Below are 269,136 nucleotides of genomic sequence, written 5' to 3' on the forward strand. Positions count from 1 at the left end.
AGAAGATCTGAGTGCAGCAGAGAATGCTAATATTTTTTTAAAACAAGCTTGAGATCCACCCTTTTAACGTAGCTTTTACCAGAGATGTATTATTTATTTGTCCCCTTATTTAATTTTAGGGTCTGATACAAATTATTTTATTCTACCCTTTAGTGTCCTTATAATTATATTATCCTTTATTAACTTACTTATTTTATGTACTGATTCACCTATCTATTTTATTACCTTTTATCTGTTACTATGTTTTTAATTTCTGTTTGAGCTTCTTGTTGTCATTACATGTGTTGTCATTGTTGTGACTGAATGTGTGTTTGCGCTAAATACCATGTGATCCCAATCCTGCAGTTACATTATGTCAAATGAAAAGAGTTCTATTAATGGTCATCTCCTGTGCAAATCTGTCTTTTTTTGCATTATTGTCATTTACAATTAACACAGAACCATATTTGATGTCATTTTATGTCTGCCTTTCAATGACACTTATTCAAAAGGAGGACTGTAACAGCAAAACCTTTTTTATTCCATTTAGGAATTGAGTTCAAGAAAAAATATTTCAAGATTAGAATAGAATAGAATAGAATTTATTCATCCCCGAGGGTGTATGTGTGAGAGATTATACTGCCATCTACTGGATGTTTTACACATTGCATTTGCAATCCATCCTTTGTGTATCTCAATCAAGACTTTTTATCTGCTGTTTATGTATACAGTTCTTGTAATACATCATAGGAACAATAATGACGTGTTAAGGGTAGTTTTATAACTCCAGATTCTTTCACTCCACATGTTTATCTTCAACTCTAATTGTTGTTTCATCACATTTATCAGTAACTTTATGAACCGATAGTGATGATAAGCCCAACCAGAAATGCTAACGAAAACCAATACATGCTTTGTCATAATATAAAAACACATTGCCTTAATTTACTCACATTTCTCATAAAGTTTTCATATCGTACGCTTCTCTGACAGTAGCTCCGTTACCGAGAGACCACATGACCGCGCTTTGGCGTGCTCGTACTGTGACGTCACTCAGGGAAATAATATTTTTCAGGGATTTTTGTGGCTTTTAGGAAGGTTTTGAAAACATGAAACTCCATTGATTAAAAATATAGACTATACAGATCTATAAATGCATATTCCCATGTCTCGAGGTGTCCTGTTACTAGCGTCTCTTTTACTATTGTGGTCAATGGGAAAATTGCTTTTTTGAGCCAAATGCGTATTATTGTTGCAGTACCACTAGTGGCCACTGGAAAAAATGTCTTCAAGGCAGAGGGGGCGGCGCTCAATCCAGTTCTTATAATATAGCCATGACACTCACACACAACAGAGAGAGCGGAAGTGAGAGAGACTGTAACGAATAAGTCGACGGCGACATGTCACGCAACGCCCCCATTCAACAGTGGAGATAAAACACCGCCATTTTGGCAGGAAGCTGCATCGTCTCAGCCTGTGTCCACATAAACAAATCAAGATGGTGGATTCTTGTTGTGCCCCGGGATGCCGAAACAGACGGGAACAAGGAAACGGTAAAGCATTTTACCGGATCCCCAAAGACCCTGAGAGACGACAGAGGTGGATCACTGCCATAAAACGTGCTCGGATGTCGGAGCACTGGGAACCGTCAGCCAACGGATTCCGTTTATGTAGTGATCATTTCATATCAGGTACATATCCCCACGGCTATTAAATACAATATCGTGTTTATTCCTGCACGTTTTACTGCTCTTTCTGGCATTTGACGTCGCGAAAAAGGCAAGTTAGACCGTACGGGGCTATTAAGTGACGTCACTCGTATGGAACGGGGTCGTGTTGTTGTTATTGGGATGGGGGCGGATGTGTTACCTTACTCTTAACTTCATTTTCTCGGCCCTTTATAAAGTATGGTGAGACGTTGCTGTGTCATGCGGTGCAGCAGCGCCTCGCATGATCACAAAGGGAAAAAAAATCGACAATGGACTGAGTTTTTTCCGCTTTCCCACTTGGCGGCAGACTGAAGGGAATCAGATTTCAGGCATAACAGGGAGACGTCGAATGGCTTGGGTGTCTGCTGTCAATCGAGAAAATATAACCACCGAGAGGGTTCCGCCATCAATGAGAGTGTGCTCCTTACATTTTAATTCTGGTAAGTTGAAAATCATATACGCTTTGCATTTGTTTCCTCTTTCGTCTTTCCACCACACACATACAGATACACACAGGCAACTTGTAACTTGACATGTGATTGTTGAAATATTGTAGTTATGTACATTATGCATATGTACTATTATGCAATTGTTGAACTACTGTGGTTATAACACACACACATATGTAAGTGTATATAGTTTGGACACCTTCTCATGTAATGGTTTTCTAAACTATTACTATTTACATTGTAGATTCTCACTGAAGGCATCAAAACTATGAATGAACACATATGGAATTATGTAGGGAACAAAAAAACTGTGAAATAATTCAAAACATGTTTTATATTTTAGATTCCTTAAAGTAGCCACCCTTTGCTTTGTTGTCAGCACTGCAAACCCTTGGCCTTCTCTCAATGAGCTTCATGATGTAGTGACCTGAAATTGGTTTTCACTTCACAGGTGTGCCTTGTTAGGATTCATTTTTGGAATTTCTCACCTTCTTAATGGGGTTGGGACTGTCAGTTGTGTTGTCAGGTTGGTACACAACCCTATTTGACAACTACTAGAATTCATATTATGGCAAGAACCAATCAGCTAAGTAAAGAGAAACGACAGTCCATCATTACTTTGAGAAATGACGGTCAGTCAGTTCGGAAAATTGCAAAAACTGAATCTGTCCCCAATTGCAGTGGCAAAAACCATCAAGCACTACAACAAAACTGGCTCACATGAGGACTGCACTAGGAAAGGAAGACTGATGGCGTATTTCCGCCGGCTCTACTCGCCTCGCCACGGCACAGTTTAAGTAGCGTTTCCACTAGCATAGTACGTTGTACCAGGCACTATTGTTTGTACCTGCTCCAACGAGGTTCCAAAAGCGTGCTGAGTAGGTACTATGCGATGATTGGTCAGACTGCTGGCCACTGACTGGCCAGAGTCAAATCAAATCAAGCCGAAGAGTGCCGAACTGATTAAAACAACTTAACAATCCTAAAAATGTGGGTTAATCTCCAACAACTACCAGGAAAATCTCTATATTTAACAGAGGAGTTTGGTGTATTTAGGGACAGCACTGTCGATCGCGAGCGGCATCACAGAACCTGCCGCTGTAGTCTGTGGAGTAGGAGGCTGTACTCCGGAGACGTGTGGACAGAAATCAAGCACAACATTGCCGAACTGTAGAAAACCAACCCAACTAAAAACATGGGTTGATCTCCAACAATTACCAATTGACTAATTGGCTGATTAAATTTCTGACGAAGAGGGACAGTCGTCTTGGTAAGCTAATTGGCTAGTTAGCTGGTAAAATTAACGTCAACAGTGAGCTACTTACTTGTAGCTGTAAACGTTAATATTAATAATGACGATTTCATTAGCCTTAGCACACATATGTTATGTGTTTGCTGTACCGTTATTTCAGCGATGTCAAGTTTGAATAGGAAATGTGATAACGCTAATGGTTTATAATATATATTCATAGTGCATAGTTTTTGGTTCCATTTAACAATGCACTAAACATTTACAGCTAAAAAATAAAGGCCAGAGTTGTGCCTTCATTTTATTTTATTTATCACATGTCAGAAATGCTGCTACAAGCTGCAAAGTTCATTAAAAGTTGAATGAACTATCATCTTAATTGTCTTTATTTTTAGTTAGCACCTTAAACACTTCAAGCTGGAAGCTAATAATGGTTAAGTGCAGCTGCATGCTGGTGTGATAAGCTGCAATGATCGTATGATCATTATGAATCATCACGAACATATAATCCAATTAGTCGACTAATCGCAAAAATAATCAGTGATTCGTCAGTTATCAAAATAATCGTTTGGGGCAGCCCTAGCTGCTTAAATAAGTTCATCCGAGTCACCAACCTCAGAAATCGCAAGTTAACAGCACCTCAGATTAGAGCCCAGATGAATGCCACACAGAGTTCTAGTAGCAGACACATCTCTACATCTGCTGTTCAGAGGAGACTGCACAAATCGGGCCTTTATGGTCAAATAGCTGCTAAAAAACACTACTAAGGAAAAGCAACAAACGGTAGAGATGTGTTTGGGCCAAGAAACACAAGGTATTGATGTTAGACCAGTGGAAATCTGTGCTTTGGTCTGATGAGTCCAAATTTGAGATCTTTGGTGCAGTTTCTTTGTGGGACGCAGAATAGGTGAACGGATGGTCTCTACATACATGGTTCCCACCGTGAAGCATGGCGGAGGAGGTGTGATGGTGTCGGGGTGCTTCTTTGTTGGGGATTTATTCAAAAATGAAGGCACACTGAACCAGCATGACTACTGCAGCATCATGCCATTCCGTCTGGTTTGCATTTAGTTGGACCATCATTTATTTTTCAAAAGGACAATGACCCCAAACACACCTCCAGGCTGTTTCAGGGCTATTTGATCAAGAAGGAGAGTGATGGAGTGCTGCGCCAGATGATCTGGCCTCCTCAGTCACCTGACCTAAACCCAATAGAGATGGTTTCGGATGAGATTGACCGCAGAGTGAAGGCAAAAGGGCTCAGAATCTCTGGGAACTCCTTCAAGACTGTTGGAAAACCATTTCAGGTGACTACCTCATGAAGCTCACCAAGAGAATGTCAAGAGTGTGCAAAGCAGTAATCAAAGCAAAGGGTGGCTATTTTGAGGAATCTAAAATATAAAAAATGTTTTGAGGCATTTCACACTTTTTTGTTTACTACATAGTTCCATATGTATTAATGTATGTGTGTATGTGTATGTATATGTGTGTGTATATGTATATTATATGTGTTATAATCATATCATCCTTGGTGTATATGTGTGTGTATATTATATTCTGTCTAAACATATTAGAGTTAATAACCGTAGGTTTTGGTTGTGTTACCAGGCAAACCGGCATATGAAATCTGTGACTAGGATCCAGATTGGGCACCATCTCTATGTCTAGGTGGCAGCCAGACCAAGTCTACAGACACTGCACGTAATGCCAGACAACAAAACAGGAAACGGCAAAGGACACCTGAGATGGCCGAAACCACAATTAATGACACCACAACTGAGGACACCAATGCCACAGGGTCATGAAGAAGCAGAGGGTGGAAATGAAGTTTGTGAGCCTGCTGACAAGAGACCGCTGACCGACTCTATTCCGTTTGGTATCAGGCACGTCGTTTTCCATTACTTCAACGTCATACTGCGGCACAGCGCAGTACTGTTCGGTGTTATTCTCGTGTCGGATGTCGCGCTCATGACTCTTCCAGTGATGACATTCCAGTGATGACACTCTGACCAATCAGTGGTCGTTTAGTATCGGCTCAGTTCACTTGGAACCTCGCCAAAGCAGGTACCAAAAAAGGCACCAAGTACTATCCCTAATGGAAAAGCAAAAAAAAAAAACAGCAGCGTTCCTTCAAGCCAGCGGTACCCATCCCTGTCTTTTTACTCTTGAGCCAGTCTGAGACCAGTGCACATTAAAGAGTGAGGTATATAACGGATGGAATCTCTTATGTATAAAATTATAGCTATATTTATTATTACTGTGACTACAAATGTCAACATTACTGTTGGTGTTTCACCAGTATCATTTTTAAGTGATTTTAAATGTTAATCTCAAAGAACAGACAGCATATTGTTGCTGAAAGTCACTTAAATTTACCTTTAACTAAAAACACGTAATCGACAGCACATTGCTTAAGATTGCAGTTTTTTTTTTTCATGTTCATCCTTTTCTCTCCTGTATCCCCTCCTTGAAAAGCAGACAGACTTTGACTTCCAGTTTAGCCTTCATTAGTTTTTAAGACTGCACACGGGTATTATAGGAGCAAATAACATATTATTTATTTTTGTATTTATTTAATGGGGACAATGCAGTTTAACATAGTTCCAAGACAAAGAGTTCATAGCAATTGCCAAGTTACAACTCCAGTTCCTCGTTTGGCTGCAAACAAATAACAAACTAACAGTACATCACAGCAGACATTTCACAAAGCACACATCATACAACAATAATAACAATTAACTTTAGCTAAAGTGAGTAAAGCTCTGATTTGAGCCAACATTTAACCTCCATAAATTTTATATTTGAAATTGATTTGACTCCACGTGGTAGTGAATTCCATATTTGACAGCCTCTTTCAGGAAAAGCCGATGCTCCAAACGTAGAGCAACAATGCAATATTTTACAGTAACCACTCCGTGCGCTCTCTAGTTACTATTTTTTTGTCTGGTCTTTGGATGAATCTGGGTCAATATTAATTAAATTACATTTACTTATGCCACAGAGTTGTTTGTTTGTGCTCTTACATTTTGAGTACTTTTTTAAAATCTGCATCTTTACGTTTTGTGATGTATCGTGTGGGGATGCAATGATTAATCGTTTTTCGAAATATCGAATATTTTGGTAATTGATTGAGTGGGTGGAGTGCTTTCTTAACAATTAAAACAAGTTTCCTAATTTTTCAACTTCTTAAATGTAAATGTTTTTTTCCCCAATTGATTTTCTCCATATAACAAAGACATTATTAAAGGTGACTAATTCTGTTTTGTGGACAAAACAAGACATTTAGTTTTCATTTTATCGACCAATCAACAGATTAATCAGTTATGAAAATAATCATGATTTGCAGCCTTAAGTATTGTACTTTACTCAATTTTAAATCTCTGGAGCTTTGTAAGTCCTTATTTCTTTCATATCTTGTGCACTAAAGATAAGGATTTTGTGGTAACAGGTCTGATTCCTGCTCATTATCATTCTGTGTGGAAGAATTTTAAGTCTTTCTTCATTTGACATCCTATGGTTCATTGGCTGATTTGTCTCCATTTAATGGACATTAAATAGAACGAAACATAAACAAATATCGGGGTATTTTTGTCTATGCTGATATAGAGATAAGGGATATATGGGGTAACGTTTTTTGGGAGATGTTTGTGCTTCTCAAAGAGTGCGAGTGACAATACACTGCAAATAAACTCTAAAATAAAATATCTTCTGTTTATGATCTGTATTACATGATCTTTAAATACATGTATTAATGCCTTTCATTTCAGACAATACCTCATTATTTATCTGGCTTTTTAATGTTAAATGAATGTTTACATATAACTTTGTTAATTCCATTTTTTTAGATATGTGTGTGTGTGTGTGTATGTGTATCCATATGTATATATATGTGTGTGTGTGTGTGTGTGTGTTAATTTATCATATTTAGTGTATTTTACAGATGTAAGCAATATGATAGTATATTACATTACATTACATGTCATTTAGCAGACGCTTTTATCCAAAGTGACTTACAAGGGATTTGAGTACAACCTGCCAGGGGTGGAGTTGAACTTGCGACCATGAAGTCTTTTGCACACAGGGTACCGGTCTTATATAATATCCATGTACTGCCTACGAGTTAAAACAGCCTGGCCTGGCCTTTGAAGGGCCGCATTAAGGTTACGCCTGCGTATGTATTGTCTACAATTATGTTAGAGTCATGATCAGAATCGGACTTTAAACAGCATAACATATATTAAACATGTGCTAAACCTGTTCCTACTTGTGTTTTTATGTTTCAGGGAAAAAAAGTGAAAACCCTCGGTCACCTGACTATGTGCCCTCCATCTTCAAGAACGTGCCAACCCCAGAGAAGAAAAGGAAAGGGATGCAGTTGGATGAATCCAACAGAGGACAGAAGAGCAAACTCCAAAGATGTGAACAAGTATCTTCTCCACCAGACCGTTCTCTAGAAAGCAGCCTGCAGCCAACTGCAGAAAATGACACAGAAGCTCCTGCAGAGGAATCAACCTACAAAGTACTTAAAGAGGATTTCCAGCCCATTCCCACTGACAATGACGAACTAGCGACTCCACTGTGTTCCAGTGAAACCTGTAGGAAATACGTGAAATATCTTGAGTTGAAATACCAAGCAATAGAGAGTGAAAATCTGCTGTTGAAAGAGAAAATAAGCAGCACCGGACTAAATGAGACTGGTCTCCAAAACTATGATAAAAAGATCAATATTCTCACTGGTTTACCAACATATTCACTGCTGATGACCGTCTTTAACGTTGTAGCTCCCTTTTTACAGCAGTCAAACCACTTTAGACTCACAATATTTCAGCAGTTCATGCTGACTTTAATTAAGCTGAAAATGAATTTGTCCTTTGACTTTTTGGCGTATTATTTTGGCGTCGATTCAAGCACCGTTTCAGAGGTTTTCAAACACTGTATCAGTGTCATGTATTGTAGGCTAGTGCCGTGTCTGGTTATATGGCCTGAGAGAGAATCTTTAAGAGAATCTCTTCCATGTGCATTCAGTAACAGTTCATTTGAAATGACAGTGTGCATTATCGACTGTTTTGAAATATGCATCGAGAAACCAAGCGACTTGTTAGCCAGTGCTCAGTGTTTTTCAACATGCAACACAATTAAGTATTTAATCGCCATCTGCCCCAGAGGCTCTATTTGTTTCATTTCCAATGGGTGGGGAGGCCGAACGAGCGACAAGTTCATCACACAGCAGAGTAACTTTTTGTCTCATTTGCTCCCGGGAGACCTTGTTTTGTCGGACAGGGATTTAGACGACGAAGACCACTCTTTACATTCTCCCGAAGCGGAAATTACCATACCGGTGTACACTCTTGGCAATAACCAGCTAGATCCTGTTAAGCTGGAAAACACAGAATGTTTGGAAGCTCTCAGAACACACATTGAAAAAGTCTTTGGTGTTCTGCAACAAAAGTACCCCATTTTACAAAGCACCATGCCCATCGGTCTCACCGACGTCGACCAAGAAAATGATGTGACCTACCTGGACAAAGTTGTCAAAGTATGTTGTGCTCTCACTAATGTCTCTGAATCTCTTGTACACCTGCCTGAGCAGAACTATGGATCATCAATCTGACAACAGTTGCTGGATAAAGCAACTAATGATCAATGTGCTGCAATCATCACAGATTTAGTTACAGATACACAATGTTGATTTTTCTTTTTCTATCAAACGACTGCTTGATATAAGCTAAATGCAGAACGTGCACAACAGAGGGTGAGAAAGCCTCTCCTCACTCTTCCCTTTCAAGTGTGATGGAGAAACTATGTAGCCTTCAGTTACAATGTGATTGTACACATAAAATATTAAGGAACATTTTCCATATTTTGTTTCTGCCAAATGCAAAGATATTTTCTGCTAAGTTTTACAAACTGGACTTCTAATACAACTCACAACAGCTCTGACAAAATGTTTTTTTGTTTCTTTTATTTTTCACTTATATTGTGAACTCTATGTAAATAAACCTGTTTGTGTGTCAGTCATTTTGAGGTGAAACCTGTTTGTTTTGGTGGTGCTGTCAACTTCCTATAATAATAACACAAAAGAGTTATTACCATCCTATGTCCTTGTTAAAACAATGCAAGTATCTTGCCATGCTAAATACAATAATCTTTATTTGTATAAAAACTAGAGGCTGACCTAAATAAGTGGACTCCTCTTCCTTACTCCTTACAGGCCTGGATAATTTAACTGATGTCACTGTCATTTATTTGGTTGTTGTTTCACCTGGAAAACATTCAAATCTAATATATAAAACAATTTACAACAACTCATGGTTGTTGGTTTTTTTGTTGACCTGACAACTGTAGCTGGGACATGTCTGGGACATTTTTCTTGTCAGAACAAATTAGAATTCTTTTTGTAAAAACAAACTTTAAATGGGATTTGGTGGGCAGCAGAGGATTTCCAGAATTTAACATAGGGTGTGACATGGCTGACATAGGGAATTCATTTCATGTACTGTATGTTTGCTTCTTCCTTATGTGTGAGTATACAGTATATATAGGTATATACATAATTAAGATTTAGTTCATTATTAGCTGCTTTTGTCTAATATGCAGTGACATTTCACCCAGCTCCGTCTGAAGAACAAACTCAACAGTAGAGTCTAATTCATTCATTTTCTAGCACTTTAGTCCCAGAGACAACCCATGCACACATGGGGAGAACATGCTAGCTCCACACAGAAAATTGAATGAAGCAGATTGATCGGATAACTTATTATCAAGATAGTTGACGATTCATTTAGTAAACAATTAATAATCGAGTCATCATTGCAGCAACTTTTTCCCCAAAACATTGTGTCTTACAGCTGACAATATAGAAGCCAACACAAAAAGATACAAAAAGTCATAATAATGAGATACTACTAAGTCATAAATATGAGATACCATCGCACCGATTTGCCTGTGTATATATCAATCTGCAATTCTAATCTGTGACTTTGAATGGTGTAGTCTCTAGTAGTTTTCTGGTTTGTAGGCTGAATACATGCCTCCTGGCTACAGCAGTAACATGCAAAGTTTAGACCACCAAGATGAAGGACGAACATTTTGCATTGGTTGCACTGGTGCACCTAACTTTTTAATTTAGGTCCAGCAGCATAGCATTCAGGTGCACCCAACATTTTAATGTGCTGCCCTCATTGCCACTGTTTTAAGGTTTTTTTTCATTTCCCATATACATTTATACTTACCAAAAGTCTCATTTGTCAGTACCAATAAAGGTGGTAAAACTGAGTGGCAGCTGTGTCACAGTAGCTAGGTCATAAAGTGAAAGCAAGGGATTTAGGAAATGTGTCATATTCCCATAACATTACATTGCGAGACGTTGTTGTGAAACTAGAAGAGTGGTTTTGGCAGAAATTGCTACTACAGTAATCCAACTCAAGTAGTTTTTATAACTATGTGTGAGTGCGTTGAAAAATCTAAAATGTACTTTGAACTAATATACCTAGGAGTCAACACACCATCTGCTTCAAAAGGTGCAGCTGATTGTCCATCAAGATAAGCATTTTATCTGAACCTCAATAGAAAACATACCATACTTTTTAGAATATTAACATGTTGAACATCATAGATAAGGTCATTGATTTCTCAGTTCAACTGGGCTTAGCAAGAGCTGTGCTAAATATTACCTGAGCACCTCAGACAGCGGGCGTAGTGGTTAGCACTCTCGCCTTGCAGCGAGAAGACCCGGGTTCGAGCCCCGGTTGGAACAAGGGCCTTTCTGCATGGAGTTTGCATGTTCTCCCCGTGTGTGCGTGGGTTCTCTCCGGGTTCTCCGCCTTCCTTCCACAGTCCAAAAACATGCAATGTGGGGATAGGTAAATTGAACACTCTAAATTGACCATAGGAGTGAGTGTGAGAGTGAATGGTTGTTTGTCTCTATCTGTGTGTGGCCCTGCGATGGACTGGCGAACTGTCCAGGGTGTACCCCGCCTATCGCCCGATGTAGCTGAGATTGGCACAGCACCCCCCGCAACCCTCTGGCAGAGGATAAAGCGGTAGATACTGACTGACTGACCTCAGACAGCTGGGGTATCTGATAGGTCTAGGCAGGTCTAAACTATCCCATCTAGATCTATAGAGTGTAAAGATCAAGAAAGTCCAGTCTGTCATTGACCTCATGGAGAATAATTGACTCAACCCTATGTGTCCTGATGAGAAAGATCTGGTTGGCCTTTCCAATGGCTCTATGGCTCCACCTGCTGTGATCTGTAGTTTCTTGAAAGCCTTTGAGATAAGAGAAAAGGTCTACCAGGCATTCAAACAAACATGTGGACCCACCACCGTTGAAATTCAATGATAATATAACCAAGTAATGTCTGATATCTTCTCCACTGCACACACAAAAAGCAAGCACAAGATGTTGTTCTGAAGGTAGTCAGGCAACTGTCCAGCCACATGATCCTTGTGGCTCAAAGCAGGAAGGTGAATGTGAGGGATATCCTTGCCCACCCACTGGGTCCACTGCAATGGGCACTGGCACTGATGGGACCACTTGCCAGAGAGCTTAAAAAGAATGGCTCTCCTATACAGAACGCAGTCCAACAAGTATACTATACCATCATTGACAAGACAAGCCTGGTCCAAAAATGAATAGCAACAATAAAAACTTTGCACAGATGACAGGATTAATGCTGGATCATGTCTACCATCTGAGATCTGAACAAGAAAAGTACAGGGGGGACATCAAGTCCAGTAGTGGACATAATCCTTGTGCCGTCCAAACTCAACAAGTTTCTGGTGAAAGAGAGGAAACTCCCACTATAGAGCTTTGGACAGTGACGTCACATAACCAAGGAAATGCCTCTGACACAGCCCCTGGCAGGAAACAACATGGTTCATCTCATAACTGTATACAGTAGATATTAGACAGCACAGAAATCAGGCAATATGTCGGAACGTTTGTCTCTTCACCAGTTGTTTTCATCTTCAAAGTGAAGATGGTGGTTGTGCCATGGGATGCCAAAATAGTCAGAGACAAGCTAATGGGAGAACATTTTGCAGATCCAAAGAGACAGTAGAAGTGAACTGCTGCTATGAAACATGTTCACAGTGATGGGAGCAAACACAAACTAAAGATTTTATAAATAAAGGACTCAGTAACAGACACAACATAGAAACTATTAACGGGGGGTGGGGGGCGTTTACATATCTGTTTCAAAGTCGCATCCGATTCCACCCACGTTGAGGATGTAATATAGTAATGGAAAACGAACTGCGTAGCGCTGTGCTATCTTGTGCTGGGACTTTACAGTGAAAAAGTGCCAATATATCTATCAGTCATTAAATGGTGCATCTAGGGTATGTAGACATGGTCAAGATGAGCTGCTCATGTTCAAATTGTGCATAAAAGTTAGTTTTTTTTTACAAACTGCTGATCTACTGGGATTTTCATGCACAACAATCTCCAGGGTTTACGCAGGATAGCCCAATAAAAGAGCAAATATCCAGTGAGTATTAGCTCTCTGAGAGAATGTGCCTTGCCAAAAAGGCCAAAGCTTAGAGGGGAATAGCCAGGCTGGCTTCAAATGATAGATCAGCAAAAGTAACTCAAATATTTATTCATTACAAACAAGATGTGTAGAAAATTATCTGTCAATGCCCAACATATGACACCTTGAAGCTATGGCGGCCACACCGGTTGCAAATCCTACCATTTTGTGTCCACTATGCCTAAAAAAGTGGCCGTTGAGTGTATGAGCTAGGAGTGGCGTTTTTTCTTTTTGTTGATAATTATTTGATGTATTATATTATACATTTATTGACGTATACGAACGAGGGAGTCGCGCTTTAATAGCCGTACAAAGTGTTTCTGCGTTGGCAAACACAGTCGTATGTCTCTCCCGACAAGACTACATTACCCAGCATGCACCAGCAAATGTGTACATTTAAACGATTGGCTGGCACAATCACGCCCCCCATGTCACTTCAGGTCCTGGGAGTCGCTGACAGATGTAGTGCATGTGAATTCTACGAGGGTGAGGGACAACACCATGGCCACTGTTGGCGTCGCCGTCTCCCGCTTCCTTGACAGGCACAACAGTTCTATTAATAATTTCGTAAAAGTCTTCGCAAGGCGCGGCAGCCCGGGCTCTCGGCGGCCGTATTCCAGTGCTACGCACAGGGAAAATGAAGATGAAGTCGGAGACTCGTCTCTAGCTGCTCCCAACTTTGTAGCATCTCTGAAAACCAGCTCGAGACAGGTAAACGGCGAGTCCACCGTCCTGTTCACATCTTTAACTTTGTGTGGCTGGCTAACTACATGCTAGATATTCGACTTGTTAGCTTGTGGCGTCATTTACAGGGTGAAGGCACATGTGTTGTCACATGTGGTGTACTTTGACCATCACATGACATTGATTTCACGCTGTGTTTGTCCTGTGTCTTTGTTTCTAGCAGAAGTTCAGAGAAGACGCATTACTTTAAACTCTGGTTTAATGCAGGAAGGCCCAGACAGGGTGATGTGTTTGAGTATAAGAAACAAACTAATGCTAGATATAAATATGCTCTCCGTCATATTAAGACCAACGAGAACACTATCAGAGCTGACTTGCTTGCCAGGAAGCTACAAAATAATAACCATGTAGACTTTTGGAATGCAATTAAAGTGATGAATAATCATAAAACTTCTTTGCCATATGACATTGAAGGTGTCTGTGGCTCAGATAACATTGCAAAGTTATGGTGCAAGCATTATTCCAAGCTCTTTAACTGTGTTAAGAGTAACGTTGCTGCTGTTAATATTGTTGATTTGGACTCTCATGTCACAGTAAGACCTGGTGAGGTATCAGATGCCATTAAGATGCTTGATAACAACAAAGCATGTGGTACAGATGGTATTGCTGCAGAACATCTCAAGCATGCCAGTTACAGGCTCTCCCCATTGTTAGCCCTGTGCTTCACTGGCCTCCTGGTGCATGGAGTTCTTCCGGATTCCATCCTGTCTGTCTTACTGGTCCCTGTTCTTAAGGAGAAGGCTGGAAGGCTAAACAGCATCGACAATTACAGGCCTATTGCCCTTGCCAGTATACTGTCTAAGGTGCTGGAAAGGATCATTTTAAATAGGATAGAAATGTATGTATTAACTACTGACAATCAATTTGGGTTCAAGAGAAAACATAGTACTGACCTATGCATTTTTGCATTAAAAGAGATAGTTGCTAAGTACCAAAGTCAAAACTCCTCTGTGTTTCTTTGTTTTATTGACGCCTCTAAGGCATTCGATAGGATTAATCATGCCAAATTATTTGTTAAATTGCTTGAGAGAAATGTTCCTAAACATATTGTTAGAGTTCTCATATACTGGTATGCTCAGCAAACATTTCAGGTCAAGTGGGATGATGCTGTCTCTGCTCCTTTTCATGTGAGTAATGGGGTCCGGCAAGGAGGCATTTTATCTCCCTTTCTTTTTAATGTTTATATTGATGATTTGTCAAAACAATTGAATGAATGTAAAACAGGCTGTATTGTGGGAAACCAAGTTGTCAACCATCTCATGTATGCTGATGACCTTGTTGTACTCTGTCCATATACTGCAGGATTACAACAAATGCTAAGAATATGTACACAATATGGCAGAGAATTTGACATTAACTATAATGCTAAAAAAAGTAAGGCCATGGTAGTGAGATCTAGGGAGGACAGGAAATCGTCCTTTCCTACTTTTTATCTCTCTGATGGCTCCTTAGAAATGACGAAGGAACTAAAATATCTTGGCCATGTCTTTTCTGATGATCTCAGAGATGACAGTGACATCCGTCGTCAGTGCTGTAAAATATATGCACAGGCCAATATGCTGTTAAGAAAATTTTCTGTGTGTTCTGTTGATGTCAAATGTGCTCTGTTCAGGGCCTATGTCACCCCCCTGTATACAGCTCATCTCTGGTCTTCCTACAGAGTGAAAAGTATGCAGAGGCTAAAAGTGGCCTATAATGACGCCATGAGGTTGTTGCTACGTGTTCCTAGGTGGCACAGTGCCAGCCAGTTATTTGTATCTTCTAATGTACCAACTTGTCCGGCATTGTTGCGTAAGCTGATGTTCAATTTCATGTGTCGTTTGGACCTATCTGATAACTGTGTTATCAAGGCCTTAACCTGCCCCATAATGGGATATCGGCTCACATCCAGGCTTCGCAAGCACTGGCACAATAATTTGCACCGTTTCTTTTAAACTAACAGTGACAAATTACTGTATTTTATATTAATTGTTTGGCTGTTTGTCTACTTGGTTTTGTCTTGTATGTTAAGTGTGTATGTGTATGAGAGTGGACCACTTTTTCGAGTCCATAATAAAGATTATTATTATTATTATTATTACTGCCCTTTTCAGCGTTCTTGACCGATAACTTCGGCCGGAGACACAACTACCTGCGCATCTCCCTGACAGAGAAGTGCAACCTGCGCTGTGAGTACATGTTCTGACTAAATAAATAAAGCTCTTGTATGTGTCATTAGCTATTAAGTATTACGAAAAAATGAATGGAATGGAAACACCGTTTAGGATTCAGACGAACCAGTTGGTTCTGCCTATAATAAGGCAGAACCAGTTTTGTTTTCAAGCCTTGAAAAATATTTGATGTGTTAATGTTTTTGTGGCTGTTTTCTTTTTGCCTATAAAATCCTAGCACTGCATATGATGGCAAAAGGAAAAACAACTCTTTGTCAGCCATCAATCTTAAAAGATAATACAGAAAAAACCCTGATTAAATAACACACCATTGTGTAAATAAATATCAGTGTTGAATGTAATGTAACTCAACTTAGCTTACATTTGTTAATAGGAGCAATCATTCATAAACCTGAAAGACTAGTACTCAACTCTGTAAAGTTACAAACTACACCATTCAAAGTTACAGTTTGGACTTGAAGCAACATTACTACATGCCGGCTAATATACAGTCAAGTACGCTTGAATACAATGGTATAATGCCATGTGCAAACTGCACAGATGTGAGCTCATTTGACCAAATACAAAGAATCACTTCATGTAGAAAATTATCAACAGTTTCATAGTCAGGATTATCCGGAAAATAGAAATTCACCTCAGTCAACCTTTTCTGAGTGCCTTTTATTGTTTATTGTGTGCTATAAAATCCTGACCCCTTGTTGCATCCCTCCCTCAGCAGATCATTCATACCTCTGTGTATTCGCCAATTTACAGTAGGATCAATGTATATGTTGAGTGGCTATTTCTTTTTCCTCATTTTTAGGTCAGTACTGTATGCCAGAGGAGGGGGTGAGGCTTACACCACGGGCCCAACTGCTGACCACTTCAGAATTACTGACTCTGGCTCGTCTCTTCGTCCAGGAGGGAGTGGACAAAATCCGCCTCACTGGAGGAGAACCCCTCATCAGACCTGACGTGGTTGATGTCATCGGTGAGACTCAAATAAAAAGTTGTTTAGGACTGTTTGTTTTTTGCTCATATCTCATCTGATGTCCTTTGTGATTTCAGTATGCCGCTAGGCTTCACAATCACCTATGTAGAAACATGGATAGGACTACTATTCCTGTGATTGTTTATTAATAAGTTTTGGTTCATTGCCTAAGCTGTTAAACATATGATATGTATTAAGTGGATGTAGTGACAAATACTCTATTACCAAAATCTGAAAATTTATTTAAAAGGGTGGGAATTTGGTCAACTGACATTCACTCCCAGATCAGATGACATTAGCTTTGTTTACATGAGCAAAATCTTTTCACTTTTGATTAGAATTGACAATTCCACGTTTTACATGGAAGCAGAAAAAGAAGCTTCACTTTCGCTTCTGTAGTAAACAAATGCTACATTTGTCTGCTCATCCCCTCGCTGTCCACTATCTTTCTCATTGTCCTCCTCTTCTGTTTGCCAGATTTTTGTTATGTTAATGTTCATTATTCATAATGGAAATACATCAGTATCAAAACGGCTACAGCTATTGCTCCCGATCAGCATTGTTGGGAATACAAGACCTGTGTGAACATGCTAATTTATTCTTTGTCAAGATACAACACTGGCAAGGTAGCTAGCTGAGGGAGCTTTTCTTTATTCAAGGCTAAGAGGAGAATTCAACTGCTATGTCATTGCATTTTTGACCAATCACTGCAACTTTTCCCTAATGTTGATCAATCACTGGAGCCAAATCAACATGACAGAGGTATTTACAGTGGAGGAGAAACCCCTCACTGTTTTTGTAAGTTCACCCACTGACAAACAAATTAACGGTCTATACTTTTAATTGTAGGTTTATTTTAACAGGGAGAGACAGAATATCAACATGCATATCAAAATCATGATTATTGTATCATTCATCAATTATCAGTCTTTCTCAATTGGTGGGTCAGGACCAAAAAAAGGGAGTGACAGCACTGGACAATACAGTTTACACTGGGATACGATGTGTTCAGCTTCTCCACTTTGCTCTGCACAGACACAGTGAGCCTTAGGACTCCAAGGATTTAACTGGGAGGCTTCTCCTCTTTGCAAAAATCCAGTTCATGTCTTTACAGGAGTACTAGATACTGAATGCAGAGCAACAACAACCCTGGAGCATCAGACACATAACACATTTTTCTGGAAGGACTGAATTAGTATCCAAAGGTTGAAGATGTATTTCCATTATGATCAGGAGAGGAAGAGAACTGGGTCCCACTGCATGCTTTTGTTTTAAGACGCTTGAAAATTCATTTTACACGGCAACTACATTAGATTGGTCTAAGACTTATTATAACACATTGCACCATTGTGTAAGTTCACTGCCTGATGCGTCGATTAAGTGTAGCAGCCACAGCTGAAAGGAATGCAGTGTGACCATCGGCTGATGTCTTTACAGAGAGGAAAATAGGTCCCATAATAAATCTGCAATTGTGACCATTATCTGACTGATTGTCATTATCATGTCACGTGAGTGGAAGTGGAAACAATGTGCTGACTTTTAATTAGGGATGCACCGATATGAATATTTCCGCCCATACCGATATCCGATATTAATATTGCTGCTATGGCCGATAACCGATATCTACCGATATCGATATATGTTTAAAAAAAAAAAAGGTTTCTGAGATGATAAAAGTTTGTACAGACTGAAAATCATGCAAGCTGAATTTTTGAATGTCTTCCTTTATAAATAACAAGGTTACAGGGCGACCATAAGACACAAGTAAAGGTTTTTAGAATCCTTTAGCACTTGTAGCAAGTGTGTAACTAAATTAAAGTACAGTTTAACTCCCTCAAAGCACTAAACTCCTGTGAGAAAGTTTGGATCATAAATTACAAACATGAACATAAATAAAAATAATACCCTGCCAAAGTTACTGTAACCGAGATAAGGGCATCTATACTGGGTACATAAATAAAATCAACAACCCTTCCTCCCGGCAACAACAACCGTGCCACTTCCCTTAACAATAAAACTACACAACAGATATGAGAAACAATACCTGACAAGCTCTACTAAGAGCTGCCATAATAAAAAAAAAAATATGTAACATTACTTTATCAAATTTGCCAGTATTCATGGCAACCAGATATTTATTAAATTGCAAAACATTGGAAAAGTAGCGCAGACTTGGCAGGTTGTTGCGGGGTTCAATATACTCTATCAGCCGTCGGAACTTGATCGTTATTGCCCTGGCCAATGTCTTTCTTTGTTCGATTACCTGCTGTATTGGGCTCCCAGCTGCGCTGCTTTCTTTTTTGTCTACCGCCTAACGTTACTAGCGTTAGCTTCCTGCCGTTGTTTGTATACTTCTGGGTGGCGGTTTGTACTCAGTTTTACTCATTGGACCGATGCCGATATGTTAAAAAATGGCGAACATCGGCCGATACCAATATTAATGCCGATATTTCGTGCATCCCTACTTTTAATGTCCTTCAGTTGTTGTATTTCTTGATGATAAGGAAAGATGATGGACGGAAAGTCATCCTCTGTAGTAACACTGTAGGTGTGTGCCACACTGTATGTGTGAGTAGCACGTTTGTATCATGTAATGTCTTGTTGTATCAGATTATTATATTATTATATTTTATTGCAGTATTCCAAGGTAAATTGCATTTAAACATGTGACCCAGACATAATCCTGTTAGAACTAGCTTGTATGGATCAATCATTTAATCCATTTATAATAAAATATCTTGTTGGTCTTGGTCTTGTGTTTTTCTTCTACAGCTGAACTGAAGAAGCTGGAGGGCCTGAAAACCATTGCAGTAACAACCAATGGCATGAACTTGGCCAGGCTCCTGCCTAAGCTGAAAACTGCTGGAGTTGACCTTATTAATATCAGCCTGGATTCACTGGTTCCTGCAAAATTTGAGTTTATTGTCAGACGAAAGGGTAGGGGATTCAATTTGACTTTTGAATATTTTACATATGTTTTTTACATATATATGTGTATATATATATATATGTGTGTGTGTGTGTATATATATATATATATACACATACATATATTTTTTTTCTCTTTTTTTTTTTTTAATCCCTAGGGTTCCATAAAGTCATGGAGGGCATCGATAAGGCCATTGAAATGGGCTTCAACCCTGTCAAGGTATCTCGTTCACTTTACTTAAAAATCTTGACGATGTTCGACTCTCAAGATCCTCTTGTGCTTTTTCTTTGTTTGTATGATATTTTCCTGATATATTTTCAACATGGAAGATCAAATATGGGATGAATATTGTGATGACTAAACTGCAATTGGAAATAGATGCCAGAGAAAAGAAGACATAGAGTAGCTCGATGCTCTACAATGTACGCAACATTTTATTAAAATGTTAGCATTGTAACTTATTATTATATCCATAATCAATTAATGTGTTGATTATTTCCTCAGTTAATCAAGTACTTGTTTAGTCCATAAAATGTCAAGAATGTGGACCTACACCTCTATGTGATGATCTCAATTGTCTTGTTTTGTACAGAAACCAAAATGATCCAGTTTGGTTTGTGGTTTTGTTAATGATTTCTTTGTTATATGGAGCATAGAAAACCAAAGAATATTCACATTTGAGAAGCTGAAAAATCTGAAAACGTTTAAATGATTAAAGAGAATGCACATTATCAGAATTTTACGGCACAAAGACACTGAATGACTTTAGACCCGTTGCTCTTACCTCCTTGGTAATGAAGTCTTTTGAGAGGATTGTGAAAGACGAGCTCATGAACACTGTTCAGGCAAACTTGGACCCTCTCCAGTTTGCGTACCGGGCAGGGAGGGGGGTCGATGATGCAATAATCACTCTTATTAATATGATTGTGGCGCATTTAGAAGAGGCCAAAAGCTTTGTTCGTCTGCTTTTTATTGATTTTACATCTGCCTTTAACTGTATCCAGCCCCATATTTTAGCCGAGCGTCTCTTAAATTATAATATCGACAGGAGTCTTATTTACTGGCTGATGGATTTTTTAACTGTCAGATCACAACGGGTCAGGGCCAATGGCGTTCTGTCTGATGTTCTCTTCTCCTCCACCGGCTCTCCTCAGGGATGCGTCCTCTCCCCTCTCTTATTCGTCCTATACACGAATGCATGCCGGAGCTCACACGAGAAACGCCACATTGTAAAGTTCGCTGATGATTCAGTGATCGTGTCCCTCCTCAGCCATGATGACCCGGTGCCCGGCCCTGTAGTGGAGGATTTTATCCAGTGGTGTAAATCGTCTTTTCTCACCATCAATGTCTCAAAAACGAAGGAAATGACGATTGATTTTAGGAAGTCCCGCCCAGCCACTGTCCCCCTGTCGATCAACGACCAAGCTGTAGAATCTGTCCAGCAGTATAAATATTTGGGGACAGTAATTGATGACAGGCTGTCCTTTGAGCATCAGATTGATGCAGTGTGTAAAAAGGCCAACCAGCGCATGTACTTTCTCCGCAAGCTCAGGAACATAAACATGGACTCTAAATTCATGGAAATGTTTTATTCTTGTTTTATCGAATCTGTCCTGACTTTTGCTTTTATTTGCTGGTTTGGGTCAATTAACCTGAAGAACCGCAACAGACTTCAGGGCATAGTCAGAGTGTGCAGTAAAATTGTTGGTGCTCCACTGAAAGACATTTCCTTGCTGTACAAAACTAGGGCCCTGAATAAAGCCAGACTCGTCCTGACCGACCCTAGCCATCCCTTGGCACCTGAATTTAAACTGCTCCCATCCAGACGCAGATTTCATGTGCCAAGATGCAGGACCAACAGATTTAAAAATACCTGGGTTCCAGTGGCCATTGGCCTTCTTAACAATTGACAGCACTGTGGTCACTTTAAATCCTGTTTCTTCCAGGATGGCATGGTTGCACTTTATTGGTTGTTTTATCTATTTTATTAACTATTGTTAATTGTTGTCCTGTGTATGTATTTATTGCTATTTCTATTATTAGCGTATGTTGTGTCACTGTTGTACTTAGTTTTTACTGTTGTCTTATGCTGCTGGCTGCACTACAAATTGCCCTCCGGGGACAATAAAGATCTCTTGACTTGACTTGACTTGAGAATAGTTAACGATTAATTTAGTAATCGATTCACCGAATATTCGATGCAGCCGTAACTGTAAGGATCATTGACAAAACCCAGTGCAAAGTCCATTAGCCCAAGCCCATGTTTTTGTTTGTATTACTACAGTGAGAACACACTGTCTGTGAACTTCCCCCTGTAAAGAGGGGAATAAGTACTAAAAAGGGGATAAAGTACTAAAAAGAGGATAGTTTGAGGTGGAAGAAAACTTGTGTAAGAAGTAGCTTGAGTCATGGAGGTTAGCTCTCACTGAGAACTTGGCAACACTGAGCAACATGAGGAAATACAGAAATTCGCTTCTTACCATTTGCGGTATGTCATTGTTAAGATAGCTATTCCTTGCGCCAAATTACATAGAGAAAATCAGCAATTTTACATCACAGCACACAGGAGTTCATAGAGCCTCTGCTGCCTACATCTGTTCAAAAGTGTTATTAGCACTTGCGCCACACCACATGCATTTAAAGCACAGTTTGTGAAACAAAGAACCTCCCTTCTAAAACACCACTATGCTTACCAACAAATCAAGCAATTCTAGTGGATCAATGTGACCGTCAGGGTCCTAAACATGATCTGACCAAGTGACATCTTTTAAACGTAATAGACCAAAGGCTTGGAAAACTATGGGATAATTTAAATACTGCAATTAAATATTAATGTTTATGTTTCAAGCTAGATAGTCATTTTGATTCTGTTGATTCAAGGAAGTGGTGTAAATTGAGGCTGGCATCCTGAAAGCTTTATTGTTGTTGTGTTGCCCTCTGTAGGTAAATTGTGTGGTCATGCGAGGCCTTAATGAGGACGAGTTGATAGACTTTGTGGCCCTGACAGAAAACAAGCCTTTGGAGGTGCGTTTCATTGAATACATGCCCTTTGATGGTGAGTGCTCACTTCCTTGAGTGTTTTTTTTACACATTAACTCAAAAGGATGTATTCTTATTTCTATTACTGCATTATTTTCACATATCATTTGTTTATGCTTCACAAAAAATGTTAACAGTTTCTGGGATACTAACCAAAACACATCCCCAGAAAGCTCTCAGATTAAACATGGCTGTCAGCACAAACAAGTCTATACCTGATGAAATCTATGCTATCATACACATTTTTTCCCATGTCTTGCTTTAAGACAGCCTTCTCCAAATGGTTTTGTTGCTTTGTAATCTTCTCTCTCACCACACCAAAGTCCATCGAAAGAAATCTGCGATTTTACTTCACATCACACAAGTTTATTGTTGGTTGGTGAATTATTAGAATATGATGTAACTTGTGATAAGTTGATATGTTACAATACGTATGACCCCCACTGTTTCCTCCACTCTCTGCAGGCAACAAGTGGAATTTTAAGAAGATGGTTAGTTACCAGGAGATGCTGGACCGCATCAAGCAGCAGTGGCCTAAGTTGGAAATGCTTCAAACTGGACACACAGACACTGCTAAGGTCAGCTCCCAGTATTACTAGCACTGATGTTGGCACCTTTCTTGTCTTGCTGTGGTGCATTATTTAGAATTTCTCAGAGGAATATTGCATTGATGGTGGAAACTTTTACTTCTTTATGTCGCATTTGTTTTGAATATTCATTCAGACTCCACTGCACATAAGTGATAATTATAGGTCATGTTTCTCTGTGTTGCAACAGGCGTTCAAAGTGCAAGGCTTCAAAGGCCAGGTGGGATTCATCACCTCCATATCTGACCATTTCTGTGGCTCCTGCAACCGCTTGCGCATCACTGCAGATGGCAACCTCAAGGTGAAGCTATAGCACTGCTTACTGCTTACTGTAAACCCCTTACTTACACTTAACATAAATCACATATTGTCAAAGATGCGGGCTGTATTTGTCAACTTTATACAAGCAGAATATTTGTTGTATAGATGGAGCATTTCTGAAATGGCTAGGTGGTAAATGTATCGGCACAAATGTGTTTAAATGCTTGGTAGTTTAAAAGATGTAAAAACAACTGTATCGGTCTGATATCGCTATCAGTAGATTAGATGCACAAGGTTGTGATATTGGCTTCGGTTTTGAGCCATCCCAAGTTCCTGGGTTTTTCTGGCTCTGGCAGTCAGCATGGAATGTTTAACTCATATACCCCTGCTTGTCATGCCTCAGGTTTGTTTATTTGACAACTCTGAAGTGTCTCTCAGAGACCTCTTACGCTCTGGGGCATCAGAAGAGGAGCTATTACAAATCATTGGAGCAGCTGTTGGCAGAAAGAAGAAACAACATGCAGGTAGATTTAAGTTGTTTCACTCACGCATCATTTGTGGGTGTTTTTCTCTCACGGTCCTGAGCAATTCTGTTTATCTGTTTTAGGCATACTCAATCTCTCTCAGATGAAGAACAGGCCCATGATCCTCATTGGTGGGTGACAGAACTGTATGTACTCATACTCATACTTTGTTCATTCAATGCTCATGTCTTATTTTGTAGTGCTTTTTTTTAACTTCTTGTTGCCGCTGACCTTTGACCACAGGTGCCTCCACACCATCTTATGAAGAAGTAGTTGCCACTAAGTGTCTCCATGGTCACCATGGCTAAAGATCAATGCGAAGAGTAGTTGAGTTCTATGTAGATAATGTTACTTTCAGAAGTTGTCTGACAGGACAGTACAGGAGTCTTTCAGTCATGGGTATATAATGTAAGCCAGGAGCTAACTGTGGGGCTATCCACATGGAAACGAGTCTAGGCGAATCCACTACAGGGCTCCAGAGTGCGACCAAAAATTTTAAGAGTGCACCTAAGGATTTTTCGAGGTCGCACCGGTGCATCTAAAAAATATAAATGTACTTTGCAAGCACATCATCTCTCTGTGTTCTCCTGTGACTCAACTGACAATCATGGTAGATAATTATCTTGGTCTAAACCAATAAGAGACAGAGTTTGGGCGGAACTTTGCCTTAGATTGGCTGTGGTCACTGCTCTCCGTTGTGTGTATTTAAAATTTGCGAGCGGCAAAACATAAAAAAAAAAATACGAGCGGCGCAGCGACCTGAGCGCCACGGCAGCGGAAGGGAAAAGAGACAAAACGAGGCTAAATGAAGAGGGGCAGAAGTATTGAAAGTTTTTTCACTAAACAATCTAAGCCGACAACCAACCCTACTGCCATTCCCTCGGTTCCTGCTGAGATGCCAAGCCCCGGTCCTTCGGCGGCATCAGACGCGGAACCAGAGGAGACAACCGAGTCAGAGAAAGAGCCCGGCCCTGAGACTCAGAGTAAGAAGCTGAAAACGTATTCTTTCAGGCAGGACTGGTTGAAACAGTTTCCCTGGTTACGGTACGATAAAGTACGTAATATAATGCACTGTGTATACTGTCATGAGTGCGGTCAGAGTATGGCCGGTAATAGTGCATTTGTAAGCGGGTCAACAACGTTTCGTATCGAAACTTTAAAAAAACACAGCATGTCCAAAAAACACACTACATGCCGGGACCGGTGTGTGGAGAAAGTTGCCCCTCTCCCAGCTGCATTTCAGCGGCAGGCAGCAGCAATCAGGTCCTCTGAGGAATCAGAAATGTTTGATCAGAAATCTTTGATCGAAATAGTCAATTTCAGTTCAGTGTAGCACTTTAAGCACAAGCACTGTTTTATTTGGGAATGTTTTATTGTGCTTAATGTTTTATTTTGCAATTTCAGCTCAGTGAAACACTTCAAACACCTTATTTTTCTTATGTCAATGTCCCTCAAATAAAGACAAGGATTTCTCAATATCTTAATCTTGTTTGGAAATCATTCACGTTATATTAAAGTTATGGAGCCAGAAAGGTCTCCTTATGGCGTTAAAATTCGAGTGCACCTAAATTTTGTGCCAGTGCACCTAAAAAAAAAAGTAAGGCGCACTAGTGCAACCAATTCAAAAAGTTAGTCTGGAGCCCTGCACTAATTTTATTGTATCTGCGTTTTATCCAAACTGTAATGCTATTTTTCGAAATCAGGTTCTAGAGAGGGAAAATCTCAAAATGCCTCTCTTATGGTGTCATAATCCCACCTCTCTTGCGCTTGCTTTTGCTGTTGCTGATCTTCATCGTCGACTTCTTGTGTTTGGAGGACATTTATTTTCTTTCCTTAGTCGTCCTGACTTTCTTCATTCTGTCTGTTTCAGTCATTGTATACATTGTAATTTATACTTATTAGAATAAAGCTTTATTTAAAAAAAAGTTTGTACACAGCACTCATGCCGTATGCGCATGCTACATGTCTTCTTCTCCAGCAGTTGTACAGCGCCACATACAGGCCTGGCATATGTACTACAGCGTTTAGAGTAATTTTTCCCTTGGAAGTATTTTTCCTGTACTTATTTTCAAATGACTGTTTAACCATGTTGTTCTTATTCCAACAGAGCCTCCATCTGCTCTTTCAGCAGCTCCTCACACAGCTTTTTCAGACAGCAGAAGAGTCCTGAAACAAGAGGAGGTTTTGTGCCTTTCAGATTGCACCATTTTGACACCAATTACATATTTTTACCGCTCTAGAACTGCAGTGAGCGGGGCCACCCATCAAGGATTGCACATCTGCAAAGAAAGACCTAATGCAACAGACAATCCACACTTTGTAGCACCAGCTGCTGGTTGCAGTTTGAACAGTTGTCATTTAAACACTTCAAGCTTCAACACGCACAAAAATGTCATGAGCAAAATGAATGGAAAAGACTGTCTCAGGTGCGCACAAGCCAGGAAACCTAATGCTTTGAAAAGCCTCTTGCATAGGACCCAAGGAATTCCCATGTTTTGCCCAATAATGGAACCTAAAATATATCTTAATCAACACAATGTTATAAGAATGTGCCATAATCAGTATTCCACCCAAAATCCCACTGGAAAAGAATCTTTGAGTGATCAGACGAAGTCGGACACAAGTGTGGCCAACACCCACCTGCCTGAAATTACTGAAGTCCAGCTGACGCATACAGATGCTCAAGGAAGAGCCACCATGGTGGATGTTGGAGGGAAAGTTCCCTCATGTAGAACAGCCACAGCTCACGCCACTGTCTTGTTGGGTTCCACTGCTTTTCGGCTACTTCGGGATAACCAGCTGGCAAAGGGTGACGCCTTAACTGTTGCCCAGTTGGCCGGGATCATGGCTGCCAAGCAGACCTCGACCCTCATCCCGCTCTGCCACCCACTCCCCTTAAACCATGTCTCCATTACCTTTGACCTGGAAGAGCTGCAGGACGCTGCGTTCATCACCGCAACATGTAGCACTACGAGCAGAACGGGAGTTGAGATGGAGGCTTTGACAGCCGTTTCTGTGGCAGCACTAACCCTATATGACATGTGCAAGGCTGTGAGCCATGACATCGTCATTAAGGATGTCAAGCTCATGAGTAAGATAGGCGGAAAGAGGGACTTTCACCGTCACCCTTGACCACATGTGTGTGGAACAGGAAAACAAAAAAGACCTGGTATTAGAATCTGTCTTCAGTGAACTGATCACATGTGGAAAACATTTAAATTCAGATCCAAACACAGCCAGTGCGTCCTCCAAGATGATCTGAGCACTTGAACCCAGTCTGTCCTGACACATTGACACGTCTGTACAGTCTCAATCGTGTAAAGCAACATTTTGTTCTCATAAACAGACGCGGGATCAGGGTGTGAACATAATCAGTAGGGATGAGTTGATATGATACTCCATATCTGTATGGGTTCCATACAATAGCAACATGTTGTAGAAAGATTTCATGTGACGTGAGTGAAGGCCGTATGTTTGCCATGCAGTGAGAGCATTGTTTTTAAAATAGTTATAAAAACAACAACAATAATAATAATAATAATTATAGCTCGGGGGGTGTCAACAATTGTGAAGTTGTCTAAAAGACAAAAAACACTGAATCGGACTGGTAATAGTATCGGTAGATACTAATGATTGTGATATTGGCCTCGTATGGTATTGAGCCATTTTTAACACTCACTTGTGATTGGATCACTCAGAACAGATTTGTAAACCAGGTCTGAATGGTCTTAAAAGTGAATCTCTCAATCTCAATGATCACCCGCATACCACGTACCTCTGCCTGTAGCTTACTGATGGTAACATTACAAGAACCAATTTAATTACTTGATCTCCCTCTTTTTTTCTTCTTTTTTAAACATACAAGCAACATGAAGTGATGTATCTATTGGATTTAGCTGGTTTACTTATCCAGAATATCAGCTGTAATAGAAAATAGTTAGAAACATAATTATGCAAATAGCTTGCTCTTGTCATGATTATATTGTGAATTATCTTCATAGTCACCTTTAAAACTATGAAGCACTATGAAAACAATTCAAATCTTACATAAGAATGTGTAATGCACAACAGTTAGTGTACGTATGAAGAGGCTGTAGATGAAATGCAGTCAGACTGGTGTGTGTCTTTTTGTCTCAAGAAGGCAACCAAGCCTCCCTAGAAGGTTTTCAGTGAAGGACATAGTTCATTCTGGACAGCACACATAGACAACCAGTCACCCTCACATCCACAACCAGAGTCTCCAAAGTTATTCATCTACACGTCTGAATTGTGGGAGGAAGCAGGAGTAGCTGCAGAAAAGACTCAACACTATGCCGAATGTGTTTAACCTAGAGTTGTCTACATGAAATATGTAGATGATTAATGCACATAGAGGTACAAAAACAGCCAAGTCATGAAAGAAGGTGAGTTAAGGGCCAGTGTCCAAGCTGCTTTTCTTATGTCTGACATGTAGCATACACACAGATTTGCACAGCTATTCTTGGAATTCTGCGTTGACTTCTATTCATTTGGACTGCTTTTACAAAGCATCATCCGTAATCTTAACCATAACATAGTTAATGTCTATCCTTAACATTGACTTAACCTCAATTCAAATCTTGAATTTAACCATTTCCCCAGTTCTGCCTCATCCTAACAAGGTCAGTGTTGAAAAGGTACTAAAGAGGTAACAAACATACGCACACAAACCTGTGTGCGAAACAATTTTTCCAGGCATATTTGAAAATAAAAATGCCAGTAGGATTAATTTGGTTCAACTTCTAATTGCAAGTGAATAGTTCAGAACACTTCAGAGTCCAGATCTTAACTCCATGGAGAATTCTTGAATGTACTCAAAAAAAATGCATCTGTAAATTATAATAAATGTGCCATCACTTAACATGTATAGAAACAATACCTCAAATAATGCATGCTATGTAATCAAAGCTAAAGGTGCTCTAATAAAACATTGACATTTGAGTGTTTGATCTTGTGTGTGTATGGTCCACTTTTCAAGAACAAGGCTGATGTGCAGAACTGTAGTAATTACAGAGGTGTAATCATTATAATGTTGATAAGCCACACCATGGTGATGTGGGAAAGAGGAAGGAAAGAAGTTAAGATCAGCGAGCAGTAGTTTGGGTTCATGAGAGATGATGATGTGATGTTTGCTTTGAGAGTGTTGACAGAAGAAGCTGCACTGTGTCTTTGTGGATGTAGACAAAGCTTGTGATTGAGTGCCAAGAGAGAAACTGTGGTACTGTATGAGGAAGTCTGGAGTGACGGAAAAGTATGTGAGGGTGGTGCAGGACATGTATGAGGAAAGTGAGACAATGGAGAGATGTGTAATGGACAGGTTGACAGATGAGGTCAGACAGGAGTCTCCATGGCCTATGTTGTTTGCAGATGATAATGTAATCTGTAATAAGAGTAGGGGACAGGTGGAAGACAGCCTGAAGAGGTGGAGGTCTGCACCGGAGAGAAGAGGAATGGAAGTTAATAGGAGCAAGAGAGAACACAGCAATAAGTAAAGCAATGGACAGTGTGTCAGAGAGGTGAAGAAGAGAGTTGAGTGGGTGGAGACAAGTATCAGGGCTGATGTGTGACAAGGATAGCAGCAAAAGTGAAAGGGAAGGTCTACAAGACAGTAGTGAGACCAGCTATGATATTTGGCTTGGAGACAGTGGCACTGTCTTAAATAGAGGAGCTGAAGATGCTGAGATATTTGTTTGGGAGTGACCAGAATGACCGGATTAGAAATGAGCATATTCTAGGGACAGCTCAAGTTGAACGATTTGGAGATAAAGTTAGGTAGTCGAGGTTGAGATGGTTTGGTCACGTGCAGAGGAGCGATAGTGATTATATTGAACAGAGGATGTTGAAGATGTGGAAGACCACAGAGAAGGTTTGTGGATGTTGTGAAGGAGGATATGAGGGTGCAACAGAAGAGGACAGGGAATAGGAGACAAGATGGAGGCAGATGATCCACTGTGGCATCCCCTAAAGCATGGTTTCTCAATTATTTTCTGTCATGCCCCCCTAGAGGACAGACATTTGTTCATGCCCCCCCCCCCCCCCCACACACACTGTATAAGTCGTCCCGCACTGCTTCTCACGCCCCCCGGACACCTCACTGCGAGACATGGACATTGGCTTTTATAGATCTTTTATTCTATTTTTTAAATTCATATTCGTAAAAACGTCATAAAGGCCATAAAAAGCCCAGACAAATCTTACTTCCCAGAGTGACGTCACAGATGCGTACGCGCACACCAAAGCGCTGCCATGTGGCGTCTCTGGAACGGCGCTGCTGTCAGGGAACTATTTGAAATTTCGGGAGAAATGTGAATACATTAAGGCAATGCGGGGGTTTTCGTTTACAGTTTTTAAAATATTACGACAAAGTAGGTTTTAGTTATTAATTCGTCGCTCATTAGCATAACCTATTATCGATGTATTAACGAGCTGCTGTGCCGGATTCATTGAGGAGAGGAGACTGACATGCTGCACTTTTATCACTTTGATGATGACGGTTGTGGAACTGTGACCGTGTGATACACTGAGACCTGCGGTCACTTCACCACTGATTTCCCGGGGAGGCTGCTTGTCTTATCATCACTATCTGTTCATAAAGGTACTGATAAATGTAATAACACATGCATTCAAGTTGAAGATAGACATGCTGAGTGAAAATGTCGAGTTATAACTACTTTGAACTCGTTGTTATTGTTCCTAATAATATGATCATGAGTCTGCAGGTTTTCTGGCCTGACTTTTTAAAACGTTTTTATGATAATTATATTAATTTAATATCAATGTAAGGATGATATTAAGATAATAATAATAATAATAATAATAATGAGCTTTATTTGAACACTTTACTACGGAAGCGCACTTGCATTCACACAAAAATTATGGTTTGTTTTTCTGAGTAATTATTTGTGTTTTTCTGAGTAATTTATTTTTTGGTCTGTTTTTCGAAGTAATTTATTTTCTTCTGTTTTTCAGAGTAATTATTTTCATGTTTGGTTTTTCGGAGTATTTTTTTTTTTAGTTTATTGCGCATTTGAAACAATAAACGCATTCATTTTATTTTTTTTTAGTTTATTGCGCATTTGAAACAATAAACGCATTCATTCCTGGATGAAATAATTACTCTGAAAAACAGAAGAAAATAAATTACTTCGAAAAACAGACCAAAAAATAAATGAATGGAATGATAAATCGATAAATGGATGGCTTGTTTAGTTCAATCAAGTTTTACTTTGACTAGGTTTAAGACACTAGGAGACAGTCCTGTCACATAGACATAAGCACGAAAAAAGAAAACAATTACTCTGAAAAACAGGAAAAAAACATTAGATAGAAAAACAGGAAAAATAGTTTATTGTTTGTTTTTTTCAAATGAATGCGCTTCTGTACTTTACTATATATATTTTTTATTTAATTTTACTTTGTAATTACTGGCAGGGTGTACACTGAGAGATGCAATGCTGCCCTCCACAGTTTGAAATTCTTTATCGCAGTTCAAATTTCTTAAACCCACATGCCAATGTGTTCTTGGGCACTTAAACCCATGTTGCATAAAGCAGCTTTGAGCAGTCATCAAGACGAGAACAGCACCATATAAACACACACCATTTACATTCTGAAGTTTGTTATTACAGTTCGAATTTCCCATGTTTATTTTCAATGTGGATACCATGTGTGACAGAGAGATGGAGGAAATTACATTTTCCATATTATCCTACTATCCTCACTCTATTATGACTATAAGTTTAAGGGGACGATGTTTTGATAGTCTATTCTCACATCTATAATCAGGATTTCAGGGGTAGCATATTGGGATAGACCAATAACACCCATCAAATAAAGCTCCCACTAACAGATGTAGTCATATTATACCTCTACTCACTCTATTACCACTGTAAGGTAGCGTGTTTGCTACAGTAGCACTTTTTGATTGAGCAGCAAAATCTGACAGAACAACAGTTTTAAATTTATTACATCACAATTATAAAAATGCAAAATAAGTAACTTATAAATAATGACAATGTTTATCCACAGATCAACGTTTCATTATGACGTGTTGTGTCGCATGATATTTTTGATGGACGGCAACATTTGTCCAGGTGTACGACATAAAGGTAAAATGGCGGGCAACACTTTGATCTGCACACGTACCTCATTTCTGTTGCTGATTAGAATCCCGAGGGTGTAAAAGAACTTCAAATTTTAATTAAAGAATTCAAGATGTGATTAAGAACTCCGTACTGTGGAGGGCAGCGTTACATTTGACAGATGTCATTGCTGATGCTTGAGATTTATAATATTATATTTTTGAAAAAAAGTGGGTCACAATGTCAAAGGATAAAGAAAAGTTTAGTTCTTTATTTTTAATATTAATATCAAACAACAGCAATGACAGGTCCAGAATTCTGATCCACTACATCACACCTTTCCAACAAATATAAGCATTTTCACTATTTCTAAACAACAATATGTCATTATCAGCATTCATGTCATGCATTTCACCCTGTGAAACACTGGGGTCCACACTGGGTGCAGCGCTGTAGCACTGGGTGCCAGTCTCAGCTGGCATAGGGCAAGAGGCAGGGTGCACCCTGGACATTTTGCCAGCCCATCACAGGGCCACATACAGAGCCAAACTACCATTCACTCTCACATTCACGCCTATGGTCAATTTAGAGCAGTGGTCTCAAAGTTGCGGCCCGGGGGCCACATGTGGCCCTCCAAACGATTTCATGTGGCCCTCCAAACAATATCAAGTTGTAACAAGTTAATTTTGCATCATAAATAGGTTTTTCTTTATTTTGAATATTGTTGCATATTAATACAAGCACTTTTATTTTGAAATGATCCAATCCAATCCAACTTTATTTGTAAAGCACTTCAAAACAAACACAGTGGACCAAAGTGATGTACAGAATAATGAATAAGTATAAAGACAGAAACGCTCACACGAGGCAATGGAGTACGTATAAAAAAGGAATCAATACGGCATATTGATATATCATTTTGAGCTCATATCGTCCACCACGACTGTTGCTTTTCCCAACAAAAGTTGGCTGTTTTTTTACTTGACTGGCCCCCGACTGACCAGACGAGACTCAGTGGCCCACAGGTCATTTGAGTTTGAGACCCCTGATTTAGAGTGTCCAATTTTATAAAACAATATTATATATATTATTATATATAATATTATATAAAATATTATAAACAATGACTGTAGCTATATAGTGCCACTAGAAATTGAACATTTGATGATTGATGAGATTACACCTGCTGTTCACCTACACTCTCAGGATCTAGCCAGAATTTAAAATGGAGCGTCTCGAGAAGTTGACGGATGAAGCCATTCAGGAGATTCAGAATAAGTACTCTCGCCTCAGACACAGACAAGACGGTCTTGACGGCAGGATGATCATGACGCAAGACAAGCAACAGGACTGTATCTCAGAACAGCAGCGGGTACAGCTGGAGGTAAGTGACTTAAGATGAAGGTTTAGGGTTTTATGGAGTGTGGTTTTGTGAGATAGTGAATACGTGGATATAGCTCTGATTGTGCGAGGTATGATGCCGGGAACCAGTCTGAGACATGGGGGCTAGTTCTTAGTGAAAACATGCCTGCTAGTGGGGACAACAAGGAAGAGTAGATGTTGGCCCCTTAAAAAATTCAGCTAACAAAGTTTACACCAGCTAAAACCTATATCTTAGGGGTGTGCGATATTGATGAAAATCAATATCCCGTTTTTTTTGGGAGATTTTGCTGATAACGATAATAGGCCTGGTGTACCAGCTTGCTCTTGTTAATAGGATATTAGATGTTAGTGATAATATTGACAAAAAACAGCTCGTTCAAGAAAAACAGGTCTTATTTGTGAACTTAAACTTTTATAATTCTTTATAAAATATTGCACAACGAACCAACAAAAACTATCATCAGAGCATTTTACACTGACACTTCCCCCCTAATGTAATCAATACATGTGGATACACATTTAACTGCTATTAACCTTAGCTGGCTGCCGAAGCTTTTCATATTCTTCATATTCTGTGCGGTGGTTAATTCACAGATGGTAAAACAAATTCATTTTCGAGCTGTCTTTGTCTGACATAGTTTGCAGAGTGACATCACTTTTGAGTGACATCAGAGTGACATTTTGAGTGAGGATGATCCACGTTTAGCGATTAAATCTAACAACATCGATTCTAAGGCTGGTGGAGTTTGTGTTTTATTTCCTGGCGCTTGTTTGTTCACTCATGTTAAACTTCAGCCATACATGCAGCTACGTTAGCTTGGTTTGTTGTGCAGCATCAAGCGTTGACACGGCACATGTTCTCAATGCGCGTGCGCCGCAGTCTGTCCTACAAGGCTTGATCATGCAGAGAATGTGTGGCCTTTCAAACAGGCATGTTTTGATTGGTTCTTGCAAAATGATTTCGACGTACTCGATATTGTGATTTCACACATCGTTTGAAAGTTTTGTATGCTTTACAAACTTCAGTCGGCCATTTGTATATGGAGCATCATTGGCCATTGTCAGCATCAAGAGGAGCACTGCCAGCACTATACAGCTGATTCAACATGTATTAACATTGCCCTCTGTCATTGACCATTTAAAGTAGCTCCGGTCAGAAAACCAGAAGAGATTGGAATGACAAAGCAAGCAAACAACTTGCAAACAAGAGGGCACAAACCAAGGCCTCATATATATGAATCTGATACGACTATGACATGGCTGTCTAGAGCATGTCCTCTACTATGTTTCCAGCAACCACACTTGAACTATTCCCATGAATGCAAAGCAAAAATGCCTTCAAGTGCACCTCTAATGTTAATCAGGCTGAGTGTGACCTTTTACATCAACCCTCTGTCCATAGGGATCTCTGGTCATGAACAGGTCAGAGGTAGAGCTACTGGAGGAGGCCATAGCGACAAAATGTCGTCAGCTGGACATCCTGGAGCGACACGTGGAGACAGAGAGTTATGGCTATGAAGTCTTTGTCAAGATGTTTGAGGAGAGAGCCAACGATGCCAGACCTTTGTAAGCTATTGTGGATTATTTGACCTTGTATGTATTTATTTCAAATTTTGTTAGAACAACATTGTCTCTTGTCAGTCTTGAAAAGGAAAGACTGTCCAGACAGAGGGAGGATGCTGTGATTGAGAGGTTATCTAAGGCTGTCAGAATTTTACAAAGGTACAGTACATGAGCACAATCTCCATATTTAAGCTATCAACTAATAATTGGGAGAGTGCTATGAAGTAAATAAAGTAAATACAAACATTTGTTAAAGCATGTGTTTATATGCAATGGCAGTGGAATGCTGTCTGAATCTGAAACAGGTCTTTGTTCTTGACAGAGGTGTTGCTAATGCTGAGGAAATGAACAAGAGCTGTGGTAGATACAGGAACCTTCTACTCCGACTTTTGCCTCCAGAGTGGCAGGACACACTGAAAGCAGAGACTCAAGTCTCATCTGACAGCAATGATGAGGACGAAGGGCCATCTGGCAGAGAGGATCAGGACGAACAGCCATCTGACATTGTAGATCAGGAGGAACAGCAGTCTGACACAGATTCTCAGGATGAAGAGCTGTCAGACATCATTGATCAGAGCGAACAGTCATCTACCAGGGATTCTCAGGATGAAGAGCCTTCTGACGTAATTGATCAGAGCGAACAGCCGTCTGTCAGAGAAGATCAGGATGAACAGGCGTCTGTCAGAGAAGATCAGGATGACCAGCCGTCTGTCAGAGAAGATCAGGATGAACAGGCGTCTGTCAGACAAGATCAGGATGAACAGCCGTCTGTCAGAGAAGATCAGGATGAACAGGCGTCTGTCAGAGAAGATCAGGATGAACAGGCGTCTGTCAGAGAAGATCAGGAGGAACAGCCATCTGACATAATTGATCAGAGCGAACAGCTGTCAGACATAGCTGATCAGAGGGAAATGCCATCTGAAACAGGTGATCAGGATTATCAGGCATGTGACAATGATGATCAGAGTGAAAAGCCATCTGGCATGGATGATTCTGGTGAACAAGTGGCTTTGACCGAGGGGCCCACGCTAGCCTCCCCCCACAGTGACACACTGTAAGGAAATACCAATATGCTCAATTCTATAATCCGTATTAGCCTTTGATATTTTACAATTTTGCTGCTGCTGTTTAATTTAAAACTAATTTCTACTGAGCTTAAAATGTCTTATTTGTTACTATTCAGGCTTAAAGATTCTGAACTGGACGGTGATGGCACAGAATATGAGGTCAGTCTTCCTCCTCAGAATTGAAGCACCTTCTGGTCTTGAGTGTTCATCTGCAGTGCTGACAGTGTGATGTCACTTTTTCCCCCATCTTCCTCCAGAAAAAATACTTGTTTGACTCCCAGCAGCTACTAGAACTGATGAAGGAAGTGAATGAGCAGAATCTGTCCCTGATAGAGATGCGCAGGTTGTATGAAGAGGAAGAGGAGCTCCATCAGGACCCTGGAATCCCTGATTTGAACACAATGTAAGCATCATATTAATCATGCAACTGCAGTGCCTAGACAGATAAAAAAAACTGATATGCTGATTGAAAATAAGCATAACTGTATTTTGACTGTATTTATGTATTTACTTGACTTTAAATCATCAGGGCAGAGTTTTAATATCTCTTTGAAAGCTTGTGAAAGCAGCGTGGTGCCACTCTCTGGCCACTCACTCTGTCTGGTCCCGGTCGAGTTTCTTGGAACGTTCAGTTAATTGTTTGTTTCCAAGTTGAAACTGTTCCAAAAATATTCCTCACATTTTTACTAGTATCAACATCGAAAGCCCCCCTTGGTCACTGTGCTCCCTCGCCAATACTATTACGCTAAAATAAAATCCTGGCTAAGACCCTGAAATCCTTAGTTCAGATTTGTCTAAGTGACACAAACTTACAAAAAAAAAACCACATTTTTACTATGGACTTTGGTGCAGGAGAGTGAATTGTTTTCAAACTTCAGAAAGGGCAATATATCAACAAGATATAGTGGTAAAACATATTTTTAATGTCACATAGTCATAAGGGAATATAGATTTTATTAGGTGGCTAAAATCAGTTTTTTCTGGTGCCTCCTGATGTCCCCACTGGCAGCTATATTTTCACGGAGAGTAAGCTTCTGTTTCTAGTGGTGGTGACGATACACCAGCTCAGTCTGTGCTGAATGTGTCACTGCCTCATTAAACAAAAAAAAATGTGTGTGTGTTGTTCCAATTGGAAATCGGTTCAGTCGTTTTATCACCTGGTTGGTGAAGGTAACACATATCTATATCTCTATAAGTGAATTACTGTAACAAACTTCAGGGGAACATACAAAGCACATACAACAGCCAAGGACAAATTACCCTGCACTTTTTCTGTCCTATTGTGAAGGAACAAGGTTGAAAAGAAGTTGGTGGTTCAGGAATTCAGGGACAGAGTTGAAAGCTTCAAAATTACATCTGAGGGAGATGATCCAAAAGAAGCAATGACGCTACAAGAACTGGTAATGTACTTTGTGTAAATACACTTTGTGTTATTTTCTTGGTTCAAGTGTAAGAGCTGCTCTTGTCAACGGAGAATGGAAATGTATGTATGTACAGTATATTCAAATTCAAAGAATTAGATTTTTCCCCCAGGGGCAATTTAAGGCACTTGTGCATATTTAGAAACTCATGTCTCAATATACTCATATTTCTTATTCCTGCTTTTGTTACTTGAAGATTCCTTTTGTCCACCGTCATTTGAGTTTCAGGCCTCTGCACGCATTCGAAATTTGACCAGTCCATCCAGGCTCTGTTCCCTCTGCCCTGCTCATTTTATTCTTAGTGTTTTACGGCTCTTTACATCCGTAATGTCACTTACTCTACACTTTCCTTTGATTCTACTGCTTCCTGCTCATTTATTCATTCCACTCCCTCTCCCTGCTTACAGGATGCTGTGCTTGATCCCCTGGCCTTGAAGGTAACAGATGTACATTACTTCTGCACAAGACGCCAGGTGGGCACCCTCAGCACCCTTGACAAGCTGTTAGTGATCAAGGATCGAGTGTCGTTACTGCTTCAGAACATAGAGAAAAGGCGCAGGTATGTGTCAGTCTGCCAGGAGTTTGAGGGTAACACCTTAAAGCCCCGCTCACACCTGGTATTAACATGTGTAGATTGTGCTAAGAACAGTTCTGAACGCTCCCAATCCTGGATGCGTCCTCAGATCTCACAAAAACACACACACATTCACACCTGAGCTTCATGAATCCAATCCATCCTCAGCACTGAGTATAAACCACCACATCTGATCAGATAAAAACTTATTTCATGCTACGGTAGCGTTAGCAGAGCTTCTCTCTCTCTCTCTCTCTGTCTCTTGCACACACACACACACACATTGTACAGTCAAAACACAATTTGTTCTAATGAACAGTCATGATGTCAGTGTGTATTTGAGTTAAAGGCAGGTATGTCACATCTGGATAATGGGTTAGGTCACATCCAGGACACATTTAAATGTCAGGTGTCATCAGTCCTACTTCAGGCTGTCCACAAGGAATGGAACACTGAGGATATACGTGAATACCAAGTCTGAACAGGGCCTAATGGTCCATTGTGTACGAATGAATGTCATCTGATGAGGATATTGCATAAAGGACCTAAATGCTTATTTTAAAGCTTCAATAAACAAACACTTAAAATTGAATGTATGCTAATATGCCACACCTAATGTTATAAACTGGATTTAAAACATTTTGAGATGTTGTTTTTTTCCCATTTTAACAGTTTTTAAAGTAATTGTAAAGCTGAGTATATGCTTCCACGAACAATGTAAATCAGTACTTTATAGTGAAAAAGTAACAGAAATCAATACTTCTCTGGTTTTTGTTGTATGTTATACATGTTTTTTTCATGTCCAAGTCTCTCAGTAGAGAACAAAGTCAGCAGAATAGTGATGCACATCTGGCTTTTAGGTTACATGAAAATGTCTAATCCTGTCATGTAATGTCACAGGCAAAATCTGCAGCACAACAAAGAGAAGGGTCACATGAAAAGGTCGCTGAGTGGTCCACCGCAAAAAGTATGTTTTTTTTTTTTTACTATTTTTTACAAATCCTGCCATCCATTTTCTGTTGCTTTATCTTCCACACAAGGGCTGCAGTGGGAGGTGGAGCCCCTCAGTCAAACTGTGATCCAAACTGGTGACCTTGATGTGAGGCAACAATGCACCACCATGTGGCCCATTTGACAAATCATTCTTGACAGATTTTCTACATTTTTCGGAAATACTTGAACCCTCAATATAGATATTAGTTGCTCTTCTTAGGTGAAACTGAGCTTTATGAGAAATGTAGTTATTTGGAGAAAAATGAAACAAAGAACACAAGACACAAGTGAAAAGGCAGAAACATAAGACACACAGCACAACGAACACTGAGTCGAATGCCAAGGAGTAAAGATGTATTTTTAAGACAGACTTAAAAACAGGAAGTGATGATTTGAAGGCAAGGAAAAGTATGAATCTGCCCTTACTGTTGTTTAATAAATGCATTACAACTCACAAATCCACACCAAAAAAAAGTACAATAATATTGTACTTTATTTAACGTACCAGTTACTTAAACATGATTAAATAGTCCACCATTTTTAAGAGTTTTAAAACAACATGTGAAGGAAGGCCTAATTCTCTTTTCTCTTGCAGATGGAAAGAAAGCCAATGCCCAGATACAATAGTGTTGGACCAAAAGTTGAACCAGAGAAAGAAGACAACTCCTCTGGCAAAGAAGAAGTCCATGATTAATTTGAATGGAACCTACAGAGTGTAAAATACTTTAAATAAATACATATATATACTTTTAAAATAATAATTACTTACAACAAAGCTATATTATATAAAACAACCACGGGTCATTTCTTTTTTTGTATTAGTAAGAGATTGGATTTATGATAACCATCATAAGGTGTCATTTACTATTTGAGAGAAGAAAATAAAAACAAGCTAACAATGCCATCACAACTATAGGAGTTCCCTATAGTTTTTTGTAGACCAGTTGAAGCAAAGGAGATCATCACAAATATAGAGAGGGAGCTTGCAGCAAAAAACTGGATGACCAGTTCCAGTCTTACACCAAAAAGGTGCTGCAGCTGGCATTAGAATTGGCATAAAGATGTTCCAGTCCCACTCAACTAGAAAGAAAAGGGTTTAGTAGGTAGGGTGTTGATTCAGTAAGTCTGAGACTAACACATCTTGTGTAATTAATATAGTACCTTGTTCTTTTAGGTCAAGATACGTTCAAGAATTTTCTAGAATCTCTCCTGTTGTAAAAGTTGTAAAATATTTATCAATGACATTAAAATATTCTGAATATTAAACTTTTTTTGATTGTTTAAGTCAGTAAGGCTATTTGTAAAGTGGAAAATATCTTATTAAATTACTTTCTTGAAAGCAATACATATCTTTTTAAACTTAAACTTAAACTTAAAAAGTCACATGGTCACTTTACCCCCAGATGGCTCAACTTATCCCTAACCTGTGGCAAGTTGAGCCACAAGAGCACTTTTATTTTGAAAAGTCATATTTTCTTGGCTCTTTGTCAAAGAAGTGTTCTTACAATTTCACTTGATAGCAGACTTTCTGAAATAAGTATTTGCATTCTATCTCTGTCTCATTTGTCCTTGCATAGACGACAACGGTAAAAACTTGCTCATCTTACTCCGCTCTGTAGGGGACTGAATAGTTATATACACAGGAATTTAGTGAAAATAAATTATTATTTGTGTAATCACTGCCATAAATATCCACAATTATTTAGTATAATATTAATTGAGAAAATCATGCCAGAGCTGCCAGTGAGGCTGATGTGGTGGTTGAATTACCTCATCTTGGTCACTAGATGGCATCATATCCCCATAAGATTGAGTCCAATGAACATTGTACATTAAACGCTGAGGATTAAAAACGTTTTAAGATGACACCATAGACCATGACCTAATTGACAACATAACTCATGAAAAGAGCACATTTGTGTATAATCCTTCTGACAATTTGTTCCTGCCATTTCTGTATCACATTATTTTGAATCGATCAACCAGGCATTTCCAAGAGATGTTATGAATGTGTTATTTTAAGCAAAATGCTGAAAGGTTTCAGAGATTTTATTGACTTTTATATATGACGCCTCAAGGATTCTCAGCTTGAGGCAGTGGATGAAAGGTATGTGATAACCAGTGGGGATTAGGACCAGAACACAGACTAATAGTTGAGCAATGAAAAGATTTATTTGATGGGGAAAGGTTGGTAGGAAGTGGTAGGAGGAGGCTTGGGGCGAGAAGTAGGTAGGAGATGGCAAGGCAGTAGAGGGGTCCAGAGAATCCAGAAGAGCTGAGATGTGGGGAGGTAATGATGATGGCAGGTGGAGGGTAGCGGTGAGGAAAACCAGGAGTGGAGCGGGTCCAGGTAGGCAGCGAGCTGGCAGGAGGAAAATGAGTGGAAACACAAAATAAGTTCTCAGAAGCACTGGGAAGAAACACTGAGAAAACTTCAGAGGTCGGCTTGCACTGGAAACAATGGTGGAAGGTATCCTAGAGTACACTCAAAAGGTGTCATACCTGTATCAGCACTGGAGAGGGAATTGTGAGCGTACTCGATCCAGGCTAGGTGAGAACTCCAAGAAGCAGGGTTTTGAGCCGCCACACACCACAGGGCTGCTTTCAGGTCTTGGTACTCCCACTCTGCCTGTCCGTTGGTCTGGGAATGGAATCCAGATGATAGGCTGACCAACACCCCCACAGCAGAGCAGAATGTCTTCAACACCTGTGGGTTCAATGTCAGAGGGAATGCCGTGGAGTCTTGCTGCACTCGGGGATTAACTGTCTCCCAGGTGGTGGGAAGCTTCTGCAGGGCAATAAAGTGCACGGATTTAAAAGCAGTTTAACAACGGTGAGTATGGTGGTGTTACCTTGGGAAGGAGGAAGCCAAAGTCCACAGCAAAATGAGACCAGGGATGATTGGGAATTGGCAGGGGAGGGAGGAGACCAACAGGTGGCTGATGGGGGGATTTTCTGCGGGCACACAATTGACAGGCAGTGATGAAAGCTTGTGTGTCAGCGTCCATAGTGGGTCACCAGAACTGTCTTTGGAACGGAAGTTCAGCCCCCTCGAGCTAATGCCTCCACTAGCTGCCCCCGGCTCCCCATGTCATAGTTGCGCGTACGCCATCTTTTAGTATGAAAGCTGCATTTGACCCATACATACTCAGGATTGCTCAAAGTCAGGTTCCAGTGAGATTGCTAACTGAGAGTGCTAACCGTTACACCATGGAACCACTGTGAGTTCACCAGTACAGTTGAGATTTCTTACAGTGTTTACAGTCAGGAAGTAACTTCTTTCCCTGAAGTTGTGGGTGAGAATCCTACTTCTCTTAGTAACACTTTTCATCCCCGAAAAACTACCATGTCAGAAGTGGGATTCAAACCCACTCCTCCATGGGAACGTAGTGCCTCAGGTGAAATGTCTTCAACTTACCTCAAGCAAGTCCAGTTGCCAACAGCTAAGTACTTAAGATAAAAAGAAAATCCAAAACAGTGTGGTCAATTTCTTCTGGTAATCTTGTGTCTTAGCTGACAAGTTTACCTGTGGAAATGACCAAGTTTTGATGGCCCAGGGATATGGGTCTCAGTTTGGGCGCAAGAAGTCTCACACTTAAATCCTGGACAAGCCCTTCATGGCACTAATTCAACTATACATGTCATCCTTACTAATGCAAGTTATTTGTGATTGTGGTGGTATTGCATATATAAAGTGGTAAAGTGGTAAACAGAGGTGGTATCGCAAGTTTGAAGACTATGGAGTTCAGTAGTTTAATTTGTGCCACACACCAGTGAGCAAACACATGATATGCAGGCCAAGGAGCAGTGGGCAGCACTAGCGTACACCTAGGGAGCGAGTTGTTTGCTATGTTTGCTATGCCATTCCTTGACATGTCCAGGGATTTGAACCAGCAGCTATTCTGTTAGAAGTCAAATTCCCCAAATTCGAAAGCGAGTAGAGCCGGTGGAAATGTGCCATAAGACACCAACTATCAGTCACCTACAATGCTGCCCTTCGCTCTTTTCCATTAGGGGTCAACACTCAACCACTGAAAAACAAAAGGCTCCAACACATTAGCAGACTACTGGCATATTTCCACCGGCTCTACTCTTTGTAGATCACTTAAAACTACTCAACAATCCTTAAAACGTGGGTTAATCTCCAACAACTACCAGGGAAATCTCTATATTTAACAGAGGAGTCTGGTGTATTTAGGGACATAACCGCCGATTGCGAGCGGCATCACAGACCCCGCCACTGTTGTCTGTGGAGTAGGAGGCTGTACTCAGGAAATGTGTGGACAGAAATCAAGCCGAACTGTAGATAAGTTAAAACTACTTTCAATCCTGAAAAGTCTAAAGTCACTAGTTTGTGTATGTGACACAGCCATGGGTTTGCCTATGTTGAGTAGATACTGTAGGAGCCACACATTGCTTGCGGGGGATTATTTGGGCTTTGATTTGCTTGGTATGGTTGCCACGGTGATATGTGGGGTTTGGGTCACGTGGGCACCGTAGTAGGTTATAATTAGGGGCTGAATCACCTGCACTGGGAGGAGAGAGGAGAGTCAGGTAGCCGTAATTTTTGTTGACTGCTTTAAGTTCAGTTATGATACACATACGAAAACAGTGCACGTACCACATCTTACCTGGGTGTGCATTTCCAAATAACCGCTGTAGTAGATGTTGTGTTTATCATTAAACATACTGAAACTTGCTTACCCGGACCCAGCGTGCTTCTCTGTACCGGCAGCGCGTTAGACAAACAAACAGGACCTATCTCCTCTCAAGCGACGTTAAACGGCTGTTAAGTCGCAACAGATACTTTTCATTGTTGTGGAGCTGCAACTTACGGCATGTAAGTGGGTCAGGGGGTTGTATGACAGTAAACACTAATGATTGTTCAAAGTCAGGTTTCACCGAGATTTGAACTCGGATCACTGGATTCAAAGTCCAGAGTGCTAACCATTACACCATGGAACCAGTGTGACTGCAACACTACAGTTGAGATTTTTTACAGTGATACAGTCAGGAAGGCCCTGCATTCAGGTGACAGTGTTTCCCTGGAGTTCTGGATTGTGTTCTGGGCTTTTTCATAAAACATCACATCACTCTGATCAGAAAATAGATAGATTTTACACTTATTCTATTATGTGTCTCTCAGGTGACCAAAACCACACTCATTCACAACTAAAATACAACAGAATGGGTTGGCTTCGCTGATGAATATTTCAGGGGTCGTGTCCACTTTTGGTGCAGGCTCGCTGGTAGCTGACAAGACCGATGCGTGACCGGCACACTCGGCCACAGCAGCTGCAGGGGAATGATGAGTCTGGGGTTGATGCCGACGGTGCAGTTCTTCCGCCTACTGCGCTTCTCCTCAAGTGCAGTTCTACGGTTCTTCTCAAAGGAGGAGACTGACTGGTAAACTGCGTGTCGCCAAGCCCCTCGGTCTGCAGCAAGGGCTGACCACTGACAGGGGTCAATGTTACAGGATTATAGTGATTTCTTCAGGGAGTCCTTGTATCTCTTCTTCGGTGCTCCTCTATTGCGGTACCCAGCGGAAAGTTCACCGTAGAGGACGATCTTGGGCAGACGATGGTCCTCCATTCTAGAGACATGCCCTGCCCAGCGTAGCTGTGTTTTCATCAACATGGCCTCGATGTTGGTAATCTCCGCTCGCTCTAGCACTTCAACATTTGTGACATAGTCGCTCCAGTGGATGTTGAGGATGGAGACAACGTTGGTGGAAGCAGTCTAGAAGATGTAGTTGAAGTATGTGACCCACGACTCCGAAACGTACAGGAGGGTAGTCTGTACCACGGCTCTGCAGACGCTGACTTTAGTGCCTTTCTTCAGATGCTTGTTGCTCCAGACCCGGCTGTAGAGAAACAACAGAAAGCACTGTTTTCCTTTGCCAGTCTGTTATCAACCTCCTTGTCAATTTTTGCATCAGAGGAGATGATGCTTCCCAGGTAAGTGAACTGCTGGACTGCCTTCAGTTCTGTAAAAGAGTGGGGTGCTCAGTATTATGTTATAAAAACTACTATAACTATCTTGTTATAACGCAATAGTTTCTCATTATAAAAAGAACACAATCTTGTCTCGAAATAACGTGATAGTTTATCATTATAACGTCACCCACAATATTCGAAACTGTGTGTGTCAGAAGTGGGATTCGAACCCACGCCTCCAGGGGAGACTACGATCTGAACATATCGCCTTAGACCGTTCGGCCATCCTGACATGGAGTGCTCCAAAAAATGACACTTTTTTTTCACCAGAACGTCAAAGCTGTACTAGTTAGTACCGCAATTTTTTTATTCAATTGATTCAATATGAAATATCCCGTGTATTCACACTTGTATAATAATATGATGAAGTTCTAAAATCAGTTTATACTCAGAAACAAACTGGTCACCACTGTAATCACCGTTCTGATCAAGAGTTTGCATTGAAGCCAGTGGTTGAAGTTGAACCCCTGCGCCATTAAAGTCCATTTTTGTCATCCAGTTTATTTATTAGTTAGATGGGTATCAACACTAAAATAAAATAAAACAAAAAAAAATAAAAATAAATAGGTCAAGATTTAAATAACGGTTAAAGTGACTCACAACAAAGCAGCTCAGGTATAAAAACCCATTTTACTGAACCAGTGAAATTGATTTTTAGTGTGAAATTATAAACTTAACCATAGGGCAATTACTTTGTAAAGATTGTTTAAAGAGAGGTTCCACCGAGATTTGAACTCGGATCACTGGATTCAAAGTCCAGAGTGCTAACCATTACACCATGGAACCATCTTGTTTAGATGGAAACAGTTGCGATATTTTACAGTGTACAGTCAAGGAGACCATTCAAGTGACAGTATTTCCCTGGAGGCGTGGGTTCGAATCCTACTTTAACACTTTACATCTGGATTGTGTTCTGGGCTGTTTCACATAACATCACACATCACTCTGGCAAGAAACTAGATAGATTTTACACTTATTCTATGATGTGTCGCTCAGGTGACCCTAACGACCCTCATTCACAACTTGACTCAGGTAAAACTAACAACCTGAAAGTGGGTCAGAGGCAAAATACCTAGGGTTTTTATTTATTTATATATCCACAAGTCAGTCAGAAGTGAAGAAGCCATGTGATTGAGAGGTAAAGTGTGTTCAAGTTAAGGCCAGTTGTCTATAGCTAACTCCTGAATTTGTTGGTGAGCGTTATATAGACTTTGCAAAGTTGATATATTCCAATATTGGGCTAATATGATAAGAGATGTGAGGCTGTTTTTTTCCTTTCCCCCCAATTACCAATGTGAGGCACCTGGACATGAGAAAGACCTTTGCTTTATGTGTTGAGTACAAAGAGCACTTAAAACTGTGTCTGTCAGAAGTGGGATTCGAACCCACGCCTCCAGGGGGGACTACGACCTGAACGTAGCGCCTTAGACTGCTCGGCCATCCTGACTTGATGTGCTGTAAAAAATGTCACTTTATTTTTTTGCACGAGAACGTCAAAGCTGTACTAGTCAGTGCCGCAAATTTTTGATTCAATTGATTCAATATGAAATATCCCGTGTATTCACACTTATGTATAATAATATGATGAAGTTCTAAAATCAGTTTATACTCAGAAACAAACTGGTCACCACTGTAATCACCGTTCTGATCAAGAGTTTGCATTGAAGCCAGTGGTTGAAGTTGAACCCCTGCGCCATTAAAGTCAATTTTTGTCATCCAGTTTATTAATTAGTTAGATGGGTATCAACACTAAAATAAAATAAAACAAAAAAAAAATAAAAATAAATAGGTCAAGATTTAAATAACGGTTAAAGTGACTCACAACAAAGCAGCTCAGGTATAAAAACCCATTTTACTGAACCAGTGAAATTGATTTTTAGTGTGAAATTATAAACTTGACCATAGGGCAATTATTTTGTAACAATTCACATGTGAAAGTAATGACTTGCTGTGTCTCATCTACATTTCTAAGCACTTGTCAGTGAGACAGAAGGACTACAGTGGTGATGAATGAGTTTCTGACTGTGAACAATCAGCTGATTTCAGGGTGTTGTGTAATTTTTCATCAGTTTTCAAGTGTAAAGGACTGAGGATTGTTTAAAATCAGGTTCCACCGAGATTTGAACTCGGATCGCTGGATTCAGAGTCCAGAGTGCTAACCATTACACCATGGAACCATCTTATTTAGACGGAAACAGTTGAGAATTTTTTACAGTGTATACAGTCATGGAGACCATTCAAGTGACAGTATTTCCCTGGAGTTGTCGAACCCACGCCTCCAGGGGAGACTACGACCTGAACGTAGCGCCTTAGACTGCTCGGCCATCCTGACTTGATGTGCTGTAAAAAATGTCACTTTATTTTTTTGTACGAGAACGTCAAAGCTGTACTAGTCAGTGCCGCAAATTTTTGATTCAGTTGATTCAATATGAAATATCCCGTGTATTCACACTTATGTATAATAATATGATGAAGTTCTAAAATCAGTTTATACTCAGAAACAAGGGCCACACGGTGGTGTAGCGAGAAGACCCGGGTTCGAGCCCCGGTTGGAACAAGGGCCTTTCTGCATGGAGTTTGCATGTTCTCCCCGTGTGTGCGTGGGTTCTCTCCGGGTTCTCCGGCTTCCTCCCACAGTCCAAAAACATGCAATGTGGGGATAGGTGAATTGAACACTCTAAATTGACCATAGGAGTGAGTGTGAGAGTGAATGGTTGTTTGTCTCTATCTGTGTGTGGCCCTGCGATGGACTGGCGAACTGTCCAGGGTGTACCCCGCCTATCGCCCGATGTAGCTGAGATTGGCACAGCACCCCCCGCGACCCTCTGGTTGAGGATAAAGCGGTAGATGATGACTGACTGACTGACTCAGAAACAAACTGGTCACCACTGTTCTGATCAAGAGTTTGCATTGAAGCCAGTGGTTGAAGTTGAACCCCTGCGCCATTGAAGTCCATTTTTGTCATCCAGTTTATTAATTAGTTAGATGGGTATCAACACTAAAATAAAATAAAACAAAAAAAAAAAAAAAAATAGGTCAAGATTTAAATAACGGTTAAAGTGACTCACAACAAAGCAGCTCAGGTATAAAAACCCATTTTACTGAACCAGTGAAATTGATTTTTAGTGTGAAATTATAAACTTAACCATAGGGCAATTATTTTGTAACAATTCACATGTGAAAGTAATGACAGTAACGAATGCACATGTAAGGAATGACTTGCTGTGGTCTCATCTACATTTCTAAGCACTTGTCAGTGAGACAGATGGACTACAGTGGTGATGATTGAGTTTCTGACTGTGAACAATCAGCTGATTTCAGGGTGTTGTGTCATTCTTCATCAGTTTTCAAGTGTAAAGGACTGAGGATTGTTTAAAATCAGGTTCCACCGAGATTTGAACTCGGATCGCTGGATTCAGAGTCCAGAGTGCTAACCATTACACCATGGAACCGTCTTGTTTAGTTGGAAACAGTTGAGATTTTTTACAGTGTATACAGTCATGGAGACCATTCAAGTGGAAGTATTTCCCTGGAGTTGTGGGTGCGAATCCTACTTTAACACTTTACATCTGGATTGTGTTCTGGGCTGTTTCACATAACATCACACATCACTCTGGCAAGAAACTAGATAGATTTTACACTTATTCTATGATGTGTCGCTCAGGTGACCCTAACGACCCTCATTCACAACTTGACTCAGGTAAAACTAACAACCTGAAAGTGGGTCAGAGGCAAAATACCTAGGGTTTTTATTTATTTATATATCCACAAGTCAGTCAGAAGTGAAGAAGCCATGAGAGGTAAAGTGTGTTCAAGTTAAGGCCAGTTGTCTATAGCTAACTCCTGAATTTGTTGGTGAGCGTTATATAGACTTTGCAAAGTTGATATATTCCAATATTGGGCTAATATGATAAGAGATGTGCGGCTGTTTTTTTCCTTTCCCCCCAATTACCAATGTGAGGCACCTGGACATGAGAAAGACCTTTGCTTTATGTGTTGAGTACAAAGAGCACTTAAAACTGTTTCTGTCAGAAGTGGGATTCGAACCCACGCCTCCAGGGGAGACTACGACCTGAACGTAGCGCCTTAGACCGCTCGGCCATCCTGACTTGGCTTTCTGTAAAAAATGTCACTTTTTTTTTTCACCAGAACGTCAAAGCTGTACTAGTCAGTACCGCAAATTTTTGATTCAATTGATTCAAAATGAAATATCCAGATGTGGATATTGTGATGCCTCACATAAGAGATGTGCGGCTGTTTTTTTCCTTTCCCCCCAATTACCAATGTGAGGCACCTGGACATGAGAAAGACCTTTGCTTTATGTGTTGAGTACAAAGAGCACTTAAAACTGTGTCTGTCAGAAGTGGGATTCGAACCCACGCCTCCAGGGGAGACTACGACCTGAACGTAGCGCCTTAGACCGCTCGGCCATCCTGACTTGATGTGCTGTAAAACATGTCACTTTATTTTTTTGCACGAGAACGTCAAAGCTGTACTAGTCAGTGCCGCAAATTTTTGATTCAATTGATTCAATATGAAATATCCCGTGTATTCACACTTATGTATAATAATATGATGAAGTTCTAAAATCAGTTTATACTCAGAAACAAACTGGTCACCACTGTAATCACTGTTCTGATCAAGAGTTTGCATTGAAGCCAGTGGTTGAAGTTGAACCCCTGCGCCATTAAAGTCCATTTTTGTCATCCAGTTTATTAATTAGTTAGATGGGCATCAACACTAAAATATAATAAAATGAAATAAAATAGGTCGAGATTTAAATAACGGTTAAAGTGACTCACTACAAAGCCGCTCAGGTATGAAAACCCATTTTACTGAACCAGTGAAATTGCTTTTTAGTGTGAAATTATAAACTTAACCATAGGGCAATTACTTTGTAAAGATTGTTTAAAGAGAGGTTCCACCGAGATTTGAACTCGGATCACTGGATTCAAAGTCCAGAGTGCTAACCATTACACCATGGAACCATCTTGTTTAGACAGAAACAGTTGCGATTTTTTACAGTGTACAGTCAAGAAGACCATTCAAGTGACAGTATTTCCCTGGAGGCGTGGGTTCGAATCCTACTTTAACACTTTACATCTGGATTGTGTTCTGGGCTGTTTCACATAACATCACACATCACTCTGGCAAGAAACTAGATAGATTTTACACTTATTCTATGATGTGTCGCTCAGGTGACCCTAACGACCCTCATTCACAACTTGACTCAGGTAAAACTAACAACCTGAAAGTGGGTCAGAGGCAAAATACCTAGGGTTTTTATTTATTTATATATCCACAAGTCAGTCAGAAGTGAAGAAGCCATGAGAGGTAAAGTGTGTTCAAGTTAAGGCCAGTTGTCTATAGCTAACTCCTGAATTTGTTGGTGAGCGTTATATAGACTTTGCAAAGTTGATATATTCCAATATTGGGCTAATATGATAAGAGATGTGCGGCTGTTTTTTTCCTTTCCCCCCAATTACCAATGTGAGGCACCTGGACATGAGAAAGACCTTTGCTTTATGTGTTGAGTACAAAGAGCACTTAAAACTGTTTCTGTCAGAAGTGGGATTCGAACCCACGCCTCCAGGGGAGACTACGACCTGAACGTAGCGCCTTAGACCGCTCGGCCATCCTGACTTGATGTGCTGTAAAACATGTCACTTATTTTTTTGCACGAGAACGTCAAAGCTGTACTAGTCAGTGCCGCAAATTTTTGATTCAATTGATTCAATATGAAATATCCCGTGTATTCACACTTATGTATAATAATATGATGAAGTTCTAAAATCAGTTTATACTCAGAAACAAACTGGTCACCACTGTAATCACTGTTCTGATCAAGAGTTTGCATTGAAGCCAGTGGTTGAAGTTGAACCCCTGCGCCATTAAAGTCCATTTTTGTCATCCAGTTTATTAATTAGTTAGATGGGTATCAACACTAAAATAAAATAAAACAAAAAAAAATAAAAATAAATAGGTCAAGATTTAAATAACGGTTAAAGTGACTCACAACAAAGCAGCTCAGGTATAAAAACCCATTTTACTGAACCAGTGAAATTGATTTTTAGTGTGAAATTATAAACTTAACCATAGGGCAATTATTTTGTAACAATTCACATGTGAAAGTAATGACAGTAACGAATGCACATGTAAGGAATGACTTGCTGTGGTCTCATCTACATTTCTAAGCACTTGTCAGTGAGACAGAAGGACTACAGTGGTGATGATTGAGTTTCTGACTGTGAACAATCAGCTGATTTCAGGGTGTTGTGTCATTCTTCATCAGTTTTCAAGTGTAAAGGACTGAGGATTGTTTAAAATCAGGTTCCACCGAGATTTGAACTCGGATCGCTGGATTCAGAGTCCAGAGTGCTAACCATTACACCATGGAACCATCTTGTTTAGTTGGAAACAGTTGAGATTTTGTACAGTGTATACAGTCATGGAGACCATTCAAGTGGCAGTATTTCCCTGGAGTTGTGGGTGCGAATCCTACTTTAACACTTTACATCTGGATTGTGTTCTGGGCTGTTTCACATAACATCACACATCACTCTGGTAAGAAACTAGATAGATTTTACACTTATTCTATGATGTGTCGCTCAGGTGACCCTAACGACCCTCATTCACAACTTGACTCAGGTAAAACTAACAACCTGAAAGTGGGTCAGAGGCAAAGTACCTGGGGTTTTTATTTATATATTTGTTTATCCACAAGTCACTCAGAAGTGAAGAAGCCATGTGATTGAGAGGTAAAGTGTGTTCAAGAGATAAGAGATGTGCGGCTGTTTTTTTCCTTTCCCCCCAATTACCAATGTGAGGCACCTGGACATGAGAAAGACCTTTGCTTTATGTGTTGAGTACAAAGAGCACTTAAAACTGTGTCTGTCAGAAGTGGGATTCGAACCCACGCCTCCAGGGGAGACTACGACCTGAACGTAGCGCCTTAGACCTCTCGGCCATCCTGACTTGGCTTTCTGTAAAAAATGTCACTTGTTTCTTTTTCACCAGAACGTCAAAGCTGTACTAGTCAGTGCCGCAAATTTTTGATTCAATTGATTCAATATGAAATATCCCGTGTATTCACACTTATGTATAATAATATGATGAAGTTCTAAAATCAGTTTATACTCAGAAACAAACTGGTCACCACTGTAATCACTGTTCTGATCAAGAGTTTGCATTGAAGCCAGTGGTTGAAGTTGAACCCCTGCGCCATTAAAGTCCATTTTTGTCATCCAGTTTATTAATTAGTTAGATGGGCATCAACACTAAAATATAATAAAATGAAATAAAATAGGTCGAGATTTAAATAACGGTTAAAGTGACTCACTACAAAGCCGCTCAGGTATGAAAACCCATTTTACTGAACCAGTGAAATTGCTTTTTAGTGTGAAATTATAAACTTAACCATAGGGCAATTACTTTGTAAAGATTGTTTAAAGAGAGGTTCCACCGAGATTTGAACTCGGATCACTGGATTCAAAGTCCAGAGTGCTAACCATTACACCATGGAACCATCTTGTTTAGACAGAAACAGTTGCGATTTTTTACAGTGTACAGTCAAGAAGACCATTCAAGTGACAGTATTTCCCTGGAGGCGTGGGTTCGAATCCTACTTTAACACTTTACATCTGGATTGTGTTCTGGGCTGTTTCACATAACATCACACATCACTCTGGCAAGAAACTAGATAGATTTTACACTTATTCTATGATGTGTCGCTCAGGTGACCCTAACGACCCTCATTCACAACTTGACTCAGGTAAAACTAACAACCTGAAAGTGGGTCAGAGGCAAAATACCTAGGGTTTTTATTTATTTATATATCCACAAGTCAGTCAGAAGTGAAGAAGCCATGAGAGGTAAAGTGTGTTCAAGTTAAGGCCAGTTGCCTATAGCTAACTCCTGAATTTGTTGGTGAGCGTTATATAGACTTTGCAAAGTTGATATATTCCAATATTGGGCTAATATGATAAGAGATGTGCGGCTGTTTTTTTCCTTTCCCCCCAATTACCAATGTGAGGCACCTGGACATGAGAAAGACCTTTGCTTTATGTGTTGAGTACAAAGAGCACTTAAAACTGTTTCTGTCAGAAGTGGGATTCGAACCCACGCCTCCAGGGGAGAGTACGACCTGAACGTAGCGCCTTAGACCGCTCGGCCATCCTGACTTGGCTTACGGTAAAAAATGTCACTTTTTTTTTTCACCAGAACGTCAAAGCTGTACTAGTCAGTACCGCAAATGTTTGATTCAATTGATTCAAAATGAAATATCCAGATGTGGATATTGTGATGCCTCACATAAGAGATGTGCGGCTGTTTTTTTCCTTTCCCCCCAATTACCAATGTGAGGCACCTGGACATGAGAAAGACCTTTGCTTTATGTGTTGAGTACAAAGAGCACTTAAAACTGTGTCTGTCAGAAGCGGGATTCGAACCCACGCCTCCAGGGGAGACTACGACCTGAACGTAGCACCTTAGACCGCTCGGCCATCCTGACTTGATGTGCTGTAAAACATGTCACTTTATTTTTTTGCACGAGAACGTCAAAGCTGTACTAGTCAGTGCCGCAAATTTTTGATTCAATTGATTCAATATGAAATATCCCGTGTATTCACACTTATGTATAATAATATGATGAAGTTCTAAAATCAGTTTATACTCAGAAACAAACTGGTCACCACTGTAATCACTGTTCTGATCAAGAGTTTGCATTGAAGCCAGTGGTTGAAGTTGAACCCCTGCGCCATTAAAGTCCATTTTTGTCATCCAGTTTATTAATTAGTTAGATGGGTATCAACACTAAAATAAAATAAAACAAAAAAAAATAAAAATAAATAGGTCAAGATTTAAATAACGGTTAAAGTGACTCACAACAAAGCAGCTCAGGTAAAAAAACCCATTTTACTGAACCAGTGAAATTGATTTTTAGTGTGAAATTATAAACTTAACCATAGGGCAATTATTTTGTAACAATTCACATGTGAAAGTAATGACAGTAAGGAATGACTTGCTGTGGTCTCATCTACATTTCTAAGCACTTGTCAGTGAGACAGAAGGACTACAGTGGTGATGATTGAGTTTCTGACTGTGAACAATCAGCTGATTTCAGGGTGTTGTGTCATTCTTCATCAGTTTTCAAGTGTAAAGGACTGAGGATTGTTTAAAATCAGGTTCCACCGAGATTTGAACTCGGATTGCTGGATTCAGAGTCCAGAGTGCTAACCATTACACCATGGAACCATCTTGTTTAGTTGGAAACAGTTGAGATTTTTTACAGTGTATACAGTCATGGAGACCATTCAAGTGGCAGTATTTCCCTGGAGTTGTGGGTGCGAATCCTACTTTAACACTTTACATCTGGATTGTGTTCTGGGCTGTTTCACATAACATCACACATCACTCTGGTAAGAAACTAGATAGATTTTACACTTATTCTATGATGTGTCGCTCAGGTGACCCTAACGACCCTCATTCACAACTTGACTCAGGTAAAACTAACAACCTGAAAGTGGGTCAGAGGCAAAGTACCTGGGGTTTTTATTTATATATTTGTTTATCCACAAGTCACTCAGAAGTGAAGAAGCCATGTGATTGAGAGGTAAAGTGTGTTCAAGAGATAAGAGATGTGCGGCTGTTTTTTTCCTTTCCCCCCAATTACCAATGTGAGGCACCTGGACATGAGAAAGACCTTTGCTTTATGTGTTGAGTACAAAGAGCACCTAATACTGTTTCTGTCAGAAGTGGGATTCGAACCCACGCCTCCAGGGGAGACTACGACCTGAACGTAGCGCCTTAGACCTCTCGGCCATCCTGACTTGGCTTTCTGTAAAAAATGTCACTTTTTTTTTTTCACCAGAACGTCAAAGCTGTACTAGTCAGTGCCGCACATTTTTGATTCAATTGATTCAAAATGAAATATCCAGTGTATTCACACTTATGTATAATAATATGATGAAGTTCTAAAATCAGTTTATACTCAGAAACAAACTGGTCACGACTGTAATCACTGTTCTGATCAAGAGTTTGCATTGAAGCCAGTGGTTGAAGTTGAACCCCTGTGCCATTAAAGTCCATTTTTGTCATCCAGTTTATTAATTAGTTAGATGGGCATCAACACTAAAATATAATAAAATGAAATAAAATAGGTCGAGATTTAAATAACGGTTAAAGTGACTCACTACAAAGCGGCTCAGGTATAAAAACCCATTTTACTGAACCAGTGAAATTGATTTTTAGTGTGAAATTATAAACTTAACCATAGGGCAATTATTTTGTAACAATTCACATGTGAAAGTAATGACAGTAACGAATGCACATGTAAGGAATGACTTGCTGTGGTCTCATCTACATTTCTAAGCACTTGTCAGTGAGACAGAAGGACTACAGTGGTGATGATTGAGTTTCTGACTGTGAACAATCAGCTGATTTCAGGGTGTTGTGTCATTCTTCATCAGTTTTCAAGTGTAAAGGACTGAGGATTGTTTAAAAATCAGGTTCCACCGAGATTTGAACTCGGATCGCTGGATTCAGAGTCCAGAGTGCTAACCATTACACCACTGAACCATCTTGTTTAGTTGGAAACAGTTGAGATTTTTTACAGTGTATACAGTCATGGAGACCATTCAAGTGGCAGTATTTCCCTGGAGTTGTGGGTGCGAATCCTACTTTAACACTTTACATCTGGATTGTGTTCTGGGCTGTTTCACATAACATCACACATCACTCTGGTAAGAAACTAGATAGATTTTACACTTATTCTATGATGTGTCGCTCAGGTGACCCTAACGACCCTCATTCACAACTTGACTCAGGTAAAACTAACAACCTGAAAGTGGGTCAGAGGCAAAGTACCTGGGGTTTTTATTTATATATTTGTTTATCCACAAGTCACTCAGAAGTGAAGAAGCCATGTGATTGAGAGGTAAAGTGTGTTCAAGAGATAAGAGATGTGCGGCTGTTTTTTTCCTTTCCCCCCAATTACCAATGTGAGGCACCTGGACATGAGAAAGACCTTTGCTTTATGTGTTGAGTACAAAGAGCACCTAACACTGTTTCTGTCAGAAGTGGGATTCGAACCCACGCCTCCAGGGGAGACTACGACCTGAACGTAGCGCCTTAGACCTCTCGGCCATCCTGACTTGGCTTTCTGTAAAAAATGACACTTTTTTTTTTTCACCAGAACGTCAAAGCTGTACTAGTCAGTGCCGCACATTTTTGATTCAATTGATTCAAAATGAAATATCCAGTGTATTCACACTTATGTATAATAATATGATGAAGTTCTAAAATCAGTTTATACTCAGAAACAAACTGGTCACGACTGTAATCACTGTTCTGATCAAGAGTTTGCATTGAAGCCAGTGGTTGAAGTTGAACCCCTGTGCCATTAAAGTCCATTTTTGTCATCCAGTTTATTAATTAGTTAGATGGGCATCAACACTAAAATATAATAAAATGAAATGAAATAGGTCGAGATTTAAATAATGGTTAAAGTGACTCACTACAAAGCGGCTCAGGTATGAAAACCCATTTTACTGAACCAGTGAAATTGCTTTTTAGTGTGAAATTATAAACTTAACCATAGGGCAATTACTTTGTAAAGATTGTTTAAAGAGAGGTTCCACCGAGATTTGAACTCGGATCACTGGATTCAAAGTCCAGAGTGCTAACCATTACACCATGGAACCATCTTGTTTAGACAGAAACAGTTGCGATTTTTTACAGTGTACAGTCAAGGAGACCATTCAAGTGACAGTATTTCCCTGGAGGTGTGGGTTCGAATCCTACTTTAACACTTTACATCTGGATTGTGTTCTGGGCTGTTTCACATAACATCACACATCACTCTGGCAAGAAACTAGATAGATTTTACACTTATTCTATGATGTGTCGCTCAGGTGACCCTAACGACCCTCATTCACAACTTGACTCAGGTAAAACTAACAACCTGAAAGTGGGTCAGAGGCAAAATACCTAGGGTTTTTATTCATTTATATATCCACAAGTCAGTCAGAAGTGAAGAAGCCATGAGAGGTAAAGTGTGTTCAAGTTAAGGCCAGTTGTCTATAGCTAACTCCTGAATTTGTTGGTGAGCGTTATATAGACTTTGCAAAGTTGATATATTCCAATATTGGGTTAATATGATGAGAGATGTGCGGCTGTTTTTTTCCTTTCCCCCCAATTACCAATGTGAGGCACCTGGACATGAGAAAGACCTTTGCTTTATGTGTTGAGTACAAAGAGCACTTAAAACTCTTTCTGTCAGAAGTGGGATTCGAACCCACGCCTCCAGGGGAGACTACGACCTGAACGTAGCGCCTTAGACCGCTCGGCCATCCTGACTTGGCTTAAGGCAAAAAAAGGCCACTTTTTTTTTTCACCAGAAAGTCAAAGCTGTACTAGTCAGTACCGCAAATTTTTGATTCAATTGATTCAAAATGAAAGATCCAGATGTGGATATTGTGATGCCTCACATAAGAGATGTGAGGTTGTTTTTTTCCTTTCCACCCAATTACCAATGTGAGGCACCTGGACATGAGAAAGACCTTTGCTTTATGTGTTGAGTACAAAGAGCACTTAAAACTGTGTCTGTCAGAAGTGGGATTCGAACCCACGCCTCCAGGGGAGACTACGACCTGAACGTAGCGCCTTAGACCGCTCGGCCATCCTGACTTGATGCGCTGTAAAAAATGTCACTTTATTTTTTTGCACGAGAACGTCAAAGCTGTACTAGTCAATACCGCAAATTTTTGATTCAATTGATTCAAAATGAAATATCCAGATGTGGATATTGTGATGCCTCACATAAGAGATGTGAGGTTGTTTTTTTCCTTTCCCCCCAATTACCAATGTGAGGCACCTGGACATGAAAAAGACCTTTGCTTTATGTGTTGAGTACAAAGAGCACTTAAAACTGTGTCTGTCAGAAGTGGGATTCGAACCCCATCTCCAGGGGAGACTACGACCTGAACGTAGCGCCTTAGACCGCTCGGCCATCCTGACTTGATGTGCTGTAAAAAATGTCACTTTATTTTTTTGCACGAGAACGTCAAAGCTGTACTAGTCAGTGCCGCAAATTTTTGATTCAATTGATTCAATATGAAATATCCCGTGTATTCACACTTATGTATAATAAATATGATGAAGTTCTAAAATCAGTTTATACTCAGAAACAAACTGGTCACCACTGTAATCACTGTTCTGATCAAGAGTTTGCATTGAAGCCAGTGGTTGAAGTTGAACCCCTGCGCCATTAAAGTCCATTTTTGTCATCCAGTTTATTAATTAGTTAGATGGGCATCAACACTAAAATATAATAAAATGAAATAAAATAGGTCGAGATTTAAATAACAGTTAAAGTGACTCACTACAAAGCCGCTCAGGTATGAAAACCCATTTTACTGAACCAGTGAAATTGCTTTTTTGTGTGAAATTATAAACTTAACCATAGGGCAATTACTTTGTAAAGATTGTTTAAAGAGAGGTTCCACCGAGATTTGAACTCGGATCACTGGATTCAAAGTCCAGAGTGCTAACCATTACACCATGGAACCATCTTGTTTAGACAGAAACAGTTGCGATTTTTTACAGTGTACAGTCAAGGAGACCATTCAAGTGACAGTATTTCCCTGGAGGCGTGGGTTCGAATCCTACTTTAACACTTTACATCTGGATTGTGTTCTGGGCTGTTTCACATAACATCACACATCACTCTGGCAAGAAACTAGATAGATTTTACACTTATTCTATGATGTGTCGCTCAGGTGACCCTAACGACCCTCATTCACAACTTGACTCAGGTAAAACTAACAACCTGAAAGTGGGTCAGAGGCAAAATACCTAGGGTTTTTATTTATTTATATATCCACAAGTCAGTCAGAAGTGAAGAAGCCATGTGATTGAGAGGTAAAGTGTGTTCAAGTTAAGGCCAGTTGTCTATAGCTAACTCCTGAATTTGTTGGTGAGCGTTATATAGACTTTGCAAAGTTGATATATTCCAATATTGGGCTAATATGATAAGAGATGTGCGGCTGTTTTTTTCCTTTCCCCCCAATTACCAATGTGAGGCACCTGGACATGAGAAAGACCTTTGCTTCATGTGTTGAGTACAAAGAGCACTTAAAACTGTTTCTGTCAGAAGTGGGATTCGAACCCACGCCTCCAGGGGAGACTACGACCTGAACGTAGCGCCTTAGACCGCTCGGCCATCCTGACTTGGCTTACGGTAAAAAATGTCACTTTTTTTTTTCACCAGAAAGTCAAAGCTGTACTAGTCAGTACCGCAAATTTTTGATTCAATTGATTCAAAATGAAATATCCAGATGTGGATATTGTGATGCCTCACATAAGAGATGTGAGGTTGTTTTTTTCCTTTCCCCCCAATTACCAATGTGAGGCACCTGGACATGAGAAGACCTTTGCTTTATGTGTTGAGTACAAAGAGCACTTAAAACTGTGTCTGTCCGAAGTGGGATTCGAACCCACGCCTCCAGGGGAGACTACGACCTGAACGTAGCGCCTTAGACCGCTCGGCCATCCTGACTTGATGTGCTGTAAAAAATGTCACTTTATTTTTTTGCACGAGAACGTCAAAGCTGTACGAGTCAGTGCCGCAAATTTTTGATTCAATTGATTCAATATGAAATATCCCGTGTATTCACACTTATGTATAATAAATATGATGAAGTTCTAAAATCAGTTTATACTCAGAAACAAACTGGTCACCACTGTAATCACTGTTCTGATCAAGAGTTTGCATTGAAGCCAGTGGTTGAAGTTGAACCCCTGCACCATTAAAGTCCATTTTTGTCATCCAGTTTATTAATGAGTTAGATGGGTATCAACACTAAAATAAAATAAAACAAAAAAAAATAAAAATAAATAGGTCAAGATTTAAATAACGGTTAAAGTGACTCACTACAAAGCCGCTCAGGTGTGAAAACCCATTTTACTGAACCAGTGAAATTGCTTTTTAGTGTGAAATTATAAACTTAACCATAGGGCAATTACTTTGTAAAGATTGTTTAAAGAGAGGTTCCACCGAGATTTGAACTCGGATCACTGGATTCAAAGTCCAGAGTGCTAACCATTACACCATGGAACCATCTTGTTTAGACAGAAACAGTTGCGATTTTTTACAGTGTACAGTCAAGGAGACCATTCAAGTGACAGTATTTCCCTGGAGGCGTGGGTTCGAATCCTACTTTAACACTTTACATCTGGATTGTGTTCTGGGCTGTTTCACATAACATCACACATCACTCTGGCAAGAAACTAGATAGATTTTACACTTATTCTATGATGTGTCGCTCAGGTGACCCTAACGACCCTCATTCACAACTTGACTCAGGTAAAACTAACAACCTGAAAGTGGGTCAGAGGCAAAATACCTAGGGTTTTTATTTATTTATATATCCACAAGTCAGTCAGAAGTGAAGAAGCCATGTGATTGAGAGGTAAAGTGTGTTCAAGTTAAGGCCAGTTGTCTATAGCTAACTCCTGAATTTGTTGGTGAGCGTTATATAGACTTTGCAAAGTTGATATATTCCAATATTGGGCTAATATGATAAGAGATGTGCGGCTGTTTTTTTCCTTTCCCCCCAATTACCAATGTGAGGCACCTGGACATGAGAAAGACCTTTGCTTCATGTGTTGAGTACAAAGAGCACTTAAAACTCTTTCTGTCAGAAGTGGGATTCGAACCCACGCCTCCAGGGGAGACTACGACCTGAACGTAGCGCCTTAGACCGCTCGGCCATCCTGACTTGGCTTACGGTAAAAAATGTCACTTTTTTTTTTCACCAGAAAGTCAAAGCTGTACTAGTCAGTACCGCAAATTTTTGATTCAATTGATTCAAAATGAAATATCCAGATGTGGATATTGTGATGCCTCACATAAGAGATGTGAGGCTGTTTTTTTCCTTTCCCCCCAATTACCAATGTGAGGCACCTGGACATGAGAAAGACCTTTGCTTTATGTGTTGAGTACAAAGAGCACTTAAAACTGTGTCTGTCGGAAGTGGGATTCGAACCCACGCCTCCAGGGGAGACTACGACCTGAACGTAGCGCCTTAGACCGCTCGGCCATCCTGACTTGATGTGCTGTAAAAAATGTCACTTTATTTTTTTGCACGAGAACGTCAAAGCTGTACTAGTCAGTGCCGCAAATTTTTGATTCAATTGATTCAATATGAAATATCCCGTGTATTCACACTTATGTATAATAATATGATGAAGTTCTAAAATCAGTTTGTACTCAGAAACAGTCAGAGGCAAAATACCTGGAGTTTTTATTTATTTATTTATTTATCCACAAGTCAGAAGTGAAGAAGCCCTGTGGATGAGAGGTAAAGTGTGTTCAAGTTAAGGCCAGTTGTCTATGGCTAACTCCTAAATTTGTTCGTGAGTGTTATATAGACTTTGCAAAGTTGATATATTCACTATTGGGCTGAGAAAAGCGAGGGGCTCGTTTTCCCAGAGCCTACCATCTAGCCCGGAGCCGGCAACACATAGCAGCGTTGTCCACGGGCGGCATTTCCAAGCCGAGTTTCGTAGCACGTTTGATCAACATATTAAGCGAAGCTAACGGCTACAAACAACCACAACACACGTCGGTTCAAGCAACGGCATTTATTTACTTAACACAGCCCACAGTGAGTTACCCACTGGTTCAGTTACATATTCCATTTAGTTAACAATACTTTCTCTAGTTTATCCAACGCAACACCACACTCACGAGTCGACTGCCAGTCTCCCAGGTCCGTCCGCAAATCCGTCCGCACAGTGGAAGCAGATCCTTATTCTGTCCCAGGACAGTACAATTGGTGTTTGCTAATGACGGGTGGGTGAGTGGACGTGAATACATAGGCAAATGCTAGGGGCGCCGTCATCCGCAGGGGGCGCCGAAAACGGAGAAAAAAAAAAAAAATCACAAAAATTTACCAGTGCCATTATTACTATTATTTCGAAATATTATATAAGCCCACAGCGACATAAAGTCATAGCAAAGATTATTAAATAATGCAGAAGCCTTTTTTCTGGGTGCAACGAGTCGTTGTTCTGTTCCTGCCCTCTGTGAGGGGGGCGGGGTCAAGAGGCCAGCTGCCTGAATCTGACTGGACCGTGACCCAGAGACGAAGAAAAAGATTAATGACACTGTATCGGAATTATGTCCAAAAGACTGAAGCCATCCAGCGCCCAAGGAAGGAAAAGAAGGAAAGAAGAGGAAGAAAAACGTGAAAAAGACTGAGGTACAGTAATGTCAACGTGATGAAGTGCATGAAATTAATAGTTTAATGCATCGTAGTTACCGTTGTTGGAGCAGAGTGTTAGCTTGCTAGCTTACTTCGGACGATAGCAACATTGTTTAATAATCAATAAATAGCTGAGTCGACGTGTGTTAATGTTACTCCACCTTAAATTCATCAGGGACGTTTGGAAACTTAACGTTAGGCCTGTTCAGGTGTTATTTTACAGGTGTCTTTCCTGCTTGTATGTCAGTTAAAATGCTTTTAGTTGTCCATCCCCTTTGTAATAGGGTGGTTGTAAGCCTTTGGTTTTATGTGTCGCAGTTTATGTTTGTTAAAGTTTACATCAGTGTTAAAGTGCAGTTAAAGTGTATTACTGTTAATATTTCATACCTTAGCTTTCCCATATCATTCATAGGCTATATATACATATATTCATTTCACTGCACTTTACTGTTTTTTTTCACTCTGGTTAGACTGAATTGCATTGCAATGACAATAAAGTTGAATGACTCTCATCACATTTTCATTATTAGTCTATATTAGTCTCATGTATAGCACACCAAGTATCTGTGTTTTTATTAAAATGTAACATGCAGTCGTCACATATACTTCTCTTCTCTCTTCAGATGCACTTTTAAAATATTTCAGTACCACCCCCAGTGACACAGCATCAGGTGCTGCTGTCCTTTTTAATTTTATCACTTGTTTCTTTCTTTAGTTTTTATTTGGTGTGATATTTTTTACTCAAAGAAATAAAATCTTGAATACACACATGCAGTTTCTGTGTGATTGTATGAAAGTTGATTGTGAAATTGACTGCTGCGATGCAAGGGGGCGCCAGCTAAAATCTTGCCTAGGGCACCAAATTACTCAGGGCCGGCACTGTGTCTATGGCTATTATAATGATTGTGCTTGGAGAGGTGTTACCTATCCGAGTGAGTTCTCCCAATGAGTAGCTGATTGGTGGGCTTATTTAAAGCTAGTGGGGAGACGGGGTAAGGAACAGTGCTTTCATATGGCTGTAGGTTAGCTTGCTGCGAGGTTGCCTTTTTCATGCCTCTCCAAGGGAGCTAACCCTTCTGACTGGGAGCCATGGCCAGCAATTACGAGGCGTGGTCTGTCTATTTTTGAGCCGAGGACCTTTCGCGTGTTAGGCGAACGTGATGACCACTACACTACGGAAACCCTGCAAAGTGATGCACTGCACTGCACTGTTCACTTTTTGCACATTTCACCTGCAATAACCTTTCTTGTTTTCTGTTTTGTTCATTCGTATTTCAATGTTTGCTGAGAGTCTCGGGAGGAAATTTTGTTATGCTTGCATAATGACAATAAAGAATCTTGAATCTTGAATCAAAGGACACCAGAATTGGTGGAGTACTGGAGAGCTGTACCCCACCAACAGCTCTCCAGTACTGTTGGTGGGGGCTCCAAACGATAGTACGTCTGGAGCGGACGTACTATCTCGCAGGTGAGGCATGAGGGAACGGTTGAGTTTTGATATGAAGGTCCCATGGGACTTCAAGAGTAAAGAGCTCCCCGTCGGGGAATCGAACCCCAGTCTTCCGTGTGACAGGCGGAGATACTGTCCACTATACTAACAAGGACTGCGCCCTCCGACTGGGAGCCATGGCCAGCAATTACGAGGCGTGGTCTGTCTATTTTTGCTGCCAGCCAACAGGCAGACATTGCAAGAGGTGCACTCATTCAGAGTGAACCCCATGTCAGAGTGAATACCTATAGGACCTTTCGCGTGTTAGGCGAACGTGATGACCACTACACTACGGAAACCCTGGTGGGAAAACTGAGATTGTAGATTTTGCCAAAATACAATGAGCCTGATAGCAATAGATGTGTGCTTTGACAGGAGGGAGCAAAAGGTCACATTTTGATAGGTGACAGGCTCTCACTGGGATCAGTTAACATACACACATTCAATGAATCACATGGAAGCAAAATGTTTCCGCTCGGTTTCGAACCGAGGACCTTTTGCGTGTGAAGCAAACGTGATGACCACTACACTACGGAAACCCTGCCAAGGACAGCAGGATTGGTGGAGTACTGGAGAGCTGTACCCCACCAATCTGGAAGACGGACTATCTCGCAGGTGAGGCATCAGGTCGAGTTTTCATATGAAGGTCCCATGGGACTTCAAGAGTAAGGAGCTCCCCGTCGGGGAATCGAACCCCGGTCTTCCGCGTGACAGGCGTAGATACTGTCCACTATACTAACGAGGACTGCGCCTTCTGACTGGGAGCCATGGCGACCGATTACGAGGCGTGGTCTGTCTATTTTTGCTGCCAGCCAACAGGCAGACATTGCAAGAGGTGCACTCATTCAGAGTGAACCCCATGTCAGAGTGAATACCTACCCCAGGGGGTCCTCACTCAGATAATGAAGAAGACCATACATCTCTTCCAAGGAAAGATGAAAGTTACATTCGGAAAGGCCCCATGAGGCCATCTCCAACAGGAACCTTCAGATGAGGCCATGAAAATAAAGAAAGATCGTACACTTCAGGACAGGTCTCCCCCGCAAAGTCATGGCCTTGAGAAGACAAATGCCCTTACTGTGGTCTTTCAGCAAGGATGGGATGAGTCAGGTCAACTGACCATGACAGACTGTGGTCTCCAGTTTGTAAAGTGCAACAGCCAGAGAACCTGTGAAGCTAATTTACTGACTTGTACCACAATGGTTTGCCACTTAAGTACAAGGTTTCTCAGTCTTTGAGTTATCTACTTAACAAATAGAGAAAAGGCACTTGAAATGTAGTTGCGGTTGTCAAAGTCCATCAATCCTATTATTTGTTGATCAAGGCAAGGGTGAGCAAATTTTTTTTTACCCATGGAGACTTTAAACACAGTGCTGTTTCCGCTCGGTTTCGAGCAAAAGGACCTTTCGCGTGTTAGGCGAACGTGATGACCACTACACTACGGAAACCCTGGTGGGAAAACTGAGATTGTAGATTTTGCCAAAATACAATGAGCCTGATAGCAATAGATGTGTGCTTTGACAGGAGGGAGCAAAAGGTCACATTTTGATAGGTGACAGGCTCTCACTGGGATCAGTTAACATACACACATTCAATGAATCACATGCACTGCGGAAGCAAATTGTCTCCGCTCGGTTTCGAACCGAGGACCTTTTGCGTGTGAAGCAAACGTGATGACCACTACACTACGGAAACCCTGCCAAGGACACCAGGATTGGTGGAGTACTGGAGAGCTGTACCCCACCAATGTGGAGCAGACGTACTATCTCGCAGGTGAGGCATCAGGTCGAGTTTTGATATGAAGGTCCCATGGGACTTCAAGAGTAAAGAGCTCCCCGTCGGGGAATCGAACCCCGGTCTTCCGCGTGACAGGCGGAGATACTGTCCACTATACTAACGAGGACTGCGCCTTCTGACTGGGAGCCATGGCCACCGATTACGAGGCGTGGTCTGTCTATTTTTGCTGCCAGCCAACAGGCAGACATTGCAAGAGGTGCACTCATTCAGAGTGAACCCCATGTCAGAGTGAATACCTACCCCAGGGGGTCCTCACTCAGATAATGAAGAAGACCATACATCTCTTCCAAGGAAAGATGAAAGTTACATTCGGAAAGGCCCCATGAGGCCATCTCCAACAGGAACCTTCAGATGAGGCCATGAAAATAAAGAAAGATCGTACACTTCAGGACAGGTCTCCCCCGCAAAGTCATGGCCTTGAGAAGACAAATGCCCTTACTGTGGTCTTTCAGCAAGGATGGGATGAGTCAGGTCAACTGACCATGACAGACTGTGGTCTCCAGTTTGTAAAGTGCAACAGCCAGAGAACCTGTGAAGCTAATTTACTGACTTGTACCACAATGGTTTGCCACTTAAGTACAAGGTTTCTCAGTCTTTGAGTTATCTACTTAACAAATAGAGAAAAGGCACTTGAAATGTAGTTGCGGTTGTCAAAGTCCATCAATCCTATTATTTGTTGATCAAGGCAAGGGTGAGCAAATTTTTTTTTACCCATGGAGACTTTAAACACAGTGCTGTTTCCGCTCGGTTTCGAGCAAAAGGACCTTTCGCGTGTTAGGCGAACGTGATGACCACTACACTACGGAAACCCTGGTGGGAAAACTGAGATTGTAGATTTTGCCAAAATACAATGAGCCTGATAGCAATAGATGTGTGCTTTGACAGGAGGGAGCAAAAGGTCACATTTTGATAGGTGACAGGCTCTCACTGGGATCAGTTAACATACACACATTCAATGAATCACATGCACTGCGGAAGCAAATTGTCTCCGCTCGGTTTCGAACCGAGGACCTTTTGCGTGTGAAGCAAACGTGATGACCACTACACTACGGAAACCCTGCCAAGGACACCAGGATTGGTGGAGTACTGGAGAGCTGTACCCCACCAATGTGGAGCAGACGTACTATCTCGCAGGTGAGGCATCAGGTCGAGTTTTGATATGAAGGTCCCATGGGACTTCAAGAGTAAAGAGCTCCCCTTCGGGGAATCGAACCCCGGTCTTCCGCGTGACAGGCGGAGATACTGTCCACTATACTAACGAGGACTGCGCCTTCTGACTGGGAGCCATGGCCACCGATTACGAGGCGTGGTCTGTCTATTTTTGCTGCCAGCCAACAGGCAGACATTGCAAGAGGTGCACTCATTCAGAGTGAACCCCATGTCAGAGTGAATACCTACCCCAGGGGGTCCTCACTCAGATAATGAAGAAGACCATACATCTCTTCCAAGGAAAGATGAAAGTTACATTCGGAAAGGCCCCATGAGGCCATCTCCAACAGGAACCTTCAGATGAGGCCATGAAAATAAAGAAAGATCGTACACTTCAGGACAGGTCTCCCCCGCAAAGTCATGGCCTTGAGAAGACAAATGCCCTTACTGTGGTCTTTCAGCAAGGATGGGATGAGTCAGGTCAACTGACCATGACAGACTGTGGTCTCCAGTTTGTAAAGTGCAACAGCCAGAGAACCTGTGAAGCTAATTTACTGACTTGTACCACAATGGTTTGCCACTTAAGTACAAGGTTTCTCAGTCTTTGAGTTATCTACTTAACAAATAGAGAAAAGGCACTTGAAATGTAGTTGCGGTTGTCAAAGTCCATCAATCCTATTATTTGTTGATCAAGGCAAGGGTGAGCAATTTTTTTTTTACCCATGGAGACTTTAAACACAGTGCTGTTTCCGCTCGGTTTCGAGCCGAGGACCTTTCGCGTGTTAGGCGAACGTGATGACCACTACACTACGGAAACCCTGGTGGGAAAACTGAGATTGTAGATTTTGCCAAAATACAATGAGCCTGATAGCAATAGATGTGTGCTTTGACAGGAGGGAGCAAAAGGTCACATTTTGATAGGTGACAGGCTCTCACTGGGATCAGTTAACATACACACATTCAATGAATCACATGCACTGCGGAAGCAAATTGTTTCCGCTCGGTTTCGAACCGAGGACCTTTTGCGTGTGAAGCAAACGTGATGACCACTACACTACGGAAACCCTGCCAAGGACACCAGGATTGGTGGAGTACTGGAGAGCTGTACCCCACCAATGTGGAGCAGACGTACTATCTCGCAGGTGAGGCATCAGGTCGAGTTTTGATATGAAGGTCCCATGGGACTTCAAGAGTAAAGAGCTCCCCGTCAGGGAATCGAACCCCGGTCTTCCGCGTGACAGGCGGAGATACTGTCCACTATACTAACGAGGACTGCGCCTTCTGACTGGGAGCCATGGCCACCGATTACGAGGCGTGGTCTGTCTATTTTTGCTGCCAGCCAACAGGCAGACATTGCAAGAGGTGCACTCATTCAGAGTGAACCCCATGTCAGAGTGAATACCTACCCCAGGGGGTCCTCACTCAGATAATGAAGAAGACCATACATCTCTTCCAAGGAAAGATGAAAGTTACATTCGGAAAGGCCCCATGAGGCCATCTCCAACAGGAACCTTCAGATGAGGCCATGAAAATAAAGAAAGATCGTACACTTCAGGACAGGTCTCCCCCGCAAAGTCATGGCCTTGAGAAGACAAATGCCCTTACTGTGGTCTTTCAGCAAGGATGGGATGAGTCAGGTCAACTGACCATGACAGACTGTGGTCTCCAGTTTGTAAAGTGCAACAGCCAGAGAACCTGTGAAGCTAATTTACTGACTTGTACCACAATGGTTTGCCACTTAAGTACAAGGTTTCTCAGTCTTTGAGTTATCTACTTAACAAATAGAGAAAAGGCACTTGAAATGTAGTTGCGGTTGTCAAAGTCCATCAATCCTATTATTTGTTGATCAAGGCAAGGGTGAGCAAATTTTTTTTTACCCATGGAGACTTTAAACACAGTGCTGTTTCCGCTCGGTTTCGAGCAAAAGGACCTTTCGCGTGTTAGGCGAACGTGATGACCACTACACTACGGAAACCCTGGTGGGAAAACTGAGATTGTAGATTTTGCCAAAATACAATGAGCCTGATAGCAATAGATGTGTGCTTTGACAGGAGGGAGCAAAAGGTCACATTTTGATAGGTGACAGGCTCTCACTGGGATCAGTTAACATACACACATTCAATGAATCACATGCACTGCGGAAGCAAATTGTCTCCGCTCGGTTTCGAACCGAGGACCTTTTGCGTGTGAAGCAAACGTGATGAACACTACACTACGGAAACCCTGCCAAGGACACCAGGATTGGTGGAGTACTGGAGAGCTGTACCCCACCAATGTGGAGCAGACGTACTATCTCGCAGGTGAGGCATCAGGTCGAGTTTTGATATGAAGGTCCCATGGGACTTCAAGAGTAAAGAGCTCCCCGTCGGGGAATCGAACCCCGGTCTTCCGCGTGACAGGCGGAGATACTGTCCACTATACTAACGAGGACTGCGCCTTCTGACTGGGAGCCATGGCCACCGATTACGAGGCGTGGTCTGTCTATTTTTGCTGCCAGCCAACAGGCAGACATTGCAAGAGGTGCACTCATTCAGAGTGAACCCCATGTCAGAGTGAATACCTACCCCAGGGGGTCCTCACTCAGATAATGAAGAAGACCATACATCTCTTCCAAGGAAAGATGAAAGTTACATTCGGAAAGGCCCCATGAGGCCATCTCCAACAGGAACCTTCAGATGAGGCCATGAAAATAAAGAAAGATCGTACACTTCAGGACAGGTCTCCCCCGCAAAGTCATGGCCTTGAGAAGACAAATGCCCTTACTGTGGTCTTTCAGCAAGGATGGGATGAGTCAGGTCAACTGACCATGACAGACTGTGGTCTCCAGTTTGTAAAGTGCAACAGCCAGAGAACCTGTGAAGCTAATTTACTGACTTGTACCACAATGGTTTGCCACTTAAGTACAAGGTTTCTCAGTCTTTGAGTTATCTACTTAACAAATAGAGAAAAGGCACTTGAAATGTAGTTGCGGTTGTCAAAGTCCATCAATCCTATTATTTGTTGATCAAGGCAAGGGTGAGCAATTTTTTTTTTACCCATGGAGACTTTAAACACAGTGCTGTTTCCGCTCGGTTTCGAGCCGAGGACCTTTCGCGTGTTAGGCGAACGTGATGACCACTACACTACGGAAACCCTGGTGGGAAAACTGAGATTGTAGATTTTGCCAAAATACAATGAGCCTGATAGCAATAGATGTGTGCTTTGACAGGAGGGAGCAAAAGGTCACATTTTGATAGGTGACAGGCTCTCACTGGGATCAGTTAACATACACACATTCAATGAATCACATGCACTGCGGAAGCAAATTGTTTCCGCTCGGTTTCGAACCGAGGACCTTTTGCGTGTGAAGCAAACGTGATGACCACTACACTACGGAAACCCTGCCAAGGACACCAGGATTGGTGGAGTACTGGAGAGCTGTACCCCACCAATGTGGAGCAGACGTACTATCTCGCAGGTGAGGCATCAGGTCGAGTTTTGATATGAAGGTCCCATGGGACTTCAAGAGTAAAGAGCTCCCCGTCAGGGAATCGAACCCCGGTCTTCCGCGTGACAGGCGGAGATACTGTCCACTATACTAACGAGGACTGCGCCTTCTGACTGGGAGCCATGGCCACCGATTACGAGGCGTGGTCTGTCTATTTTTGCTGCCAGCCAACAGGCAGACATTGCAAGAGGTGCACTCATTCAGAGTGAACCCCATGTCAGAGTGAATACCTACCCCAGGGGGTCCTCACTCAGATAATGAAGAAGACCATACATCTCTTCCAAGGAAAGATGAAAGTTACATTCGGAAAGGCCCCATGAGGCCATCTCCAACAGGAACCTTCAGATGAGGCCATGAAAATAAAGAAAGATCGTACACTTCAGGACAGGTCTCCCCCGCAAAGTCATGGCCTTGAGAAGACAAATGCCCTTACTGTGGTCTTTCAGCAAGGATGGGATGAGTCAGGTCAACTGACCATGACAGACTGTGGTCTCCAGTTTGTAAAGTGCAACAGCCAGAGAACCTGTGAAGCTAATTTACTGACTTGTACCACAATGGTTTGCCACTTAAGTACAAGGTTTCTCAGTCTTTGAGTTATCTACTTAACAAATAGAGAAAAGGCACTTGAAATGTAGTTGCGGTTGTCAAAGTCCATCAATCCTATTATTTGTTGATCAAGGCAAGGGTGAGCAAATTTTTTTTTACCCATGGAGACTTTAAACACAGTGCTGTTTCCGCTCGGTTTCGAGCAAAAGGACCTTTCGCGTGTTAGGCGAACGTGATGACCACTACACTACGGAAACCCTGGTGGGAAAACTGAGATTGTAGATTTTGCCAAAATACAATGAGCCTGATAGCAATAGATGTGTGCTTTGACAGGAGGGAGCAAAAGGTCACATTTTGATAGGTGACAGGCTCTCACTGGGATCAGTTAACATACACACATTCAATGAATCACATGCACTGCGGAAGCAAATTGTCTCCGCTCGGTTTCGAACCGAGGACCTTTTGCGTGTGAAGCAAACGTGATGACCACTACACTACGGAAACCCTGCCAAGGACACCAGGATTGGTGGAGTACTGGAGAGCTGTACCCCACCAATGTGGAGCAGACGTACTATCTCGCAGGTGAGGCATCAGGTCGAGTTTTGATATGAAGGTCCCATGGGACTTCAAGAGTAAAGAGCTCCCCGTCGGGGAATCGAACCCCGGTCTTCCGCGTGACAGGCGGAGATACTGTCCACTATACTAACGAGGACTGCGCCTTCTGACTGGGAGCCATGGCCACCGATTACGAGGCGTGGTCTGTCTATTTTTGCTGCCAGCCAACAGGCAGACATTGCAAGAGGTGCACTCATTCAGAGTGAACCCCATGTCAGAGTGAATACCTACCCCAGGGGGTCCTCACTCAGATAATGAAGAAGACCATACATCTCTTCCAAGGAAAGATGAAAGTTACATTCGGAAAGGCCCCATGAGGCCATCTCCAACAGGAACCTTCAGATGAGGCCATGAAAATAAAGAAAGATCGTACACTTCAGGACAGGTCTCCCCCGCAAAGTCATGGCCTTGAGAAGACAAATGCCCTTACTGTGGTCTTTCAGCAAGGATGGGATGAGTCAGGTCAACTGACCATGACAGACTGTGGTCTCCAGTTTGTAAAGTGCAACAGCCAGAGAACCTGTGAAGCTAATTTACTGACTTGTACCACAATGGTTTGCCACTTAAGTACAAGGTTTCTCAGTCTTTGAGTTATCTACTTAACAAATAGAGAAAAGGCACTTGAAATGTAGTTGCGGTTGTCAAAGTCCATCAATCCTATTATTTGTTGATCAAGGCAAGGGTGAGCAAATTTTTTTTTACCCATGGAGACTTTAAACACAGTGCTGTTTCCGCTCGGTTTCGAGCAAAAGGACCTTTCGCGTGTTAGGCGAACGTGATGACCACTACACTACGGAAACCCTGGTGGGAAAACTGAGATTGTAGATTTTGCCAAAATACAATGAGCCTGATAGCAATAGATGTGTGCTTTGACAGGAGGGAGCAAAAGGTCACATTTTGATAGGTGACAGGCTCTCACTGGGATCAGTTAACATACACACATTCAATGAATCACATGCACTGCGGAAGCAAATTGTCTCCGCTCGGTTTCGAACCGAGGACCTTTTGCGTGTGAAGCAAACGTGATGACCACTACACTACGGAAACCCTGCCAAGGACACCAGGATTGGTGGAGTACTGGAGAGCTGTACCCCACCAATGTGGAGCAGACGTACTATCTCGCAGGTGAGGCATCAGGTCGAGTTTTGATATGAAGGTCCCATGGGACTTCAAGAGTAAAGAGCTCCCCGTCGGGGAATCGAACCCCGGTCTTCCGCGTGACAGGCGGAGATACTGTCCACTATACTAACGAGGACTGCGCCTTCTGACTGGGAGCCATGGCCACCGATTACGAGGCGTGGTCTGTCTATTTTTGCTGCCAGCCAACAGGCAGACATTGCAAGAGGTGCACTCATTCAGAGTGAACCCCATGTCAGAGTGAATACCTACCCCAGGGGGTCCTCACTCAGATAATGAAGAAGACCATACATCTCTTCCAAGGAAAGATGAAAGTTACATTCGGAAAGGCCCCATGAGGCCATCTCCAACAGGAACCTTCAGATGAGGCCATGAAAATAAAGAAAGATCGTACACTTCAGGACAGGTCTCCCCCGCAAAGTCATGGCCTTGAGAAGACAAATGCCCTTACTGTGGTCTTTCAGCAAGGATGGGATGAGTCAGGTCAACTGACCATGACAGACTGTGGTCTCCAGTTTGTAAAGTGCAACAGCCAGAGAACCTGTGAAGCTAATTTACTGACTTGTACCACAATGGTTTGCCACTTAAGTACAAGGTTTCTCAGTCTTTGAGTTATCTACTTAACAAATAGAGAAAAGGCACTTGAAATGTAGTTGCGGTTGTCAAAGTCCATCAATCCTATTATTTGTTGATCAAGGCAAGGGTGAGCAATTTTTTTTTTACCCATGGAGACTTTAAACACAGTGCTGTTTCCGCTCGGTTTCGAGCCGAGGACCTTTCGCGTGTTAGGCGAACGTGATGACCACTACACTACGGAAACCCTGGTGGGAAAACTGAGATTGTAGATTTTGCCAAAATACAATGAGCCTGATAGCAATAGATGTGTGCTTTGACAGGAGGGAGCAAAAGGTCACATTTTGATAGGTGACAGGCTCTCACTGGGATCAGTTAACATACACACATTCAATGAATCACATGCACTGCGGAAGCAAATTGTTTCCGCTCGGTTTCGAACCGAGGACCTTTTGCGTGTGAAGCAAACGTGATGACCACTACACTACGGAAACCCTGCCAAGGACAACGGGATTGGTGGAGTACTGGAGAGCTGTACCCCACCAATCTGGAGCGGACGTACTATCTCGCAGGTGAGGCATCAGGTCGAGTTTTGATATGAAGGTCCCATGGGACTTCAAGAGTAAAGAGCTCCCCGTCGGGGAATCGAACCCCGGTCTTCCGCGTGACAGGCGGAGATACTGTCCACTATACTAACGAGGACTGCGCCTTCTGACTGGGAGCCATGGCGACCGATTACGAGGCGTGGTCTGTCTATTTTTGCTGCCAGCCAACAGGCAGACATTGCAAGAGGTGCACTCATTCAGAGTGAACCCCATGTCAGAGTGAATACCTACCCCAGGGGGTCCTCACTCAGATAATGAAGAAGACCATACATCTCTTCCAAGGAAAGATGAAAGTTACATTCGGAAAGGCCCCATGAGGCCATCTCCAACAGGAACCTTCAGATGAGGCCATGAAAATAAAGAAAGATCGTACACTTCAGGACAGGTCTCCCCCGCAAAGTCATGGCCTTGAGAAGACAAATGCCCTTACTGTGGTCTTTCAGCAAGGATGGGATGAGTCAGGTCAACTGACCATGACAGACTGTGGTCTCCAGTTTGTAAAGTGCAACAGCCAGAGAACCTGTGAAGCTAATTTACTGACTTGTACCACAATGGTTTGCCACTTAAGTACAAGGTTTCTCAGTCTTTGAGTTATCTACTTAACAAATAGAGAAAAGGCACTTGAAATGTAGTTGCGGTTGTCAAAGTCCATCAATCCTATTATTTGTTGATCAAGGCAAGGGTGAGCAAATTTTTTTTTACCCATGGAGACTTTAAACACAGTGCTGTTTCCGCTCGGTTTCGAGCAAAAGGACCTTTCGCGTGTTAGGCGAACGTGATGACCACTACACTACGGAAACCCTGGTGGGAAAACTGAGATTGTAGATTTTGCCAAAATACAATGAGCCTGATAGCAATAGATGTGTGCTTTGACAGGAGGGAGCAAAAGGTCACATTTTGATAGGTGACAGGCTCTCACTGGGATCAGTTAACATACACACATTCAATGAATCACATGCACTGCGGAAGCAAATTGTCTCCGCTCGGTTTCGAACCGAGGACCTTTTGCGTGTGAAGCAAACGTGATGACCACTACACTACGGAAACCCTGCCAAGGACACCAGGATTGGTGGAGTACTGGAGAGCTGTACCCCACCAATGTGGAGCAGACGTACTATCTCGCAGGTGAGGCATCAGGTCGAGTTTTGATATGAAGGTCCCATGGGACTTCAAGAGTAAAGAGCTCCCCGTCGGGGAATCGAACCCCGGTCTTCCGCGTGACAGGCGGAGATACTGTCCACTATACTAACGAGGACTGCGCCTTCTGACTGGGAGCCATGGCCACCGATTACGAGGCGTGGTCTGTCTATTTTTGCTGCCAGCCAACAGGCAGACATTGCAAGAGGTGCACTCATTCAGAGTGAACCCCATGTCAGAGTGAATACCTACCCCAGGGGGTCCTCACTCAGATAATGAAGAAGACCATACATCTCTTCCAAGGAAAGATGAAAGTTACATTCGGAAAGGCCCCATGAGGCCATCTCCAACAGGAACCTTCAGATGAGGCCATGAAAATAAAGAAAGATCGTACACTTCAGGACAGGTCTCCCCCGCAAAGTCATGGCCTTGAGAAGACAAATGCCCTTACTGTGGTCTTTCAGCAAGGATGGGATGAGTCAGGTCAACTGACCATGACAGACTGTGGTCTCCAGTTTGTAAAGTGCAACAGCCAGAGAACCTGTGAAGCTAATTTACTGACTTGTACCACAATGGTTTGCCACTTAAGTACAAGGTTTCTCAGTCTTTGAGTTATCTACTTAACAAATAGAGAAAAGGCACTTGAAATGTAGTTGCGGTTGTCAAAGTCCATCAATCCTATTATTTGTTGATCAAGGCAAGGGTGAGCAAATTTTTTTTTACCCATGGAGACTTTAAACACAGTGCTGTTTCCGCTCGGTTTCGAGCAAAAGGACCTTTCGCGTGTTAGGCGAACGTGATGACCACTACACTACGGAAACCCTGGTGGGAAAACTGAGATTGTAGATTTTGCCAAAATACAATGAGCCTGATAGCAATAGATGTGTGCTTTGACAGGAGGGAGCAAAAGGTCACATTTTGATAGGTGACAGGCTCTCACTGGGATCAGTTAACATACACACATTCAATGAATCACATGCACTGCGGAAGCAAATTGTCTCCGCTCGGTTTCGAACCGAGGACCTTTTGCGTGTGAAGCAAACGTGATGACCACTACACTACGGAAACCCTGCCAAGGACACCAGGATTGGTGGAGTACTGGAGAGCTGTACCCCACCAATGTGGAGCAGACGTACTATCTCGCAGGTGAGGCATCAGGTCGAGTTTTGATATGAAGGTCCCATGGGACTTCAAGAGTAAAGAGCTCCCCGTCGGGGAATCGAACCCCGGTCTTCCGCGTGACAGGCGGAGATACTGTCCACTATACTAACGAGGACTGCGCCTTCTGACTGGGAGCCATGGCCACCGATTACGAGGCGTGGTCTGTCTATTTTTGCTGCCAGCCAACAGGCAGACATTGCAAGAGGTGCACTCATTCAGAGTGAACCCCATGTCAGAGTGAATACCTACCCCAGGGGGTCCTCACTCAGATAATGAAGAAGACCATACATCTCTTCCAAGGAAAGATGAAAGTTACATTCGGAAAGGCCCCATGAGGCCATCTCCAACAGGAACCTTCAGATGAGGCCATGAAAATAAAGAAAGATCGTACACTTCAGGACAGGTCTCCCCCGCAAAGTCATGGCCTTGAGAAGACAAATGCCCTTACTGTGGTCTTTCAGCAAGGATGGGATGAGTCAGGTCAACTGACCATGACAGACTGTGGTCTCCAGTTTGTAAAGTGCAACAGCCAGAGAACCTGTGAAGCTAATTTACTGACTTGTACCACAATGGTTTGCCACTTAAGTACAAGGTTTCTCAGTCTTTGAGTTATCTACTTAACAAATAGAGAAAAGGCACTTGAAATGTAGTTGCGGTTGTCAAAGTCCATCAATCCTATTATTTGTTGATCAAGGCAAGGGTGAGCAAATTTTTTTTTACCCATGGAGACTTTAAACACAGTGCTGTTTCCGCTCGGTTTCGAGCAAAAGGACCTTTCGCGTGTTAGGCGAACGTGATGACCACTACACTACGGAAACCCTGGTGGGAAAACTGAGATTGTAGATTTTGCCAAAATACAATGAGCCTGATAGCAATAGATGTGTGCTTTGACAGGAGGGAGCAAAAGGTCACATTTTGATAGGTGACAGGCTCTCACTGGGATCAGTTAACATACACACATTCAATGAATCACATGCACTGCGGAAGCAAATTGTCTCCGCTCGGTTTCGAACCGAGGACCTTTTGCGTGTGAAGCAAACGTGATGACCACTACACTACGGAAACCCTGCCAAGGACACCAGGATTGGTGGAGTACTGGAGAGCTGTACCCCACCAATGTGGAGCAGACGTACTATCTCGCAGGTGAGGCATCAGGTCGAGTTTTGATATGAAGGTCCCATGGGACTTCAAGAGTAAAGAGCTCCCCGTCGGGGAATCGAACCCCGGTCTTCCGCGTGACAGGCGGAGATACTGTCCACTATACTAACGAGGACTGCGCCTTCTGACTGGGAGCCATGGCCACCGATTACGAGGCGTGGTCTGTCTATTTTTGCTGCCAGCCAACAGGCAGACATTGCAAGAGGTGCACTCATTCAGAGTGAACCCCATGTCAGAGTGAATACCTACCCCAGGGGGTCCTCACTCAGATAATGAAGAAGACCATACATCTCTTCCAAGGAAAGATGAAAGTTACATTCGGAAAGGCCCCATGAGGCCATCTCCAACAGGAACCTTCAGATGAGGCCATGAAAATAAAGAAAGATCGTACACTTCAGGACAGGTCTCCCCCGCAAAGTCATGGCCTTGAGAAGACAAATGCCCTTACTGTGGTCTTTCAGCAAGGATGGGATGAGTCAGGTCAACTGACCATGACAGACTGTGGTCTCCAGTTTGTAAAGTGCAACAGCCAGAGAACCTGTGAAGCTAATTTACTGACTTGTACCACAATGGTTTGCCACTTAAGTACAAGGTTTCTCAGTCTTTGAGTTATCTACTTAACAAATAGAGAAAAGGCACTTGAAATGTAGTTGCGGTTGTCAAAGTCCATCAATCCTATTATTTGTTGATCAAGGCAAGGGTGAGCAATTTTTTTTTTACCCATGGAGACTTTAAACACAGTGCTGTTTCCGCTCGGTTTCGAGCCGAGGACCTTTCGCGTGTTAGGCGAACGTGATGACCACTACACTACGGAAACCCTGGTGGGAAAACTGAGATTGTAGATTTTGCCAAAATACAATGAGCCTGATAGCAATAGATGTGTGCTTTGACAGGAGGGAGCAAAAGGTCACATTTTGATAGGTGACAGGCTCTCACTGGGATCAGTTAACATACACACATTCAATGAATCACATGCACTGCGGAAGCAAATTGTTTCCGCTCGGTTTCGAACCGAGGACCTTTTGCGTGTGAAGCAAACGTGATGACCACTACACTACGGAAACCCTGCCAAGGACAACGGGATTGGTGGAGTACTGGAGAGCTGTACCCCACCAATCTGGAGCGGACGTACTATCTCGCAGGTGAGGCATCAGGTCGAGTTTTGATATGAAGGTCCCATGGGACTTCAAGAGTAAAGAGCTCCCCGTCGGGGAATCGAACCCCGGTCTTCCGCGTGACAGGCGGAGATACTGTCCACTATACTAACGAGGACTGCGCCTTCTGACAGGGAGCCATGGCCACCGATTACGAGGCGTGGTCTGTCTATTTTTGCTGCCAGCCAACAGGCAGACATTGCAAGAGGTGCACTCATTCAGAGTGAACCCCATGTCAGAGTGAATACCTACCCCAGGGGGTCCTCACTCAGATAATGAAGAAGACCATACATCTCTTCCAAGGAAAGATGAAAGTTACATTCGGAAAGGCCCCATGAGGCCATCTCCAACAGGAACCTTCAGATGAGGCCATGAAAATAAAGAAAGATCGTACACTTCAGGACAGGTCTCCCCCGCAAAGTCATGGCCTTGAGAAGACAAATGCCCTTACTGTGGTCTTTCAGCAAGGATGGGATGAGTCAGGTCAACTGACCATGACAGACTGTGGTCTCCAGTTTGTAAAGTGCAACAGCCAGAGAACCTGTGAAGCTAATTTACTGACTTGTACCACAATGGTTTGCCACTTAAGTACAAGGTTTCTCAGTCTTTGAGTTATCTACTTAACAAATAGAGAAAAGGCACTTGAAATGTAGTTGCGGTTGTCAAAGTCCATCAATCCTATTATTTGTTGATCAAGGCAAGGGTGAGCAATTTTTTTTTTACCCATGGAGACTTTAAACACAGTGCTGTTTCCGCTCGGTTTCGAGCCGAGGACCTTTCGCGTGTTAGGCGAACGTGATGACCACTACACTACGGAAACCCTGGTGGGAAAACTGAGATTGTAGATTTTGCCAAAATACAATGAGCCTGATAGCAATAGATGTGTGCTTTGACAGGAGGGAGCAAAAGGTCACATTTTGATAGGTGACAGGCTCTCACTGGGATCAGTTAACATACACACATTCAATGAATCACATGCACTGCGGAAGCAAATTGTTTCCGCTCGGTTTCGAACCGAGGACCTTTTGCGTGTGAAGCAAACGTGATGACCACTACACTACGGAAACCCTGCCAAGGACAACGGGATTGGTGGAGTACTGGAGAGCTGTACCCCACCAATCTGGAGCGGACGTACTATCTCGCAGGTGAGGCATCAGGTCGAGTTTTGATATGAAGGTCCCATGGGACTTCAAGAGTAAAGAGCTCCCCGTCGGGGAATCGAACCCCGGTCTTCCGCGTGACAGGCGGAGATACTGTCCACTATACTAACGAGGACTGCGCCTTCTGACAGGGAGCCATGGCCACCGATTACGAGGCGTGGTCTGTCTATTTTTGCTGCCAGCCAACAGGCAGACATTGCAAGAGGTGCACTCATTCAGAGTGAACCCCATGTCAGAGTGAATACCTACCCCAGGGGGTCCTCACTCAGATAATGAAGAAGACCATACATCTCTTCCAAGGAAAGATGAAAGTTACATTCGGAAAGGCCCCATGAGGCCATCTCCAACAGGAACCTTCAGATGAGGCCATGAAAATAAAGAAAGATCGTACACTTCAGGACAGGTCTCCCCCGCAAAGTCATGGCCTTGAGAAGACAAATGCCCTTACTGTGGTCTTTCAGCAAGGATGGGATGAGTCAGGTCAACTGACCATGACAGACTGTGGTCTCCAGTTTGTAAAGTGCAACAGCCAGAGAACCTGTGAAGCTAATTTACTGACTTGTACCACAATGGTTTGCCACTTAAGTACAAGGTTTCTCAGTCTTTGAGTTATCTACTTAACAAATAGAGAAAAGGCACTTGAAATGTAGTTGCGGTTGTCAAAGTCCATCAATCCTATTATTTGTTGATCAAGGCAAGGGTGAGCAAATTTTTTTTTACCCATGGAGACTTTAAACACAGTGCTGTTTCCGCTCGGTTTCGAGCAAAAGGACCTTTCGCGTGTTAGGCGAACGTGATGACCACTACACTACGGAAACCCTGGTGGGAAAACTGAGATTGTAGATTTTGCCAAAATACAATGAGCCTGATAGCAATAGATGTGTGCTTTGACAGGAGGGAGCAAAAGGTCACATTTTGATAGGTGACAGGCTCTCACTGGGATCAGTTAACTTACACACATTCAATGAATCACATGCACTGAGGAAGCAAATTGTCTCCGCTCGGTTTCGAACCGAGGACCTTTTGCGTGTGAAGCAAACGTGATGACCACTACACTACGGAAACCCTGCCAAGGACACCAGGATTGGTGGAGTACTGGAGAGCTGTACCCCACCAATGTGGAGCAGACGTACTATCTCGCAGGTGAGGCATCAGGTCGAGTTTTGATATGAAGGTCCCATGGGACTTCAAGAGTAAAGAGCTCCCCGTCGGGAAATCGAACCCCGGTCTTCCGCGTGACAGGCGGAGATACTGTCCACTATACTAACGAGGACTGCGCCTTCTGACTGGGAGCCATGGCGACCGATTACGAGGCGTGGTCTGTCTATTTTTGCTGCCAGCCAACAGGCAGACATTGCAAGAGGTGCACTCATTCAGAGTGAACCCCATGTCAGAGTGAATACCTACCCCAGGGGGTCCTCACTCAGATAATGAAGAAGACCATACATCTCTTCCAAGGAAAGATGAAAGTTACATTCGGAAAGGCCCCATGAGGCCATCTCCAACAGGAACCTTCAGATGAGGCCATGAAAATAAAGAAAGATCGTACACTTCAGGACAGGTCTCCCCCGCAAAGTCATGGCCTTGAGAAGACAAATGCCCTTACTGTGGTCTTTCAGCAAGGATGGGATGAGTCAGGTCAACTGACCATGACAGACTGTGGTCTCCAGTTTGTAAAGTGCAACAGCCAGAGAACCTGTGAAGCTAATTTACTGACTTGTACCACAATGGTTTGCCACTTAAGTACAAGGTTTCTCAGTCTTTGAGTTATCTACTTAACAAATAGAGAAAAGGCACTTGAAATGTAGTTGCGGTTGTCAAAGTCCATCAATCCTATTATTTGTTGATCAAGGCAAGGGTGAGCAAATTTTTTTTTTACCCATGGAGACTTTAAACACAGTGCTGTTTCCGCTCGGTTTCGAGCCGAGGACCTTTCGCGTGTTAGGCGAACGTGATGACCACTACACTACGGAAACCCTGGTGGGAAAACTGAGATTGTAGATTTTGCCAAAATACAATGAGCCTGATAGCAATAGATGTGTGCTTTGACAGGAGGGAGCAAAAGGTCACGTTTTGATAGGTGACAGGCTCTCACTGGGATCAGTTAACATACACACATTCAATGAATCACATGCACTGCGGAAGCAAATTGTTTCCGCTCGGTTTCGAACCGAGGACCTTTTGCGTGTGAAGCAAACGTGATGACCACTACACTACGGAAACCCTGCCAAGGACACCAGGATTGGTGGAGTACTGGAGAGCTGTACCCCACCAATCTGGAGCGGACGTACTATCTCGCAGGTGAGGCATCAGGTCGAGTTTTGATATGAAGGTCCCATGGGACTTCAAGAGTAAAGAGCTCCCCGTCGGGGAATCGAACCCCGGTCTTCCGCGTGACAGGCGGAGATACTGTCCACTATACTAACGAGGACTGCGCCTTCTGACTGGGAGCCACGGCCACCGATTACGAGGCGTGGTCTGTCTATTTTTGCTGCCAGCCAACAGGCAGACATTGCAAGAGGTGCACTCATTCAGAGTGAACCCCATGTCAGAGTGAATACCTACCCCAGGGGGTCCTCACTCAGATAATGAAGAAGACCATACATCTCTTCCAAGGAAAGATGAAAGTTACATTCGGAAAGGCCCCATGAGGCCATCTCCAACAGGAACCTTCAGATGAGGCCATGAAAATAAAGAAAGATCGTACACTTCAGGACAGGTCTCCCCCGCAAAGTCATGGCCTTGAGAAGACAAATGCCCTTACTGTGGTCTTTCAGCAAGGATGGGATGAGTCAGGTCAACTGACCATGACAGACTGTGGTCTCCAGTTTGTAAAGTGCAACAGCCAGAGAACCTGTGAAGCTAATTTACTGACTTGTACCACAATGGTTTGCCACTTAAGTACAAGGTTTCTCAGTCTTTGAGTTATCTACTTAACAAATAGAGAAAAGGCACTTGAAATGTAGTTGCGGTTGTCAAAGTCCATCAATCCTATTATTTGTTGATCAAGGCAAGGGTGAGCAAATTTTTTTTTTACCCATGGAGACTTTAAACACAGTGCTGTTTCCGCTCGGTTTCGAGCCGAGGACCTTTCGCGTGTTAGGCGAACGTGATGACCACTACACTACGGAAACCCTGGTGGGAAAACTGAGATTGTAGATTTTGCCAAAATACAATGAGCCTGATAGCAATAGATGTGTGCTTTGACAGGAGGGAGCAAAAGGTCACGTTTTGATAGGTGACAGGCTCTCACTGGGATCAGTTAACATACACACATTCAATGAATCACATGCACTGCGGAAGCAAATTGTTTCCGCTCGGTTTCGAACCGAGGACCTTTTGCGTGTGAAGCAAACGTGATGACGACTACACTACGGAAACCCTGCCAAGGACACCAGGATTGGTGGAGTACTGGAGAGCTGTACCCCACCAATCTGGAGCGGACGTACTATCTCGCAGGTGAGGCATCAGGTCGAGTTTTGATATGAAGGTCCCATGGGACTTCAAGAGTAAAGAGCTCCCCGTCGGGGAATCGAACCCCGGTCTTCCGCGTGACAGGCGGAGATACTGTCCACTATACTAACGAGGACTGCGCCTTCTGACTGGGAGCCATGGCGACCGATTACGAGGCGTGGTCTGTCTATTTTTGCTGCCAGCCAACAGGCAGACATTGCAAGAGGTGCACTCATTCAGAGTGAACCCCATGTCAGAGTGAATACCTACCCCAGGGGGTCCTCACTCAGATAATGAAGAAGACCATACATCTCTTCCAAGGAAAGATGAAAGTTACATTCGGAAAGGCCCCATGAGGCCATCTCCAACAGGAACCTTCAGATGAGGCCATGAAAATAAAGAAAGATCGTACACTTCAGGACAGGTCTCCCCCGCAAAGTCATGGCCTTGAGAAGACAAATGCCCTTACTGTGGTCTTTCAGCAAGGATGGGATGAGTCAGGTCAACTGACCATGACAGACTGTGGTCTCCAGTTTGTAAAGTGCAACAGCCAGAGAACCTGTGAAGCTAATTTACTGACTTGTACCACAATGGTTTGCCACTTAAGTACAAGGTTTCTCAGTCTTTGAGTTATCTACTTAACAAATAGAGAAAAGGCACTTGAAATGTAGTTGCGGTTGTCAAAGTCCATCAATCCTATTATTTGTTGATCAAGGCAAGGGTGAGCAAATTTTTTTTTACCCATGGAGACTTTAAACACAGTGCTGTTTCCGCTCGGTTTCGAGCAAAAGGACCTTTCGCGTGTTAGGCGAACGTGATGACCACTACACTACGGAAACCCTGGTGGGAAAACTGAGATTGTAGATTTTGCCAAAATACAATGAGCCTGATAGCAATAGATGTGTGCTTTGACAGGAGGGAGCAAAAGGTCACATTTTGATAGGTGACAGGCTCTCACTGGGATCAGTTAACTTACACACACTCAATGAATCACATGCACTGAGGAAGCAAATTGTCTCCGCTCGGTTTCGAACCGAGGACCTTTTGCGTGTGAAGCAAACGTGATGACCACTACACTACGGAAACCCTGCCAAGGACACCAGGATTGGTGGAGTACTGGAGAGCTGTACCCCACCAATGTGGAGCAGACGTACTATCTCGCAGGTGAGGCATCAGGTCGAGTTTTGATATGAAGGTCCCATGGGACTTCAAGAGTAAAGAGCTCCCCGTCGGGAAATCGAACCCCGGTCTTCCGCGTGACAGGCGGAGATACTGTCCACTATACTAACGAGGACTGCGCCTTCTGACTGGGAGCCATGGCGACCGATTACGAGGCGTGGTCTGTCTATTTTTGCTGCCAGCCAACAGGCAGACATTGCAAGAGGTGCACTCATTCAGAGTGAACCCCATGTCAGAGTGAATACCTACCCCAGGGGGTCCTCACTCAGATAATGAAGAAGACCATACATCTCTTCCAAGGAAAGATGAAAGTTACATTCGGAAAGGCCCCATGAGGCCATCTCCAACAGGAACCTTCAGATGAGGCCATGAAAATAAAGAAAGATCGTACACTTCAGGACAGGTCTCCCCCGCAAAGTCATGGCCTTGAGAAGACAAATGCCCTTACTGTGGTCTTTCAGCAAGGATGGGATGAGTCAGGTCAACTGACCATGACAGACTGTGGTCTCCAGTTTGTAAAGTGCAACAGCCAGAGAACCTGTGAAGCTAATTTACTGACTTGTACCACAATGGTTTGCCACTTAAGTACAAGGTTTCTCAGTCTTTGAGTTATCTACTTAACAAATAGAGAAAAGGCACTTGAAATGTAGTTGCGGTTGTCAAAGTCCATCAATCCTATTATTTGTTGATCAAGGCAAGGGTGAGCAAATTTTTTTTTACCCATGGAGACTTTAAACACAGTGCTGTTTCCGCTCGGTTTCGAGCAAAAGGACCTTTCGCGTGTTAGGCGAACGTGATGACCACTACACTACGGAAACCCTGGTGGGAAAACTGAGATTGTAGATTTTGCCAAAATACAATGAGCCTGATAGCAATAGATGTGTGCTTTGACAGGAGGGAGCAAAAGGTCACATTTTGATAGGTGACAGGCTCTCACTGGGATCAGTTAACTTACACACATTCAATGAATCACATGCACTGAGGAAGCAAATTGTCTCCGCTCGGTTTCGAACCGAGGACCTTTTGCGTGTGAAGCAAACGTGATGACCACTACACTACGGAAACCCTGCCAAGGACACCAGGATTGGTGGAGTACTGGAGAGCTGTACCCCACCAATGTGGAGCAGACGTACTATCTCGCAGGTGAGGCATCAGGTCGAGTTTTGATATGAAGGTCCCATGGGACTTCAAGAGTAAAGAGCTCCCCGTCGGGAAATCGAACCCCGGTCTTCCACGTGACAGGCGGAGATACTGTCCACTATACTAACGAGGACTGCGCCTTCTGACTGGGAGCCATGGCGACCGATTACGAGGCGTGGTCTGTCTATTTTTGCTGCCAGCCAACAGGCAGACATTGCAAGAGGTGCACTCATTCAGAGTGAACCCCATGTCAGAGTGAATACCTACCCCAGGGGGTCCTCACTCAGATAATGAAGAAGACCATACATCTCTTCCAAGGAAAGATGAAAGTTACATTCGGAAAGGCCCCATGAGGCCATCTCCAACAGGAACCTTCAGATGAGGCCATGAAAATAAAGAAAGATCGTACACTTCAGGACAGGTCTCCCCCGCAAAGTCATGGCCTTGAGAAGACAAATGCCCTTACTGTGGTCTTTCAGCAAGGATGGGATGAGTCAGGTCAACTGACCATGACAGACTGTGGTCTCCAGTTTGTAAAGTGCAACAGCCAGAGAACCTGTGAAGCTAATTTACTGACTTGTACCACAATGGTTTGCCACTTAAGTACAAGGTTTCTCAGTCTTTGAGTTATCTACTTAACAAATAGAGAAAAGGCACTTGAAATGTAGTTGCGGTTGTCAAAGTCCATCAATCCTATTATTTGTTGATCAAGGCAAGGGTGAGCAAATTTTTTTTTTACCCATGGAGACTTTAAACACAGTGCTGTTTCCGCTCGGTTTCGAGCCGAGGACCTTTCGCGTGTTAGGCGAACGTGATGACCACTACACTACGGAAACCCTGGTGGGAAAACTGAGATTGTAGATTTTGCCAAAATACAATGAGCCTGATAGCAATAGATGTGTGCTTTGACAGGAGGGAGCAAAAGGTCACGTTTTGATAGGTGACAGGCTCTCACTGGGATCAGTTAACATACACACATTCAATGAATCACATGCACTGCGGAAGCAAATTGTTTCCGCTCGGTTTCGAACCGAGGACCTTTTGCGTGTGAAGCAAACGTGATGACCACTACACTACGGAAACCCTGCCAAGGACACCAGGATTGGTGGAGTACTGGAGAGCTGTACCCCACCAATCTGGAGCGGACGTACTATCTCGCAGGTGAGGCATCAGGTCGAGTTTTGATATGAAGGTCCCATGGGACTTCAAGAGTAAAGAGCTCCCCGTCGGGGAATCGAACCCCGGTCTTCCGCGTGACAGGCGGAGATACTGTCCACTATACTAACGAGGACTGCGCCTTCTGACTGGGAGCCATGGCGACCGATTACGAGGCGTGGTCTGTCTATTTTTGCTGCCAGCCAACAGGCAGACATTGCAAGAGGTGCACTCATTCAGAGTGAACCCCATGTCAGAGTGAATACCTACCCCAGGGGGTCCTCACTCAGATAATGAAGAAGACCATACATCTCTTCCAAGGAAAGATGAAAGTTACATTCGGAAAGGCCCCATGAGGCCATCTCCAACAGGAACCTTCAGATGAGGCCATGAAAATAAAGAAAGATCGTACACTTCAGGACAGGTCTCCCCCGCAAAGTCATGGCCTTGAGAAGACAAATGCCCTTACTGTGGTCTTTCAGCAAGGATGGGATGAGTCAGGTCAACTGACCATGACAGACTGTGGTCTCCAGTTTGTAAAGTGCAACAGCCAGAGAACCTGTGAAGCTAATTTACTGACTTGTACCACAATGGTTTGCCACTTAAGTACAAGGTTTCTCAGTCTTTGAGTTATCTACTTAACAAATAGAGAAAAGGCACTTGAAATGTAGTTGCGGTTGTCAAAGTCCATCAATCCTATTATTTGTTGATCAAGGCAAGGGTGAGCAATTTTTTTTTTACCCATGGAGACTTTAAACACAGTGCTGTTTCCGCTCGGTTTCGAGCCGAGGACCTTTCGTGTGTTAGGCGAACATGATGACCACTACACTACGGAAACCCTGGTGGGAAAACTGAGATTGTAGATTTTGCCAAAATACAATGAGCCTGATAGCAATAGATGTGTGCTTTGACAGGAGGGAGCAAAAGGTCACATTTTGATAGGTGACAGGCTCTCACTGGGATCAGTTAACATACACACATTCAATGAATCACATGCACTGCGGAAGCAAATTGTTTCCGCTCGGTTTCGAACCGAGGACCTTTTGCGTGTGAAGCAAACGTGATGACCACTACACTACGGAAACCCTGCCAAGGACACCAGGATTGGTGGAGTACTGGAGAGCTGTACCCCACCAATCTGGAAGACGTACTATCTCGCAGGTGAGGCATCAGGTCGAGTTTTGATATGAAGGTCCCATGGGACTTCAAGAGTAAAGAGCTCCCCGTCGGGGAATCGAACCCCGGTCTTCCGCGTGACAGGCGGAGATACTGTCCACTATACTAACGAGGACTGTGCCTTCTGACAGGGAGCCATGGCCACAGATTACGAGGCGTGGTCTGTCTATTTTTGCTGCCAGCCAACAGGCAGACATTGCAAGAGGTGCACTCATTCAGAGTGAACCCCATGTCAGAGTGAATACCTACCCCAGGGGGTCCTCACTCAGATAATGAAGAAGACCATACATCTCTTCCAAGGAAAGATGAAAGTTACATTCGGAAAGGCCCCATGAGGCCATCTCCAACAGGAACCTTCAGATGAGGCCGTGAAAATAAAGAAAGATCGTACACTTCAGGACAGGTCTCCCCCGCAAAGTCATGGCCTTGAGAAGACAAATGCCCTTACTGTGGTCTTTCAGCAAGGATGGGATGAGTCAGGTCAACTGACCATGACAGACTGTGGTCTCCAGTTTGTAAAGTGCAACAGCCAGAGAACCTGTGAAGCTAATTTACTGACTTGTACCACAATGGTTTGCCACTTAAGTACAAGGTTTCTCAGTCTTTGAGTTATCTACTTAACAAATAGAGAAAAGGCACTTGAAATGTAGTTGCGGTTGTCAAAGTCCATCAATCCTATTATTTGTTGATCAAGGCAAGGGTGAGCAAATTTTTTTTTTACCCATGGAGACTTTAAACACAGTGCTGTTTCCGCTCGGTTTCGAGCCGAGGACCTTTCGCGTGTTAGGCGAACGTGATGACCACTACACTACGGAAACCCTGGTGGGAAAACTGAGATTGTAGATTTTGCCAAAATACAATGAGCCTGATAGCAATAGATGTGTGCTTTGACAGGAGGGAGCAAAAGGTCACGTTTTGATAGGTGACAGGCTCTCACTGGGATCAGTTAACATACACACATTCAATGAATCACATGCACTGCGGAAGCAAATTGTTTCCGCTCGGTTTCGAACCGAGGACCTTTTGCGTGTGAAGCAAACGTGATGACCACTACACTACGGAAACCCTGTCAAGGACACCAGGATTGGTGGAGTACTGGAGAGCTGTACCCCACCAATCTGGAGCGGACGTACTATCTCGCAGGTGAGGCATCAGGTCGAGTTTTGATATGAAGGTCCCATGGGACTTCAAGAGTAAAGAGCTCCCCGTCGGGGAATCGAACCCCGGTCTTCCGCGTGACAGGCGGAGATACTGTCCACTATACTAACGAGGACTGCGCCTTCTGACTGGGAGCCATGGCCACCGATTACGAGGCGTGGTCTGTCTATTTTTGCTGCCAGCCAACAGGCAGACATTGCAAGAGGTGCACTCATTCAGAGTGAACCCCATGTCAGAGTGAATACCTACCCCAGGGGGTCCTCACTCAGATAATGAAGAAGACCATACATCTCTTCCAAGGAAAGATGAAAGTTACATTCGGAAAGGCCCCATGAGGCCATCTCCAACAGGAACCTTCAGATGAGGCCATGAAAATAAAGAAAGATCGTACACTTCAGGACAGGTCTCCCCCGCAAAGTCATGGCCTTGAGAAGACAAATGCCCTTACTGTGGTCTTTCAGCAAGGATGGGATGAGTCAGGTCAACTGACCATGACAGACTGTGGTCTCCAGTTTGTAAAGTGCAACAGCCAGAGAACCTGTGAAGCTAATTTACTGACTTGTACCACAATGGTTTGCCACTTAAGTACAAGGTTTCTCAGTCTTTGAGTTATCTACTTAACAAATAGAGAAAAGGCACTTGAAATGTAGTTGCGGTTGTCAAAGTCCATCAATCCTATTATTTGTTGATCAAGGCAAGGGTGAGCAAATTTTTTTTTACCCATGGAGACTTTAAACACAGTGCTGTTTCCGCTCGGTTTCGAGCCGAGGACCTTTCGCGTGTTAGGCGAACGTGATGACCACTACACTACGGAAACCCTGGTGGGAAAACTGAGATTGTAGATTTTGCCAAAATACAATGAGCCTGATAGCAATAGATGTGTGCTTTGACAGGAGGGAGCAAAAGGTCACATTTTGATAGGTGACAGGCTCTCTCTCTCTGGGATCAGTTAACATACACACATTCAATGAATCACATGCACTGCGGAAGCAAATTGTTTCCGCTCGGTTTCGAACCGAGGACCTTTTGCGTGTGAAGCAAACGTGATGACCACTACACTACGGAAACCCTGCCAAGGACACCGGGATTGGTGGAGTACTGGAGAGCTGTACCCCACCAATCTGGAGCGGACGTACTATCTCGCAGGTGAGGCATCAGGTCGAGTTTTGATATGAAGGTCCCATGGGACTTCAAGAGTAAAGAGCTCCCCGTCGGGGAATCGAACCCCGGTCTTCCGCATGACAGGCGGAGATACTGTCCACTATACTAACGAGGACTGCGCCTTCTGACAGGGAGCCATGGCCACCGATTACGAGGCGTGGTCTGTCTATTTTTGCTGCCAGCCAACAGGCAGACATTGCAAGAGGTGCACTCATTCAGAGTGAACCCCATGTCAGAGTGAATACCTACCCCAGGGGGTCCTCACTCAGATAATGAAGAAGACCATACATCTCTTCCAAGGAAAGATGAAAGTTACATTCGGAAAGGCCCCATGAGGCCATCTCCAACAGGAACCTTCAGATGAGGCCATGAAAATAAAGAAAGATCGTACACTTCAGGACAGGTCTCCCCCGCAAAGTCATGGCCTTGAGAAGACAAATGCCCTTACTGTGGTCTTTCAGCAAGGATGGGATGAGTCAGGTCAACTGACCATTTCGCGTGTTAGGCGAACGTGATGACCACTACACTACGGAAACCCTGGTGGGAAAACTGAGATTGTAGATTTTGCCAAAATACAATGAGCCTGATAGCAATAGATGTGTGCTTTGACAGGAGGGAGCAAAAGGTCACATTTTGATAGGTGACAGGCTCTCACTGGGATCAGTTAACATACACACATTCAATGAATCACATGCACTGCGGAAGCAAATTGTTTCCGCTCGGTTTCGAACCGAGGACCTTTTGCGTGTGAAGCAAACGTGATGACCACTACACTACGGAAACCCTGTCAAGGACACCAGGATTGGTGGAGTACTGGAGAGCTGTACCCCACCAATCTGGAGCGGACGTACTATCTCGCAGGTGAGGCATCAGGTCGAGTTTTGATATGAAGGTCCCATGGGACTTCAAGAGTAAAGAGCTCCCCGTCGGGGAATCGAACCCCGGTCTTCCGAGTGACAGGCGGAGATACTGTCCACTATACTAACGAGGACTGCGCCTTCTGACTGGGAGCCATGGCCACCGATTACGAGGCGTGGTCTGTCTATTTTTGCTGCCAGCCAACAGGCAGACATTGCAAGAGGTGCACTCATTCAGAGTGAACCCCATGTCAGAGTGAATACCTACCCCAGGGGGTCCTCACTCAGATAATGAAGAAGACCATACATCTCTTCCAAGGAAAGATGAAAGTTACATTCGGAAAGGCCCCATGAGGCCATCTCCAACAGGAACCTTCAGATGAGGCCATGAAAATAAAGAAAGATCGTACACTTCAGGACAGGTCTCCCCCGCAAAGTCATGGCCTTGAGAAGACAAATGCCCTTACTGTGGTCTTTCAGCAAGGATGGGATGAGTCAGGTCAACTGACCATGACAGACTGTGGTCTCCAGTTTGTAAAGTGCAACAGCCAGAGAACCTGTGAAGCTAATTTACTGACTTGTACCACAATGGTTTGCCACTTAAGTACAAGGTTTCTCAGTCTTTGAGTTATCTACTTAACAAATAGAGAAAAGGCACTTGAAATGTAGTTGCGGTTGTCAAAGTCCATCAATCCTATTATTTGTTGATCAAGGCAAGGGTGAGCAAATTTTTTTTTACCCATGGAGACTTTAAACACAGTGCTGTTTCCGCTCGGTTTCGAGCCGAGGACCTTTCGCGTGTTAGGCGAACGTGATGACCACTACACTACGGAAACCCTGGTGGGAAAACTGAGATTGTAGATTTTGCCAAAATACAATGAGCCTGATAGCAATAGATGTGTGCTTTGACAGGAGGGAGCAAAAGGTCACATTTTGATAGGTGACAGGCTCTCTCTCTCTGGGATCAGTTAACATACACACATTCAATGAATCACATGCACTGCGGAAGCAAATTGTTTCCGCTCGGTTTCGAACCGAGGACCTTTTGCGTGTGAAGCAAACGTGATGACCACTACACTACGGAAACCCTGCCAAGGACACCGGGATTGGTGGAGTACTGGAGAGCTGTACCCCACCAATCTGGAGCGGACGTACTATCTCGCAGGTGAGGCATCAGGTCGAGTTTTGATATGAAGGTCCCATGGGACTTCAAGAGTAAAGAGCTCCCCGTCGGGGAATCGAACCCCGGTCTTCCGCATGACAGGCGGAGATACTGTCCACTATACTAACGAGGACTGCGCCTTCTGACAGGGAGCCATGGCCACCGATTACGAGGCGTGGTCTGTCTATTTTTGCTGCCAGCCAACAGGCAGACATTGCAAGAGGTGCACTCATTCAGAGTGAACCCCATGTCAGAGTGAATACCTACCCCAGGGGGTCCTCACTCAGATAATGAAGAAGACCATACATCTCTTCCAAGGAAAGATGAAAGTTACATTCGGAAAGGCCCCATGAGGCCATCTCCAACAGGAACCTTCAGATGAGGCCATGAAAATAAAGAAAGATCGTACACTTCAGGACAGGTCTCCCCCGCAAAGTCATGGCCTTGAGAAGACAAATGCCCTTACTGTGGTCTTTCAGCAAGGATGGGATGAGTCAGGTCAACTGACCATTTCGCGTGTTAGGCGAACGTGATGACCACTACACTACGGAAACCCTGGTGGGAAAACTGAGATTGTAGATTTTGCCAAAATACAATGAGCCTGATAGCAATAGATGTGTGCTTTGACAGGAGGGAGCAAAAGGTCACATTTTGATAGGTGACAGGCTCTCACTGGGATCAGTTAACATACACACATTCAATGAATCACATGCACTGCGGAAGCAAATTGTTTCCGCTCGGTTTCGAACCGAGGACCTTTTGCGTGTGAAGCAAACGTGATGACCACTACACTACGGAAACCCTGCCAAGGACACCAGGATTGGTGGAGTACTGGAGAGCTGTACCCCACCAATCTGGAGCGGACGTACTATCTCGCAGGTGAGGCATCAGGTCGAGTTTTGATATGAAGGTCCCATGGGACTTCAAGAGTAAAGAGCTCCCCGTCGGGGAATCGAACCCCGGTCTTCCGCGTGACAGGCGGAGATACTGTCCACTATACTAACGAGGACTGCGCCTTCTGACTGGGAGCCATGGCCACCGATTACGAGGCGTGGTCTGTCTATTTTTGCTGCCAGCCAACAGGCAGACATTGCAAGAGGTGCACTCATTCAGAGTGAACCCCATGTCAGAGTGAATACCTACCCCAGGGGGTCCTCACTCAGATAATGAAGAAGACCATACATCTCTTCCAAGGAAAGATGAAAGTTACATTCGGAAAGGCCCCATGAGGCCATCTCCAACAGGAACCTTCAGATGAGGCCATGAAAATAAAGAAAGATCGTACACTTCAGGACAGGTCTCCCCCGCAAAGTCATGGCCTTGAGAAGACAAATGCCCTTACTGTGGTCTTTCAGCAAGGATGGGATGAGTCAGGTCAACTGACCATGACAGACTGTGGTCTCCAGTTTGTAAAGTGCAACAGCCAGAGAACCTGTGAAGCTAATTTACTGACTTGTACCACAATGGTTTGCCACTTAAGTACAAGGTTTCTCAGTCTTTGAGTTATCTACTTAACAAATAGAGAAAAGGCACTTGAAATGTAGTTGCGGTTGTCAAAGTCCATCAATCCTATTATTTGTTGATCAAGGCAAGGGTGAGCAAATTTTTTTTTACCCATGGAGACTTTAAACACAGTGCTGTTTCTGCTCGGTTTCGAGCCGAGGACCTTTCGCGTGTTAGGCGAACGTGATGACCACTACACTACGGAAACCCTGTTGGGAAAACTGAGATTGTAGATTTTGCCAAAATACAATGAGCCTGATAGCAATAGATGTGTGCTTTGACAGGAGGGAGCAAAAGGTCACATTTTGATAGGTGACAGGTTCTCACTGGGATCAGTTAACATACACACATTCAATGAATCACATGCACTGCGGAAGCAAATTGTCTCCGCTCGGTTTCGAACCGAGGACCTTTTGCGTGTGAAGCAAACGTGATGACCACTACACTACGGAAACCCTGCCAAGGACACCAGGATTGGTGGAGTACTGGAGAGCTGTACCCCACCAATGTGGAGCAGACGTACTATCTCGCAGGTGAGGCATCAGGTCGAGTTTTGATATGAAGGTCCCATGGGACTTCAAGAGTAAAGAGCTCCCCGTCGGGGAATCGAACCCCGGTCTTCCGCGTGACAGGCGGAGATACTGTCCACTATACTAACGAGGACTGCGCCTTCTGACTGGGAGCCATGGCCACCGATTACGAGGCGTGGTCTGTCTATTTTTGCTGCCAGCCAACAGGCAGACATTGCAAGAGGTGCACTCATTCAGAGTGAACCCCATGTCAGAGTGAATACCTACCCCAGGGGGTCCTCACTCAGATAATGAAGAAGACCATACATCTCTTCCAAGGAAAGATGAAAGTTACATTCGGAAAGGCCCCATGAGGCCATCTCCAACAGGAACCTTCAGATGAGGCCATGAAAATAAAGAAAGATCGTACACTTCAGGACAGGTCTCCCCCGCAAAGTCATGGCCTTGAGAAGACAAATGCCCTTACTGTGGTCTTTCAGCAAGGATGGGATGAGTCAGGTCAACTGACCATGACAGACTGTGGTCTCCAGTTTGTAAAGTGCAACAGCCAGAGAACCTGTGAAGCTAATTTACTGACTTGTACCACAATGGTTTGCCACTTAAGTACAAGGTTTCTCAGTCTTTGAGTTATCTACTTAACAAATAGAGAAAAGGCACTTGAAATGTAGTTGCGGTTGTCAAAGTCCATCAATCCTATTATTTGTTGATCAAGGCAAGGGTGAGCAAATTTTTTTTTACCCATGGAGATTTTAAACACAGTGCTGTTTCCGCTCGGTTTCGAGCCGAGGACCTTTCGCGTGTTAGGCGAACGTGATGACCACTACACTACGGAAACCCTGGTGGGAAAACTGAGATTGTAGATTTTGCCAAAATACAATGAGCCTGATAGCAATAGATGTGTGCTTTGACAGGAGGGAGCAAAAGGTCACATTTTGATAGGTGACAGGCTCTCACTGGGATCAGTTAACATACACACATTCAATGTATCACATGCACTGCAGAAGCAAATTGTTTCCGCTCGGTTTCGAACCGAGGACCTTTTGCGTGTGAAGCAAACGTGATGACCACTACACTACGGAAACCCTGCCAAGGACACCAGGATTGGTGGAGTACTGGAGAGCTGTACCCCACCAATGTGGAGCAGACGTACTATCTCGCAGGTGAGGCATCAGGTCGAGTTTTGATATGAAGGTCCCATGGGACTTCAAGAGTAAAGAGCTCCCCGTCGGGGAATCGAACCACGGTCTTCCGCGTGACAGGCGGAGATACTGTCCACTATACTAACGAGGACTGCGCCTTCTGACTGGGAGCCATGGCCACCGATTACGAGGCGTGGTCTGTCTATTTTTGCTGCCAGCCAACAGGCAGACATTGCAAGAGGTGCACTCATTCAGAGTGAACCCCATGTCAGAGTGAATACCTACCCCAGGGGGTCCTCACTCAGATAATGAAGAAGACCATACATCTCTTCCAAGGAAAGATGAAAGTTACATTCGGAAAGGCCCCATGAGGCCATCTCCAACAGGAACCTTCAGATGAGGCCATGAAAATAAAGAAAGATCGTACACTTCAGGACAGGTCTCCCCCGCAAAGTCATGGCCTTGAGAAGACAAATGCCCTTACTGTGGTCTTTCAGCAAGGATGGGATGAGTCAGGTCAACTGACCATGACAGACTGTGGTCTCCAGTTTGTAAAGTGCAACAGCCAGAGAACCTGTGAAGCTAATTTACTGACTTGTACCACAATGGTTTGCCACTTAAGTACAAGGTTTCTCAGTCTTTGAGTTATCTACTTAACAAATAGAGAAAAGGCACTTGAAATGTAGTTGCGGTTGTCAAAGTCCATCAATCCTATTATTTGTTGATCAAGGCAAGGGTGAGCAAATTTTGTTTTACCCATGGAGACTTTAAACACAGTGCTGTTTCCGCTCGGTTTCGAGCCGAGGACCTTTCGCGTGTTAGGCGAACGTGATGACCACTACACTACGGAAACCCTGGTGGGAAAACTGAGATTGTAGATTTTGCCAAAATACAATGAGCCTGATAGCAATAGATGTGTGCTTTGACAGGAGGGAGCAAAAGGTCACATTTTGATAGGTGACAGGCTCTCACTGGGATCAGTTAACATACACACATTCAATGAATCACATGCACTGCGGAAGCAAATTGTTTCTGCTCGGTTTCGAACCGAGGACCTTTTGCGTGTGAAGCAAACGTGATGACCACTACACTACGGAAACCCTGCCAAGGACACCAGGATTGGTGGAGTACTGGAGAGCTGTACCCCACCAATGTGGAGCAGACGTACTATCTCGCAGGTGAGGCATCAGGTCGAGTTTTGATATGAAGGTCCCATGGGACTTCAAGAGTAAAGAGCTCCCCGTCGGGGAATCGAACCCCGGTCTTCCGCGTGACAGGCGGAGATACTGTCCACTATACTAACGAGGACTGCGCCTTCTGACTGGGAGCCATGGCGACCGATTACGAGGCGTGGTCTGTCTATTTTTGCTGCCAGCCAACAGGCAGACATTGCAAGAGGTGCACTCATTCAGAGTGAACCCCATGTCAGAGTGAATACCTACCCCAGGGGGTCCTCACTCAGATAATGAAGAAGACCATACATCTCTTCCAAGGAAAGATGAAAGTTACATTCGGAAAGGCCTGAGATTGTAGATTTTGCCAAAATACAATGAGCCTGATAGCAATAGATGTGTGCTTTGACAGGAGGGAGCAAAAGGTCACATTTTGATAGGTGACAGGCTCTCACTGGGATCAGTTAACATACACACATTCAATGAATCACATGCACTGCGGAAGCAAATTGTTTCCGCTCGGTTTCGAACCGAGGACCTTTTGCGTGTGAAGCAAACGTGATGACCACTACACTACGGAAACCCTGCCAAGGACACCAGGATTGGTGGAGTACTGGAGAGCTGTACCCCACCAATCTGGAGCGGACTTACTATCTCGCAGGTGAGGCATCAGGTCGAGTTTTGATATGAAGGTCCCATGGGACTTCAAGAGTAAAGAGCTCCCCGTCGGGGAATCGAACCCCGGTCTTCCGCGTGACAGGCGGAGATACTGTCCACTATACTAACGAGGACTGCGCCTTCTGACTGGGAGCCATGGCCACCGATTACGAGGCGTGGTCTGTCTATTTTTGCTGCCAGCCAACAGGCAGACATTGCAAGAGGTGCACTCATTCAGAGTGAACCCCATGTCAGAGTGAATACCTACCCCAGGGGGTCCTCACTCAGATAATGAAGAAGACCATACATCTCTTCCAAGGAAAGATGAAAGTTACATTCGGAAAGGCCCCATGAGGCCATCTCCAACAGGAACCTTCAGATGAGGCCATGAAAATAAAGAAAGATCGTACACTTCAGGACAGGTCTCCCCCGCAAAGTCATGGCCTTGAGAAGACAAATGCCCTTACTGTGGTCTTTCAGCAAGGATGGGATGAGTCAGGTCAACTGACCATGACAGACTGTGGTCTCCAGTTTGTAAAGTGCAACAGCCAGAGAACCTGTGAAGCTAATTTACTGACTTGTACCACAATGGTTTGCCACTTAAGTACAAGGTTTCTCAGTCTTTGAGTTATCTACTTAACAAATAGAGAAAAGGCACTTGAAATGTAGTTGCGGTTGTCAAAGTCCATCAATCCTATTATTTGTTGATCAAGGCAAGGGTGAGCAAATTTTGTTTTACCCATGGAGACTTTAAACACAGTGCTGTTTCCGCTCGGTTTCGAGCCGAGGACCTTTCGCGTGTTAGGCGAACGTGATGACCACTACACTACGGAAACCCTGGTGGGAAAACTGAGATTGTAGATTTTGCCAAAATACAATGAGCCTGATAGCAATAGATGTGTGCTTTGACAGGAGGGAGCAAAAGGTCACATTTTGATAGGTGACAGGCTCTCACTGGGATCAGTTAACATACACACATTCAATGAATCACATGCACTGCGGAAGCAAATTGTTTCTGCTCGGTTTCGAACCGAGGACCTTTTGCGTGTGAAGCAAACGTGATGACCACTACACTACGGAAACCCTGCCAAGGACACCAGGATTGGTGGAGTACTGGAGAGCTGTACCCCACCAATGTGGAGCAGACGTACTATCTCGCAGGTGAGGCATCAGGTCGAGTTTTGATATGAAGGTCCCATGGGACTTCAAGAGTAAAGAGCTCCCCGTCGGGGAATCGAACCCCGGTCTTCCGCGTGACAGGCGGAGATACTGTCCACTATACTAACGAGGACTGCGCCTTCTGACTGGGAGCCATGGCGACCGATTACGAGGCGTGGTCTGTCTATTTTTGCTGCCAGCCAACAGGCAGACATTGCAAGAGGTGCACTCATTCAGAGTGAACCCCATGTCAGAGTGAATACCTACCCCAGGGGGTCCTCACTCAGATAATGAAGAAGACCATACATCTCTTCCAAGGAAAGATGAAAGTTACATTCGGAAAGGCCCCATGAGGCCATCTCCAACAGGAACCTTCAGATGAGGCCATGAAAATAAAGAAAGATCGTACACTTCAGGACAGGTCTCCCCCGCAAAGTCATGGCCTTGAGAAGACAAATGCCCTTACTGTGGTCTTTCAGCAAGGATGGGATGAGTCAGGTCAACTGACCATGACAGACTGTGGTCTCCAGTTTGTAAAGTGCAACAGCCAGAGAACCTGTGAAGCTAATTTACTGACTTGTACCACAATGGTTTGCCACTTAAGTACAAGGTTTCTCAGTCTTTGAGTTATCTACTTAACAAATAGAGAAAAGGCACTTGAAATGTAGTTGCGGTTGTCAAAGTCCATCAATCCTATTATTTGTTGATCAAGGCAAGGGTGAGCAATTTTTTTTTTACCCATGGAGACGTTAAACACAGTGCTGTTTCCGCTCGGTTTCGAGCCGAGGACCTTTCGCGTGTTAGGCGAACGTGATGACCACTACACTACGGAAACCCTGGTGGGAAAACTGAGATTGTAGATTTTGCCAAAATACAATGAGCCTGATAGCAATAGATGTGTGCTTTGACAGGAGGGAGCAAAAGGTCACATTTTGATAGGTGACAGGCTCTCACTGGGATCAGTTAACATACACACATTCAATGAATCACATGCACTGCGGAAGCAAATTGTTTCCGCTCGGTTTCGAACCGAGGACCTTTTGCGTGTGAAGCAAACGTGATGACCACTACACTACGGAAACCCTGCCAAGGACACCAGGATTGGTGGAGTACTGGAGAGCTGTACCCCACCAATCTGGAGCGGACGTACTATCTCGCAGGTGAGGCATCAGGTCGAGTTTTGATATGAAGGTCCCATGGGACTTCAAGAGTAAAGAGCTCCCCGTCGGGGAATCGAACCCCGGTCTTCCGCGTGACAGGCGGAGATACTGTCCACTTTACTAACGAGGACTGCGCCTTCTGACTGGGAGCCATGGCGACCGATTACGAGGCGTGGTCTGTCTATTTTTGCTGCCAGCCAACAGGCAGACATTGCAAGAGGTGCACTCATTCAGAGTGAACCCCATGTCAGAGTGAATACCTACCCCAGGGGGTCCTCACTCAGATAATGAAGAAGACCATACATCTCTTCCAAGGAAAGATGAAAGTTACATTCGGAAAGGCCCCATGAGGCCATCTCCAACAGGAACCTTCAGATGAGGCCATGAAAATAAAGAAAGATCGTACACTTCAGGACAGGTCTCCCCCGCAAAGTCATGGCCTTGAGAAGACAAATGCCCTTACTGTGGTCTTTCAGCAAGGATGGGATGAGTCAGGTCAACTGACCATGACAGACTGTGGTCTCCAGTTTGTAAAGTGCAACAGCCAGAGAACCTGTGAAGCTAATTTACTGACTTGTACCACAATGGTTTGCCACTTAAGTACAAGGTTTCTCAGTCTTTGAGTTATCTACTTAACAAATAGAGAAAAGGCACTTGAAATGTAGTTGCGGTTGTCAAAGTCCATCAATCCTATTATTTGTTGATCAAGGCAAGGGTGAGCAAATTTTTTTTTACCCATGGAGACTTTAAACACAGTGCTGTTTCCGCTCGGTTTCGAGCCGAGGACCTTTCGCGTGTTAGGCGAACGTGATGACCACTACACTACGGAAACCCTGGTGGGAAAACTGAGATTGTAGATTTTGCCAAAATACAATGAGCCTGATAGCAATAGATGTGTGCTTTGACAGGAGGGAGCAAAAGGTCACATTTTGATAGGTGACAGGCTCTCACTGGGATCAGTTAACATACACACATTCAATGAATCACATGCACTGCGGAAGCAAATTGTTTCCGCTCGGTTTCGAACCGAGGACCTTTTGCGTGTGAAGCAAACGTGATGACCACTACACTACGGAAACCCTGCCAAGGACACCAGGATTGGTGGAGTACTGGAGAGCTGTACCCCACCAATGTGGAGCAGACGTACTATCTCGCAGGTGAGGCATCAGGTCGAGTTTTGATATGAAGGTCCCATGGGACTTCAAGAGTAAAGAGCTCCCCGTCGGGGAATCGAACCACGGTCTTCCGCGTGACAGGCGGAGATACTGTCCACTATACTAACGAGGACTGCGCCTTCTGACTGGGAGCCATGGCCACCGATTACGAGGCGTGGTCTGTCTATTTTTGCTGCCAGCCAACAGGCAGACATTGCAAGAGGTGCACTCATTCAGAGTGAACCCCATGTCAGAGTGAATACCTACCCCAGGGGGTCCTCACTCAGATAATGAAGAAGACCATACATCTCTTCCAAGGAAAGATGAAAGTTACATTCGGAAAGGCCCCATGAGGCCATCTCCAACAGGAACCTTCAGATGAGGCCATGAAAATAAAGAAAGATCGTACACTTCAGGACAGGTCTCCCCCGCAAAGTCATGGCCTTGAGAAGACAAATGCCCTTACTGTGGTCTTTCAGCAAGGATGGGATGAGTCAGGTCAACTGACCATGACAGACTGTGGTCTCCAGTTTGTAAAGTGCAACAGCCAGAGAACCTGTGAAGCTAATTTACTGACTTGTACCACAATGGTTTGCCACTTAAGTACAAGGTTTCTCAGTCTTTGAGTTATCTACTTAACAAATAGAGAAAAGGCACTTGAAATGTAGTTGCGGTTGTCAAAGTCCATCAATCCTATTATTTGTTGATCAAGGCAAGGGTGAGCAAATTTTTTTTTTTACCCATGGAGACTTTAAACACAGTGCTGTTTCCGCTCGGTTTCGAGCCGAGGACCTTTCGCGTGTTAGGCGAACGTGATGACCACTACACTACGGAAACCCTGGTGGGAAAACTGAGATTGTAGATTTTGCCAAAATACAATGAGCCTGATAGCAATAGATGTGTGCTTTGACAGGAGGGAGCAAAAGGTCACATTTTGATAGGTGACAGGCTCTCACTGGGATCAGTTAACATACACACATTCAATGAATCACATGCACTGCGGAAGCAAATTGTTTCCGCTCGGTTTCGAACCGAGGACCTTTTGCGTGTGAAGCAAACGTGATGACCACTACACTACGGAAACCCTGCCAAGGACACCAGGATTGGTGGAGTACTGGAGAGCTGTACCCCACCAATCTGGAAGACGTACTATCTCGCAGGTGAGGCATCAGGTCGAGTTTTGATATGAAGGTCCCATGGGACTTCAAGAGTAAAGAGCTCCCCGTCGGGGAATCGAACCCCGGTCTTCCGCGTGACAGGCGGAGATACTGTCCACTATACTAACGAGGACTGCGCCTTCTGACTGGGAGCCATGGCCACCGATTACGAGGCGTGGTCTGTCTATTTTTGCTGCCAGCCAACAGGCAGACATTGCAAGAGGTGCACTCATTCAGAGTGAACCCCATGTCAGAGTGAATACCTACCCCAGGGGGTCCTCACTCAGATAATGAAGAAGACCATACATCTCTTCCAAGGAAAGATGAAAGTTACATTCGGAAAGGCCCCATGAGGCCATCTCCAACAGGAACCTTCAGATGAGGCCATGAAAATAAAGAAAGATCGTACACTTCAGGACAGGTCTCCCCCGCAAAGTCATGGCCTTGAGAAGACAAATGCCCTTACTGTGGTCTTTCAGCAAGGATGGGATGAGTCAGGTCAACTGACCATGACAGACTGTGGTCTCCAGTTTGTAAAGTGCAACAGCCAGAGAACCTGTGAAGCTAATTTACTGACTTGTACCACAATGGTTTGCCACTTAAGTACAAGGTTTCTCAGTCTTTGAGTTATCTACTTAACAAATAGAGAAAAGGCACTTGAAATGTAGTTGCGGTTGTCAAAGTCCATCAATCCTATTATTTGTTGATCAAGGCAAGGGTGAGCAAATTTTGTTTTACCCATGGAGACTTTAAACACAGTGCTGTTTCCGCTCGGTTTCGAGCCGAGGACCTTTCGCGTGTTAGGCGAACGTGATGACCACTACACTACGGAAACCCTGGTGGGAAAACTGAGATTGTAGATTTTGCCAAAATACAATGAGCCTGATAGCAATAGATGTGTGCTTTGACAGGAGGGAGCAAAAGGTCACATTTTGATAGGTGACAGGCTCTCACTGGGATCAGTTAACATACACACATTCAATGAATCACATGCACTGCGGAAGCAAATTGTTTCTGCTCGGTTTCGAACCGAGGACCTTTTGCGTGTGAAGCAAACGTGATGACCACTACACTACGGAAACCCTGCCAAGGACACCAGGATTGGTGGAGTACTGGAGAGCTGTACCCCACCAATGTGGAGCAGACGTACTATCTCGCAGGTGAGGCATCAGGTCGAGTTTTGATATGAAGGTCCCATGGGACTTCAAGAGTAAAGAGCTCCCCGTCGGGGAATCGAACCCCGGTCTTCCGCGTGACAGGCGGAGATACTGTCCACTATACTAACGAGGACTGCGCCTTCTGACTGGGAGCCATGGCGACCGATTACGAGGCGTGGTCTGTCTATTTTTGCTGCCAGCCAACAGGCAGACATTGCAAGAGGTGCACTCATTCAGAGTGAACCCCATGTCAGAGTGAATACCTACCCCAGGGGGTCCTCACTCAGATAATGAAGAAGACCATACATCTCTTCCAAGGAAAGATGAAAGTTACATTCGGAAAGGCCCCATGAGGCCATCTCCAACAGGAACCTTCAGATGAGGCCATGAAAATAAAGAAAGATCGTACACTTCAGGACAGGTCTCCCCCGCAAAGTCATGGCCTTGAGAAGACAAATGCCCTTACTGTGGTCTTTCAGCAAGGATGGGATGAGTCAGGTCAACTGACCATGACAGACTGTGGTCTCCAGTTTGTAAAGTGCAACAGCCAGAGAACCTGTGAAGCTAATTTACTGACTTGTACCACAATGGTTTGCCACTTAAGTACAAGGTTTCTCAGTCTTTGAGTTATCTACTTAACAAATAGAGAAAAGGCACTTGAAATGTAGTTGCGGTTGTCAAAGTCCATCAATCCTATTATTTGTTGATCAAGGCAAGGGTGAGCAATTTTTTTTTTACCCATGGAGACGTTAAACACAGTGCTGTTTCCGCTCGGTTTCGAGCCGAGGACCTTTCGCGTGTTAGGCGAACGTGATGACCACTACACTACGGAAACCCTGGTGGGAAAACTGAGATTGTAGATTTTGCCAAAATACAATGAGCCTGATAGCAATAGATGTGTGCTTTGACAGGAGGGAGCAAAAGGTCACATTTTGATAGGTGACAGGCTCTCACTGGGATCAGTTAACATACACACATTCAATGAATCACATGCACTGCGGAAGCAAATTGTTTCCGCTCGGTTTCGAACCGAGGACCTTTTGCGTGTGAAGCAAACGTGATGACCACTACACTACGGAAACCCTGCCAAGGACACCAGGATTGGTGGAGTACTGGAGAGCTGTACCCCACCAATCTGGAGCGGACGTACTATCTCGCAGGTGAGGCATCAGGTCGAGTTTTGATATGAAGGTCCCATGGGACTTCAAGAGTAAAGAGCTCCCCGTCGGGGAATCGAACCCCGGTCTTCCGCGTGACAGGCGGAGATACTGTCCACTTTACTAACGAGGACTGCGCCTTCTGACTGGGAGCCATGGCGACCGATTACGAGGCGTGGTCTGTCTATTTTTGCTGCCAGCCAACAGGCAGACATTGCAAGAGGTGCACTCATTCAGAGTGAACCCCATGTCAGAGTGAATACCTACCCCAGGGGGTCCTCACTCAGATAATGAAGAAGACCATACATCTCTTCCAAGGAAAGATGAAAGTTACATTCGGAAAGGCCCCATGAGGCCATCTCCAACAGGAACCTTCAGATGAGGCCATGAAAATAAAGAAAGATCGTACACTTCAGGACAGGTCTCCCCCGCAAAGTCATGGCCTTGAGAAGACAAATGCCCTTACTGTGGTCTTTCAGCAAGGATGGGATGAGTCAGGTCAACTGACCATGACAGACTGTGGTCTCCAGTTTGTAAAGTGCAACAGCCAGAGAACCTGTGAAGCTAATTTACTGACTTGTACCACAATGGTTTGCCACTTAAGTACAAGGTTTCTCAGTCTTTGAGTTATCTACTTAACAAATAGAGAAAAGGCACTTGAAATGTAGTTGCGGTTGTCAAAGTCCATCAATCCTATTATTTGTTGATCAAGGCAAGGGTGAGCAAATTTTTTTTTACCCATGGAGACTTTAAACACAGTGCTGTTTCCGCTCGGTTTCGAGCCGAGGACCTTTCGCGTGTTAGGCGAACGTGATGACCACTACACTACGGAAACCCTGGTGGGAAAACTGAGATTGTAGATTTTGCCAAAATACAATGAGCCTGATAGCAATAGATGTGTGCTTTGACAGGAGGGAGCAAAAGGTCACATTTTGATAGGTGACAGGCTCTCACTGGGATCAGTTAACATACACACATTCAATGAATCACATGCACTGCGGAAGCAAATTGTTTCCGCTCGGTTTCGAACCGAGGACCTTTTGCGTGTGAAGCAAACGTGATGACCACTACACTACGGAAACCCTGCCAAGGACACCAGGATTGGTGGAGTACTGGAGAGCTGTACCCCACCAATGTGGAGCAGACGTACTATCTCGCAGGTGAGGCATCAGGTCGAGTTTTGATATGAAGGTCCCATGGGACTTCAAGAGTAAAGAGCTCCCCGTCGGGGAATCGAACCACGGTCTTCCGCGTGACAGGCGGAGATACTGTCCACTATACTAACGAGGACTGCGCCTTCTGACTGGGAGCCATGGCCACCGATTACGAGGCGTGGTCTGTCTATTTTTGCTGCCAGCCAACAGGCAGACATTGCAAGAGGTGCACTCATTCAGAGTGAACCCCATGTCAGAGTGAATACCTACCCCAGGGGGTCCTCACTCAGATAATGAAGAAGACCATACATCTCTTCCAAGGAAAGATGAAAGTTACATTCGGAAAGGCCCCATGAGGCCATCTCCAACAGGAACCTTCAGATGAGGCCATGAAAATAAAGAAAGATCGTACACTTCAGGACAGGTCTCCCCCGCAAAGTCATGGCCTTGAGAAGACAAATGCCCTTACTGTGGTCTTTCAGCAAGGATGGGATGAGTCAGGTCAACTGACCATGACAGACTGTGGTCTCCAGTTTGTAAAGTGCAACAGCCAGAGAACCTGTGAAGCTAATTTACTGACTTGTACCACAATGGTTTGCCACTTAAGTACAAGGTTTCTCAGTCTTTGAGTTATCTACTTAACAAATAGAGAAAAGGCACTTGAAATGTAGTTGCGGTTGTCAAAGTCCATCAATCCTATTATTTGTTGATCAAGGCAAGGGTGAGCAAATTTTTTTTACCCACGGAGACTTTAAACACAGTGCTGTTTCCGCTCGGTTTCGAGCCGAGGACCTTTCGCGTGTTAGGCGAACGTGATGACCACTACACTACGGAAACCCTGGTGGGAAAACTGAGATTGTAGATTTTGCCAAAATACAATGAGCCTGATAGCAATAGATGTGTGCTTTGACAGGAGGGAGCAAAAGGTCACATTTTGATAGGTGACAGGCTCTCACTGGGATCAGTTAACATACACACATTCAATGAATCACATGCACTGCGGAAGCAAATTGTTTCCGCTCGGTTTCGAACCGAGGACCTTTTGCGTGTGAAGCAAACGTGATGACCACTACACTACGGAAACCCTGCCAAGGACACCAGGATTGGTGGAGTACTGGAGAGCTGTACCCCACCAATCTGGAAGACGTACTATCTCGCAGGTGAGGCATCAGGTCGAGTTTTGATATGAAGGTCCCATGGGACTTCAAGAGTAAAGAGCTCCCCGTCGGGGAATCGAACCCCGGTCTTCCGCGTGACAGGCGGAGATACTGTCCACTATACTAACGAGGACTGCGCCTTCTGACTGGGAGCCATGGCCACCGATTACGAGGCGTGGTCTGTCTATTTTTGCTGCCAGCCAACAGGCAGACATTGCAAGAGGTGCACTCATTCAGAGTGAACCCCATGTCAGAGTGAATACCTACCCCAGGGGGTCCTCACTCAGATAATGAAGAAGACCATACATCTCTTCCAAGGAAAGATGAAAGTTACATTCGGAAAGGCCCCATGAGGCCATCTCCAACAGGAACCTTCAGATGAGGCCATGAAAATAAAGAAAGATCGTACACTTCAGGACAGGTCTCCCCCGCAAAGTCATGGCCTTGAGAAGACAAATGCCCTTACTGTGGTCTTTCAGCAAGGATGGGATGAGTCAGGTCAACTGACCATGACAGACTGTGGTCTCCAGTTTGTAAAGTGCAACAGCCAGAGAACCTGTGAAGCTAATTTACTGACTTGTACCACAATGGTTTGCCACTTAAGTACAAGGTTTCTCAGTCTTTGAGTTATCTACTTAACAAATAGAGAAAAGGCACTTGAAATGTAGTTGCGGTTGTCAAAGTCCATCAATCCTATTATTTGTTGATCAAGGCAAGGGTGAGCAAATTTTGTTTTACCCATGGAGACTTTAAACACAGTGCTGTTTCCGCTCGGTTTCGAGCCGAGGACCTTTCGCGTGTTAGGCGAACGTGATGACCACTACACTACGGAAACCCTGGTGGGAAAACTGAGATTGTAGATTTTGCCAAAATACAATGAGCCTGATAGCAATAGATGTGTGCTTTGACAGGAGGGAGCAAAAGGTCACATTTTGATAGGTGACAGGCTCTCACTGGGATCAGTTAACATACACACATTCAATGAATCACATGCACTGCGGTAGCAAATTGTTTCCGCTCGGTTTCGAACCGAGGACCTTTTGCGTGTGAAGCAAACGTGATGACCACTACACTACGGAAACCCTGCCAAGGACACCAGGATTGGTGGAGTACTGGAGAGCTGTACCCCACCAATGTGGAGCAGACGTACTATCTCGCAGGTGAGGCATCAGGTCGAGTTTTGATATGAAGGTCCCATGGGACTTCAAGAGTAAAGAGCTCCCCGTCGGGGAATCGAACCCCGGTCTTCCGCGTGACAGGCGGAGATACTGTCCACTATACTAACGAGGACTGCGCCTTCTGACTGGGAGCCATGGCCACCGATTACGAGGCGTGGTCTGTCTATTTTTGCTGCCAGCCAACAGGCAGACATTGCAAGAGGTGCACTCATTCAGAGTGAACCCCATGTCAGAGTGAATACCTACCCCAGGGGGTCCTCACTCAGATAATGAAGAAGACCATACATCCCTTCCAAGGAAAGATGAAAGTTACATTCGGAAAGGCCCCATGAGGCCATCTCCAACAGGAACCTTCAGATGAGGCCATGAAAATAAAGAAAGATCGTACACTTCAGGACAGGTCTCCCCCGCAAAGTCATGGCCTTGAGAAGACAAATGCCCTTACTGTGGTCTTTCAGCAAGGATGGGATGAGTCAGGTCAACTGACCATGACAGACTGTGGTCTCCAGTTTGTAAAGTGCAACAGCCAGAGAACCTGTGAAGCTAATTTACTGACTTGTACCACAATGGTTTGCCACTTAAGTACAAGGTTTCTCAGTCTTTGAGTTATCTACTTAACAAATAGAGAAAAGGCACTTGAAATGTAGTTGCGGTTGTCAAAGTCCATCAATCCTATTATTTGTTGATCAAGGCAAGGGTGAGCAAATTTTTTTTTACCCACGGAGATTTTAAACACAGTGCTGTTTCCGCTCGGTTTCGAGCCGAGGACCTTTCGCGTGTTAGGCGAACGTGATGACCACTACACTACGGAAACCCTGGTGGGAAAACTGAGATTGTAGATTTTGCCAAAATACAATGAGCCTGATAGCAATAGATGTGTGCTTTGACAGGAGGGAGCAAAAGGTCACATTTTGATAGGTGACAGGCTCTCACTGGGATCAGTTAACATACACACATTCAATGTATCACATGCACTGCAGAAGCAAATTGTTTCCGCTCGGTTTCGAACCGAGGACCTTTTGCGTGTGAAGCAAACGTGATGACCACTACACTACGGAAACCCTGCCAAGGACACCAGGATTGGTGGAGTACTGGAGAGCTGTACCCCACCAATGTGGAGCAGACGTACTATCTCGCAGGTGAGGCATCAGGTCGAGTTTTGATATGAAGGTCCCATGGGACTTCAAGAGTAAAGAGCTCCCCGTCGGGGAATCGAACCACGGTCTTCCGCGTGACAGGCGGAGATACTGTCCACTATACTAACGAGGACTGCGCCTTCTGACTCGGAGCCATGGCCACCGATTACGAGGCGTGGTCTGTCTATTTTTGCTGCCAGCCAACAGGCAGACATTGCAAGAGGTGCACTCATTCAGAGTGAACCCCATGTCAGAGTGAATACCTACCCCAGGGGGTCCTCACTCAGATAATGAAGAAGACCATACATCTCTTCCAAGGAAAGATGAAAGTTACATTCGGAAAGGCCCCATGAGGCCATCTCCAACAGGAACCTTCAGATGAGGCCATGAAAATAAAGAAAGATCGTACACTTCAGGACAGGTCTCCCCCGCAAAGTCATGGCCTTGAGAAGACAAATGCCCTTACTGTGGTCTTTCAGCAAGGATGGGATGAGTCAGGTCAACTGACCATGACAGACTGTGGTCTCCAGTTTGTAAAGTGCAACAGCCAGAGAACCTGTGAAGCTAATTTACTGACTTGTACCACAATGGTTTGCCACTTAAGTACAAGGTTTCTCAGTCTTTGAGTTATCTACTTAACAAATAGAGAAAAGGCACTTGAAATGTAGTTGCGGTTGTCAAAGTCCATCAATCCTATTATTTGTTGATCAAGGCAAGGGTGAGCAAATTTTTTTTTACCCATGGAGACTTTAAACACAGTGCTGTTTCCGCTCGGTTTCGAGCCGAGGACCTTTCGCGTGTTAGGCGAACGTGATGACCACTACACTACGGAAACCCTGGTGGGAAAACTGAGATTGTAGATTTTGCCAAAATACAATGAGCCTGATAGCAATAGATGTGTGCTTTGACAGGAGGGAGCAAAAGGTCACATTTTGATAGGTGACAGGCTCTCACTGGGATCAGTTAACATACACACATTCAATGAATCACATGCACTGCGGTAGCAAATTGTTTCCGCTCGGTTTCGAACCGAGGACCTTTTGCGTGTGAAGCAAACGTGATGACCACTACACTACGGAAACCCTGCCAAGGACACCAGGATTGGTGGAGTACTGGAGAGCTGTACCCCACCAATGTGGAGCAGACGTACTATCTCGCAGGTGAGGCATCAGGTCGAGTTTTGATATGAAGGTCCCATGGGACTTCAAGAGTAAAGAGCTCCCCGTCGGGGAATCGAACCCCGGTCTTCCGCGTGACAGGCGGAGATACTGTCCACTATACTAACGAGGACTGCGCCTTCTGACTGGGAGCCATGGCCACCGATTACGAGGCGTGGTCTGTCTATTTTTGCTGCCAGCCAACAGGCAGACATTGCAAGAGGTGCACTCATTCAGAGTGAACCCCATGTCAGAGTGAATACCTACCCCAGGGGGTCCTCACTCAGATAATGAAGAAGACCATACATCCCTTCCAAGGAAAGATGAAAGTTACATTCGGAAAGGCCCCATGAGGCCATCTCCAACAGGAACCTTCAGATGAGGCCATGAAAATAAAGAAAGATCGTACACTTCAGGACAGGTCTCCCCCGCAAAGTCATGGCCTTGAGAAGACAAATGCCCTTACTGTGGTCTTTCAGCAAGGATGGGATGAGTCAGGTCAACTGACCATGACAGACTGTGGTCTCCAGTTTGTAAAGTGCAACAGCCAGAGAACCTGTGAAGCTAATTTACTGACTTGTACCACAATGGTTTGCCACTTAAGTACAAGGTTTCTCAGTCTTTGAGTTATCTACTTAACAAATAGAGAAAAGGCACTTGAAATGTAGTTGCGGTTGTCAAAGTCCATCAATCCTATTATTTGTTGATCAAGGCAAGGGTGAGCAAATTTTTTTTTACCCACGGAGATTTTAAACACAGTGCTGTTTCCGCTCGGTTTCGAGCCGAGGACCTTTCGCGTGTTAGGCGAACGTGATGACCACTACACTACGGAAACCCTGGTGGGAAAACTGAGATTGTAGATTTTGCCAAAATACAATGAGCCTGATAGCAATAGATGTGTGCTTTGACAGGAGGGAGCAAAAGGTCACATTTTGATAGGTGACAGGCTCTCACTGGGATCAGTTAACATACACACATTCAATGTATCACATGCACTGCAGAAGCAAATTGTTTCCGCTCGGTTTCGAACCGAGGACCTTTTGCGTGTGAAGCAAACGTGATGACCACTACACTACGGAAACCCTGCCAAGGACACCAGGATTGGTGGAGTACTGGAGAGCTGTACCCCACCAATGTGGAGCAGACGTACTATCTCGCAGGTGAGGCATCAGGTCGAGTTTTGATATGAAGGTCCCATGGGACTTCAAGAGTAAAGAGCTCCCCGTCGGGGAATCGAACCACGGTCTTCCGCGTGACAGGCGGAGATACTGTCCACTATACTAACGAGGACTGCGCCTTCTGACTCGGAGCCATGGCCACCGATTACGAGGCGTGGTCTGTCTATTTTTGCTGCCAGCCAACAGGCAGACATTGCAAGAGGTGCACTCATTCAGAGTGAACCCCATGTCAGAGTGAATACCTACCCCAGGGGGTCCTCACTCAGATAATGAAGAAGACCATACATCTCTTCCAAGGAAAGATGAAAGTTACATTCGGAAAGGCCCCATGAGGCCATCTCCAACAGGAACCTTCAGATGAGGCCATGAAAATAAAGAAAGATCGTACACTTCAGGACAGGTCTCCCCCGCAAAGTCATGGCCTTGAGAAGACAAATGCCCTTACTGTGGTCTTTCAGCAAGGATGGGATGAGTCAGGTCAACTGACCATGACAGACTGTGGTCTCCAGTTTGTAAAGTGCAACAGCCAGAGAACCTGTGAAGCTAATTTACTGACTTGTACCACAATGGTTTGCCACTTAAGTACAAGGTTTCTCAGTCTTTGAGTTATCTACTTAACAAATAGAGAAAAGGCACTTGAAATGTAGTTGCGGTTGTCAAAGTCCATCAATCCTATTATTTGTTGATCAAGGCAAGGGTGAGCAAATTTTGTTTTACCCATGGAGACTTTAAACACAGTGCTGTTTCCGCTCGGTTTCGAGCCGAGGACCTTTCGCGTGTTAGGCGAACGTGATGACCACTACACTACGGAAACCCTGGTGGGAAAACTGAGATTGTAGATTTTGCCAAAATACAATGAGCCTGATAGCAATAGATGTGTGCTTTGACAGGAGGGAGCAAAAGGTCACATTTTGATAGGTGACAGGCTCTCACTGGGATCAGTTAACATACACACATTCAATGAATCACATGCACTGCGGAAGCAAATTGTTTCCGCTCGGTTTCGAACCGAGGACCTTTTGCGTGTGAAGCAAACGTGATGACCACTACACTACGGAAACCCTGCCAAGGACACCAGGATTGGTGGAGTACTGGAGAGCTGTACCCCACCAATGTGGAGCAGACGTACTATCTCGCAGGTGAGGCATCAGGTCGAGTTTTGATATGAAGGTCCCATGGGACTTCAAGAGTAAAGAGCTCCCCGTCGGGGAATCGAACCCCGGTCTTCCGCGTGACAGGCGGAGATACTGTCCACTATACTAACGAGGACTGCGCCTTCTGACTGGGAGCCATGGCGACCGATTACGAGGCGTGGTCTGTCTATTTTTGCTGCCAGCCAACAGGCAGACATTGCAAGAGGTGCACTCATTCAGAGTGAACCCCATGTCAGAGTGAATACCTACCCCAGGGGGTCCTCACTCAGATAATGAAGAAGACCATACATCTCTTCCAAGGAAAGATGAAAGTTACATTCGGAAAGGCCTGAGATTGTAGATTTTGCCAAAATACAATGAGCCTGATAGCAATAGATGTGTGCTTTGACAGGAGGGAGCAAAAGGTCACATTTTGATAGGTGACAGGCTCTCACTGGGATCAGTTAACATACACACATTCAATGAATCACATGCACTGCGGAAGCAAATTGTTTCCGCTCGGTTTCGAACCGAGGACCTTTTGCGTGTGAAGCAAACGTGATGACCACTACACTACGGAAACCCTGCCAAGGACACCAGGATTGGTGGAGTACTGGAGAGCTGTACCCCACCAATCTGGAGCGGACGTACTATCTCGCAGGTGAGGCATCAGGTCGAGTTTTGATATGAAGGTCCCATGGGACTTCAAGAGTAAAGAGCTCCCCGTCGGGGAATCGAACCCCGGTCTTCCGCGTGACAGGCGGAGATACTGTCCACTATACTAACGAGGACTGCGCCTTCTGACTGGGAGCCATGGCCACCGATTACGAGGCGTGGTCTGTCTATTTTGCTGCCAGCCAACAGGCAGACATTGCAAGAGGTGCACTCATTCAGAGTGAACCCCATGTCAGAGTGAATACCTACCCCAGGGGGTCCTCACTCAGATAATGAAGAAGACCATACATCTCTTCCAAGGAAAGATGAAAGTTACATTCGGAAAGGCCCCATGAGGCCATCTCCAACAGGAACCTTCAGATGAGGCCATGAAAATAAAGAAAGATCGTACACTTCAGGACAGGTCTCCCCCGCAAAGTCATGGCCTTGAGAAGACAAATGCCCTTACTGTGGTCTTTCAGCAAGGATGGGATGAGTCAGGTCAACTGACCATGACAGACTGTGGTCTCCAGTTTGTAAAGTGCAACAGCCAGAGAACCTGTGAAGCTAATTTACTGACTTGTACCACAATGGTTTGCCACTTAAGTACAAGGTTTCTCAGTCTTTGAGTTATCTACTTAACAAATAGAGAAAAGGCACTTGAAATGTAGTTGCGGTTGTCAAAGTCCATCAATCCTATTATTTGTTGATCAAGGCAAGGGTGAGCAAATTTTTTTTTACCCATGGAGACTTTAAACACAGTGCTGTTTCCGCTCGGTTTCGAGCCGAGGACCTTTCGCGTGTTAGGCGAACGTGATGACCACTACACTACGGAAACCCTGGTGGGAAAACTGAGATTGTAGATTTTGCCAAAATACAATGAGCCTGATAGCAATAGATGTGTGCTTTGACAGGAGGGAGCAAAAGGTCACATTTTGATAGGTGACAGGCTCTCACTGGGATCAGTTAACATACACACATTCAATGAATCACATGCACTGCGGAAGCAAATTGTTTCCGCTCGGTTTCGAACCGAGGACCTTTTGCGTGTGAAGCAAACGTGATGACCACTACACTACGGAAACCCTGCCAAGGACACCAGGATTGGTGGAGTACTGGAGAGCTGTACCCCACCAATCTGGAAGACGTACTATCTCGCAGGTGAGGCATCAGGTCGAGTTTTGATATGAAGGTCCCATGGGACTTCAAGAGTAAAGAGCTCCCCGTCGGGGAATCGAACCCCAGTCTTCCGCGTGACAGGCGGAGATACTGTCCACTATACTAACGAGGACTGCGCCTTCTGACTGGGAGCCATGGCCAACGATTACGAGGCGTGGTCTGTCTATTTTTGCTGCCAGCCAACAGGCAGACATTGCAAGAGGTGCACTCATTCAGAGTGAACCCCATGTCAGAGTGAATACCTACCCCAGGGGGTCCTCACTCAGATAATGAAGAAGACCATACATCTCTTCCAAGGAAAGATGAAAGTTACATTCGGAAAGGCCCCATGAGGCCATCTCCAACAGGAACCTTCAGATGAGGCCATGAAAATAAAGAAAGATCGTACACTTCAGGACAGGTCTCCCCCGCAAAGTCATGGCCTTGAGAAGACAAATGCCCTTACTGTGGTCTTTCAGCAAGGATGGGATGAGTCAGGTCAACTGACCATGACAGACTGTGGTCTCCAGTTTGTAAAGTGCAACAGCCAGAGAACCTGTGAAGCTAATTTACTGACTTGTACCACAATGGTTTGCCACTTAAGTACAAGGTTTCTCAGTCTTTGAGTTATCTACTTAACAAATAGAGAAAAGGCACTTGAAATGTAGTTGCGGTTGTCAAAGTCCATCAATCCTATTATTTGTTGATCAAGGCAAGGGTGAGCAATTTTTTTTTTACCCATGGAGACTTTAAACACAGTGCTGTTTCCGCTCGGTTTCGAGCCGAGGACCTTTCGCGTGTTAGGCGAACGTGATGACCACTACACTACGGAAACCCTGGTGGGAAAACTGAGATTGTAGATTTTGCCAAAATACAATGAGCCTGATAGCAATAGATGTGTGCTTTGACAGGAGGGAGCAAAAGGTCACATTTTGATAGGTGACAGGCTCTCACTGGGATCAGTTAACATACACACATTCAATGAATCACATGCACTGCGGAAGCAAATTGTTTCCGCTCGGTTTCGAACCGAGGACCTTTTGCGTGTGAAGCAAACGTGATGACCACTACACTACGGAAACCCTGCCAAGGACACCAGGATTGGTGGAGTACTGGAGAGCTGTACCCCACCAATCTGGAAGACGTACTATCTCGCAGGTGAGGCATCAGGTCGAGTTTTGATATGAAGGTCCCATGGGACTTCAAGAGTAAAGAGCTCCCCGTCGGGGAATCGAACCCCGGTCTTCCGCGTGACAGGCGGAGATACTGTCCACTATACTAACGAGGACTGCGCCTTCTGACTGGGAGCCATGGCGACCGATTACGAGGCGTGGTCTGTCTATTTTTGCTGCCAGCCAACAGGCAGACATTGCAAGAGGTGCACTCATTCAGAGTGAACCCCATGTCAGAGTGAATACCTACCCCAGGGGGTCCTCACTCAGATAATGAAGAAGACCATACATCTCTTCCAAGGAAAGATGAAAGTTACATTCGGAAAGGCCCCATGAGGCCATCTCCAACAGGAACCTTCAGATGAGGCCATGAAAATAAAGAAAGATCGTACACTTCAGGACAGGTCTCCCCCGCAAAGTCATGGCCTTGAGAAGACAAATGCCCTTACTGTGGTCTTTCAGCAAGGATGGGATGAGTCAGGTCAACTGACCATTTCGCGTGTTAGGCGAACGTGATGACCACTACACTACGGAAACCCTGGTGGGAAAACTGAGATTGTAGATTTTGCCAAAATACAATGAGCCTGATAGCAATAGATGTGTGCTTTGACAGGAGGGAGCAAAAGGTCACATTTTGATAGGTGACAGGCTCTCACTGGGATCAGTTAACATACACACATTCAATGAATCACATGCACTGCGGAAGCAAATTGTTTCCGCTCGGTTTCGAACCGAGGACCTTTTGCGTGTGAAGCAAACGTGATGACCACTACACTACGGAAACCCTGCCAAGGACACCAGGATTGGTGGAGTACTGGAGAGCTGTACCCCACCAATCTGGAGCGGACGTACTATCTCGCAGGTGAGGCATCAGGTCGAGTTTTGATATGAAGGTCCCATGGGACTTCAAGAGTAAAGAGCTCCCCGTCGGGGAATCGAACTCCGGTCTTCAACGTGACAGGCGGAGATACTGTCCACTATACTAACGAGGACTGCGCCTTCTGACTGGGAGCCATGGCGACCGATTACGAGGCGTGGTCTGTCTATTTTTGCTGCCAGCCAACAGGCAGACATTGCAAGAGGTGCACTCATTCAGAGTGAACCCCATGTCAGAGTGAATACCTACCCCAGGGGGTCCTCACTCAGATAATGAAGAAGACCATACATCTCTTCCAAGGAAAGATGAAAGTTACAATCGGAAAGGCCCCATGAGGCCATCTCCAACAGGAACCTTCAGATGAGGCCATGAAAATAAAGAAAGATCGTACACTTCAGGACAGGTCTCCCCCGCAAAGTCATGGCCTTGAGAAGACAAATGCCCTTACTGTGGTCTTTCAGCAAGGATGGGATGAGTCAGGTCAACTGACCATGACAGACTGTGGTCTCCAGTTTGTAAAGTGCAACAGCCAGAGAACCTGTGAAGCTAATTTACTGACTTGTACCACAATGGTTTGCCACTTAAGTACAAGGTTTCTCAGTCTTTGAGTTATCTACTTAACAAATAGAGAAAAGGCACTTGAAATGTAGTTGCGGTTGTCAAAGTCCATCAATCCTATTATTTGTTGATCAAGGCAAGGGTGAGCAATTTTTTTTTTACCCATGGAGACTTTAAACACAGTGCTGTTTCCGCTCGGTTTCGAGCCGAGGACCTTTCGCGTGTTAGGCGAACGTGATGACCACTACACTACGGAAACCCTGGTGGGAAAACTGAGATTGTAGATTTTGCCAAAATACAATGAGCCTGATAGCAATAGATGTGTGCTTTGACAGGAGGGAGCAAAAGGTCACATTTTGATAGGTGACAGGCTCTCACTGGGATCAGTTAACATACACACATTCAATGAATCACATGCACTGCGGAAGCAAATTGTTTCCGCTCGGTTTCGAACCGAGGACCTTTTGCGTGTGAAGCAAACGTGATGACCACTACACTACGGAAACCCTGCCAAGGACACCAGGATTGGTGGAGTACTGGAGAGCTGTACCCCACCAATCTGGAAGACGTACTATCTCGCAGGTGAGGCATCAGGTCGAGTTTTGATATGAAGGTCCCATGGGACTTCAAGAGTAAAGAGCTCCCCGTCGGGGAATCGAACCCCGGTCTTCCGCGTGACAGGCGGAGATACTGTCCACTATACTAACGAGGACTGCGCCTTCTGACTGGGAGCCATGGCGACCGATTACGAGGCGTGGTCTGTCTATTTTTGCTGCCAGCCAACAGGCAGACATTGCAAGAGGTGCACTCATTCAGAGTGAACCCCATGTCAGAGTGAATACCTACCCCAGGGGGTCCTCACTCAGATAATGAAGAAGACCATACATCTCTTCCAAGGAAAGATGAAAGTTACATTCGGAAAGGCCCCATGAGGCCATCTCCAACAGGAACCTTCAGATGAGGCCATGAAAATAAAGAAAGATCGTACACTTCAGGACAGGTCTCCCCCGCAAAGTCATGGCCTTGAGAAGACAAATGCCCTTACTGTGGTCTTTCAGCAAGGATGGGATGAGTCAGGTCAACTGACCATTTCGCGTGTTAGGCGAACGTGATGACCACTACACTACGGAAACCCTGGTGGGAAAACTGAGATTGTAGATTTTGCCAAAATACAATGAGCCTGATAGCAATAGATGTGTGCTTTGACAGGAGGGAGCAAAAGGTCACATTTTGATAGGTGACAGGCTCTCACTGGGATCAGTTAACATACACACATTCAATGAATCACATGCACTGCGGAAGCAAATTGTTTCCGCTCGGTTTCGAACCGAGGACCTTTTGCGTGTGAAGCAAACGTGATGACCACTACACTACGGAAACCCTGCCAAGGACACCAGGATTGGTGGAGTACTGGAGAGCTGTACCCCACCAATCTGGAGCGGACGTACTATCTCGCAGGTGAGGCATCAGGTCGAGTTTTGATATGAAGGTCCCATGGGACTTCAAGAGTAAAGAGCTCCCCGTCGGGGAATCGAACTCCGGTCTTCAACGTGACAGGCGGAGATACTGTCCACTATACTAACGAGGACTGCGCCTTCTGACTGGGAGCCATGGCGACCGATTACGAGGCGTGGTCTGTCTATTTTTGCTGCCAGCCAACAGGCAGACATTGCAAGAGGTGCACTCATTCAGAGTGAACCCCATGTCAGAGTGAATACCTACCCCAGGGGGTCCTCACTCAGATAATGAAGAAGACCATACATCTCTTCCAAGGAAAGATGAAAGTTACAATCGGAAAGGCCCCATGAGGCCATCTCCAACAGGAACCTTCAGATGAGGCCATGAAAATAAAGAAAGATCGTACACTTCAGGACAGGTCTCCCCCGCAAAGTCATGGCCTTGAGAAGACAAATGCCCTTACTGTGGTCTTTCAGCAAGGATGGGATGAGTCAGGTCAACTGACCATGACAGACTGTGGTCTCCAGTTTGTAAAGTGCAACAGCCAGAGAACCTGTGAAGCTAATTTACTGACTTGTACCACAATGGTTTGCCACTTAAGTACAAGGTTTCTCAGTCTTTGAGTTATCTACTTAACAAATAGAGAAAAGGCACTTGAAATGTAGTTGCGGTTGTCAAAGTCCATCAATCCTATTATTTGTTGATCAAGGCAAGGGTGAGCAAATTTTGTTTTACCCATGGAGACTTTAAACACAGTGCTGTTTCCGCTCGGCTTCGAGCCGAGGACCTTTCGCGTGTTAGGCGAACGTGATGACCACTACACTACGGAAACCCTGGTGGGAAAACTGAGATTGTAGATTTTGCCAAAATACAATGAGCCTGATAGCAATAGATGTGTGCTTTGACAGGAGGGAGCAAAAGGTCACATTTTGATAGGTGACAGGCTCTCACTGGGATCAGTTAACATACACACATTCAATGAATCACATGCACTGCGGAAGCAAATTGTTTCCGCTCGGTTTCGAACCGAGGACCTTTTGCGTGTGAAGCAAACGTGATGACCACTACACTACGGAAACCCTGCCAAGGACACCAGGATTGGTGGAGTACTGGAGAGCTGTACCCCACCAATCTGGAGCGGACGTACTATCTCGCAGGTGAGGCATCAGGTCGAGTTTTGATATGAAGGTCCCATGGGACTTCAAGAGTAAAGAGCTCCCCGTCGGGGAATCGAACTCCGGTCTTCAACGTGACAGGCGGAGATACTGTCCACTATACTAACGAGGACTGCGCCTTCTGACTGGGAGCCATGGCGACCGATTACGAGGCGTGGTCTGTCTATTTTTGCTGCCAGCCAACAGGCAGACATTGCAAGAGGTGCACTCATTCAGAGTGAACCCCATGTCAGAGTGAATACCTACCCCAGGGGGTCCTCACTCAGATAATGAAGAAGACCATACATCTCTTCCAAGGAAAGATGAAAGTTACATTCGGAAAGGCCTGAGATTGTAGATTTTGCCAAAATACAATGAGCCTGATAGCAATAGATGTGTGCTTTGACAGGAGGGAGCAAAAGGTCACATTTTGATAGGTGACAGGCTCTCACTGGGATCAGTTAACATACACACATTCAATGAATCACATGCACTGCGGAAGCAAATTGTTTCCGCTCGGTTTCGAACCGAGGACCTTTTGCGTGTGAAGCAAACGTGATGACCACTACACTACGGAAACCCTGCCAAGGACACCAGGATTGGTGGAGTACTGGAGAGCTGTACCCCACCAATCTGGAGCGGACGTACTATCTCGCAGGTGAGGCATCAGGTCGAGTTTTGATATGAAGGTCCCATGGGACTTCAAGAGTAAAGAGCTCCCCGTCGGGGAATCGAACCCCGGTCTTCCGCGTGACAGGCGGAGATACTGTCCACTATACTAACGAGGACTGCGCCTTCTGACTGGGAGCCATGGCCACCGATTACGAGGCGTGGTCTGTCTATTTTGCTGCCAGCCAACAGGCAGACATTGCAAGAGGTGCACTCATTCAGAGTGAACCCCATGTCAGAGTGAATACCTACCCCAGGGGGTCCTCACTCAGATAATGAAGAAGACCATACATCTCTTCCAAGGAAAGATGAAAGTTACATTCGGAAAGGCCCCATGAGGCCATCTCCAACAGGAACCTTCAGATGAGGCCATGAAAATAAAGAAAGATCGTACACTTCAGGACAGGTCTCCCCCGCAAAGTCATGGCCTTGAGAAGACAAATGCCCTTACTGTGGTCTTTCAGCAAGGATGGGATGAGTCAGGTCAACTGACCATGACAGACTGTGGTCTCCAGTTTGTAAAGTGCAACAGCCAGAGAACCTGTGAAGCTAATTTACTGACTTGTACCACAATGGTTTGCCACTTAAGTACAAGGTTTCTCAGTCTTTGAGTTATCTACTTAACAAATAGAGAAAAGGCACTTGAAATGTAGTTGCGGTTGTCAAAGCCCATCAATCCTATTATTTGTTGATCAAGGCAAGGGTGAGCAAATTTTTTTTTACCCATGGAGACTTTAAACACAGTGCTGTTTCCGCTCGGTTTCGAGCCGAGGACCTTTCGCGTGTTAGGCGAACGTGATGACCACTACACTACGGAAACCCTGGTGGGAAAACTGAGATTGTAGATTTTGCCAAAATACAATGAGCCTGATAGCAATAGATGTGTGCTTTGACAGGAGGGAGCAAAAGGTCACATTTTGATAGGTGACAGGCTCTCACTGGGATCAGTTAACATACACACATTCAATGAATCACATGCACTGCGGAAGCAAATTGTTTCCGCTCGGTTTCGAACCGAGGACCTTTTGCGTGTGAAGCAAACGTGATGACCACTACACTACGGAAACCCTGCCAAGGACACCAGGATTGGTGGAGTACTGGAGAGCTGTACCCCACCAATCTGGAAGACGTACTATCTCGCAGGTGAGGCATCAGGTCGAGTTTTGATATGAAGGTCCCATGGGACTTCAAGAGTAAAGAGCTCCCCGTCGGGGAATCGAACCCCAGTCTTCCGCGTGACAGGCGGAGATACTGTCCACTATACTAACGAGGACTGCGCCTTCTGACTGGGAGCCATGGCCACCGATTACGAGGCGTGGTCTGTCTATTTTTGCTGCCAGCCAACAGGCAGACATTGCAAGAGGTGCACTCATTCAGAGTGAACCCCATGTCAGAGTGAATACCTACCCCAGGGGGTCCTCACTCAGATAATGAAGAAGACCATACATCTCTTCCAAGGAAAGATGAAAGTTACATTCGGAAAGGCCCCATGAGGCCATCTCCAACAGGAACCTTCAGATGAGGCCATGAAAATAAAGAAAGATCGTACACTTCAGGACAGGTCTCCCCCGCAAAGTCATGGCCTTGAGAAGACAAATGCCCTTACTGTGGTCTTTCAGCAAGGATGGGATGAGTCAGGTCAACTGACCATGACAGACTGTGGTCTCCAGTTTGTAAAGTGCAACAGCCAGAGAACCTGTGAAGCTAATTTACTGACTTGTACCACAATGGTTTGCCACTTAAGTACAAGGTTTCTCAGTCTTTGAGTTATCTACTTAACAAATAGAGAAAAGGCACTTGAAATGTAGTTGCGGTTGTCAAAGTCCATCAATCCTATTATTTGTTGATCAAGGCAAGGGTGAGCAAATTTTTGATGAGGCCATCTCCAACAGGAACCTTCAGATGAGGCCATGAAAATAAAGAAAGATCGTACACTTCAGGACAGGTCTCCCCCGCAAAGTCATGGCCTTGAGAAGACAAATGCCCTTACTGTGGTCTTTCAGCAAGGATGGGATGAGTCAGGTCAACTGACCATTTCGCGTGTTAGGCGAACGTGATGACCACTACACTACGGAAACCCTGGTGGGAAAACTGAGATTGTAGATTTTGCCAAAATACAATGAGCCTGATAGCAATAGATGTGTGCTTTGACAGGAGGGAGCAAAAGGTCACATTTTGATAGGTGACAGGCTCTCACTGGGATCAGTTAACATACACACATTCAATGAATCACATGCACTGCGGAAGCAAATTGTTTCCGCTCGGTTTCGAACCGAGGACCTTTTGCGTGTGAAGCAAACGTGATGACCACTACACTACGGAAACCCTGCCAAGGACACCAGGATTGGTGGAGTACTGGAGAGCTGTACCCCACCAATCTGGAGCGGACGTACTATCTCGCAGGTGAGGCATCAGGTCGAGTTTTGATATGAAGGTCCCATGGGACTTCAAGACTAAAGAGCTCCCCGTCGGGGAATCGAACTCCGGTCTTCAACGTGACAGGCGGAGATACTGTCCACTATACTAACGAGGACTGCGCCTTCTGACTGGGAGCCATGGCGACCGATTACGAGGCGTGGTCTGTCTATTTTTGCTGCCAGCCAACAGGCAGACATTGCAAGAGGTGCACTCATTCAGAGTGAACCCCATGTCAGAGTGAATACCTACCCCAGGGGGTCCTCACTCAGATAATGAAGAAGACCATACATCTCTTCCAAGGAAAGATGAAAGTTACAATCGGAAAGGCCCCATGAGGCCATCTCCAACAGGAACCTTCAGATGAGGCCATGAAAATAAAGAAAGATCGTACACTTCAGGACAGGTCTCCCCCGCAAAGTCATGGCCTTGAGAAGACAAATGCCCTTACTGTGGTCTTTCAGCAAGGATGGGATGAGTCAGGTCAACTGACCATTTCGCGTGTTAGGCGAACGTGATGACCACTACACTACGGAAACCCTGGTGGGAAAACTGAGATTGTAGATTTTGCCAAAATACATGAGCCTGATAGCAATAGATGTGTGCTTTGACAGGAGGGAGCAAAAGGTCACATTTTGATAGGTGACAGGCTCTCACTGGGATCAGTTAACATACACACATTCAATGAATCACATGCACTGCGGAAGCAAATTGTTTCCGCTCGGTTTCGAACCGAGGACCTTTTGCGTGTGAAGCAAACGTGATGACCACTACACTACGGAAACCCTGCCAAGGACACCAGGATTGGTGGAGTACTGGAGAGCTGTACCCCACCAATCTGGAGCGGACGTACTATCTCGCAGGTGAGGCATCAGGTCGAGTTTTGATATGAAGGTCCCATGGGACTTCAAGAGTAAAGAGCTCCCCGTCGGGGAATCGAACCCCGGTCTTCCGCGTGACAGGCGGAGATACTGTCCACTATACTAACGAGGACTGCGCCTTCTGACTGGGAGCCATGGCCACCGATTACGAGGCGTGGTCTGTCTATTTTTGCTGCCAGCCAACAGGCAGACATTGCAAGAGGTGCACTCATTCAGAGTGAACCCCATGTCAGAGTGAATACCTACCCCAGGGGGTCCTCACTCAGATAATGAAGAAGACCATACATCTCTTCCAAGGAAAGATGAAAGTTACATTCGGAAAGGCCCCATGAGGCCATCTCCAACAGGAACCTTCAGATGAGGCCATGAAAATAAAGAAAGATCGTACACTTCAGGACAGGTCTCCCCCGCAAAGTCATGGCCTTGAGAAGACAAATGCCCTTACTGTGGTCTTTCAGCAAGGATGGGATGAGTCAGGTCAACTGACCATGACAGACTGTGGTCTCCAGTTTGTAAAGTGCAACAGCCAGAGAACCTGTGAAGCTAATTTACTGACTTGTACCACAATGGTTTGCCACTTAAGTACAAGGTTTCTCAGTCTTTGAGTTATCTACTTAACAAATAGAGAAGAGGCACTTGAAATGTAGTTGCGGTTGTCAAAGTCCATCAATCCTATTATTTGTTGATCAAGGCAAGGGTGAGCAAATTTTTTTTTACCCATGGAGACTTTAAACACAGTGCTGTTTCCGCTCGGTTTCGAGCCGAGGACCTTTCGCGTGTTAGGCGAACGTGATGACCACTACACTACGGAAACCCTGGTGGGAAAACTGAGATTGTAGATTTTGCCAAAATACAATGAGCCTGATAGCAATAGATGTGTGCTTTGACAGGAGGGAGCAAAAGGTCACATTTTGATAGGTGACAGGCTCTCACTGGGATCAGTTAACATACACACATTCAATGAATCACATGCACTGCGGTAGCAAATTGTTTCCGCTCGGTTTCGAACCGAGGACCTTTTGCGTGTGAAGCAAACGTGATGACCACTACACTACGGAAACCCTGCCAAGGACACCAGGATTGGTGGAGTACTGGAGAGCTGTACCCCACCAATGTGGAGCAGACGTACTATCTCGCAGGTGAGGCATCAGGTCGAGTTTTGATATGAAGGTCCCATGGGACTTCAAGAGTAAAGAGCTCCCCGTCGGGGAATCGAACCCCGGTCTTCCGCGTGACAGGCGTAGATACTGTCCACTATACTAACGAGGACTGCGCCTTCTGACTGGGAGCCATGGCCACCCATTACGAGGCGTGGTCTGTCTATTTTTGCTGCCAGCCAACAGGCAGACATTGCAAGAGGTGCACTCATTCAGAGTGAACCCCATGTCAGAGTGAATACCTACCCCAGGGGGTCCTCACTCAGATAATGAAGAAGACCATACATCTCTTCCAAGGAAAGATGAAAGTTACATTCGGAAAGGCCCCATGAGGCCATCTCCAACAGGAACCTTCAGATGAGGCCATGAAAATAAAGAAAGATCGTACACTTCAGGACAGGTCTCCCCCGCAAAGTCATGGCCTTGAGAAGACAAATGCCCTTACTGTGGTCTTTCAGCAAGGATGGGATGAGTCAGGTCAACTGACCATGACAGACTGTGGTCTCCAGTATGTAAAGTGCAACAGCCAGAGAACCTGTGAAGCTAATTTACTGACTTGTACCACAATGGTTTGCCACTTAAGTACAAGGTTTCTCAGTCTTTGAGTTATCTACTTAACAAATAGAGAAAAGGCACTTGAAATGTAGTTGCGGTTGTCAAAGTCCATCAATCCTATTATTTGTTGATCAAGGCAAGGGTGAGCAAATTTTTTTTTACCCATGGAGACTTTAAACACAGTGCTGTTTCCGCTCGGTTTCGAGCCGAGGACCTTTCGCGTGTTAGGCGAACGTGATGACCACTACACTACGGAAACCCTGGTGGGAAAACTGAGATTGTAGATTTTGCCAAAATACAATGAGCCTGATAGCAATAGATGTGTGCTTTGACAGGAGGGAGCAAAAGGTCACATTTTGATAGGTGACAGGCTCTCACTGGGATCAGTTAACATACACACATTCAATGAATCACATGCACTGCGGTAGCAAATTGTTTCCGCTCGGTTTCGAACCGAGGACCTTTTGCGTGTGAAGCAAACGTGATGACCACTACACTACGGAAACCCTGCCAAGGACACCAGGATTGGTGGAGTACTGGAGAGCTGTACCCCACCAATGTGGAGCAGACGTACTATCTCGCAGGTGAGGCATCAGGTCGAGTTTTGATATGAAGGTCCCATGGGACTTCAAGAGTAAAGAGCTCCCCGTCGGGGACTCGAACCCCGGTCTTCCGCTTGACAGGCGGAGATACTGTCCACTATACTAACGAGGACTGCGCCTTCTGACTGGGAGCCATGGCCACCGATTACGAGGCGTGGTCTGTCTATTTTTGCTGCCAGCCAACAGGCAGACATTGCAAGAGGTGCACTCATTCAGAGTGAACCCCATGTCAGAGTGAATACCTACCCCAGGGGGTCCTCACTCAGATAATGAAGAAGACCATACATCTCTTCCAAGGAAAGATGAAAGTTACATTCGGAAAGGCCCCATGAGGCCATCTCCAACAGGAACCTTCAGATGAGGCCATGAAAATAAAGAAAGATCGTACACTTCAGGACAGGTCTCCCCCGCAAAGTCATGGCCTTGAGAAGACAAATGCCCTTACTGTGGTCTTTCAGCAAGGATGGGATGAGTCAGGTCAACTGACCATGACAGACTGTGGTCTCCAGTTTGTAAAGTGCAACAGCCAGAGAACCTGTGAAGCTAATTTACTGACTTGTACCACAATGGTTTGCCACTTAAGTACAAGGTTTCTCAGTCTTTGAGTTATCTACTTAACAAATAGAGAAGAGGCACTTGAAATGTAGTTGCGGTTGTCAAAGTCCATCAATCCTATTATTTGTTGATCAAGGCAAGGGTGAGCAAATTTTTTTTTACCCATGGAGACTTTAAACACAGTGCTGTTTCCGCTCGGTTTCGAGCCGAGGACCTTTCGCGTGTTAGGCGAACGTGATGACCACTACACTACGGAAACCCTGGTGGGAAAACTGAGATTGTAGATTTTGCCAAAATACAATGAGCCTGATAGCAATAGATGTGTGCTTTGACAGGAGGGAGCAAAAGGTCACATTTTGATAGGTGACAGGCTCTCACTGGGATCAGTTAACATACACACATTCAATGAATCACATGCACTGCGGTAGCAAATTGTTTCCGCTCGGTTTCGAACCGAGGACCTTTTGCGTGTGAAGCAAACGTGATGACCACTACACTACGGAAACCCTGCCAAGGACACCAGGATTGGTGGAGTACTGGAGAGCTGTACCCCACCAATGTGGAGCAGACGTACTATCTCGCAGGTGAGGCATCAGGTCGAGTTTTGATATGAAGGTCCCATGGGACTTCAAGAGTAAGAGCTCCCCGTCGGGGAATCGAACCCCGGTCTTCCGCGTGACAGGCGGAGATACTGTCCACTATACTAACGAGGACTGCGCCTTCTGACTGGGAGCCATGGCCACGGATTACGAGGCGTGGTCTGTCTATTTTTGCTGCCAGCCAACAGGCAGACATTGCAAGAGGTGCACTCATTCAGAGTGAACCCCATGTCAGAGTGAATACCTACCCCAGGGGGTCCTCACTCAGATAATGAAGAAGACCATACATCTCTTCCAAGGAAAGATGAAAGTTACATTCGGAAAGGCCCCATGAGGCCATCTCCAACAGGAACCTTCAGATGAGGCCATGAAAATAAAGAAAGATCGTACACTTCAGGACAGGTCTCCCCCGCAAAGTCATGGCCTTGAGAAGACAAATGCCCTTACTGTGGTCTTTCAGCAAGGATGGGATGAGTCAGGTCAACTGACCATGACAGACTGTGGTCTCCAGTTTGTAAAGTGCAACAGCCAGAGAACCTGTGAAGCTAATTTACTGACTTGTACCACAATGGTTTGCCACTTAAGTACAAGGTTTCTCAGTCTTTGAGTTATCTACTTAACAAATAGAGAAGAGGCACTTGAAATGTAGTTGCGGTTGTCAAAGTCCATCAATCCTATTATTTGTTGATCAAGGCAAGGGTGAGCAAATTTTTTTTTACCCATGGAGACTTTAAACACAGTGCTGTTTCCGCTCGGTTTCGAGCCGAGGACCTTTCGCGTGTTAGGCGAACGTGATGACCACTACACTACGGAAACCCTGGTGGGAAAACTGAGATTGTAGATTTTGCCAAAATACAATGAGCCTGATAGCAATAGATGTGTGCTTTGACAGGAGGGAGCAAAAGGTCACATTTTGATAGGTGACAGGCTCTCACTGGGATCAGTTAACATACACACATTCAATGAATCACATGCACTGCGGTAGCAAATTGTTTCCGCTCGGTTTCGAACCGAGGACCTTTTGCGTGTGAAGCAAACGTGATGACCACTACACTACGGAAACCCTGCCAAGGACACCAGGATTGGTGGAGTACTGGAGAGCTGTACCCCACCAATGTGGAGCAGACGTACTATCTCGCAGGTGAGGCATCAGGTCGAGTTTTGATATGAAGGTCCCATGGGACTTCAAGAGTAAAGAGCTCCCCGTCGGGGAATCGAACCCCGGTCTTCCGCGTGACAGGCGGAGATACTGTCCACTATACTAACGAGGACTGCGCCTTCTGACTGGGAGCCATGGCCACCGATTACGAGGCGTGGTCTGTCTATTTTTGCTGCCAGCCAACAGGCAGACATTGCAAGAGGTGCACTCATTCAGAGTGAACCCCATGTCAGAGTGAATACCTACCCCAGGGGGTCCTCACTCAGATAATGAAGAAGACCATACATCTCTTCCAAGGAAAGATGAAAGTTACATTCGGAAAGGCCCCATGAGGCCATCTCCAACAGGAACCTTCAGATGAGGCCATGAAAATAAAGAAAGATCGTACACTTCAGGACAGGTCTCCCCCGCAAAGTCATGGCCTTGAGAAGACAAATGCCCTTACTGTGGTCTTTCAGCAAGGATGGGATGAGTCAGGTCAACTAACCATGACAGACTGTGGTCTCCAGTTTGTAAAGTGCAACAGCCAGAGAACCTGTGAAGCTAATTTACTGACTTGTACCACAATGGTTTGCCACTTAAGTACAAGGTTTCTCAGTCTTTGAGTTATCTACTTAACAAATAGAGAAAAGGCACTTGAAATGTAGTTGCGGTTGTCAAAGTCCATCAATCCTATTATTTGTTGATCAAGGCAAGGGTGAGCAAATTTTTTTTTACCCATGGAGACTTTAAACACAGTGCTGTTTCCGCTCGGTTTCGAGCCGAGGACCTTTCGCATGTTAGGCGAACGTGATGACCACTACACTACGGAAACCCTGGTGGGAAAACTGAGATTGTAGATTTTGCCAAAATACAATGAGCCTGATAGCAATAGATGTGTGCTTTGACAGGAGGGAGCAAAAGGTCACATTTTGATAGGTGACAGGCTCTCACTGGGATCAGTTAACATACACACATTCAATGAATCACATGCACTGCGGTAGCAAATTGTTTCCGCTCGGTTTCGAACCGAGGACCTTTTGCGTGTGAAGCAAACGTGATGACCACTACACAACGGAAACCCTGCCAAGGACACCAGGATTGGTGGAGTACTGGAGAGCTGTACCCCACCAATGTGGAGCAGACATACTATCTCGCAGGTGAGGCATCAGGTCGAGTTTTGATATGAAGGTCCCATGGGACTTCAAGAGTAAAGAGCTCCCCGTCGGGGAATCGAACCCCGGTCTTCCGCGTGACAGGCGGAGATACTGTCCACTATACTAACGAGGACTGCGCCTTCTGACTGGGAGCCATGGCCACCGATTACGAGGCGTGGTCTGTCTATTTTTGCTGCCAGCCAACAGGCAGACATTGCAAGAGGTGCACTCATTCAGAGTGAACCCCATGTCAGAGTGAATACCTACCCCAGGGGGTCCTCACTCAGATAATGAAGAAGACCATACATCTCTTCCAAGGAAAGATGAAAGTTACATTCGGAAAGGCCCCATGAGGCCATCTCCAACAGGAACCTTCAGATGAGGCCATGAAAATAAAGAAAGATCGTACACTTCAGGACAGGTCTCCCCCGCAAAGTCATGGCCTTGAGAAGACAAATGCCCTTACTGTGGTCTTTCAGCAAGGATGGGATGAGTCAGGTCAACTGACCATGACAGACTGTGGTCTCCAGTTTGTAAAGTGCAACAGCCAGAGAACCTGTGAAGCTAATTTACTGACTTGTACCACAATGGTTTGCCACTTAAGTACAAGGTTTCTCAGTCTTTGAGTTATCTACTTAACAAATAGAGAAAAGGCACTTGAAATGTAGTTGCGGTTGTCAAAGTCCATCAATCCTATTATTTGTTGATCAAGGCAAGGGTGAGCAAATTTTTTTTTTTACCCATGGAGACTTTAAACACAGTGCTGTTTCCGCTCGGTTTCGAGCCGAGGACCTTTCGCGTGTTAGGCGAACGTGATGACCACTACACTACGGAAACCCTGGTGGGAAAACTGAGATTGTAGATTTTGCCAAAATACAATGAGCCTGATAGCAATAGATGTGTGCTTTGACAGGAGGGAGCAAAAGGTCACATTTTGATAGGTGACAGGCTCTCACTGGGATCAGTTAACATACACACATTCAATGAATCACATGCACTGCGGTAGCAAATTGTTTCCGCTCGGTTTCGAACCGAGGACCTTTTGCGTGTGAAGCAAACGTGATGACCACTACACTACGGAAACCCTGCCAAGGACACCAGGATTGGTGGAGTACTGGAGAGCTGTACCCCACCAATGTGGAGCAGACGTACTATCTCGCAGGTGAGGCATCAGGTCGAGTTTTGATATGAAGGTCCCATGGGACTTCAAGAGTAAAGAGCTCCCCGTCGGGGACTCGAACCCCGGTCTTCCGCTTGACAGGCGGAGATACTGTCCACTATACTAACGAGGACTGCGCCTTCTGACTGGGAGCCATGGCCACCGATTACGAGGCGTGGTCTGTCTATTTTTGCTGCCAGCCAACAGGCAGACATTGCAAGAGGTGCACTCATTCAGAGTGAACCCCATGTCAGAGTGAATACCTACCCCAGGGGGTCCTCACTCAGATAATGAAGAAGACCATACATCTCTTCCAAGGAAAGATGAAAGTTACATTCGGAAAGGCCCCATGAGGCCATCTCCAACAGGAACCTTCAGATGAGGCCATGAAAATAAAGAAAGATCGTACACTTCAGGACAGGTCTCCCCCGCAAAGTCATGGCCTTGAGAAGACAAATGCCCTTACTGTGGTCTTTCAGCAAGGATGGGATGAGTCAGGTCAACTGACCATGACAGACTGTGGTCTCCAGTTTGTAAAGTGCAACAGCCAGAGAACCTGTGAAGCTAATTTACTGACTTGTACCACAATGGTTTGCCACTTAAGTACAAGGTTTCTCAGTCTTTGAGTTATCTACTTAACAAATAGAGAAAAGGCACTTGAAATGTAGTTGCGGTTGTCAAAGTCCATCAATCCTATTATTTGTTGATCAAGGCAAGGGTGAGCAAATTTTTTTTTTTACCCATGGAGACTTTAAACACAGTGCTGTTTCCGCTCGGTTTCGAGCCGAGGACCTTTCGCGTGTTAGGCGAACGTGATGACCACTACACTACGGAAACCCTGGTGGGAAAACTGAGATTGTAGATTTTGCCAAAATACAATGAGCCTGATAGCAATAGATGTGTGCTTTGACAGGAGGGAGCAAAAGGTCACATTTTGATAGGTGACAGGCTCTCACTGGGATCAGTTAACATACACACATTCAATGAATCACATGCACTGCGGTAGCAAATTGTTTCCGCTCGGTTTCGAACCGAGGACCTTTTGCGTGTGAAGCAAACGTGATGACCACTACACTACGGAAACCCTGCCAAGGACACCAGGATTGGTGGAGTACTGGAGAGCTGTACCCCACCAATGTGGAGCAGACGTACTATCTCGCAGGTGAGGCATCAGGTCGAGTTTTGATATGAAGGTCCCATGGGACTTCAAGAGTAAAGAGCTCCCCGTCGGGGAATCGAACCCCGGTCTTCCGCGTGACAGGCGGAGATACTGTCCACTATACTAACGAGGACTGCGAATTCTGACTGGGAGCCATGGCGACCGATTACGAGGCGTGGTCTGTCTATTTTTGCTGCCAGCCAACAGGCAGACATTGCAAGAGGTGCACTCATTCAGAGTGAACCCCATGTCAGAGTGAATACCTACCCCAGGGGGTCCTCACTCAGATAATGAAGAAGACCATACATCTCTTCCAAGGAAAGATGAAAGTTACATTCGGAAAGGCCCCATGAGGCCATCTCCAACAGGAACCTTCAGATGAGGCCATGAAAATAAAGAAAGATCGTACACTTCAGGACAGGTCTCCCCCGCAAAGTCATGGCCTTGAGAAGACAAATGCCCTTACTGTGGTCTTTCAGCAAGGATGGGATGAGTCAGGTCAACTGACCATGACAGACTGTGGTCTCCAGTTTGTAAAGTGCAACAGCCAGAGAACCTGTGAAGCTAATTTACTGACTTGTACCACAATGGTTTGCCACTTAAGTACAAGGTTTCTCAGTCTTTGAGTTATCTACTTAACAAATAGAGAAAAGGCACTTGAAATGTAGTTGCGGTTGTCAAAGTCCATCAATCCTATTATTTGTTGATCAAGGCAAGGGTGAGCAAATTTTTTTTTACCCATGGAGACTTTAAACACAGTGCTGTTTCCGCTCGGTTTCGAGCCGAGGACCTTTCGCGTGTTAGGCGAACGTGATGACCACTACACTACGGAAACCCTGGTGGGAAAACTGAGATTGTAGATTTTGCCAAAATACAATGAGCCTGATAGCAATAGATGTGTGCTTTGACAGGAGGGAGCAAAAGGTCACATTTTGATAGGTGACAGGCTCTCACTGGGATCAGTTAACATACACACATTCAATGAATCACATGCACTGCGGTAGCAAATTGTTTCCGCTCGGTTTCGAACCGAGGACCTTTTGCGTGTGAAGCAAACGTGATGACCACTACACTACGGAAACCCTGCCAAGGACACCAGGATTGGTGGAGTACTGGAGAGCTGTACCCCACCAATGTGGAGCAGACGTACTATCTCGCAGGTGAGGCATCAGGTCGAGTTTTGATATGAAGGTCCCATGGGACTTCAAGAGTAAAGAGCTCCCCGTCGGGGAATCGAACCCCGGTCTTCCGCGTGACAGGCAGACTGTCCACTATACTAACGAGGACTGCGCCTTCTGACTGGGAGCCATGGCCACCCATTACGAGGCGTGGTCTGTCTATTTTTGCTGCCAGCCAACAGGCAGACATTGCAAGAGGTGCACTCATTCAGAGTGAACCCCATGTCAGAGTGAATACCTACCCCAGGGGGTCCTCACTCAGATAATGAAGAAGACCATACATCTCTTCCAAGGAAAGATGAAAGTTACATTCGGAAAGGCCCCATGAGGCCATCTCCAACAGGAACCTTCAGATGAGGCCATGAAAATAAAGAAAGATCGTACACTTCAGGACAGGTCTCCCCCGCAAAGTCATGGCCTTGAGAAGACAAATGCCCTTACTGTGGTCTTTCAGCAAGGATGGGATGAGTCAGGTCAACTGACCATGACAGACTGTGGTCTCCAGTTTGTAAAGTGCAACAGCCAGAGAACCTGTGAAGCTAATTTACTGACTTGTACCACAATGGTTTGCCACTTAAGTACAAGGTTTCTCAGTCTTTGAGTTATCTACTTAACAAATAGAGAAAAGGCACTTGAAATGTAGTTGCGGTTGTCAAAGTCCATCAATCCTATTATTTGTTGATCAAGGCAAGGGTGAGCAAATTTTTGATGAGGCCATCTCCAACAGGAACCTTCAGATGAGGCCATGAAAATAAAGAAAGATCGTACACTTCAGGACAGGTCTCCCCCGCAAAGTCATGGCCTTGAGAAGACAAATGCCCTTACTGTGGTCTTTCAGCAAGGATGGGATGAGTCAGGTCAACTGACCATTTCGCGTGTTAGGCGAACGTGATGACCACTACACTACGGAAACCCTGGTGGGAAAACTGAGATTGTAGATTTTGCCAAAATACAATGAGCCTGATAGCAATAGATGTGTGCTTTGACAGGAGGGAGCAAAAGGTCACATTTTGATAGGTGACAGGCTCTCACTGGGATCAGTTAACATACACACATTCAATGAATCACATGCACTGCGGTAGCAAATTGTTTCCGCTCGGTTTCGAACCGAGGACCTTTTGCGTGTGAAGCAAACGTGATGACCACTACACTACGGAAACCCTGCCAAGGACACCAGGATTGGTGGAGTACTGGAGAGCTGTACCCCACCAATGTGGAGCAGACGTACTATCTCGCAGGTGAGGCATCAGGTCGAGTTTTGATATGAAGGTCCCATGGGACTTCAAGAGTAAAGAGCTCCCCGTCGGGGAATCGAACCCCGGTCTTCCGCGTGACAGGCGGAGATACTGTCCACTATACTAACGAGGACTGCGCCTTCTGACTGGGAGCCATGGCGACCGATTACGAGGCGTGGTCTGTCTATTTTTGCTGCCAGCCAACAGGCAGACATTGCAAGAGGTGCACTCATTCAGAGTGAACCCCATGTCAGAGTGAATACCTACCCCAGGGGGTCCTCACTCAGATAATGAAGAAGACCATACATCTCTTCCAAGGAAAGATGAAAGTTACATTCGGAAAGGCCCCATGAGGCCATCTCCAACAGGAACCTTCAGATGAGGCCATGAAAATAAAGAAAGATCGTACACTTCAGGACAGGTCTCCCCCGCAAAGTCATGGCCTTGAGAAGACAAATGCCCTTACTGTGGTCTTTCAGCAAGGATGGGATGAGTCAGGTCAACTGACCATGACAGACTGTGGTCTCCAGTTTGTAAAGTGCAACAGCCAGAGAACCTGTGAAGCTAATTTACTGACTTGTACCACAATGGTTTGCCACTTAAGTACAAGGTTTCTCAGTCTTTGAGTTATCTACTTAACAAATAGAGAAAAGGCACTTGAAATGTAGTTGCGGTTGTCAAAGTCCATCAATCCTATTATTTGTTGATCAAGGCAAGGGTGAGCAAATTTTTTTTTAACCATGGAGACTTTAAACACAGTGCTGTTTCCGCTCGGTTTCGAGCCGAGGACCTTTCGCGTGTTAGGCGAACGTGATGACCACTACACTACGGAAACCCTGCCAAGGACACCAGGATTGGTGGAGTACTGGAGAGCTGTACCCCACCAATCTGGAGCGGACGTACTATCTCGCAGGTGAGGCATCAGGTCCAGTTTTGATATGAAGGTCCCATGGGACTTCAAGAGTAAAGAGCTGCCCGTCGGGGAATCGAAACCCGGTCTTCCGCGTGACAGGCGGAGATACTGTCCACTATACTAACGAGGACTGCGCCTTCTGACTGGGAGCCATGGCCACCGATTACGAGGCGTGGTCTGTCTATTTTTGCTGCCAGCCAACAGGCAGACATTGCAAGAGGTGCACTCATTCAGAGTGAACCCCATGTCAGAGTGAATACCTACCCCAGGGGGTCCTCACTCAGATAATGAAGAAGACCATACATCTCTTCCAAGGAAAGATGAAAGTTACATTCGGCAAGGCCCCATGAGGCCATCTCCAACAGGAACCTTCAGATGAGGCCATGAAAATAAAGAAAGATCGTACACTTCAGGACAGGTCTCCCCCGCAAAGTCATGGCCTTGAGAAGACAAATGCCCTTACTGTGGTCTTTCAGCAAGGATGGGATGAGTCAGGTCAACTGACCATGACAGACTGTGGTCTCCAGTTTGTAAAGTGCAACAGCCAGAGAACCTGTGAAGCTAATTTACTGACTTGTACCACAATGGTTTGCCACTTAAGTACACATTTTCTCAGCCTTGAGTTACCTGTTTAACAAATACAGAAAATGCACTTGAAATGCAATTCTGGCTGTTAAAGTCCATCCATCTGATTATTTGTTGATCAAGGCAAGGGTCAGCAAATTCTTTTTCCATGGGCAGTGCTGTTTCTGCTTGGTTTCAAGCCCAGGCTATATTGCGGCTAATTTAGCCAACAGCTAAAGGTTTCTCTCTTTAAGCATTAATTAAGCAAAATGTAACGCTGTTCATCTCTTACTGTAAAGTGTAAAACATGTATCTCTTAACGACAACTTCATAGTAGTACAGAAATAATTACGCATGTATCAACCATTGCTAACACTTGCTTTTTACGAGTTTGTTGTGACCTCTGCTTCTTTTTGATGATTTCCTTTGCCTGCTGATTTGGACCTCTACCTGTGTATCGAGTACTGCTTGATAAGTAATTGATTTAAATAATTGAATTGATTTACTTCTCTGTCTTGAGTCTTATAGTGATGTTCGATGAATATTAATGCTGCTGTTTCACTGCTATGATCAAATGAATAAGGCAAAATGCACTTGACTCATTTCTTCTTATAAGTGGAGTGAGTGGAAGTGGCAGCTGGAGAGCAGAGGGGTCCAGAGGAAAACACTCGGCTGTATTTACACTTGATTGACTCACATTAAAGAGCTGCTTCAAATGAAGATGAGGTGTTTGCAGAGATTAACAGCACTGGAAAGTTTGAACACCATGCAGGTGGTGGGAATCAACTCATACATCATTAATAAAAGTCATAAACAAATCAAAGCAGAATCGCAGTCAATCATGGATGTTGCAAAAATGTATCCATATGTAGCCGGCTCGCTCTGCAGTGCACGAAAACACGGGACACAGGGGTAGTTTCTCACTGACGTTTTATTCCTGTATGATGGCGACATAAAACAATATGGATGTGAGTGAGATCGACATCCTCTCCACAAAATGCCTCTCTTAGTCAGGAACAGTGTAGAAATACAACACTATCTCCTAAAACTTATCACATCTCTTCATACAGTGAATCACACAACTTAACATTTGAACATAACAAATGGAGGCTGAGAAACCACACACATACCTGTATGATCCTCTCCACAAAATCCCTATACACACAAAACAAAATCCATTTAGCATGTAGGCTATTACATGGAGAACACGTTGGCGCATGCGCACCACACACACACACACACTCACTTGCACGCACACACATTGAGAAATCATGGCAAAATAAGCAAAAAAGTCTCTCTCTGTTGCTCAAAACGGCTCCCAAAGTCATGCTACACAACAGAAAATACAATGAACACATCTCGGAACAGTAATACATTAACGTTTGTTCACTAAATTAGCACTAAAAGTCAAAAACATAACTTTTTTACCCTGGAGACTCAACTGCATACCTTTCTTAGTCAGGAACAGCGTAGACTGACCAGAGAGCTACAGACGTCATATCTGCAGACTTTCTAAATAAAAAGTTGGGTTTGTAAAAATTATGGAAATAAAAAAAATAAAACCACAACAATTTGAATAATCCATATTGCAGGCAAACACATACTACACACTATGGTTCGACACTGCAAAATTTAGGATTGATCTATATGATACTAAAGGCATTTTTTACATTATACAGTTCTGAACTCAACTTTTTTTGTTTTTCCATTAGTGATGGTACCTGGTACAAGGTGCTTTTTTTAGTGCCTGCTCTGGTGAGGTTCCAAGCGAGCTGAGTCGAAACAAGAATCAAATTAAACAAAGCTGGTGTATTTAGTGACAGCACTGTCGCAAGTCAGTGATCGCGAGCCGAATCACAACTCGTCCAGCCGTATTTCAGTTCAGTGACTGTGTCAGACAAAGTCTGTGTTCCGATCATGCAGGAAGTACCAAACTAATATTTTTAATTACCTGAGGCTTAATGATGATTAATGATTCAGTACCACAAAAAGAACTGCTTTGCTCGTTTGTGTTGCATATAAAATGATGTGACAGCAGTTTTGTGCAGCAGTGCTATGACGACCCCGCCCATGTTGAAGAGGTACTATAGTAATGGAAAACCATGTGCCTGTTAACAATAACAATAACAATAGATTTTATTCCTCAGCTTCTACCTTTCTGATGCAACCATCTCATTTGTTTGGGATTGGAAACAGCTAGGAACATGCTATTCCACTACTGCCAACATTGCTGATTCAGCTGTTGTCATTTCATGCAGTTTGACATGAATATGAGTAGTATATTTATTATTGTTATTATTATTATTATTTTATCTTTTTTTTTTTGTGATTTTCCTTGTCCATTGTTAATTAGTCAATAATCACATGTTTAAATCCAGGACAGAATACAGGCTTAAGGTCATTTTTTAAATTACAATTAATTAATTAATTGCATTTTTAAACATGAAATTTGCACAACATTATCCATAAAACTACTACTGGAGAGGATTCCTGAATATTTTAAACCTGATATTCTTTTTGTTCAGAAACAATATAATATGCACTTTCATTGCACTTCATTGGCTTTAAAATTAATTCATTAATTTTCCACCAATCCCTGCTGACATAGAATGAAAGGCAGGATGTGCACAAATTGTGTGAAAAGTACTGCACAGCCACAGCAGTGAATAACCTTCCTACACACATTGCTACTGCATATCTTTCTTTTTTTTAACTGTGAAATCACTGTGGCTGTCTGCTCGCCACCGCTGTGTCATGTGACAGCATGACCACTGTGATGGAAATTCTTAACCCTCAGTGAGTCTTTAGCATTATTAAATATTATTTATTTAGAGCCATTGCTAATTGAAAGTTGTTAGGAGTACATTTTATGGTGAAGACTGAGCTAGTTTCACAGTTGGCTCCAAGAGGAAGGTATTGTTTTTATTCCTTGCAAGTAAGAGACCAATCAGAACCTCATGTAATGAAAAACATTTGACTATGATGGAGCCATGAGCAGATTATTCTAGAGATACTGATTCTAATAAAAATGTCAAAGATGTGAAAGTTCATTAGACAGATGAGTATATGCATCAACTTTAGGACAAGTCACATAGTGCAGTAGTGGCTCGAACCGTTGCTTGCAGCAAAAAGACAGAGGTTTGGTTGATGTTGCCTCTGTTCTCCTTGGCCAAGTATATTCAAATAAATGTCCTTAACCCTTGAAGACCTACGCCTACTCACAATGAAATGAATATCTGCAACCAAGGTCTATTTGAATACTTTGGGTGTCAAAGGGAACACTGTGTTACTGGTGAAGAGTAAACGAGGATGGCACACAACAAAAATGAAAAAAATTCAGGCTCGCCTAAAAACAAAAAAAGCAGTTTCAAGGATGAGTATCTATTTGGAATGATCCAGCAGCAGCTCTACACTTCTATCAAATCAAAGTACAATTATGTAACCATTATCACTGTAAAGGTTGACTTTGATCAAGTGAAGCAAAACTATATTACAGAGCTTTTAGTACAGAAAGTACAGACGAGGTACTCAACTCATCACAGACTCGAGGGCCTTCTTCACACCCAACAAGAACACACAGCAGAGCAGGAGAAGAGGAGGACCGAAGTGTTCATGCAAGATGTCAAAGGATGGCTGCACACACTGCCACTTTTAATGAAATAGGAGCAACATACTGACTGTAGAGGAGAAACTAAAACTGAAGTATTTATTTCAGCATCAGTAATGATTGTCTAGTACCAATGTTGGCGCTGATGTTATCGATACATGTACCAATCCGCCCATCCTTACATTTCAGTGATAGTCAAAGCTCAGCTTACACATTACTGATCTGACAACTTGCCAAATGTGATAAAATTGTAAAAGTCACACTGTCTGACTTCCATTTGCTCCGGGGCGTCTCAGCAAATGCTTGGTAAAGTCAGGAGTCACCATGAAACATTTGTCAGCATCTCTACATCTGACAACATCATGTAACTTCCCCACATTTGGCTGACCATTCCTCAAGATATAAAATACCATGGGTGGGTGCAAAATGAGGACCTTAGCTATTTTCTCCACCCCCCACCCAAGTGAAAGTTTAATTAAAAGATATGATCTTAACTTCAAACCCACTCCTGCTGCCAAGTCAAGGACTGTACACTGAAGCCCAGTGTGCTGGACTATAATGCCTGTGAAGCTATACTGACACTACAGAAGTTCTGCTGGCCAGATCTGACCCGCAATGTCCTTACTGGAAATAACGACACAAAAATCAGTAAAAAGGCAGCAGGGACAGAGAAATGGGTGGGTGCTGTCCATTGGCACTTTTCCATTATACAGTTCTAGCGCTATTCGGCTCTACTCGACTTAACTACTTGGTTAAGTATCAGGCACATAATTTTCCATTACTATAGTAACTGATCACAGTTCAGTGATGACACAATCTAACCAATCAGTGTCTGGCTGTTAATGTCACATTTTAGTAACAGCTAAGCTTGCTTGTAACCAAAAACCAAAAAAAGCACCAGGTACCAGGTACTATCCCTGGTCAGCATTGTCCCTATCTTACTATTTTTACTACTTGTTTGTTTCATATGTATATATGGATATAGTGCCACATAATATGTCTTTTTTCTTTTAGTCTGCCTTCTCTAATTATGTAAGTGCCCACACAGAAGGCCAGGGTCACTAGTCGCCACAGTCCAGTGTTTATCTATTTGCCTTAGAACAACTGCACTATTCTCGTCAACAGTTACCATAGCAACCAAGGTTACCCTGGGGGCCCATATTGATAAAAAAAAAATGTAGAGATGTTTAAACATCCAAGATGTCAAGAGGAGATGTGTGAGTTAGGTAAGACATGAGCTAATGGAATTGACATTCTCCACAAGCTCAAATGTGAGGACTGTTTGAAACTATGGCTCTCATCTTCAATGCATTAATCATGATTAATTACCTGTATTGCATGTTGTTATTTGCACACCATGTTGTTTTAAAACACAGTGGCAATTTTGTGATAAAAAAAAAGAAATCATCTGACAGCCCTAGTTTAAACTGTTCTCAATTGGTCTTTAAACTCCAAACAGCAGTGAAAGTGGTGAAGGAGACATTATGTCAATCCAAGCCAATCCAATTCAACTTTATTTATAAAGCAACAGCTGAAACAAAGTGCTGTACATCAGAGATAAATAAGAGAAATACAATATAAAATGTACATCATGAACCTAACAACGAACAATAAAGCAATACAATAAAAGGGTCAAGGGTAACTTATGACTCTAACTCTCTAATGATGAATGCAAAAGTCAGGACCACACTGGAGGTGTGAGCACTAAGCAGGATGTCTGCATTGCTGAATGTGCTTTTCATTTCAGCCAGATTAGATGTAAGTGAGCCGCTTTGCTCCTTTTGAGATTTTGGAACTTGGAACCCCTGTTTTCTCCACCAGCTTCGAGGTTCATAGCCAAGACAAAAAAAGCACCTTTCACCACAATATAACTGTGTATATCTGTCACATATGTCACAAAACAACACTTCCTTTACACTTTTCAAAGCAAAAGTACTAAATGTTGTTCCACTCAATCCAGTCAATTTTTTTAACATGAAATGTTCTTAACTTAAAACATGACATGTTTGCAAGCCCAGCACTTGCTCAACTTCATACTCAAGAGGCGTGACTTTTAGCTGAGGTTTAAAACTATTTAAAACATCTCATCTGCATTCAGCTCTGCAGAAGACAAGTTAATAGCCTATTTTGAAATTTTAATCCAGTTTGGATCAGGTCAGCTGAGTTTTTTATTTCATATCTATTAATGTATAATATTAATTTGCACTGCACATCCAGGGAAACTCAGTAAAGCATATAACATATGAGGCTATGATTATTATTTACATCATTAGCAGCAGTAGTATTGTCATTATTATTATGCTATGATTAAAATTAATATTTTATATATACATATGTATGTACAAATGATAAAGGGTATGTGCACACTTTATAATACAGTAAGCAAAATCATAGATAAACCAAAGATGCATTGACCCTAAGTACTCATTCATGCTGCATGTGCACCCACGGTAAATTGCTGTGGGAACAATGAACAACTACTTATATGGACATCCTGGGTGTGTGTTTATAGGGTATATATTCAGGTTTTCTTTTTTTTAGTCTTATGTGTTGTTGAGTCAAAGTTCTGATTCATTTTATATCACATTTTAGTAGTGATATAAAATAGCAATAATTGTGCAGAAGTCACGAAATAGACCGATTTTCTTTTCTTTTTGTTCATGAAAATGAGCCAAGTGAATTTTGAACAGTGACGTATTTCCAAATTTCACAAATTCAATCCGATTTTAAACATTTTTAGTAGCGAACATTTTTGCTCAGGTATGTTTATATACAGTAGTTTGTGAAAAGGAAAAAAAAAAAAAAGTTTCATCAGTTTGCCTAGGTTGTGCTGAAAAAAAAGACATGACACTCTATTTTGCATATTCTTATAGCCTCTATATATACTGTATGTTTAAACATTGGATGGAAAAAAACGGCCAAAATGCTCTGTGTTCTAAGGGCTCCTAAAAGAAAGTGTTAGACTCCCACAATCCACAAATAACAAATCCATAGCATGAATACCAATTGATTTGTTGAAGAGTTAAAATATTAAATTGTACACTGAATTTAATTGCCTTTTAAATTGTTGTTTGTGTTTGTAATTTATATGTTTTTGGAAAGAAAATGTTCCACAAAAAAAATTTAACCTGGCGCAATCGCTCTCTGTTATAATGCTGAAGGAAATAGTCAAAATGATGACACATTTTGTGTTTTTCACTTTCCAGTCCTATTTTCAGCAAGAAGTAATGATTCTTTGTCAACCAACCAATGGACTGCAGTGTATCTAGATCTGCTTTTTAGGTGCTGGACCAGGTTGTTTATTACGTTTTTTAAAACGTAATAATGTAAGTGTAATGTAAAGAACCAAACCAATCTTTACTGCCTGGTGGAAAAAGTTGTGTTTTATCTGTTGCCTATGAATACAATCTGAATTATGAATTTTTTATAATGTTGCTGTATTTTATTACAATCTATTCACCCGTAAAAAAACATTAAAAACAGGGGGGGAAATCAACAACAATAAAAAAAAAACCCAAATCCATTTGTCCTACAGCTACTGATACAATAACATGTCTCTGTGAGATTGCCTGATAACAAAATCAATTGAATTTCATTTATGCTAACTCCATATAATATGTGATCAATAGTTTCCATTACAGGGGGAGTGTTGAAATACCACACCCACCTGTCTTCAAGGCTGTTTGAATATGCACAGCACACTTTTATGTCTGTTATGATCCTCATGTCTCCAGACTGTAGCGATGACCTCAGACCTGCTAACTCCAAGGCCAGCAACCAAGACATTTATCAATATGGATTTTCTGGCAACACCTCTGATAGAAGATACAATTGGAAAAGCAAATGCCAAAAATAATCACTTCAGTGGATCAGTGGATATAAAGTGTAAATGTGTAAGCTTTATGAAGGATATGCTAAAACCCTCATCTTGGAACACAAAATTGACATTTGACCTCTCATTCAAGAGGCGTCTTCACTTCTGAAAGTCTGTGGTGAAATCCAGGAACTTTGACCTCTGTGAAGTCCAGTGTGTCCTAATAACACTTAGGACATGTCGACAATGGTTCCACAAAGACATTATAATGGATAAAGCTGTGATGTTTTGGCAGGCAGAAAACACACACACGCACACACACACATACACACAGTGACTTTTTGTTAAGTTGGTATAAATCTCTCTCTTTAAAAATGAGAAGTAGAAAAAAAAAGAATAAAGAGCCAAATGCCAGCTCCCGTTTTGTTTACTGACAGTGGCACAATAGGCTCTTCCTCATATTGATATATACCCTTGTAAATAAATGAATAAATATATACAGTACAATATACTTATTTCCTGTGGACGGCAGCATTGCACCCCTCAGTGTACACAGTCTGCCAGAAATTATTAGAAGGAAAAACTTCAAAAAGTAAGACAATCCATAAAAAAGGTTGCTATGTATGAATTGTTGAAATTGTCTGAAAATGTAGGAGACAGCAACCCAAACTGACCTCTGCAGGGAATTGCTGACTCAGCATTCGTGAGATGGTCAGGTTGTGCATCGCCTCTACTGCTGTAATTCTGCTTCACCTTATTTGGTCGTTCATCAGTCTGCCTCATGTTGGATTCACCACCACTAATACTCGACATAAGCGGGCAAATCTGGTTGAAAGCACAAACACGAGTCTTTCATTAAAAAGGCACCAGCAGCTTTACCATTTTATCACAGCTGACAGCTTGTCAGCTTCATGATAACAGAGTGGCCGTCCGTACCTTCTTGTTGTGTGTTACCACTGAACCTGCTGCCCGACAGAGCTGAGAGAAGGTGCATCATCTTTTGGGTCATCAGCAAACACAGGGAACATGAATGTGCTGCACCTTGAGAGTGAACATGTCGGTCATTCCTTCTTTAGAACCAATAACAAAATGACCACAGTGCAACAATAGCACAGGGTCAAAATCCCTATAAAATCCCTATAAAACTGCTTAGTTTGCTCAGTAGAATCAGCCAGTTATCTTGGACATTTTGACAAATTATGAAACTGCGAGATGAGCATTTACTCACATCACAGTGAAATGAAAAGTCTTTTGAAATGTGTCATCCTGAATTTATTCAATTGTCTTTGTTTGGGTGTATTTCATTTCATGATGCTGTTCAGCACCATTGTTTCATCAACCCTTTAACTTCAAAGACGACACGTTTGCACAAGCACACTTTGCATTACCGTCATTACGCGACGTGTGGATGTTGCGGTAATTTCACTCGCGCCTTTTCAGGAAGCCGGCGAATCAGCGTCTTTGTCAGCAGAGAGGAGACAGTTTGAAAAATTCCATAGATTCCATTTGTTGGCCTTTTTTTGGACATTGAAAGACACAAAGACACAAACAGATGTTATTTTAAAAATCTGTTATACTGTTCAAATATCAAAATGAAGCAAAATCTTGTTAATACACTATTTTGACATGCAGTAAATTGTAAATAACTGCCAGCTATTGAAAGTTATTCTGGAAAAATGGGCAAAAGCACTTAGTTAACATTAACATTAACACCATAAAGGGGCAAGAAACATTTTCTTGCCCCTTTATAAGCAAAAAAAAGTCCATACGGACATTTTGAGGTTTAGGTGTTAAAGGATTAAATGACACAAAATCTTAATTACGTTCATACAGTATGTATTGTACATGTTATCAAGCTTAACATGTTCACCCTGACATAGCCAAGTAAGAGTTAATATGACCACTAAGAAATTCAAATATATTTGAAAAACAGTATCTTCAACAATGAATCAATGTGGCAGTTCTATCAAAGTGTAAATAAAATAGTTTCCTGTCTCTTCACAGTAAGGAAGCCTTCAGGAGAATGAATATTTTATAGATTTTTTTTCTTTTTTGTATCTGTCTTGGTTGTCTTCTGTAGATTCTGTCCCTGTGTGTCTTGAGTGGTGTGACTTCCTGCTTTACTTTGTAGTTTTTTCATATTGTGTACCTAGGGTTTGTCCCAGTGTGCTTTTAATCTCTCTGCTGCTCCTGTTTCTTTGTCAGTTTTCTCTTTTGCCCCCTCTTGTTTCTGAATATCTTAGTTGAATTTTGGAACTTTTTATTGCGCTTCGCCCTCACCTGACCTGGTTTATGGATTTTCTTCACGTACACTAAGCCTGCATTTGAATCTTTAGTTCTGATTGTCCATTAGGAAAGAAAAGGATCTTTATTGTCATTATATAACTGAAACTGCACAACAAAATAGCGAGGTTTAATGAAGGGCTGATCGGAGCCGCTAAGACTTTGCACACCGCCGTAATAGACCAACCTGACTGAATGTGTCTAAATTCACGCATGTTTTTTTATGGTGGGAGAAAATGGCGCGTCCGGAGGAAACGCACACAGACACAGGGAGAACATGCAAACTCCACACGCAAACCCAGCACCTTCTTGCTGTGAGGCAACAGTGTGAACACTGGCAGTTATTTTCCTTTACTTTGAAATTCTGTTGTGGTTCGAAAACTTTAATTTCAGACACATTCTCAAATACCACAGGGCATTTCATCTACTGCTGTGCTAGAGGTTAACACAATGCCTAAGAAACCCACATTGTCAAAAAGGTTTCTTAATATGTTCTTAAATTTAATACCTGCATTACAACTCACATGCACTGCCTTTACGTGTTGAAGTGTTTTTTCTATAGAACAGTACTTTTATTGTTTTCATAAGATTGTGGCGTTTTGACTGCTTCTGTCTTCGTTTTCATTTTCTTCATCTCAGACCTTGTGTCTTCTCTCATGTGTTCAAAAATATAACTTTTAATTAAAATGCCTTGTCAGATTGAGCTGTCACAAAGGATTTATTTTTTTCTTCAGTTAGGATTTGGTGGGATTTTAATTTTCACATTGTACATAATATTGTTAACAGATAATTACTGCAGTGTTACTAAGGAAGCACTTTATAGTTTGGCAAACATGAAGCACTTACTTACTCCTAGCTCTTGTTTGTACCCAAATGTTGAAATGCACTTATTGTAAGCGTCTGCGTAATGACATGCAATGTAATGTAATGGAAGCCATCACTTCTCCACTCACATGTTTAAAGCAGGAGTTTTCTTTTCTCAGAAAATTTGTTTTGTTAAACCTCTTATTTTCAGAATTTGGCGTTTAACTTTAGTTAGCTCACCGACATTCTTCATCTACCTGTTCTGGTTTGTCAGCTGTTTGACATCTAGAGAGTTAAAAGTTTTTAGTAGATAATATGCCTAAGATAATAACATTGTACCAGAAAGAGGGATGTATACAAAATAAATTTATTTAAAATAAAACTAGTGAATAGAAATAGTGTGTTATATGTTCTTTCCTTATTTTAAAATGTTATTATTTATTTGCTGAGAATCGATAAATAAAGGGTGATGACAAAATAAAGTATAGGAAACAATTGGTTTTGTCCTTTCACTTGAAAGCACAATCTTAAACTAACCCTAAAAAGTCATGCTGGATTTCTACAAAATAATTAATATATGTGACATGAAAGAAAATCTTTTCACAAAGAGTTTCAAATGCATGTTGATTAAAAGTACAGTGTGTGATTAAATGTAATGTAATACATTCTGCCCCAGCACTCTAAACCCATAAAATCTATAATTTAAATATTCAATAAATTATACAATACAGTATTAAATAATATAATTTCTTTCAAAAGAAGTGGTAGTAAAAAAAACAAAAAAAACAAACAGCAGTACAAAACATTAGCGACACTCATTAAACAAGTAAATCACAGCAAATGCATTATTTTAAGAGCCACTTTTCTAACCACAGTATTAACATAAATGCATTATTTAGCACAAACACAATTTATTTAATTTAAATATGATATTTAAAAAGGTTCCCACTGGATGAATAATGTTAAGACATTGTCTCCACCTGCGTCTCCTGCACCATTTTTTGGCCTGTTTTTGGACATTGAGACAAAGGCTCAAATGTTATTACTTTCGCCCCACAGAGTGGGAGTGAAGTATTGTTTTTGGTGGTTCTGTCTGTGTGTGCTTCCACACTTGCTTGCAATATGAGCAACAGAGGCTGACAGAGGCTTGTTGCATGAATGGGGGAAAGTCTCCCATCTCTGATTGCCTTGTTTTAAATACGTTTTATACTGTTATTTTTATGGTTAAAATAAGCAAAAAATGCCCAGACGGCTTGGGTGTTAAAGGGTACATGTAAAAGTTTAAATAAAAATAAAATACAAATTCTCTGTTGCTACAAATGTAATAGCTTTGAAGAAGAAGAGGATGAGAGTGAGGGGATAAGGATGAAAATAACTGATAAACTAATTATATTAGAAAATAATATAAAGAATTTTAAATTGTGATGAAGAACTGGGGTCTAAACACAAGACAAGATAATATTAATTCTTTTTTTTGATTTGTATGTGTGACATACGGCTGCTAATTGGGTGCCCGGTGTATGAAATCACTGACACTACTCAAATCAGGCCAGTTTGCATAAGAAGAGTGTCGAGTCAGCGGCTTAGAAAGTCGCAGTGCAGCTGTGGTCGGATATTTAGGTTCCAGTGTGATCGTGTTCCACCTTTGAGGATGTGTGTGACCCATGCTAGGGCGTCATCCTGCACCTGCCCCTGTTTGTTTTTCTCATGACTTCAGAGAAGAGCAAGGATACACTGTTCCACCGGCCAACATCTCCCACACTGAACTGTGTTATTTAAGTTATCTTGCAGTGATAACTTGGACTAAGTCAGTGGAACAAAGCAGTTTGTTGAAGACACACCCAGGATAGTCATGTAGTGGCAGCCACATCCGACCAGATGGAGTGGATGTGGGTGAGTAGGTAAAAGGGGTTGTCTTCTAATCAAAGGGATCCCTCCCTGGGTTTAATTCCTGGCGCCTCATGCCGATGTGTTCCTGGGCAAGGTTTAAAGCTGCAGTGTACTTTTTACCATGTCACTCTCTATTTGGTCTTTATGAACAGAAACAATGTAACATTATTTGTTTTCTGTGTTTTTAAGACATCAGGCAAAACTATCAGACCTGACTGAGAGAGAATTTGTTTGTATATAGCAGGTGGTCATCAGTGGACTGATATGGGTTTTTCTGTGGCTGGTGCTAATGCTTAACTTTAGGAATCAGTGCAGCTGATGAACACTATCAGTGGTTCCCAAAGACTGGGTCGGGACCCACCCCCAGGAGATTTATTTTGGGTCTGTGTAACTAATTTGCATAGTCTTCCCAACATTTTGGTTTTGTGAATTTGTTTTAAATGGCACTGAAATGTTAAGTAATTTACCAAACATCTCTGAGAAATAATTTGTTTACCACATCAACATTACATTAGGTGTTACATATAAACATTTTACATCATGCACACATTTGCTCAGATGTAGACTAATGAGTCATCAAGACTGGAATAGCACTGTATAAGTACAAACTCATTTAACTCAGTTTAATCTGTGCAATATTGAGGGGGAATACATCATCCTTAATGATCAAATAAGACAGAGCTGTGCAGCTGTGTGGTCTGAAAACTGAACAGAGAAAACTTATTCAACCTTAGTATACAAGGAGGCAGATGTACTGAGATATTATATGTCCCTATTTCAGTTGCAGGCTGTGCCTAAAAACATGGAGGCTGTTTACTGCAGGAGTGATGCAGATAGACAAACTGCACTTTCCCTGTTCATACATATGTATTTATTGGAGCACAGAGGGAAAAATGGGAGTTTTACGTGAGAACAGGCAATGATTGATTGTGAGTGATTATGTATTCTGTTGTATGTATGAATGTTGCCAGTGAAAGTATGCATCTGTGTTGAAGTGAACATTATCCCCATCTAAACAGGTGTAAATCAGGTGCAGGTTTGAGAGTATTTTACCACAAGGATTTCTTGTTCACTATTCATTTCCCATTCATTTTGTGGAAGATGGAAGCTCCATGATGGATAAAGGAAGGAGTACTTAGAGTTCAGCACTGGCTGAACTGAACCAAGCTTAACATTCACTGAGGCTGCTCAAACTCTGTGTTACCCTGTCCCCCAAATGGTCATTGTTTATTTTGTTTACAGACATATGCAGTGTAAATGATAGTCACTATGCACATAAATGTAAAATAAATAAACACACATAAGCAGGCTGTAAAACAGTCCCGGAAACTATTTTCAAAATATTACTTTGGACCCAGCCTTTCGAGTCCCAACAGGCTCCAGTGGCATATAAACACTCTAGATTACGTTTAACTTTGGCCGTAAAATACCGTTAGAGTGTGGTGGCGTGTGCTGATTATAAAATCTGCTGCAGGCTTGGTATATCCAACCTAAAATGAAGAGGGACAGCGTAACTGTGCTGCTTATGCTCCACTTGCAAATGTCTGTGCCTCTGCCCCTGGGTGGAGAAGACACCACTTCACGAAATTTATCAAAGTGAGAATTTCTGCTTTCATGTTAACCAAGTGAGATGAGCACAATATCCTGATGCAAAATAATCAGGTGCTTTCATCCATCATGTGTGTGACTTGTGCGTGGGGTGGAGTGGCTCAGTGGTTAAGACCGGTACCCTGTGTGCAAAAGACTTCATAGTCGCAAGTTCAACTCCTGTACTCTGTCGCTTTGGATAAAAAGGTCTGCTAAATGACACGACATGACTGTCATGTCCTGTAAGTGAACAATCCTTGATGTTTATCCAGGGAGTGACCTGTCTCGATCAGTACATTGGTGTGAAAATGTAATTTCAAAATGTTAGTCTGTACGTTTACATGCACAGTTTAATCGAGCTAAGGTCGTAGTCCGACTAAGACAGGCAATTTGCAGAGTCCGAGTTTACATGCGGAGGAGATAATCGTACATCTGACTCCGTCTACATAGTTGATGTTGTATCTCCTATAAGCTGGTACAAATTGAATCAGTTTCCTGTTGACCTTTATGTCACAGAAAAACAAACAGCCAACGGCAACCATTAACACAGCCTTTTTCAAACAGGGGGGACGCGATTTTTTGAAGTCCTAACTAAAGTTGAGCAGGCGGAACTTTTGGTCTTGCGGTAACCCGCACTTATTTTAGTGACACACCACAAACAAAATCTACACTGGTGACAAGGTTTTGATAATAGAGAAGTTTCTGAGGGGCAAAAAGAAAACTGTGCAATGTTTCGGAAACTAACAACAAGCCAATGTCAGCCAAACAGAACAATGATTCACAATCACCAAACCCCAAGACGAGAAAATGCAACCAAAGACCTCTCTGTGTGTTGTGTCTCAAAACATTGGCAGGGGACAGCATTTATATAAAATGATATAAAAAAAATTAGTTTAGGTTATTGATATTGGTAAAGTATTCTTTGTTATCCAATGTTATATTTATTGTTTAAAAGATTACACTATGATAGTTATAATTGCACATTTCATATTTTTATTTAAAATTGCTTTCTCACAAAGCAATATTGAGGTTATTTATATTGCTGAAGCAAAATGTTATTTGCACAACAGATTATTGAACGAAAAGTGAAATGTTTCTTCTAATATTGATTCAATAAATGTTATACTTGACAAATTGTTACAATTTCGTGAGAGTTGCGGGGCCCCGGGAAATTTCTTCCTCCAAAGGGGGGCCCAACAGAAAAAGTTTGAGAACCATTGCATTAACATGTACCTGCTGTAAATGTTAATGTGATACAAATTAGATGGAGCATTGTTGTGGTTGCTGTGTTGGCTGAAGAAAGACACCACTGTATGATTTCCGGCAACAGTACTGCAGTTTATATGTCGCCTCCTTCTACTTCTTGGTCAAAGACCAGGGAGGACATTGTGACTTGTGACTCCACAATGTCCATTGTGACTCCTACTCCTATCTAAGCGGAGATAGGAATAGGAGTAATCAGACTATGACTATAACACTTCCGGGTTTGAGAACCGTCCTCGCTGTTCGCTTACTTGAGAATTGGAACAGAACTTGGACTGAGCCTGATGACGTCTTCACAAGTACAGGAGTACGCAAGTACACACAAGTATGGATATTGAAAAAAGGGCCTAGTATGGGGTGCTCATGCTGAAAATAACCCCATAGACTAGCTACATTTTAATCTGACTAACATATTGACTTTTATCACAATGTGACTGAAATTGTACTAAATTAAATATCTGACTGGGAGTCAAATTATTAGAGGTCCGGACATCACATGGACCAGGGCTGGATTCAACCTGTCAGAGTTCACTGTCACTTTCGGAGATTGACTGATATATTGCAAAACATGACCGAATGAATATATTCAACAATGCCCCTGGTGTCCTTATTTACTAGTTTGGAACCAGGTGAGGGTATTATTCCAGACCTGTGGTATCCTGACATCTTCAACTTAACTTCCCTTCATCTAACTCCAGAGAGTCACTGAAAGTTTACAAGAGCCAATGGATGCAATCTGGCTTTGTGAAAAACATTCAACTCTGGAGTCTACCACCTAAGGATAGCATTGCTGTCACTGGAACGATAGGTGTCACATTAGCATAACTTCATTATTAGCAATGGACAGTTTAATTTAAATGTTCTCTTGTTAACCCGTCTCCGCCAGTTATCCACTATCTTAACTTTTTTTGATGAAAACAAATGGTGAGGAGATGAGTTGTCTGACAAATGTATGTGTTGTATAGTATAATACATCTATAGAGGTGAACAGCATTGTTCCCTGTCAGAAAGCCTTACCTTGATTGTGTGACTTCAGCAACTGGAGCTCATTAGGATGGTGCCACAGTGGTTACCACTGTTGCCTCACCTAGGTTCTGTGTTCTATGTTGAGTTAGTATTTTTAGTCCCTGAGATAGTTTTCGCTTGGTGCTCTATAGTTTCCTCCCAAAATCAAAAAAGTATTAGGGTAATTCTCCAGTCAGGGCCCTTGACCGAGGCACTAACATTTATTCTGGAGTTGGTCCGCAGGCGTTGCTGTTGCTAAGTGGCTGCCCACTGCTCCTAGTTGTAGGAAGGTTCCTAGTATAGGACAGATGAAATTCAGAGGACAAACTTCCCCACAGGGATTAGTAAAGTTACCATAACCTTATTACATGTATACATTTAGCTGACCCCAAACTGGCCCAGGTGCTCTGCACTTGTTCCACAGTGCCTTCCCCAAGGCAATCCCCACAGGGATTAGTAAAGTTACCATAACCTTATTACATGTATACATTTAGCTGACCCCAAACTGGCCCAGGTGCTCTGCACTTGTTCCACAGTTCCTGCCCCAAGGCTTTGAAAAAGAGAGCCTTCTGTAGCTCTTCTGTCACCCAGAAAAGTGGGATCAATGGAAATCAGACACCTGGGAAGAGATGTATAGTCTTATTCATTATCTGAGTGAGGAACCCCTGGGGTAGGTATTCACACCGAATTCACTCATTGCTTGTTGGCTGGCAGCAAAAATAGACAGACCACTCCTCGTAATTGATGGCCATGGCTCCCAGCCAGAGGGCGCAGTCCTCGTTAATATAGTGGACAGTATCTCCGCCTGTCACGCGGAAGACCGGGGTTCGATTCCCCGACGGGGAGCTCTTTACTCTTGAAGTCCCATGGGACCTTCATGTCAAAACTTGACCATTCCCTGATGCCTCACCTGCGAGGTCGTACGCCCCTCTGGATTTTGTGGGCTACAGCTCTCCAGTACTCCACCAATCCTGGTGTCTTTAGCAGGGTTTCCGTAGTGTAGTGGTCATCATGTTTGCTTCACACACAAAAGGTCCTCGGTTCGAAACCGAGAGGAAATATTATGCTTCCGCAGTGCATGTGATTCATTGAATGTGTGTATGTTAACTGATCCCAGTTAGAGCCCGAGCAGTATTTGATCCGTATATTTGCTGCTGAAAGACATAGCTCAAGGCCCTCGTCTCATTGAGATGGGGAATATGACCAAGAACAGAGCCTTCTGAAGCTCTTCTGTCACCCAGAAAGGTGGGATCAACGGAAATCAGACACCAACAGTCTGGAGAGAGATCAACACAACACAGTTGTGCTCCAGCTGACATTTGAATGGAACTATCACACTCAGTCGATACTTATACAGTCTGCACCCCCAGTGGACCACTTTTCAAGGTAGTGTTCATGAGCAAACTTTCAAAGTCTCCATGAAACACATTTTGCTGATCCCTATCCTGACCATCAAAAACCAAATGGATGGACTTTAGCAACCACAACTGGATTTAATGTGCTTTTTCTGGATTTGTTAAGTAGATAACTCAAAGACTGAGAAACACTGTACTTAAGTGGCAAACCAATGGGGTACAGGTCAGGAAATTAGCTTCTGACATTCTCGGCTGTGTTGCGCTGTTCAAACTGGAGACCGTATTCTGTCATAGTCAGGCTCGTTGGATTTTGGGAAAATCTCCAATCTCAGGTCCCCCGCCAGGGTTTCCGTAGTGTAGTGGTCATCACGTTCGCCTAACACGCGAAAGGTCCTCGCCTCGAAACCGAGCGGAAACAGCACTGTGATTGAAGTCTCCCTGGACGAAAAACTTTGCTCACCCTTGCCTTGATCAACAAATAATAGGATGGATGGACTTTGACAACCACAATTCAAGTTCTCTCTCTGTTTTTGTAAGTAGATAACTCAAAGACAGAAACCTTGTACTCAAGTGGCAAACCGTTGTGGTACAAGTCAGTAAATTAGCTTCTCAGGTCCTCTGGCTGTTGCACTTTACAAACTGGAGACCACAGTCTGTCATGGTAGGTTGACCTGACTCATCCCATCCTTGCTGAAAGACCACAGTAAGGGCATTTGTCTTCTCAAGGCCATGACTTTGTGGGGGAGACCTGTCCTGAAGTGTACCAATGTTTCTTTATTTTCATGGCCTCATCTGAAGGTTCCTGTTGGAGATGGCCCGATGGGGCCTTTCCGATTGTAACTTTCGCCTTTCCTGGGAAGACATGTATGGTCTTCTTCATTATCTGAGCGAGGACCCCCTGGGGTGGGTATTCACTCCGACATGGGGTTCACTCTGAATGAGTGCACCTCTCGCAACGTCTGCCTGTTGGCTGGCAGCAAAAATAGACAGACCACGCCTCGTAATTGATGGCCATGGCTCCCAACCAGGGGGCGCAGTCCTCGTTAGTATAGTGGACAGTATCTCCGCCTGTCACGCGGAAGACCGGGGTTCGATTCCCCGACGGGGAGCTCTTTACTCTTGAAGTCCCATGGGACCTTCATGTCAAAACTCGACCATTCCCTGATGCCTCACCTGCGAGGTCGTACGGCCCCCCCACCCTCCGGATTTTGTGGGCTACAGCTCTCCAGTACTCCACCAATCCTGGTGTCCTTAGCAGGGTTTCCGTAGTGTAGTGGTCATCATGTTTGCTTCACACGCAAAGGTTCTCGGTTCGAAACCGAGCGGAAACAATTTGCTTCCGCAGTGCATGTGATTCATTGAATGTGTGTATGTTAACTGATCCCAGTTAGAGCCCGATCAGTATTTGATCCGTATATTTGCTGCTGAAAGACATAGCTCAAGGCCCTCGTCTCATTGAGATGGGGAATATGACCAAGAAGAGAGCCTTCTGAAGCTCTTCTGTCACCCAGAAAGGTGGGATCAACGGAAATCAGACACCAACAGTCTGGAGAGAGATCAACACAACACAGTTGTGCTCCAGCTGACATTTGAATGGAACTATCACACTCAGTCGATACTTACACAGTCTGCACCCCCAGTGGACCACTTGTCAAGGTAGTGTTCATGAGCAAACTTTCAAAGTCTCCATGAAACACATTTTGCTGATCCCTATCCTGACCATCAAAAACAAAATGGATGGACTTTAGCAACCACAACTGGATTTAACGTGCTTTTTCTGGATTTGTTAAGTAGATAACTCAAAGACTGAGAAACACTGTACTTAAGTGGCAAACCAATGGGGTACAGGTCAGGAAATTAGCTTCTGACATTCTCCGCTGTGTTGCGCTGTTCAAACTGGAGACCGTATTCTGTCATAGTCAGGCTCGTTGGATTTTGGGAAAATCTCCAATCTCAGGTCCCCCGCCAGGGTTTCCGTAGTGTAGTGGTCATCACGTTCGCCTAACACGCGAAAGGTCCTCGGCTCGAAACCGAGCGGAAACAGCACTGTGATTGAAGTCTCCATGGACGAAAAACTTTGCTCACCCTTGCCTTGATCAACAAATAATAGGATGGATGGACTTTGACAACCACAATTCAAGTTCTGTCTCTGTATCTTTAAGTAGATAACTCAAAGACAGAAACCTTGTACTCAAGTGGCAAACCGTTGTGGTACAAGTCAGTAAATTAGCTTCTCAGGTCCTCTGGCTGTTGCACTTTACAAACTGGAGACCACAGTCTGTCATGGTCAGTTGACCTGACTCATCCCATCCTTGCTGAAAGACCACAGTAAGGGCATTTGTCTTCTCAAGGCCATGACTTTGTGGGGGAGACCTGTCCTGAAGTGTACCAATGTTTCTTTATTTTCATGGCCTCATCTGAAGGTTCCTGTTGGAGATGGCCCGATGGGGCCTTTCCGATTGTAACTTGCGCCTTTCCTGGGAAGACATGTATGGTCTTCTTCATTATCTGAGTGAGGACCCCCTGGGGTGGGTATTCACTCCGACATGGGGTTCACTCTGAATGAGTGCACCTCTCGCAACGTCTGCCTGTTGGCTGGCAGCAAAAATAGACAGACCACGCCTCGTAATTGATGGCCATGGCTCCCAACCAGGGGGCGCAGTCCTCGTTAGTATAGTGGACAGTATCTCCGCCTGTCACGCGGAAGACCGGGGTTCGATTCCCCGACGGGGAGCTCTTTACTCTTGAAGTCCCATGGGACCTTCATGTCAAAACTCGACCATTCCCTGATGCCTCACCTGCGAGGTCGTACGCCCCCTCCGGATTTTGTGGGGGCTCTACTGGAGAGCTGTAGCTGTAGCTCTCCAGTACTCCACCAATCCTGGCGTCCTTAGCAGGGTTTCCGTAGTGTAGTGGTCATCATGTTTGCTTCACACGCAAAGGTTCTCGGTTCGAAACCGAGCGGAAACAATTTACTTCCGCAGTGCATGTGATTCATTGAATGTGTGTATGTTAACTGATCCCAGTTAGAGCCCGATCAGTATTTGATCCGTATATTTGCTGCTGAAAGACATAGCTCAAGGCCCTCGTCTCATTGAGATGGGGAATATGACCAAGAAGAGAGCCTTCTGAAGCTCTTCTGTCACCCAGAAAGGTGGGATCAACGGAAATCAGACACCAACAGTCTGGAGAGAGATCAACACAACACAGTTGTGCTCCAGCTGACATTTGAATGGAACTATCACACTCAGTCGATACTTATACAGTCTGCACCCCCAGTGGACCACTTGTCAAGGTAGTGTTCATGAGCAAACTTTCAAAGTCTCCATGAAACACATTTTGCTGATCCCTATCCTGACCATCAAAAACAAAATGGATGGACTTTAGCAACCACAACTGGATTTAATGTGCTTTTTCTGGATTTGTTAAGTAGATAACTCAAAGACTGAGAAACACTGTACTTAAGTGGCAAACCAATGGGGTACAGGTCAGGAAATTAGCTTCTGACATTCTCCGCTGTGTTGCGCTGTTCAAACTGGAGACCGTATTCTGTCATAGTCAGACTCGTTGGATTTTGGGAAAATCTCCAATCTCAGGTCCCCTGCCAGGGTTTCCGTAGTGTAGTGGTCATCACGTTCGCCTAACACGCGAAAGGTCCTCGGCTCGAAACCGAGCGGAAACAGCACTGTGATTGAAGTCTCCCTGGACGAAAATCTTTGCTCACCCTTACCTTGATCAACAAATAATAGGATGGATGGACTTTGACAACCACAATTCAAGTTCTCTGTCTGCTTTTGTAAGTAGATAACTCAAAGAGAGAAACCTTGTACTCAAGTGGCAAACCGTTGTGGTACAAGTCAGTAAATTAGCTTCTCAGGTCCTCTGGCTGTTGCACTTTACAAACTGGAGACCACAGTCTGTCATGCTCAGTTGACCTGACTCATCCCATCATTGCTGAAAGACCACAGTAAGGGCATTTGTCTTCTCAAGGCCATGACTTTGTGGGGGAGACCTGTCCTGAAGTGTACCAATGTTTCTTTATTTTCATGGCCTCATCTGAAGGTTCCTGTTGGAGATGGCCCGATGGGGCCTTTCCGATTGTAACTTTCGCCTTTCCTGGGAAGACATGTATGGTCTTCATCATTATCTGAGTGAGGACCCCCTGGGGTGGGTATTCACTCCGACATGGGGTTCACTCTGAATGAGTGCACCTCTCGCAACGTCTGCCTGTTGGCTGGCAGCAAAAATAGACAGACCACGCTTCGTAATTGGTGGCCATGGCTCCCGACCAGAGGGCTCAGTCCTCGTTAGTATAGTGGACAGTATCTCGGCTTGTCACGCGGAAGACCGGGGTTCGATTCCCCGAAGGGGAGCTCGTTACTCTTGAAGTCCCATGGGACCTTCATGTCAAAACTCGACCATTCCCTGATGCCTCACCTGCGAGGTCGTACGGCCCCCCCACCCTCCGGATTTTGTGGGCTACAGCTCTCCAGTACTCCACCAATCCTGGTGTCCTTAGCAGGGTTTCCGTAGTGTAGTGGTCATCTCGTTTGCTTCACACGCAAAAGGTCCTCGGTTCGAAACCGAGCGGAAACAATTTGCTTCCGCAGTGCATGTGATTCATTGAATGTGTGTATGTTAACTGATCCCAGTTAGAGCCCGATCAGTATTTGATCCGTATATTTGCTGCTGAAAGACATAGCTCAAGGCCCTCGTCTCATTGAGATGGGGAATATGACCAAGAAGAGAGCCTTCTGAAGCTCTTCTGTCACCCAGAAAGGTGGGATCAACGGAAATCAGACACCAACAGTCTGGAGAGAGATCAACACAACACAGTTGTGCTCCAGCTGACATTTGAATGGAACTATCACACTCAGTCGATACTTATACAGTCTGCACCCCCAGTGGACCACTTGTCAAGGTAGTGTTCATGAGAAAACTTTCAAAGTCTCCATGAAACACATTTTGCTGATCCCTATCCTGACCATCAAAAACCAAATGGATGGACTTTAGCAACCACAACTGGATTTAACGTGCTTTTTCTGGATTTGTTAAGTAGATAACTCAGAGACTGAGAAACACTGTACTTAAGTGGCAAACCAATGGGGTACAGGTCAGGAAATTAGCTTCTGACATTCTTGGCTGTGTTGCGCTGTTCAAACTGGAGAAACGGTGAGTCCACTGCTGTCACACTCATTGCATTTTGGGAAAATCTCCAATCCTGGTGTCTTTCACAGGCTTTCCATAGTGTAATGGTCATCACGTTTGCTTCACGTGCAAAAGGTCCTCGGTTCGAAACCGAGCGGAAACAATTTGCTTCCACAGTGTTTGTGATTCATCGAATGTGTGTACGTCAACTGATCCCAGTGAGAGCTTGATCAGTATTTGATCCATATATTTGCTGCTGAAAGACATGGTTTTTGTACTGATGCAGAGACTGAATTCAAGCTCAATTTGTAGTAGAACGACATGATATGATATGATATGATATGATACTAAAGAAGTGTTAACTGGTCGTGACATCACCCATAGTCATTTTAATTCCTCTTTATCAGTCTCGAGATAGTGTTATCGATGGATGGATAACTAAATTAATCATCAAGGTTTCTTCATAATCAAAACATTCTCAGATTATTCAGCTCAGGTTTCTTTACTTCATATAACAAATAAATCATTGAAACATAAACAATTTAGGAACATCATCATTTTGAGGTTTTGAAGACATTTTTATGGACCGAATGATTAATCAACAAAGAACCACCCCTAATTGTAACCATCTTCCATTGTGCACCAAAATAACTTCACAAGTCAAAACAGATCCCAATACATCACTGTTAACAGGTTTCTCATTTCCACTTCTCCACAGGGACAGGGTCCAACCAGGCCCATGACATGTGCTGCCTTAAATGTGCCCTACTTAAATAGGAAGTGCAGGAATCATGTGTGCCAATAGTGGAACATACCATTCTTTATGTAACTCATGGATGATTTTTTTTAATGATGTTATTTTGTCAATGTTTTGAGTTCATCAAATGTGTTTGATCACTAGTTAAAGAGAGATTCATTTCAGCATAACCTTCAGCCACTAAGGGCCGGTCCACACAGAAACGGATTTAGGTGAATATGCATACATTTTTGGCGGAAACTGCATTTTAGGGGATCTGAAACTGTATTATTAGGGTTAGGGTTCCCAGAGTGGGAAAATCTCAGAACTAGATATCACTAGAACACGTCCTGTCTTTCGAGATTTCACACATGGACCTGAAAAAAGTGTTGAATCGTAAAATAAAGAGAGGAGAAGTGCTGTGTTCACACAGCACTTCTGTGTATGTGTGTCTGACTCGCAGTAAATACAGTAAGATGGTTCTCACTCGTGCAGCAGAATTGTGCATTTCTGCAGAAAATATTTAGCTTTAAGACAGAAAGTTGGTAGATTAGTCACTAGTCTTTTTTTCTTAAAAATAAAAAAAAGTCGTAGATATGCACACGGAAATGGCATGCAATGTAAACGGAAACAAATAGAACTTTTTGAAAACGGCAAAGAATAAGATTGTATACGTTTTGTGCCATTTCCGTCTCGATGTGGCCTTAGGCTTTCGAGAGTTCAGTTGGAGTGTGACTGTAACTCAGACAGGTTGTTTAAAACAGTAACTGAGACCTATATTTTTCAAATGTTCAAAGTTTTTTCAGATGCTCAAGTTTAAATTTGATTACCATTGTTTTTTGTAAATAAAAGCCCCTCTATTTATTGTCTCCATTCATCGTCTTATCTTATTTTCAGGTACAGTATACCTTGTAGTTTTGGTGTCACCTGCAACCAGACATTGGGATGCTACACCCACATAGAGAGAGACAGGGCAACAGAAAACACCTAGAAATAAAGTATTCCATTCACTGTCCAAAAACATGTAGATTGTGGTTATTTTTATTTGATCTTTTGAGCTGTTTCAGCCTTCCAAATAATGATTTTTGTTGCGTATGTGAAAATTGCAAATTAACTCAGATCATCTGTACTTATACTGCTCCAGGTTAATTTAGTCATTTACCATTGTGTATTCTTGGTACAATTCACATATGTACCAAGGCTTGAAAGCTGAGTGATTTCTGTGTCTCAAGGAGGAAGGTTTTCAGGTCAAGGAAGAAAAAGGGAAGAATTTTTTATACAGTTTTTTTCCCTCCAGATAGCCACCCAGCAAGGTGGACCAGACCACTTGACAACATCTTTAGCTTTTTTCATGGAAGTTCCCGTTTGACTTTGTTACTGAGTTCTTTGTGTATACTTTCTCTATAGTTACTTCCTGCCTGTGTCGGATTTGTTTTCCTATGTTGTGAATGTCCTGCTCTGATTCATTTCACCTGTGTTCAATTATCCTTGCCTCCCTGGTGGATATTAGTCTCTGTGCTTTTCTTTAGCAGTTTGTCTGTTTTGGTTCCCTCAAGTAATTCATATTTATTTATTTATTTGTTTTTTTCCCTTTTGTAACCCTGGTTATATGTATGGTTTTTTTTTTCCAGTCGTTTCCCATTTACACCCATGTAAGTTTTCATTAAAAGATAACTTTGTTTTTGCCACAGTCCTGTATTTGGGTCCTCGTATCTCCTAAACAAAAGCTGAACCTCCTACTGGGCCATGCTTCATTCTCAACCCTCTATGGTTAACTATGACTATTTTTGGAAAAAAAAATATTTCATCCCATCTTTTGGGAGCTTAGAGGTCCCTGATAACATATCCATCAAGAAATCTGACACCCCCACCCCCCTGAGTCAGATTTGGGTTTGTTGCCTCAGGGCAACACTGTGCTATATGGGTCCTAAAATTCCAAGGTTTTTATGTGATTGTGCTAAGTATTATACAGGGAAAACAAACAATATATTCATTTGAAAACAACTTTATTTATGACATTTTGTGTGTGTGAGAAAGACAGAGAGAGAGAGAGAGTGTGTGCGTCAGTTTGTGCTGGTTGTGTCACATTGTATGGCATAGATGACAGATGTTTAACTGCTCAACAATACTTCTAGCATGTCCTCTGAGAAGCACTTCCTGAAGTACTCAAGGGGTGGCATGATGCCATGAGATGGTGAAAGGCCTTGCCATTCTGGGTGCAGATCAGTGTGTGCATTGTGGGGTGTTCTCCATCAGGGTAGCTGTGGAGCATTAACCTCCTCTCTTGCATCCTCATTCTCAGACTCAGTCTGATCTCCTCATCAGCATGGGCACATTCACCTTTAAAATAGAAAGCAGGGAGTACAAATTCAAATGTGTCCTATAACACTCTTCATCCACTGACACGCACACACACATGCACTAATGTGCAAGCCCTTGACTGACCCTGCAACTAACTAACATTGTCTCAAACCAGATGTAGGGATCCACTATTCCTCACTATCTCCACTGTCACTGTCACTCTCAAGCTCACTGTCCTCACTGTCTGAGGGAATGGCCCTAACTCCCAGATCATTCTCGTTAGGGTTAGGGTTATCTCCTTCCACCCATAAAACATTCTTGCATCCATCTCCTGTAATTGTTAATAGATGGTAAAGTTAAAAACGTGATTATCAATATTTTGCAACTAAGAATATATCCGTACTGTATAATGAAATTGCCTGAACAAAAGTGCCCTAACTGCGCAGTATATGCAAACAAAAAAACAGTTTTAGAATACAAATAATGCCAAAATAATTGTTATAATGATCAAATATACTCCTTTACATGCTCATACACATGAATATATATTTTATTTTAAGTTACTGCTAATTTAAACATGTTAAAAAGTGATATTCAACTTACCAATTTGGAGCAATGTAGACACTGCAGCTCTGCTTCCTGAAATGGCTGTCCGTCCCACAGATACATGGTCACATGCACTTCAAAGCCATTTATTATTGGACACAAACATATCTGGTGATATTTAAAAAGAAGGGGCAGTGTGAGGTCCTTTTATGTAGTTCGTTGCCTGAGTGCAACACCATGCCATAGAGGGTTAAAAGAAGGCTGTAACAAAGGATGCAAGTACATACTTGAGAACTACGACTGGAGTACATACTCGCCATGAACGGGAGTACACAAGTACAGAGAAGTATGCATATTGAGAATTGATATTAATGTACTTTTTATTAATTGTTGATGCTTTTGTTTGTTCCTTGTCTGTCGTCTTGTTTGGCTTTCATTAATCATTAAAGCACTCTTGCAAACTCTGTTATTAAAAAGTGCAACATAAATTATAATAATTAATTACAATAAGTTATTATAATTAATTTATTAATATAAGTTTTATTGTTATTATTATTATTATTATTATTATTATTATTATTATTGTTATTATTATTATTATTATTATTATTATTATTAATAATAATAATAATAATAATAATATGTTTGTGCAGCTTTTATTAGGACCATTTGTGAAATGGCTAAACATCTCTTTCACTGCTGTCCCTACTGGCATGTTGTCAAGTGAGGACAAGCATTGATGTTTTAGGCTGGATTAGGGTTAGATTAAGTCATTGTGAGTATTTTATATACAGTAACCACATATTTGAAAAATCAAATGATCCCTTTGTATCTCAGTCTCAAACTTAGGATATTTCCCTGGACATTTGTGTTGCTGTTCCTTTGCACATGAAATAACAACAGAATGGTTTTGAATGCCTTGTTTTTTTAAAAAAAAATGTAAATAAATAAATAGTCCCAAATTAGCATTTGCCTTTGATCGATATTATTGTTGATTAACTGAATTGCAAACACAGTGGGGTATGAATGACAGGAAATCCATATTTGCTGTAGATCGGTCACTGGATCAGTACTTTCCCATAAAAGATATTTGCATGTATGTTTATGCTGTGTCAGTACCCATTGGCCCCTGTTCTCTCACAGTCAGCCAACATTATGCAAATGCTGCTTCTCCACATAGTCTTAAAATGATAATGTGGGCATGTCTGCAGTAAATTACACTCATAAATCTGGCCAACGTGCTTTTAATGTGAAACTAATGTTTCCTCCACCTCCTCGCGAAAATCACCATTACCTGTGAGATTGGATAAGACAAGGTTATTGATTATGGCCACTTTGAATATAGGAATAAAATGTAACGAAGAAGAAAAAGAAAAAGTGTCCTTTTGGCAATATTTAGTTGCTGTCACATGCAATTTGTTAGTTCTTTTGCTGTTTACAAAAACAGGTTAAATCCCATTGTTTGGCCTAATCTGACCGATTTTACAATGTGACTTGATATGAATTTTGTGTTTTTCATCTTATTACCTCAAGACCTCATGATATCCCCCACAATAAGCGTCAGAACAAATGTTGGCTTTGTTTGGCACACTTTTAGTGTCAAAAGTGACCATGAAATAAATGTATTAATGGATAAGGACTATATTGTCTTCATCCAACTTAATCCACATACATTTACCCTGAACATAAGGCCTGGTTCACACCGGATTTGTGGCATGTACATCACTGCTGCAAACAGAGAGAATCTGCCCTTCAGCTGGTATAATTATTAGAGCTGCTAAAACAGTTTTATAAATACAGTATTTTCATGTATTCAAATTCAACCTAGACCCTAAAACTACCGTGACAGGTTTCCGTTTAATCAGATATTGCTGGTAGAACGTCTAATCATAATCATTATTTCCTTGTCTATTTTTGCTAAGAACTGCATGAAAAATAGGAAAAAAATACGGAATGAGTGAACCAGGCGTAACTGTGTTTTTCTCCTTGATGACCGGAAACCAGAAAGACCAGAAATCTACACGTAAACAGGACTTAACCTTAACAATCTTTTTATTTGTCCTTCGTTGCAGAACTATGGAATGATTTTACCCTAATTTAACAGCTTCACAGTCATTGTGTTGGTTAAATGTCTTGTTGTGGGGAGATTGAGGGCTGTCTCCACTGCCCCCTATTGTCTGTTTGTGGAAACCCAGCCTCGCATGATCAGCACCACCGACTTGTACAAAGAGTCCTCAGAATCAGGAGGTCGTGGTCACACACCCCTACCAGGTATCAGCTATAAGATCAAGGCACTGATAGCGTTATTTTAGACGCTCATCATGGCAGAGCTGGCGAAAAGTAGCAGACAAACCCATTGTTGAACGAAGTGAGGAAGAGGAAACAACTTTCTTACCAAGCGAGTGGACACACAAGAGTAAACATCGGACCAGCTTTTTCAAATGGCGAGAATTGAAAAGAAATACACATGGTCAGGAGAGCGGAACGAATGGAAGAACATCTGTGATGAGCATTTACAACAGTGAAGATAAAACGTTAGATGATGGATGGATGTTTACAGCAGTTCCACAGAGAAAAAGTTTCAGTGCTCCCGAAATGGACTTAGTTGAAATAGACTTGTTTTTGTGTGGACAGCCCCTCAGACTGCACTGATTTATTTTACTCCAGCAGGCAAAACTAATCTTGACAGAGACCCAGTTTTGGTGTGTTGTAACCGCACTGAGTCTATGCTCCCTCTTTTCCCTCTGTGTGATCAACCTGACAGAAAGCCCTTCCCTCTGGTACTGTATGCTGGAGAGCAGCAACATGTAGGAAGCTGACGATGCAAGCATGCAGGGCATCAGCACAAAGGGCTCTGGAGAGAAGCTATCCTTGGCCGACAGGCCGTTAGCAATTTTGTACTAACCTTGTCCTTTCCCAAAACCAGTGAGTGAAGAGGAATTAGATATAAGATGTGGACAGCATATGGAGTCTGGTGGGGTCAGAGAAATTGGGGGGACTTTTTCTACCTGAAGCTATTGATGCTTAAAAATAAAAAAAAGGATTAATGGCTCCTCAATGACCTTGGTCTGACCTCAAGTTAAACAATAGAAAGTGGTTTGCTATGACTCCTCAATAGCAAATGAAGAATAATGTCAATGCAGCTTTTTAGTGATCTGTAACAGAGAAAATATGACTTTCCCTGCATTGGGTACACTCCCATCATTCCCACTGTTCTCCTCAGATTATCATTGCGTGACCTCTTGGGGATGCGTGGGTCAAAGAAGACCTGACACCAGGATGAAGTGAGGGCTGTTAAATTTGTGAAGGTGCAACATTTTTCATAAAAGAAAGGGGAATTGTAACAAGTTAACATAAATCTCTTAATTGCTCAGGTGGTTAGTGTAATATTAAGTTGATAATCTTAATTTGCTGCAGTCGTGCGCTTTACCTTTGATACCTGTAAATAAATATTTAGCAGTCCATGTCTTGTTGAAAACACGCCATTCGGAATTAACTTTTTAACGTGAGCCAACATTTTTAGGGGGCCAGGGGTAACTGGCTAGCGTCACCTGTCGTTGTGCAGACAGACGTGGATACGTGCGTCCATACGTCAGGCTTTTCAAAATAGCACAGTTGTATCGCATGCACAGCATAAATACTTGTTCATCTGTCCATCTATGAAGGTGTTGTATTCAAACCCATGACCATTACACATTCAGTTTACTGAATCTAAATAAAACATATTTATATAAAAATAAAGGTTAGAGATTTGTCAGAGTAAAACAATAATACACCTCTAATGTCATGTCAACCGAGTGTTGTGTTTTATCTCTGGTCTGCTTACAGTATCATATTTATATGTTAATTTGTGTTTTAGGGCAGGTGCAATATTAATCTTGTATTGTCTTGTATTATTCATATTCTGTAAATGATATGTCCTTTGTTGCTTTTCTGTGTCGTGCTGTGCCTTGTTCTACAGCAGCTGTAGCACCTTTACTTGAGAATAATCCCCTCATGTTGACAATAAATTATATTTGATTTGACTTGATATAACAAGCAAGGTGAACCTAATAAAGTGCCCCCCACTGTAATACGTCCTTAGAGGGAGAAAGCAATATTAGACCATATGCAAATTCGGAGATCATTTCACTCAAATTACTGATCCAGGCCCTCACACGCCCCACACAATTACTGCTGTAAACCACGTCTCCAGCAGGACATCAGGCTTTATTTAACATTCATGCTCACATCAAGCCCTGACTCATTTCTACAGAGGAGAGGGTTAAATCTCTGGCAGACCACTGTTAATTGAGACACAACAAAGGCTCCCCTGGTTCTTCCTGCAACTTTCCTTGATTATGGAGGGGCTTTATTTTGTTGTCTCCTGGGCCTCAGTATAGAAATATGGTGCTTTGTCCATGGAAAACAAAAACAAAGAGGAGACCTGCAGCATGTGAATTATGCCTTTGTAAACAGCTCAGGGCAAAGCCAAGGAAACTGGCCTCTCTGCACTCAACGTGGCAGTACATTTATTTATTTATTATTTGTCCGTACCAGTGTAATTTTTCAGCCGCCACAGAACTAGAGCACTAAATGTCACATTAGGCTGTACTACAGAGACACTGTGACATGCTGCAACATTTATCCACACACATACATGCATGCATACACACACACACACACACAATTTATAGCACTTATTTTATTTTTATTCTGGTTTTACATATACAATTGTGTGTGATGTTTTTATGTGATTTTTTTTATGTGATTTGTTCAGTACATCTACAACTTATAATTCAATGTTATCCATGTTATTTGTCATAAAGATTATATTATTGTCAATTTATGACCTGGATCAAAGGCACTTTCTCACATTTTCATGGGTCACAGTTAGGGGAAGGTCAGAGGACAGGGAGAATTTGAATCTCCCACTGCCCCTCCTGGACAGCTGGCCGCTTTTAAAGAAAATGTTTTGACATTTTTAAATGTTAATTAGATTATTTTATAAAGAGCTTTTTAAATCAATGGTATCCCATTTTTCAAAATATCTTTCTTAAAGTGCTTTAACCTATGAAAGACCCCATGTGACTGTGCTGTGTACAATAATTAAGGCCTTACCCTATCCTTTGCCTAATCATGTAATGTATCTTGTTTGTTTATATTTAAAAGTTAAAACTACTGCTTCAAAGAGGTAACACAAACATATACTATATACACACATGCACACGCATCTTTTTGCTCCCTACAGCTTTATAAAACACAGAAGAACCAGGATTGGTCATATCATTACAGTCTTTACATGCAGTTACCATGTCATGATTTAGCTGCACACACTGGCTCCTGGAGCATGTTCTGTTTTTAAACATCCAACGAGTAATCTTCATTTCATGTGACGCACATCATTCCTCCTCAAAGATCATTTCCCTTTGACTAATTTAATGAAGGCTGCCTTGTATCTTTACATGTGAGTCACTAATGCAGCCGCTGATGGGCATAAATACAGACACTGCAGCACCGTGTAGGGCACTTGTTGCTTTTTCCCTCCAGGGTCACTCCCACATTGCCCTGTGCTTTTTATACTGCAGCCGCAAACCACAGAGCTCACATTTATGCAAAGCCGCCTGGTTGAGATTGTCAATGTGTTGTCAAAGAACACAGAGCATGGTATAAAGAAACAATATTGATTGCTGCAGATATGGTTTTCTCTTGATTTAAATTCCAGGTCACAGCCCACAGGCTTTGCTTTCAGACACTTTTCCTCAAGAATTGCATTCAATATTGCAGCGGATGGAAGCAATGGCTAAAAGAAAGAATAGAATTTACTAAAGCTCGGCAGTTGCTAATTTTAAAATAGACGCGGCTTATGGAGAGCAGGCAATTTCTCCCTGATGTGTCACGGAACCAATTTTCAAGTAGTGCAATGCTGAAATCCCTCACACGGTGGCACTGTTGCTTCGCAGCAAGCAAGACGGTTGCTGGTTCACATCCTGGTTCTAGCCTTTCTGTGTTAAGTTTGTAGGTTCTCCCATTGGGTTTTCTCTGGTTTCTCCAGTTTCTCCCCACAAGTCAAGACCAACAATAACTTGACGTCACAGAAAAAACAAACAGCAAACCGCGAGATGGATGACGAAATCGTGCTGTGGTTATGTATGTTTCGTACCTGCTGTACATGTTAATTGTGACACAAATTAGATGGAACATGGCTCTTGTGGTTGCTGTGTTGTCTGAAGAAAGACTCGTTGGCATAAGATTTACATCAACAGCAAATGTTCTGCTCCATTCTAACTAAGCGTATACACGTAGGAGTCATCAAACTTTGAATAGCATTATCCAGGTATGTTAGTCAGACTAAGACTAGCTTGATTTTAGTTGGGCTAACATGTTTACATGACATTAAGAGAACCAAATTATTGTCTTAGTCTAACTAAAATTGGACATTTAACATAAACATACCAACTGACAGATATCTGTGTATGGCTGTTTTTCTCCAGGCAATCAGAAGACGATTGGAGACTCAAAAAACATGGCAATCTGAAATTAGCATCTGAGTGACCTGAGTGAAAAAACAGCACAGTTTATATGTCTTCAGGTGTCAATTTTACAATAAATAATATAGACTAAAGCCACTCGTTGGTCATGAGATTATTTTCCTCTCCCGCAGGCACAGAGCACACATGCCAAATGCCCATGTGCTGTAGTTCAGTGATTCCCAAAGCCTTGGAAGGGTCCCACAGATGGGTTGGTTAGGGTCCTCAAACAAACTTTTATTTAAGATTTACAACCATTTGTTTTAAAAAACATATATACAATGAAGCTAACCTAACGTCAGTTGGAAATTGTTTGTTTACCAATCCAGTTTCTTGTCACAATTGATATTGTGATTTGCCATCTTCAAAGTGGGTCATCCTTTAGAAAGTTTGAGAAAATATTTCTGCAGTTGATGCAGTGAATGCAAGTGCTCCTTCCCCCCCCCACACACATGCCAACTGATACAGCACTACAGTTGGCTGTTAGTTTTTTTTGTTGTTAGCCCACTGTTGTGAGAGTGTGTCCCTTATTTAGCTGTAGCAGGTGATTTGGCATCAGAGGGAATCACTTGGCACGGTTGTGTAATGTGCTGATCATTATTTTAGCCTCACAGAGAACTGTTTGTTAGAAAAGATCATCCTCTCTTTAAACAATTTGTTTACCAATGTTCAACCAATAACACCAACGTAGCTGTGTTAAATTCTTATTGGGTAAGTGTGTGTGCACGTACACTGAGAGCAGACAAGGCTGAAGTGGATTATTTGACCTTGCAGGAGTGTAGGTCAAATGTACTTCGACCCAAACAGTGATGTATATATGTGTGTGTGTGCGCGTGTGTGTGTGTGATAATTGCTGTGGGACAGAGCCGAGCAGAGAACACACATATCGATCAGGATGTTAGGTGTGAGTGTTTCCTTTCATCCAGTGGCCAACACAGCTCAGAGTGCAGAGGTTGCCTTGTTCTGCACTCAGCTAATTGCATCAGTGCGAAACCAAGCTGTCACTGACTTTACTACAGTCTGGTCTGTATTGATATTTAGCCACAGTGTTTGGATAGAGCAGCACAAACAACTCTGCTTTTAATCTTATTCCTGGAAATTCACACTATCTTCACACTATGACGGAAGAGTTTGTACACCTCCTCTTCCTCCTTCTCCTGCATAGTAATCTAGATCTTACAGTTCAGAGATTAGTACAAGGTCCTATAATCTTACTTCACAAGTAATTCTGAATTCCCCCTCTAGTGATCATCATATAATTTATAGCATTTATTCAGCACTTCTCAACACAAAGCCATAAAGATACTCACCCGAGTGGACATGCAGTCATTCAAAACATTTTGTAGAGGAGATAGATACACTTTATTTAACATTGAATTTCCCATCTGTCCCATATTATCCTGGAGATCTGCACTTCACCCTCCATGTCTCCTGTTGGCTCCTAATGTTTTCCCGTCAATAATCTGTCTTGAGTTTTGAAATCTGAAGTTTAGTGGGTTGAATTTATTCGGCCCCTTGTTTTTTCATGTCCCTTTGAAAGATTGTCTCTGACAATTTTCATCAGCTGCCGTTGTCATTAAAACTGCCATTGCAGTTGTCAACATTTAGAGAAAAAGAGATCATTTGGTGTTTGAGATAAAACTGTATATAAAGGTGATGATGCCTTTTTGGCATTAGTGATGTAACCAACCTACAGTATAAGTCTTCTTTCCTCCTCTGTCTGTGTTTGCCTTGACTTTCCAATCACTCCCGATCAATAATGATTTATTAGGAGTATTTTTCTGACTATTTAAAGGCCTGAAGCACTTTCTTTGACTTTCTTTGTCTCATATGACATCTTTTCAGGTGAATCCTGCACACAGTTTTAAAATGAGACCCCTGATGTACTTTGGAAAGTGAGCAGGAGAGTGGGGAACACTTTACAATAAGGTACATTAATTAACAGTTAGTAAATGCTGTAATAAGTATTTACTAACTGTTAATGTGTTACTGGTAGAGTACAGTGTGACAACACAGAGGCACAGTGTCCCCACCAGCCCCCATAGTACAATAACAATTTATTGACAAAAACAGGCACTTTTTATTGAGACAATTCAGAATAGTGCTATTGCCCTGTAAGATTACCAACCAATAATCTGTAATTACAGTAATCTGCAGTCTGACCATTAGGTATCCCTCATTCTTTCACACTGGACTTTTAAAATGGCTGTGGACTAAACTTCTAATGTGCATTGGGACCTTATTTTGTGAGTCTTGAAGAACATGACACTTCATTACAAGTACAAATTGCCTGGTCTATACAGAGTCACCTGACAGTGTCCTTTCCATGACTCTTCTCCTCTTCACTGCTTTCCTTTTCAACAGCTTTTCCAAGGAAAAATAAATCGTCTTCTCCACCTCAGCAGAAATAAAGTGTCAGCTTCCTGCTCCTTCACCAGCTGTTGCAGACACCATGGGTGAGCCTATGTGAGGCGGGAGCCAGCATGAAGGCATTTATCTTTGCTGTGCTCACTTCCTCTCAGCAGCTTACTGTCTTCCATCCAGCCTGTCTGATGAATCTCTCCAGCTCCAAAAACTGGCATCTGCTTCAAAGCGGAATCTGTTCAATGTCCAGATGACAACATTCTTTTTTTAAATCATAAATTTCTGTCTCCCTGCCTTTTCCAGCTCTGATGACATCCTTCCCGTCACTCCTGACTTTATTTTTTTCATTTCATTCATTTCAGGCGTTTTCAAACCAAAATGATCTGTGACCAGACAAGTATTTCAGCTCCATATCACAGGTTGTCTAACATGAAAACACATTCAGGTGCACTGCTGCTGCAAACAGGAAGTTGCTTTGCTCCTCTTCAATGGTTTGATTAGTTATCTAATGAGAAAAAACAATGCTTAAAAAAAGCTTAAACAATTTTTTCTGAGACTGACAATGGGGTGAAACTGGAAGTAAGGCAGGTTCACACTGGATGCGTGAGTAGCATGACTGCCGTGCAAAACATCTCACATTTCAGAGTGTCCACACTGCCTGTGAAACGCAAACCAAGTCTCACCCAGTGTTGTCGGGGGGTAACACATTACAGAATAAATAAATAAATAAAAAAGTAGTGAATGTACCGCTGCAGATTTGAGGTGCTTATGACTTTGATGGCGTGTGATCAGCATGTGTTGCCGTCTTTCCCGTCTGTGTGAAACCATGTCAGCGATATGTAACCAAGTTTTTTCACATCAACTCAAACATAGTACCTCTTCAGTGTCAAGAAAGAGACTCTTTTAACCACCATGGTAATTTGCCGCTGAACAGAACCTCATCCCAACCAGTTTGGGATTCAAATTCACCAAAACAATCATTTTACTGTTTTGTTTTTCTTTTGGAGATATTCTCTATGAGAGATTTAGATTCTCAGACAAAGAAAAACGTTGTGTATTTTAGTTCATTAATAAAGACACTGAATAAAGTTTAGTAATAATGCCGACAGCTTTATTTACAAATGTATTTTTCACTCCTTCAGCTGATATTAATGTAGCAATCAGACACTGACAAACATGCTGAATATATCATATCATCCAACACTGAAAGAATGATGAATGAGTATTGTATAAAACAGTGAGGATGATGAATTGTCAACATTGTATAATATTGATTCATTAATTTATCTATTCTCTGTATTACAGATGGTAAAATGTTTCAACGAAACTCGTTTAATCCAGTTTTACCCCAAAAGCCTTAGAATTTTTCCAATATCCTTTATTGATTACAATGTAATAACTGCTTAAAAAGTAATAGTTGTCCTATGATAAAGTAAAACAGTTAAATCATTACACACTAATGTTGTAACCAATTTAAGTAACGAGTAATATGTCAAAAAATAAAATTTTAAAGTCATTTTCCCAACAATGCTTTCACAGTAAAAAAAAGAAAAGAAAAGACAATTCACTAGAGTTTATCTGTATCGTGTCACAAACACAGCACTTCTTGATCCTGTTTCAGAGTAAAATGATTATTTATTTTTCTACAAAGTTTTATTACGAAATATATGCAGGAGTGATGCTAGTGTGGTTTCATACTGATTAGTCTTGGTATTTAATTGAGTAAAATGCACACTTATAGCATTTAAAAGTATGTTTTATGATGTTATGATGAGACAAACTATAGCATAGAGCAGAGGATCAGCTCTGTGGTCGTCATGCACTGCAACTAGCATTTTGTAATTAGTCTGTTTTTGAGGTTTAAAAAAACTTGATGTTGGTGTGGACAAGAGCTGTATCTCAATCAGAAGTTATGGTCTTTTTTTCAAAATAAAATTAATGAGTGGATGTGGCCCTTGTTTACCTAACTTTCCTCCAGCATTTAGTGAAATTCGACCAATTTTACAAGTATAAATATTACAGCACTTTCATTGACTTTAGAGTGGTATTATGTCTGTATGATGTTCACCCAAACAAATGGAACATATTGTAAATATCAACTTGTGTAAACCACACCCAATAAATAAAACAATATTGTATCTTCTCAAAGACCTCCATAATTTCCAAGGTGTCTGTTTTTGGAAATTAAAAGCATCATGGTGACGTGGACCAGACATGAATCCAGAGCAGAATTAAGATAGATAGATTTATTTTATTGATCCAGAAAAGTGGAAAAGATTGTGTTACAGCAGCAGTGTCAGTCACTTTTCAACTATTACATATAAGAAATACAAAAATATGAGATGAAAGCAAACTATGCATGTGAACATTTTACAGAAAGTATAGAGAGCTAGAATAATATGTAACATATTATAGTAAAGTGTGAGGGCATACAGTACACCACAGCTGTATAATAATGATAAAACAAATCTAATCAGATGAACCATATCAGCAACACTGATTAGTGCAAATGTTCAGTTTTGTGCAAAGTTCTAAATGAATATATATTAGATAGATTTAGATTTAGATATAGATTTTATATTAGAATGAAACATGAGTAAAAACCAACAAGTATGCACTTTGTGCAATTGCCAAGGGACATGCAATCCAGGTTCAAGTCCAGTAGAATTGTTTTAATTTCTTTATTTTTCAAAAATAAATGAAAACATGTGGCTGTGGCCTTTATTCACCTAACCTTCTAGGACCAATTTGACAACTTTATTAAAGCATTAATACTGTATTGTCTTATTATCTTATTGCCCTAAGACCTCATGATATTTTCACTTTACTTGGTCACACATTTAGTTTTCCACTATAGGAAATGAATGGGTAAATATGTCTTATGTTCATCCAAACGAATGGAGCATATGCCCATACCCACATAGACTTCACCACAAATCGCTCTAAAAAAAGTATAAAATCTTCTTAAACAACCCTTGGCCCTTGCAGTTAGAAATGTTAACCAGTAGATCGTACACTTAAAAACATATTCTTAAACTAAAAGCTCTACAACTGTCGCATTAGACCACACTGAAATAAAGTAGGGTTCATAGAACACCGGAGAACGATCATTAAGTAATTCATGACTTTATTTGCTCTAGCACTCATCATTATCAGTCTTGTAAGTGTGCAGAAGATGGTGTCAAGTCACCGTTCTTCTTCAAATTAGATTCAGTTAATGCTGACACATGCCCACACACACATGTACACACTACCTGACTCTAATACACACATTTTTTTTATCCTCAAACTCAACATAATTGCACTTTGTGGAGATGCTATCAGCCCACTGCCTTTAATAATGATCTCTGCTGGATGAGCTGCTGCTGAGTGGGAGCTTTCAACGGTTGGTAACTTCAGATGTCGCGGCAGAGCGAATGTCAGAGACAATGGTGGCAGACAGACAAGCCGTCTGGAGCCTGTGGTTATTGGCGGCATTGATCCAGGCAGATGCTTTGCTGAGCTGAGGGACACTGTGGCAAATGGAAGCTGAAATCCATGAGACAGCAGCAGCAGCAGCAGCAGGCCAAGGTGGCTCGCTTCTGTCTGTTCATCACTTCTGTTCCTCGGTGTCCGATGTTGCCTGCCGATGTGACTTTGCCCCGGACAGCTGCCATCGATTGACAGCAACAACGACATGAAGACTGATGAGCAAATGGCTGCAATATTTCTCCTCTGGTGTGAAAACAACTTGTAACCCACTTAATTAATGTTTCATTGTAATCTATTTTTTTACCCCTCCCCCCTCCTTTTTTTCAGTTGAGCACAACATTAAATTACAAAGCCCCCCCAGCATTTTTGTGCATACCCTAGCTATGAAACATTTTGCACTCCATAATAAATTCTCCATGTTCTTGGTAGGTTTTTAAGGAAGCAAGATACACACAAGCAGATCTTCAGGAGACAGGAGACAGGAAACACGGAATTGAAAACCAGACAGAGAACTAAAAACCTAGGGTAAAGAAAACAGAAAGAACAACAAGAAGTCCCAAGGCAACTGTCCAAACTACGAGCGCCTGGAATAATCCAGCACAAGTGTTGTTCATTCTCTTCAATTACTTGGATTTACATTAGAAATTTGTGATCAATACAAAACATGTATGCTGTATTATATCCTGCCATTACATTTTACTCTGCACTAATCCTGTGCAAGTTAATTAGTACACTTAGTACTTAATTCTACTAAAAAGAGGCAGGATTATAACACCAACAAAAATCACCAAATAGTATTGGGCAAATTCTTCTGTAAAACACAAAATTATGTCTTTGTATACAAACATGCCAAAGTGTAACTCTGTTAATGGAATGGTTGCAGTGATGCCAATACAAACACTATGTCTCCTAAGCCAGTGGGATGCAATGTTCCCTGCCTTATCTTTTCCCAGGAGCCTTTGCAAAAGCCTCATTAGCCAATAAACTGGCCTTATACAAAGTTCTGTTGTTGTGCTTCACTTCCCTCTCCTCGCCCTGGGAGGACGGACTGTTGCTTATCATTTTTCACCTCACTTGGGCTTGATGGGTGGAAAAAAATACAAAAGAGCGGAAGAGCTGAGGAAGAAGAGATGTCAGCTGCAAAGGACCATGGGAGCTCTCTTTTATGACCACTTTTAATAGTGACATTTTACATGCGGATGCACCTCATATACTCTATTGAGCAGTGCCTCTTAAAAAGACATCAGCGAGCCAAAGTGTTAAAGCAGGAGCTGATGAAATGGAATTCATCATTGTGGCCTCAAAGGTCTGGTAATAAAATGTTAACGATTCTGTGATCCCTCCAGAGCAGTCAAGCTGTAGATGACACTGTTGTAGGTGGATGTTACCTTGTTAGAGCAGAGATACGGGCCTTTGTGAACACTATCTGTGCAGGGTTTTTCTGAGCTCATGTCATTTCACACTCACAACAGCATCTCTCTGCATCTGTATGGTCGCCAATGACTACAACAAGTAGACTAATAAACAATGAATGTTCCTTTCAGACTTTTTTGTATCTACAGGCAGTGTGCGGTGTAAATGCCCATTAATACAGACAAAAAATATAAAATAAAGCCAGAACTTGATCCCAAATGTGATGTGTACGATGCAGAGCAACATGTTGTCTTCACCAGCTTTTTCTCTGTGCTTTTAAATTAAGATTCTTTCCACATCACAAGATAATGGATCCATAAAAAGAATTAGTGTGGAGATGATTTATTAATACCTTTGAATGACCCATCCCTATCTATACCAGCCCTGTTGGATAATCTTAATGAATACAGAAAAAATTCAGGATATTTGACTAATGAAAGCAAATAAATTGCTATGATGATCTCAGGTAATGTCCTGCAGAGTTAAAAGAAAAGGTTGACTTTAAATGGACTGACAAAGGGTTTAGATATCGATGTGTTGTTATCACTCCTAACATCTCAAAGTTATATGCAATTTACAGAAAATTGATAAAGGAAATTCGGAAAGACTTGGATAGATGGGCAATTTTACCCTTGGGAGGGTAGAAACAATAAGAATTAATATCTTGCCTAAAGACTATTGTTCCTGTTTCAGTCACTTCCAGTTATGATTCTGGCTCCACCTTTAAAATGCTGGACAAAAGTATGTCAACATTTTTATGGCAAAATAAAAACAGCAACAATTAAATACAAGACACTTTTAGCGCCCCCAAATAAGTGAGCGCTAAATTTACCAAATCTAAGGAACTATTACTGGGCCACTCAACTTAGATTTCTTATGGATAACCAAAGATAAAGATGCAATAAGGGTGGAAATGGAGCAAAGGGCCTGCCCTATGATGTCTTTGGAGTCACTATCATTTCTAAGCAGGTTGGTGTAAAAGAAGCTTAAAAGTTATATATATATAGAAATATATATAAAGAATTCTGGGTATTGACCTACATCTTTACTCAACCCTGCACATACTTGGGATATTATCTGAGCATCTGATCGACAGAGAATGTAGTTATTGAGAGTCCTGCTCTTGATAGCAAAGAACATTATCACAATGAATTGGTGATAATTATCCGTTTATTGAACAAAACGTCACTTCCAGGGAAGATCAGTTTCTCTCAGAATCAATGGAGCGGGTGCAGACATACATATACACATACACTGTAAATAAAAACACTATTATAGCATTTCCGTTTTACATAATTATTGTGTTTACTTGTTCTAGGAGTTTGTTTGCAGAATTGATGTTTAAATAACTGGGCCTGAAATGACCTTCCCCCTGTTACAAAGACCAGCAACCACCACTGTTTTCTAAATAAGTAAACATCATTTTACAAACAATACTTTGTGTCGGATTACTTGTTTTTAGTAAATACACATGTAATAAGTGGGATAATGTGTGGCAAGCAAATTATTATTCAGTGTGACTGAAGTCCTGCATCACTCTGTCCTCACAGCTCAAGTGTTTGCTCAAAGAAAACAAGTTTACTTTTCCAACTCTCTGTATTAACTCATGAAATCACGACTTCACTCATCGCTGCTGGGGAAATTCTTACAAGGCTTTACAGCAATGTGAGCAAATCTAATTTACACTTGAAAACAAATGTCAGTCAGTGATGCTCATATCACTTTGCAAAGAGATCTTGAACTCATCACACGTTTCTCTGGCTGCAGCGCGTTGATTCATTGACTTCATGTCTGACTGAACCAAAAGTCAATACCATGATTCTCTTGAATTATTAACAACGTGACCACAGTGATTATCTCAGCGCAGATGTAGGTGGAAAGTAACATACATCCAACTTCACCCCCCCAAGCTAATTTTGTTGGTTCATTTGGTGTAAGGTGAGTCCAAGGTTTTCTCTGAGGCTTTTTATTCCCCAGAACCAGCCGTGTAATCAGACTGCCACCTCTGATTTGCAAACACAGCCATCACAGAGCCCGGGGTCAGGGGGAGGCAGTCCAGCAGGGGGACACCATCCAATCAGGAGTCTGAGCTGTGTGTGGGCTCTCACACAATTAAATTTCAGAGCAATTCACAATCAAGTTTTGAAACTTTTTGGCTAAATTAGAGAAGAGTGGTGTTGCATTGCTCCCTGGACCTTTAGTTCTTCTCCCATGTCCAGAGTGTGAGTGGAGAGTCTGATTCATCACTCTGTTCTGACACATGGTGGGTGGTGTGAAATGTTGTGATTGCATTTGTATGGTGGTTTAAAGATAGAATCTTTTTTTTTTTTTTTTAATCAGGAATATGTGGTTTCTGCAGATACCAGGAACCTTCTTAAAAGCAGTTTATACATTTATACTGTGTTCTTACCATACTGTAAAATGTAAAAAAAACAACAACATTTAAACTTTAATACTGTATAAATATAGAAACATAGTATTTGATGAGATGAGACAGCACACACAGGCAGGGTTGCTTTAAATTGACCACCAGTACAGGTTGCATCAGTGGTTTTGATCCACTATGATCAATACAAACTACATCTAAAAGTGTGTGTGACTTGACTACAACTTCATAAATGTAAGAGTAACTTAATTTCGCTGGCAAAAGTGATACTACAAGAAATGTTACTCCTACAATTCAGAAAATTAGAAGTTAAACTTTTAAGGTCAATTCTCACAGCTTTATTGTTTATGTTCCCAAGGGTCCATAATTAACAAGAATAAAGAAAATCCTGTTTAATTCTGATTTTAAACTGATTATTGTTACATTTTTTATTTTTTTTACCAGTGGGAATGTGATTAATCAGCATTCACTGCCAGGTCAAATGACTAGGCAATATGCATACCAACTCTGATCAGCATTAGTGGGAATCCATTTCCTGGCAAAAACTTAACAATAAGGGCATAATAATGATTTATTAAACATGGTTAACCTGTATTAATGCTCTTAGTGACCCTTGTTGTAAAGTGGATCAAGATTTCACAAATACATAAGCATGTTAAATAAGCCTTTCACGAGCACAATCTTTATTAATGTACCATGCAGAGCCTTAAACAACCACACAGACACTAAACATTTGTGGAACATGTTTCCCACTTTATTATATATTTATATTATGTACTGCTACAGTTTGTAGCAGTACATTATAGCAGAGTGTTACTGTTGTACTGAAAAGACACCTTTAATGAATGTAATTAAAAGAGAGCATTTACAGTTACTTAAACCTTTAATTAACTTCCAGTAAACACATTACTGACACAGTAGCTTTCTAGACCCTTGAATAATATATGATTAACCTTTATACAAAATAATCAACCTGAATAACAGTAATAAATGGTTCGATAAAACATTGTGTGTTAATGCTTTCGACAGCATTAAGTAATGTTAATTAATGCACCCTTACGCTAAGACACACATTTATCTTCCAACTTAGTTAGCTCACTGTTTTTTTTTTACCATCCTCTTATGTTGTACTTACAGATACTAATGAAACAATCACAATCTCGTCTTCTTGACTTTTATAAAGATACTGGTAAAAAGCCCTTTCTGAGTTATGTAGTAGAAAAAAACACGGATCTAAAAAATCTATGCAGTTTTATTCATAATACAAGCGGAAATAGAAAAAATTAACTGTCTAAAGATTTATAACCTGCATCAACTCCTAAGCCACAGGCGCTGGCATATATCTGTAAGTTTGCATACTGTAACAATTGTTCATGTGCTTATGGACTTCTTTATTTATTTATTTATTTATTTATTTAAGGGAAGGGACAAATGTATATTAATAATCATTCAAATGTAAATATTCCAGGTTGTAGCCTGAGGCTAATTTCCCGCCTGTAGTCCCATGGCAGGTTGATGTTACAAGGAATAACAAGGAATACACAAAGTACAAACAATACATACTTTGAGACATTTAATTAATGTGGATGTTTACACCTATTTTCGTATCTTTCCTTACTGTGCTGTCATGTTGTATCATGAACAGAAAAGTATCATGTTGTCATGACATGACATTTTAAATTTGGATGTTACACTGCAGACGCCATGCAAATCACCCAGTATAAATGGTGTAGGTGTGATGCTTTTATTGGATTTTGTGACAGTTTCTTGGACCATATATAGTATTTGTTTTAAAACTTGTTTTCCTCATATGCAGCATCCTGTTTCCTGTAAGAGAGTCTGGGTAATTTAGCTGCATGGTTGGAAACACCAGGGCTCGATGACACCTCACACGTCACTCATCCCCACACCCACATCCACCACTAATATTAGAGATGACACATATTTTCAGCTCCTCCTGATTTTATTTTCTTAAATTACTCTTTAACTTGCACAAAAACCTGTCTTTCTCTCCTTTATTTGTCATTGGCCTTAGGATCCACATAAGATGTCTATCCTCCTGTTTCCTCTTCCCCTTTCCCCTTCTATGGCTGTCTGTCTGTTTTCCACTGTCTGCATGAGTGGGTGTGTTTGTGCGTGTGTCTGCTTGTCTTTGTCCCTGCAGCCTGGCCGGAGAAACCCCTTTTCCTGGTTTGCAGATAACTCTGATTGCCACCATTGCCACTGATTTTTTCCAGGATCACCTTTTTGTCCCTGCCTGCCTCCTTTTATTTTGTTGCTTACCCAGCGTTATTTTTGGAGTGACTCCCTTATTTTGCTTTTTGAAATTAAACATTTTTGATCTACTTTTTTGTGTCTGCATTTGGGTTTCTGCTGAAGCCTAGCGGCAGCCTAACAGCCTTGTGTTCGGCTGTGCTTTGCAGCACTTTATCAAAGACTAGCAAAACATTGATTTGAGCAGGCAACCAAGATCAGGGCTTGCAATGTGATCCATCGTGGTTCAGTGCTGCACAGTGCTATCGAGAAAACAATCAGTCTACAATGTATTTTGAGAAAGCTATAAAAACAAAGCAGGACATTCTGTACAACCTGTATCCTGCTTATAACCCCGTGTGAGCACCGATATGTTCAAACCCTGAGCGACTTTAGTTTCATGCTACTTCTCACTGTAACTTGTTTGTGTAACGGGACTATGATTGTGAGCAGAAATCAAAGATGCTGAATTCCCCTGATCAGTGACTTATCGATGGTCTTGCTCTGCAAAAAATATGATCACACAGTGTTCCGCTAATCTATGGTCAATATCACAATTTGTACCGAAGTCACAATGAAGTGGAAACTTTTAGTTGATCCCAGCTCCGGCAGGATGGAGGTTTTGTGTGTGCTTAGAGGCCATGATTACAATCAGTTGGCTTTAAAAAATCCCAGTTGAAACCCTCCAATGAGGACTCCTATCAACCATAAAATCTTAATAGCTTATAAAAAAGAAAAATCATCTGTGTGACCTTCAGGGAGACTCACTTTAGCTTGTGTGTGTGTTTGTTCTTTCCCTACACACAAAACAACAGCTGCAAAACTTTTTTTCACATGTTAGAGCAACTGTCTTCATCAGCGATTCAGCATACTTCTGTTCCAGAGCATATGCAAGGCAAACAAGGCCAACAATGTCCTAATCAAGCTGGCCTTTATACAGTACATTTCTGTACTAAAGGGCAGCCTGCGACTGAGAGAAGTAGGCCAGCCTGGACACTAACAAAGCTTTAATTGAAAAGATTTGTGTACATGCCATGCAGTCTGAGAGAAGCTATGAATCTCTAGCTTTTTTTGTTTCTACAAGGTCTGCAGGAGTGGCAGGGACTCTCACATATGCACAATATGTATACAAAACAGACAAATGGGCCTGTGTACCGCTGTACTGTGGTGGATTACACCAATGTACTGTAATAGGTTTAATTTTATTACTTTTACAGCATCCCATTGTGGTGTGTCCTATTTTAGGACAGGTGTGTAATTTTAAGTTTGAAACAGTCCTCAAACACTATAAAATGTCTTAAAATTTAAGAATATGTTTGCCATTTTGTTCTTGCCTTTACAGCGTTCTCTGACTGTAAGTGAGGTTTGTAAACCATTCACTCTCCTGCAACAAATTCCATAGATAATTGCAGGAAGACAGGAGCTGCTGCTCTACTGCTGCCTCATTTGTTAAATTTGTGTCACTGAGGTTAATCTGAACGAGGGATTTGAAACACCATTGCAAAATAATACTTTGAATATACTAATGGAGGCAACAATGGACAAATAACTCCTGTTTGCCAGGATGTTAAACATCTGATTTTCTCTATGGACTTTGGTATGGGGAGTAATGCAAACTTCAGTTTCCAACTGGAAAAGGTTGTTTAATCACTAAAATCTTAGAATCAGGCATATATTTTATCAGGTTAACTTGTTGTTAAGTGGTAGCCATGTTTTCAGTGAGAGTGAGCATATGTCTCATGCTAGCAGCGCAACAATCAACACTTATGTCTCAGTGTATGTCATACCTCACTTCAAAAACCCAAACCAGCCCTTTAATTACTCATCATTAGTAGTTGTAATTGAATATCGTATTTAACAAGTTATAAAAGTGATGATCTATTGCTGATACGTTGTTGCTTGTATTTCGTCTCCAGCACCAGCACAAGGTTTTTATTTGCATACATTTGTCAAAGTAGCATCTTTTGACAAACGTATGTCCATTAATGAACATTTTTCTGTGTGTGTGAGTAGCTGTAGCAGTAACTATGTTGGGGCATGAATGTCACATAAAACATCTTTTTTAATCTCATTTGTTGAAATTCACTTGCCTAATAGGTATCAATAAATTAATGTGTTAAGATAAACAAACTAAATCAGTATCAGTAGTCTGATGGACAGTTTGATTGTATGCATACCATTCACTCACCAACCTGCATATGGATGTTATTGAAACCCCACAGTTGAACTTCAGCTTCTCTTCCATGTGCAGCCTGCAACATGCAAGTTCATCTCCTACACAGTGACAGTTTTAGCCTGTTTAAAAATGAGTTGTCTCAGGGCTGGAGCACACTGCTGTCAGCCATCTTCCTCCTACTCCTTCTTCTTTTCCTCCTCTCCATAGTGTGAGTTATAGGCAGAACTTGCTTTTCACTCTGATAACACTTGAATTATGCTAACACTGTCTTTTCTGTTATGTGCCTAAATACAACCACAGCACACAGACACGTGTCTGCCTGTCAGCATGAGAAACATCCGATTAACATCCGATTTTCATTTATTTATCTATTCTTTTACTTATTGTATTATTGTTTTTTTTTTTACCATTTTTTGAATCATTTACTACATCTTTTTTAGCTCTGCCTATCTTTCCTAGTGTTTCCTCATCTACAGACTGGTGAGATAGTGTTTCTCAGCTCAGCGCAGCTTAGTTGTGTTAATCAAGATGTGTAAATGTATCCTGGGTGGGTAAATGTGTGATTGAGTTGGGTGAGGATGTTTTTTTTTTTTTACATAAAGGACTTTGTGTAGCATTTTATAGGTGAGAAAAGTAGAGATATAAAAGCAGCTGCTGCTGTTGTTGTTGTATACACACCTCAGTCAGGTGTGATAGTATTGCTTGACAGAGGCAGTTTCCAGATGAAGGATGAACGTTACATAATTTCTGTTCACAAAGACCAACACGATGCAGAATAATAACATCATCTCCAGAAGGTGCATGCTGCAGCTTTAAACATTATATACTGTATAAGGTATATATAAGATTTTCTACTTCAATATTAATCACTGAGAATGTTTTGCCACTGTGGACGGACTTCCCACTGGATGAATAAAGATGTGGTTTGTTCCTGTGGACGTGTAAATAAATAAAAAATAAACAGGGAGAAAGAGAAGGAAACAGAAAACCTTTTTGTTTCAAACAACACTTCATTAAATCCAATGAGAAATTAGCCTGGCTCTTTGATGGACTGTGTGCTCTGTAGTGTTATGGAGTAATACTGAGAGGTTGGTTATTGTTCTCAGCAGGGCACATGTATGGAGGTGATGAGATAAAGAATGTGTTATCCATGAATGTGCCCAGAAAATATAATTCTGAGGAAGATAAATCCAAATAAAACCCATGCGACTGAGTCCTCGCTGCACATTTCAATCACATGACGGCCACTTCTATGCAAAGGCCATAAATTATAAATGGCACCATATGGTTCTCCTTTCACTCCTCAGTGCTCTAATTATGTGGAAGACAAAAAAAAAATCCAATTTGCTTTTTTTGCATTATTAAGGAACACCAAGCATAGAGGCACCAAATTCAGCAAGTCAACGTGTCATCCTGTCACTGTTCGACATTCTACAAACATGAAATAATTCTCTCTGTGGGTTTCTCATTAATATTTAAGCATCTGAGAGCATCAGGCAAAATTCACAACTGATGAAGACCCTAAAGTGTGTTTTAACAGCTCTAGAAGACAGTAAATAGACCTTAAAGGGATACTTAATATTTTTTGAAGTGTGGTTGTGTACTGACACACACCGTCATTGCTGAATACAAGACCAAGACACGGGAGCTCACTGTCACTGTAAACATGACTGTCACTGGGGATACAAAACAAATTGTGACAACTTAACAAAAGGCTCAGAAAGATTCAAAATTACTCCAGAAAATATTCACATTTAAGAAGCTGAAAAAAATCAGAAAGATTGTTTTAATTATTGAAAAAAAACACTCAATCAAAATTATCAACATATTTGAGGCCATGGCCAGGGAGCAGTTCCTTGGCCTGTTTTACGTAATTATCGTGTTTTCTTGTTCTAGTTATTCGTTCGCAGAATTTATGTATAAATAACTGGGCCTGAATTAAGCTTCCCCTGTTTCAAAGACAACAACTGCCACTGGAGCAGAGGCTCCACAGCTAGGATGAAATGCCTGTAGTTGGTATAACTCTGGGAAATTCTGGCCTGGTCCAGATACGAGTTAGCAAGTCATCAAATTAGCTGCTTGTCATGCAAAAGTATAACTGGAAGCAGTCCTCATCTATTTTGAGCTAAGTCTGGCCACTGGCAAACATGTGACGTCATCCGGAGAATCTCAACACTGATTGTCATTGCGTCAACACAATTTGACTTGAGCGCAACGTCGTGAAACTCACCTCTACTCGTGTGCGTATTGACATTTTATGTAAACCCACAGCGTAAAAAAAATTGCATCGTGCCCGGTATGAACACATTCCCTATGTTCATACTTGGTCCACTTTCATTGCTTTTGTTGTATTTCTTTGCTGTTGAGTGTCATTATTTATTTTTATGTGAAGTGATTTTGATTACTTTAGGTATAGTGAAGTGCTATATAAATAAACATTAATTTCTCCTTGTATCATATTTTCAGTGAGGATAAGGGTGTCTATTTCTCTGGGTGGTTCCTTTGCATTGACACACTGTAACTATTTAAAAAATAATGACATAATACAATGCAAAGACAAAATCTACCACACACTTAATGTGGGAGGCTATGGATACTGATATTGAAATTAAATATTTTATTTTATTAAATTGACAAGTATGTTGAATATAAATCGGCTGCACATAATTCACACTTCAGTGACATTAGATTAAACTGAATGGGTGCTGTTGACACTTGACTGGATGAACTGCAATTTTAAAAGCATACATTTAGACTAGAGTAGAAGGTAAGAGAGGAGCTACACCGAGGTTACAAAGAGAAAGAGCAGAGTGATGTGAGACTCCACACAAACCTGTGAGTCTGCAGAGAGCAGCTGAGGCCAATAATGCAGTTTCTTTGTGTCGTAATTTGATTCACAGTTTTTCTGAGAAAACCCTATTCCAGTGACCAAGAGACAAACATAGTGGAATCAAGACTTATAGGTGATCAATATAAACATTGATAGTGTTGTTTTTCTATCATTATTAGCCTCACACCACAATGGAGAATATTTCTGAAACTTGAAAGAAAGAAACACAGTGCTGAAAAGCATTTAACTGAGGATAGGCAGATCTGAGCATTTAGACTAATATTTCATGTTAAATTTGAATTTAATAAGATTTGTTTGTCGTGATTTTAAAAACAAACATCTATTTTCAAAAAGTCTAACTCAAATTGCAGAATAAAATTATTGAACCAAGGGAGAGATTCTATTAAATGTCCAGCAACTCTACTTGAACTAGTGAGTTGTTTGTGACTGAGCACAGCACACCATGCACTGCCCAAATGCTATTAAATGTTTGGATGTTATCAGTCAGTCTGTAGAAACCAAACTCTACTCTGAGTGGAGCAGATAAAATACAACTAAAAACCCTTTGGACTGCATCATCCAAACCTTGACCTCTGACCTTGTTGTTCCTGCTGACCCAGATAGCTAGTCTTGCTGTTCCTGATATGTAGGTGTGTATCAAGGTGTGTATCTGCTTTTTACGAGCAGAATAATGTTGTCCATGGATAAAAAGAGGGAGTGAAAACTGTTCTCCCAGGCCCTGAAACCATGTCTGCAGTCGATGTCCTCTCTGTAGAATAAACTGAGATGTATATAAAAACCCTTAACAAAACCAAAAGCCCTTAATGTGGAAAAAATAAAAATAATTGTCTACCCAATCAAAGGCTTTCCCTTGGTCGAGAGGAATAAAGCCAGCAGCGGCAGCTGGACCAGCCATTAGATCAGACCCCTCCCAGGGTGGTTCCTGGAGCGTTTGTGAGGACGCCATCGCTGCAGAGACATGCCAAACACAAATCAAACACAATTGAACAAAAACCTCCACTCAGCTACACACAAGTTCAACCACACATACAAACCAGCAGAGAATAGAAAAGCTCACTTTCACTCTAACACTCTCACATGAAAAGAAAGAAAGAAACAAAGAAAGAAAGAAGAGGAGGAGGTATGACTAGAAACTAGTTCCTCCGATTCCTTCTCTGAATACAGTATTTATTGTTTTGTTTATTTATAAATGCTCTTGCTGTTATTTGTGGGGCAGCTGTGGATCAGTGGTACAGCAAGTTGTCTTTTACCTGAAAGAACACAGCAAGTAGTGGTACAGCAAGTTGTCTTTTATCTGGAAGGTTGAGGGTGCACTTCCAGGCTCCTCAATTCTACATGTCGTTGTGTCTCTGAGCAAGACACTTAAGACCAAGTTGCTCCTCCATTTTTTTTGCTGATCCAAAGAACTATCTGTTTATAAATAATGAACATGATATACATTTGTTTTTTATTATGGTGAATGTGCTGCAGTGTACATTCACTCAGTTAGCTCATGTAGCAGTGCTGCAGGGTTAAGCTCTCTCCAAAGCCTCCAGTCAAGTGAGTTTTATCAGCTCCGATTAGTGCAGAATTTACCTCACCTCTTAAAAATATGAACATGACAACAACAACAAATTGCTGAGAGACCACAAAGCAATATACAAGGACGTGGCCAAGCACTTGTTCCCAAATGCAAAATAATGAGCGGGAACGACTGTGCTGTAGCGTGAGAAGCGGAACAATCAGCAGCTCTTCTGTAGATACTGTGCCTCTTGGAAATTCCTGCCAAACATATCTCCAAGAGCACAGCTATTACCTCTGTTCAGCAGCATGCAATTTATATGGCACTCCCCGGGGAAATTAACTTTGCAGTGACAACTCACAACATCAACAATTCTGAAAGGAATTCAGGCCATTCCTCCACAGAACGGAATAGTGTAATTACAGGCCTTGAACTTCAGCACATACACACATTCTCCAGCAGAGGAGTTTTCTCTCTCTCCGGACTATTTACATCAGATTATGTGTGAGTACTTTGTCCTCGTAACAACTGGTGGTTCAAAAATTACAAGTCAAACTGAAGAACATGATCGTAGAACTGGACAGGTGTTAGAGAGAGAAAAACAGAATAAGGAAAACACCAATAAAGTTACATAAAAGATAAATAAAAGAATCTCTTCTGACTCACCCCAAAGGAAAATGTGTTACTAACCACCTTGTGAAATCTGAATGATTACAAAGTCTTGTAGGTAGCTTATTATGTAAGGAAGTACAATTTAACATTTTAACAGAAGTGTAGATTCTTGGGACAAAGAACCCAATGCACCCACAGCCACTCGATCAGAATGTCAAAACACTATGAAAATATTGATCCCAGAGGCAGCATGTACAAAGAAAATAGGATGGTCCCTAAAATAGAGCCCTGAGGTACACCACAAGTAAGGGGGGCCTTCTCATTTTCAATCAAGAGGTATAAGAGGATTGCAGGACATGTTATGTGCTGGTTAGAAGACAGTGATACAAACATCTCAGTCTGCAATAAATTCATGCAACATTTCAACAATTACAACACATGTTTTACAAGTTCACAAAAACATCCTTGTTAAAATTGCCAAATAAACAGATCACTTACAAATTAAACAATTTCAGGAACTGAAGAACTCAGAATCCAGGGGAAGGACACTGTCAAATACACTTCAGGAAACAATCATGCTGCAGCCTCAACCAACCTGTCAGGAGGTCTGGCAGAAAGAAAGTGAGCACTTAAAGCTGCAGAAGATTGACAGTTTTACACTAACGTCTCCTGACATCCGTGAAGGTTTTTTGAAAAATCAGTACATTAAACAAACAAGATGTTTCGGCCTGATCCACTGATAACCTGGTTTATCTTCAGAAAGAATGGGCAGCATCAAGACAGCTGCTGTTGGACCTGCTTGGAAAAGAAGAAAGATTTATTTTTTTCACACTTGTACTCTATGCTGAACTTCCAGGTGTTTTAAAACAGTTTCTCCATTATGGTGGGACAAGTATTCATAGAACCTTAATCAGCATTAATATCAATCAAAGCATATGAGGAGTAATTCAAATGTAATATAAGCCCTTTTTAATTAATATTCAAAATATTCAACTTTTATTTATGTATATTTTCGATGGTAACATTGTAAAATACATTGTATATCATTAAAATGGGGTCACACAGCGATTTAGTGGCACTGTTGCCTCACAGCAAGAAGGTCGTCGCTTTGAATCCCGGTTCGGAGTTTGCATGTTCTCCCCATGTCCTCGTGGGTTTTCTCCAGGAATTGACCGTAGGTGTGAATATGAGATAGAAAGGTTGTTTGTCTCTGTATGTTTGCTCTGTGATGGACTGGTGACCTGTCCAGAGTGTACACTATTTCAGCTGGGATTGGGTCCAACTCCCCACAACCCTCATGTGGAGAATAAAGCAGTAGAACATTAATGAATATATCATTAAGATTAATGTAACCCACAAATTACATGGTCAATGTTTAACATAATAAACAATTTCACTCAATCAAAGTATGTTACAGCCATAGTGATATATATTTTAAGGGATATAGACTCAGTTTTGACCAGCAAATACTGTTACAAACAGAGGGAATGTGGAAAGTCAATATGATTGTGCCTTTGGGCATCAGGAATGGCAGAACAACATTTCATGGCAGGTTTAAGACTCCCAGTAACAACAAATTACTCAACATGTAGATGGCTAAGCAGTGATAAAGTATTAAGAGAAGATTCAGTCTGTTGCTGGGGTTACATGTCAGCTTGTTGTACATCATGATGCCCCCAGACGCTGAACTGAGACCTCACAACTTTTATAAATACAAACCACAGCACAAGAGTAAGAGGGAGAATGAGTATCAATTATATGAAATCCAAAACAGTTTCACTTTGTTTGTATTTAATGATACAATAACAAGCATATTTATCACTTTTGTTTTGCTGTGCAGTGATATGCACTGTATGATGACACATACATTAATACAATGGGGTGCAGATATAGCTCAGGAGGCAGGGGACCACTCAGGAGTGGTCCCCTAGTAATTACAACCCATTATGTGTCAAATTGTCCTAATCTCATTAGAGTTATAGGCAGAAAGTTGACATTTTTATTTCAAAAACATTGAACTTTTTCTTTTGGCTTCTCCCTCTCTAGGGTTCACCACAACCGATGATCCACATATTTAATTTGGCAGCGATTTGTATGCTGGATGGCCTTCCTGACCCAACCCACCATTTTATCTGGGCTTGGGACCGGCACCATTTAGATTGTCCAATTAACACTGACCTTGCTAAGGGGTAATCCGGCCCTTGACCCCGCCCAATTCCCTTCCACTCTGTCATGGTTGCCCAAACAATTTTCATCAAAATTCAAATACAAATGCAGATATACCAATTGGCGATGTTTGTCATCTTAACCACTCAAAATGATGTTCAATTTAATTCAGTTTGATTCAATTCATTTCAATTCATTTCAATTCATTTCAATTTCAATTCATTTCAATTCATTTATTTGTATAATGCCAATTCATAACCTACATCATCTCAAGGCACTTTACACAGTAATGCTCAGAAGCTGATAAAATCAAAAAACTGCAGCTTAGTGAAGCCTTCTTTTTTTCCAACCTCACTGTCTGAAATTCATTGCTGCACACAGTTACTATAAGGTTGATTGATAGTAGATTTTTAAAGGCTGAGAAAATAATGATGAAGCATAAGCAGTTTGAAGCATAAAATGGCCATACATGTAGCTGGTTGACCAGTTACAGCCACATTATTCACAATTATATAAAACAATTATTTAAAAAACAACAACTGAACAATGCTTATTATTATTATTATTATTATTATTATTATTATTAGTAGTAGTAGTATTAATAATAACAACAACAACTGTAATCCATACTTTTCCATAGACTCATACAAAACTCCTTATAACTCATGAAGACGATTTTATAAACATATGCAGGATGTGTGACACTTACAGTCATTGCTTTCTGAGGGATACACACTTGTAACCATGAGACAATGTACACGTTCTGATGTGGATCCAATGTGGATTCAATGTGCTCTAAACAGAAACACCAAGTCAGTTACATATATTGTATAACTTATCTTTACACACTCTACAGTTGTTCTCAATATTGCAGTTAGAAATTATTGTGGACTCCACAGAAGTAAAGAACATTTACAAGCTTCCTTGGATGTAACTCGTAGCCTTGTTTATAGTCAATATGCCCCTGGTCTCTATCGCTCATCTGCCCACATCTTCTTCGGTAAGCACTTTTTTAATATTTCAATTTCATTGTCCACAAATGTTACACAAAACTCAGGGATTTTTTACATTATTATCCAAGAAAATAATGAAAAATTAATACTTTTATGATAATAATAAAAATGACAAATCCATCATGAATAGATTTTTTTGATGTTGTCTCATTGCTATGCTTTTTCCTCTGTTTTGTATTTTGGTTTAAATAACTGTATTTTAATTTGTAACTGTTTTTGGAAAGGTGCTTTACAAATAAAGCTCACTATTATTATTATCATTATTATACTGATATTATATTGATATCCATCATCCATTCGTCCATTTTCTCCTCCACATATTGATTAATAAAATAAACGTAAACAACTCCAGATTATTTCACTCAACAAGGTTCTACAAAAACGAAACTCTGTGAATTAAAAATATAGAATATAAAGATCTATAAATGCCTATGACCACGTCTCGAGGTGTCCTGTGAACAATTTTACATGCATGTCCTTTTACGATTGTGGCCAATGGGGAAATTATTTTTTGGGTAGTATTTGCTGTACCATGAGTTGGAAATTCCAGGTTTTGATTACATATGAAATGCACCAATAGCCATTTTTTTGATCAACATGTCAATCTTCAGGTTTTCTGGTGAGCTTTTTTGCGAGTCCTTCAGTGTGGATATCAAAACAGGATGGTCAACACAATGTTCAGACACCTCATATCACCCCTTACACACACACACACACACACACACACACACACACAATCTATTTCTGTTGGTGACAGCTTTAAATATTCATCAGTGGTTGCCTTGTCAAGGAGAGCGGCCCTGAGCAAACAAGACAACAGACATTTGGCATCACTCTGTAATGATCCCAGCACATATCTGTGTGATAATCAGAAGTTAAACAGAGAACAGAAGCACGTCTAACTTCAGATGACTTCCTCTGTGGATCTCACAATTCTACTCTGTGTTCTCTCTGTCTGTGTTCACTCAGATAATTTTGGTGCAGACAAGATTAATTTCAAATGTACTCCACAAAGACAAAGCTTGTTATTCATGGTGTTTAGATTTCCCTACAGCCATATGACATTTGGAAAGGAGAACAAGTGATATTTTGATTAGAACAAATAACACACTCTCTCCACCATCTGGAGTTATGTTCCTGCTGTTCTGGGATGAGATTGCTGAACTGGGTAAAGCCAAAACCGAATAATTGCATTTAATAAAAATGTACAATGGACTTTATTGAACTGATAAAAGACAAGAGGTAAACAAGGCTCAATTTTATTGTTTATAACAAAACCAAGGCATTTTCATCATATAACATCACATCACATCAAATTAAATGATTATGTGGTTATGATTATTGTGATCATCCTGTCTTTAGTAAACATCTACATGAATGCTTTGTTATTTTTCAATTAACGCATTGTACAGTTAATTACAAGGTACATATGACATTTTTTATCATGTTAATGTTTCACATTTTATTTATTATAGCTCTTGTATTTTATGTGTTCATATCAATAGATTCTTGCTATTTATTACATGGACTTATTTTATCTTAATAACTAGACAAGTTTGTGAGAGACATCTGGTGTATCCTTTGCGGCCAATCATATCCCAGAGTTATTTACAGCAGAGTAATAAGGGTGACAGTAATGCACCTTTCAGCTGTTTCAAAAATGTTTATTTTGTTTGTCTGTTGTAAACCACACAACATGACACGTACATGCTTTTGTAACCACACAACGTACAGAGTGGGTGGAGCCTGGATACAAAGACAAATGCAAACAATGAATAACTAACTAACTATAATTTGATAAAGTTGGCTTTTTAATCAGTTAATATTGACAGGGACTTACAAAGTAATTTCAACTCACTCTTCATATTATTTAAACAGGATTTAGTTCTAAAGAATTTACATTTGTGGATTAAACATGCAAGAAGAAGAAGCTTAACCCCAAATCAGAAATCTGTGGGGAGATATGTTTTGCTTGTAAATCATATTCCAGGTTAGTAGCATTTGCTTATGGGATGAAGAGATTGAAAGGAAATTGTTTGACTTGCCCATGTTTGTCTCTCAGCCTGAGATACATCACACGCATCTGTGTTGATGCATCTCCATAAACTCCAGTATATAATATAATATAGTACATAAAATAATATCAATCAAAAGTAAAAAATAAAAAAAGGATGTTTTGGCTGATTGGCAGTCAGGTTTTGAGGGGCAGGAATAACTGTGATTTAGGACTTTAACCAATATTTAACCCCTTGGTGTACAGCCTGAATTCATTGGGAGAAGATATTGGTGAGTGAATTGGAAGTGAATTGGTGAGTTTCGTGTGCTAGACTCTCTCATTTCTCACAGCACCTGACTTCCATTTCCTCCAAGTCTGGATGTGGATGAAGCCTTGACTATTGGGACACAGCTATTGACTGTCCTGGGATTTTAATTAGCGACCCTCCAGTTACAAGCCCCTTGACTACAGGCTGCCCACAAAGCAGGCAATTTCAGCCCCCTGCTCCCTGAAAAATGTGTGCATGCCACTGGTTACCCAAGCATGTCAGTCTTTAGTGCCTGGTAATCCACAACAATGACAATTTTGTGAGCATACCCTTTAAATTGCATGCTAAAAGCACCTGGTTCATCCAGAAGTGGGTAAATCCATGAAGAAGCTATTTAGACGCTAATGGCTGGATGCAGGTCATAGCTTTGTGCCCTAAATGATGTTGATGAGCAAATTTGCATCACTGCCAAAAATGAAAAAGAAGAGATGAAATTGTTCACCCAGGGCTCGTTTCCAATAAAACCCCACATGTGATGCAGAGTCATTTTAAATGGATGTGCATTTTGATTAAACACATTCCCTCTGGTCAAAGGTATGGGGTATACATTCTGTCTAAAATAACTGTGTGGATCAACTCTGAGGTGCATATATCTTTATTCTAAAGTGAAAATGATTCAAACCGCTTGAGAGGAGGCATCAGGTTACTGCACGAATCACTGAGTCAAAATAAACTACAGACTGTTCATATAATAACATGTCAGCCAATGCAGCACTGTGGCTCAATGATGTGTTTTAATGGTTTTTGGAAACAATAGCAGCTCTATTGCTCCGAGGCAGTATCCTGACATCTTCAACTTCCTGATTAACTCAAAGCAAAGCAGAGTTAGCGTACCATAACAGCCCGACATCGACGCTTCAGCACCTAAACCACAAGCACCCATGTATGCATACAGTGCATAACAAATTAATGTTATTGCTAATTTATACAAGTTGGGCGAAGAAATGTAATGACCAGTAAGCCATTTAATGTGCTGAAGGTTTCTTATCCCTTACACCTGTTGGGTTGAATTTGTTAATTTATTGGTATATTTACTTAGAAACACATAATGTTTAGATTCCATTGACGTTTTCTGCATCAATTATACATGGGGGTTTGACCACATCTGTCTATTATAATAACTTGAATGGAACTCAGCTAAGATTTACAATTTATTGTCTCTATGCGGCACTGCATTATTTAATTATAATGTTTTATTACTCAATTTACTTTTATCAAAAGCTTCTGGCAATTTGTATATTGCACTTTTGGGATTTTAATATTTGAATTCATTTGCAGCCTAGCAGAACCCCACAACAGCAACGCATGAAATACAGCACAAACAAAAAATATCAAATGCATCAATTTAATACTGTGGGCATATTCAGAGTGATTGCAGTAAATGGATTCAGTGGGTGAAAGGCAGTTTTAGCATAGTTTTTTTTAATGAACTTAAATTTGTGATATTTAGGCCTTGTACTAAATGTATATATTGTTTATTCAGTAAATCAGATTCAACTAGACACCTTTGTGCAATCAGCTGCACCATACTAATTGAAACAAGCAGCGGAGTTAACAGATAGCATTTTAAGATTGAACAGAAAAAGCAGACACACAGCTGGCTGGAGGATGTAACCACCAAATTTAACATTCCACCTGAGAAAGTCAAAGCTGTTGTCCACGACAATAGTGCAAATGCTGTAGCATCAGTGAGGACCTTGGCAGGTGGATGGGCATCAGTGAGATGTGCAGGACACAATCGTAGTTGTAAAAATTGTTCTGAAGAAACAGCAAGCTTTCTCCTTGCGTGTGGCCGCTGCAAGATGCCTTGTTGAACATTTCAAAAAGAGTGACGTGGCATGTTCCAACACTGCTCTCTCTCGGTCCCAACAGTGACTCTGAGAGGAGAACACCATGTTCATCTCAAGCCTGAACTGTGGAACCAGATTGGGGAACTGAGCCAAGCCATTGAGCCATTTGAAGAAGCTAAAGTATTTTTTTTAGCAGGCAGCAATATGTTCCTCTCTGTGCACTACCACCGCTTGTGCAACACATGAAGAAGTCCATACAGTGTTTAGAATTTGAGACTCAAAACACTTCAGGCCAATGTGGCAGAACAGATCACAGCAAGATGGCAGGATATATTTGAGTTCAAACCTGAATGTCCAAACATAGTCCTCCTTCATGTTGCTCTCTATCTTTAGTTTAGTCTGCTGAGGAAGTGGAAGTTCCAAACCTTGGCACTAGCACTAACTGCCAAAAAGAATGACAATCAGTCTGAAAGTGGATCCTCAAGCACAGCAGTGGATACCCCAGTAATGCATCACAAGGGAGCAAGGGAGCAACATTGGTTCTCTCCAACATACTGAGATCATCATACTACCCCACTATGAGGAGAATGAGCGGCAGTTATACCAAGATGTGCACAAGGAGGTCTTGATGTGTTTTGGAGAACATCCCCTGTCCACCGCTGTCATGGTGGAAAACCAATTCAGCATGCTTTCCCATGTTAGCAATGCTGGCAAAGGCATTGCTGTGTGAGCCTGCGACCTCCACACCATCTGTTTTCTCTAGCAGGAAGTATAGTTTCAAATCGTAGGGAAAGCCTAAGTTCCAAGCATGTTGATATGCTCACCTTTCTTTATTGTAACCACATGCTCATTTAAACTCTCTCTCTCTCTCTCACACACAGACTGTTATACAATAACAGTGTATGAAGATAAATACTGACAGCTGCTGTACCAGCGTGGGTTTTTGTATTTCTATTGTATTTTTTATAGGTTTTGGTGTTTAATTCTGTCATCCTTCCTCAAGTGTTAACCCTTAGTTCACCTGCCGCAGGTGCATCCATGGTAAATTGCCGTGGGAATAGTACACATTTATATAGTTGGTGAATGTTTTTTGTTTTTTTCAGATTGCTTGGCTGTGCTGAAAAATTAATATAAAACACATTCTTATACCCTCTTTATATACTGTATGTTTAAACATAGTAATGGAAAAAAAACAGCCGAAATGCTGTGTTCTAAGGGTTAAAGTAAGGCTTACGTTAGGGACTGGATATACAAGTTAAAATGTTATTTGTTTTAGCTTTGCAATACCAAAATATGTTCATAAATGTGCATTCAACAATTAAAATGTTTTTATCCAGTTAGTTTTGATTTGACTTTTGATACACATCTTTTATTCTGTTGTATATTTACCATTTACAGATAAACCAGTGGCAGCTTCATGCATGTGTGATTCATTTGCAGTCTGACTACAGCAGGGAAGGACTGTTGCGCGAGGAGAGGACTGGGCCGCCTGTGAGTGCTTTAGGACGGGGGAGGGGCATACAGCACCCGTTGTTCGTTGAGAAGAAAAATTATGTGCTTTCACATCAATATCTCCAAAAGTCTCCAATAACACCAGAAGAAGTTCGATCAATGTGTGGTGGAGCCTCATTGCTTGTAACTGATCTGTTAGAGAGCAGCCACAGCTTGTGTGAATTATTACATGGGAATTATTACATGGGAAGCATCTAAAATTTATTTATGTATGTATATCTATCTATCTATCTATCTATCTATCTAGGAGAAGAGAGTACTGTTGGGTAAACAGCTGTAATTTTAAGGTGCCACCTTTTTGTGAAAAGGTGCTTATTTTTGCCTAAAAAGGAAAATAATTTTGGAAAACAGGTTTTAAGAAAATATGTCTCACTTTGTCTTAATCAGATACCAAGGGTTACAGATCCTGAAAGGTCTCAGCAGAGAGGAATTTGAAGATGCAGATGGTAAAAGCTGCTGCTGTGATCTTACAGCATGAACTTAACACACTGTACCTTGCTGTATTATATGACAGTCATGCTCTCACATATCACATATTTCAAATGGTTTGTGTCAAGCAGTCATACGCTGAATGATGTATTTTATGTTTACTGTTATTTTTTGTTAATCATCTTAATGCAGGACAAGTTTTATTAATTAATTCATAAGAAAACAATATAAAGCAGGTGCCAAATAAAGTTTTTGTAATGATGACATTCTAAAGGGCATCTCACTTTAAAGGTTCAATGTGTAAAAAGTTGTGAGTCACTGGCTCATTGGGGAACTATGGTGGCCTTCACATTCCAAAAAGGATGTAAACACACTTTCACAACAGTCTCCACTCTCTCTTCTCTTTTCTCCATCAGTAAAGCAAGACCCTTGTTTTGAATGCATATAAAAGGCTTATTTTGGGCTATAAAAAAACAAACAATGTTTTTTTTTTCTTTTAAATGAATTATACAGTGAAACAAACATACTTTTTGGTAGTGTATTAAGTTCCTGCGAGTAAACCCTCCTAATTATTACACACTAGACCTTTAAATAAAGGCAGTAGTGATGCAAGATGGACATGCATTTGACTCATTCACTCACTCTAATTGAGTTTAGCTGTGTGAGGCTCTGATATGTTTTGATAAGGTTATGTTGGAATATTATTATTAGAGCGATGACTGACAGGCTGAGGCAAACGGCAGAAAGGAACCCTATGTAAATTTAATTTGAACACCCCTGGTGGCTTTATGTGATGATCTTGGGGTACGACTTCTGCACAACAAAGAAAATCCATCAACAACACAGAGTTGTGCAGCAGATGATAGAGACATTTTATCATGAAGACAGCAGGAAGCACAGGTACAGAACTGAGCTTTGACAATCTTCACACTTTGATCTCCAATGTGCACATTTCAGGGACAGGAAGGCACTTAATCTGATTAGTCTTCAATGCAGGAACACAGTTCCATTGTGTGTGTGTGTGCGTGTGTATGTGTGTTTTCCAGGAGGGATGCTGATGATTCACTTGTGAGAAGATTATATAATTTGATTTGAGAGTTTTGGTTTTGAGCTTCATTATTGCTGCTAGAGCTGAACTATTAATTGTTTTCTAAATTAAATCAGCATGTATATGGTTCTTCCACATGCTACTAAGGCCCCTGATTGTTTAATCAATAAATTGTTAAATTGACAATATGTCTTGTTTCTTCAGACTTCAATCATCCAATCCAATAAACAACACCAAACAAGAGTCAATAGCAGAATGAGATGTTTGGAATTGGCAGTGAAGGTTTGGCAAGTTTTTCACAAATGCATTTTCCTTACAAACGTGGCTATCTATCTATTGTGTATATGTATATATATATATATACACACATATAACTGGTCATTCACACCTTTCGAGTTTTGGAGTGGGCATACAGAATATTCAGATTAAGTGTTAAGTGTTGTCGCATAGTCACAATAAAGAACAGTCACAGTTCCGTTCTTTGACACATTTAAAAGTAAAGATCAATTGAGCAAAGGGACAACAGTCCCACCAAGAAGTGAAGCTAAAGTAAAGCTTTCAAATACTCAAACAAAAATCAAAATTATATAATGTACATTAGATCTAAATTAAATATGTGACAATAATTTTGCAAAGACACTGTAATGATTTACTGTCCGGGAACCTATTGGTTTTAAGATTTGCATGCTCATAATGAAAAAAAACCAAAACATCAATCTAACCAAATCATCCACGGCCCATCTGATCCCAACCCACTCTTTGGGAATCACTGCTCTGAGATACAAGATTGAGATTATACACACTGCTGCTCTTATCATGCCATTGATCTCAGTTGAGATAGAATTCTGTTCAGGAAGAGGAGCGTGACCTTGACATCAAACTAACATGCATCCCACATCAAACCTCCAGTGTCTCCCAGCAGTACAGACTTCTCAGCTCCCCTCTGGCTGTTTGGCTTGTGATTTAGCTGCTCTGTCAGCTGTCAGAGCTGGGCGCCGTGGCACTGCTTCAGGCTTCACACTGGAGCATTTCTTTACTTTGCCAAGGTGGAATAATGAACCACCCCTCTGCTTCACTCTCTATGCAACACTACAGAGGTACACTACTTCACAGTGTAAATCTATTTAGTTTGAAGATTTATTGCCTCAATTAACTGCCATCATTTAAATTAACACCCATGAGTCTTTTTTATTCACAAGGGTTTGTGGGATTAGTTAGATTAAAGGTATAGTCCAGGTGTTTTAAATTGTGCCCATCCAACTTGCCCACATAGGCCCTAAGGGTTATATTTGGGCTGACAAGAAGGTTAGTATGTGGTTTCCCTGGTGGCCCCACCTGTATTTGCCCTCTTCAAGCCCATTGCCACTTAGTAACCTTGAAACGGGGTGGAGTGGATCAAAGGTTATGACCGATACCCTGTGTGCAAAAGACATGGTCGCAATGGTCGCAGGTTTGACTCCACCCCTGGCTGATTGTACTCAAATCCATTGTAAGTCGCTTTGGATAAAAGCGTCTGCTAAATGACTTGTAATGTAATGTAATGTAAAACCTGTCAGTATCGGGTGTGACCACCATTTGCCTCACGCAATGCAACACATCTCCTTCGCATAGAGTTGATCAGGTTGTTGATTGTGGCCTGGATCTTTCAGTTCAGCTTGTGAAAAATGGGAGCGAAAACAAAAGTGTTGCATTTATATTTTTGTTCACCTCGAGAAAAATAACAAATTTGTCTGTTCTTGCGGAGTATGTACAGTGCCTTTAGGAGTAAGCTGTAGGAACTGGACTTACCGATAACCGATATTTGGAACTGATATGCACTTAAAGTAAAAATGAAAATCTGTCTAAATTTTGATTTTAACAACTCAAATACAAAGCTTTGGTTAAATATTCATCAATACCTTTTTCAATGAAATTCAAATACAAAATGAATAAATTAAATAATGAGCTGTCCACCGATGAGCCAAGTAGAAAAAAAATAACAGCAGGGTTACCCTAACCCTAACCCAGTCTTCTTTTTCTCTTGTCATTTATATGGATTATTGATGGATTCCAATTTTCAATAAAAGCACTTAGTAATTACTTAATAATATCATGAGGGGAGACTGTGCACAGAGGGATACAACAGTGCTCCATTTTTAATTCATCTATACTAAAACAACTAAGACAATGTACACGTTTTCGATCAATATCAGAAATTTTAATTGCTAATGTAACCTTTAAAAAGTACCTTAAATACAGGTCAGCAATATGCTCCTCACAGCAAGGTGTCGTACAAAGAAACTTGTCTAGATAGTATTGTTTATTATCTTATAAGTGTATAAGTATATATGTTGCGTCGTAAAATCATTCTGACCTGATTAAAATGTCCGCAATAAAGGTTTTGTGGCATGCAGCAAGTGTGTGGGCTCCAACTACAATTTACCAACTAACCACATCCTTTTTTTTCCTGCTCCCTCTTATATAACGGAGAAGTAGCACATGTTGTAATGTCTTCATTGAGTATTGATTTAATCTAAATTACTTTCCTTCTGATTCTGCCCTGGAAAGATTTCTCATTAAGAGTTCCGGCAGTGATGAATGATATACTGAAAGCAGAGGGTGGTCAGGGAGGGTAGGGAGGGGCAAGGTCATTACCCAGCAGCAGATTTGAGAGGACATGAGGTCTTTGCAAACGTTCAAGGAAGACTCCCATTCTATCAGTGCAGGGGAATGATGGGATAATACAGTTTAGGCCACATTAGAGGACTAGCAAGCAACTGTGTACTGGAGTGGTGAATGTGATGAACGGGCCACACTGGTTCTTGCTCAGGAGCAACAATACTCCCATAAAAACCCCATGCATTTTTATGAGGGGCCGTATAGGCCATAATTCCTTTTTTACCTCACACATACACAATTTTATATCTTACATTCACTCTTTTAGCTCTCACATTCACTAGTTTTGGCTCTCACATACACAATTTTACCTCTCACATACACAAAACACCTCTCACATACACTCTTTTAGCTCTTACATTCACTTTTTTTTAGTTCTCACATTCACTATTTTTGGCTCTCACATATACTTGTTTTAGCTTTTACATTCACTTTTTTTTAGCAATTTTTTTCTGCTACGACCAGAGGGAACAGTGACGTGATTTCACCATCAACTGAGGCATGTCTGGTTGTAGCAGGTTGTTGAAGTGATGTATTATTTGATACATTCTGAATGGCTTCTGGTGAAGATAGCAGACTGTTCATTAAAGCGACAGCTTGGCCGAGGCGCTCTCGTTCTCTTCCAGCCGTCATGATGCGCTACCTGTTCACAGTTCCTGCTTTTCGTCACATGAACGGAAGGCCTTCTGCTCTCACACATACTTTTTTTGTACCTTGCATTCACACAAAAACGCTTCACACACACACACACACACACACAAAAAAATGTATGTGAGAGCTAAAAAAAGTGAATGTAAAAGCTAAAAAAAAGTGTATGTGAGAGCCAAAAGTAGTGAATATAAGAGCTAAAAAAGTGAATGTAAGAGCTAAAAAAAGTGTATGTGAGAGACAAAAATAGTGAATGTGAGAGCTTAAAGAATGTATGTGAGAGGTGTTTTGTTTATGTGAGGTGTTTTCTGTATGTGAGAGCCAAAAATAGTGAATGTGAGAGCCAAAAAAAGTGAATGTAAGAGCTAAAAGAGTGTATGTGAGAGGTGTTTTGTGTATGTGAGAGGTAAAATTGTGGATGGGAGAGCCAAAACTAGTGAATGTGAGAGCTAAAAATGTGAATGTAAGAGGTAAAATTGTGTATGTGTGAGGTAAAAAAGGAATTATGGCCTATACGGCCCCATAACATGTTATATAACAATATAGTTAGTCGAGTAGAGAATGCTTTTCTCTTCTGTATTCACATGGCAGCAAATATCAGTGACATTTTATGCTTTAAAAGGTCCACTGTCTAACATTTAGGAAGATTTGGAAAGTTTTGGAAATTGAATTTACTACCCTAGTTAGTCTTTCTATAAATGTGTAATATAGTCTTACATGTACACAACCCAGTGACACAGGGGTTAACCCTAACCCTAACCCTATGTAAACAGTTATGAATCCATTTTGTTGCAAACAAGCCCTTCCTTTAGCTCCCATCTCGGCAAATGCCCTCTTGCTACCATCTCTTATATATGAGCTGTTACAGGGGGCAGCAACCCCCTCTTTGGACCATATTAAACAGCAGTGGGAGGAAAAATTAGGCTTACTGTAACAGAATGGAGGAGGGCAGTTGGCCGGGTGCATAAGTCATCTATTTGTATCAGGTATGGACTCCTCCAATTTAAAGTACTAAATAGCAGGCTTGCCAAACTGTTTCCAGGAACCAGTGAAAATTGCCGAGGTGTAAATGTGACCCGGGCACCCTTATGGCAGCCATATTTTTTGGGCCTGCACAATGTCATGCCTGTGTCTTGTTTGTCTCCTTTTGTGTCTCCCTCTCTCTGCTTTATTTTGTAGTTCTCAGTAGTTTTTATTTTGTAGTTGTTGCAGCTATTTTTTTTAATTAATTGTATTTGATTTTATTGTATTTGTATTTGTATTATTTTGTGTGAGTGGGACGAGCATCTGAGTACAGTTGAGAAGTACAAGTTGTTTTACCAAAAGCATCACATTTAATTCAATTGTATTGTATTTCAATTCATTATTTTATGTTATATTATTGTGTGTTAGTGTGTGTGCACGCAAAGCATTAACGCTCTTAAGTGTTTTCATAGTGTGTGCAATATGTGAAAATCCAATATAAATATTCAAATATATAAGTCTTATATGTACGAGATGGCAGAAGGGACAGCCCGTAGCCTATTGGAAAGGGAACCTGACTTTTAACCAGAGGGTGAGGAAGCTGCCTCACTGCTGCACATTGACTGGGTTAATTGGAGGTTGTGTCAAGAAGGGCATCTACCGTGAAAAAGGAAATATTTGCCAAATCTAGTCACTAGCAGGTGATCACTGCAGTGACCCCGAGAGAGGGAGAAGCCAAAAGTACAAGATTGCAGCATCTGTAAAGCTAGCAGATTGTAGTACACATTTCCTTTTAATGACACACATATCCAATTAATGAATGAAATGGACATTGTCTGAAATGATCATGTTCCCACTAATGCAAATCAGGGCCAAAGCCAATAAAAATCCTCAACATTGCAGAGTCATTTAATTCAGGAGTGAATGCTGATTAAATGTATGCCCACTAATGAAAAAACAGGTGAGGGGTTTAACTTTTTTTTTTTTGACAAGTGAGAGTGGGGTAATTATCGTGACTTTTTTTCATTAGATTTCGCTATCAAGATTAAACACGATTCTTTCTTAATGTGTGATCTGGATGTGACCCCCCCCCCCCCCACACACACACACACACATACTGCAGCTAAACAAGGCTCTGCAGCAAACCAATGCAACAATTAGTGTTCTTATTGACAAATGGTGATGATCATTGGATATCTCTTCTCAGTGTCATCACAGATTCAATAGTTTGGATCCCTCCCAGGTGTCCATGTTTCATCATGAGATAACTATTACGCCTAAAAGAGGGGGATGGACAGATTAACTTCAAAGCAGCTCCATCAATCCTTCACCACAGGCGAGGCTAACACCATTGGTCTAATCGTTGAGAAAATACTAAATTCAGCTTCACTGTGTGTGTGTGCGATGAGGAAGAGACAAATATAAAGTGCTCAAACATCCCATACATACATATGTGTGAAGTACCAAGCAAATGCTATAGCGTAGTATCCATCATGCAATGTCTGTAATGCTTCTGTCAGCATGTCACTTATGAATTACTTTATACATATATACAATTGCAGTCTTACTGGCCTATTAATTGGTCTGCTTTTACTAGATGGATATGTTCCACTTTCTGCTACAGGAGTCAGCTGTCTGTTTTTTTTTTTTTTTAGAGCGACCTACTAACACACCACTATAGTAGGCTACTTAAAAGATGATAAGGTCTGGCACCTTGTTGAAGTAATATTTCTGGCTTTGTTTATAGTTTTCAGTTAAGTTTTCAGAGGGCTGGTGTAATTTATTTTTTTCTCAATATCCTTGTAAATACTTAAAAACATTAGTGACTAATTTTAACAATTATTAAAAATACAGTATGCTATTGTCTGCCAGCATTCTCTCTAAATGTTGCAGTATTTTTATAATTGTATTTTTTAAATCACATTACTGCCAATTATCTGAAAATATAAATTTCCTCTCTTTTGTGGACAACAACCTTTAGGTCTTACACTGAAATGCAAAACAATCATACTGTATATTTCAAAAAAACAGATAAAGCATATTTTGCTGTTACTACTCTTTTGACGTACATACTGTTCACTAAACAAGGCACATTGGAAAAATCTTTCTCCCTTGATGCCAGAGGGGCTACCAACTCTCAGAGCTGGAATTTTTGCTGCTGCTTATTAATTTCCTTCACTCAGTGACCACCTTCTCCTCTCTAACTCCCAGCCTTTAGGAAAAATAGAGTGACTTACAAACACCCGGTTATTTTAAATTCTGTTCACACTACATTCTCACCAAGTGCACTGCAAACAACCACTTTGGAACTGTAGAGAACAAACAATTACAAACATTGATCATATGCTCACTGTCACCTCACTGGAAGGACACTCATGAGATTCAAGAGCTGAAATTAACAATATTGCTGTACGAATAAAATACTATCCGCAATACTCTTGGAGTGCAAACACGTCCTCTAACTTTGTTTAAATGACTGTCCTGTGTGCCCTGATGTTGGGCGGTAACACCACTAAATGATCCTGCACTCTGGAATCCATTAATCATTTCAAGCATAAATTATTTCTTTATACCTCTGTTTCAACAGTTAATCAATGCAACCAGATACAGGGACAGACTGGGACGTCATTTTGCCACTGATTTCCCTGTGCACGCATTTTCAGCTCACTAGCAAAGTAGCGGAGAAAGGCAGTCTATCTAAGGTGAAGTGTCATTAAGGCCGGTAGCCATTTTTCATAATCCTGTGGAGCTCCAGAGATCAATACACGGAGGTGTGTGGAGAGTAGTGTGTGAAAATGAGTGTATGTGTGTGTAAAGGGGGAATAGAAGCTGTTAGTGGCTCTCTAATGCAAGCTGACCACAATAATGACCAGGAGAAATAAGCCAAACGTTCCTGGGAATCAGAGCGGAATACTTTATCGCTACACAATGGCTTAAAGAGGAAAAGACAATGGATTTAGTTTACAATTATTGCTTTTGGTTTAAAAACGTGCAATATTATATGCTTTTTTTTGGAAGTGGTTGCACGCACAACTGACACATAGTCAATGCTGCCTAAGCTGGCCATGCCCTCTGCTGGCCCTATGCTCCTTCAACCAGCATGACAGGCATGGTCGTCATCATTGAAAACATAGCTGCTCAATAAAATAAACCTATTTATGTCTATCATATCTTAAGAATATGTCACATAGCAGCCTTTTCTGACTTGCTTTATAAATCAATCTCTCCCTTTCCAAGTCCATACAAAAAATCATCAATTTTAAATCACGGCACCGGGCTTGTTGGTCAACTGCTGCCTCCATCGGTAAAGTTAAGAGTGATAGTTTTTAATTTCAGTGTTTGAAATCATTGGTTCAGTGACACAAAGTCACCAAATGAAACAGCAATAGACCAGCACCTCATGTGTCCCTATGAGCTAAAATCGTTGATTCTATGGACTATAGACTTTAGTGTGGGAAAGTGAGCAGTTTACAAACTAGTGAATACATTTTTGCTTTGTTAATAAGGAAAAACTTATCCAGAGGGATTCACTTGGACTTATGTTTGACTTTGCCCTTGACAGTTTTAAACAGACTTGTTTCAACAGAAAGGCAAATTTATACCAGCTAACAGACATAAAATGACAATGTGATGTTACTCCTGGCTCTGAGCCCAACACCACTCACTGCACAAGTTTTAAAAAGGCTAATGAGTGGGCAGGAGGGTGAGGGAGGTGAGACTGAGTGTGTGAGTGTCAGTATTACCGTCAGTGATGTCCTCGGGCAATAAAACATGTTGAGCAACACATAATCCTGAGGTTCCTACAGTACATGTTTGCCACAGAGGGCTCTAATGAAGTGGAGGACTTTTGCCCTCCAGAATCCCCTGAAGTGAACATTAGAGTGATGGAGGACCATGGTGGTCCTGAGCCATTAGTTCCAACATCAGTAAAGCCCAAAGCCTCTCTGTGCTGAGGACATGCAGTGCTGAGTAGAGTAATGTTAGTTCAATAGTAATTGGGTTGTATTTATACAGTATTTCTTGACAAACTCTCAAAGTACAAGAATATGTCTCATACTTTAAGAGTGCAATTATCAAGTTGTTTTTTATTTTTTTATTGATTTATTGGCTGTGTATGTCTGACTCCACCTCCGTGGCACGGCATCTCTATAAGCTTGTGTGTACTGAATCAGTTTCCTGTTGACCTTACACAGAAAAACAAACAGCAGGGCTGAACTGGTAATCTGGCATACTGGGCATTTTCCTGGTGGGCCGACGCACCTCAGGGCTGGTAGACAACACAGACCTGTTTTCCCCCTTAATGCCGGCCAGCTGCTACTAACAGTGGCCCATTGGTTCATTTACTATACTGACACTATACTATACATATTTACCCAATCATTTCTCTCACTACTAGTCCTCCTCCCTCCCCCTCCGTCTTCAGAATTTTTCATAGTTTGGAACAGACGTAGGGAACTCACTAGTAAAAAGAAAATAAATCAATAAAAAAATTGATAAACTGAAGCACAAGGGAGTTGCTGAGAAAATGCGGACCAAAAAACGGAAGCAATTACAGGTGGATGCCCAAAAGTGCTCCAAAATACAGTAAGAGACATTTTTACTACAGGTGCCAGCAGCAGGAAGAGCGGGGCAAGAACATGACAGGGAGGAAAACATAGAAGAGGGACAGGGAGATCATGACAAGGAGGGACCGAGTGTGGATAAGATGGGGGGAAGTGGAGTTGATGACATGGTGGTAAGAAGTAATGTTAGCAAATTGTCAGGGAAAAAATTCCAGCCCTGACAAACAGTGAACTTCGAGATTGATGGTGAGATGGATCATGCTGTGGTTCTGTATGTTTCGTACCTGGTGTACGTGTTAAGGTGATACAAATTAGATGGAGAAAGCCTCTTGTGTTGCTGTGTTGTCCGAAGAAAGACGCCACTGCCCGTAGGATTTCCGGCAACAGTACTGCAGTTTTTACCTTCTGCTTGCAGGTAAAGACTGGGGAGGAAATTTTGGTGCGTACACAGAACGCCAAGTCTGACTCCAGTCCGACTAACCGTATAGACAAATCCGGCGAGCCGTTTGTGTGTTTCGCCATCGAGTGGCGCCTCCATTACTGCGGTGGCACGTCATCTGTCACACTCTGCTGTCCTGCTCTGTTTGGATTCCAGGATTGGATTCCATTTGATTTGTGCTGTTCACACTGTCATGAAAAAAAACGAACTAAGTCACATACAGCATAAGCTCAAACTATCTACATGAACCTGCAGTCTGAATGTAGCCTAAAAACCTAATATAAAGACATATACAGTATTACATTTCAATATTAATGATATAGTTCTGTCATAGTTAAAGATTGAAAAATAGGCTTGTGCTTTTCAGTCGAAATGTACAACTCACACTTCACTGTCAACAGATTTCACTTGGACTCTATTCTCCTGTCAATTAAGTAGGTTACCCATAGCAACAGACACTGTCTGGAAAAAACATGGTGCTGTGTAGTTTATCATGAAGTAAATTCCCCTCACCATATTCTGGATGCCGAACAAATCTCACTTCTTGTATCAAGAAATATGAAGAAAAAAACAAGACATTTTCATAATCCATCACAGCAGAAATACACACGACTGCATAGGTCTTTTTGTTTGCCTTAAATTAAGTTTTCATTTTAATGCACAAACTCAGTATAAACAAAGATGCTGTAATTTTTCTATCATCATTACACTGTGCAATCAGTTTTAACATATCAAAACATATCTATTTCAGGTTTAAGCGGTGCCTCAGTGATTTTTTATGCATGTAATCAGTCTGGGACGCAACATGAGGAATACAATATTTTTTTGTATTTTTATGACATGTGTCATGAGGAAAATAACTGGCAAATAGCAATTCAACTGGGCCAAGCAAATGGGATGAGAAGACATTTTAAGCTTAAAATCTGAAGTCGTGAATGATATACTGTGTGGGTATGCACACGTTTGCAAAGCCACTCATTTGGAAGCAAAACATCTTTAACCATAACGGCAACAATTAATCATAACCAATCTCAGAATTAAAGTCAGATTTGCGATTCAACTAGGCATACTAAGTTTCTGAGGAAAAAAAGGAATTTAATTTCTACTTCTTTTATTTTGTTTTCAAATAATATCCAAATGTAAATGTTTTTTTTTTTATACATAATTTGCTGTGATTAATCACAATCAATTGCATCTTTTCATCGTAAATCTGAAGCGTGTAATTACTGATGTTTACATGTAAAATTACAGAATTAATGTGGAATAAACACAATGGAAGCACATTCAAATTCAGATACCATTGTTTAATAGCATCTTTAAATTTACACACATTCTCTCTTGTGAACTGTATGCAGATGGAACTTGTATGCACTGACAAACTATATGCATTTATATGCATTACTTAGAAAAAAAAGAACAGGACAAAACTAAAGAGCCATTGTGGTTATTATTTAAAGGTATGTCAAAGGTAGGTCTGCAGACTAGTTACAGACTCGTCACATGAGCGGTTTTAAAAGTGGGACATCGATGGACTATGTGATTAGTAGCTGAGTTGAGAATGAATAGTAGTAGTAATAGTCATTCTCTAATAGTTGAGAATGAATAATAAAACAAAAATTGTGACATGTAGCCAAGTGCCTGACCATCCAAACGCAGTTGTGTTAAAGGGACAGTTTGTTTAAAGTGTGGTTGTATGAGGTGTTGATATATTATCAACAATGACTTCACACACTACCATTTTCATGAACCTGGCTAAGACCTAAGCTTTGATGATAGCAGTATGGGACCCGGACATTCACTCTCAATGATAACATGAGGGAGGGAAGGAAAAAACAAACCATCACAAATGGTTCACCAACTGAATCGATACTTAAGTCGATGACATCTTAAGAATATGTTCACTGCTATTTGTCACTGAGACAGCTTTTTTCTGACTTGTATACCACTCATGTAAAATTGCTGAGTTTCCTGCCAGAGAAGGCTCTCTAACAGCAGATGAAAGAGGCAAACAATATACTTAAGATATGTCAGGCTAGTGCTGGGCAGTATCCAGTTCATTCCCGAAACCAGTATTCATTCATTGTCTTTATAATATGAATTTTCCATATACCGCAGGACCGAAAAATGGAACGGAATGGAATTAATATGAAAAATGGAATGTGGCGCAGCAAAACATTGTTTAAAGGGGGAACCTTTTCACTGCTGCACCACATTAAGGGCTTAGCTGAAGAGGTAACTGTGGAAGCAGAGATGTATAGTAACAAAGTAGAAGTACTCCACTACTGTACTTAAGTACTAAAATGCTGTATCTGTACTTTACTGGAGAATTTTTTTTCCCTCTTACTTCCATTTGTACTTCATTACATATTTTCGATGAGTTTGATACTTTTACTCGTTACTCATTACAGTTACAAAATTGTTTTACGAATCTGTCGACAAGGAGACAGCGCATGCTCCTGTTCCGCCTTTCACTGCTTGCCTGCCTGCATGGAGAACACTTAAATTGCTAGTTTAAGTGTTATTTTCGAGATGGAAGAAGAACCAGAAACACCATCTTTAACTTCTTCAAGTGATTGTGGTTTACATGGACCAACTGAATGGTCGGTCCATGTACAGCGAATGATTAGAGGCCTTGGGGCCGAAAGAATCCCAACCTTTTCTCAAATCTTAAATGGGTAACAACTACATAACACAATACTTCTACTTTTAAGTTTAGCACTTTAGTACTAAATTTTAAAATAAACTACTTGCAATATTTAAGTACAAAAAATTTTCTTAAGTGTGGTGCTTAAAGAACACTTCGACTTCTACTGAAGTCAGTTTTTGATAGAGACTTTTACTCAAGTCTTGGTCTCTAGTACTTTATACATTTTGTGAGGTAGTAACTAAGGAATGAGCAATTTATTCCACCACCACTCATGCTCATGTATATAAAAATACCGTTGCATACCATGAAACTGCTGAAATTTAAAAAAAATACAGTGATATACATTTTTTGTCATACCGCCCAGCACAATGTCAGAACTTTACAGGTGAAGATTTTATTAAGCAAGCCTTTTGTTAAGTGGCTAAAATCAGTGTTCCCTTCTGTCCCTCCCAGCAGACATGTATTCAGTGAAAGCGAGTGTCTGAATCCCATGGTGGTGTCCCTTCAACTGCTTAAAATTTGAATAGTTAGAATTTAATCACAATGATTAATGCAATACTTCACATCACTGATGTGTGTGTGTGTGTGTGTGTACATTGATTAATGGATTTTACATACAAATGATGGAATCCCACCATAAAACATAACTTGTGATAATGACACGATCCCTAAACTGTGATCATGAATTCAACTTGAATAGTAGCTAAAAGCTTGGTGGCCTGTCACTTCCTGTATGTTTAATGAGGGTGACCTTTACATTTCCTTTTGAAATGGAGGAATTCCATTTGCATCAAATTATGTCTTCCTACAACTGAGGTCTAATGATCAGCATTTCTTTATTTAATATGGGTGTAATTATGCAAATGTGCCATATTACTATGATGACTTGATTAAAAACATACATTTCCAGAAAATATGCCCCCTACTGGTCATTGTGGCAGGGGTGTGTCAGACTCTTTTCTCCCCTTATGGGCTTTGTTCAGACCTGGTTTTAAAATCTGGCCTTGGTGATCCGATCCCGTGTGCAGTTTTCAGTACAACTGTACACTCATTTTGCATCATACTCCTTATATTCAAACACTCTGACAAAATGTCTGTTGACAAGAACAAAATGTTTGACGATACAGATGTGTCTGATGTAAACTTATTTGTGTCCGTGCAAGTAACATGAAATCAACCATAGTGAAAAGGAATAGTGACAATCGCTGTGTATGATGTGTCGGTCACTACAAATTAGAGCTGAGCAATAGATGGATATTATATCTATATGGTGACATGAGACAAGATATGTTCTTAGATTTTGGACATCATCATATCATAAGGTATCTGTGATGACTGTCTGGTTTTAAGGTATTACATACATACATATATATATATATATATATATATACATATATATACATAACACATGTTAATGTCCTTCATTTAACTTTAAAAAGCCAAAGAAATAAAGCAGGTACCCTCCGGTGGGGGATAAAGAGGATGGAAAGGTAATAAGTGGTTTCTTAGGTAATGTAATACAGATAATAAACAGTAGATATTTTGTTTTAGACTGTATTTTCATATTGAGTATGTTTCATGAGTGACAAACAACCGGTGTGCAGCTATATCTCCTATATCAAATAAAAATATGTATAACAACATTGAGAAATTATTTATAAACCATATCACCTAGACTTAGAGAAATATTGATTTGATTTACATCATGAAATATTTTGACACTGAATTGCATAAAAAAGTATATTGTAGTAAGATTTTCTTTCCATATCGCCCAGCCCAACTACAAATGAATCAACATTTGGGAGCTAATCATTCATTCGGCTCAGGAAAGTGTCCACATGCATCCTCAAACCACCTCCAAATGTGTATCTTGTGATCAGATCTGATGACATATTCAGAATGGATAAGGAGCATTCATTCCGGTACTAAGCATAATCTTGACCAGTTCACTGCCAATGATGGGACAGCAGAGAATTTTTTTGGGTCCCCAAACAAAATTTTCTTAACCTTAAGGGTGAAGATGCATGTATGTTTTAAATAACATGCATACAATTAAATCTTAATTTATTTATTTTAAATTAATTTACCAAACATCTTTAGGCTCACTAATGCAAAATGATGTTAGATATTACAGACATGGCTGTAAATTAGTTTCTCAATTATGCACAGATTAATTTATATTATTTGGATCATGATAGTTTTAGTCTTTAAAAAGTGTTAATGTTTGGGAAACACTTATTTAGACATGATCAGATCACTCAGGACAGGTATTAATATCAGGTCTGAACGAGTCATACAGAAAGAAAGACAACCTGGTTTCAGTACAATAAATAATCCACCTACAGTGTGGATCCTGCATTTGTGAGTCACAGCATACAATGACAAAATCATTATTCCTCAAAATCAAACCAAGCCATATGTTTTTCATTTAAAGGAATCCTGATTGTGCATGGCTGTATACACAGGACCCCAACTAGACAACCCCACAAGGTAATAGCTTAATAACAAATCTTGTTGTATAAAAGATACATCCAGCAACTTGTATAAATTACATTTCTTGAAGCCACAGAGGGTTTAAAATAATATTAACACTGTACAGTGTCCAGTAAAGTGAGGGTAGTAGTCAGTAAAAATGTTCCTGATGCTCCCTAAAACTATCATGTGCAACACAATTCTGCATGTTGAACATTGTTCTTGCAGTAGACTGTGCTGTTGTCTCCCGGGGGGCAGTCTCTGAAGCCAGTGCCCCCATTAGGTGTGTAAATAGGCTGAATGTGCAAATCTCCCTTGAGGAGCTGCTCATTGTTGAGTGAGACTATTTGAAAGCTGGTCTCGGTCATTTCTAAAATAGAATTATCTTTCTTGGTGCCTGCCTCACAGTAGTCATCTTTTCTCCGACCCCGGTTATATTTCCACTTGGTAGAAGACTTGGAGTGGCTTTTCTTGTGCACATGCCAGCAAAAAATGCTGAGGAGAATGATCAGGACCAGAGTCACAGCCCCACCGATCAGCCCAGCCAGCAAAAAAGATGAGCTGGGTTCTTTTTGTGTGGCCTGCTCAGGTCCTGGCAGATTTTTGTTATTGTCACGGCTGAAGGATGCTGGTGTGGTCATGGTTATAGAGCACACAGTGTCATCTTTTGGCCGGTAATTATTAAATGCATCCAAGGGAATGACACAGATACGATAGGTGGATTTTGGCTCGAGATTAGCCAGGCGGATTCCACGGTGATCCCCACCCACTATTCTCTCTCTGACAGTGTCCCCTGTCAGACTGGGGCCCATCCTGGCCCACGTCACCTTGTAGGCAGTGACAGGAAAGGCCGCCTCCCAGCTGACGTGGATAGCTGAGCCATTCAGTATGGCAAACGTAACCTGTACTGTGTCTCTCCGGGGATGAATAGGTTGTTTAGTCCTCAGTGCCCCCTCTCTGGTTGTATAGACAGAGTAGAGAGTGGGTAATATGGGGAAGGGTTTCCTGGTGAAGGAGGAAACATGAGTGATGACAGTGGGGTCTGCTGAAGGTGACAAGGACGGTATCAGCAGAGAATCAGCTGCTGAGGTGGATAAGGGTTCTGTCTTTGTGCTCTGGCACTGGACCAGCTCCGCGCTCAGCTCCCTGATCACCATTCCCCGCAACTTTTCCGGTTTATAGCACATGAGACCACGCACATTGAGTGAGGCAGGCAGAGATTTAAGCCACGACACCACCCACTTGATACTACAGTCGCATAACCAAAGGTTATTCCGCACAGTGAGCTGTCTCAGGCTGACAAGACCATCAAAGACACCCTGTGTCAGAGACTGCAACTGGTTGTTTGAAATATCCAGTCTCTCCAACTTGTGCAACCCTGCAAATGACCTGACAGGGATGTAGTTTATCTGATTTTCCTGAAAGTTTAACTTGACGAGCACCTCCCCAGGGAGGAATGGAGGAGGGTACGTGAGTGAGTTGCGGGCCAGGGACAGTTCTCTTAGAGTGATCAGATCCTTGAAGGTCCCTGGTGCAATCCCTTCATCTGTCAAAAGGTTTCCATCCAACAGGAGGCGCTCTAGCCTTGTGACATTACTGAAAGCCTCCTCTGCAATGACTGCAATTCTGTTCTCATCCAATCGCAACTCTTTGAGATCATCTGGGAGACCAATAGGCACACTGCTGAGGTGGTTTTTGGTAAGGAAGAGCATCTTCAAGCTAATTGCCTCACGAAAGGCCCCTTCTTCCACCCCTACAGTCGAAATGGAGTTATCATCCAAATGAAGCTCCTCCAGCCAAAGAAGCTGAGCCAAAGCCGCTCTGGAGATAGTCTGAATGTTGTTTTCTTGCAGATGTAGAACCCTCACATTTTTGGGCAGATTAATGGGGAATTCATCCAGATGGTTGCCATAGATATACACAGTTTCCACAGAAGCAACATGGTGGAGCTCCACAGGAAACCCAGCATTATTGATTTGGTTGTTGTGGAGGTAGAGGGTCTTATAACCCTCACCAATTCCGAGAGGCACTGAGGTCAGGCTCCGTTCATTGCAGTAAATGAAGGTGCGATCACAGCGACACTCCTCAGGACAGTTGGAGGCGCGTGAGAACTGAAGGTGAAGGCCTAACAGTATAGGTATCCATGGCCTTATAAAGGTGGCCCAGTCCTTATTCCATAAACGGCACTGTATCTCCATTTCAAACAGATCCAAAAAGTACATAAAATCATAAACAAAAGTTTAAAAAACAACTGTTCTTTGAAAATTCCAGCAAAAAAGTCATTACATTTTGGCTAAATAGCCTGGTCTCGGGTCTGTAGTAATCCCTTAGTAACAATTGTCCAAAGTGTTCCAACACAAGACCAACAGTCTCATTAAAAAATGCAGGTCCTTCAGCAGACGCTGACGATTGTTGAGGTTTGAAACATATGTTAAGTTAACCATATTTTCACACGGTCTCTCCTTTTACCTTCAGATATAGCGCTTTATTCACTCAACACTGACACACTGATGAGAGTCATCATTAGATGTCCTTTCCCGTTTACGTCACACACTGTTGGTTCCCGAAAGAAAAAGAGTCTCTTGTCCTTGACATTTGGATCCAGAAACCTATTGCAAAAAGAAGAATGGAAATGTCAGCATTTTAACATTAAAATGCATGTCTTTCATGTCTTTACATATCAAAGGATCTTTCATTCTTTATTCCACAAATGCAAAGCAAGCTATTATTAACTGGCAGGGTAAAGCAGCGTGCATACAAAATGACTTACAGATCTGTTACCTCAGACATGGAGCTTGAGGAAAAGAATATTTTTTATAGGTTTTGAATGTGCAGATAACTAATGTGAGACATAATCTAAAATAAATGCATGCTAAACAGACTGTTTAGCAGTTGATATCCAACACCTTGAACAAACTGATACAAAGAACAAATTTAAAATATACTAGTTGCAAATGATTCAAACAAAGGACGTGATTGCTGAGAGCCATAAACTGCAACCCTAGTTCAATTTTTATTGTATAGTGACCAGTACGTGAGCTGACTTTACCATGATGTGATGCCCTCAGTGAAAACAAGGCTGCCATTGAGGACACAAGGAAAAACAGATTTCAGCCCCTGAATCTGCATGGCTTTATCTTGTCGATAAACAGTCTTATCGGAATTAAAAATTAAGTTTGTGTCACTTTCTAAACTACTCTATCTCCACAACAAAGTTCATAGAGAAAAGCGGCACCAGCAGCTCCAACGTCCCCACTAACCTAGGTGAGCATTTTGTTTATTCAATTCAATTCAATTTTATTTGTATAGCGCCAAATCCTAACATACATTATCTCAAGGCACTGTACATAGGCAACATCAAGGAGAGCAGAGAAACCCAACAGTTCACACAATGAGCAAGCACTAGGCATCAGTGGAGAGTAAAAAACTCCCTCTTAACAGGAAGAAATCTCTGACAGAACCAGACTCAGCCACCTGCCTCGACCAGTTGGGGTGAAAGGAAAAATGGGGGACAGAGGAGAGGTGGGGGACAGAAAGGACAAGAGGGAGATGAGGCAGAGACAGAAGAGAGAGACCAGGAGCAGATATACAACAACTGCATCAAGTTACAAGTTTAAACAGGACAGTTCTGAGTCAATGATGACATGTTTATAGAACTACAATATAATTTATATAAGCAGCAACAGAGACTGTTGATAAAAAAATGTATACTGATATCGACTTTTAATTATAGCATAATAATATTGGTTAATGTTAAGTGGCAAAATAAAAAAGTATTTGGTTCCTGACAATGGTAGTGCACTCGGGGTGCATAAGGCAAAGTGAACACTGACTCTGACCAGTTTTTTTTTTTTTTTTTTGTCATATCAGCGTTTTATCCACACAGAGATGTTTTGAGAGCCCTTAAATGCAATTTTTTTGGGAAAATTGGTCCCACAGAGGGAAAATCAAAAATATTTTTTTTTTTTTTTTTTTTGGGGGGGGCAAACTTTTTCAAAATGACAAAGAAAAAGATTTGTTAAGTTTCCATGTAGATAGGGCCCGTGTCGGTAGGTCATACAATCACATTTCAAAAAACATGAACTCTACCTTTCTGTTGCTACACATCACTAGGGAAGAAGGGGTAGATGTTAGGTTGTCGTAAATGATCATTCCAGACAGGTATGTACAAATCCAAACATTTGTTCTTAAATGTTTCTACATGATACTCTTTTCCTCTCATCCCTCAAGTCATTTAGCTGTGGTAGTTCAGAGGAGTGGTGGCTAGTGATGAACACAGCCTGTCAGCTGAGATAAGATGAGACAAATTCCTTGCACAGGGACAAAACTGAGATCGATGTCAACCCCTCGAAAAAAGGACAGGTGTTCGTGTGAGAACAAGGTTGTGAGACTTGAATAAATCTGGAGGGATTTCCTTGTCCAGAGCACTTGTTTCAGTTTGTACACTGCTGTACACTGATCGTATGGGTTTACAATTCAATACAGTCTGAGCAAAAGAGAAGCGATGATAATATTGGTATTAATGGTTGTTAGCTGTTTTGTGGTTGTGATGATTAATATAATGACGGCAACCTATTGACAGACTGCATTGATCTGTGGCCAAGGCAGTTCAATAATTATGTAATGCTCCTGGTGGTGGGGGGTATAAGCAGGGGTATCGGTCATATATACATATACTGTAAATGCATATAATTATATCATCCATGCAAAAAAGTAAATTAAAGAATGCATTATTTGTTGTTAATCAGCTCTATCCAAATTAAGAGAATAAACAGGTGAGTATAGGCTCAATCATGAGGTGGGTACTTTGTATTTTAATTTTAACCAAATAACTGATACATTATAATAACTTAATTATTAATACAATTGTGATTAAATAAGTGAATAATATAATTAGTAGCGTATAGACCAAGTTGGTCTGGGTGACATTTTCCATTGATTGTTTGTTTATTCTTTATCTTTAAAGTCACTTTAATTTTAATTTATTTATTTGATATTTTGCCTAAGAAAAATACATCTAAAATCAAAGTATTTCTTACCTTTGCTACACCACATGAAGGTTTCCTGTTCCTGTCCCGTGTTCGGACTGCTTCACACTCAACTCTGCCTCCTGGACGCCGTTTCCACTCGGGGCTGCTCTCAATTGATTCGTCGGTAGTGTGAAAACGGAGCATTATGATGAAATGTGCTCGGTTCTAACTCAAGTGTCCAGAAAAATAAAAGGAAGTTCGGGTCAACAGCTTTCAACAGCCCGACATCTCGTCCCCCCACAGATTTACCGCGGCAGAGTCCCGGGCAGCTGCGTTGCCTCCAGGGGGCGAGAGGCGGACATGGAGAAGCCCGCGGTATGAGGTCCACAGCCTGGGTAGAGTGTTACAGCGAGTGCCTGTCAGTTCCTGGACACCCGAGTCTCTCTCTCTCTCTTTCTCTCTCTCTCTCTCTCTCTCTCTCTCTCTCTCTCTCTCTGTCAGGGGCGGTTCAACAAGGGGGAACGTGTGGGCAGCTGAAAAACACGGACATCAGATTTGTTGTTTTAGCTATTCTATACACATCCTCATGTCATTTTTTTCAGGCTTTTCAGGAAACGCAAAACATGAAATATTGAATATATGATATTACTAATTACACTCAAAAGGTTTATGAAAATAGATGACTACTGACATACAAATGACAACGTTTGTCTTACATAAGAGGAATACATTACTTTAATTTTAATAAAGCATAACTCACAAAACTCACTATGCTGAGGAGGCATGTGCATCTCCTCAATTCTCCCTCCAGCTCTTCTCTGCTGAGTTTTTGACTGAAAAATTGAGAAACCAGATGTAGATGTAATATTGTTTGAAAAGAAAGAAAAGAGTTAACGGAAAGCCCATCACTTGTTACAGCCACATGTTCTGGAGCCTTTCCACTCTTTACTAAATGCAAGCTCCTTGGACTTGGCTATTTTGCTGACTAAAATGCTGACTAAAAAGACTGAGTACAAGGATTAAATAACTATCCAATATTAATAGCCTATATTATAGTAAACCTCATCACTTACCAATGAATTATGGATAACTTCAGTAGCTGTGTAGAATTGTGTTCTTCTTGAAGCAGCCACATCTTGAAAAGATGCTTGTAAAACTGTTCAACTGAGGATGTGTGTGATTTAAACAGAGGTGGCCAGCACCATGGAGATGATTTAGAATTTACTTAGGCTGTTATTTTAGGAAGGTGAAGATATGAGGATTGCAAGTTTGTTGCTATTACTAAATCATTAAACACTAAATTATGTAAAGTTTCAGTGAGTAAAAGACAGCAGAAGATATGAGTGATGTTTGCATTGTCTATTTATTTAAATATTTAGCCCATTAAAATAACTAAAAACTGGAATTATGTTATTCATGTTGCCAACTTATATATTTAGATTATCCTTAACATTTTCAACAATGATTAAAACTTCAAGAACACAGTCCATTTGAATATGTGGACACATTTCTCCACTTAGTGCAAGAAGCTAATATGACTACAATAATAAAGATATATTTTAACCCAGGCCTCTGTTTATCAGGGTTTGGTAACATTTGACCCAATACTGCATTTCCCTGATGATACTTTTCTATCTTCTGACGTTCTAACATCCAGACTCACAAAAACATCTATAGACATAACACACATGCTGTTCTGACAAAGCCTTTGCTCCACATAAAGCATCTGTGCATGATGCTATAACACACTATTATTGACTGATAAACCTCAGCTCTTTCCCAGTGTCTATTCATATCCACTATTTACAGTTCTGTGGGTTTGAATATTTTCTGCCAAACACCTCATCTGCTGCTCCTCTCACAATTTTTAATCTCTTCAAATTAAAATTCAGGCTAAATCTGTCAGCAGCTTATCATAGTGTATGCGGAATCCATGGCTAACATGACGATGTTTTTAGTGCCACTTGTCTGTGCCGTGTCACTGTAATCCAGCTTGTGTGTGCATGTGTGTGTGTGTGAGAGAGAGAGAGAGTGTGTGTGGACCAGCTGCTCAGATGGTTTAATGCAGGGAGGTCAGAGGGTAATGGATTATCTAGATATGTGACCAGATTACCCGAATCTATTTACTAAACAGTAGCCCAATGAAAAGAAAAAAAGAAAAATCTATTTGGAATTGCAGATCTTACAAAGATAAAATTGCAGTTTTTGTCATATTTTTTTAAAACTACTTTGAAAATATACTGTGTGTGGATATGTATATATATGTATATATATATATATATATATATATATATATATATATATATATATGTATATATATATATATATATATATATATATATATATATATATACATATATTCTTGTTAAATACATTTACCAAACAGGTGTGAACACATTACTCGAACTCTGGTCCCTGGATCATTTGAGTTTACCAAAAAGTAGGGCCGATGACCAGAAGCAACAGAGTCTTGAATTAAACTCTACTGACACTGAGGTGAGAGCTAAAATCAGATAAACTGCATCACATCAGAAGCTGGGATCACAGGCAGATGGCCCAAGCACTGGTCAATAACACAGCAGAGGTGCTTGTGAGGACAGCTAGAGAGCAGAGGAGACAGGAACAGGAAACTGTGGGCAAACAATCCAGGGGCAGGGCAGTCAAGGGAGGATTCTCTCTGGCATGACTGGGAGACTGGCAGCAGACAGATGAAGGCCAGATAGTGAAACCAACACCATTATAGAGGTCAAGCCGGGAGCTGATTTCGCTATCACAGGACCTGGCAAAGGGCAAAGGCAGGACCTATACAGCAGTTAAGCAGAAGGCCAAGGATGAAGCCAGGAACTCTCCGGAGGTTGAGCAGGAAGCCATGTTGAGGACAGGACCTCTCCGGAGGTTGAGCAGGAGGCCAACAGTGAGGCCAGGACCTCTACGGAGGTTGATAAGGGCAGATAGCAAAGGACCTCTCAAGAGGTAGAGCAGAAGGTCTCCATGGCATTGACCGGTGTTCAGGAATAGAAACCACCGCATTGCTTTTGTGCAGTCCTGTCCGTGGCATAATTGTGTAAAATACGTTTAGGTACGTTTAGGTAGGCAGGCTTGTAAAGCTTTCATTAAACGTATAGCATGCTTAATAATTGCTGCAGTGTGTCTGGCACAAGTGTGTGTGAACCATCACCACTGGATGCGTTGTATTTGAGGGCTATACAGCCACTGTTAGTCTAGCATTCCATACAAGTGTAATCCATCCTAGTCCAGTAGTGATCATTTCTTGAGCCAATTTGATTTCCTTTGTATTTTTTAAACAATGGGTTGTACATCTGTGGGTGCCAGCAGCATCCTTGCATAACCTCAAGTAGCCATGGTACTGTCTCTTTTGACCAAAAGAATACCGCACCCTCAACTGGACTGGAAAGTGTTGTGCTTCAGGCAGCGTGTGCAGTCAGCGTATGGTTTGCATGGTCACAAAATGTGGAGGTGCTTGTGTTTGTGAACACCACGGACAAATGCGGATGGTGACATTTATGTTTCACAGACCGTAGCGGACTGTGGACACACTGACATGGAAACTGTGATCCAAGCTCACTCGTTTACCTCACACAGATGGCAGTAGTACATGCACATAACCTAAGAGAGCTTTGACTCTCATTTGTAAACCACACCATTCTGACCCTGCAGGTCTTGCTCAGAATCTCTTGAATATTTATGCGCCTAATTTTGAATGAAAACCGGAGTCCTTTCTAAAAGCCACGGGCAAGAATATGACTTTAATAACCAACCACACCGAAAATATTCTGTCTACACTGTGACACATCATGATGTCCATAACTGGCTTTGCCTAACGTGTTGCTGCAGACATCCATCCGAGCCCACACACCTCTGCTGTCCCTCGACCTTTGAGCACACAGAACTGCTGTATTTCCCTCCTCTGCATCCTTTACTATTAATGGAGGAGCAGATTGCAGACAGACAGACAGTAAGACAGCACTAGGGACAACAACAAAGAGGTTTTTGTCATGACTCTGGGTGACAGGCAGTTCAATCAGTGTCGGGTTTCTTTAATGAGGGTAAGGCTCAGTCAGGGGTGGATTGTTACGCAAGAAAATAAAAGCTCCAATCTCCCATCTGTTTAGTATTTAATTTTTTTTAGGAAGGAGACAGGGAGAGCAAGACAGTGCCTTGAGAAAACTGTTCAGCATTTTCTGTTGGCAAAGGCTGAATCTGAACTCCACCATCTGATCAAAGGAGGAAAAAGTGTTTTGAGTTGAATCGTGATAGAGATAAAGATCTCTGCATGTTCTTTCATGAAATACAGAAATATCACTTTAATGTATTTGCAAATATAACCCTGTATGTTTAATAACACCTCATTATGCAATGCAATACAGTTTTACTTCATTCTGAAATAAAGCTGCATTTTTATAATAATATGCCTCACTGATGAACACAAACATATTTTATTTGTTATTACATATTTTATGCAGCAGTTGCAGTTTGTCTGCCGCACTGGTGTGCACCACACACTGATCTGAGTTGGGTGCCTCAAACCTGGTACTTTGTGTAGCGATCTATAAATTACTAATAATATAAATGACTTCTCCGATTTCTTGGCTGAGTTAATGCCTAGATATGATCGGTTCCTAATTGTTGGGGAATTTTAACATCCATGTGTGTTGTCCTGATAAGCTGCTGGCCAAAGGCTTTTAAAATCGTATTGACTCTTTTAATCATCTGCATTGTGTGGCTGCTACCACACATGAACATGGGCACACACTTGACCTGGTCTTATCATATGGTTTATCTATTGTCTATTTGGAAATTTGTGATGCAGTTTTCTCATATCAAATGTCATATCAAGTTTTATTTGACTTCTCTGTCCCCCGTTTGGTTAAATCTTGTGCTCCTGTGCGGTGCTGTCGCTTGTTTAACCCTTCCGCTGCTGCTCACTTCTCTACTGCTGTTAATGTTACCAATGATATAACCCCCGGGATCCTCCTTGTATATTCTGAGGAGTTGACCACAGGGTTTCTCTCGACCTGTGCATTAACTCTGGACGCGATGGCTCCATTAAAATCCAGGTGTCCCACACCTACACCTCAGCCCTGGCTAAATGATGTCAATCAGTGCTGTCAGATGAGAATGCAGGAGAGTAGAGAGCAGGTGGAAGAGAGATAAACTGCAGGTATCCTTTGACATGTTGAAGGACAGCTGAAAAGACAAAATATTTCTCTGCAATTATTTCATCCAACTGTCACAAACCCTCTGTCCTCTTCAGCACCATCCACTCAATTCTATGTACCAGAATAGGCCTGTGAGCTTTGTGAGGATTGTCCCCACTTTTTTGTTCATAAACCTGTGTCAACTAGGGCTCTTATATCACCTCAGTTATATGAGCCATCCATTTCTGTCTCCTGCTCTGCTGTCTTTGATCAGTTTGAATCTGTGTGGTTCTTCTTTTTAAAGGAGACAATTGATCACATGAAGCCTTCGGCTTCCCACACAGATGTTCTCCCCCTTGCCTTTTCAAGTAGGTGTCAAACTATTGGACCTCTTGTCCTGGCTATTGTCAATAGCAGTCTCATCACTAGTGTGCTGCCCAGGACTTTTAAACATGCTGTATTGCAATCACTGGTTTAAAAACCCGGTCGGGATTCCACTGGGTTTGCTAATTACAGGCCAATCTCCAAACTTCCATTTATTTCTAAAATCATGGAGAAAGTAGTTTTTACCCAATTACAGTCTTTTTTAGACATGTATAGTATTAATGAGGTGTTTCACAGTCTGCACTATTGAGAGTTTTTGATGCCACTGACTCTGGTAACTGGGTTATTGTTGTGTTGCTTGGTTTGATTGCTGCTTTTGATGCAGTTGACCACAACACTCTAATTGATTGTCTTGTGCTCTGGGTGGGCATTAAAGGAGCAGCCCTGAAGAGTTTTTTTTGTGTACTCTACAGCACCCCTCCATTGTGGGTGTACCACAGGGTTTGATTCTTGGACCTCTCATCTTTTCATTGCACTTGCTACTTGCTTCCTTTAGGTTCTATTTTGAGGACATATGGAATTTTTTCCCCTGCTATTGTAAGGAAAATAACACTTTTTCCTTATATTGCTTGCTACAACATATAGACTTGCGTAGCTTAGTTACACCATAGGGCTAAACACTTGTTACCCTTTGACTCTAAACATTTGTTTACCTTTTACCTACATGCACAGTTTAGCTCAAACACTTTTATTTGAAACATTCACACCAAACCGAGTAATCCCCACATAAAACTGATTTACTAATCTTTCTGTTTCGAGGCCAAGGCTACTTTTCTCCTTGTACAGGCGTCTTTTGTGTGCTACAAAGATCTTGTCTTAAGATATCATTTTAAGATAATTTTTTGCACAACTACTATTGAGACAACTGTCAACTGAATGTACCTCTAACAATAAATGATAAAGTTTATTGTTCTGTCCGAGAGGTGCTTCTGACACCCAGTTTATTGACCTTGGCTCTTTGGCTCCTTCTGTAAAAACCACTGTCACTAACCTGGGGGTGAAAACAGATTGTGAGTTAAAACTTGACAAGCAGATTAGCTATGTTCTAAATAAACAGCTTTTATCAGTTGTGGCAAATGGCTAAAATTAAGTCTGTTCTGTCTAGTGGGGACTTAACTACAACCCGTCTTGACTATTGTAATGCCCTTTATGTTGGGTTTAGCCAGGCCTGCCATTCCCACCTACAGCTTGTCCATAATGCTGCCGCTCGCCTTTTAACAAGGACACACAGGCATGAGCACATATCCCCCATTCTGGCCTCCCTCCTTTGGCTCCCAGTGTGTTACATAATAGATTTTAAAATCCTTTTATATGTGTACAAATATCTAAATGGTCTTCCTCCTCTCTATCTCTCCAACTTTCTGCAGCCATATGTACCTCTGCAATTTCTAAGAAATCAGCTGATCTTAGAGTGTCTACTCATGTGTTTTATGTTTTTATTTATCTGTTTGGTGGTTTTTACACCTGTTATTCTATTCTATTTGTATTTATTTATTTTAACACTGCTGTACAGCACAACTGCTTTTGTTTCTTAAATGTGATTAATACATAAATTTGATTGGATTGGATACAATGCCCTCCAATATTATTGGAACAGTGAGACCAATTCCTTTATTTTTGCCAAACATTTGGGTTTGACTTCAAAAGATGGATGTGAGGCAAAATATGATTATTTCAGCTTTTACTTCCAGGTATTTACAGCTGGCTCTGATACACAACTTAAAAGATAGCACCTTTTGTTTGAACTCACCCATTATTCATGTGAGCAAAAGTATTGGAACATTTGACTGACAGGTGTGATGTGTTGCCCAGTTGTGTCCTTTTACATTGTTTATTCAAACAATAAATAGCACTGAATTTCTACGCTCAGTTTCAGATTGGATAGGGTAGGTTTTGCATGTGCAGACTGCATTTAGAAGTGGAACCAACATGAAAACCAGAGAACTGTCTATGGGTGAAAAACAAGCAATTGTGAATGGGAAAATCAATGAGAGCCATTGCACAAACATTGGCCATAGCCAGTACAACCATCTGGAATGTCCTGAAGAAGAAATAAACCACTGGTGTACTAAGCAACAGAGGTCGAGAAGATTGACCAAGGAAAACATCAGCAGTTGATGACAGAAACATTGTGAGAGCTGTAAAGAAAGACCCTAAAACAACTGTTAGTGACATCAGCAACAACCTCCAGAGGGCAGGAGTGACAGTATCACAATCTACTTCATGAACAAATGTACAGAGGCTACATTAGAAGATGCAAACCATGCATAGGAATAATTGGAAGGCCAGACTGGAATTTGCCAAAAAGTACACAAACAAGCTTTAAAAAGTCTGGGACAAAGTTCTATGGTGAGACAAAGATTAACTTTTACCAAAGTGATGGAAAGGTTGGAGAAAAGAAATGATCTGCTCATGATCCCAAACATACAAGCTCATCTGTGAAGCATGGTGGAGGTAATGTCATGGCTTGGGCTTGCATGGCTTCTTCTGGGATGTGCTCATTAATCTTCATTGATAATGTAACACATGATGTCAGAAGTCACTCAGAAGTCAGAGGCAAGATAACAACCCAAACACAAGTTCATCACAGCAGAAGAATGCAAACGTTTGGTGATGTCAGTGGGTCACAGGCTTGATGCAGTTATTGAAATCAAAGATCTGCAACTAAATATTAAGCAGCTGATGTCAGCGTTTACTGTGAAATTAAAGGATTTAAGATACAATGTTTGGATTCATGGCATTTTTACAATGTTATATTTTGTCTTTACTTATTACTAAAAATGTTGATTTGCCTCAGCTCTTCATTTCACTGATATACTAAATGATCCTAATCAAAGTTAATTAAGTTAATACTAAATTGTCTTGCCGTAAAGTGTACAAAATAAAATCTACAAAAAAAAAACACTGTGGGTACAATGTGAAACATGTTTTCATCAATGGATGTTTATTTGACGTTTATCAGCCTTGTAGGTAAACACATTTTTAATATTTCCAGTTTTATTGTCCACAAATGTTGCTGTCACAGAACTCCTATCAGCTCCAAATGACTCTCTCTGTCTTTGTCTGTGTAACAGTTCTTTTGTGATCCATTATTTAGCTCACAACCAAGCAGCAGGGGTGGAAGAAGCACAAGTAAAGTGAAACATCCTCATACAGAGGCTCTAAGGGTGAAAACATCAAGAAGTACCCATGAAAAGTTTCAGAAGTGGATTCTACTGCTAAAAAGAAACCTGGTTTATAAAGCTGATTGTAACACTTCACCATTGTAGTTTTTTTAAAAATTATGATTATGGTTTTAGCTTCTCATCTTTGCTCAGCTGTCTTATATTGAAAATATGTGCACCACCAACAGTTGTCGTCTCCTGAACATCTGCCTGCCTGAGTCAATATGCCTTTGTCTGCACCTCACAGCTCTAAGGCCCTGCTTAGACTGCAGCCCAAATCAGATTTTTAAGTATATCCAGATTATATCTAGCTTGATTGTTTTTGGCGGCCTGAGCAGCTAAAGATCTGATTTCTCAGTTGAGATTTCAAAGTGTCTCCCCCCGTGATTCTACTGAATGCTTATCCCTCTCCTCTGTCCCCCATTTTCCTTTCACCCCAACCGGTCGAGGCAGATGACTGCACATCTCTGAGCCTGGTTCTGTCAGAGATTTCTTCCTGTTAAGAGGGAGTTTTTTCTCTCCACTGATGCCTAGTGTTTGCTCATTGTGTGAACTGTTGGGGTTCTCTGCTCTCCTTGATGTTGTCTATGTACAGTGCCTTGAGATAATGTATGTTATGATTTGGCGCTATACAAATAAAATTGAATTGAATTGAATTATCCGTCGCATAGTGTCTTTGTCGTGGCAACCAAAGTGATATGCGTCCACTTTAGTCAATGTATCAGCTTGCGACTCTGTTTGCGTCGTGTACCTGTTTAGTCAGTCTGTTGCTCCCGCAGAAAACACAATGCTTCAAATCAGCAGAATTCAGCCCGAGCAGGAGTGGAAGTCACACATTTTTCAGAACAAAAGCTCCTGTATTGACGCCACATTATATTTACACGCATGAAATGAAATGACTGCAGGAAAAACTTGAAATTGCTCCGTTTCTACCATTCTCTCTCTGACTCTCTATATATATCTTTGCTACTGATGATGCATTTTTGCAGAAATAGTTTAAAATGAAACCGATGCCAAACTGTATAGCTACAGAAACAGCAGAATTGTTAGCTGTTATAGGATTAACTAATTTAATCATAGCTTTAGGGTAAGCCCAGGGTGCACCGCTGCACACAAAACCCTCACACTAATTTTGGTGTCATCTCGTTGCTATCAACAAGGGTGAGATTGGACACAGTGAGCTGTGGCTGTCTTTGTCTTTCATCAAACCCACTTGTCGCCAGCCCAGTTTGCATTCCTGTTGATTTAGAAATTGACCTGACAGCAGTATGTCACATCCACTTGCTGCTTTGTATGTTCAGGACTGACACTCACAGAGTATAGCTCTACTGGTGTTGTTATAATCCAACACTGCTTTGTGAACAGCATCGTGTGAGCAGGGAGAAGAGAAAGGCACAATTAAAGTGGCATTTAGCTGACTTGAAATACACATAACTTTGAACCTTCTGTGATTTCTTCACTTGACTTCTACAAATACAAATATCCTATGAAATTAAAAGTAATGAGTTGGCCTGACTTAGTTTTTGTGAAATTGTTCAGGTAACTTAAAATAAACAATTAACTAGTAATTGTGGGTTTGAAAGGTAAATGAAATCAATCATTTTGAGCTGTCTTCACTGAGAAAAATTAAGTTTCAGAAGTAAAAAAAAATTTTGTGCCTTTCAATTGTGCTCCTTGAGACTGGTGGAGTGTGTTGGACACAACTGCCAAAGTCATCCTGAAGATGATGACTTTGGCAGTTTTGCAAAAGCACTGATCAATAAACATCCCAGCCTCATGGAGCCTGGTTCTCAGCTAGGATGGTATGGCTGGAACAGGTGAAACAAACTATTTGCCAAATATATTGGAGGCACATAATGGAGCTAGCCTCAAAATCTCCAGAAATGATTTAGTGGAGGAAATGAAGAAAAAGAAACCCAATTGTGTGGTAATTTCACAACTGATGGACCAGACATTCCCACTGGAGGTATAGGAGGTAGTGAAAAGTGATCCTGCTGTAAAGAACATGGTTGAACGATGGCCAGCACTCTTCACAGAGAGACAGGTATGATGATGAGAAACTATTTTTTGATGGATTTGGATTTAATAGTATGATAGTTTAGCAAGGTATAAGTACAGAGTGTGTTTGTGTTATAAGAAAAATAGTTGTTAATTAGCATGGCTGTAAAGGACCATATCTATCTTTTTAATGTGCTGTCGTCTTTCTCCTGTGCACGTTCTGCTTTTTCAGGTGTATGCTGAATTCAATAGAATTGCCAGTAAGAATCTTGAGGGAGACTTCTTTGAGGCTCTGGACCAGTACGTGCCACATGCAATCAACCTCTTCAAGTCAAAAAGAGGAACTCTTGGACAGAAACTGACATAAGATAAGATAATGCAGCACATAAACAGCGTGGTAAATAGAAACTATAATATAATATAGAAATATAATATAATATATTATAATATATGACTTGTGTATGTGCCCCAGAAATTTGTCAAATAGCAAATTGTCTCTGTTTTAGACACCAGATGTGATTGCACTGCGCTCTGTGGTTCTTAAAGGCATATACATTAAATCTCAGCAGCTGATCATAAAAGTCTTTATCAAGTTATATTTGTTGTTTTGGTTTATTTTGCCTTGACCTTCCTACAGTGCTATGAATGTGCATGCTCTTACTCTGACAAATGTTTTAGTAAGGAGAGGAACATCAAGTGGAGAGCAAACACAAGTTGTTTTTCTGAAGAAACTGATTTCATTTGCAGGATATAATGAGAGATGAGACCCTAGCATCAATCAAAGTTTGATAGGTGTGCTGACTGTTCTAAATCAAGGCAGCCCTCACCCAGGTCCAAGCTCAATGGACTGCCAGCCCATCTCCACTGCCATCATCCTTGAGGGAGATATTGTCATGGACAATGTTGAAGACTTACCTCACACAGTGTGCCTGTTGTTTGGTCTCACATATGCCTTGCATTTAGTTTACCCTGTCTTGAAGTTTGAAAAAAAAGTTTCAGACTGAAAGAGCACTTTCTCATTTCATGTTCTTTTTAGAAGTGTGTTGCTGCTGTAGTGAAAATAAGGCACTCGTTTGCGTAATTGTTTTAAGTAAGGTTAACTTATTACATTTTACAGTGCACAAACATCAAACATTAGAACCAGTCAGACTTGCAGACTGCTCTCTCTCACCTCAGCTGCATTCAGCTAAACTGTGAACTTTACCATTATAACATCACCTGGAGGTTTATGTTCTGCTTTTTAGTCTGGTGGTAAAGCACTGTGGCTTAGTAGAAGTAGTGGGTGTTCACACAGCCAGAGGGTTGAAAGTTTGATCCCTGGCTCCTCTAATATACTTGCCCAGGAACCTGTTGGCACACATTGACTTTGTTGGCAGTGTGTGAATGATGTATACTAGACAATGTGCTGGATATTGATGCACTACATGAAAGACTATTTAATATATTGAGTGATAGTCAGTGTGCAAACAGATGTGTGACAGATGTTACCTTAGGCTGCATTTATACACTGCATAGTGCAATTGACCCAATTCTGATGTTTTCCTCCAATGCGGTGCAAACCAGATATGATCCGTGACAGTGTCAGCAGGAAAATATATCGTCAGATCAGATTCAGGCTTCATTTGTATGTGGAAATAAATCAGATATGAATCTGATATGCAGTATTTGAGTCTACAACAGAGGTCTCAAACTTGCGGCTTGCAGGTCACATGCAGCTCACCTTAATATCAAGTTACAATGAGAACTGGCCCACGACTTCCTCCAACTAGAGCTAGCTGTTGTCAGCTCTGGCAGGCAGTGGAGGCGGCGTTGCGAGAGGAAGCGGAGATGCCACTCGGGCCTACTAGCAAGGATGAGGAAAGACCCCCACAAGCCTCCTCTCCGAGTATGTTCTTCACAAACCCAAGATCGTGCCTCCAAGATAAACGAGCTGGAACTACTCATGCGGGGTAATCGTTACATCCGTGACTGCTGCGTCTCCATTATAACAGAGACCTGGCTTCACCCACTGATCCCCGACGCCGCCGTCCACCATACAGCCGCACCATACATTGCTGGAACTGCAACGAGAACTCCGGTAAGAGCAGAGGAGGTGGCCTGTGCATTAACTACTGGTCTGGGGATAGTTTAACTACTCACACACATTGCAGGTCAAGGCACCCCTCAACACAGCCCTCAGGTCAAGAGACAGAGCCCTCTACAGCACTGCCAGAGCTGAACCGAAGAGAGGCATCAGGGAGGCCAAATTGGGCTATAAGAGAAAGATTGAGAACCACCTCTCTACCAGCAACCCACTGCAGATGTGGCAGGGGATTCAGCAGCTGACCAACCACAGGGGGGCGATCACCGCAGCCGAGGACACAAGCACCGCTCTGGCAGAGCAACTAAATGCCTTCTTTGCACGCTTCGAGTTCCCACCACTGCAGTCTGCAGCCACACCAGCCCAGCTCTACCCTGCCCCCAGCTCCAAACCACTAACACCTCGACTGTAGTTAAGAAGGCCCAGAAGCACCTGCACTTCCTGCTTAGGATAAACAACATCAGCCAGAAACTACTGGTGAACTTCTACCACTCCTCCATCGAGAGCATACTAAGATATTGCATCTTGGTGTGGTTCTCTCACTGCACTGAGGCAGAGCGGAGAAGGCTCCAGTGGGTGGTGAAGGCGGCCCAGAGGATTATCGACTGCCCCCTCAACTGCCCCCTCCTGCCAATGGGACTAGAGATGGATATTAGTACGGTGGCCGACAGGGGTAAACGCACTGCAACGACCCAAAACACATGCAGAAGAGAAACGAGCTGCATATTCACAAATGCTGCAAATTCAAATACACAAACAAAAACAAAAACACATGCAGAGGCGAAAACACACACAAACCCCAAACACACACACAAATGGAGCTGGAGGTGCTTATGAGGAACCAATGACTGTAAAGAGTTTGGTTTGCCTCACGGAGTCCTGGCTGAACGACAACATACCAGACTCGTGTGGATATACCCGGCTTCATAGCCGTGTGTGCGGACAGGGACTCTAACACAAGTGGAAGGAGGAAAGGTGGGGGAGTTATCCTACTTTTTAATCAGAGATGGGTTAACCCACGTAATGTGACTGTGAAAGAGAGGGTCTGCTGTCCGGACATTGAACTGCTCTCAGTTGGTTTCCGACCCTACTATGTGCCGAGAGAATTCCCATACATCATCGCCATTGTTGTTTACGTCCCACCGAGAGCGAGTGACGACATCCACGACGCTAGGATACAGACACAGCACCCGGAAGCGATCATCGTAATCTCAGGGGACTTGTTCAGTATGTGGACTGCTCAACACTTGGTGACAGGACATTAGATCTATTTTACACCAATGTGAAAGAGGCTTACAGGGCTGTACCTCTTCCACCACTGGGCAGATCTGATCACAACATGGTCTATCTCCGTTCCACATACAGGCCATGTGTACAGAAGCTTCCTGTTACCACCAGGTCTTTCAGGAAGTGGCCTTGTTCTACAGTCTAAGCAGACAGATCATATATTCCTCTGTCAATGTGACTTGTGCTTCCTTAAAAATAGGACGGTGATACATTTTGTAAATACATGTGTGCTACGATCACATGACTCTCTTTCAACCTGTGCAATGGAGGAATATGACTCAAACCAGTGGACTCATACTGAGATTTCATGTCTGTTGAGCCTTTCACACAAGGATTACTAAATTTCACTTCCGTTTTGCACTAACCATTTTCTGTTCAGTAGCTACTCCGACCATGTGGTTTGTGTCCCTGTTAACCAGTGAAAATGCAGATTTCAGATATTGGTAAAATATCAGAATTGGGCATCAAGACATGCAGTCTAAATGCAGCCTAATACACTTGCTCAGAGTACACACTGGTGACTGTGCTGGCAGTGTGTGAATAAAATTAAATCTGATGGATATAGATGACTATTTACGCCATTGAATGATAGTGTGCAAACCGATGTGTAACAGATGTTTCCTTAGTTGTTCCTTAGAAAGAGGACTAAGAGGCTCTGCGCCCTCTATTAGGAACAGATGATCTTAAAACTGTCCATTTCTCAGTACATATGTTCATACGAAGTCTATAGGACTTGTGCTTTTCCTCATTCCAGTACCCCAGTAGTCACTGCTGCACCACTTTTGTTTTGATGATGAGATTTATGTTGAGTGATCAGGAAGGACAGGATTAGAAATGAGCATATTCTAACAGGAACAAGAAGTGTAAACAAGAAAGTAATGGTTGAGATTTTGGTCGCGTTCAGAGGAGGGATAGTGATTGTATTGGACAAAGGATGTTAAAGAAGGAGCTGCCGGGCAGGAGGAAAAGACCACAGCGAAGGTTCAAGGATGACAAGGACAGTTGGTGTAACAGAAGAGGACACAAGGGAGAGGCAGATGATCTGCAGGAATTGATTTTTCATGTAGTTATTTTACTGACCATGAATGTATGAGTGATGGACAAGAGTTTTCATCACTTTGGTCCAGCCTGAAATATCTCAGTGATAAATCGCAAAGTCTTTACCCACCCAGTGAAACATTCTCCACACCCAGCCAACAGTCCAACATTGGATCACTCTCTTGGGATATCTACACCTCCAACCCCATTCCCCTACTAGCAGGTTCCCAGTGTGCACACACATCTACATAATGAGCCGGCAGATTCACTCAGGCAGGCTCAGGCCTTGCCTCTGGTCCAGTGCCACATATAGATACAGTACAGTGCATAAAAGAAAGACTTGTTTTAATGAATGGTCTCTTTCTTGTGTGTTTTCATACAGAACACCGGTAACATGCAGCCCTGCCTCCTCAATAACCAGACCTGAGTCTGGTGCTTTTGAGCGGAAAAGGGCTACTGCTGCCAAAGTTGGCAGACTTCTGTTATTATTCACAGTAATCTGTACTCCTTAAACAAGCCTGGGGATTGTATGTGGAGGCCAGAAGAGGTGAGGGAATGGGAGAGTGGGTAGGAGGTAGAAAATATTAGTGAGGTATTTTCCATTGAAAGGTCTTGCTGGCAATAGTGAGAGGTAATGCTGGCCCAGGTTACCGCTCTCTGACATCTTTCAGCAGCATCCATTAATTAAGTATTTTTGCTTGACTGGGTGCAGCTTGAAACAGCTGCCATGTTTGAGAACATGTGCTTCATTTAGTTTCAGAGATACTCTTGGCCCTTGACAGTTTCTAAGAGTGCATTCACACCAAATGGTCTACATTTGTAGTCCACACCTCATTGGGATTTGATACATTGTTTATTTTTATTTTTTAAATTTGTTTTAGCCACATGGTCCTGTGGAGTTGTGGGAGTGGGTTCTCGCTGAGTTCTCCGGTTTCCTCCCACTGTCCAAAAACATACAGATTAAGTAAATTGGACTCTCTAAATGGATCATAGGTGTGACTGACCACTGCATTTACCCACTTTCAAGCAAACAGCATGAAAACATTACAACACTGACGTTAAATGTACGTCGATTGAGCTCACTCGACTGGTTATTCTGCTGTTTAAGTTATCTGCTGGAGTCTATTTTAGTTCACTGAGTCTTCAGACAGCTGGAGCATGAACATAATATGCCTTTCATTCAATAATTCATTCATGCATGCAGTTCATAAAACAAAAGAGGAAAAGCTTCCGTTAATGTTCATATCAGATAATAGATGTGAAGAAAATGGTCACTTCTGTGAATTTGACTGTGATGTGCAGACTGGAACTTATAGCCTTGTGTCGGACTGGTATTAATGCTTAGTCTGCAGATAGCTTAAAGAGAATGTTCAGGTTTTTTGAAGTGCACCACCAGTGCACCGGAGCTGGGAGCTGCTGAGATAACTCTAGTTGCTGCATTCACTGAATTAATTAACATTAAACTAAGGGAGAAACAATCTAAACAAAGACAATACTACCAGTGCTGCTTTGATACATGAATAGTTAAAAAAAAAGGAATTTCTGTGATCATCCATTCCTTCATCAAATGCTTCAGGAGCCTTACGTCTTTGGCGATATTTTCACTTTGGTGTAATGAAGGCGCACTCAGGTCAACAGTCAAGTCACAACACATGTGCATTGCAACCATGTCGCTCTTCTTAATGTAACTGTGGACGTAAAAAAAATGTTGCATGAATGTCCCCAGTCTAGAATATTTTTTAAGAAAATGAATAGGGCTTTATCTCACAGACATTTTCTGACAGGAAACTGTAGTTTGTGTCACTTTGTAAACTTCTCACTCCCTGCACTCCCTTCCAAATTTGCGATTTGGTGCCATGTCAGTTTTCAAACCCGGAAATTCCCAGACGGCTCCTACTGGATGATACAAGCTGTCATTCATATGATGTCTACTCATATGTGCAATGTCATCTGTTTTCCACGATTGCCATCCCAGTCATTCCATGAACTCTGGCAGGCACTACAGATATTACTGCTGTTATAACCATGCACCTTACTGTAATCTCTACAAATGTGAATACCTCTGCTATTTTACTGTGACATATTTGCACATTTTACATATTTGTGGGTTAAGCTTATTCTTACTCATAGTTTACTATTATTTTTGTCGTGTGTCTGCAACTGTGGTTTTTTAAATGCACCATACAGAGTTGCATTCCTAATTTCATTGACCTACAATTACGATAAAGGCATTCAACTGAATATACTAAATATTAACATAATTTACAAAATCAATATTGTGTTCAACTAGAGAAAAGCAAGTGATTGAGATCATTTACTCTTTACTTTTTTTAATGACAGCATGTTGAATCTCTGGCTGAAACATGTGTGCTGTTCGTGTTTATGGATACATAACACAACTCAACAGAACTTATATTGCCTTGTTCAGATTGGAAACTATTGCAAGAGAGGGGATGAAATATTCACAGTGCTTCTCAGTAATTTCACTAATTAACTGCATGAACCATTGAAACATATTGGCTATAGTCTAGGGCTGAACAATTTATCGTTTCCAGATCAAAACCACAGTTCAAAACAATTAGCTAATTGCAAAAGTAGCAGTTTATCATTCATAAATTATGAATGAGTTTGAGTTTATCATTCACATAAATTCATATTTTTTTTTATTATAAAAAGGTCTGTTACATTCAAACCACGGTCAAATGAGTTTCTCTGTGTTTCTCAGTATAGCAATGTTTAGTTTCCTGGCAACATTCCCATGCTGCACTGATGTTCAATGTACCATCGCCTAAATAGTTTTCACTGTTACTCAAGTGTCAATAATTTGTACTTATCAGTGTCAGTTGTATGTTCTAAAAGCTTGACCCTGAGTCTACCACTCTAGGAGTCATTCCTAATAGATCAATTGTGTTGCTGTGGTGTGGGTGCTGTATGCTTACCTCAGGGGGCCGATCATTGGCCTAAAAGAAAAAATAACAAAACTCTTTTCTTTTCTTTAGTGGTCAAAATTAAAGACAAATAAACAAAATGAGAAAGGGTGTTTTCTTCAAAAAGGTTTTTTGATTTTTATTGTCTTTCTTACAGAAACTGGTAAAAAAAAAAAAAAAATGTAAAAATGGATAAACAATAAGAAATATATTCTCATAAGACATCTTTACATCAATATCCATACTCTTTAAGCATTCTATGCAGGGTCTTTTTAGATTTGACCTAATAATATGGAACAAAAATGGTTGCACTTGTAGATCCTGTCAACCAAGACAGATGACGGCAACAGCAATCATGTGCTAGTAAAGCATATAGAATATTGTTACACTGATTCTGATCAAGTCCCTTTTAGCAACCTAAAGCAAGTCTTTACCAATGCATTTTCATTCTGAATCAAATGACTGCAAAGAAAGTTATTTATAAACTTTTTGATTTATTTGATTATTTCAAATCGAAATACATGCATAACACAAAGTCAGACATCTTAATGCAACAATATTTGTGTTTTGCAGGGGTTCCAGTTTCATACAGGCCGTGTATTAATGTGTTGGTCAGATGAATGAACCAGGATGCAGTGTTAACATGTTAACAGTCTAAACTGATAAAGGCAGAGTGATTCAGTGACACAGAAGCAGCAGAATTATTCCTCACCATCTCTCAGCAACAAGCTCACCCTCACTCTCTCTTACTTTCAATGCATCATGGTTGACTCCTCATTGTTCGCAATTAATGCATTAACGCCGGCAGCCCCAGTATTTTTCAATCTATGCCTGTGTTCTTGACCAATAAAGAAGGCTGAGAAAGAAAGAAATTAGGCCAATTGTGTTTTGTAAAATGTTGAATTTTGTGAAATGTTTTGATGCCACTGATTATGTCAGAGTTGTGTTTTCAGTCGGTTTTTTTCAGTCGCTCCAAATGTTAAAAATCTGTTAATGCAGCTGTAAATTATTAATTCCAATGACACATGCTTTGCATTTGTAACGCAGCTCATAATAATGGAACACATGTTCACATCATGTGTGATGAATCCAGTGGTGAGCATGTGGGGCAATCGCCCCCCTGGTGCCCTAATGGACAAAACCACAGAATGCTCAAGTGCCCTCTTGAGTCTCAACGTGCACACTAAAGTGCCCTCTAGAGTGGTAAAAACATGAGGAGGTGCCCTACTGGCTGTCATTCATATGTGCCCTCTAAAGCAAATATAAAAAAAAACAAAAAAACAATTGTTTCTAAAGGAGTGTCTTTCTAGTGGAGAAAGATGATGCAGTGCACCATAAGATGCCCCTGCAACTTGCTGTTCCTATGGGTGCCCTTCCAGTCCAAAAGGATGTCATGATGAAGTTCCCTATTGCCTGTACATGACAGTGTCCCAAAGGGTGTCCTTAGAGGAAATCATATTCAGTGCTGTATAGGAAATGCCCATCTCTGTGATAGATGCTGTACATGCTGTACAGGATGTCCCTGTATACCTGTGTAAGAATGTGGGAATTTACTGTATATACCAGTGGTACCTGCAGTAGGTTCTCTTTTATTTTTTGCCCCTGGCCTTCCAAATGTCCTTTCACGCCACTGGATAACTCCCTTGTGTTTCTGTCAGACTGTGGTTATTGTGGCAGAAGTCCGGACTGTGTTGCAGGTTGCTTTGAAAAGTAAATCCGCTGCTTGTATTTTAATGACACTATTTTTCAAGTTGTACTTAACATTTGTTGGTGAAAAAATAAACAAGTGTTCTGTTGATCACACATATACATATTTAGTGAGTGAGGGACAATGTTGCTATCTGTGGTGCATACTCCAGGAGAAGAATGTCTGTAATAATGGATATCAGACAAAGGTGACACAAACACTTGAAAGCCCTCAGCTCCCTGAACAGAGGACAGCATCTGATTGTTGTAGTCTCAAGTCCTCTGGGGTTTTTAGACATGTGGAAAGATTTAAGAGAAATAAAGTCCTCACAGTCCTCTTGTAGAAGACGATTCCCCTGGAAGTGAGATTGTGTTTCAGGCCTGTCACTGGAGCTTGGCATGTTTATTTACTCACAATGATTGCCGAATGAAAGTAGCCGACACCTGCTTTCAATGTAGTTTTCAGTGAAAATGCCTCACGGGATTCAAGATGGTGGTTGAACTGAAATAAATGAAAAGATGTTTGTCTGTAACATTCACAATATAGTGAAAGCTGCAGGTGATTTTGTTTTGATACTGTCACTGTCATCTGAAAACAGAGGAAGCATTTGTGTGTCTACAGCAGCAGCGTCAAACTGCCTTTGTTTGTCTTTACCATAGACTACATATGAAGTGAAGCCTGAGAAGAAGAATGGAAGTAGCAGCTGGCCACCAGGGGGATAATCTGTTGGTTGCAAACAGAGCTCTATGAGCCTCTATTCTCACTTGATTTATAACAGTAACAGTCATCGAAGTGTTAATGTCAAAATGTGATTGACAGCTGGTATCGACCAATAGGAGCCTGGTTGCCAGGTAAACCTTTGAATTGTACGGTTCAAATCACAAATCTTGAGGCTTGTGTCCATCTGTGTTAATATAAAACAATTCACTTCCTGTGTGCAGCGCTCAGCTATACTGAGAAACAGAGAGAGCTGTCTGAAATCTGACACACTGAATCAGCATCGCGGAAAAGGATACACTTCAATAAATCCGACCAGAATGTAAGTTTAATTGATTTCATCAAATATGTATAAAAGCGTTTTTTTTTTTTAGAAACAAATTACAGACTACAGCTTTAATTGATTTTAAAACTTTAAACTTTGAAACAAAGCTGTGGCTTAAACAAAGACTTTCATATCCCGCTGTTATTGCGTTACATATATATAAGTGTTGTTTATAGTCATTAGTCATAGTACTGTCATTGTTGGTCGATGTCTCTTTTATTCTTGGTCCCACTGCATGTTTTAAAGTGCAGGATTATTTGTTTATTCTTTAAAACCCCTAACCAGGGACAAGGGCTGCAAATGAGTTACTATTAGACTTTACACAGTTACATTTAGCTAAGCTTGAACAGTGCTCCTATTCATCATCACTGTCAAATAAATCAATCAACTAAAATAAGTGGTGCATATACAAGCACACACAGAAACGCTACCTACTCAGACAGTAGTGACTGCATGGACCTTTGCATATGCTAGCAGATGTGTTCTCTGTTGACTGCTGTCTTGACTGGGGAGGCCAGCTAAAGTGGGTTCCAGCCCAGGGGCTGAGTGGAAATATGCAGGAAGAAGACGCCAGTGAAAAATGAAGCAGGGAGAAAAGTTGGAGGTGGTTCCTGGGGTATTCTCTCACATAAACAGGGGGAGACATATTGAGGCTAAGATGTAACTCTCTCACTCTTTAAAAAAAGTTCCCAAGTATATAAACAAACCAGAGGAGGATGGAAAAAAAACCTAAACTATTTGTTTTGTATATTCAAGTGGGCAACAACTCGTTGCAGTTTTACAGGAAAGCTGTGAAGATGTGGGTAAAAAGGAGGCAAAAGCAGCTGTTCTGGGTTTTTTTTATCTATGTTTTTTGAGTGGTTGTTTGATGTATTCACAGCACTGACTTAATCAAACATGATGTCAAGATCTCAATCTCATTTCACCCAAGTTGCAGCAGGAAGCCGGCGAATCAGCTTTTTTATCACCAGAGAGGAGAGAGTTGGAAAAATCGCTTGTAGAGAGTTTCTGTTTGTTGGCCTGTTTTTGGACATTAAGACAAAAACCTCAAACAAATGTTCTTTTAAATATGTTTTATACTGTTCAAATTTCAAATTTAACATGCAAAATCTGGTGCTCGTGTTCAACTACAGTGTTTTTTTCCTCATTAAAACTTATTAAATTGTAAATAACTGCCAGATATTGAAAGTTATTCTGGAAAAAATGGACATAAGTACATAAGTCACAGGACATTTTCTGGCACTTTTATGGTAAAAATAAGACGGACATTTTGAGGCTTAGGTGTTAAAGGATTAAGAATTTGTTTGCTTCTCCTTTTTCTCTCCAGCATATTTTTTGACTGGAAACTGAAGTTTGTAAACCTCTCTCTTCCAACACCAAAGTCCATGGGGAAAATCAATGGTTTTGCATCACAGCGCACAGCAGTTGTTGATGCAGTCCAGATTCTATCTGTAACCTCAGATTTGCTATTTTGGAAACTTGTTGTATGAACTGCTTGGTTCGCATTTACCAAACAAAGTGACACAAAGTTGCCAAATGAGGCAACAGTGGACCAGCAACTCCCTTGTCACCACAAACTAAAACTAACTAACTAAACTAACTAACAAATGTTCTTCATGGACTTGTGTGGTGTGATGTGGTGTGGGAGAGTTATTGGTTTAGAAATGGTTTCCAGTCACAAAAGGTTGTCTATAACAATGTTCAAGCCAGAATAGTTTGAAATTAAATTATCATTTTAGATTATTCATTTCTGTCTTTTCAATCTTAATTGGCAGCTTTTAGCCCTCACTTGTATAAGTGATAATTATTAGTGGCAACAGCAGTGGTGCACCAATCTTATGTGAATTTAGAGGAAACACTACAGCTGTATGGTGATATACAGATATGTAAGTTTAAAACATATTAATATCAATATATAAATGAGTATATGTAAATGAATTAGAAATATATGTTTTCCACGTAAATGTTATGACATGTTCAGTGTTATGTACACACTATATTTGCATATAGTTTGGGTCTGAACCTGTCCAATTGTTTGTCTTTACACAAAAATCAAAAACATTCAGCAGAAGACTTACAGGTTCTCTCTCTTTTACATGTGTGAATATAAATCCTCAAGACACATTGAAGACCACATATTTCTCTGAGCACCTGCAGTTTTACAGTGACCTCAAAGTATTTTTACACTGCGCCCATATGTCAATTCACTATCAACACTGATCAACTGATAGTCTGTACCCAGCATACTGAAGTCAGGATTCTTCAGTATGAAGTTGCACATCTGTCGGTCCTTCAAATATTTGACAATAAATGAAAAAAAAAGGAAGGCTTTGAAAAGGCTTCTGTGAAAGAGGCTACAGATATCAACACTGAAACACTGGCAAAAGATTGTCTATTGTCTTTATTAGGCAAGAGCTTTAATATCAAAATAGCTGTGTGGCTCACCCATGTTGTATGTGGGCAGTGTGCTGTTCTAACTTAATGTGGCACTAACTGTGCTAAATGAAAAGTAAGGTGACACAGATACATTATAAACCCACTATAGAGCTCCAGACATCATGGCCCCTATGAACTGCCATGTTGGCAGCCTAAGATGCAGCAAAAATGAACGGGACCAGTGCTGGATTAACCTGTCAGAGTTCACTGTCACTTTAAATCCACAGAGATCAACCGATATATCCCAAGACTGAATATTATCTGATCCTTATAATGCCCCCACCGTGCTTTTTATGAGTTTGGAACCAGGTGGAGAGGACATTATTCCAGACCTGCAGTATCCTGACATCATCAACTTCCTGATTAACTTCCCTACATCTTACTCCAGAGAGTCACTGGAAGTTTAAAGAAAGAAAGAGCCTGGGGGGAAACAAATGGACACAATCTGGCTTTGTGACAAACATTCAAATCTGGAGTCTATACCGGCTAAATATATAATTGTTGTTACCAGAATGTTGAGTGTAGTATTAGCATAACATAGCACAACATTGGCATTAGCCATGGGCAGGTCCGGATTAAGAGGGCCAGGGCTCCTGGGCACAAATTATTGGAGGGCCCCCCCCCTCTCACACACACACACACACACACACACACCTGTTTCCTTTTCTGTCAAAGGATCTCCTCCACTTCATTCTCTTCTCCTTTCCTCAAATTTTCCTCTCTCTCTCTCTTACACACACACACACACACGCTTTTTGATGTCTACCCCTTTGTCTGTCTGACGTTTTCCTTTTAGAAAGACTTGTTCCTCGCATTCCTAATTGCAAAACTCACTCACAATCTCATCAAAATCCAAGTTTTTGACAAGCTGAGATTCAACGGCCATGGGTGACAGTGCACTATTGTGTTTGCATTGTTCTAAGTTAATTCATTATTTCCCTCTGTGAAAATGATCTCTCTCCTTCACAGTTTGTGACTGGTAGTGTCAAAAAAAATACGTAGGGCAACAAAGACATTTGGGAAAGTTGATTACAGACTATGTAATCCACCTGCAGCAGCAGCTTTTGAGGAGACTTATCCTGTGTGCTCTGTACAAAGCATATGATGATTTTATCTGCCAGGTTCTGACTGGAGTGGAGTAGGGAGTCCGAAACCCGGGTCTGAAACTCCAAACGTATGGCTGCTGTTGTTGTTACTGCAGCTAGCCACTGCTGGCAATTGTTGTGCACTGCTAACAGCAGTGTCTTCTGACTCTTTCTCTTTTCGTTTTATGAATTATTTTAGGGGAAAACGTTTTTCTTTCCCCTACACTTTTGGCTGGACTCCATGTGTGCGTGATCAGGCCATGGCAATGGGCAGTGTAATGTAAATATTCGCTAGGTAAACATTGCTGTGCATACTTGTATATCAGTTAGCCAGAGTCCATTATTTAGTGAGTGCTAACCACCATCTGTTCTCTGAGTATCTGTTTTGGCACCATTAGATACACCATTTTCACTTTTATGATGAAAACAGCCAGAGAAGAGATGAGTTGCTTGACATATTGCCTGATTTATGTGTCGTCTAGTATATATGTCTGTATATGAGGTAAACAGTGTCTTTTTAAACTGATTGTTAGTCACAGGGGTTGAATCAGTCCATAGTAAAGGTAAAATAATATGATTGCATTGGCACATAAACATCATTTTAACTCGGGGGAGCATGAAGCTGGAAGGTAAAAATACTTTATCAATAAAAAAATTTTAAATCACAATATATTAATATTTAATTTTTCAAACAGTTTTATGCAAATCCGTGTTTTGTAACAAGTTCATCTGCTCAGAGAGATGATTAACACGCCTGCCTGCAGGAACTCTCCACTGTTTTCCAACAGTCTGCCTTTGGTCTGTTCAAAGAAATTAATTATTATGAGGAAGAGATTAGAGATGTGCCACTTATCTAATTTTAAGAGGCACAGGTTAATGCAGTTCACTGAACATAAGCAGCAGTTTGTGTAAGAACTGCTTTTCACTTTGCTATGTAGATGGGGCAAATGCAGCTCAGTTGTAGAGGGAGTTGACTTTAAACTTGAAGGTTGTGGTTTGATTCCCGCCTCAGCCAGTCTATATGCTGATGTGTCCTTGACAAGACACATAACTGCACATTGCGCCTGACGGCTGTGCTGGATGAGATGGAATTGGGGGTATATGCAGCAGAAACATAACTCTGCTCCATTTGAGTGCTTATTTTTATTATTATTATTATTATTTATTTAGGCTGGTCGGAAACCTTGAGCAAATTGCTTTGAGTAAAATCTATAATAAAATGCACCAACGTCATAGAGCAATGTGACCTTCTTCAATATGGGCCAATCAGACAGTAAGGAAATTTAATTTGTGTCAATAAAAAAATCTACTGTAACCCAATGATGGATAAACTGAGGAATTCTCATTGTATGCTATTTTATTTGTTTACACAATCAAACTTCACCTTATCATCCTTTTTCAGTGTGCGACCCACTGTTAAACGTTTCACTGTAAATTTACAGTAATTTACTGGGAGCAGCCTCACCAGCGAACTACTGTATTTTTTACAGTACCTCACTGTATTTTGCAATTACAGTATATTACTGGAAATAAACATGATACTGATATTTCAGTAAATGACTGTATATTTACAGTATGTTACTGTATTTGAATGTATCCTGTATTTAATGACAATTACAGAATGTTACTGTTATACTACTACTACTACTACTACTAATAATAATAATAATAATAATAATAATAATGATAAAAAAAATGACAGCAGGACAATATTCATTATGCAGTTCCTTCAAATATTTATTAAATTAAAAACAAGTAAAACTGGACATGAATAAACCTTTTGAATGATTAACATTTTTTTCATATAAATTACAGTGCATATGATATTTGGTAACTCACAGTGACAATTTAGTTTTTTATGTGAAAGAAACATCACACTGTTTTAATAATCCTGTCAAACCTGACAAAGTCCCACTTGAAGTCACTGATCCTCTTGATAAATGTGCTGACAAGCGGATTCACTGATGTTGGCTTCTTTTGGACCATCTTGCTACTCTTCTTGCTTTGTACGTTCTCACAGCTTGCTTTTGTGCCTCTCCCAGGATTGCTGTCAATGCAGCTTCTGAAAAAACAATATAGAAAGACAAAAATATATTTTGTTCAGGTGATGAATGCGACATATCAAGTAAGAGCATGTTCAGTACATTGTAGTGATGCAAACCACCTTAAAAAGAAGGAGTATCGGCCATAACAATATTAAAATGAAAACCAAGATTTAAGTGAGCTGATTTGTCAAAAAAAAAAAATATATATATATTCTGTTTTTATTTAATAATGAGGCCAATAAAACTAACAATGAAAACTCAATATCTAATCTCTGCAACAGTTTGGCACAAAACAAGCAAGGTTATAGAAAGGTCTTAGAAAAAAAAGTCTTGTAAGTCTTGTTTTGCCCATGCAGAAAACACAAAGGACTAAGTTAGACTAGCAAGCTAGCTAATTTTAGCTGGCTTGTAAAAAAAAAACAGCTTTGTTCTAACACTGTTCTAAATGGCAGAACATTCAACTGGAGAAATCCTCAAATCCTCCTCCTATTTTTATGGAAAAAAAGGTGAATTAATGTTAACTTACTCAGTGGACATCAGGCAGCACCAGACATCTGTGACAAAAGCAGGTCTTGTGGCTGTTCCTTCTTGGTGACAGAGATTGGCTGGCAGACTTGCACCAACGTTGAAATCAACACAAATAAAATGCAAGCTGCAAAAACAAACTTTTGCCAGATAATAAAAATTATTTCTATGTCGGTTGATTTTCAAATTTTTGTTCCCACACTTTCCTTTAACTTCCCCATGATGCTCAGCAGTTTACAGTTTAATCCTGTAAAAAATGGCATTATCTTAAAGTGCTGTAATTTGCTGTAATCACAATTGTTTTCTCACAGATTGCATTGCAGTTTACAGATTTCACTATAAATGTACATCCTATGTTTACAGTGCAGGCTTTAAATTTAGCACCTACTGCTTATTGCTGTGAACAAAATAAGTCCCAGTACTTGCATGACAGCCATTAGTGGAAACATGCATTCAACTTTGTTTATATTATTATAACTATTATTTAGATTTTTTAACATTTTGTAAATTTGGTTAAAATGTACAGTACATTATCAAGTATATATACGTCAGGTTTATGTGCCAGTATTTCATACAGATACATGTAAAAGGTCTCAAACGTTCCCTTTAACAAGGGCTTATGACATATTCGTACACACTGCATGATTAACGAACCAGCAGTAAAGTGAGAAGTTAAAGCGAATAAACCCTTTTGGAGAAGCAGTATGCTTCTCAGGGCATACATCACTCAGCAGTCTTCACACTATTGTTCAGTCCAGCAGAATTTGATTCAGCCCCATTTTCAAACACTTTAGAGTTGGTGTTCAGATAAATCAGAATGAAGAAATGACAGGGATACTCTGTCAGGACATTTCCACTGATAACACCTGTCGCCGTGGTCAGGGGTCACAGTCAGCGTTTGACTGATGACAGCTCATCACTTAGACTTATGGCCACCACCTTCCATTTTACTGGATATCTTTGACCAGTGTATTCCCTTAGGAAGGTTTACACTTATGATTATAAGTGTGGGCCAGTAGTAGTTATGGTTAAAGTAATCCTCTTGGATATTAATGTAAGTGCTCTGAAGTCATAGAAACAGGCTGTGCGTGTGTGTCAGACTGGGAAGGGGCAGAAACTAGGTCAGATAGATTGGAGTGTTTTGGGTTACAGAGGGGGTAATAGAGGTTCTGCACTGGCGCTTTAAACCCAAGATATTTTTTTTTTCACCATTACACATAATTCTCTGACAGAAACTGATGTTTGTTTGGCTTTTTTAACTGCTTACCCTGTGACAGTTATCTTTATTTTCTGAGTAGCTCAGTGTGATAGGAATGTTCTCAAGGCTACAATGTCAAGTCAGCCTAGGTGAACCACAGCCAAGACATTTATTTAGTTTCACTCTGCAGACACATCAACAATTTTGGCCAAACTCAGAATCTCTGAAAAAAAGAAACCAATCACAAACAGATAGTTTCCCCTTGTGCACTAGAGGCGGGGCTTAACATGATGACAACAGAGAGGTGTCAAAATTGTCAGGTCAGATGGAGGGTTGATCGGACACAAGGGACCTACCTGAACAATCAGCTGACTGTTAATGACCTGACCTTACCGGTCCTTACACTCTATCAGTTAACTGTTCCTATCTAGTGGAGTTCTTTCCAAGACTACTTCTATGTAGCTTATCCCTCTTTTGTAAGTCACTTTTGATAAAAGCGTCATTTGGCTAAATACTGAAATGTAAATGTACCGTTTTACTCTGATCTCCCAATGGAATGATATGGGTTTGTTTAGTTTGGCACAATTCCTAATGGAAAAGCAAAAAATTACCAAACAAGGAAACACAGCTATAGTCTCAAATGAGTTTGAGATGCAGTCTGGCATAAGCCAGGCTAATGTCAAGCTGCCAACAGTGAATTACAGGTGAATATTAGCATTTAAGACCAGACACCAGAGTATAAGCAGGCACTAAGCCACTGGGGATCTGGTTTCTAAGGGCAAATTATCATTAAATTAGCCCTTTGAACATATATATCTATGAATGCAGATTTATGTACTAGAATGTGCATGATGTGTGTGTGCCTTGGTGGAAAAAAAAGCCATTCAGAAGAGAATCTGGCTTGTCTCGCTCGTCTTTCTCACCCACTGTCAGATGAAAGAGTCTCAGCAGTGGTTGCTATCTGTGCTGACAGTGGTGACAGCTGCGGTCATGGCCACGGTGGAGCTGCCTCGACCAGCATATATTAAGCTGTCTGGCCCTCAGTATCCCCTCTACCACCATCCCCCAACTCATTGTACAGCTGTGTGCTGAACTCTTCCCCCAGACTTGGCTATTCCAACCAACAAAATGGTATTCTCATACTCCAAGGTTTGTGTATGTGTGTGGTCTCAGACTAAAAAAGCTGTCATTTATGTTCATTTCCTCTGATGCTTTTAAAAAAGGATAAAATAAGAGAAATATGTGTAAGTTTGAAAAGGGAATGCAAAGAAAAGTCTGCATTCATTCCCTGGTACGATCTACTTTCCAGCAGAATACTTATTCTTCATATTGACTGCTCCTTATCTATAATGTATATGGTAAATAAATAACCCTCAACCTTGCTGACATGTGGCAAATTGTTCCTGAAGAGAAAAAAAAAACTGTGCAAACAGCCTTCTCATGACAAAGAGGTGGTCTTTGTTCCTAATGAGATTTGGTGACATCAGTCACTGCTCCTGTGGTCCGAAAGGCATCACCTCTACAAAGGTGTATGTACACAATTGAACATTCATTAATGTTTCCTGGATAGATTTGGTTTGAACATTTGAATCCTATGATGGAATTTGAGTCAGAATCCTCACCTCCAGTAATCTCATTTTATACTCACACACAACACAAATCATTTGGTCGACAGTTAATCACACAGGTGGCAGTGAATGCTCTGCTGGTAGCTTTAATTCATTCACAGGATGAAATTTAGCAGCAGCAGCAGCCGCTGCTGATTTCTAACAGCTTAATTATGTCCTAAGACACATCATTAATGAAAGAAACATATGCTCCAAATGCAGATTAAATCACTTTGCTAGGTCTACTCTTAATTTCCAAATGTCACAGTGATCAGGAATTGGGTTGTAGATGATAGTTGATTGAGTTATAGCCCATATGCTGTACAATATATATTCAAAATGTAGTGTTTCCCATTGATTTGTTTTACTTTATATGATTGTATTCACCTTCTGTTGCCATTGTTTTAAGTCTGATGACAAGAAGCACCTTTTTCTTTATGAAGATATGGAGATGATACATGTTGGTCTGTTGAGAAATTAATTCATAGTATAACTTCTTCTGATGTTTTTTTCTCCCTGTAGTTGGCAATATTAAGCTTTAACAGAACTTGTTGGATTTATTTTTGTTATGTCAAATGGGTCTCAGACCTATGGAGTGCATTTAAAAAAAAATCAAGGCAACTTTATTTCTAGAACACATTTAAAAAACAACCACGGTTGTACAAGTGCTTTACAGATTTTAAGGCACAGCAACATAAAACATATAAAAACATATAATCAATAACAATAGAAGTAAAACAGTAAGTAAGTAAAATAGTTACATGATGTTCGTCCATCGTGTGTCGATGATGACCTTGACTTCAGTCATTTCTTGTGGGTCCGGGTGTGGCTGATGAGCCCAATCCTGGCCCGGAAACAGCAGCCACATTTGTTGCACTGGAGACCGGGTGGAGGCTGTGCAGACTGGTTTGCCTCCCTCGCCTTTAGTGCCTCCGGCCTGCTGACAGGTCGAGCATGCTCGGTGCTCGAGCATGCGTCGGACGTGTCCTACCCATCTTGCTTGGGCCTTCTTCAAGAGGGTATGTATGCTGGGCATTTTAGCACGAGACAGGACCTCCATGTCAGGGATGTGATCCTGCCACTGGATTCTCATCAGTCTGCGTAGACATGTTGTGTGGAGGTGGTTCAGGTGTCGGGCGTGTCTTCTGTAAACTGTCCTAGTCTCACAGGCATAGAGGAGAGTGGTGAGAACTACTGCCTGATACACCTTGAGCTTTGTACTGAGACCGATGCCCCTACGCTCCCAGATAGTCTCCCAAACCCACTGCTGGCCTTGGCAATTCTGCAGTTCACTTCCTCGTCTATGTTTGCCTGACGTGACAAGGTGCTGCCTAGGTATATGAACTTGTCTACTGTGTTCAAGGCTTGGCCATGTACAGTGATACTGGGCTCCTTATGGCTTGCCAGGACGTGGTTGGAACATGACTTCGGTCTTCTTGGTGCTGATGATGAGGATGAAGTTATAACAAGACCCAGAGAACCTGATGATTACATTTTCTGTCTTTGATGACTGTCTACTTCACCTTTAGGGACAGCTACAGAAAAGGCCCGATCGCCCCGGGTTTTTAGGATTTTAGTACATCTAAAAGCAGCCTGTTATTGGACCTCAGAGCTTTGGGTAAAGCGTGAAGAAAAAGAAGTTCTGAGAGGTAAGATGGTGCCAAACCGTTAAGAGCTTTAAAAACCAACAATAAAATTTCAATCCTAAAACGACCAGCTAGAGTCGCTGGACAGATGACTGGTCTAAACCAACATACAGAGAATTACAAAAATCCAGCCGAGCTGTTAAAAGCAAGGAGTGCCAAAAAAGAGTAGTTTTCAGAAATGCTGGTGGAGAGATTCATTTAGCGCTGGTCTGTGTCTTCCCCCAGCTATTCAACGAAAATCTGCTTGGCGTACCACCTGTTTTTAGCCTCTTTCGCCCACTTTTCGAGACGTGCAGGCAAGGCATGCAAGTTGAACTGACAACCCTCTGCTTATAAGCCTAATTCCATTCCACTTGAGGCAAATAAGTGGAATTGAAACTGAAAATACGAGTTTTAAGGAAGCTTTTCATTCACAGCTGATTGTTGGGTCATGGCTAATAAGAATACATCAGGAAGCAAATGCAAACTGTATCATTGTTTTCAAAGATCTCTGTTTTTCCCCGTCTGTACTAAAACACATCCCTGTTTTTAAATGAAAGCAGACACAGAAGTATTTCCAAACTTCCCAATTTGTGAGCCTGTACGAGGTAGAAAGTCAGGGCTGTTATCTCAGATGCTTGCTGGTCTTCATGGAACTATACCAAGTTGTTTTTGAAAAAAATAAAAGCATTGTTATTAATTAAACCTGTGCAAGTTGTGCCATCCACTGACAGAGATTTTGAGATGAAGCCGAGGGGAGAGGGCTTGAAAAAGCAGCAGAGAAATAGAAGTCAGTCTCAAGTGAATACTGTAGAACCACACACTATTTCTGTGCCTCAGCAGCATCCCACTGTGGTTTGCCTTTAAAGGTGTGTGGCACAAGACAAAGGGAATCAGTGATAAAGAGTGGGGACTGTATTGAGTTGTTGTATAGCTTATATACCCAGAGCTCCTGATGCCTACCACACTGCACAGTCATTAGCACAACCGGGTTCCAAGCGTGCAGGCAACAGAGTCCCAGTTGGGAAGGGATTTCTGGAAACATTACTTATCCAGGGATCAATTTTGCGTGCGATTAAACACAGTTAACTAATTACTGTGACGGCATGACTTACGATTATGGGAAACTGATATGAATTACAACATGGTAGTTAAAAAAAATAAATAAAAAAAAACTGGCTGTGATTTATTTACAGTGGGATCAGTGGGCCCAGAGAAGAAAAATGGTATTAGCATAGGCACAAATGTATGAATGCATGGCTAATGAACATCCCGCTAAAGAACATCAGTCACCATCATGTTAATGTTGCATGAAGTTCAGTGGAAAAGAAAAACCACCAGCAACACTGTGGGTCATTTCGCAATGTTTAGATATATTCTAAGAGACTGCTAAAATAAAATGAAAGACCATTAACTGTAAGAGGATGCTTATTCCAGGCTGTGTAATTACTTGCTGAAAGCTTTGTGAGCTTTAGCTCTGTCTCTGGCTGCGCTTAGTCATGCTCCATTAACACAGTAACAGCCAGGGCTTTACAGTCACAATCAAAACCTTGTTTGGGATCATATTTCTCAATATTAAATTATTATATATTATGAAATTATTTGCTATGTTTCAACATGATTGAAATGTGGGATAGGTCATTTCAAATATCATTGAAGAGTGTTGTCTTATCTGTCATCTCTATCTACATTTGGTTAAATAGAGATCAGGAAGAGAAAATGGTCACTGTTTAAAGAAACCAATGGCCCTGTTCAAACATTGTATTAAAGGGATAGTTCAGGTTTTCTGAAGTGTGGTTGTGTATGGTGTGAGGAAAATGTGTAACTTGGACAGTTTTAAACGTCATTAAATATAATTTCGTATTACAATAGAGTAATTACATTACAGTAGTAGTTACATTTCAATTGCTAATTGAAAGTCTAGTTGTTAGGGGAACATGTTATCACACAGACTGAGCTAGTTTCATGGTTGGCTCCAAGAGAAAGCTATTATGTTTATTCCTTGCCAGTAAGAAACCAATCAGAGCCTGGTGTCGACCAAAACACATAGGTTAATGGAGGCGAGAACACATTATTCCAGAGAGAGTTTGTGTCTTCCTGATTCTAATGAAATATGTTAAAGGTCATTAGACAGATGATTATATGTGTCATCTTGAGGACCAATCTTCAGAATTGGAGGTAGCACCAGGCCGTGTACGTGCCTGACTTGATGTAGCCTCTGATCTCCTTGGCCAAGTATATTCAAATAAATTTCCTTCAACTTAACTCATCACAGACTTCACTGTTTTACAAAACCATGTAAGCTCCGAGTGCACCACCACTGGGAACCAGCCTGAGACATCGAGTCTCCTGCTTTCTCTGAGATGTTCTATCTACTGTAACGATCGTTTAACTGAAGAAGCACACAAGTTTTGTTAAATTGGTTAATACTTTCACCCGCTAACTTTTGCTTAAACTCTATGTTTCACGTAGATTCACAGATTCACATATTCATTGTTTGATATTCATCCTAGTTGGAAAACACAGAAACCAATTATGATAGTCACAGTTTTTAGAGTTCTCTTATCTAAGTTAGTACTTAAGACACATAAAATCATAACTGTAGGGACATCCATGTAGATGTTGACTGTGATAGTCTCAGCTGCGCATTCTATTCGCTGTTGGAATTGAATTGAGATGTCCAACCTCACACACTCACTGTGACATAGACACGTCCACTCTATGTCAGTGAGAGCTTAGTTGTGTCCCATTGTCAAATAGTCAAGAGTGTAAAGGCCCTCTTTCCATAAGTCAGCATCTTTGCAGACTTTGCCTGACAAAATAACACACAGATCATCAACCCATTGGCAACCTGACAGCAAGTAAAATAAATAAATAGATAAACAAATAAAGACAGCAACTGACTGATGGTGACATTACGAGATGGAAAACAACTGTAATCGTATAATCAGAGGAAGGTAAGAATAAGCAATTAAGTTCTTTATACAGGGACATTTTGCCTGAAAAAGTAATTAATTAGGACACATGGTTGTGCAGTGGCTAGCATTGTTGCCTCAAAGCAATAAGGTCATCGGTTTGAATCCTGGTTCAACCGAGGACCTTTCTGTATGGAGTTTGCGTGTTCTCATGTGGCAAATGGGTTCACTCTGGGTTCTCCAGTTTGCTCCCACAGTCCAAAAACATGCATTTAAATTGACAAATTGACTGAAGGTGTGAACATCAGAGTGAATGGTTGTTCATCTCTGTGTGTTTGACCTGTGGTGACCTGTCCAGTGTGTGACTACATCTTTCACCCTATGTCAGCAGGGATTGGCTCCAGCTCCCTGTGACCCTCATGTGAAGAATAAAGCGGTAGACAATGAGTGAGTGAGTTTGTTTTAAATAATCCATAGAGGATCCCAAGAACATGCTGCCCAAAGGCCTTTGGAGAAGGCCCTTCCACTGGCTGCATGACCAGGTGCTCAGAGCAGCTGGTGAGTGTAGCCACTGGCTTCTGCTATATGTTCAGCCACAAAGAAGATCTCCTTTGTAAAAGCTGGAGATAAACCCCACCTGCAACCAAACACCAAGCAGAGGACCAGTAACTATTGTTTCTCTGTGAGATAAAAAAAAAGCAAATTTTCTCTTTGGAAAACTTTGGTGTAGGAGATTGAGCAGTTTACAAACTTCAATTGCCACTCAGAAAAGCCTGTCTACGGCAAGATAAAGCAGGGAACATTCAAAAAATGTTCCCTGCAGATTTAGCTTGAGTAGATTTTAAGTGAACCTTTTCTTAAGGGACACACATCTGCATCCCCAGCAGCCACATTTTTATTAAGTGTCTGTGTCTCAGGCTGGTGCACAGCTGCATTCTGAGGGCATGCACAGTGAAGTTAGTGCTAAATATGTGTCATTACCTCATTCAATCACACATCAAAAACCTGAAATACCTTATGATCCGTCCTGAGAGACCCAATCACAAATATTGTGACCTCATCTTTCCACTCTTTTTCCACATATCATGATCTGGTGTGAGCGCATGTAAAGCACCCACTTATTGGATTTCTTCCTCCAGTACCAGTATCAGGTCAGAGTATACAAAAGTGAAACAAATCTCACAGAACCGTAACATCCACCAGATATACCAAATATAACATGGTGGTAATTTGACTTGAGCCATACAGGTCTCCTTCTCAAGACTCTCCCCAGAATTCAGCTTCCTGCATCACTTCTCTGGTCCCAAGAGACTCTGTCATCAACACATTGGTAGATTCTGGTGCTGTTACTTTGATTCGTCTGTGATGGAAGTTTGTCAGTGATGGATCATCAGGAGGTTCAGCCTGTGAGGCATCATTAAGAATCTTCAGCGGGTGAAATAGAACAGAAAAAAAAGCAACAATCTCTCCAGCTTTTTTAGTGGTGTTTTCCTGTTTTCGATGTGAGGCTCCTCATGTGCTGCAGCTGATAGCGATCTGCGTGGTTGGCCAAGTGGCAGCAGTTCTGTTGCCACATCATAAGTGTCATCTAACAAGCTTTCCCATCTATCATGGACTGTGCTTGCTCTTCACAGCAAAGTCACTGTCTTCCTGCTGTGTTTATTCAGTTCTTGTGCACATGTTAAACAAAAGGAAAAGGAAAGGAAAAAGGACCAGAGGCTCAGTCTGGCTTCTTCAAATTAAATTGTTCCCATTTGTAAATAATATTTAATGAGCTTGTACTTTTGAATAATTAATTAACTTTCTGTTTGTGGTTAAGCAGTGGAAAGGTTGCTGTCAGAGGAAGTCAACAACATGAAATTAGAAGCTTCTCTCAGGAGTGATGACTGACTGTCACTGCACCATGTTGGTTGATCAGGGCATAATGTTTACATTGTTTAGAGCTAGATTGAAACATTTAAAATCTGAGAGGTGTCTGCCAGAGTGTCTTCTTCTCTTTGAACTATGTACATGTGAAATTTGTGACCGAGCTGTGCTACATCACTTTCTCTATCGTCCATGCTTGTGTCACTAGTTCATGCTTTCATCACCCTCTTGTCCAACCAGTGCAAGGCTTGTTGTCCCAGACTCCTCCCCTTTTTATAAACGCAGGGGTTGCAGCTTTGTTGTCTCGTGATTGAGAGGCTCATCTCACTGAGAACATCACACACCTGCAACTTTGTCAGATTTCACTACCAGACCTGTCCTGATTTTTGTATTAACATAAATTAAAGATTTCCCATTAAAGCCAAAGCCTAATATGCTAATTGATTCATTCATTCCAATATGCAAGATTCCACCTAACAAGATATCACAAAAATTACTTAGGAAATAATTTAATGTCTTGAGCAGAGAGTGATGTATTTTTATTATTTTATTTTTTTATTATTATTTTTATTTGTATTATTATTTTATTTATTAAGTGGTTGGAATTAGGGATGTATCAATGCCACTTTTAGCATCCAATACTGATACCAATATCATAATCTTGACTATCCTTCTTTATTAATAAAGTCTGACACAGTCCTTTTACATCTTACCCCCTGGTAACATAATGCTCCAACTGTGTAACAATTATTCTTCCTTGAAACACTAAGAATAAAATGCTGACTGTCCTACATTTTTACAGTCAGTGCCTGATGAAGTATTTATGAGATATTTAGGGTTTAAGGATCATATATTCCATCCAGTGATTTTGAACAGTACCAAACAGATCCAGAAATCCCTAGTTATACTTGTGTTTGCAGTGTTGCTTCATTGTAGATCTAAGTGCAGCATTCTCCTCCTTCCATGGGCCACAACCACACCCTGACTGCAGTTAAAGGCCTAAAAGCCATTCAACTTTAAATGAGAGGATATTAATCAGCTAATGTGTCAAGTGACAGGCGGTAGACGTGAGTGTGTGATGCACTTGAGTGTAGCAGAACGGTAAGCTGATGTATAAAAATCCAATTAACCGTGGTTGACACAATGACAGCACTTGGAATCTCAGTTAATGACACTGGCTAAATACCATTCAACAACCAATCTTTCATTTTTATTGCTATGACAACAACATCAATCATAAAGATGACAAGATGTGGCTTGAGGCCCATAAAAAAGCTAATGAGTGGAACCTGATGTAATTTCAAGAAACATACACAATAAATACATACTGTGGCTTCAGTTTGACGGTAGATACAAAACAATTTTTAGTTCATATATACACATTTTTATTAGCATATCATTTTATTTACTCTAACAAAGAGACCTTGAACAATGTGCTTATTTAATTTGTATTATATTTCAGTAGAAAATGGCTTGTTTTGATGGATGATGCTTCCTGAGAGTCACAGAAAGTTTGGCTGTGGATTCATTTGACCCTCAACCTCCCACCCAGCTGGATCATCAGACGTGGTCTGCCTCCCAATGACTGGCTATGCCCTTATTTAGAGCCAAGGTTAGCGTACTGACATTTGGAGCTTATTAAAAATTTGCCTGAGTTGTAACCTTTGGGTGGTGTGAATCTGGCTATCACATCTAATCTCACCTGGAGCACTACGGCCCCTTCTCATAGATTGGAAGGAAGCTAAAAGCCTCTTAATGTATGTTAGCGGGGATCATTTAAATATAGCTGGGAGTCACAGTTAGGACTGAATTAAGGTCATTAGGGGAAATTATATTTTGCTGAATTATGTCTTGTTTTTTTGTCCATATAATAAGCAGAATGAGACTGTAAGGATAGAAGTGCGGGGGGTGGTGTGGTGATGGTGGAGAGGTGGTTCATGGTTCATTTTCTAAGGTTAGTTGAGGAGGCATGCAATTTCCATCTAAATGGTGATCGCAATCAAGAAAAAAAATGGAAATGATCATGAAAACTAGCACCAAGTCTGCCCAGCACAAGTCGAGTTAACAAAGAAAAACTGATTGTTTTTTTCATAAAATGAGAGATTTTCGTTTTTTACAGAACATGCAAGTTGAAATCATGAAGAAGCCACTCCATGCTTCAAATCACAGTAAGGGTGGTCTTAAAACCATCAACTTGTATTTCCATGAGGGTTGTTTGATCGCAGTGAACCAATTCCAAGTTGGGGGGTGGTAAAACAACATTGGAGTGCTTTTGTTGTTTTTATGGCCAATCAGCTGCGGTCACAGAGGAAACACATGGCTACTTTATATGCAGCCGCTCCTGGCTTGTTACTGTTACTGCTACTTCGAGAAGCTGTGTGTGTTTGCATTGTTAAATGAAGATGGACAAGGAAAAACACACTGCAGAAGAATTACATTGTGGCTTGAAATGAATTAATTTCTTGTTGTGATGGAGCCTATGTCTTAAGATAGAACTTTTCTAACATACCTTACAGTCCTAACCCTAACCCTAAATTATCATTCATGTTTTCACCATCATATTTTTCCCTGAACAACACAGTAGTACTACACTGTATTACACTGTAATATCTCCTACTACTGAGGGTGTTTAGTTTATTTTGCCACTTCTATGGTTAGTAAGTAGTCGCCTCTTTTCTGTTCTTCAATATGTTAAGTCACATTTCATTATTAGTAGAAAACACAAATAGCACTGATCATGGAGCTGTCCCTTGTTATCAAACACCAAGTCAAACCCCTGAGTCCTACTTACTACATTGTGTTTTTCAAACTGACAACAGAGAGAGTAGGCACTGAGTTGTGTGCGCTGTTGTGCAGCTCCAGCAGTGGATGGAGGGGAGATTTCTTCAGGGAGCTGCAACTTGCTTTCGGAAGTTTGAAATGGTTGTTTAAACATTTTGACCAGCACCCATTTTTGTCATGATTCATAAAACAAAACTTGATTTCTAATGTTTTTAATATGAAAATGTCCTATTATCCAAAAGGCAGGGCAATATATTGATATTATATCTCTAGTGTGACCTGAGACAAGATATGGTCTCTTGTCATATCGCGATAACATATCTGTGATTACTTGTCTTGGTTTTAAAGGCTGTTGCATTGATAATCATCATATTTGTTGATTAAAAAATATTCACCATGTTTGTAGGCAATATCATTGTATCTAACAAAGGTAAATATCTTTCATTTGACATAAAAAACATAGAAATAAAGCAGGTATTAATGATAATAGTTAATAAGTGTAAGATTATGTAATACAGATCATAAAAAGTAGATACTTTAATTTAGACTGTATTTGCAGTGTATTGTCACTCCTTTGAGAAGCACAAACTTTATAACTTTATATCCACATATTGTATAAAAATATTGAGATATTATTCATTAGCCATATGGTCCAGTCTCACCTTTAAGCTTGACAGACATATTGATTTGATTTATATCGCAATATCAATATCAGAGACAGTGTGTTTTGGCATTTATACTACTGTTTGGAGCATTTTTAATTGGAATGCAATTATTTAAAACACTTTGCAGCCATGATAACTACAAATCACTTTCAGTATTATTGACTGAGACTAATGGCAGCATCACCCGAAATAAATAAATCTGCTTATATGTGGAAAAGGGTGTCAAATAAAATTAGTATCCAGAGGCCACACTATGCAATATGTTTCTCTGTTACATTGGTAAACTGTGTCAGGTTAGGGTACCACAGAGAATACCAGAACTAATCATACTGTCGTTTTAGTCAGGCTTCCTTCTTACGATAGGTGATGAATTGATGGCACAGAAAGAAACCCTCTGACACAGGACTCGTACCGAAACAAAAGGGATTTTATTTGGTTACAAGTCAGGCATCAGACCAAGCTCTGCAGAAGCTTGGGAGAATGTGTTCCTGCCAAATCTCCGAACTTTTCTGCGGTATAGTATGAGAGAACTTTGGTAAGTTGAAGACCAGTCGAGCTGCTGCATTCTGGATGTATGTACGTATGGCACATTCATGGAGACCAGCCAGGAGGGAGTTGCAGTAGTCCAAGCGTGAGATGACAAGAGCCTGGACCAGAACCTGTGCTGCCTTCTGGGTTAGAAGAGGCCGTATCCTTCTGATGTTGCAGCAATGTTGGCGGTGAGGTAGAGATGGTCGTCCATCTCTACCTCACCCTCAACTAAAAACATAAAACTGTGAGAAGAGCAAATATTTTGCATAATGTAGCAACTACCTGAAAACAATAACTAACATCAGATTTTGAAGTGAAAAACCATTATTGTTTGGCAAATGAATTACAACTTCATTGCATGCATGTTATTTAAAACTTATACACATAAATGTTAGAAACGATGCATAATCCATTCATTTGAGTATTGTAGTTATCTTTTTAACGGTATCTCATGTGGTAATGTGCCATCTTGTTTTAAATGTATAATAAGAATACGGGAGCTTGACATAAAAAGTTAATTTTCAAACCAAATCTCAACTGGAAGATATGTCACAAGATATTTTTTAGGCAAATCATTCAGATGTACTGGGCAAGAAACCCATGATGCCTTACCTACCTTGCCCAGTTCTGTCCTCATTTGCTTGAGGGAAAATTGTCACTTATATCACCAGTCTCTTCCATTACTTCCTGTTTCTAACTCTGTGTGTGCAATTGGCCAGAGGTTTTTTTTTTCATCCAGTCTCGAACAGGCCTGTTACTGTATGTCTGCTGGATTGGGCTATAGTTGCACTAATAACATGCAGTCTTACCTCCACATTGTATGTCTCTGTTTATGGGAGTACAGTACAATGGTAATCAAGTCCAATCAGTGTCAGTCAGCATCCTGCTGTTTGCCTCGATGCATGTGGTCTCTGAAAGGCAAATGAATAATTCAAGGTCATGTCAATCTCATCCGGTCACTGGCTCATTTTCTCGTCCAGTGGCTGAGCATTTAATGCGGGTGTGTATTTTATTATCAGCGGAGATGAGGTTACAGTTTGGTGTGAAAGAGGAGAGAAAGCTCAAACAAAGAGAGGCCTGTGCTGCCCTCCGCTCCACTTTCTGACCCTAACCTGTCCTTGGGGGTGAAGTCATTGTCTCTGGCAGACTGTATGCGAGGCTGTCTGCAAAACAGAAGGATCAGTTTCAGTCAGAGGTGGCCATCACCATGTCTGCTTAATGACTCTGACATTGACATGGACACTCGGAAGGAAGCAGCAGATTTTAAAGTTGACAGGTCTCTCCATGCTGTCGCTCAAACCCTGTCCTGCTTTATTCTGTCCTGCATGTGCACACACACAAACACACATACGCACATGCACACACACATATATATGCAGTACATGCATATACTATACATACACCTGAATAAACCTGGTGTAATAGACCTTTTATCATAGCCAATAGTTGACATGAATTACTAGAACAAAACCAGTAAGATCAAATAGGATTCCATTTCTTTTTAAGACAACAGGGGTTATTGCTCAAGTGGGAGGGAAGGTCACATTATGCAGAGGTCAAATTGGTGTGTGCGCACTACTTTTTGTTTGTTTTTGTCTGTCTGCTTATGTTTTCTCAACTACTTTATGGCATATAAGAATCTCACTTTCTGGTAAGAACCGTAGTGATTCACATGTTTAAAGCTTAAGTGCAGGCGGGTGTTATGTGCTGCTCAGCCTGCAGTGCTGCACCTATTGATTTTAGAAGAAAGACTGTAGCAACCTGCAGTAGATAAAAGTAGAGACTTAAACAACCAGTGCCTCCTCAGAATTTATTAATCCTTGTAGTACACACACACACACACACACACACACACACACAAGTCATTGCTGTAGATCCAGCTGCTCCTCAGATTCCAGCAGTAGATTAGCAGAGTTAAACCTCAATAAAGGCCAGTGCTTCAGAGGGGGTACGAGAGGAGATAAAGTGAGTAATGAGAGGAAGAATAATAGATGCTGTTGTCGAAGACAAAAGTTCCACAAAAAACGAAGGGATACATGAAACTGAAATGGGATACATGAAACATAAAGAAGGCAGAAGGGCGGACTTTGTCCTCCAAAACCTTCATTTTTATGACACATGTAATTGGGAATGCTGAGTCCAATTATTGTCGATTATTTTATTTTGTTCTATATTCATTATAATTATTATATCGTTACCCTGCGATAACTATCTCCTGCTAGAAAGAAAGAAACAGAAAATAGGAACACAGAACACAAGGCCTTTGTCAGGATTTAACAAACATACAGCAAAGGTATTGGACTTATCCACACAGTAAACTTTGCAGTGTTAAAGTACTGTAACACTAACTCTACTTAAAACCAAGTGCACTCTAGATTAGATTATCCTGTGAAGTTCTCCTTTGGTTTGGGCTTAAAAAATAAGGAAATACTTCATCTGTTGGCACATCAGCACCACATTAGCATCAGTATCAGGGCTTATAAGAGATTGTGGAAGAAACAGAGTCTCTTCTGAAGAAAGAATCACACAGACTTGGAGGAAAATCCTCTCTTTTAAAGGGCCTTATGCTTGGTAGTAGTCGACTGGCAGGGCTGCTGTTGGTTATATCAGCAATCAGCAAGCTATTCAAAGAGATTTGATACAATTGAAATTGATAATAAAGATTTTGAACTCCGGCAAGCATGGTGTCACCATTGTCATCAGAATAACAACCAGGACCAAACACTTTATAGCATAATTCTTATTATAAACTAATAAGAAACTACTGCAATAAAGGGCTGCATAGACATAATTGTGTGGATGAAGGCATACACCACTAAAAAAGTGAAAAATGTAATATAATAACATTACACAATATAATATAATATATACATCATATATTTTATATCGTTAATGGTCTGTCTGTCTGTGGCTCAAGCAAATCCTATGCTACTTAACCTTGTTCTGTTGTTCCTCGGTGTTGTTGCTATTGTCAGGTTCGTATATTTATATTTTGTCTTAACTTTTGTTATGTGCTCGAGTGTTTCATCATGTTCCATCAGTTTGTCTGCGTGGGCATGTTTACATTACATTACATTACCTGTCATTTAGCAGACGCTTGTATCCAAAGCAACTCACAATAAGTGAATTTTGAACATGTGGGTACAAACAAGAGCTAGAAGTAAGTTTTACATGTAAAAGTTCATGAATGTGCTCCATGAAAATGACAAAGAAAGAGAGTTTGTGTCACTTGGTGAGTGTGACTGTAGTGACCCACCCCCCTCCTCCCAGAATAGAGCGGCCTGACTGAGCTGGCAGAAGTGATTACAGAGTGCACATTTATCAGTTTGCGAGGCTATCATTATCCGCCTCAGGAGAAGCTGTGAATGTGCTTTGGAGGTTGACAGGTGCAGGGCAATTGTGAGATGATTTATAATGACGGCTCTGCCTCAGAATCCACCATCATTGGCAGCTACCCGCAGAATATATTATACCAACATGCACACTTATAGACTTAAAATGTCGGATGAGACAAGTAAAATAAAATAAAATAAAATAAAATAAAAATGTGGAGAACCATGAGTGGGAAAAAATAATGATCATGATTTTGGTCATTTTCTCAGATAAATCTTATTCAATCTAGTGTGAATATGAAGTTCTAATGGCAGGAAAGTACAAGACTCTCCAGGCACACATGTTATATACTGTATTATGAGACGTACTCTATGTCCCTATACCGTATGAGTCACCTGTTTGGTGATTATTATCACAAATATTCATCTTCAAGACATATTAAGATATAAATTAGAGATAAAACATAAATTACATTTCTATGATGAAATATATGTGTGTTCATATAATATGAATATAAAAAGATAAATATTACTTTGCAGGGTTAGGTAAAAACCCTTAGGGCTAATTTGAAGCCCCAAAAATAACTCTTAAAAAAGTACAGAACAAAAGGAGATTAAACATGTAGACATTGTAGCTCAGTGGTAGAGTGAATCGTCTTTCAACAAGAGGGTTGCGGGTTTGATTACTGGCTCTGCTAGTCCACATGCCGATGTGTCCTTGGCCAAGACACTTAACCCCATGTTGCTTCAGACGGATGTGCCAGCAGCGTGTGAATGGGTATGAAAGATGAGTGATAGAAAAATGTGCTGCACCTAGATGCGCTGTATGGAAGTGTGAGAGAATGAGTGTGAATGGGTGAATGGTGAAACTGTAATGTAAAGCAGCTGTGAGCGGTTATCAAGACTAGAAAAATGCTTCATAAATACAAACCATTTACTTCAGTTCAAAGCCAAATCACAGAAAAATCATACATACTTTCATGGCAAGGCAAACACAAAGAGGCTAAAACCTTGGTGAGTGATACAGTCAGTGAAGTCAACCGACATCTGATGCTGTCCTCAGAAGAAGGGTGTATATGTACAGTATGTGTTTTTGTATGTTCTGCTTTTATGTCAGGCAAACACACAGAGACAAACAACCATTCACGCTCACATTAACTGTCAACAATCGACATCTGAATGTTTTTGGACTGGGAGGAAACTGGAGAACCTGAGTAAAACCCATGCACATGACAGGGAGAACTTGCAAACTCACAGAAAGGTCCTCAACAGGAACAAGTCACAAACCCAAACCTTCTTGCTGTAAGGCAACAGTGCTAGCCACTACTCCACCATGTAGCCCATTAGCTCATGGCTTACATAATCTATTTATAATCTATTTATAATGGCTTCTGGGGACAGACAGCAAGGGGACAGTGTGAGACCCTGTCCACACACAGACAGGTTTTTAGTTTTTTTTTCATATGTAGCTTGGCATTTGAGATTGAGTATGAGTCTGGAAAGGTTTTATTCACCTCCCATTTCCAACCATGCAATATAAAAGCATAATGTTTCTAAAGAAGTGGCCCTTCCTTCATGTATTGTCTATACAGCTCCCTGGATCAACCTTGGTTGCTATGGTCACTACTGATGATAATGGTTTGGCTTAAGTCACGTCCTTGTGTCCAAGCTCTGTTGGAAAAAATGCATATTGAATGAGGTAATATTGACTGAGTCATGTAAACCTGTAGATTTCCTGATCAAGTGGTAGGCATGAAACTGCAAACCAGAGAACGATGCACACATCCAGGCTCTGATAAGTTTTGAGGAGGAAATAGTTTTGATTAAATGCAAATGAACTGCCTAGACTGCCTTCTTTAACCTGAAATAGGTAGATCAAGAGGATGAAAGAGGTTTCCTTGAAGAATATTTAAAACACAGATTTTAGCCACAAAAGCACACCCAATGAAATCTATGCCTTATTCAACGACACCACCATGGCAACCCTTATCAATTTGTTGCACATTAAAACCAAAAGCTATAACTTAAATTTCCTAATGACCCCAAGATTTTCAGTGGCTACCGCAATGGAAAATATCTGGAGGCACCACTGTCCTGTGTAAGTCTTTGCCACCTTTATATTGCCATAAGTTGTATTTTTACATACTAAAGTTGGTAGATTCTCTTCTATCCATAGAGAAAATAGGTGTTTTTACATCACAGCATACAGAAGTTATTGATCCACTGCTGCCTCCATCACTAAAATTCAAATTTCTGTCAGTTTAATGGCAAGAAAATGCAGTAAACATTAACGTATCACAGAAACAAAGAAAAGCTGTTCCTTGTGTTTCCCTGCAGGCAGCCACGTTATCAGTGAGGGTGAGCATCTGTGTCTCAGGTTCTCAGCAATTTCAGCACACCAGGAGGTGCATGTCGAAGTCAGTGTTGACTGCATGTGTCAGTACCTCATGCGACCTAAACTGTTGCTTTGAGAAAATTTTCTAGCACATAGCAACTGCTCAAAGAGCGTCCGTATAGTGCTTGTACACCAACACATAGATAAATGGAAAACATAAGGTAATCAGGTTATTGTTGGTACGATAATAATCGTGGTAAACGTTGCATCAAGGTCCACTAACTGCGAATAATGAGGTAAATTTAGAGACACCCTCACTATTCATATTAAAAGATATGCAATAAGTAAGGGCACAAATTATTTCTTCTTTTTTCTTCTTCTCCACGGTAAGAAATAGGTCTTGTGGTGATGAGCTAGTGCTGTAGCGGAAAAGAGAGTACATTTAACACAACTGCATATTTTATTGAGAATGTCAATATTATTAACATGTACAAATATCAAACAAAAGTAAAAGTAAAGGCAGGAGCCTTGAAAAGAGCCAAACGTACAAACTTGTTTGATAACCTGACATGAGAACAGGCTTTCCTTCAGCTGTATCCTCGGGAGCACAGTAGTTCAAAGAGAATCAGAGAGAATCCAGCCATCTCTCTTCAATCAGAATTCACATATTTTAGCCTTGGTGTCTTTGGAGCTTGCAATGCTTACAGAGCACACACATTTAGAAGTCGCTGCTCATAACTCCTACTGTTGCTTTGTGAATGTTGAAAACCCCTTTGAAGCACAGCAGATACTTCTTAACCAGGTCCAGAGATTAGTTACTTATACTGTTGATCTCGGTGGAAGTTTGAAAAAATGCACATATATTTTACACTCACTGAGAAGTAAACTTGGGACACCTGCTTACTCATTTCTCCAATCATGCTGCAGCAGTGTAACTTGTAAGGTCAGCGATGACTGCATTTCTGATCTACTTCACTAAATGCCAGAGCTCTCCAGTATTAATGTGTGCAATAGTGTGCATCCACTGGTCCTGCAAATATTTCACAATAAAAAGTGAAATATGGACTTTGTCTTGCTTGTTTGGTGTTGTCCACATTTACCTAATTTTAGATTTTTTTTTTATTTTACATAACACTACCAGAATTGTATAGGTGACATGTCATGTGTCATATACAGTATGGTGTGTGTGTCATGGTAAAAGAGATATGTGATTACTGAACTAATGGAATTGAACTACACCAGCCAGCATGTGGGCCCCATGAGGGTTATAGTCAGGCTGGAAATATGGATCCCAAATGGGCTTGTCTTTGGTTTCCATGGTGGCCCCACCAGTGTTTGTTCAAATAGGATTTCCATGTGGGGCCCATGTTACTAAAACCATATAGGACCTGCATTATATGCACATTTTAAGCCTATGCCTACTTAGTACTCACTTATTACACAGGTAGCCTGGAAAGGGTACTAAGTCGGCACTACCACAAACATACCCGCTTGTGACCCATATCATCAGGCCAAATACAGTACATGTCATTTAGCAGATGCTTTTATCCAAAGCGACTTACAATGGAATTGAGTACAATCAGTCAGGGGTGGGATTGAACTTGCGACCATGATGTCTTTCACATACAGAGTACTGGTCTTAACCACTGAGCCACTCCACCCCAAATATAACCCGTATGGGGCCCACATGGACATGCTGGCTGGGTGTCCATGAGTATGATGGTGCACCAGTGTGGCAAAGCCCATACAGTATTATAAGGGGTTGAAATTGTATCTAGGTATCATCATCGATCAAAACCAGTCTTTTAGAACACATATTGAAGATTTTGTCTACAAGCTGAAGGTCAAGATGGGTTTCTTTTTCAGGAACAAATCAAATTTCTCCCTCAAGACAAGGAGGTATTTGGTATTGACTTAAAAAAAATAATATATATATATATATATATATATATATATATATATATATATATATAATATTTTTACCTCTGCTGGATTATGGTGACTTGCTGTACATGAATGCCCCTGAACAGTATCTAAATAAAATAGACACTGTGTACCACTGTGCTTTGTGTTTCATTACTGTATTCTGTAAGCCACTGCTCAATGGCCCTGTACGCATTGGTTGATCTTTGTGTATAATACCATTCATGGCCTAGTTCCTCCCTATCTGTCTACCTACATGTGTAGAAGCCAAAATCAGGGACCAGGGGACCAGTCCACAAAGCTCTGTATTAGTTCTCTGTACTCTCTGTCGTCATCATCTGTGATGAGGCCGACAATTGCAGAGTCATCAGAGAACTTCTGCAGGTAACAGGAGGGGGAGCTGTAGGAGAAGTCCGCAGTGTACGGGGTGAAGAGGAACGGAGCCAGAACTCTTCCCTGTGGGGCCCCTGTACTACAGACAGCCATGTCTGACACATTTTGTCTTTGATCCTGTATTTCATGGGTTAGATGCTGTGTTTTCTCCATTTGTTGTGTATGAAAGTTGTATGTCTGTTTGTGTTGTTGTAATGTGTGACAGTTGTGCTGCCGTCTTGGCCAGGTCATTCATGGAAGAGACATTTTTAAATCACAATAAGGCGTTTTACCTGGTTATATAAAGGATGTGTATGTATTGACTCAAATCAAAATATTTTAAATGAAAACATCATTATAGATCATTATTTCTTTCTTTTGTATCTCAGTAATTACTATGAATTATTGCACAATTGTTTGTCCCAGGATGCATGAAGCTGCAGGAGAAGTGAATGATAGAAAGACACAAAGGTTGTTGTTGTAATACAAACAATATTAAAACTACCACTGTCAATTAGACATTTTAAGCCCATTTTATGTTACTTTAACACTTGATTTACTATGATCAAGGCAGTGCAGATTTCATATAAAAAAGTTTGTATTAAATTCATTTGAAATACTGTAAACAATAGGAGACAAAGATATTCACACCTCCAGATCTCTGAAAAAGACACATTTATTTGTCATACCCCTGTATCACATCTGCAGCAGATCCATGCAGTCTTATCTGTGCAGCATATCCTTGGTGGAGCATAATACCGTGCTCAAGGCAGTGACAGAGCCATTTCAATAGTGAAGTGCTTTCAGCGATGCCTGTCTTTTCACAGTTGAGGTGTGAAACTGATTCCTCCATCCTCTGCAAAGCTCCTGCTTAAGATGCCATGCTGGTCATGCTGCATGAGACTGGTTGAATAAAATGACAACCTATATAACATGCTATCATGTACATTATACTTGAAAAACTGAGGTTAACACAATCACATGGATTAAGGACACTTAATTTTTGCAGCTGTTTCCGAGTTCAAAAGTAAACAAACTAGGGAAATCTCCATAATCTCTAAGCTGTCAAGCTGTTACATAACATACCCCGAGTTGTTTGGGTAGATGCTATTCACAGACTGTTTCTGATAAGAGACAAAATGCTGCACATTATGTAAATGATGTATCTATCTGAGATCATTTTCATTGTATGTAGCCAAAATGTTGACAGATTTCAGCTTATTCAGAGCACCAGGAAAAAATGGGCACATTACTATTGTTACGGCTTCTCAGAAATGGCTTCATGCCTTTTTTTGAATTTGATAGTAAGGTCCTTTGTTTACACATCAAGCTTAATTATAGAGCACCCTTTCACATTTCAGATATTTTAATTCTATGTCTATGAGTAAGAACCCTCAGGTCAGCTGATGCTTTATTTAATTGTTCCCATGCTCCAACACATGAAACACACAAATGATAATGAATAAGAATACATTTGTAAACAATCTGTATATTTGACTTTTCCATCACATCTATGTTTTAAATCATTACTTCTAAGTGATCATCCACCAAAATGTAAAACTCTGTATATAAACATTGCAGAGCTCTAGAGAGTAATGTTGCTGTCCATGGTGCTGAAATAAGTGACAGTCAGACAGAGTCGCCATTATGGGCCACAAGAAATTAATTATTCTCTTCTTGAAGAGGGAGGACATTGTCCTGTCCCTCATCATGGCAAAATGCTTAGTAGTAAATATTTACAGTAAAAAAATACCTTTACTTCATTTTTGGACATAGACAGTAAAGTGAAAACAAAATGCTGACTTGTACCACCATAACATTATTGCATTTCCTTCTCATTTTGATTAATCCATGACATTACAATTCACTCAGGTATGAAAAAACACCACAGGGCAGAGTAATCACTTGAAAGAGAAAAGTGTTAATCTTTTATTTGTGACAGCTTTACAGTATGTGGGTTTCAAAATCGTGGGTATGCCTGCTTATTAAGTGTTAAAGAGGCTCTTGGCAGTTTTATTTTTTCTGGTCATTACAAATGTATTCGCTTAATTGCATCACATCAGATGTGAATAGAGAAGCTGTGTCAAAATTAAATTAAATTAAATTAAATTGCACCTTATTTGGAAAACAAATATGACACTTTGATAACAAGTGACATGGCAAATCTCCATAAAAAGACAAAGCTGTGAATTTGTTTTACTTCTACTATTAAGTCAGGTTTATTTTTCAGATACTGAAATTTCTTGCTGCACCACTTGCCTACAAAACAAACAAACATTCCTTGACCAAATGAGTGCACGTGTCACAGCTGCTGTTCCTGCACCACGCAACTCCAAATTTCCTAGATAAGAAAAAACATCAACAAATGTGTCTGGCAGAGCAGAAGAGCACTGTGTGTGTGTGAGAGAATGAGGAGGGGTGGGGGCAAAGAGATAAGTGGTGGCTGTGCTTTGGTAATTAGAAGTCCTCAGAGGGAAATAGAAGTTCTGCACTGAAGCTTTAATTACTTTTGTGAATAAATTAATGAACACTTGGAGAAGAACAGCAGAACCCACACAGCACTGGGTGGGCAGTAAAAATAAAAAACAATTAGGGTTGTTTGCTACTGGTGCAGTCGACGGGTCCTCAGCACTTTCACTCTCACTGCACCTCATTATTCCAATTTACTGCGCCAATTTACTGCCACCTCATCCTGTGCTGAGGTGGCCGTGAGTCCCAGGAAATATGACTACAGTGTTGTCATCCGTGATGTAGATACTACACCATGTACCTTTAATAATGATCAATGAAGAATGGATCACACCATAGTAGTTTTAAAATGACATACAGTATGACTAAAACAAAATGTCACTTACTATCATGTACCAAAAATGTTTGTATAGTGAGTAGCAACTCTGATTAAACACCATGCTAAACCTAGGTCAATGAAGACAAGAGTCGTAGTGGAGTTGAACATTTACTCTCATATCTTCCCTGACATGTGGTGAAAACTGTAAATAAAGAAATAAAAATAATCTGTGCTTAAGTAAATATTACATTGTAAGCAACTCAAAGTATGAACTTACATCAGTAGGCACTTTGAGATACACCAGCAGAATGTTTGTTTGTTTTTTAACATGAAAACAAAATGTCTTTTGTACTTAACAAATATCATTTTCATACAAACTATCACTATTTATGCTTTTTAACACCTTGATCATATAATATATACATTAACAGTGTCCTGAACAATGTCTCACAGTGCATTCAGAGCATGTACAGCATAGCCATATCTCATATTAGGGTCTGGTTCCTGTGAAGTGCACAGCGGAGGGAGGAGATGACTCTGTCGACTGCACACTCAGGACGAGATGGAAGTCATGCCCTGTTGAAATGAAGTCGGGAAATGAACTAACACAGGTGATCTTACAGGAAGTGATGTCATCAGGAACTCGGCTGTCAAAATACAATTCCGTTAATAAACATTTTAACCTTTTCACCACTATTTTTTTTTTTCCTCAAACGCACATTAATGAATTGTTTTAAAGCAAGCATTAAAGAGAAATTACATGAATGCCTTAGAGGCAACACAATTAGTCTGATGAGGAACTCAGGACAAAGACCTTCTAAATCATGAGTATTTTATTATCTGCAGACAAACCTTAACATTGAACTATTTTTTCAGCAACCTTATAAATTAAAATTGACAACATTGCCAGTAATAATAAAATGTATAATTTTATGTATAATAACTGCAAATGAAAGCAGATCTTGGACAAAATAAAAATCATTAAATAAATGAAAACCTCCTCCTTATTGAATTTTCCTGCAGATACTTCCACTGGAGTCTCATTTGGTTTACTTTTCTTCACAGAAGGCCATCAGGAAAGTAGATTGCAAGAGGATTGCATGGTATTGATTTTGGATTTGGAAGATGAAATTCTGTGATGTGCTTCACACACACACACACACACACACACACACGTACACCAAGAACTCAGACACGTTTTATTCAAGTAAATAGGCAACAACAAATACAATCTGAACTTTTCTTATGCTTCCCAGTGTCATTTATCAAAATCATCATTGGTTAGTTTTAGCCTGGTTAATGTCAAACTGCATCTCCATCTCATTTGAGATTGAGTAGTAGTCTGGAAAGGTTGCCTCCCACTTGCAAGAGGCATAGCCAATGGACGTAGAAGAAAATGTCTCTTGGATCGACCTACAACCAGTCAGACCAATGATCAGTATGACATGCAGAGTGACGGAAAACATGTCAACAAACAGCTTGTTGTACTTTTCTAGCAGCGATGACTATCTAGTGTGTCTAACCACGTTTGCCCAGGGGAGCAAGTCATTAAAAATGGAAGCAACAGCCAAATTGAAAGACAGCTGCTTTTTGGTTGCCACCATGTTCGTTGTATAGACAAAATCTGCTAGACTTCCTCATCCATTCAGCCCGCATCTAGCGTGGCAGTGGTTTGTAATTGGTTCCCCTTTTTAGGAGACTCTGCAGT

At 41.6% G+C, this 269,136-nt stretch overlaps 4 protein-coding genes and 201 non-coding genes across 213 annotated transcripts; 14 read left to right on the top strand and 191 right to left on the bottom strand.

The window, feature by feature from the left end:
- Positions 1-1,315: 1,315 nt before the first annotated feature.
- Positions 1,316-9,404, top strand: LOC131445085 (uncharacterized). 7 transcript variants are annotated; one of them, XM_058615910.1, is made up of 3 exons: positions 1,318-1,670; positions 2,003-2,128; positions 7,670-9,404. In XM_058615910.1, the coding sequence occupies exons 1-3, from the start codon at positions 1,478-1,480 to the stop codon at positions 8,995-8,997; spliced, it is 1,647 nt and encodes a 548-aa protein (XP_058471893.1). In that variant the 5' UTR covers positions 1,318-1,477; the 3' UTR covers positions 8,998-9,404. The 7 variants fall into 7 exon arrangements, 6 of the variants coding, with proteins under 6 accessions (XP_058471894.1, XP_058471893.1, XP_058471897.1 ...); XM_058615914.1 differs by adding an exon at positions 4,995-5,450 and having other exon boundaries at positions 1,527-2,128; XM_058615913.1 differs by adding an exon at positions 4,995-5,269 and having other exon boundaries at positions 1,527-2,128.
- Positions 9,405-13,366: 3,962 nt separating this feature from the next.
- On the top strand, positions 13,367-27,705 carry mocs1 (molybdenum cofactor synthesis 1). Of its 3 annotated transcripts, none has more exons than XM_058615545.1 (12): positions 13,367-13,633; positions 13,827-13,846; positions 15,743-15,834; positions 16,640-16,807; positions 19,580-19,744; positions 19,894-19,955; positions 22,680-22,791; positions 23,241-23,353; positions 23,553-23,663; positions 24,027-24,147; positions 24,231-24,278; positions 26,255-27,705. In XM_058615545.1, exons 1-12 carry the CDS (start codon positions 13,424-13,426, stop codon positions 27,277-27,279), a joined length of 2,247 nt encoding a protein of 748 aa, XP_058471528.1. In that variant the 5' UTR covers positions 13,367-13,423; the 3' UTR covers positions 27,280-27,705. The 3 variants fall into 3 exon arrangements, with proteins under 3 accessions (XP_058471528.1, XP_058471529.1, XP_058471530.1); XM_058615546.1 differs by having other exon boundaries at positions 13,830-13,846; XM_058615547.1 differs by having other exon boundaries at positions 13,368-13,633; positions 24,231-24,293; positions 26,255-26,396.
- A 2,694-nt stretch (positions 27,706-30,399) lies between these two features.
- Positions 30,400-40,513, top strand: LOC131444423 (probable serine/threonine-protein kinase kinX). Its single transcript, XM_058614714.1, has 11 exons — positions 30,400-30,760; positions 33,453-33,630; positions 35,032-35,195; positions 35,271-35,351; positions 35,515-36,246; positions 36,376-36,418; positions 36,517-36,662; positions 37,548-37,659; positions 38,088-38,239; positions 39,155-39,221; positions 39,843-40,513. The coding sequence occupies exons 2-11, from the start codon at positions 33,472-33,474 to the stop codon at positions 39,939-39,941; spliced, it is 1,755 nt and encodes a 584-aa protein (XP_058470697.1). The 5' UTR covers positions 30,400-30,760; positions 33,453-33,471; the 3' UTR covers positions 39,942-40,513.
- Positions 40,514-44,140: 3,627 nt separating this feature from the next.
- On the bottom strand, positions 44,141-44,212 carry trnaq-uug (transfer RNA glutamine (anticodon UUG)). The gene has a single exon. It is a non-coding gene; the product is annotated as a tRNA-Gln (tRNA).
- Positions 44,213-45,392: 1,180 nt separating this feature from the next.
- On the bottom strand, positions 45,393-45,475 carry trnal-cag (transfer RNA leucine (anticodon CAG)). Its single transcript has one exon. It is a non-coding gene; the product is annotated as a tRNA-Leu (tRNA).
- Positions 45,476-45,957: 482 nt separating this feature from the next.
- trnaq-uug (transfer RNA glutamine (anticodon UUG)) lies at positions 45,958-46,029 on the bottom strand. The gene has a single exon. It is a non-coding gene; the product is annotated as a tRNA-Gln (tRNA).
- A 578-nt stretch (positions 46,030-46,607) lies between these two features.
- On the bottom strand, positions 46,608-46,690 carry trnal-cag (transfer RNA leucine (anticodon CAG)). Its single transcript has one exon. It is a non-coding gene; the product is annotated as a tRNA-Leu (tRNA).
- Positions 46,691-47,348: 658 nt separating this feature from the next.
- On the bottom strand, positions 47,349-47,420 carry trnaq-cug (transfer RNA glutamine (anticodon CUG)). The gene has a single exon. It is a non-coding gene; the product is annotated as a tRNA-Gln (tRNA).
- A 1,203-nt stretch (positions 47,421-48,623) lies between these two features.
- Positions 48,624-48,695, bottom strand: trnaq-cug (transfer RNA glutamine (anticodon CUG)). Its single transcript has one exon. It is a non-coding gene; the product is annotated as a tRNA-Gln (tRNA).
- A 574-nt stretch (positions 48,696-49,269) lies between these two features.
- On the bottom strand, positions 49,270-49,352 carry trnal-cag (transfer RNA leucine (anticodon CAG)). The gene has a single exon. It is a non-coding gene; the product is annotated as a tRNA-Leu (tRNA).
- A 246-nt stretch (positions 49,353-49,598) lies between these two features.
- Positions 49,599-49,681, bottom strand: trnal-cag (transfer RNA leucine (anticodon CAG)). The gene has a single exon. It is a non-coding gene; the product is annotated as a tRNA-Leu (tRNA).
- A 478-nt stretch (positions 49,682-50,159) lies between these two features.
- trnaq-uug (transfer RNA glutamine (anticodon UUG)) lies at positions 50,160-50,231 on the bottom strand. Its single transcript has one exon. It is a non-coding gene; the product is annotated as a tRNA-Gln (tRNA).
- Positions 50,232-50,803: 572 nt separating this feature from the next.
- Positions 50,804-50,886, bottom strand: trnal-cag (transfer RNA leucine (anticodon CAG)). The gene has a single exon. It is a non-coding gene; the product is annotated as a tRNA-Leu (tRNA).
- A 685-nt stretch (positions 50,887-51,571) lies between these two features.
- Positions 51,572-51,643, bottom strand: trnaq-cug (transfer RNA glutamine (anticodon CUG)). Its single transcript has one exon. It is a non-coding gene; the product is annotated as a tRNA-Gln (tRNA).
- Positions 51,644-52,135: 492 nt separating this feature from the next.
- On the bottom strand, positions 52,136-52,218 carry trnal-cag (transfer RNA leucine (anticodon CAG)). Its single transcript has one exon. It is a non-coding gene; the product is annotated as a tRNA-Leu (tRNA).
- Positions 52,219-52,696: 478 nt separating this feature from the next.
- On the bottom strand, positions 52,697-52,768 carry trnaq-uug (transfer RNA glutamine (anticodon UUG)). The gene has a single exon. It is a non-coding gene; the product is annotated as a tRNA-Gln (tRNA).
- A 572-nt stretch (positions 52,769-53,340) lies between these two features.
- trnal-cag (transfer RNA leucine (anticodon CAG)) lies at positions 53,341-53,423 on the bottom strand. The gene has a single exon. It is a non-coding gene; the product is annotated as a tRNA-Leu (tRNA).
- Positions 53,424-53,669: 246 nt separating this feature from the next.
- Positions 53,670-53,752, bottom strand: trnal-cag (transfer RNA leucine (anticodon CAG)). Its single transcript has one exon. It is a non-coding gene; the product is annotated as a tRNA-Leu (tRNA).
- Positions 53,753-54,423: 671 nt separating this feature from the next.
- On the bottom strand, positions 54,424-54,495 carry trnaq-cug (transfer RNA glutamine (anticodon CUG)). The gene has a single exon. It is a non-coding gene; the product is annotated as a tRNA-Gln (tRNA).
- A 492-nt stretch (positions 54,496-54,987) lies between these two features.
- trnal-cag (transfer RNA leucine (anticodon CAG)) lies at positions 54,988-55,070 on the bottom strand. The gene has a single exon. It is a non-coding gene; the product is annotated as a tRNA-Leu (tRNA).
- A 676-nt stretch (positions 55,071-55,746) lies between these two features.
- On the bottom strand, positions 55,747-55,818 carry trnaq-cug (transfer RNA glutamine (anticodon CUG)). The gene has a single exon. It is a non-coding gene; the product is annotated as a tRNA-Gln (tRNA).
- A 492-nt stretch (positions 55,819-56,310) lies between these two features.
- trnal-cag (transfer RNA leucine (anticodon CAG)) lies at positions 56,311-56,393 on the bottom strand. Its single transcript has one exon. It is a non-coding gene; the product is annotated as a tRNA-Leu (tRNA).
- A 477-nt stretch (positions 56,394-56,870) lies between these two features.
- Positions 56,871-56,942, bottom strand: trnaq-uug (transfer RNA glutamine (anticodon UUG)). The gene has a single exon. It is a non-coding gene; the product is annotated as a tRNA-Gln (tRNA).
- A 572-nt stretch (positions 56,943-57,514) lies between these two features.
- On the bottom strand, positions 57,515-57,597 carry trnal-cag (transfer RNA leucine (anticodon CAG)). Its single transcript has one exon. It is a non-coding gene; the product is annotated as a tRNA-Leu (tRNA).
- Positions 57,598-57,844: 247 nt separating this feature from the next.
- Positions 57,845-57,927, bottom strand: trnal-cag (transfer RNA leucine (anticodon CAG)). Its single transcript has one exon. It is a non-coding gene; the product is annotated as a tRNA-Leu (tRNA).
- Positions 57,928-58,175: 248 nt separating this feature from the next.
- Positions 58,176-58,257, bottom strand: trnal-cag (transfer RNA leucine (anticodon CAG)). Its single transcript has one exon. It is a non-coding gene; the product is annotated as a tRNA-Leu (tRNA).
- Positions 58,258-58,736: 479 nt separating this feature from the next.
- On the bottom strand, positions 58,737-58,808 carry trnaq-uug (transfer RNA glutamine (anticodon UUG)). Its single transcript has one exon. It is a non-coding gene; the product is annotated as a tRNA-Gln (tRNA).
- A 578-nt stretch (positions 58,809-59,386) lies between these two features.
- trnal-cag (transfer RNA leucine (anticodon CAG)) lies at positions 59,387-59,469 on the bottom strand. The gene has a single exon. It is a non-coding gene; the product is annotated as a tRNA-Leu (tRNA).
- Positions 59,470-59,714: 245 nt separating this feature from the next.
- trnal-cag (transfer RNA leucine (anticodon CAG)) lies at positions 59,715-59,797 on the bottom strand. The gene has a single exon. It is a non-coding gene; the product is annotated as a tRNA-Leu (tRNA).
- A 489-nt stretch (positions 59,798-60,286) lies between these two features.
- On the bottom strand, positions 60,287-60,358 carry trnaq-uug (transfer RNA glutamine (anticodon UUG)). Its single transcript has one exon. It is a non-coding gene; the product is annotated as a tRNA-Gln (tRNA).
- A 578-nt stretch (positions 60,359-60,936) lies between these two features.
- Positions 60,937-61,019, bottom strand: trnal-cag (transfer RNA leucine (anticodon CAG)). The gene has a single exon. It is a non-coding gene; the product is annotated as a tRNA-Leu (tRNA).
- Positions 61,020-61,265: 246 nt separating this feature from the next.
- trnal-cag (transfer RNA leucine (anticodon CAG)) lies at positions 61,266-61,348 on the bottom strand. Its single transcript has one exon. It is a non-coding gene; the product is annotated as a tRNA-Leu (tRNA).
- Positions 61,349-64,462: 3,114 nt separating this feature from the next.
- Positions 64,463-64,535, bottom strand: trnav-cac (transfer RNA valine (anticodon CAC)). Its single transcript has one exon. It is a non-coding gene; the product is annotated as a tRNA-Val (tRNA).
- An 835-nt stretch (positions 64,536-65,370) lies between these two features.
- Positions 65,371-65,444, bottom strand: trnav-aac (transfer RNA valine (anticodon AAC)). Its single transcript has one exon. It is a non-coding gene; the product is annotated as a tRNA-Val (tRNA).
- Positions 65,445-65,618: 174 nt separating this feature from the next.
- Positions 65,619-65,691, bottom strand: trnav-cac (transfer RNA valine (anticodon CAC)). Its single transcript has one exon. It is a non-coding gene; the product is annotated as a tRNA-Val (tRNA).
- Positions 65,692-65,827: 136 nt separating this feature from the next.
- On the bottom strand, positions 65,828-65,899 carry trnad-guc (transfer RNA aspartic acid (anticodon GUC)). The gene has a single exon. It is a non-coding gene; the product is annotated as a tRNA-Asp (tRNA).
- A 629-nt stretch (positions 65,900-66,528) lies between these two features.
- trnav-aac (transfer RNA valine (anticodon AAC)) lies at positions 66,529-66,602 on the bottom strand. Its single transcript has one exon. It is a non-coding gene; the product is annotated as a tRNA-Val (tRNA).
- A 174-nt stretch (positions 66,603-66,776) lies between these two features.
- Positions 66,777-66,849, bottom strand: trnav-cac (transfer RNA valine (anticodon CAC)). The gene has a single exon. It is a non-coding gene; the product is annotated as a tRNA-Val (tRNA).
- Positions 66,850-67,686: 837 nt separating this feature from the next.
- trnav-aac (transfer RNA valine (anticodon AAC)) lies at positions 67,687-67,759 on the bottom strand. Its single transcript has one exon. It is a non-coding gene; the product is annotated as a tRNA-Val (tRNA).
- A 174-nt stretch (positions 67,760-67,933) lies between these two features.
- Positions 67,934-68,006, bottom strand: trnav-cac (transfer RNA valine (anticodon CAC)). The gene has a single exon. It is a non-coding gene; the product is annotated as a tRNA-Val (tRNA).
- Positions 68,007-68,142: 136 nt separating this feature from the next.
- On the bottom strand, positions 68,143-68,214 carry trnad-guc (transfer RNA aspartic acid (anticodon GUC)). Its single transcript has one exon. It is a non-coding gene; the product is annotated as a tRNA-Asp (tRNA).
- A 629-nt stretch (positions 68,215-68,843) lies between these two features.
- trnav-aac (transfer RNA valine (anticodon AAC)) lies at positions 68,844-68,917 on the bottom strand. The gene has a single exon. It is a non-coding gene; the product is annotated as a tRNA-Val (tRNA).
- Positions 68,918-69,091: 174 nt separating this feature from the next.
- On the bottom strand, positions 69,092-69,164 carry trnav-cac (transfer RNA valine (anticodon CAC)). The gene has a single exon. It is a non-coding gene; the product is annotated as a tRNA-Val (tRNA).
- Positions 69,165-69,300: 136 nt separating this feature from the next.
- trnad-guc (transfer RNA aspartic acid (anticodon GUC)) lies at positions 69,301-69,372 on the bottom strand. The gene has a single exon. It is a non-coding gene; the product is annotated as a tRNA-Asp (tRNA).
- A 629-nt stretch (positions 69,373-70,001) lies between these two features.
- trnav-aac (transfer RNA valine (anticodon AAC)) lies at positions 70,002-70,074 on the bottom strand. The gene has a single exon. It is a non-coding gene; the product is annotated as a tRNA-Val (tRNA).
- A 174-nt stretch (positions 70,075-70,248) lies between these two features.
- Positions 70,249-70,321, bottom strand: trnav-cac (transfer RNA valine (anticodon CAC)). Its single transcript has one exon. It is a non-coding gene; the product is annotated as a tRNA-Val (tRNA).
- Positions 70,322-70,457: 136 nt separating this feature from the next.
- On the bottom strand, positions 70,458-70,529 carry trnad-guc (transfer RNA aspartic acid (anticodon GUC)). Its single transcript has one exon. It is a non-coding gene; the product is annotated as a tRNA-Asp (tRNA).
- A 629-nt stretch (positions 70,530-71,158) lies between these two features.
- On the bottom strand, positions 71,159-71,232 carry trnav-aac (transfer RNA valine (anticodon AAC)). Its single transcript has one exon. It is a non-coding gene; the product is annotated as a tRNA-Val (tRNA).
- Positions 71,233-71,406: 174 nt separating this feature from the next.
- trnav-cac (transfer RNA valine (anticodon CAC)) lies at positions 71,407-71,479 on the bottom strand. The gene has a single exon. It is a non-coding gene; the product is annotated as a tRNA-Val (tRNA).
- A 136-nt stretch (positions 71,480-71,615) lies between these two features.
- Positions 71,616-71,687, bottom strand: trnad-guc (transfer RNA aspartic acid (anticodon GUC)). Its single transcript has one exon. It is a non-coding gene; the product is annotated as a tRNA-Asp (tRNA).
- Positions 71,688-72,316: 629 nt separating this feature from the next.
- trnav-aac (transfer RNA valine (anticodon AAC)) lies at positions 72,317-72,390 on the bottom strand. The gene has a single exon. It is a non-coding gene; the product is annotated as a tRNA-Val (tRNA).
- A 174-nt stretch (positions 72,391-72,564) lies between these two features.
- On the bottom strand, positions 72,565-72,637 carry trnav-cac (transfer RNA valine (anticodon CAC)). Its single transcript has one exon. It is a non-coding gene; the product is annotated as a tRNA-Val (tRNA).
- Positions 72,638-72,773: 136 nt separating this feature from the next.
- On the bottom strand, positions 72,774-72,845 carry trnad-guc (transfer RNA aspartic acid (anticodon GUC)). The gene has a single exon. It is a non-coding gene; the product is annotated as a tRNA-Asp (tRNA).
- A 629-nt stretch (positions 72,846-73,474) lies between these two features.
- Positions 73,475-73,547, bottom strand: trnav-aac (transfer RNA valine (anticodon AAC)). Its single transcript has one exon. It is a non-coding gene; the product is annotated as a tRNA-Val (tRNA).
- A 174-nt stretch (positions 73,548-73,721) lies between these two features.
- On the bottom strand, positions 73,722-73,794 carry trnav-cac (transfer RNA valine (anticodon CAC)). Its single transcript has one exon. It is a non-coding gene; the product is annotated as a tRNA-Val (tRNA).
- Positions 73,795-73,930: 136 nt separating this feature from the next.
- On the bottom strand, positions 73,931-74,002 carry trnad-guc (transfer RNA aspartic acid (anticodon GUC)). Its single transcript has one exon. It is a non-coding gene; the product is annotated as a tRNA-Asp (tRNA).
- Positions 74,003-74,631: 629 nt separating this feature from the next.
- On the bottom strand, positions 74,632-74,705 carry trnav-aac (transfer RNA valine (anticodon AAC)). Its single transcript has one exon. It is a non-coding gene; the product is annotated as a tRNA-Val (tRNA).
- A 174-nt stretch (positions 74,706-74,879) lies between these two features.
- Positions 74,880-74,952, bottom strand: trnav-cac (transfer RNA valine (anticodon CAC)). The gene has a single exon. It is a non-coding gene; the product is annotated as a tRNA-Val (tRNA).
- Positions 74,953-75,088: 136 nt separating this feature from the next.
- On the bottom strand, positions 75,089-75,160 carry trnad-guc (transfer RNA aspartic acid (anticodon GUC)). The gene has a single exon. It is a non-coding gene; the product is annotated as a tRNA-Asp (tRNA).
- Positions 75,161-75,789: 629 nt separating this feature from the next.
- trnav-aac (transfer RNA valine (anticodon AAC)) lies at positions 75,790-75,863 on the bottom strand. Its single transcript has one exon. It is a non-coding gene; the product is annotated as a tRNA-Val (tRNA).
- A 174-nt stretch (positions 75,864-76,037) lies between these two features.
- On the bottom strand, positions 76,038-76,110 carry trnav-cac (transfer RNA valine (anticodon CAC)). Its single transcript has one exon. It is a non-coding gene; the product is annotated as a tRNA-Val (tRNA).
- A 136-nt stretch (positions 76,111-76,246) lies between these two features.
- trnad-guc (transfer RNA aspartic acid (anticodon GUC)) lies at positions 76,247-76,318 on the bottom strand. The gene has a single exon. It is a non-coding gene; the product is annotated as a tRNA-Asp (tRNA).
- Positions 76,319-76,947: 629 nt separating this feature from the next.
- On the bottom strand, positions 76,948-77,021 carry trnav-aac (transfer RNA valine (anticodon AAC)). The gene has a single exon. It is a non-coding gene; the product is annotated as a tRNA-Val (tRNA).
- Positions 77,022-77,195: 174 nt separating this feature from the next.
- On the bottom strand, positions 77,196-77,268 carry trnav-cac (transfer RNA valine (anticodon CAC)). The gene has a single exon. It is a non-coding gene; the product is annotated as a tRNA-Val (tRNA).
- A 136-nt stretch (positions 77,269-77,404) lies between these two features.
- Positions 77,405-77,476, bottom strand: trnad-guc (transfer RNA aspartic acid (anticodon GUC)). The gene has a single exon. It is a non-coding gene; the product is annotated as a tRNA-Asp (tRNA).
- A 629-nt stretch (positions 77,477-78,105) lies between these two features.
- trnav-aac (transfer RNA valine (anticodon AAC)) lies at positions 78,106-78,178 on the bottom strand. Its single transcript has one exon. It is a non-coding gene; the product is annotated as a tRNA-Val (tRNA).
- Positions 78,179-78,352: 174 nt separating this feature from the next.
- Positions 78,353-78,425, bottom strand: trnav-cac (transfer RNA valine (anticodon CAC)). Its single transcript has one exon. It is a non-coding gene; the product is annotated as a tRNA-Val (tRNA).
- Positions 78,426-78,561: 136 nt separating this feature from the next.
- trnad-guc (transfer RNA aspartic acid (anticodon GUC)) lies at positions 78,562-78,633 on the bottom strand. The gene has a single exon. It is a non-coding gene; the product is annotated as a tRNA-Asp (tRNA).
- Positions 78,634-79,262: 629 nt separating this feature from the next.
- Positions 79,263-79,335, bottom strand: trnav-aac (transfer RNA valine (anticodon AAC)). The gene has a single exon. It is a non-coding gene; the product is annotated as a tRNA-Val (tRNA).
- Positions 79,336-79,509: 174 nt separating this feature from the next.
- trnav-cac (transfer RNA valine (anticodon CAC)) lies at positions 79,510-79,582 on the bottom strand. Its single transcript has one exon. It is a non-coding gene; the product is annotated as a tRNA-Val (tRNA).
- A 136-nt stretch (positions 79,583-79,718) lies between these two features.
- On the bottom strand, positions 79,719-79,790 carry trnad-guc (transfer RNA aspartic acid (anticodon GUC)). Its single transcript has one exon. It is a non-coding gene; the product is annotated as a tRNA-Asp (tRNA).
- A 629-nt stretch (positions 79,791-80,419) lies between these two features.
- Positions 80,420-80,493, bottom strand: trnav-aac (transfer RNA valine (anticodon AAC)). Its single transcript has one exon. It is a non-coding gene; the product is annotated as a tRNA-Val (tRNA).
- Positions 80,494-80,667: 174 nt separating this feature from the next.
- trnav-cac (transfer RNA valine (anticodon CAC)) lies at positions 80,668-80,740 on the bottom strand. Its single transcript has one exon. It is a non-coding gene; the product is annotated as a tRNA-Val (tRNA).
- An 838-nt stretch (positions 80,741-81,578) lies between these two features.
- Positions 81,579-81,651, bottom strand: trnav-aac (transfer RNA valine (anticodon AAC)). Its single transcript has one exon. It is a non-coding gene; the product is annotated as a tRNA-Val (tRNA).
- A 174-nt stretch (positions 81,652-81,825) lies between these two features.
- On the bottom strand, positions 81,826-81,898 carry trnav-cac (transfer RNA valine (anticodon CAC)). Its single transcript has one exon. It is a non-coding gene; the product is annotated as a tRNA-Val (tRNA).
- Positions 81,899-82,034: 136 nt separating this feature from the next.
- trnad-guc (transfer RNA aspartic acid (anticodon GUC)) lies at positions 82,035-82,106 on the bottom strand. The gene has a single exon. It is a non-coding gene; the product is annotated as a tRNA-Asp (tRNA).
- Positions 82,107-82,736: 630 nt separating this feature from the next.
- On the bottom strand, positions 82,737-82,809 carry trnav-aac (transfer RNA valine (anticodon AAC)). The gene has a single exon. It is a non-coding gene; the product is annotated as a tRNA-Val (tRNA).
- Positions 82,810-82,983: 174 nt separating this feature from the next.
- Positions 82,984-83,056, bottom strand: trnav-cac (transfer RNA valine (anticodon CAC)). Its single transcript has one exon. It is a non-coding gene; the product is annotated as a tRNA-Val (tRNA).
- A 136-nt stretch (positions 83,057-83,192) lies between these two features.
- On the bottom strand, positions 83,193-83,264 carry trnad-guc (transfer RNA aspartic acid (anticodon GUC)). The gene has a single exon. It is a non-coding gene; the product is annotated as a tRNA-Asp (tRNA).
- Positions 83,265-83,893: 629 nt separating this feature from the next.
- trnav-aac (transfer RNA valine (anticodon AAC)) lies at positions 83,894-83,967 on the bottom strand. Its single transcript has one exon. It is a non-coding gene; the product is annotated as a tRNA-Val (tRNA).
- A 174-nt stretch (positions 83,968-84,141) lies between these two features.
- trnav-cac (transfer RNA valine (anticodon CAC)) lies at positions 84,142-84,214 on the bottom strand. Its single transcript has one exon. It is a non-coding gene; the product is annotated as a tRNA-Val (tRNA).
- Positions 84,215-85,051: 837 nt separating this feature from the next.
- Positions 85,052-85,125, bottom strand: trnav-aac (transfer RNA valine (anticodon AAC)). Its single transcript has one exon. It is a non-coding gene; the product is annotated as a tRNA-Val (tRNA).
- A 174-nt stretch (positions 85,126-85,299) lies between these two features.
- On the bottom strand, positions 85,300-85,372 carry trnav-cac (transfer RNA valine (anticodon CAC)). Its single transcript has one exon. It is a non-coding gene; the product is annotated as a tRNA-Val (tRNA).
- An 838-nt stretch (positions 85,373-86,210) lies between these two features.
- trnav-aac (transfer RNA valine (anticodon AAC)) lies at positions 86,211-86,283 on the bottom strand. Its single transcript has one exon. It is a non-coding gene; the product is annotated as a tRNA-Val (tRNA).
- A 174-nt stretch (positions 86,284-86,457) lies between these two features.
- Positions 86,458-86,530, bottom strand: trnav-cac (transfer RNA valine (anticodon CAC)). Its single transcript has one exon. It is a non-coding gene; the product is annotated as a tRNA-Val (tRNA).
- Positions 86,531-86,666: 136 nt separating this feature from the next.
- Positions 86,667-86,738, bottom strand: trnad-guc (transfer RNA aspartic acid (anticodon GUC)). The gene has a single exon. It is a non-coding gene; the product is annotated as a tRNA-Asp (tRNA).
- A 629-nt stretch (positions 86,739-87,367) lies between these two features.
- Positions 87,368-87,440, bottom strand: trnav-aac (transfer RNA valine (anticodon AAC)). The gene has a single exon. It is a non-coding gene; the product is annotated as a tRNA-Val (tRNA).
- Positions 87,441-87,614: 174 nt separating this feature from the next.
- Positions 87,615-87,687, bottom strand: trnav-cac (transfer RNA valine (anticodon CAC)). The gene has a single exon. It is a non-coding gene; the product is annotated as a tRNA-Val (tRNA).
- A 134-nt stretch (positions 87,688-87,821) lies between these two features.
- On the bottom strand, positions 87,822-87,893 carry trnad-guc (transfer RNA aspartic acid (anticodon GUC)). Its single transcript has one exon. It is a non-coding gene; the product is annotated as a tRNA-Asp (tRNA).
- A 630-nt stretch (positions 87,894-88,523) lies between these two features.
- On the bottom strand, positions 88,524-88,596 carry trnav-aac (transfer RNA valine (anticodon AAC)). The gene has a single exon. It is a non-coding gene; the product is annotated as a tRNA-Val (tRNA).
- A 174-nt stretch (positions 88,597-88,770) lies between these two features.
- Positions 88,771-88,843, bottom strand: trnav-cac (transfer RNA valine (anticodon CAC)). Its single transcript has one exon. It is a non-coding gene; the product is annotated as a tRNA-Val (tRNA).
- Positions 88,844-88,979: 136 nt separating this feature from the next.
- On the bottom strand, positions 88,980-89,051 carry trnad-guc (transfer RNA aspartic acid (anticodon GUC)). Its single transcript has one exon. It is a non-coding gene; the product is annotated as a tRNA-Asp (tRNA).
- Positions 89,052-89,680: 629 nt separating this feature from the next.
- Positions 89,681-89,753, bottom strand: trnav-aac (transfer RNA valine (anticodon AAC)). Its single transcript has one exon. It is a non-coding gene; the product is annotated as a tRNA-Val (tRNA).
- A 178-nt stretch (positions 89,754-89,931) lies between these two features.
- trnav-cac (transfer RNA valine (anticodon CAC)) lies at positions 89,932-90,004 on the bottom strand. Its single transcript has one exon. It is a non-coding gene; the product is annotated as a tRNA-Val (tRNA).
- A 136-nt stretch (positions 90,005-90,140) lies between these two features.
- On the bottom strand, positions 90,141-90,212 carry trnad-guc (transfer RNA aspartic acid (anticodon GUC)). Its single transcript has one exon. It is a non-coding gene; the product is annotated as a tRNA-Asp (tRNA).
- A 595-nt stretch (positions 90,213-90,807) lies between these two features.
- On the bottom strand, positions 90,808-90,880 carry trnav-cac (transfer RNA valine (anticodon CAC)). Its single transcript has one exon. It is a non-coding gene; the product is annotated as a tRNA-Val (tRNA).
- A 136-nt stretch (positions 90,881-91,016) lies between these two features.
- On the bottom strand, positions 91,017-91,088 carry trnad-guc (transfer RNA aspartic acid (anticodon GUC)). Its single transcript has one exon. It is a non-coding gene; the product is annotated as a tRNA-Asp (tRNA).
- Positions 91,089-91,717: 629 nt separating this feature from the next.
- Positions 91,718-91,790, bottom strand: trnav-aac (transfer RNA valine (anticodon AAC)). The gene has a single exon. It is a non-coding gene; the product is annotated as a tRNA-Val (tRNA).
- Positions 91,791-91,968: 178 nt separating this feature from the next.
- On the bottom strand, positions 91,969-92,041 carry trnav-cac (transfer RNA valine (anticodon CAC)). Its single transcript has one exon. It is a non-coding gene; the product is annotated as a tRNA-Val (tRNA).
- Positions 92,042-92,177: 136 nt separating this feature from the next.
- On the bottom strand, positions 92,178-92,249 carry trnad-guc (transfer RNA aspartic acid (anticodon GUC)). The gene has a single exon. It is a non-coding gene; the product is annotated as a tRNA-Asp (tRNA).
- A 595-nt stretch (positions 92,250-92,844) lies between these two features.
- trnav-cac (transfer RNA valine (anticodon CAC)) lies at positions 92,845-92,917 on the bottom strand. The gene has a single exon. It is a non-coding gene; the product is annotated as a tRNA-Val (tRNA).
- A 136-nt stretch (positions 92,918-93,053) lies between these two features.
- trnad-guc (transfer RNA aspartic acid (anticodon GUC)) lies at positions 93,054-93,125 on the bottom strand. Its single transcript has one exon. It is a non-coding gene; the product is annotated as a tRNA-Asp (tRNA).
- Positions 93,126-93,754: 629 nt separating this feature from the next.
- Positions 93,755-93,827, bottom strand: trnav-aac (transfer RNA valine (anticodon AAC)). The gene has a single exon. It is a non-coding gene; the product is annotated as a tRNA-Val (tRNA).
- A 174-nt stretch (positions 93,828-94,001) lies between these two features.
- Positions 94,002-94,074, bottom strand: trnav-cac (transfer RNA valine (anticodon CAC)). The gene has a single exon. It is a non-coding gene; the product is annotated as a tRNA-Val (tRNA).
- Positions 94,075-94,210: 136 nt separating this feature from the next.
- Positions 94,211-94,282, bottom strand: trnad-guc (transfer RNA aspartic acid (anticodon GUC)). The gene has a single exon. It is a non-coding gene; the product is annotated as a tRNA-Asp (tRNA).
- A 629-nt stretch (positions 94,283-94,911) lies between these two features.
- Positions 94,912-94,984, bottom strand: trnav-aac (transfer RNA valine (anticodon AAC)). Its single transcript has one exon. It is a non-coding gene; the product is annotated as a tRNA-Val (tRNA).
- A 174-nt stretch (positions 94,985-95,158) lies between these two features.
- trnav-cac (transfer RNA valine (anticodon CAC)) lies at positions 95,159-95,231 on the bottom strand. Its single transcript has one exon. It is a non-coding gene; the product is annotated as a tRNA-Val (tRNA).
- Positions 95,232-96,068: 837 nt separating this feature from the next.
- trnav-aac (transfer RNA valine (anticodon AAC)) lies at positions 96,069-96,141 on the bottom strand. The gene has a single exon. It is a non-coding gene; the product is annotated as a tRNA-Val (tRNA).
- Positions 96,142-96,315: 174 nt separating this feature from the next.
- On the bottom strand, positions 96,316-96,388 carry trnav-cac (transfer RNA valine (anticodon CAC)). Its single transcript has one exon. It is a non-coding gene; the product is annotated as a tRNA-Val (tRNA).
- Positions 96,389-96,524: 136 nt separating this feature from the next.
- trnad-guc (transfer RNA aspartic acid (anticodon GUC)) lies at positions 96,525-96,596 on the bottom strand. The gene has a single exon. It is a non-coding gene; the product is annotated as a tRNA-Asp (tRNA).
- Positions 96,597-96,970: 374 nt separating this feature from the next.
- On the bottom strand, positions 96,971-97,043 carry trnav-cac (transfer RNA valine (anticodon CAC)). The gene has a single exon. It is a non-coding gene; the product is annotated as a tRNA-Val (tRNA).
- A 136-nt stretch (positions 97,044-97,179) lies between these two features.
- On the bottom strand, positions 97,180-97,251 carry trnad-guc (transfer RNA aspartic acid (anticodon GUC)). The gene has a single exon. It is a non-coding gene; the product is annotated as a tRNA-Asp (tRNA).
- Positions 97,252-97,880: 629 nt separating this feature from the next.
- Positions 97,881-97,953, bottom strand: trnav-aac (transfer RNA valine (anticodon AAC)). Its single transcript has one exon. It is a non-coding gene; the product is annotated as a tRNA-Val (tRNA).
- Positions 97,954-98,127: 174 nt separating this feature from the next.
- On the bottom strand, positions 98,128-98,200 carry trnav-cac (transfer RNA valine (anticodon CAC)). Its single transcript has one exon. It is a non-coding gene; the product is annotated as a tRNA-Val (tRNA).
- A 136-nt stretch (positions 98,201-98,336) lies between these two features.
- Positions 98,337-98,408, bottom strand: trnad-guc (transfer RNA aspartic acid (anticodon GUC)). The gene has a single exon. It is a non-coding gene; the product is annotated as a tRNA-Asp (tRNA).
- A 629-nt stretch (positions 98,409-99,037) lies between these two features.
- On the bottom strand, positions 99,038-99,110 carry trnav-aac (transfer RNA valine (anticodon AAC)). The gene has a single exon. It is a non-coding gene; the product is annotated as a tRNA-Val (tRNA).
- Positions 99,111-99,284: 174 nt separating this feature from the next.
- trnav-cac (transfer RNA valine (anticodon CAC)) lies at positions 99,285-99,357 on the bottom strand. Its single transcript has one exon. It is a non-coding gene; the product is annotated as a tRNA-Val (tRNA).
- Positions 99,358-100,194: 837 nt separating this feature from the next.
- Positions 100,195-100,267, bottom strand: trnav-aac (transfer RNA valine (anticodon AAC)). The gene has a single exon. It is a non-coding gene; the product is annotated as a tRNA-Val (tRNA).
- A 174-nt stretch (positions 100,268-100,441) lies between these two features.
- trnav-cac (transfer RNA valine (anticodon CAC)) lies at positions 100,442-100,514 on the bottom strand. The gene has a single exon. It is a non-coding gene; the product is annotated as a tRNA-Val (tRNA).
- An 839-nt stretch (positions 100,515-101,353) lies between these two features.
- On the bottom strand, positions 101,354-101,426 carry trnav-aac (transfer RNA valine (anticodon AAC)). The gene has a single exon. It is a non-coding gene; the product is annotated as a tRNA-Val (tRNA).
- A 174-nt stretch (positions 101,427-101,600) lies between these two features.
- trnav-cac (transfer RNA valine (anticodon CAC)) lies at positions 101,601-101,673 on the bottom strand. Its single transcript has one exon. It is a non-coding gene; the product is annotated as a tRNA-Val (tRNA).
- Positions 101,674-101,807: 134 nt separating this feature from the next.
- Positions 101,808-101,879, bottom strand: trnad-guc (transfer RNA aspartic acid (anticodon GUC)). Its single transcript has one exon. It is a non-coding gene; the product is annotated as a tRNA-Asp (tRNA).
- Positions 101,880-102,508: 629 nt separating this feature from the next.
- On the bottom strand, positions 102,509-102,581 carry trnav-aac (transfer RNA valine (anticodon AAC)). Its single transcript has one exon. It is a non-coding gene; the product is annotated as a tRNA-Val (tRNA).
- Positions 102,582-102,755: 174 nt separating this feature from the next.
- On the bottom strand, positions 102,756-102,828 carry trnav-cac (transfer RNA valine (anticodon CAC)). The gene has a single exon. It is a non-coding gene; the product is annotated as a tRNA-Val (tRNA).
- Positions 102,829-102,964: 136 nt separating this feature from the next.
- On the bottom strand, positions 102,965-103,036 carry trnad-guc (transfer RNA aspartic acid (anticodon GUC)). Its single transcript has one exon. It is a non-coding gene; the product is annotated as a tRNA-Asp (tRNA).
- Positions 103,037-103,665: 629 nt separating this feature from the next.
- On the bottom strand, positions 103,666-103,738 carry trnav-aac (transfer RNA valine (anticodon AAC)). Its single transcript has one exon. It is a non-coding gene; the product is annotated as a tRNA-Val (tRNA).
- A 174-nt stretch (positions 103,739-103,912) lies between these two features.
- On the bottom strand, positions 103,913-103,985 carry trnav-cac (transfer RNA valine (anticodon CAC)). The gene has a single exon. It is a non-coding gene; the product is annotated as a tRNA-Val (tRNA).
- An 837-nt stretch (positions 103,986-104,822) lies between these two features.
- On the bottom strand, positions 104,823-104,895 carry trnav-aac (transfer RNA valine (anticodon AAC)). The gene has a single exon. It is a non-coding gene; the product is annotated as a tRNA-Val (tRNA).
- Positions 104,896-105,069: 174 nt separating this feature from the next.
- Positions 105,070-105,142, bottom strand: trnav-cac (transfer RNA valine (anticodon CAC)). The gene has a single exon. It is a non-coding gene; the product is annotated as a tRNA-Val (tRNA).
- Positions 105,143-105,978: 836 nt separating this feature from the next.
- On the bottom strand, positions 105,979-106,051 carry trnav-aac (transfer RNA valine (anticodon AAC)). The gene has a single exon. It is a non-coding gene; the product is annotated as a tRNA-Val (tRNA).
- Positions 106,052-106,225: 174 nt separating this feature from the next.
- On the bottom strand, positions 106,226-106,298 carry trnav-cac (transfer RNA valine (anticodon CAC)). Its single transcript has one exon. It is a non-coding gene; the product is annotated as a tRNA-Val (tRNA).
- A 134-nt stretch (positions 106,299-106,432) lies between these two features.
- trnad-guc (transfer RNA aspartic acid (anticodon GUC)) lies at positions 106,433-106,504 on the bottom strand. The gene has a single exon. It is a non-coding gene; the product is annotated as a tRNA-Asp (tRNA).
- Positions 106,505-107,133: 629 nt separating this feature from the next.
- trnav-aac (transfer RNA valine (anticodon AAC)) lies at positions 107,134-107,206 on the bottom strand. The gene has a single exon. It is a non-coding gene; the product is annotated as a tRNA-Val (tRNA).
- Positions 107,207-107,380: 174 nt separating this feature from the next.
- Positions 107,381-107,453, bottom strand: trnav-cac (transfer RNA valine (anticodon CAC)). The gene has a single exon. It is a non-coding gene; the product is annotated as a tRNA-Val (tRNA).
- Positions 107,454-107,589: 136 nt separating this feature from the next.
- trnad-guc (transfer RNA aspartic acid (anticodon GUC)) lies at positions 107,590-107,661 on the bottom strand. Its single transcript has one exon. It is a non-coding gene; the product is annotated as a tRNA-Asp (tRNA).
- A 629-nt stretch (positions 107,662-108,290) lies between these two features.
- On the bottom strand, positions 108,291-108,363 carry trnav-aac (transfer RNA valine (anticodon AAC)). The gene has a single exon. It is a non-coding gene; the product is annotated as a tRNA-Val (tRNA).
- Positions 108,364-108,537: 174 nt separating this feature from the next.
- Positions 108,538-108,610, bottom strand: trnav-cac (transfer RNA valine (anticodon CAC)). The gene has a single exon. It is a non-coding gene; the product is annotated as a tRNA-Val (tRNA).
- Positions 108,611-109,447: 837 nt separating this feature from the next.
- Positions 109,448-109,520, bottom strand: trnav-aac (transfer RNA valine (anticodon AAC)). The gene has a single exon. It is a non-coding gene; the product is annotated as a tRNA-Val (tRNA).
- Positions 109,521-109,694: 174 nt separating this feature from the next.
- On the bottom strand, positions 109,695-109,767 carry trnav-cac (transfer RNA valine (anticodon CAC)). The gene has a single exon. It is a non-coding gene; the product is annotated as a tRNA-Val (tRNA).
- Positions 109,768-109,903: 136 nt separating this feature from the next.
- trnad-guc (transfer RNA aspartic acid (anticodon GUC)) lies at positions 109,904-109,975 on the bottom strand. Its single transcript has one exon. It is a non-coding gene; the product is annotated as a tRNA-Asp (tRNA).
- A 629-nt stretch (positions 109,976-110,604) lies between these two features.
- Positions 110,605-110,677, bottom strand: trnav-aac (transfer RNA valine (anticodon AAC)). The gene has a single exon. It is a non-coding gene; the product is annotated as a tRNA-Val (tRNA).
- Positions 110,678-110,851: 174 nt separating this feature from the next.
- On the bottom strand, positions 110,852-110,924 carry trnav-cac (transfer RNA valine (anticodon CAC)). Its single transcript has one exon. It is a non-coding gene; the product is annotated as a tRNA-Val (tRNA).
- Positions 110,925-111,761: 837 nt separating this feature from the next.
- trnav-aac (transfer RNA valine (anticodon AAC)) lies at positions 111,762-111,834 on the bottom strand. The gene has a single exon. It is a non-coding gene; the product is annotated as a tRNA-Val (tRNA).
- A 174-nt stretch (positions 111,835-112,008) lies between these two features.
- Positions 112,009-112,081, bottom strand: trnav-cac (transfer RNA valine (anticodon CAC)). The gene has a single exon. It is a non-coding gene; the product is annotated as a tRNA-Val (tRNA).
- Positions 112,082-112,217: 136 nt separating this feature from the next.
- Positions 112,218-112,289, bottom strand: trnad-guc (transfer RNA aspartic acid (anticodon GUC)). Its single transcript has one exon. It is a non-coding gene; the product is annotated as a tRNA-Asp (tRNA).
- A 374-nt stretch (positions 112,290-112,663) lies between these two features.
- Positions 112,664-112,736, bottom strand: trnav-cac (transfer RNA valine (anticodon CAC)). The gene has a single exon. It is a non-coding gene; the product is annotated as a tRNA-Val (tRNA).
- Positions 112,737-112,872: 136 nt separating this feature from the next.
- On the bottom strand, positions 112,873-112,944 carry trnad-guc (transfer RNA aspartic acid (anticodon GUC)). Its single transcript has one exon. It is a non-coding gene; the product is annotated as a tRNA-Asp (tRNA).
- Positions 112,945-113,572: 628 nt separating this feature from the next.
- Positions 113,573-113,645, bottom strand: trnav-aac (transfer RNA valine (anticodon AAC)). Its single transcript has one exon. It is a non-coding gene; the product is annotated as a tRNA-Val (tRNA).
- Positions 113,646-113,819: 174 nt separating this feature from the next.
- trnav-cac (transfer RNA valine (anticodon CAC)) lies at positions 113,820-113,892 on the bottom strand. The gene has a single exon. It is a non-coding gene; the product is annotated as a tRNA-Val (tRNA).
- A 134-nt stretch (positions 113,893-114,026) lies between these two features.
- On the bottom strand, positions 114,027-114,098 carry trnad-guc (transfer RNA aspartic acid (anticodon GUC)). Its single transcript has one exon. It is a non-coding gene; the product is annotated as a tRNA-Asp (tRNA).
- A 629-nt stretch (positions 114,099-114,727) lies between these two features.
- trnav-aac (transfer RNA valine (anticodon AAC)) lies at positions 114,728-114,800 on the bottom strand. Its single transcript has one exon. It is a non-coding gene; the product is annotated as a tRNA-Val (tRNA).
- A 174-nt stretch (positions 114,801-114,974) lies between these two features.
- On the bottom strand, positions 114,975-115,047 carry trnav-cac (transfer RNA valine (anticodon CAC)). Its single transcript has one exon. It is a non-coding gene; the product is annotated as a tRNA-Val (tRNA).
- Positions 115,048-115,181: 134 nt separating this feature from the next.
- trnad-guc (transfer RNA aspartic acid (anticodon GUC)) lies at positions 115,182-115,253 on the bottom strand. The gene has a single exon. It is a non-coding gene; the product is annotated as a tRNA-Asp (tRNA).
- A 595-nt stretch (positions 115,254-115,848) lies between these two features.
- Positions 115,849-115,921, bottom strand: trnav-cac (transfer RNA valine (anticodon CAC)). Its single transcript has one exon. It is a non-coding gene; the product is annotated as a tRNA-Val (tRNA).
- Positions 115,922-116,758: 837 nt separating this feature from the next.
- trnav-aac (transfer RNA valine (anticodon AAC)) lies at positions 116,759-116,831 on the bottom strand. The gene has a single exon. It is a non-coding gene; the product is annotated as a tRNA-Val (tRNA).
- Positions 116,832-117,005: 174 nt separating this feature from the next.
- Positions 117,006-117,078, bottom strand: trnav-cac (transfer RNA valine (anticodon CAC)). Its single transcript has one exon. It is a non-coding gene; the product is annotated as a tRNA-Val (tRNA).
- A 134-nt stretch (positions 117,079-117,212) lies between these two features.
- On the bottom strand, positions 117,213-117,284 carry trnad-guc (transfer RNA aspartic acid (anticodon GUC)). The gene has a single exon. It is a non-coding gene; the product is annotated as a tRNA-Asp (tRNA).
- A 595-nt stretch (positions 117,285-117,879) lies between these two features.
- trnav-cac (transfer RNA valine (anticodon CAC)) lies at positions 117,880-117,952 on the bottom strand. The gene has a single exon. It is a non-coding gene; the product is annotated as a tRNA-Val (tRNA).
- Positions 117,953-118,789: 837 nt separating this feature from the next.
- On the bottom strand, positions 118,790-118,862 carry trnav-aac (transfer RNA valine (anticodon AAC)). Its single transcript has one exon. It is a non-coding gene; the product is annotated as a tRNA-Val (tRNA).
- Positions 118,863-119,036: 174 nt separating this feature from the next.
- On the bottom strand, positions 119,037-119,109 carry trnav-cac (transfer RNA valine (anticodon CAC)). The gene has a single exon. It is a non-coding gene; the product is annotated as a tRNA-Val (tRNA).
- A 582-nt stretch (positions 119,110-119,691) lies between these two features.
- On the bottom strand, positions 119,692-119,764 carry trnav-cac (transfer RNA valine (anticodon CAC)). The gene has a single exon. It is a non-coding gene; the product is annotated as a tRNA-Val (tRNA).
- Positions 119,765-119,900: 136 nt separating this feature from the next.
- Positions 119,901-119,972, bottom strand: trnad-guc (transfer RNA aspartic acid (anticodon GUC)). The gene has a single exon. It is a non-coding gene; the product is annotated as a tRNA-Asp (tRNA).
- Positions 119,973-120,600: 628 nt separating this feature from the next.
- Positions 120,601-120,673, bottom strand: trnav-aac (transfer RNA valine (anticodon AAC)). The gene has a single exon. It is a non-coding gene; the product is annotated as a tRNA-Val (tRNA).
- A 174-nt stretch (positions 120,674-120,847) lies between these two features.
- Positions 120,848-120,920, bottom strand: trnav-cac (transfer RNA valine (anticodon CAC)). The gene has a single exon. It is a non-coding gene; the product is annotated as a tRNA-Val (tRNA).
- Positions 120,921-121,054: 134 nt separating this feature from the next.
- On the bottom strand, positions 121,055-121,126 carry trnad-guc (transfer RNA aspartic acid (anticodon GUC)). Its single transcript has one exon. It is a non-coding gene; the product is annotated as a tRNA-Asp (tRNA).
- Positions 121,127-122,105: 979 nt separating this feature from the next.
- Positions 122,106-122,178, bottom strand: trnav-cac (transfer RNA valine (anticodon CAC)). Its single transcript has one exon. It is a non-coding gene; the product is annotated as a tRNA-Val (tRNA).
- An 802-nt stretch (positions 122,179-122,980) lies between these two features.
- trnav-cac (transfer RNA valine (anticodon CAC)) lies at positions 122,981-123,053 on the bottom strand. The gene has a single exon. It is a non-coding gene; the product is annotated as a tRNA-Val (tRNA).
- A 136-nt stretch (positions 123,054-123,189) lies between these two features.
- On the bottom strand, positions 123,190-123,261 carry trnad-guc (transfer RNA aspartic acid (anticodon GUC)). Its single transcript has one exon. It is a non-coding gene; the product is annotated as a tRNA-Asp (tRNA).
- Positions 123,262-123,890: 629 nt separating this feature from the next.
- Positions 123,891-123,963, bottom strand: trnav-aac (transfer RNA valine (anticodon AAC)). The gene has a single exon. It is a non-coding gene; the product is annotated as a tRNA-Val (tRNA).
- Positions 123,964-124,137: 174 nt separating this feature from the next.
- Positions 124,138-124,210, bottom strand: trnav-cac (transfer RNA valine (anticodon CAC)). Its single transcript has one exon. It is a non-coding gene; the product is annotated as a tRNA-Val (tRNA).
- Positions 124,211-125,047: 837 nt separating this feature from the next.
- trnav-aac (transfer RNA valine (anticodon AAC)) lies at positions 125,048-125,120 on the bottom strand. Its single transcript has one exon. It is a non-coding gene; the product is annotated as a tRNA-Val (tRNA).
- Positions 125,121-125,294: 174 nt separating this feature from the next.
- On the bottom strand, positions 125,295-125,367 carry trnav-cac (transfer RNA valine (anticodon CAC)). The gene has a single exon. It is a non-coding gene; the product is annotated as a tRNA-Val (tRNA).
- A 136-nt stretch (positions 125,368-125,503) lies between these two features.
- On the bottom strand, positions 125,504-125,575 carry trnad-guc (transfer RNA aspartic acid (anticodon GUC)). Its single transcript has one exon. It is a non-coding gene; the product is annotated as a tRNA-Asp (tRNA).
- A 629-nt stretch (positions 125,576-126,204) lies between these two features.
- Positions 126,205-126,277, bottom strand: trnav-aac (transfer RNA valine (anticodon AAC)). Its single transcript has one exon. It is a non-coding gene; the product is annotated as a tRNA-Val (tRNA).
- A 174-nt stretch (positions 126,278-126,451) lies between these two features.
- On the bottom strand, positions 126,452-126,524 carry trnav-cac (transfer RNA valine (anticodon CAC)). The gene has a single exon. It is a non-coding gene; the product is annotated as a tRNA-Val (tRNA).
- Positions 126,525-126,659: 135 nt separating this feature from the next.
- Positions 126,660-126,731, bottom strand: trnad-guc (transfer RNA aspartic acid (anticodon GUC)). The gene has a single exon. It is a non-coding gene; the product is annotated as a tRNA-Asp (tRNA).
- A 629-nt stretch (positions 126,732-127,360) lies between these two features.
- Positions 127,361-127,433, bottom strand: trnav-aac (transfer RNA valine (anticodon AAC)). The gene has a single exon. It is a non-coding gene; the product is annotated as a tRNA-Val (tRNA).
- A 174-nt stretch (positions 127,434-127,607) lies between these two features.
- trnav-cac (transfer RNA valine (anticodon CAC)) lies at positions 127,608-127,680 on the bottom strand. The gene has a single exon. It is a non-coding gene; the product is annotated as a tRNA-Val (tRNA).
- Positions 127,681-127,816: 136 nt separating this feature from the next.
- trnad-guc (transfer RNA aspartic acid (anticodon GUC)) lies at positions 127,817-127,888 on the bottom strand. The gene has a single exon. It is a non-coding gene; the product is annotated as a tRNA-Asp (tRNA).
- Positions 127,889-128,517: 629 nt separating this feature from the next.
- On the bottom strand, positions 128,518-128,590 carry trnav-aac (transfer RNA valine (anticodon AAC)). Its single transcript has one exon. It is a non-coding gene; the product is annotated as a tRNA-Val (tRNA).
- A 174-nt stretch (positions 128,591-128,764) lies between these two features.
- On the bottom strand, positions 128,765-128,837 carry trnav-cac (transfer RNA valine (anticodon CAC)). Its single transcript has one exon. It is a non-coding gene; the product is annotated as a tRNA-Val (tRNA).
- Positions 128,838-128,973: 136 nt separating this feature from the next.
- trnad-guc (transfer RNA aspartic acid (anticodon GUC)) lies at positions 128,974-129,045 on the bottom strand. The gene has a single exon. It is a non-coding gene; the product is annotated as a tRNA-Asp (tRNA).
- Positions 129,046-129,676: 631 nt separating this feature from the next.
- Positions 129,677-129,749, bottom strand: trnav-aac (transfer RNA valine (anticodon AAC)). Its single transcript has one exon. It is a non-coding gene; the product is annotated as a tRNA-Val (tRNA).
- A 174-nt stretch (positions 129,750-129,923) lies between these two features.
- Positions 129,924-129,996, bottom strand: trnav-cac (transfer RNA valine (anticodon CAC)). Its single transcript has one exon. It is a non-coding gene; the product is annotated as a tRNA-Val (tRNA).
- A 136-nt stretch (positions 129,997-130,132) lies between these two features.
- On the bottom strand, positions 130,133-130,204 carry trnad-guc (transfer RNA aspartic acid (anticodon GUC)). Its single transcript has one exon. It is a non-coding gene; the product is annotated as a tRNA-Asp (tRNA).
- Positions 130,205-130,835: 631 nt separating this feature from the next.
- trnav-aac (transfer RNA valine (anticodon AAC)) lies at positions 130,836-130,908 on the bottom strand. The gene has a single exon. It is a non-coding gene; the product is annotated as a tRNA-Val (tRNA).
- Positions 130,909-131,082: 174 nt separating this feature from the next.
- Positions 131,083-131,155, bottom strand: trnav-cac (transfer RNA valine (anticodon CAC)). The gene has a single exon. It is a non-coding gene; the product is annotated as a tRNA-Val (tRNA).
- Positions 131,156-131,291: 136 nt separating this feature from the next.
- trnad-guc (transfer RNA aspartic acid (anticodon GUC)) lies at positions 131,292-131,363 on the bottom strand. Its single transcript has one exon. It is a non-coding gene; the product is annotated as a tRNA-Asp (tRNA).
- A 629-nt stretch (positions 131,364-131,992) lies between these two features.
- trnav-aac (transfer RNA valine (anticodon AAC)) lies at positions 131,993-132,065 on the bottom strand. Its single transcript has one exon. It is a non-coding gene; the product is annotated as a tRNA-Val (tRNA).
- Positions 132,066-132,239: 174 nt separating this feature from the next.
- On the bottom strand, positions 132,240-132,312 carry trnav-cac (transfer RNA valine (anticodon CAC)). Its single transcript has one exon. It is a non-coding gene; the product is annotated as a tRNA-Val (tRNA).
- Positions 132,313-133,495: 1,183 nt separating this feature from the next.
- trnav-cac (transfer RNA valine (anticodon CAC)) lies at positions 133,496-133,568 on the bottom strand. Its single transcript has one exon. It is a non-coding gene; the product is annotated as a tRNA-Val (tRNA).
- Positions 133,569-133,704: 136 nt separating this feature from the next.
- Positions 133,705-133,776, bottom strand: trnad-guc (transfer RNA aspartic acid (anticodon GUC)). The gene has a single exon. It is a non-coding gene; the product is annotated as a tRNA-Asp (tRNA).
- Positions 133,777-134,405: 629 nt separating this feature from the next.
- trnav-aac (transfer RNA valine (anticodon AAC)) lies at positions 134,406-134,478 on the bottom strand. The gene has a single exon. It is a non-coding gene; the product is annotated as a tRNA-Val (tRNA).
- Positions 134,479-152,147: 17,669 nt separating this feature from the next.
- trnad-guc (transfer RNA aspartic acid (anticodon GUC)) lies at positions 152,148-152,219 on the top strand. Its single transcript has one exon. It is a non-coding gene; the product is annotated as a tRNA-Asp (tRNA).
- A 142-nt stretch (positions 152,220-152,361) lies between these two features.
- Positions 152,362-152,434, top strand: trnav-cac (transfer RNA valine (anticodon CAC)). The gene has a single exon. It is a non-coding gene; the product is annotated as a tRNA-Val (tRNA).
- A 639-nt stretch (positions 152,435-153,073) lies between these two features.
- On the top strand, positions 153,074-153,146 carry trnav-aac (transfer RNA valine (anticodon AAC)). The gene has a single exon. It is a non-coding gene; the product is annotated as a tRNA-Val (tRNA).
- A 619-nt stretch (positions 153,147-153,765) lies between these two features.
- Positions 153,766-153,837, top strand: trnad-guc (transfer RNA aspartic acid (anticodon GUC)). The gene has a single exon. It is a non-coding gene; the product is annotated as a tRNA-Asp (tRNA).
- Positions 153,838-153,987: 150 nt separating this feature from the next.
- On the top strand, positions 153,988-154,059 carry trnav-cac (transfer RNA valine (anticodon CAC)). The gene has a single exon. It is a non-coding gene; the product is annotated as a tRNA-Val (tRNA).
- Positions 154,060-154,698: 639 nt separating this feature from the next.
- Positions 154,699-154,771, top strand: trnav-aac (transfer RNA valine (anticodon AAC)). The gene has a single exon. It is a non-coding gene; the product is annotated as a tRNA-Val (tRNA).
- Positions 154,772-155,390: 619 nt separating this feature from the next.
- On the top strand, positions 155,391-155,462 carry trnad-guc (transfer RNA aspartic acid (anticodon GUC)). Its single transcript has one exon. It is a non-coding gene; the product is annotated as a tRNA-Asp (tRNA).
- A 164-nt stretch (positions 155,463-155,626) lies between these two features.
- On the top strand, positions 155,627-155,698 carry trnav-cac (transfer RNA valine (anticodon CAC)). Its single transcript has one exon. It is a non-coding gene; the product is annotated as a tRNA-Val (tRNA).
- Positions 155,699-156,337: 639 nt separating this feature from the next.
- trnav-aac (transfer RNA valine (anticodon AAC)) lies at positions 156,338-156,410 on the top strand. Its single transcript has one exon. It is a non-coding gene; the product is annotated as a tRNA-Val (tRNA).
- An 841-nt stretch (positions 156,411-157,251) lies between these two features.
- Positions 157,252-157,324, top strand: trnav-cac (transfer RNA valine (anticodon CAC)). Its single transcript has one exon. It is a non-coding gene; the product is annotated as a tRNA-Val (tRNA).
- Positions 157,325-157,965: 641 nt separating this feature from the next.
- On the top strand, positions 157,966-158,039 carry trnav-cac (transfer RNA valine (anticodon CAC)). Its single transcript has one exon. It is a non-coding gene; the product is annotated as a tRNA-Val (tRNA).
- Positions 158,040-209,471: 51,432 nt separating this feature from the next.
- On the bottom strand, positions 209,472-217,028 carry si:dkey-87k14.1 (leucine-rich repeat transmembrane protein FLRT2). The gene is made up of 2 exons (XM_058614597.1): positions 216,703-217,028; positions 209,472-214,272 (listed from the first exon to the last, which is right to left on the bottom strand). Exon 2 carries the CDS (start codon positions 213,883-213,885, stop codon positions 211,849-211,851), a length of 2,037 nt encoding a protein of 678 aa, XP_058470580.1. The 5' UTR covers positions 213,886-214,272; positions 216,703-217,028; the 3' UTR covers positions 209,472-211,848.
- Between the last annotated feature and the right edge of the window lie 52,108 nt (positions 217,029-269,136).

This window comes from Solea solea, chromosome 18 (assembly GCF_958295425.1).
Source record: "Solea solea chromosome 18, fSolSol10.1, whole genome shotgun sequence".
NCBI classification, from domain to species: Eukaryota; Metazoa; Chordata; class Actinopteri; order Pleuronectiformes; family Soleidae; genus Solea; species Solea solea.

Coding starts and splice junctions, on each gene's coding strand:
- LOC131445085 (XM_058615910.1), top strand. CDS start 1,478: ATGGTGGATTCTTGTTGTGCCCCGGGATGCCGAAACAGACGGGAACAA. Junction 1,671..2,002: donor TAGTGATCATTTCATATCAG/GTACATATCCCC, acceptor GGCAGACTGAAG/GGAATCAGATTTCAGGCATA. Junction 2,129..7,669: donor CTCCTTACATTTTAATTCTG/GTAAGTTGAAAA, acceptor TTTATGTTTCAG/GGAAAAAAAGTGAAAACCCT.
- mocs1 (XM_058615545.1), top strand. CDS start 13,424: ATGGCCACTGTTGGCGTCGCCGTCTCCCGCTTCCTTGACAGGCACAAC. Junction 13,634..13,826: donor TGAAAACCAGCTCGAGACAG/GTAAACGGCGAG, acceptor CTTTGTTTCTAG/CAGAAGTTCAGAGAAGACGC. Junction 15,835..16,639: donor AGAGAAGTGCAACCTGCGCT/GTGAGTACATGT, acceptor CCTCATTTTTAG/GTCAGTACTGTATGCCAGAG.
- LOC131444423 (XM_058614714.1), top strand. CDS start 33,472: ATGGAGCGTCTCGAGAAGTTGACGGATGAAGCCATTCAGGAGATTCAG. Junction 36,419..36,516: donor GTGATGGCACAGAATATGAG/GTCAGTCTTCCT, acceptor ATCTTCCTCCAG/AAAAAATACTTGTTTGACTC. Junction 36,663..37,547: donor ATCCCTGATTTGAACACAAT/GTAAGCATCATA, acceptor CCTATTGTGAAG/GAACAAGGTTGAAAAGAAGT.
- si:dkey-87k14.1 (XM_058614597.1), bottom strand. CDS start 213,885: ATGTACTTTTTGGATCTGTTTGAAATGGAGATACAGTGCCGTTTATGG.